Source organism: Mauremys reevesii, linkage group 1 (assembly GCF_016161935.1).
Source record: "Mauremys reevesii isolate NIE-2019 linkage group 1, ASM1616193v1, whole genome shotgun sequence".
Classification (NCBI taxonomy): Eukaryota; Metazoa; Chordata; order Testudines; family Geoemydidae; genus Mauremys; species Mauremys reevesii.
In genome coordinates this window covers 93,836,560-94,124,917 of record NC_052623.1, presented here as the reverse complement: position 1 = coordinate 94,124,917, position 288,358 = coordinate 93,836,560, and the positions used below count along the sequence as shown (strand labels likewise).

The 288,358-nt window shown below is 40.5% G+C and overlaps 1 protein-coding gene across 1 annotated transcript; it reads right to left on the bottom strand.

Moving 5' to 3' along the window:
* Positions 1 to 172,308: 172,308 nt before the first annotated feature.
* Positions 172,309 to 177,942, bottom strand: SLITRK5 (SLIT and NTRK like family member 5). Its single transcript, XM_039496569.1, has 2 exons — positions 177,779 to 177,942; positions 172,309 to 175,538 (listed from the first exon to the last, which is right to left on the bottom strand). Exon 2 carries the CDS (start codon positions 175,528 to 175,530, stop codon positions 172,696 to 172,698), a length of 2,835 nt encoding a protein of 944 aa, XP_039352503.1. The 5' UTR covers positions 175,531 to 175,538; positions 177,779 to 177,942; the 3' UTR covers positions 172,309 to 172,695.
* Between the last annotated feature and the right edge of the window lie 110,416 nt (positions 177,943 to 288,358).

Here is a 288,358-nt window from a genome sequence, read left to right as displayed (position 1 = left end):
TCCTAGAGTTAAGACTCCTAGTCAGAGTTGGTCTCATGTCTTTAGTTTGTCCTCATGGGATTTTTTGTTGGTGTGGAGAGGGCAGTTGGTTGCACCATACACACATGCCATGGAATGTGGTCATGGAGAGTCCAGCTGAGATCAGAGGATCAGCTCTGCTTCCCTCACCTTCGGTCTCAAAAACTCATCACAACACACAAACCACATCACTCCCATTCCTCCATCTCTCCTTCTTTCCTCCATCTTCATCATCTCCATCTAAAAATCTGTCATCTTCTCTCCTGGCTCTCCTGGTGTGAGTTTCTGTTCTCTCGGGTACCACTCAGTAATGACTGCGGTTGCCGTGTTGTCTGTTGTGCTGCTATGCTGTGTTTATTATATATGCTTTGCTTATTATTTTTCATTTCTTCACATTCACTTATCTCTCTTTCAATTTTTTCGATATCCATCAAAATTCATTCAATTCCATCATCCATTGCCCTTTCTACCTGCTTCGCTGTTCTTTTGTCTGCTACTTCTGTCTGCCCATGTTTCACTGTTTTCATACATCTTGGCTGGCAGCACTGTTGAAGAATATGATTGTGCCTTTTTTTTTTTTTTTTTTTTTTTGTCGCCCTTTTGGATTTTGGAGAATTCAATCCTTTGTCCCTATTTTCCGTTTTTTGTTTTTGTTCATTTGCTGGTGCATGTTTCCATTTTCTTGGTTTTCATCTGATTGCATGTTTTTCGTTTTGCATTTGTTCATTTCATTTTCAGTTTGACTCAGTTTCTTTTTCTTGTCAAGTCTTAGCAGCATGCTGGTCAGCTGGGCAGTGTGCTTGGCAGTCGTCCGTGAATCTGTCCGTGAATCTGAGATGACATATTCATATTCATTTATATTTATTTTTTCAACCAAAGCCATTTTAGGCAAGCAGTAAACAGGTTGATGAAATTGCATCTTTTTGCTTTTTGAAGCTCAACTGATTTTGAGGGATGGTATTGAGATGATAAGTGTTCACTTCCTCTAAGTAACATCCAGTATTCACTTCCTTCAACAAACTGTTGCTTGTGTTGTGCTCATTTTTACTAATATTGCGTTATCCAACTACTTTTCAAGGCCACTTACTCACTTGTTTTTCACTAGCACTTCTCTTTCTTATGCTTAGGGTAAATATGGTTGATCATGCTGCAATTTCTTCAAAACTGCTGCTCTCAGCTGTTGTTCATCCAGAGTCTGTGTTGTGAGTCAGTTTCCAGACCTCACAGTTAAAGAGTGAGATATGAGCATTCAGAATATTAGGGACTTAGTAATTTAGATATTTTATTTCTTTCAGCCCTCTGGTATTTTTGTTTATTTTCATTCCCTTTTTGGTATTTTCCTTCTTTGATTTTTTTTTTTTTGAGGTTTTGTCTTGGCCTGGCCTTTTTTTTCCTTTGCCTGGTTTTTTTCATTTCTTCATCTATTCATTTTTTACCTTCTTCTTCTTTTTTTTCTTTTGGAGCTTTTTGACTCTGACTTGCTGATTTGGACTGGATGGGGGACTTTCTGAGTGTTGGATGGAGGTTGGGATTGGATTGTGATTAGGAGTTGTTGAGTTCTGTATAGAAGTCTTCTTCTTCTTCTTCTCTTTCTGTACTGTCTTGTCTCTACTGTCACTTACACTCAATTCTTACTGTCAATCTCACCTGCTACTCAACTGCAAGTCCTGAGGCTCTTTTCTGATTCTGCTCATTTCTTCAGCTTTTCTTTCCTTTTCTTTTTTCTCAGCTCTCAAAGTCATCCAATAGTTTTTCACAGTTTTTTTTTACTCAAACTTTCATCAAGGTTTTTTTCCAAGTTTCTTTTCTTCTTTTCTTTCTTCTTTGTTTCGTCTTTCTTTTTCTGTTTTCTCTCCTTCTTCTTCTTTTTCCTTCTTTTTTTCAATTTTTTCATCTTTGCTAGTCAAACTCAGCTTCATTATACCTTTCTTCACTTTTTCAATCCATTCTTCCCAATTGCTTCAATCCAACTTTCTTTCTTTTTTCAGCTTTCAACTTCTTTCTCATTGCTGTTTCAAATCTGTAAAGCTTTCTTTTCTTTTTTTTTTTCTAAAATTTCTTCAACTAAACTTTTTTAAAAATCAACTTTGCTCTAAAGGCTGCTGTGTTTATTCTTGCAACACAGCTCCTTTTTACATCTTGAAAATTTTTTTTTTTAACTTCTCTTTTTGTTTGTTTCTTTTCTTGTGTTTTGTTTTTTCTCTTCTTTTTCTTTTTTTTTGTTTCTTTTTTTTTCTTTTCTCTTTGCTTTGCCATTTCATTTCTGTTTTCTCTCTGTCATTTGTTTTTTGTCCTTTCTCATTTTTTTTTTTTTTTTCCTTTTTTTCCCTCACCCAACCTTCCCTTTTTTCCCTCACCCAACCTAGTGTTTGAAATTTCCCATAGTGACAGTGTAAGTGGACTTTTAGTACTCTTCCTTTTCTTCTTCTTTTCACCACTTGTTTCTTCTTGCCTGACCTGACTTGCACATGATGATGATGATGATGATCTGAATGAGCAGCACAACAATCTGAATATGCAGCACAATGAGATGTTATGATGATGACCCAATGTTTCCTGACTATGACAATATTTCCAAGCCCACTTCCACTTCCATCACTTTCTACTTTTCCAAGCTCCATCCTTCTCAGTTTCCTTTCCACCCTTCTTTTCACTTCTGGATGGTTTTTTTCTCCCTCCTCCATCCATCACTAATGAACTCCCTCTCACCATTGGATTTTTTCTCGTTTCCTCCAACACAGACCTGTACAAGTCTCGCACAACAGTGACTTTCTTACACAACACATGGCTTACAATTGATTTTATTTAGCAACCTCTCATCATTTATTTTCACTCCTTTGACAACAGACACTTACCAAAGACCACTTTATAGGTGCACTTTTAGCAATAACATTTTTTAAGCATGTTTTAGTTTGCAGAAAAACACAGGCACATGGGGATATGAGGCTGTTACCCCAGAATTTGACTGTACTGCAGTCAGCAATTTTGTATGTTCAAACACTGCCAGCTGAAAACTAAACATCACATAGCTAGGAAAATCTTAGGCCCTGAAAGACAAGGCCAAATAACTACATGTTTGCAACCTCCCATTCTGATAGCAAAACTTCCCCAGAAACCTTACAATGTATATTGGTGACAAGATGAAGCAGGCAAGTGAGAAGGTTGAGGGAGAATGAGGAAGCAATAAAACATGTTGTTGCAAAATAAGCAGTGAGTTGAATTCACCGCTCACCTAGCTAGCAGTTGTATTTGAACAACTAAGCATATGCCATGGATGAAACATTGACACATAATGGAGAATGAAAGTTGAACTTTCACTATTTAGTCAGTAGGCATTTGATTTTAAGAGCTACAGTGAGACCTTTAATATTATTCTCCTGTACGAGCTTGTAGTAACATTTCCTTCTGAAATTTCACTAGAGGTAAGATAACTCAAACCACAAAAATATTCAAAATTACCTTGGATAGAGTTCAAGCGGAATCCACAAGACCACAAAGGTTTGCTCAAAATTTGTTCTTCTCTGTGAACTAAGTGTAGGAAGGCTTTGGATTTGTTTGCCTTATATAGATATAGAAACTGCTATTGATAGTGTATTTCAAGTTGGAGACCATTTTTTTGGTGTCATGGCACAAAACAAGTCATGTGGTATTTCTCATATGTCTGTGACTGGTTAACCTATTTCATATTCATGAACTTGTTTTCCTAGTAAATGAGGATAGATTTTAGTTCAGAAGTCTGATCCACCAAGAAAAGTCAGATTAAAACCACCCTTGTGCTGGGAGGCAGTTAGCATGTTGCAGATCAAGTGCTAAATTCCCTGTCATGGGTGTATGTATCTGTAGACGGGCTGACTCACCCCTGCGGCGCCTCCTGCTGTTGACTCCGGGAATTAGCTCTATTCCAGCGCTGGAGCGCCCTCTGCAGGCTGGTGATCCACCTGTCCTCTGGCCCCCGTGTCCCTCCCTGGACCCAGTGTCCTTTTACATGGAGGTGCTGCCCCCCTGGCATTAACCCCTTTCTCTCTGGGTCTCCCCTCCTCAGGGAACCCCCACCCCTATCCCCACCTTGCCTCAGTATATGGCTACTGCCAGTCATTGTCTAGCCCGACGTCCTGGGGGCAGACTGCAGTATCAGCCTATTCATCACTGGCAAGGAGGGTTTGGACCTGCTCCTTTGGCCTACCCCTGGGCTGCCCTCTGCAACCCCCAGTACCTGTTAGCCCTTCGCTAGGCTGCAGCCTGGGGCTTTCCAGGCTGGAGCTCCCCAGCTCCTCAGCCTGTCCCCAGCCCTGCTTCACTCAGGTATCCAGTCTCAAGCTCCCTGCAGCTAGGCCCTTCTCTCTCTGCCTTCAGAGAGAAACTGTCTGTACTTCTGGCTTCCCTGGCCTCTTATAGGGCCAGCTGTCGCTCAGTTTGGGGCGTGGCCTCACCTGCAGCCACTCCCCTAATCAGCCCAGCCTTGAGAGCAGCCACTCTCAAACCCTGCCAGGCCACTTTTAAACCCCTCAGGGCAGGAGCAGGGGTCCACCACTGCCGGCCACTGCTGATTGGCAGTTGGACAGAAGCTGGAAGGATAAAAGGGTTGGGAAGCAGAAGGATGGGGTGGCTAACTGCAAGCTAGGCTATATAAGCCCAGAGCCTGCAACCCCACTTGGCCAGAAGGGTCACTATTGCTCTGGGGCACCACCTCACACTCCCCCACTCATTAATCAAAATTAATATAAAATTAATGTACATTTTTGTCTGATACTGTTCAAATACCCTGATAGGAAGAGCTTGGCTTTCCCCTATTTTGGAGGGACTTTCCATATTATTCCAACAAATACTATGAAGAGTTAATTTATTTTTTAGAAACTAACTAAAGAATGAATGCACATGGAGGAGGTAATAAGACAAATACTGTTCATATTAGTCTTGTGGATAGTCCCATTAACTTCAGTAGCTTGCAGTATATGCTTATTTGATATTGTAAGTGGCCACAGACTACCAAGTATTCAATAGCAAAGATATGCAAAGATTTCATTAATAAACCTGGAAAGTTTGTGCAGATAAGGGTTTCATTACAAACTCAAAATTCAAATCTTATTTGCCAAATTTCATGAAACTTGGCTAAACTTTGGAGTTTGGATGGAAATAATTTGAAATTGAGAGATTGGCTTGGTGCAAAACCATCTAATAAAACTTCCAGCTGAGCATTACTTTGTATTTTGGCATCTTTTCAACACTGAATATTATGAACTTCACTGGGTAGAAACCTACATGAATGGAAGTTGATGAGACTCAAACAAACCCATGTGAACGGAAACCTCTGGATTTTACACATAATTTCTCATTATGCTGAGCCTGATTATCAAATGCAGTAATTTGTCTTTTTGGCCTTAGCAGCAGCACTAATAAATTTAAAACCAATAATGTATTAATCACCACTATAGGTTACAAAATAATGTGATTCAGTTGTTTCTTTCTCTTTGCATTCCATTGTCCATAAGTCACACTAAATACATTAACTTTCTACATATAATGAGTTGGGAATTATAATTATTGATTCACAGCCTCTCTACTTAGAGTGGAATACAATATTTTTTGTCATTGTGTAAAGGTGGCATTTGAATGCCTGAACTGAATAAAATAGCATTCAGTGCCAAGATGAATGTCTCAACTTCACGATACTTTGTTTGGTTGAATTTTGTCAAATATTCTTCAGCTGCTATAACCCTTTGAGACTATAGACAGAATGAAATGGAAAGGAATTTAATTAGAATGTGCTGGGAATGTAATGTGGGATATTACACATTTATTAAAGAAAGCTGTTTTTGAACAACTGTATTACACATTGGGAAATTATCATTACTGATAAACAAAATACATGCATGCACAGCTGAGCAGACCAAATATAAAGACAATGCATAAAATATTTAACATCATCACAAATTAAAGAACTGATGCAGCATATGAATATTTTAAACAAAATACATGTTTTGCACTTGCATAGTATGATATCCAGAGTGAGTATTTTTTGCAGTTTATCTCCCTCCTGATTTTTCTTTTTTAAACTTCCATAAACGTACTGTAGTTTCATGCCAATTTAAGTCATTGAAATGCTGTGTAGCTATGATTAATTTCAAAGGCACATTGGTCCAGGGTTATTATTAGGTTAGTTTGTTAATGCACAATCTGTCATGAAAGCCTTGAAGTGGAAATATAGCAGATGCATAACAAGTTCCAGTTGAAAATTCCTTAAATCACAAAGACATTAATCATTTTTTTCAGTTTCTGTATAGAGCAAAAATATTGTATTCTGTTTAACACTGCTTATTTTTGCAAAATCAATGTGGTAAGAAAATTGGAATAAAAATCCCTCTGATATTCACAGCTAAATTGTAAAGATTTGTGTACCAATATGTATGAGTCACATTTGTAGGCCTGAGCTGGATCTCACCTCTGCTTGCTTTGCACTACTGTTACTCAATCGGACTTGAGTTTGATCTCACTAACGTCTGTGTAAATTAAGGCCTAGATTCTCTCTGCTTAACTTTGTCCTTTTCCACATCTTTATTCCTCAACATGTCATGGATGCTAGGAAGGTTCAGGGTCAGAGACACAGGGCCTGATGTTGGCACATCTGTGCCAGAAGGGAGTCCCCCTTACTTATGGCTATTGTCCAGCCCCTTTGTGCTTCCCGGGTAGCGTACAGGGGCCAGAAACTGATTAGAGAATCTGTCTCCCAAAGGTAACTGCAGAACTCAGTGGAGTTACACTGATGTAAACAAGATCAGTATCATGTCCTGTGTATGTATGCTTGTATTGTATGTGAAAGATTGGGGAGAGATGTCTGATGAAATATTTCCCTCTGAACTGAGCCTTGCAGGAAATTGTCTCCAAAAAAACTTAGCATCATAGGTGAACTGTGTCTTTAACACTCTTCGTACTCCTGACCCATTTCACATGTAGTGCATGTGCATCTACACTGCAAGTGATATGTGTGATTGCAGCATGTGTAGGCATACCCATGCTATCTTTAATCTACTTAACATGGGTAACAATAATAGTGTAGGCATGGTGGCACAGGCTTCAGCAAGGCTAGCAATCCAAGTGCATAACTGGAGTCCCTGGAGGATGATCTTCCACATCAGGGGTCAGCAACCTCTGGCGCTTACCCTGGCGAGCCGGGCCAGTTTGTTTACCTGCCGCGTCAGGAGGTTCGGCTGACCGCAGCTCCCACTGGCCATGGTTCGCTGTCCCAGGCCAATGGGGGCGGCGGGAAGTGGTGCAGGCCGAGGGATGTGCTGGCCGCGGCTTCCCACCACCCCCATTGGCCTGGGAGCCGCGATCAGCCAAACCTGCGGAGGTGGCAGGTAAACAAACTGGCCTGGCCCGCCAGGGTGCTTACCCTGGTGAGCCCCACACCAGAGGTTGCTGACCCCTGTTCCACATCCTCTTCCTTCACATCACAGGAACAGTCAATGTCTTCATAGACATCCTCCTCCCCATTGTTTTCCCTGCTCTCCTCAACATCTCCTTCTCTAATAATACAGACACTACCTGCTCTTCTCTAAGCACTGACCCTATCATCTCTTGCCTCCTGACACCTCTTGCTTCTATTCTAAGCCCCTTAGACTATTAATGGCTCCCTCCTCTCACAATGTTCTAGTCTCTCCTATCCCCAAAAGGTATCCTTTAACTTCACCTAAGTCTCTAGCTATCACCCCCTCTCTCTTCTTCACTTCACCTCCAAGCCACTCAAATGCACAATCTAAAATTGTTACATTGTTGTACCCTGAATTACTTTACACCCTTCCACACCTTCTTGTTTGTTGCTTTTCCTGCTATTCTCCCTCTTCCATCCCCTCAGGATTTAAATTAAGTGATTTTGCCCACCCACTAAATGGCATATTGATCCAAGTTACACTGTGGTCTATTGCCACTTACACTCATCAGTATTACACTCATCAGTATTACACTTACACTCGTCAGTTTACTCTCAACATGTAAAGTAAATCACCATTAAATCACCTTTTAATTTTGCCCAGAGATTCCTAGGGGACTAGAGCCACTCTACAGGAGGGATGAATTTGGCCCAATATCATTAATATATTATATGATTTTTAAATGTAGTTATATTTAAGACAAAACCTTCTCTGTAGCTGTCTAGAGAAAACCTTCATTATGAAACTTTGATACAGATGACTAATGCATTGCCAATAGCCATTGGCTCTTCCTCCTCAATAGCTTTGTTTTTAGCCACACCATGGAATTCTACTACATTCTAATACAAAACAGTTGCATATATATTTTGGGTTGTTTTTATTATTATTTTGCTATAAGATTGATCTTTTAAACAATTAATCCTGCAAAGATTGTTCTTTTAAACAATTAATCCTGTCTTCATCATAGATCAGTGGAGCTGTTGGCAAGGAGCAAATCTAGACTCACTGCAGGAAGGATTATTACAGAACCGGAGGGGCTGTCAGGTCTATTATCTTCATCCTCTGCAAGCAGATTCAAAGAGCAGCAATGGTGTCAGCTCCACAGAAAGCTATGATGGTATCCTCAGTTCATTTGTCTTGTCCTGTGCCTACACTTATACCCTCAGTACCTTCTGTGGCACTGCTTCAGATGAAGTCTACATTGTATATTTCAATTTTCCCTGTCTTTCTTGACAACCAAGTTCAGTATATTTCAAGGTAAATCGGTTTTGACTGTTTTATCATAGATTAAACAAAACCAGTGTTTATTTACAGACTAGACAGGAGTCAGAAACCTCTGGCATGCGGCTTGCTAGGATAAGCACCCTGGCGGGCCGGGCCAATTTGTTTACCTGCCACATTGGTTTGGTGGACCACTGCTCCCACTGGCCGCGGTTCGCTCTCCCAGGCCAATGGGGGCTGTGGGAAGTGGTGCAGGCCGAGGGATATGCTGGCCATGGCTTCCCATCAACCCCATTGGCCTGGGACAGCAAACTGTGGCCAATTTGACAAAACTTTCCTAGTAACCACAGATGCGTCCGAGCGTGGTATGGGAGCAGTTTTAATGCAGGAAGAACCAGATCAAGAATTCCATCCTGTCTTGTTTCTTAGCAAAAAATTGTCTGAGATGGAAAGCCACTGGTCAGTCACCGAAAAGGAATGTTACACCAATGTGTATGCTCTGGAAAAGCTGCACCCATATGTTTGGGGATGGCATTTCTACCTGCAAACCGACTGTGCTGCGCTGTAGTGGCTTCATACCGTCAAGGAAAATAACAAAAAACTTCTTATGTGTACTTTAGTTCTCCAAGATTTTAATTTTGAAATGCAACACATTTCAGGAGCTTCTAACAAAGTGGCTGATGCACTCTCCTATGAAAGTTTCCCAGAATCAACTGGTTAAAATCATCCTTGAAATGTGGGAAATATTGTTAGTTTTTATATAATCAATAGTATATCTAAAGGTGTATGTGTCTTATTAACTCTGTTTTCTCCTAGGTCTCCAGGAAGAAATCACAGCCAGTGTGGAACAGGCTGTCCAGCACCATCTGTGATTTTGGGATGTGTGTCATAAATATAAAGGGAAAGGTAACAACCTTTATGTATGCAGTAATATAAAATCCTTCTTGGCCAGAGGTACAAAATTACTTACCTGTAAGGGGTTAATCAGTTCAATTAACCTAGTTGGCACCTGACCAGAAGGACCAATGGGGAAGGAAGATACTTTTAAATCTGCGGGGCGAGGGGAGGGAGGTTTTGTTTGTGCTCTTTTGTGTGTGTTACCTCTTGTGACAAAGAGAGAGACCAAGAAGGTAATCCAGCTCCTACTGAAATGATACATCTAAAATTACAGAAATTGTAAGTAGTAGCAAGGAAATAAATTCAATTACACTGGTCTACAATTTTTGAGAAGTCGTCTGCTTCAGAGATAAAATGTGATTTTTATTATGTATTTTGATGTGCTGAATTCAAATATGACAATTAAAACAACTGATTGGCTACTGTTTCTAAGTTATTTAAGTTTTTACATTTTATGTCTATGTATATTGTGTAGATAGTAGAGTTTTAATCATAAATTGTAAACCTAGGACTTTTCATGTGTTTATGGTTGCTTTACATGATAATATTTCACCTGTCCTGTTTATGTAACACTTTAAAAATCAGCAAAAGGCAAAAAACTACTATGTACATAGTTTAGTCCTATTCAGTGTCTACTCGGCGCTTCTTGGCTTGTCTCTTGTATTCATTAAATGGAGCATCTCTTGTCACTGTCCAGCAATAGTCTGCAAGCATTGATGGGCTCCATTTGCCCTGATAGCGTTTCTCCATTGTTGCAATGTCCTGATGAAATCGCTCGCCGTGCTTGTCGCTCACTGCTCCGCAGTTCGGTGGGAAAAAATCTAGATGAGAGTGCAAAAAATGTATCTTTAGTGACATGTTGCAACCAAGGCTTTTGTATGCCTTGAGGAGGTTTTCCGCCAACAACCTGTAGTTGTCTGCCTTGTTGTTTCCGAGAAAATTTATTGCCACTAACTGGAAGGCTTTCCATGCTGTCTTTTCCTTGCCATGCAGTGCATGGTCAAATGCATCATCTTGAAGAAGTTCACAAATCTGAGGACCAACTAAGCTTTATCTTAGCTTCACTTAACCTTGGAAATTTTCCACGGAGGTACTTGAAAGCTGCTTGTGTTTTGTCAATGGCCTTGACAAAGTTCTTCATCAGACCCAGCTTGATGTGTAAGGGTGGTAACAAAATCTTCCTTGATTCAACAAGTGGTGGATGCTGAACACTTTTCCTCCCAGGCTCCAATGACTGTCGGAGTGGCCAATCTTTCTTGATGTAGTGGGAATCTCTTGCACGACTATCCCATTCGCAGAGAAAACAGCAGTACTATGTGTATCCAGTCTGCAGACCAAGCTAGAGAGCAACAACCTTCAAATCGCCACAAAGCTGCCACTGATGTTGGTCCTAGTTTATGCACCTCAAAAGTTGTTTCATATTGTCATAGGTTTCCTTCATATGGACTGCATGATCAACTGAAATTGATGGCAAAACATTGCCATTATGCAGTAAAACAGCTTTAAGACTCGTCTTCGATGAATCAATGAACAGTCTCCACTCATCTGGATCGTGAACGATGTTGAGGGCTGCCATCACACCATCGATGTTGTTGCAGGCTACAAGATCACCTTCCATGAAGAAGAATGGGACAAGATCCTTTTGACGGTCACGGAACATGGAAACCCTAACATCACCTGCCAGGAGATTCCACTGCTGTAGTCTGGAGCCCAACAGCTCTGCCTTACTCTTGGGTAGTTCCAAATCCCTGACAAGGTCATTCAATTCACCTTGTGTTATGAGGTGTGGTTCAGAGGAGGAAGATGGGAGAAAATGTGGGTCCTGTGACATTGATGGTTCAGTACCAGAAGTTTCATCCTCTTCCTCTTCCTCGCCTGACTCAAGTGAAAATGATTCTGATGCATCAGGAACCGGCAGTCCTTCTCCATGGGGTACTGGGCGTATAGCTGATGGAATGTTTGGATAATGCACAGTCCACTTTTTCTTCTTTGACACACCTTTCCCAACTGGAGGCACCATGCAGAAGTAACAATTGCTGGTATGATCTGTTGGCTCTCTCCAAATCATTGGCACTGCAAAAGGCATAGATTTCCTTTTCCTGTTCAACCACTGGCGAAGATTTGTTGCACAAGTGTTGCAGTATATGTGTGGGGCCCACCTCTTGTCCTGATCTCCAATTTTGCAGCCAAAATAAAGGTGATAGGCTTTCTTAACCATAGTGCTTATACTGCGCTTTTGTGATGCAAAAGTCACTTCACCACAAACATAGCAGAAGTTGTCTGCACTGTTCACACAAGTACGAGGCAACTCTGCTCACTTTGGCTAAACAGAAATGTGTCCCTTTGCAAAATCAAACACTGACAAATAAGAGAGCACGACACTGTATGATTTCTAGAGCTGATATAGGGCAATTTGTTCAGCAGAGTGATGTAAGCTTCGTTATGATTGCATCATCTATGACTTCTAGGAATAACATGATGCAATTCATATCATGTATGACGCAATACCAGCTTCAGATTGCATCCTTCATTGTTTTGCATAAAAAGCAAGTACTGTCCAAACCCAGTCATAGATTTATTCATAGATCCAGTCAAAGATGTATTTTAGTCATTTCTGGTTTAAATTGAGATCCCTTCCCTTTATAACTCACTTATCCTCCGCTATTCCCAAGTCAAGGGTCGTATATACTGACCCAATAGCATAACTTGAAAACTAGAGCCAATCAACAATTTTAAGCATCAGTTTCATTCTCAGTGACCCAGAATTAGTAAAGTTTGACTACATTTATTTCAGAAGCATTTTGGCTGTAGAGCAGTGTTATCTTTTGTTTTAGCTTGTGAATTTTCCCTATGCCAAAAGGGAGGTTTATTTCTGTTTTGTAACTTTTAAGTTGAGCCTAGAGGGGAATCCTCTGTATTTTAAATCTTTTTATTACCCTGTAAAATTACCTTCCATCCTGATTTTACAGAGGTGCTTCTTTTCCTTTTTTTTTTAATAATAAAATTCTTCTTTTAAGAACCTGATTGGTTTTTAGTGTCCTAAAAATCCAAGGCTCTGGTCTGTGCTCTCCTTGTTAACCTATTTGGTTAGCATATTATTCTCAGGCCTCCCCAGGAAAGGGGGTGAAGGGGTTTGGGGGGATATTTTGGGGGAGATAGGGCTCCAAGTGGCCCCTCCCTGAATGTTTGTTTAAATCACTTGGTGGTGGCAGAAATACCCTCCAAGGAAAGGAATTTGTGCCTTGCGGAAGTTTTTAATCTAAACCGGAGGAATATAAATGTAGGGAGTCTTTCATGTGGGTCCCCACATCTGTACCCTAGAGTTCAGAGTGAGGAGGGAACCCTGACAATATCACAGATAAATAAACATTCATTTCAATCATCATTTTCCCTTTTCAGTTGGGAACATATGAAAAGGTTTTATCATTTATTACCATTATGTTTCTGTTTACATGTTGTCTTGATTTATTTAGGTTTATTAAAAATGCTTCCATACATTTAGCTTTGCAGTTTGAAATACAGCAAATTAGAGATGATTCCACATTAGAACAAGTTATTCAAATACCATGAAATGTGACAGTATTTAGATCTAAAGTGCTATATTTAGATCTATCTTCCAAAACCTTTTGGATCTCAGTCATGGAAAAGGATTAGTTTTCCCTTCTAGGATTCACAAATGGAAATTAGACACTGCTTCACTCACTCACGCTTGATTGGGGCTCACTGGGGGTATTGCAGACTAACCTGGAAGCCCTGTTGAATGTAGTGCAGAGGAGACTGACCAGATGGCATGCCCATTGTTGATCCCAGGAAGCAAAGGAGTGGAAACCTTTTGGCGCTGCTCCCAGAAAACAATTATGCTGAATGGTACTCTTGAAGGAAATAGGAGAGATGGTGTGAGGATCTGGGAATCTGTCTGTGCAAATTTATGAATTCTGGATGATAATATTAATTGTTTCTATGAACAGTGATGTATTATGCATGCTTATGTGTATGCGGATCCACTATTGCTGACAGGACCTGTAGCAGGTAAACACCAGACAGAGACAAAGCGGGATATTAAAAGTTAATGACTATATTTTGACCAGGCAAAAATTATGCTAAAAAGCAGCTGCATCCTTGGAAAACCAATGTGTTTTTTTGCTACTCCTCTGGACAGAAAGAGGGTCATAGGAATAGTGGTAATTTATCAGGAGCAGAATTAATACAACCAGGTGGCCAGAATGAGTTTGAATAAGGGAATACGCAAGAAGAAGGTACATATAAGACTTGTCCAGGGCAAATGAAGCAAGCTGACCTATGGAAGAGAAGGTGTGGCACTCTGTACTTCCAAGCAGCACCCTGGAACCCCCATATTCACCCCGTCATAGAATTATGGTATATTTCATACAAAACATGTCATGTAAAATATCTTATGAAAGGTTGTGATCTGCTGAAACCCATTCTTATCTCAAAATAAGTATATCGTTAGTGTGTATCAAATTATGAGATTTTGCTGTATGGTTGTTACTGAAATATGCTGTGAGTTTGCTAGTGACATACAAGGGAGTTGATCTCAACCCAGGAGAGTGTTCAACAACCATTAATCAGCAGGGGAGTTGTAATCAAGGGATTTACAATTCAATGACAGTTGCACAAATCCACCCCAAGGGGATTGCTCAACCTGTGACTCAGCAAAAGCACATTAGCACACGCCTGGGCTACTATTTTCCAGGCACATGGACTGAGGGTACAAAATAAGGGACAGTAGCATCATGCCTTTGCCTTTTTCCTCCCCCACCTACACTGGACGCAACAAGAATGCTGATAAGACAAAGACTACAACTCAGGACATTGGTCCAGGCTTAAGGTAGAAGCCTGTGTATAAATAACTGTAACATCCATTGGGGTGAGAAAATTGTGTGTTCTAAATACCTAGTGAATTAATATGCAAATTAGATACAATTAACTTAGGTTTAAATAGAGACTAGGAATGGTTGGGTCATTACACTAACTGAATCTATTTCCCTATGTTAAGTTCTCCTCACACCTTCTATGGGTTATCTCAATTATCACTTCAAAGATTTTTTTTCTCCTGCTGATGATAGCTCATCTCAGTTGATTGGACTCTTCCAGTTGGAATGCATACTTCCACCTTTTCATGTCCTCTCTGTGTGTTCCATTCTATGCATCCAAAGAAGTGAGCTGTAGCCCATGAAAGCTTATGCTGAAATAAATTTGTTAGTCTCTAAGGTGCCACAAGTACTCCTGTTCTTTTAGTGAAATAAGGTTTCAGATTTAGATTGTGTACTTATCTTTCATTTTCTTTGGTAAGTATGTCGGACCTTTTATGCCTACCCTTATAATCACGTAAAATCCATCTTTATGTAATTAAGAAGCCTGTTTTATATTTTACCTAAACCAGTGTTTTAGTTGAAGCACTTGGGAAATCTCAGCTCAGTGGCTCTAAGAGCATTCATGCAATCTAGCTGGATGTGGGGCTCCACATGCTGTAGTGCTGAGTGTTAACAGTGTCTGGAGGGATTTTCTGCTTATCACTAGCAAAGCATTCTGAGAGACAGTGCAGGCTGGAGCGTTAAGGGGGCACAGCCAGTTCCAGGTTGTACCCTGGAGATCTTGTCACAGAAGGCTCCATGGGTCTAGTCTACAATCCACACACTGACTCAGAAGGATTCTGGTCAACACAAGGACAGATGACAGATTTCTTTACCAAATAGTCACCAAACCAACAAGATGTGATATCATTTTAGCTTTGGTACTGGTGAGTAGTGAGGACTTCATAGAAGAACTGGTTGTAGGGGACTGGTTGCAAAGGACAACCTTGGTTTGAATGATCATGAGCAAATTCAGGTTAAACTAAATGGAATGGTAAACAAAAAATAGATCTGCAAAGAGGGTTCTTGATTTCAAAAGGGCAAACTTTAAAGAATATAATGGAAATAGTTTTGGAAGTGGACTGGACTGAAGAACTCAAGGATCTGAATGCGGGGAGGCTTGGAATTACTTTGTCAAAGCTGCAGAAGCTATCTGAAGCCTGCACCCCAAGCAAGGGGGAAAAATTTTAGGGAAGCATTGCAGACCAAGCTGGATGATCAACCATCTCAAACCGATGATTAAGATAAAGCAGAAAGCCTATAAAGAATGGAATATAGGATGGATCAGCAAGGATAGCTACCTCTTGGATGTCAGGAAGTATAGGGATAAAGTGAGAACTAGCAAAAGTGAAGCAGAGTTGGACCTTGCAAATAGAATGAAAACCAATAGTTAAAGGTTCTATAGCCATATAAATAAGAAAGCAAGGACAGAAGAAGTGGGATCGCTAATTGCTGCAGATGGGATGGAGACTAAAGATAATCAAGGTAGGGCCCAACACCTAAACACATATTTTGCCTCAGTTTTTAATAAGGCTAAAGAATAGCTTGGGGTAGTAGCAGCATGACTAATGGGAATGAGGATATGGAAGTAAAAAGTACCACATCTAAGGTGAAAGTCAAACTCAAATATCTTAATGGGACTACATCGGAGTCCTGGACAATCTCCACCCTAGAATATTAAAGGAACTGGGAGCATGAAATTGCAAGTCCCATAGTAAGGATTTTTAATGAATCTGTAAACTTGGGGGTCATACTCTATGACTGGAGGATTGCTATATAGTTCCTATTTTTTTAAGAAAGGAAATCAAAAAGTGATCCAGGAAACTAGAGGCCTGTTAGTTTGACCTCAATTATATGCAAAGTCTTGGAACAAATTTTGAAAGAGAAAGTACTTAAGGACTGAGAGGGTAAACAGTAATTAGGATTAAAATACAATATGGTTTTACAAAAGGTAGATCATGACAGACAGACCCGTTCCCCTTCTCTGAAAAGATAACTGCTTTTTTTAGACAAAGGAAATGCAGAACATCTAATCTACCTGGAATTTAGCAGGGCATTTGATACAGTTCTATATGGGAAATTATAAATTGGAGAAGATAGGGATTAATATGAAAATTGAAAGATGGTTTAGGAGCTGGTTAAATGGGAGATTATAACGAGTCATACAATGGTGAACTGTCAGGTTGGAGGGAGATTACTAGTGCCGTTTTTCAGGGATCAGTCTTGGGATCAATCTTATTTAACATTTTATTAATGTCCTTGACACAAAAAGTAGGAGTGTGCTAATAAAATTTGTGGATAACACAAAGTTGGGAGGTATTGCCAATATGGAGGGGGACCAGAATATACAAGATGATCTGGATAACCTTGAAAACTGGAGTAATAGAAATGGGATGAAATTTAATAGTTCAAGGACCAAGATCATGCCTCTTAGGGAATTAACAACAAGAATATTTGCTATAAATTAAGGACTTATCAGTTAGAATTGACAGAGAAGGAGAAATGCCTGAGTGTATTGGTTGATCACAGGATGACTATGAGCCAACAATAAGTGGTGCAACTGTGAAAAAGGCTAATGCAATCTTAGGATGCATCAAGCGAGGAATTTCCCATAGTGATAGGAAAGTGTTAATACGATTGTTCAAGGCACTACTGAGACCTCTTCTGGAATACTGTGTGCAATTCTGGTCTCCCATGTTTAAGAAAGATAAATTCAAACTGGAACAGATGCAGAGAAGGGCTACTAGGATGATCTGAGGAATGGGAAACGTATGTTATGAGAGGAGACTCAAAGAGCTTGGCTTGCTTAGCCTAGCCAAAAGAAGTCTGAGGGGAGATATGATTCCTTTCTATAAATATGTCAGAGAGATAAATACCATGGATGGAGAGGAGTTATTTAAATTAAGCACCAATGTGCACACAAAAAACAAATGGATGTAAACTGGCAATCAACAAGTTTACTCTTGAAATTAGACAAAGGTTTCTAATGATCAGAGGAGTGAGGTTCTGGAACAGCCTTCTAAGGGGAGCAGTGGGGGCAAAAATCCTAACTGGCTTCAAGACTGAGCTTGATAAGTTTATGGAGAGGATGGTATGACAAGACTGCCTACAATGGCATGCAGCTGACCTGCGACTACTGGCAGCAAATATCTCCAATGGCCAGTGATGGGACACTAGATGGGGAGGGATCTGAGTTACTACAGGGAATACTTTCCCAGGTGTGTCTCTGGTGGGTCTTGCCCACATGCTTAGGTCAAACTGATCATCATATCTGGAGATGGGAAGAATTTTTTCCTGGGTCAGATTGGCAGAGACCCTTCCTAGGTTTAAACTAGTGTAAATGGTGGATTCTCTGTAACTTGAAGTCTTTAAATCATGTTTTGAGAATTTCAGTAACTCAGACATAGATTCTGGGTCTAATACAGAAGTGGGCAGCTGAGTTTCTGTGGCCTGCAATGTGCAAGAGTTCAGACTAGATGATCATGATGGTCCCTTCTGGCTTTAATGTCTATGTGTCTATGGGACTCTGACCTAGCCCAAAGAATGCCCTGGAGTGGTGAGGAAATTGAAGCAAGGAACTGTGCCTAGAGTTTAGTGTTTTGTATGCTCTGTATGCTCTCTTGTGCTATATGTGATTAAGTAAAAGAGCAAGTGTGTTAGACTTCTGCAAAATCTGTCTACTTATGTCTCTCTTCAACTACTGTGTGCTTGCTGATAGTTACACTCTAAACCAGAAGTGTCACATCTTTGGGAGGAGTTTTGCAAGAGAGTGTGTTTAAATGTGGGGGAGTCTGAAAGGTCAGTACTGCACCCAGATGGGCTAGGCAGCTGGTCAGAGGGTTCCAGCTCTCAGGAAGGAGTGTTTAACTGTAGGGCTATGCTCTGAGAATGTGGTTTGGGCCCCTGAGTTTAGGGCAATGGCTGGATTTTGTTCAGGCTCTGGAGGCTTAAAGCACCCAGGGGTCCAAGGACACAGAGGCTTTCATTCACCTCACAGCAATCATAGTGAGTAGTCATGAGGGGGCACACAATAAATTCTGTGACAGATGGATGCAGAAAGTATGTGGGAATGTGATTCAAATGCAGGATCCTAAAATGGATCTAGGCCAGTTGACATACAGTTGACAATTTAAATACTGAATTCCAACTTTTGTTAGAATTGGGTCCAGATTCAGATCCCAACAATGCAAAATAGCCCATCTCTGACAACAATTATAACCGTTCCTTCCTGGTATGGATAAACATATATTCAGCTCCCCAAGTCTCTGCATTGCCCTTACCCATTTGGACAAGAAAAAGTTCAAGTAATCAAAAGTTCTGCAAACTTTGGTATAGAACTGAAATCTTTCTCTTGATACCCAAAAGTCCTTGAAATATTTTCATTGAACATTCTCTTGGCTGATTTAAAACAACCTCCAACAACTTTCTCAGATTAGACTTATATAATGCAATTTTGGGGTTCTAATACAATAGAGAATTTGAAATGGCTAATATAAATAGATCAGTAAAATTAAAGTTGAACAGGTTGCTTGTACCTGTCACAATGATGATTTCCCAGTTAGGAGTAGCTAGGTGTAAAATGCTGAAACTTCTGCGGACTGTAGGAGTAGAATCAGTCAATATGATGGTAGATATCAGCGAAGAAAAATATATATGTAATCTGGATAGAGGAGAATAGGAGTACAAAAACTTTCCTCTTAAGTTGAAGACAGGCAGTTATTTCAGATGCTCATTGTGGGAGTTATTAAGAGTATATACTGTATCCATTTCTATGTTATTTTCTCTACAGTTACAAGGTAGTACTATTTCAATTAAATTCTAAAACCAGACCAAACCTGGCCTGATTGTTGAGCTTTAGTTTTTTCTCTGATCTGTTCTGAGCTTTAGAAAGATTTACAGTATGGTTGGACTGCATATCTTGCTATCTCTGAATTTATTCTTTTCATTGTCACAGCATTAGCAGATGCAATTTTCCATCAGTCAGGTATCTTGAAAATAATCAGTGTAGTGTTATAAACTCCTGTATTTTTACTTAGCTTGTTCTGAGTGCCTCCTTGTAAAAAGAAGTCATTCCATTTTCAATTACATAATTAGAAAATCTTTATAGATGCACAATAAGAGCTACATTTTCAGCAGAGTTTCTGGAGAATGGAATCCCTAACCTTGTTCTTGTTGATGGAATATTAGTCCATAACTTTTTCTGAAATGCTTTGAAAATTAAATCCTATATGTACATTTCATATGAAAAATAATATTAGAATAAAATTAGGAAATAAAAAGCAAATGAGTAGGCAAATTTCCAGAGAGAAATACAGAGCATCAGTAGCAACCTTGAATATAATATCAATATCAGCATTGGTGCTTAGCTCTCAAGGTGATAGCATCATTTTTTTTTATCCTAGTGAAAGAGCTCCAACTAGCAATAATGTTTGCTTGAAGGTAAATTGATGACAAAAGAAAAGGATAAAATAAGGTAAGAAACACAATGTAAATCAAAATTAACCCTGAACAGAAGCAGCTACCATCATGAGCAAATTTTAAAAGATTCGGAAGCTAAGTTCAGAATTATCTGATATTGAATCTTTTTTCAAGTTCAAACCTTAATGGAATTCCTATTAGCTCTGGATTTGTATTTCACGGTGGAGCACATTTTAAGGAAGAAGCTCAGTTCCCTCCACTTGTACTCTTGTGGATAGCATGTTTTCAAAGCTGGGCTTGATACCTTCATTCTGTATATGCAGGCAGTTATTCTTCAAGGGGGAAATCTAAAGTCTTCCCCAATCTTGTTTTAACAGCACTAGATGGACCACACATTTGGGAGACATTTCTACTAGGCCTTAAATTCTGATATCACTGAAATTAAATTTTGTCCACTCAAGCAATTGCACAACCCAGAGTGTACTGTATACCTTAGAGGAGAAAGAAATAGGATTCAGCAATGGTTGGGACCCAGCAAAGCACAATACACTAAAATGAAGGAAAAGCAGTCAGAAGGAAGAACTCTTACCTGATTGTTCAGGGAAGCTAAGGAGAGGGCCACACGGTGTTAAGGGGAGTAAGAGCCACTAGAAAGGGTCACTTTAGCATTTTCTCAATTTCTTTACACCTAGACCATCAGTCAAAATATACAGCATGTGTCTATGGCTGATTTACAGTACAGCAGCAGAATACTGTTCTGTATAGCTTGGGAGCTTAACACGAGTGGGGTCTTAGTGAACTTGGGAATAGGAGGGTTGCAGCAACACCAGGAACATCTGTTTTAGGTGCACGGTGTGCTGGCAAGACAAAGCAGCCATCTTTCAGATTGCACAGGAGCAAAACTTCTCATCAGCTAGAATTAGGACTTCATTGAGTTGTGAGGTGTGCTGCTATTATCCTGGGATCAGGGAGCTGTTCTTTCAGGGCTTAGGAGCTTGAAGGACAGGTGCTTACCTCTGCTACAAAGCACTGGACTTGACCTCTTTCTGCTTCAGTCTCTCTTTTCAAAGCTAACAGCATAAGAGCAGCACTTCCCCTAGTGTGGAAAATACAGAAAGACTCCCAGACACAGAGGAAAGACAAATGGAGAGGTGAGCAAGGTAAGGAGCTGCAGGTTGGCAGAAAAATGGTCATTCTATGGATTAATGGACCCCAGAGATTCATATGCAGTTTTAACAAAAAGCTACCGTAGTAGTAGTAATATGTGTGCTGCTCCTCCAAATTATAAGTGACATGATGGGGCAGCCATTTATGTTACGTTATATTTGATTAGTTGAAAAGTAGTTTTTTCCAATTGCATTTTCATAGCGCTTTCTCCTTGTAGAGAAATGTTTGGAAGCATTTCTGTGGTTCTCTGTTAATCTGAATCAGATAAACAATGACCACAGATGTTTTAGTGTCTATTTAAATAGTACATTTGATATTATTTTGACTTTATTCATAGTAGCTAACAGGTACATTATGAATGGGTATTTGCTAGAAGAAACAAACAGAAACGATGGTGATGATTGTCCATGGTGGTGGTGGTTCTTTTCTGCTCTAGAACTACCATTAAATAACTAAATTCAGTATAGATTTTGCAATGTTTCAATGCCATGTGCAGATCTCATTTTTAAACCTATTAAAGATAAAAGTGAATAAAATAGAGGGTATGCCTAAAACACCTGATAATTGGGATGATTTCTTAACTGACGTTTCTTTTCCCTGTAGTACAGATCATTAAATTATGGTATGACAGCAAAACAAACAAACAAACATCCCATAATTTTGGAATCTTCTTGCAATTTTAGCTATTTTCTAATGGTTGAAAAAGTAAAAGACAGGGTTTTTTTTCAATATAGCCCAATGCACTATTATCCTGTTACATAAAGCCATAATAATTGCCATACTGGATAAAACCTGTGGTTCATCTGGTCCAGGATTCGCTCTCTAGCAACAAATGCTCAAAGGCAGCTGCAAAATAACTCATAACAGGCAGATAAGGAGTAATCTGACCACCATATTAGGTGTCCTCCTAATCCTTAGTAGTTAGAAATTGATTTAAATCTTCATAAATGTGTTTAGTATCTCTTTTAAAATTATGTGAGCATTGATTACTGGATATTCTTAATATCCAAAAAAACTATCCAATCATTTTTTGAATTTGCTAATTTCTTGGCCTCAATGACTTCCTGTGGCAATGAGTTCCACGGTCCAATCACAATGTAATAGTGTAATGTAGAAATGTTTTTCCCTTTTTAACAGCTTTTTCATTTATTACCTTTTAAATTAATTGAATATAACCTTGTTCTCGTGTTCTGAGATAGGGCAAATAGATACTCCTGATCTACTTTCTCTATATCATTCAGGGTTTTTTTCAGACTCTTATCCTTCTTATTGTATCCTTTCTAAGGTAAACAATCCCCATCTTTTCATTTTCCTCTAACATGAGAAATTTCCCATGTTGCTAGTCATATTTTTTGGCCTTTTTTGAAACCTTCTCTTCTATATATTCTACAATATATTTTTGAGGATTGGGTGACCAGTACTGCACACTGTTTTCTAGATGAGGTTGCACCATTGATTTATGTAATGGTATTATAACATTCTCATATTTTCTTCATGCCATTCATTATGCATCTTGTTAGCTTTTTTGACGGCAGCTCCACACTGAGTGGAGATTTTCACTGATACCCTTTGGAAACCTATAAGGAAGTGGTGAGCAACCTGCAGCCTGCAGGCCACACATGGCCCATCAGGGTAATCCACTGATGAGCCGTGAGACAGTTTGTTTACATTGGCACTGCCGCCTGCAACTCCCAGTGGCCATGGTTTGTCATTCCTGGCCAATGGGAGTTGCGGGAAGCGGCAGCCAGCACGTCCCTGCAGCCCGCACTGCTTACTGCAGGTCCCATTGGTCAGGAATAGCGAACCGTGGCCAATGGGAGTGGCGGACAGTCGTGTCTGCGGAGAGTCAATGTAAACAAACTGTCTCACAGTCCACCAGCAGATTACCCTGACAGGCTGTGTGCGGCCCACGAGCCGCAGGTTGCCCACCTCTGCTGTAAGGTGTTTGAACAGTTAATTTTTATTTTCCTCCAGTGTATATTAATTGGCATTTATCAATCCTGAATTTTGTTCAGCCACTGTGTTGTCCATTCTGCTAGCATGGTTAGGTCTCTCTGAAGTTCTGCACAGTGCTCTCTGGACTTCACTAACCTATATCACTTTATGTTATCTGCAAATCTTGCTATCTCACTACCAGCTCCCCTTTCCTGATCATTAAAAAATGTATTAAACAACACAAACCCTCAAATGAATCCTGCTGTTCACCTTTTGCCACAATGAAAATTGATCACTTATTTGTACTCTTTGTTTCCTGACTCTTAACCCATTTTTGTTTTATGACAATACTCTGTCCATGACCTCATGATAAGTGTCTTCTCTTGTTCCCCTCTTTTTCAGATATTATCCTCAGCTAAACAATAGTAGCAACAAAGCTCCAAACAATCCCAATTTATCTCAGTATCATGTTAATTTTTGAAGGGTTAAAATCCATGTGCATTTTATATAACAACCTGGTATATGGATTGTGCCAGCTCTTTTCCAGGCCCAAAGTCCATAGTATGGTCAAGGGACCAGAGACTTAGCACATAGTGATCAGCTAAGAGAAAGCTAGGGTAAACAGATAATCTTGTTTTGCTAAAATAGGCCTGGTCAGCAAATTGCCAGGTGTTGGAGCTAAGAACTAAATAATCGTGTCTTATTCAGAGTTGCAGATTGAACAAAGAAGCCCTGCTTTGATTGTTAGTTTCTTCTGTAGGGAGACATTCTTCCCACAAATCAAACCTTGAGTTTATGAAAGGTTGGCACACGTCAGTATAAGATATGGCCTCCTCCCACCTCCCTTTGCCAGGGACCAATGTCTGCCTTAAAACACACAGGAAACAATCTTTATTACCATATACTTTCACTGTTTCTTTGTTTTAACCCCTAGGAATGTATCTGCTGGAGAATCAGAGGAGCTACTCCATTCCTATGGACCCCAAATCAGAATTCAACATAAATATTTTATACTAATAACATTTTATCAAAGTATTAATTAAATTTTAACTTGCTAACTTGAGACCATGGCTGGAGACATTATGTAACCTGTTAACCCTTGGCTAATGTGATATCTTGTCTTGCTGCAAAACCTATCCCGGGGTGTGGAACTGCTGACCCCATCACTTTCCCCTGTTCATGGAAAATCTATATATTCTATTGTAATCAATTGATTGACAGTGTCTCTGAGCCTAATAAGCAAGGTGACACTCCGTGAGTGCTGTGTGTAAAACTCCTATGCTTGACCTCTACATGGTGTGGATTTATATCCTTCAATTTTAAAGTTGGATGGATAGTTCAAAAGGTGCTAGGGCAAGTCCTTTTCTTCTCCAATGATTTAATTTATTCATTAGCCTTCATAAGTAGGAATATATGTATATTATTTATATTTACTCTTCATGCAACTGAATCTCTAAATGAAGACTTTCCTGCCACGCTGCATATTTGTTCTCCAGTATATACCAAGATCTACATGTACATGGAATTTCATGAACTTCAGCAAAACAATATGAAGAGAAGAACATTTCTCCAATTTTTGTTTATACATTTCTACATAACTAGCAGAGCTATTATCATGATGCACAGTAGGATTATATAACCACACAACAAAAGGAAGTTCTACCACTTGTATTATCATGGCAGAACCCCTAAATTCTCCCTCAGTATGGTACTGTAGTAGTAATGATAGCACTTCTTTTTATATCTTCACTAGTACGACAACAACCATAAATCTCAATCTATTTTTGTCTGTGTGGGAGAGAGATAAATAAATATAAGACTAGTGGTTCAATAAATAAATAATATCTCTGAATCGTAATTTAAAAAAAATGCCTAAAAGGCTGGTTTCAATCAAGTAATATTGCAATTGGAGAGGTCTCAATCAGGGATTCTCAAACTGGGGGTTGGGACCCCTCTGGGGGTCACGAGGTTATTACATGGGGAGTCACGAGCTGTCAGCCTCCACCCCAAACCTCACTTTGCCTCCAGCATTTATAATGGTGTTAAATATTTAAGAAAGTGTTTTTAATTTATAAGAGGGGTCACATTCAGAGACTTGCTATGTGAAAGGGGTCACCAATACAAAAGTTTGAGATCCGCTGGTCTAAATCCTCAGTAGAGTTGGTGTCTTATGATGAAGATCAAGAAATGGAGAGAGGATAAAAACTCACCTACAAAAAAAATCACAATAGTTATTATGTGAATGGTTGTCATGAGAGGAATAATCAGTGAAATAATGGTGCCAAGGACACTATCAAGGTGCTCTACGTAAACATGGACTTTTGTAAATTATAAATATATGAGACAAAATAAATGTATCCATTTGCAGACATCAGTAATGATTAATCTGGGCTCTAAATTGGTACTTACATGCATTTTGAATTCTTGGGTAAAGCCTAGTTTCACAGAAGACAGACATTTCTGGGATGTACAGTAACACTCATGCTCAAGAACAGAGATTCTCAGACTGTGGCAGAGTACTTGCTCATGGTCTGTGGAAAGCTGTCTGGTTACATTATGCTGGTTTTCCTACTTGAAACCATGAATGAACAGGAGGTTGGTGCATGTGCATCAGTGTCTGTGGGTCTCGAATGCAGGTCTGTGCTCCAATCCTCTGCCCAGCAGCTGATAGACAGACCAGCTGGGACTTGGGTACATGAAGCCCAATTGGGGCGTGAGCCCCACCCCATGCTGTGACTGGGAGATCTCCAATGCTCCCGATTGGGCATAGCCCCTATTTAAGCCAAAGGAATAAAAAAGGATGTTGTCCATATAACTGGGCTTTACCCTGCTTGGACTGTTGGTCTGGTGTTTACCTGTTCCTCCCTTCTGATCCAGACCTGCTGGTATGCTCACTCAGCCTGATCCTTGTTAATTGACTCTTGATCCCTGCCCTTGTCTTTCAACTCTGATCTCCTGGTGTTCCAACCTGGCCTGACCCCAGTAATTGGCTCCCGAACCCTTGGCCTGTGCCTGATGTTAACCCCTAGGCTAGGCTCCCCATGCCCCAGACCTGGCAGTGTGACTGTTAATGGAAGCGGAGATGGTGAATCAAGAGCATTTCTTCATTAAGATGTGACACACACTGTAGATATGGTTCAGAACCCTGGAACTGACAGTACAACATTTGTAATATTATTATCTCCACAAACTTTGCTAAATGTTTTCAAACATACTTGCTAATGGTCTGTGGGCATTTCTCCTGAGCAATCTGTGTGCACTTTATAGTTGAGAACTGTGAAAAATATAATACCAAATCAATTCCCTATCTGAGAGTGGTAACCTTTTATTTGATTGCTATCTAATCCCATTTTAGCCTTATTAACATTTCCTTTTTTAAAAAAATGTACTCCCAAAGTTTAAATGATAATATGTTGAATGCTTTCAATCTAAAATATTTACCTATTTACAGTCACAATGCAAAAACTTGCACCCTTTGTGATAGTTAAGGGCCATGTCAAAATGTCTCATTTAATGCTCTTGAACAGGAAAAACAAAGTGCTTCCTTAACAACAGAGACAAGGGTCAATGTTCTTGGAAATTATTTAACATGCTTAATATTAGATGGCTTGCATTTCATCTCGCTGACTTAAATGTTTAAATCTTTCAGTGGTTTTACTGTACTGGATTGATGTGCTCCAGCAGAGTTAGCTTATCACTGCAAGCCACACTCTGTTGCTAGGCCTACCTCAAAGAAAATGTAAAATGCATTCAAACGCTTTGATATTTCAATGCCGATTCTGTAATGTGTATTAAAGAATGGAAAATACACTACATCAGAGTGAATGTTATGTTTAACTCTATCTCAGCTGACAATCCTTACATGTGTCTTGTACACATGGAAAACAAGAAAGAACAGATATTAGTGGATGAGGAATGAAGAAACTTAGCCAACACGAATAACTGAATAATTACTTATCCATGTTACACTGTTTCAAGCAATCTGCATTTTTCTTTCAGGAAAAATCGAGTTATATATTTTACAGTGATCACAGATATCTAGTGCATTTGCTGATCAATCCTTCAGAAATTAGCTGTCAAAATCTTTATTTACTTTATAATACATTTTTATAGACTTGCAGAGAATGTAAAAAAAGCATGAATTTAAACTGCAGGTACATTCCATGATCAGCATTCTGCCATAAATGGAAAATGCAGATTAATTCCACAATTCAGACTGAATACCTGAGGGTCATCTTTCATATGGATTATGACCCTAATTATTAACAATTTAAAATTAGGAATAGATTTACCTCATCAAAAATCCTGGATGAATGTTTCATTTTATGGACTATTTTCCAGAGTTATGAACATGTGTGAGCCATGAATAGATTCTCTTTTACATGGCAGTGATTCTTTATTCAAGTGCATCATTAAGGATCTCCTGTCAGTGCAGATGGTGACAAATCTAAATTTCCCTTGATGTTTATCCAAACTTGGCATCTCATCTTGCAACTCACTATGCTGATGCAAGACTCTGTTGATGGATCCACGTGGGCATAGTGGTGCAACTGCTTTCAGTGAATTGCAAGACTGGGCTCTTATTGTGGATAAGCTATTAGACAGGTAGACCTGTACATTATGAATCCTGGGAATCTCCAAAATTCCTTCTCAGACAGCTGATGCTTATGTATCTGCTTCTCTAGAGTCTCTTCACTGTTTGGGTTGCAAGATCATAGGGGGATGTTTATCTTCACCCATCACAAATATGTATGAACGGAAAGACACTTTTTTTTAATGAAATCATGTCCGTGAGAAACAACAAAGGAAAAGGAACATATAAAAAATGCTAGAAACTAACAGCAATCATGAAAGGCATCTGCCTGTTTTTTTTTATCTTGTAATAAGAAAAGGCTCAGTTTGGGAGCAGAAATCCTGAAGATCTGCAAATATTCACTGGTGGGGGAAAGAGGGAATCACTATTCCTTTGGCTTTTAAAAATAAGCTCAGAGTAATTTTTTTCCCAGTTCTCCTCCTTTCCTTCTCCCTCCACATTACTGTGCTGCAGCTACTGTTTCTATGGCAACAAGCAGCAGTCTTTTACTCCCCCCCCCACTCCACACACACACACACACACACACACACACCCTCTACCTCCTGCCTGGCAATGCTCCCCTGTAGCAATGAGAATCCCAGTATGTGAAAATAAAAAAGCATAGATGTATGTACAGACACTACTGTGTGAAGCTGTCAGTGGCAATAAAGGGTTAATGCCAACTTGAATACAACTCCTCTTGCACAGGTGCTCTGCAGAAGATAATGAAATAGGTCAGGATAGAGAAAGCCAATCAGGTTCCCCAACAGGACAGTAGGAAACTCCAGAAAAGTGTCTACTTGGCAGAGGAGAGAGGGAAATGTCTTGAAGGGCTGCTGGTCAAGCTCTTCATTTAAAATAAGATTTGTGATGATTTGTAGACTTTATTTTTTGGGCTAGAAAATAATTTGCAAATCAGTGCTGATATCTGTGACTAAATGTGTTCTCTACCAGTTTCCCCAAAATAATTAAAATGAATCATTTGGGTTCTTCACAAAGTGTTCATTATGACTATTTTTATTCATTGTTCATCATGTGGTTGGTCACTTAAGTCATGTGGTATTGCATCTACTGTTGTGGATGTCCAGAGCTAATTATTAGACAAGAGTATAATGAATAACAAACATTGTGCATACATTTCAGGATCAATAAACGTTTGTACTGAAATTGATGAAAGTTTTGGGATTTGCAAAGATTTTCACCAACATGCAGAAATCACTGGATTATTGTAATGTATATAATGGGTACCTTGACCGCAAGATGTGCCTCTATTAATGTTATTATTAAATAGACAACATAAAAATAAGAACATTCACCAGTAGCTGGTTGCCTCTTCATCCCGGAAAAACATACTCTAATGGGGAAAGGCAAAATTCACCCTCGTGTGATTCCAATGAAGTTGATGAATTTGGCCCAGTTACTATACATTATGTGATATAAAATCAAACGAGTGAGCAATTTGGATTTCCCTTTTTTAAAAAGCCCTTATCGTAATTGCCCAGAACACTGTACAACAATAAAATAGTGTTATGGAACATCACCATACATTACTACATTAATTTTTTACAAGGGCTGACTTTCCCCCTAAGTAGTATTTATCTATATCAGGGATCGGCAACCTTTGGCACACAGCTCGCCATGGGTAAGCACCTTGGTGGGCCGGGCCAGTTTGTTTACCTGCCGCATCCGCAGGTTTGGTCGATCACGGCTCCCACTGGCCGTGGTTCACCGCTCCGGGCCAATGTGGGCTGCGGGAAGCAGTGTGGGCCAACCGAAATCATTCAGAAATCATAAGCCAGCTCTCGAAAAAGCTTGAGATTTTGGAAGGTGACAAAGTTTGCACTTCATTTCATTTTATTTCTGTTCTGGTTTCTGAGCTCTCAGGGTGTACCCTGGTCACATTTTTGAGCTTTTCTGCACAATCATTTAGGCTAGAAGCTTAATTTAAAAAGTAATAATTAAGCTAAGATTCTTAAATTATTGCATGTCTCCAAGATCTGGGCTCTAAGAAAAACACCAGTTATCACAAGTCTTGTGATAAAATTGCAAGAGTGGGCACTGACTGAAGCGCTTCATTTTTTGTTGTTGCTGTTGGGGAGTGTCTTGGTGCTTCTGAATTCTTTCCACTGATCTCCTCTAATTTCAGCACAATAGTTTGGTTTTTTTCCTCTAACAAATGTCCAGATACTCCGAAGTGACTACAAATCCTTTTCTTCAACTGCTTTTTTTGCTTTTCTAAAAAGCACAAACCCGATCTTATGTTTGGCTTCACTACAAGTCATTTGTCCACCTATTAATAAAAATTTCAAAAACTTTCACAATAATAAAAGTTTTACTTTAAAGCTTTATGCTGCAAAGTAAAATATCTACATGTTTACCATACTACTCCTTGTATTTTAACACGGCGGTATTTTTATTAGCCCCAACGTGGGTAAAAAAGGTGGAGATAATGTTGCAAGGAGACTCCTTAACACTGGACTATGGTCTGATTACAGTGGCAATCCTCCCTGGCTCTACCTCCCAGACTCTTCAGATGGAATGAGAAGAACCCTCCCCCCCTCCTCCCTCCAAGTCAGCATAGGAGACATTCTGCACTCTACATAAGGATAGTGCACCTCCTGTGCTCCTATCTGCTCCCAGACGTGCTGTGTATGTAAGGGCTTGTCTACACTACACAGTTTTGTTAGCAAAAGGCATCACTACAATACTCCTCCTGCCAATAAAACTCTCCTGTTTTGCCAACAAAATAAACCACCTCCAGAAGAGACATAGAGCTTTTTGCTGAAAACTTGGAGCTACAAAGCATCAGTGTAGACACTGTGTTTGTTACGTTGTGGTAACTGGCCTCCAGGAGCTATCCCACAATGCCTGCTCTGCTCACTGTTTTTAACTCTGCTGCCCTGCATCCAGCTACACAGACATATGCCCCTTCTCTTTCAAAGCCTCAGGAAGTTTTTGAAATTCCTCCGCTTGGAGAGCTCTACTGCCCTGCTGAGCATGCCTGCTCCTGGCAGCAAACGCACTCCTGCCTGGACTACAGGGGAGGTGGATCTCCTTGGTCCATGGAGAGAGAACTATGAGAGAATCACAGAATCAAAACATTAACACAGAGTCCTACTCTTCCTGACACTGGAGGACGGGGGGGACAGATGTGCTGTGCAGAGCTAGGGAAGGGAGGCAAGGGCTGATGTCGGGGTGTCCGCCTCCCCCTGCCAGTGTTCCTGTCTCCACTGAGCTGGGGTGAGAGGGCAGGGAGACACCAGCTTCTGCCTCAGGATTGGTTGATTCCAGCTGTCTGAACTTAAAGAGACACCAGGCCAACACACTCACTTTCCCCCAAAACACGTACTCCCCCAACACTCTCTCTCTCTCACACACACACACACACACTCCCTGTCTCACACACTCCACCCACAACACACACTTCTCTGGGCTTCTTGTGTTAGTGTTCAGCAATGTCAGTTTGGTCATATTACCAAGCTCTACTTTAAAAAGTGATTTAAAATGTGTTACTTTTTGTGCGCACACAGCAATCATTACAAGGTTCATAGCACTGTGTAAACAAACAATGCCAGGCTCAGCACACTACAGCAATATTGGCTCAGAGTTAATATGTTCCTTCAATGCATTCCCCATCCAAATAGCCCCCCGTTGGGCTCCTCTTATAGCTTTGTGTTCATAACGCACAGCATAGTACTGAACATCAGTGCAGGATCCATGCTTTCTGACAGAGATGGCTGGATTGCTGGGTACCAGGGCAGTTGCAAACCTGTTAGCACTCTAGTAGGATGCCCATGGAATGATGGTACCTACCCCCATGAGGCCTTCCAAACTCTTTCCCAAAACACCCTGCTGCCAGTTGACAGTGGGATAGCTTCCCGCAGTGCATTGCTCTCTCTGTCAATGCAAGAGCTGCTGTTGTGGTTGTGCTTCACCGACACAAGGACAAGCCACATTGGTTTAATTACAGCAGTGGCTGTATGTCGGCGTAACTTGCATTGACAAAACTCCATAGTGTAGACAAGGCCTAAGTGTTCCCCGCAGTCCAGTGCCTGGCAACAATTTAGGCCCACAAACTTTAGCCATAAATACTTTATGCCTCCTTAGAACAGCAAAGTTTTTTGTATTAGACTTTGTCTTTTTTCCCAAAGAGCTTTATTTTTCAATGGGGGAAGGGCATTGTGTGGTACTGTTAACTTGTGCATACTTACACAAAGGTTGGCTGCATTCAACGCAGGAGAAAGTATATATTTCACAGAAGAAATGTACATAACAGAATTGTCCACATGTGTTTTGAATATAGAGATACCCATCAAAAAGAAAAATGTTCCATAGTTGTTCAACTCAGTTCAGAATGTATTATGCTGAAGACAGTAATCATGAATAGCTGGGACACCTGTAGTCTACTGCCTGTGGCATTAAGGAAAGTAGATAATTCACTTCTTCCCCCTGCAATAACATCTTTTATGAAGCACTTTAGTGGCTTAGGGCCTGAGCTTGTAACACTCATGCACATTAGTAACTTTACTTGTGAATTGTCATGGGGAACTAATTCATATTAGTATAGCTGCTCCAATGTGTCAGTTTGTGATTTTTTTAAAGCATCAGTTCCTTAGACATCAACTATCAATTCTGTTTCACATAACTCAACCAAATGCCTAATCAAATATATTTGACTCAAAACTAACATCCACCTGAAACTATTTTCATTTGTCTACCTCCCCAGGATAACCAGGGAGAAGCTTACTGTATTAAATTGCATTATTGTCTCCCTGGATAACTGGCTGTGTTGTCAGAACCTGTGTGGCTCTTTGCCCTCCAAGGAAGAGGAGGTAGACTTAAATGTTTGCAGCTAAACTGAGAAAGGAATGTTAACAGGGTGGCTTGCCCCGTGGGCCACAGAGCTACGGGTAAGACAGCCTTGATTACAGGATGAACCACACCTGTGTTGCATCAGGTGATTCCCAGAATAAAAAGAGCAGGAAGCTACAGTAAATGGAGAAAGTTTAGGTGAGCATAGTCACTGTAGGGAATGAGACTGCTCCTGCATTATCCTCAGTCAGCAGGGGGGGGAAAAAGGTCTCCAAGCATGGAGGTATGGGAGAAACTCTGTCCAAGCAAGGACTAGATGGTAAAAATCAGTTGTAATGAAGACTTTTTGAGTTTGTGTTTTGTTATTTTGGGTTAATAAGGAGAGAAACTTTAAACTTACTGGGTAGCCTAGAGGGCCAATATGTACCAGAAGATTAAGTAAATGGGATCCCTTGTAGGGATTGTTTGAACTACCTTTGAACTGTAAGCCCTTAAATGGTACTGAAGGGGGGAGAGGCAGGGTGCTACAGAGTGACTTCGAGCCAGGAGGGGGTGCTTGGGAGGTGACTGCTCAATATTATAATAATAAAAGAAAAACAGAGGTGGGGGAAAAAAGGACAGGATGCTGAAATTATAAAGCCTTCCTAATATGCACTTTAGTCTAAGGGCTTGATCAGTTTCAGTTGTGTGAAGAACTTTACACTAATGTGTTTTTTTGTAATAGCTGCTAATTGGAAACATGCATGCTTCTGTTGACTTTAAGGTACAAAAACAGTGATAAAATACTGGATTCCCTATTTAACTAGATACAGAACTTTTTCATCTTAACTGAATGGTACTTAAGCTTCAGACCCTCCTAATTTAAACAATAATAAGCATTACCAACAGATTTCAAATTAGGTGAGTGGTGTTGGCGGTGTCCCGTCCCCCACACATACATGCCCATTAATAGGATTTAAATCAACTGGATTATTTGCCTCTGTTCCCAATTGCTGCTGTCTGCCACGATGTAACTTTACCTATGGCCAAAAAAGGCAGGTGAATCAACAGCTATTCTACTTGATGGATCAGCCAACAGGGCTGCTTTTAGATAGACAGCTGGTGTGTGCCTCAAGAGACACTGTGCCACCTGTGCAAATTATTCAGCCTCCACTGGCCTTGCGCCAGGCAACTTCCCAATCTGCTTCTTGCAATTGACAGTGCATCATGCTATTTGTACTGTCCATCCTCCAGGCATGTAAATTTTGTAAGCCATCCTCTGAGCTGAACCAGGAATCTAACAGTTAATACACAATTAGCATTGTCAGGACTCCCTGTGACTAAAATTGCCTGGTTGCCTTAGGGCCAATTCTATCCCCTTGTGAAGACAGCTAAACCAGCCTTGTGCCTCTGTATCAGTTCAATCTGCTTCAGATGCAGGGGAATCTGGATAGGTTTTCAACTACAGAAGGCAATGCTATGTTTAAGGGGATTGGAGTACCATGAGAAAAATCAATAATTGTTCAAACTCCAGCTTGTAAATGGTTCCTTTTTGTTCTTTGTGTGGATTATCTTCAAAGATAGACCACCCAGAAGAAAATGTTCTGAAGGAGCACAATATCTCCAAAGATGAAAATTTCCTCTTGGACAAAATCAAGGAGATTTTTCAAAACTATACTGTATACTTCCTTCCCATACCAAAACCTGGTTAAAACTATTTATCTGTACTGACGGTTAGACTTGATACTTCAAGTAATCTTGCTTATTAAATAAATATCAGTATAAGTGAGTTACATCCTTTCATCTCTTCCAAAATAAACAATCACAATTTGATCTTAAACATGAATAATGATCCTTTTCATTACACAGGCTGGTGTAATACTTTCAAATAAGTAATTTAGGCAGGATTTTATTGTACATTAATTAAAATAGAAATTGCATTTTAATAATTAGTAATATTTTGTAACTCTGAGAAATGCCTCATGAATATGATGATGGGTCAAATCCTGAAAAGAACTGGAGTTGCAGGTGCTCAGCAGGTGTCTGGGTTTGGTCCAGAATAACAAAATATGGAGATTTTGAATAGTAAATTATGAATTTCTGGGCCAATTGCAGCCAAGAGTTGGAGCACTCTTTTTTCCTCCTTTGTATTTCTCTCATGAGAGATTCTGATTCTATGGGTATGTCTTCACTACCCGCCGGATCGGCAGGCAGGCATTGATTTATCGTGTCTAGTCTAGACACGATAAATCAACCCCAAGCACTCTCCCATCAACTCTTGTACTCTACTGCCACAAGAGGTGCAGGCGGAGTTGATGAGGGAGCAGCAACAATTGACTCACCATGGTGAAAACACCACGGGAAGTCGATCTAAGTATCTCAACTTCAGCTACGTTATTCACTGAGTTCCCCAGTTCAAGCCCTCTCTCCTGCTTGAGAGGGATGAGGGATTTGAACAGGGATCTGTCACCTGCCAGTTGAGGGCCCTAATAGCTGGTCTATGGATATTTGTGGGGGAGGGGAGTAGAAGATGAGTACCCTCAGTCTCTCCTGTTGATGCTATGGCATTCTGGTTAAATACCTGAAGAGTTATTTTGGCCAGAGAGAGAGCAGGAGCACAAGGATGAGTGGCTCTAGCAGGGACGGTTAAATCAGCCCCCTAGGATCTAGTCTCCCTGCTCCAATGACTATTCCCATTTCAAATATCTTCTCCCTTCAGGTGGAGGGGGACCAGGTGAGTACCCTAACCACATAGCTAAAAGGTATGAGTGAGGTGATTGGCCCTCTCCCTGGCTTTTTAATGAAATGGCATAAACACCTAACTAAGATAGAGCTCATAGCTGAAAATCACTAGGGGAGAGAGGTGCCTCTTTACAGCCTGGATGTAGGCACCTATCTCTCTGAGAGGCAAGGGACTTAGCCCCCATCCCTCCAGTCAGCAACTCCCCTTGCCTAACTTATGCAACTCCTTACTTAGTGTGCTGGCTTTTGTGAATCAGTCTATAGTGTCTTTGTCTCCTCATTAATTGTATAGGAGCTGAGATGCATACCTCAGATTTTGTGAATTGCAGTGATTTTTCTAGGTGTCTATAAATTAGGCACTGTAACATTCAACATTGTCACACCTAAATCCTTTTTTTGCACCCAGATCGTCATGTCCATTTTCAGAGTTGTTTCAGCTTACATTTTTTATCTTAATAATCTAACATTCTATAAAACACTTGCTTTCTGTACCCTACTGAGTTTAAAAAAAATCAACATAAAATCATTTTTGTTCAAATTGTTAAAATAAATTTACTCCCATGCATAGTAGACCTTTTAGGCCACTCATCAGCCAAAAGTGAATTTATATGGCAGAGTCATAAATCTCTGGGATATGCAGCATTCAACTTGTTCAGGCTGTGTCTACACTGGATCTAGGTGAGGGGTGATTCCCAGGTTGAAAAAATATACCCACACCAGCTTTGCTTGAGCTAGTGTGCTAAAAATAGTTATCCACAACCCCCTGGGCTATCTGCTCAATTCATTTTTTACTCTGTGCCTGAATTTAAGAATCCAGATAACTTATCAAATAGTTTTAGACTCTTAATTTAATTTTAGACATTGTTGTAAATTAAAATTCAAGTAAAATCTTGATGTAAAATAATAATCCTCAATCTTGTACACCCAGGTGAGTTACAGATGTGCATATATAACCCTTTAGCTTCAGGGCATAGAACTTCTAGCCACAGCCAATTAGTGCAAACTTCTCCTTCTACTCATCCAGACAGGTTATTCCATAATTGTCCTGACTTTATGGAACACTAGGGCAGGTCCTATTATTTCATTACTACTGGTATAGTTCTTCAACTGAAATACATGGAGACAAATAGCTAGTAAAGAAGAAAATATTTAGGAGATATTGGATTTAATTTTCAAGAAGGTTCTAGCTGATTAAGATGCCTAACTCCCATTGAATATGACAGGGAATTGAGCATCTACATCCCTTAGGCCCTGTCATAAATAGATAGTTAAGGGTTAATGCCTCTTTTACCTGTAAAGGGTTAAGAAGTTCACCTAGCCTACCTGACACCTGACCAGAGGAACCAATGGGGGAACAAGATGTTTCAAAAGGAAGGAGGGAAGTTTCCTTTGTTTAGTCAGTTTCAGTTTCAGCCAGAGTGAACAAGATCAAGAAACCAGCCTCTTATCAGAGTAGTAAGTTTTAGAAAGGAATAAATAGGAATAAATAAATTATGTTTATTTTCTTTTGTAACTTGTCTTGGTGCAATTAGGGGAATTATCAAATTGGGTATTCTTGTGTGTATTAAGGTTTTTGCCCAGGGGAACATCCTGTGTTTTCTATCTATTGTCTGTGAGATTAGCTGGTATGCTGTCTCCCAGGTTTTTTTTTTTTTTACCTTTCTTTTCTTTAATTAAAAGCTTTCTTTTTAAGAACCTGATTGATTTTTTCCCCTGTTTTTTAGATCCAAGGGAATTGGATCTGGACTCATCAGGGATTGGTGGAGGGGGGAAAGGGAGGGGGAAGGAGCAATTCTTCCTTGTTTTTGAGATCCAAGGGAATTGGATCTGGACTCACCAGGGAATTGGTGGAGGAGTCTCTCAAGGCTACCCAGAGAGGGGAAGATTTTGGCGGGGAAAGAGTGTTCCAAGTACTCAGAAATCTGGATGGTGGCAGCGAGACCAGATCTAAGCTGGTAATTAAGCTTAGAAGTATCCATGCAGGTCCCCACATCTGTACCCTAAAGTTCAGAGTGGGGGTGAGACCTATGACAGGCCCTTCTGAAAATCTCAGGCAGTTTCTTCAGTAGTCATCTCTACAGTATCTATTATGTAGTCATGTAGAGGATGTAGCTTTTTAGGACCAGACCTGGGCACGGAAATGTCAATAAATTAACCCAGTTCTATACCAGTGCATCCTAGATCAGAATCTTGCCCATTTACAAGAAGCTAATTCAGTTGAGTGTTTGGATAGTCATGATCATTCAGGCAGCTGATTAATGTTTACAGAAATGGTGAAGATCCATGAAGTTTTAGGAATCTTGGTGAGAATGAGCATGTGATATAGCCAACACCACAGGAATTGAGACCACCAGAACTAAAAAGCATGAGCTACTACAGCTGGAGCTAAAGGATCACACCTTTCTAAGTGTCTCCTGTAATAACACACATCCTTCATGTATCAGATGTAGTGGGGCACCTACAATACACACTTACTAGTGGGTTATAATTGTGTAAAAATTCACTAATTCTTAATCTGTTTTTGGTGGGAAAAGCTCCAATCAAGCAGCAGAAACCATACCAGGGGACTTAGGCAACTAAGCACACATCACAAATAACAACCCCTAGGCTTTAAATTGTTGGCATAACTATTAAGCAAAGACTTTAAAATAGGGGTAGATTGTAGCTTGGATTGTGTAGGTATGTGGAGCTGTACCATCCCAGTGAGGGCCATCAAAGAAGCTGTGTCTCTGGTGGAGGAGCTGCTCTGTATAGTTGGGTGGTTACCAGTCTGCTTCATCTCAATGGTTGGGACAAAATTCTCTTCCCTACACCCCAACAATGTGCTAGCAGAGAGTGATGAAACTAAGGCATCACATTCACTTCTCTTTCTGCTGCTTGTTAGCATTTGGTGAGAAGCAGGAGTGAGCAATCTCTGATATCTCCAGTGTGCAAGGATTGCTATTATGGAAGCCCCTTCTACAGCCACACAAAGGGGAGGGAGGTTTCTTCTGAGTCCCTCTCACCTTCTGGCCCATTAACATAATCATTCTTGATTTTTATGACTATGAATGAGTCAGACAGAAAATATCTGCAATAGATATTAATTGCAGTGACCATCTCTAGTCAGCTGTTGTAATTCTATTAATTTACCAAGGCTCCTTTTGTGGGGGAAATTAAAACATTGAATTGTTCCAATCAGCAAATAAGTTTTCTTCGTGTGTGTTTGTACATCTTCTGTTGGCACCAAGATCTGGACCTCCCTCTACGCCTCCCCTCTGCACACTTCTAAGAGAAAACTTTTTTCTCTTTTCTCATGAGGATCTGAGGAACTATTGAAGCTTGTAAGCCAGTGCAAGAGACTGAACAAGTTATGGTGGTTGCTAGATAAAAGAAAGATATCGAAGCAGGCAAGGAAGAGGGAATATTTATCTTCCCCAACTTTAGCCCTATGATGCAGACCAAAAGCAAAGAATTCAAAGAGTTGGAACAAAGCTTTATAAAGAAAAGAATAAAAGCATTTCTTGTTCCTAGTGAAACTCAGTATTATTTATAGGAAAATTTTCTTATTTGGGATCTTGATGTATGTATACTACACTATTAAAAACGGAGAGGCTCCTAGGTAGTAAAATAATAAGTTGGGGCCAGAGACACTGAGCACCAGCAAAACCTGTTGAAGTCAATAGGAGATCAGCATGCTTGGAAAATCAGATCCTGGGGTTCACATAAATATTATTTTCTATTATGCATGTTTTTTTAGTAGCCAACCCCATTTTGTGGTAATACACCTTTCCCATCGTGTTGATATAGAAGAGGGATCCATTCAGTGGAGGAATTGGGGCCAGCAACTCAGAACTGGATCCTCAGAGTTCTCATTTGTTACTTCTGACAGGACATCCTGGAGGAAGATGATGTATTAAATGACTTGCTTGTAACTGGGAAGAAGAGAAGGAGACACCTGGTTAGACTCTGGCATTAGGCTCTTTTCAGACCTACCATTTGGGGTCCAGGGAATAGAAATGCTGAATGTAAGGAACACTACATGGACCAAGAATGGGGGTTATTGAGCAGTTAGAGCCTTCCAAATCCTACCTATCTCAGCTGGCTGTGTCCTATGGCCAGCATATTCAGATTTGAAGGGTGGCATATTTTCAGCAAAAATAGGCTTTTACCTGTATCCATTCAACTCCTTTTTTGTGCGTTAAACTTGTGAATTCATCCTGTCCTCTTGCCAGTTGTTTCTGCCAACTGATGGCCAGTTAGTAGTCCCTCATCACCTGGTTGGAATTTCTGAGTATAGACTGTTGTAGCTAAGACTCAAACATTGTGGTTTACTGGTAACTGATCTGCCAGGTGAGCCATGGTTGTGCCAAGCTATAATCAGCCTCTTCCCTACATCACAGGGCTACACACACAGTAGAATGTTTGTGTAAGCAGCAGCTGTAAGTTAAAGCTTCATCAAAGACTCTAAACATATGCACTCTACAAGAAACCCATCCACTTTTGTAAATGACATTTCCTTATTACTTGGCAAGTTTTTTCATGACACAGGGCTAAATCCAAGTGGAAGAATTCCAAATTATCCACATAATTTGAAAAAGATGTATTTAACCACACAGATAATAACTCTGATTCTCCTACTGTTGAGATTACTATAGTTAGGATGCAATTCTCACAAAGTTCCAGTTGATGAATACTCAGAAGCCCATTCTGAACCCAGTCCTGTTCCCTTAAAGTCAGTAACAAATCTGCCACTAAATTAAAAGTATGCAGTGGTGGAGCGTCCCAGGATATTAGACAGACAAGTTAGGTGAGGTAATATTTTTATTGGATCAACTTCTGTTTGTGAGAGAGACAGACTTTCAAGCTTACACAGAGCTCTTCTTCAGGTCAGGTGGTCTCTCTCATCAGCAGAAGTTGGACCAATAAAATATATTAATTCATTGTGTCTCTCTAACTTAAATGGTCATGATCAGCTTTTCTTTGCACAGCAACTTTACACTTACACAATGCTATTGGGTTAACAAAAAGTGAGTCTTGTAGCTGAACACTGACTGTGGATAGGGGAAGTGAAAACTTCCAAAGCCATCCTTCAGCCAGATCTCCTACATCAATATTTATAGGGTGGAGACAAAGGAATATTCCCAATGAGATTGTCTGGCCTGCTAATGTGCACAGATGTCTAAGCAATAGGAACATACATAGCTGGATCTCCCTGCATTTTAAACTTAGTTTAGTGTTTTAATGCTCCCATTATCTCCCTTTTCTCAGTTATGAATCCTTCACACCAAATCCAACCATGGTCAGTCTCACAAGCCCCTATTCCTGCCCCCCAGCCCACATCCCCATATACATACACTCATAGAAATGTAGGGCTGGAAGGCACCTTGACAAGTCATCAAGTCCAGCTCCCTGCGCTGAGGCAGGACCACGTAAACCTAGATAATTCCTGACAGGTATTTGATCAACCTGTTTTTAAAAGCCTCCAATGATGGAGCTTCTACAACCCCCCTGAAAACCTGTTCCAGTGCTAATTACCCTTATGACATAGACACATTCTACAGAGTAAAGCAAAATCATGTTGCACTGATCTCATTCTGAACATTAACATTCATATAAGAGGCTCTTACTTGCTGTAATCATTAGCTGCAGATGCTCCTGTGGCCTGATGCTGGATAAATCACTTCATTTTTCTGTGCATATATGTCCTTTTGTCTGTTTTGATTAGTTAGATTGCTAACTCTTTAGGCAGGGACTGTCTCTTATGTGTCTGTATCAAGGCCCAGCAGATTGGGTCCTCAGTCTGGGTTTTGTGTTCTAGGCACTACTATAATACAAAGAATAACTGGAGTCTTAAGGCTCAATTTTCATTGCAGACTTCGAAGGAGCACACAGGCAAAGAAAAGAAAAGAAATGAAAGGCCAGCATGTGAGGGAAAGTGCAATAATACTGTTAGCAGATGTTCTTAGCCTTTGAAGGGTTTCTTCATCAGAAACCCCAGAGCAGTTTGCTGCAGCACTAATCTTTATTTGCTGCTAGTACTAACTGAGTCTTAATCACTGAAGATGATTAACTTGCTTGATTTTTCTCCCCCCAATAAGTATGTAGAGTTGAAATAAGAAAACCCTTTACTTTAGAGAAGTCATTGCTTCACTTTGCAGATATCCCAAGATCTCTGCGTCACCCTTTAGAAAGTGCTTTTATTACACCAGTTTCTGTCCTGTCAATTAAAATTTTGCTGGTTCTCCTGGCCTCTTATGCATAGTATGGAGAGTGGACTCACATTATAATGTGCATCACCATGTCAGTAACTGCAAATGATACAAGGCATCTTTCACTGAACATGATATTTTCTTCTGATTTCTCAAGGACTTTGGGTACTTAGACATCAAAAAGTTGCTGCCTCCCTGATTCTAATGTGAGGGAACCAGGGAGACATGTGAGGGAGCTGAGCAGTGAAGGAACTGCTTGCTGCCCTTCCCCCTACTCACTTCTAGAGAGTGGAATTCAGAAGAAAGAAATTTTGTGTTTTGGTTGGGGATATTAGATCGGGTGATTTGAAAGGGAGTAAAATAGGATTGGGCTGGTCTGGACTGGAGAGGACGATAGATAATGAGGACTGTTTAGAAGGGAATCTCTGGGGGCTTGTGGCTGTGGGAGGAGAGAAGGTGGTTTGCACAATGATTTAGGATTGATCATTTGTTTAGGGCATGTGGCCCACCAGGGTAAGCAACCTGATGGGCTGGGCCGGTTTGTTTACCTGCTGCGTCCGCAGGTTCGGCCGATTACGGCTCCCACTGGCCACTCCAGGCCAATGGGGGCGTTGGGAAGGTTGCTGATCCCTAAGGTTGCCGATCCCTCATTTAGGGCAAGGGGGAATATTCTTCCCTGCTAGGACTGTGCAGCTACAAGCTATTGTGACTTGGCCCCATTGCCTATCAACAAAATGCAAACTTTAGTTAGGACCCAATACGCAGTAACTGGTCAGCCCTTTGATACTCCCACACCCGAGGATGATCAGACAGCAAGTGTGAAAAATCAGGATGGGGGTGGGGTGTAATAGGAGCCTATATAAGAGAGAGACCCCAAAATTGGGACTGTCCCTATAAAATCGGGACATCTGGTCACCCTACCCCACCCACAGAGCTCACTCTTTCACTGATATTATGGAGATACTGAATCAGTATTCTGCTACAATCTGTGTTAAACCCTTGTTAGCTGGTGAAGGCCAGCCAGGGGGTGTTGGCTCCATTGTTGGTTGAGATTGCCCATATTTCCTTATGGGGACTGAGTACCGGTGGTACTTAAAGAAGACACTGTAAAGCCAATGCTTTAGGCACCGATTTTTCAAGCTGACATTCTTACTAATGATCTTATGCAATTTCTCAATTTTAGGAAAAGTTAGTAAGGAAATTGTCAGGGCAACTCTGGGGTTTCTTGGATGGTAGACAAATCGGTTATGGGCCTCAGTATAGGGTAGAATCTGTACCAGTTGCATTAGCTGATGATCACTGTGCCCATGCTAATTCTTTTAGGGGCTGTTTTTGATGCTCCTGATCATGAGGTTCTGAAGTCCTAGTCAATGGCAGGTAACATCTATACTGTTTTGTTGGCAAAAAAGAATCCTTGAGCCTAGTACAGCAGTTGGGAAACTATCAGAAACCACATTGTAAGTTTTTTTGAATTTAGACTGTTTTGAACTCAGCATGCCTGATTCTCAGATGTTTTGGGTACACAGAGCAAGCTACATTGAATCATTTTTGCAATACTGGTCTAACTACAGTTATGGAAAAAAACACAGCTGCTATTATTAGTATTATACAAGATATAAGACAAAAGTCAGCTAAGATGAGATGTATAGCATCCATGCTTATGAAAATCTCCATTAAAGAAGCATATGTGAAACTCACAGCCCAAATCATTTTATTTGGGTAACCGTAACATGGAATTTGATTGCATTTGTAGGTTTAAGATAAAACAATATAATCTTTTTTTTAAGGTACAAGAAGCACTGTGGTGCCTAATTCTCATTGGCTTTCAATGGGATTTAGGTGATTAAATGCCATTTAAGCCTCTTAAAATATATGTTATATCCATGTCATTATTTTCACTTTGTTCTGGTATTGTGCTTAAAAAAAAAAGCACTGAATACTACTTTATCTTCAAGATTTATTTTTTTAAGTTCACCTCACATTGATATACAATGTAAGGACAACGAACACTTCTGTTCTAGATAGTTGTATTTTGTTCTATTCATTACATATTAAGATATAGCTTTGTCTCTTTCTTTTGTCTAACAGCAATGCTATAGGTCCATTAAATATGCTTTTGGCTGTTGTGTGACTAAATATGAGATAGAATATACAATCTATACATGACAGTTAAGCATTTTAACATCAGCTCACATAAAAAATACTCTCTCATTTTTCCCATGTAGTTTCATTACCATTTGCACAATCTTTTTTTAATAAAAAAACCTGCTTAAAATAATAGTTTTTAAGTAATCATTTTACTTAATAATTAACAACAATGATGGAGCAAATGTTGGAGATATGGGTCTTCTATATAATCACAAGTCCTCTACAGTAGACATTTGTTCAAATTTCAAGCTGACTATATATATCAGTTCTCTTGTTCTTCACCTGGGAGGACCATACAGTCTAAGAATTTGAGGTAATTAAGTTTCAGTCCTAAAATGCCGTTCACTAAGCAGAAATTGCCAATTCAACCATATTGTGCAGAATTGCATAAAAAGATGCCAAAGATCTTCACAAACTTTTTGTGCTTTTTTTAAAAGCAGAGTACATTTTGTACAGCAAAAGAAAATTTCTGCCCAAAATTATATAAAAGAGTTGAATTTTTTTCTGAATAAAAATGAAGAAAATCCTGTCAAAATAAGATGTTGTTTTCCTTTAAGCTTTCAATGTGAATGTTAAATATTGCAGTAGGAAGAAAAATGTTGTTTAGGCAGGATTCCATTTCAGCTTTATGTTCTGTATATTGCCAGGGTGAATTTGGCTCTTTGGGTTTAAGTTGTTGGGGTTTTTTATGGCTTTTGTTACAATCATTTCTGCAATTCCTCTCTCTATCTCCCAAAACTTACTTCTGAGAAATGTGTGTGTTCCATATCACATCACCCAATGGCCATTTAAGTAGGATCAACAACTTATTTTCCTAGCCTTCAGCCTTTTTTATGGTTACCCACTTCCAGTGAGCAGTGGGTTCAAATTAAAACAATACAATTCAATCTGACCAATTCCTTGAGTTCCTTCTCTCCACAATCTTTTCCCTACCATCTTCATCCATCTCTTCCTTCCATCTATATTTACACAAATACTCAGCATAGCTGGGAAATTAGCTCTGGATTTAGGCATCTAAGACTGTAGTTCATATCAACCTTTATTTTTAAAAATTCCCTCAATATAATTCCCTCTATATAATATAATTCTTCTTATTCTTCACATTCATTACTTATGTTTTAACTATTCTTCCTTGGATAAGGAGGAGGAAAATGGTTTCCATTCAGAATTTAATAAATGTTGCTTCTGAATATTGCTAGCTTATATTAATGTGCAGTGAAACATTTCTTTATACTCTGCTCCCAAGTTGATGAATGGGCCAGTCTTGGTCAGTAGTACACAGCAAAACTTGGAAGCCACCAAGTAGGCAGCATATGATCAAATCTTATTCTGCCAGCTGGCCTCCTCTGAACAGCACAGATAATCTTCTTATGCTCATATCGGGGTCAAAAAGTGATCTTTGATGCTGACAGCAGCTATTATGTTGCCACTTCAGCCACAGAGCAAATGTTTCTTTAAACATGGGGCGGAGGGAGACTTGAGTCTATTTTTCTTCAGTGACTTAAGATGAAATCTCTATAGCAATTTTTAAATCCAAAAAGAAGTCTATTAGACAAAAGAGGCACCTGCCTAATTGATGCAAGACAAAACATGGAATGTACATTAACTATCCCACAAAAGACTAGCACTCTTATCTCAGTTTTCCTCTGTCACATTACACTTTGTCATGAGACATACTATATATGTTAACTACAACACAAATGAATTCATTACCAAAACCGTAATACATCAGTAAGTCTCCAGAATTATTCAGTGACAATATAATACAAAACACTTGATTTATTTTTTTTAATATGAAGGCTACTTCCTTTCCTAAATGAACATTATATTTAGACAAATATCAAATAGAGATTCATTGTGTCTCATTTCCTCAAGAAAATATGAGGCAATACATCAAGTTTAAAGCAGGCAAACTTTTTTAGTTTCAAACATTTTTTGATGAAAAATGGTCTTTTTATAAACTGACTTTCAACAAAAAAATCTCCAAAACAAACTTTCATTTATTGATTTTCTTGTCTGAGTGTTTTAGAGTTTTTTGTTTTGGTTTGTTGGTGTTTTTTACTCCTTTTCTTTCTCTCATCCCTTTATACATTTTGCATCTGAAAATGGAAGGGAAAGGGGATGGGGAGAACACTTTTCAGAATTTCAGCTTTGCTCATCAAAAGAAAAAATGAAAATGATTTTTTGAGGAAACATGTTTGCCATTTTTAACCAATTCTAGTTGAAATGAAATCAAACCTGAAGCTTACACTAAATACATGTTGGGACTCTTTTACTTCACTCACATAGTAAACCAGGGATCAACAACATTTGGCACATGGCCTGCCAGGGTGCTTACTTGCTGCATCTGCAGGTTTGGCCGATCGCGGATCCCACTGGCCGCAGTTTGCCATCCCAGCCCAATGGGGGCTGCGGGAAGTGGTGCGGGCCGAGGGATGTGCTGGCTGTGGCTTCTTGCAGCTCCCATTGGCCTGGAGCGGCGAACCACGGCTAGTGGGAGCCGCAATCCGCCAAACCTGTGGATACGGCAGGTAAACAAACTGTCCCGGCCTACCAGGGTGGCATGTGGTCTGGCAGGGTAAGCAAAGGTTGTCGGTCCCTGTTAAACATTTGGAATATCTTACATCCAATTTGTTATCTTGAATTTTAGTGCATCTTGCAAAAGCATACATATGGGCTTAACCTTATGCATTGTGAATGAAGAAAGTGAAACTATTTAGAGTTCATACAATTAAACCCATGTGTAAGTCTCTGTAGGACCAGAGTCATGGACAGCAATGTTATATCAGAGTAAGAGGGATTAGTGGGGATGCATGTAGAAATTATGATGTGTCTTGATCAAATGACAAAGGTCGAACTGACTGCCAAATTTAGAGAAGGGAAAGTATATTCCCATAGTCAATATTTGTAGGCACTTCAGTTGGTTTTCATCTTCTTTGGAGAACCGAGGAGGAGTCATTTGTTAAGGACATCTGGAGCCTGAACCTCAGCTGGGACAAACTGGCCAAGATCCAGTGACATCAATGGAACTAAGCTGATTTGCCTCAGCTGAGGCTCTTGTCCCAGATGAGCATATTCCATGCTACTGTTTCCTTGTGATTCCAAGGGTTGGCTTTGGTTTACCCAACATTCTCCATCTGTTTCTGCTATCTTGTTTGAGGACATAAGTTTTAAAGCCAGTGCTTTCCAGGGAGAACAAATAAGAACATGCTTATTTAACAGTTGTGCACAACTGTAAGTGAAAATGATACAACTCACTTTCAACCAATTTATAAAAATAGAGGGAAAAAATGTCCATGTTTCTCAGGCAAACTCACCCTTCTCAGTCTACTGAGCTTTCAAACAGATGTCATAAATATAGTATTTTATGTACTTAAGACATTTTCTTTTTTCTATTTAGTTTGACACTACCTTTAGGCTCCCAAATCATTTACATTTTAACCTCTTTGTTCACACACTAGTTTGGGGAAAAAGGACACCAGGGCAACTTATGATCCCAAACTTATGGTGAGTAGAGCTGGATAAGGTATTCAAGGAAAACAATTAGTTCAATGAGTTGTTGTTTTGTTTTTCTGTTCCCCCAAACACTTTGATATTTACCAGTTTGTGATCTGAAATTATTCTATAAAGGTTTTGAGTAAATCAGATATACACAGGATCTGCATTCTGCTTTTATTCACTTTTCAATACCATTGTGTCTCTTCAGTCAGGTTGCATTGTTTCTGTTTGACTGGATGAATGTTGCTACGATAGAGGACAGTGTGATCAAGTCACTGGGTTCTTTAGTCTCTCAGAGAGATGATGGAAACAGTTTTAGTAGTTAGGAAAAGCTTCAAAGTTTTCCTTTCCAGGCCATTTCTTGTCTTTTTATTGAGGGCATCTAATCCCTTTTTTAGCTAGATGTACTGATAGAGATGGAAACCCAGCTATGGTTGAGTGGGATACAGCAGAAACAGCAAACAGGTACGGCTAGAAAATGAACAGGCAGCAGCATCAGAGCAAAAAGAACTGAGATTTGCTTTTCTTTAGTTTGTAATTTTTCATGTGCCCCTTCCTTTCATGAGGTAGCAGTACTAGAGGAAATCCAGCAATCCTTCAATTAGCAATGCACAGCAATAACAGCACCAACGTGAATTGCATTGGAAATACTGAGGACCGGATCCATAAAAGGATTTCAGCATTGCGATACTGAAGGTTGCAATCTTTTACTTTTAGGCACCTAGAAAATCACAGAAACAACACTGCAATCCACATGCCATCTGGTGTCTAGGCTGCTATGAAGGGGAAGAGATAGGCACTTCAGAAAAGCCACAAAAGGTGACATACTTGGTGGGGAATTGCCTATGCTAGCCAGTGGGAGATGCCCATGAGAGGCATGTGTCCTAAGCCCTACACCCTCACAGATGGCTGCCTATGTCCAGGCAGCAGAAAGGCACTTCTCTTCACTAGTAATCCATGAATTGGGGAAAGAAAGGCATTCACTAACATGCAGGGCCTGATCTTGTACGTGTCCTCAAAGGCCTAACTTCATACATGAAGGAAGGAAGGAGGGTCTCCCTTAATCTTTAGCCCAGTGGTTTAGGTAGTCCCCTGGGACATGGAAGACCTCTGGTTCAGGTTCCCCCTCTGCATGATGAGAAGGGGTTTGCTCTATCCACAGGGTTATGGAATATTCTGAGGTGAGTCTCTCTCTCAATGTCTCCTAATAAAGTTGCTCAACTTTAATTGACTAAGTAAATATTAATTAGGACAGAGTACACATGAGAATCACATTTTAGTCCAGTGGTACAGCAGTGGCAGATGCCTTCCCATCAGGCAGAGGGTGGACTTAAATTGGTGATCTCTCATACCCCAGAGGAGTATTCTAACCAGCGGGTAAAAGTTGTAAGGAAGATATTTCCTTTTCTTCCTCCCCACCCTTGGCTGCCCTGGGCAGATTAAGGCAACCTCTGAGCACACCTACTTTATTGGGCTCTGCATGAAAATTAAATGGGTAAACACCAGTCTTCCCTGGGTTTATGGATTGCTCTAGGACTTAGGTGGGAGATTTTTCCATTCCCTGTAGGCATCCGGGCATCTATCTTATGAAAGGAGACTCAAAGAACTTTGCTTGTTGTTCTAATCAAAAGAAGGCTGAGGGAAGATATGAATGATCTCTATAAATACAGCCAAACATCTGATGACAGTAGGCAAAATACATGGAAAAAATTCTCAGTAGTAACTCAGAGCCCTCCCCATCTAGTGTCCAATAGGCCACATGCCATTGTAGGCAGTCCCATCATACCATCCCCTCTATAAATTTAGGCTCAGTCTTGAAACCAGTTAGGTTTTTTGCCCCCACTACTCCCCTTGGAAGGTTGCTCCAGAACGTCACTCTTCGGATGGTTAGAAACTTTGCCTAAGTTTGAGCCTAAACTTGTAGGCCAGTTTATAGCCATTTCTTCTTGTGTCCACATTGGTGCTTAAATTAAATAATACCCCTCCTTCCCTGTATTTATTCCTTTGCCTTTTCCTAGTGATTGTGTGCTTCTCTAGCCTTCCTCCTGTTCTTTCTCGCTATGCATCCTCTTATCTTTTTTATTCTCCCTTTTAATCTTCTGCAAATCATCCTATATCCTCCTGGGCCTCTGAACTCTGGGTATCTCCATTAGCTCTCCCCCTCTTCTTACAGGACGAGCCATTCTTCTCTTCTTCCTTGTCCTCCCTCCTTCACTTACAGCCTGCTGTGCCCCTTCTTCATTATCCACTCAGCAAACCTGTTCCTGAGCTCTTTGTCCCTCACTAGCTGGCCTTTTCCTCTGCCTGGTTCTTGTAGTCATATGTTTCCACTGACTACATTCCTCACCCAGCAGTCTCCCCTCAGGGTACTTCAGTCCAGCTTGCACTTCCAGGTCTCGACTTTTCCCTTCAGCCTCCTCTTGCCTTTGCTCTATCTTCAGTTTGAAACCCCTTTAAAACTCAACAGTAGTTTCCACCTGCAGCTCCAAGGCTCAAATCTTCTCTTCCATCAGCTCTATCAAGCAGCACTTCATATAAACAAAGCCTAAAGAGCCTAAAACCCTATTGGTGTCCTAAGTGCCTATAGAATTTGCAAGCTAGATTTCCCTTTGCAAAATTTAGTTTAACTATAATTACAACAGCCAATATTTTAACAACATACCATGAGCAAATTGATGTGTGGCTTACTCTAAGTGTATTGTCTTTATTAATGGAGTGAAAGCACTTTAAATTGGAAGTACATTGTAACTGCTGCACCTCTGTTTTTCTGTTTGCTTTTTTAATCTGAAATACCTGATCTTCTTTGTCAAGATAATATGCAATATTTATTGATTTATTTTGACTTTTATTGTGTGCATGGTGATATAAGCACTTTTTTTCTTACTTAAAACTACATTCTTTAGCAAAATACATTAAATAAATCTTTAAAACACACCTCCAGAACTTCTTTACAATTCCCAATCTCCATTACCAACTGTATCATATTCCACCTCCGTCCTCCCCAGCTCATTCATGCCCTCCAGAAGAAGCCTGGAGAGTCAGATGAATCCAGTCTGAGATGATCACACTTCACCCTGGACTTCTTATAGAGAACAGCTTTCCACCAGTCCAGGAAGGTGCTAAGATATTAGAATGCCTATATAATAACACAAACAAGCAAATAGATTGATAGCTTCATTCAGTTATACAATGATGCTATTAGCTCAAGAGGATTGTTTGATCACAGTGTCACAAGACACTAATGCTAATGCTCAGAAAACAGGTCTTTTGTTAGTCCGTTTCATAGATGACTGGTGCCTCCCCATACTGGGGTGTGTGGGGGGGACAATCTAAAGGAGAGGACATCTGACTGCCCCATGTGTCTCCACCCTACCTCCAACTCGGGGCCCTTGTGCTGTCCCCATCCCATGTTACCTGCCCGGCGGGGGGTGGGGCTGGACTATCATCCCGCTGCGCTGGCTCTCCTGGCAAGTTCAGCCGCTCTTCCTGGCAGTCGGGTCCAGGCAGGGAGCAGGACAGTACTGGTCCCGATTGCTGCTCTGTGCAATGTAACCAGCTGCCTGGGAGAGAGTCTGGCTGGGGAATGGTGGCAGACTGTTCTCTGCTTGGGCTCGGCTTCCAGGGACAGAAACAAGCACCTAGAAGAGATAGGCACCTAGCATGCTGCTTTGGAGGGGAGGGCTCTGGCTCGCTTGGCTGCTGCTTCCAGAATCTGAGGCTAGGCAGGGGACAGCCCGCCGCTGCCACCACACCCAGGCTCTCTCCCAGGCAGCTGCTGTGCTGCAGCGGGCAGCGTCCCAGGGGCCAGAGGAGGCTTGGGTCCCACCCCTTCTGCTCCGGCTCTGGTCCTGCCCCTCCCACTCCCCACCCAGGACATCTGCTGGGGGCCCTTGACCTCATATGGCCCCCTGATGCGACACCTCTGATTTGTCAATACATGGGAATAGTATCCAGATCACACCACATATTCAACTTTATTGAACTACATTAATGAAGGGTTGTGTTTTAACTCTGAAATATCTCTAGCTTACCATTGTGCTTTCAATCAAACCTCCGATTTGTATCACTGTCCAGCAGTCTTCTGAACAGTGAATAATTCCAATTTCATGGAATTGAATTCACCTTCACAACCATTAACTACAAACTGCTATTATAAGCGATAGCTAACAATGTCCCTCTTAAGATAATGGAGCCTATTGCACATAAAGCTGATTTATAACGTGTTATCAAACACATCACAAACATCAGATTGACTTTCATTACTTCCTTTCAGCTCAACTCCAAAAAACAGCTTATGCTGCTCTTGAAACTTTTTATTTTGTTTTGAAACTAAATTTAAAAAGTCTTTTGTTATCATCTGGGCTCTTAAGTTGCCATGTAGTTCAGATTCTGTATTTTTAACTACTTTAATGTAGCTGTTGATGGAAACAATTACAATTTTATGTTAGGTTACTACAGCTGGAGTTCCCCGGAATTCTATTCTGTGGGTCATTGCTGATCACAATGAACATTAATGACCTACTATTTCATTGACAAGGGCAGGGACATGCATGTATGCAGATGACTTCAGGTTTCATAAAACAAACTATCAGTTCCTTGAGCTGTTAAATATGCATTACATAAGTTCATTGGCTGTTGCTAACATGGTCTCTCTCACCTCCAGTTCCTACTCTCTCCATCTGATGTTTTTGTTGTACAGGGCAAAAAGGTGCCTGTAGAACACTTCTTTGCCAGAGCTATACACCAGTAATTAGCACAGACAGAAAAAATCTCTCCTCACATGCCCTGGGTCTTTTATAAAAATCCATTTAACATAAGACCTGGATTAGTACCGGGTGAGAGCACAATATTGTATAATTAACATTGTATAGCCTGCAAGTAAGTAACCATTGAATAGATAACCACTTTGACTTAGTGGTAGAGCTGGTGAAAAATGCCAGTGGAAATATCTATACAAAAACTTATTTTCCCCAAATTTCTATTAACATTTTTTTCCATTTTAAAACAAAACAACAATCCCCATTTGTTAGGAAAACTCAGAGTTTACTGACACATTTCTGGTTTTCAGTGTTTCTTCAAAAAACACCCCAGAAAACTTTAAAGCAAAATAAAAATATTGGTATTTATTAACACAAGAGAGTACAGAAGCAACTCCCCTCCTGCTGCTGGTGTTTCTGCTACTCCCATTTTGTTTTCTCCCAGAGCCAGGAAAGACACATCCCTGAAATTTCTCTGAGTTACTTCCTGGTCCTTAAGAGGCTGACTGCATATGCACCAAAGAGTCCACTCACCTATTCAGTGTAGCAACTGTTAGAATATTCAAAAATACACTGTTTTGATATATTTCTCATTTTATTCATACATTTCAGAAATATTTCATCTTTCAAGCTAAAATTTTCTTTTCTTGGTTTAGTCTTAAGGCTTAATTTTTAGAAAGTTTGAGCAAAATCCCCTCATCGTGCTTACTGGGCCGCTGTGCAGTTTCAAGCAGCATCAAATCAAAGTGAACTAAAGAACTTTTTGGTGCATGGTAGTAGGGTCTACACAGCAACTTAGTGCACAGCCAGTTAATGTGCTGTTGATTTGCCACAGACTAAATCTCCATGTAGACAAGCCAACCCAAGGTGCAAAACACACAGAGCAAATGATCGAGTACATTACACACAGTTCTCCTTACCTACTCCTTAATCTTTCCTTACAAGCACTGTAAATTCATCTGAACAAAAATAAATCTCATCTCTGGCTGGGAGAAGCAGACTGTCCTGCTTGCAGCATGTTCTCTCTATGTCTGTGTCATTCTCGGTAAGTCTCAGTCTGCTAATGACCTCCTCTCTTTCCCCCCCTCCCCCCCGACCAGAATCTTTAAGATTTGAGAATTCCCTTTGATCCTGGCATTTTGGTTTGGGAAGAATATACCTCGCCAGACTGGTTGGATCCAGGCAGGGAGTCTTCCCCCAGTTAATAGTTTCCCCGCTGTTTCCTCAAGGACTCCTGGCATACTCTATCATAACACTTGTTTTTGTAGTTATTTCCTTTCTCATTGGGTTCTCCCTTACAGCCTCATTTGATTTAACTCTATGCATTCAAACAAGGTGACAACACACATAACCTGAGGGAAATATGATATATAAAATAAAATGCACAAACTCTCTCATTCTCCACAGCCTTCAGCTGTTTTTTTTAATTTAAAAGGGAAAAATAAACACTGCCAGAACAAACTTACTTTTGCCAGCTCAGCTTGTGAGTTCTTGATTTATACAGCACCAGTTACCATGGTGTATTTTGAATGCTCAACCTTAACACTGCAATAATTCCAGATGACATGGGGGAGTGGAAACAAACTATCATACTTGCTTGTCTTTGTATCCTATCAAGCTTTGAAATCTTTATTTTCTTATTATTATTGTACAGAGGAAACTTATCTCTTACTCTAACTCCTCCCCTTGATACCATCTTTTGAAAAGAAATTAGGAAATAAATTCTATAATTAAAGAAATGTTCCAGGTTTTTTCTAATAAACAAGTAGTTCAAAATTTGCAACCCTGAATAAACTGACAGAACTATAAAAAGAAGAGATTTATACGAAACCTATTACCACTTCCATCATCCGCCAAAAATAAAAGGCAAGGTGTTTAGCATTAAGGACATTTTGAAATATGGTTATTAAATTAAATACAATGTCCATACTACTTTCTTATCTGACATTTAATGAAGTTCAATGTAATGTGCTCCTGCCATGTGTTCACTGGATGATTAATATTACTGGACCACTAGTATAGAAGGATATCACTTGGTCAGAAAGGACAGACGGGGGAAAAAAGAAGGAGGTGTTGCACTGAATATCAAAGATGCAGTGAGGCTGAGGTAGGAAAGGGAGGCAGACCTGTTGAAAGTTTCTGGGAAAGGATAAAAGGAGTTAAAAAAAAAAGGGGGTGATGTCATGGTAGGCATCTATTGTAGGCCGCCTAACGAGGAAGAAAAGGTGGATGAGGCTTTTTTTAAACAACTAAAAAGAATAATTGAAAGCACAAGATTTGTTGATGACATCTGTTGGGGAAATAACACAGCAGGGCACAGATTACCCAACAAGCCATTGGAATGCCTTAGAGACAACTTTTTTATTATTATTATTACTATAGGAGGTAGAGAAAGCCTTGAGGGAAGAGATTAATCTAGATTTGATTCTGACAAACAGGGAGGAAAGGGTTGAGAGTTTGAAGGTAGAAGGCAGCTTGAGTGAAAGTGATCATGAAATGATATAGTTCACGGGTCTAAGGAATTGTAGAATGGAAAACAGTAGAATAATGACAATAGACTTCAAGGAGGCAGACTTTAGCAAATTCAGACAATTGGCAGGTAAGGGCCTGTGGGAAGCAAATGAAAAAAAATCAGGAGAATTGGCTTTTTTTTAAAAATATTATTAAAGGCACAAGAGCAAACTATCCTAATGCATATGAAAGATAGGAAGTATGGGAAGAGACCACTTTCGCTTAACCAGGAGATCTTCAATGAACTCAAAAAAGAATCATACAAAAAGTGGAAACTGGTCAAATTATGAAGGATGGATATAAAAAACACCAACACAAGCATGTAAGGACAAAATTAGAAAGGCCAAGGTATGAAACACAACTAAACTAGCAAGAGACATAAAGGGTAACATAATGTAAATCTGTCTTCTGTGTGTTATCCAGAAACATAACGTGTTTAAGATACAGATGCATAGCAAATATATGATAACATTGTTCAACAGATCATAACTTTTCCAATGATACCTTCCAAGGTATACGTTGTATAAGATTTATCACAATTATGCATCAGTGGTGATACCTTAGTGTAAGCACAGTCATCTTTCTGTATTCACTCCTTTACGTCACTTCTGCAATATAAAGGGGTGGATACAGCCTCCTATGTAAGTCCCTGACCCCAGCAGTAATATAGAAAGTAATATAGAGGATATCCTCCTCTACCAGAAATGTGTTGGTGTCATGATGGGGCATACTTTAAGCCAAAGAGCTTTAAACTTGGGCTAGTCTGTATTGTGGAGCAAACAATAGGTAGTCACACAAGGAGGTTCTCTAACTTATTCTGGGGTCTGCACCAGGCATCCCACAGACGGTTGACCACTCTTTTCTTTTCCTGCCTGGGTTGCATCTTCTGAAAGAATATGGCCCTTAAAACTTCACCATGAACATAATTAGATAAAATTATATATATATAATAAAATTATATATATATAATTTTATCTAATTATATATATATATATATAATATATATATATATATATAATCAAATGTGAAAAACATTCAAGAGACACTGTGGAGCAGCGGGGGAGGGGCTAAAGCAGGCTCCCTGCCTGTCCTAGCACTGTGCTGCATGCTCCCTGGAAGTATCCAACAGGTCCAGGTCCTAGACCCGAGGTGGGGGGAGAAGGCTCTGCACACTGCTCTCACCCACAGGCACCGCCTCCCACAGCTACCATTAGCCTATCCCCGGCCAATGGGAGTGCAGAGCTGGTGCTCAGAGTGGGGGCAGTGCTCGGAGTGGGGGCAGAACTTTGAGCCCCATGGCCCTCCTGCCTAGCAGCCAGACCTGCTGGCCGCTTCCAGGGTGCAGCATGATGCCAGCCAGGACAGGTAGGGACTAGCCTGCCTTAGCACCACTGACCAGACTTTGAATGGCCCGGTCGGCGGTGCTGACCGGAGTGACCAGGGTCCCTTTTTGACGGAGCATACTGGTCAAAAACCAGACATCTGGTCACCCTACCTCTAGGCACTACCACATTCTAAATGAAGACATTGAGCTAGATTCACTGGCATGTTTCAGCTGTTTTAGATCACACCGGTGACACAAATCATCTGTGAATATCACTGTGTTGGCTGGTTAAATCAGATTTACAAATATTTTTCATCACCAGATAGGCAGAAAGTGGATAGAGCAGTCAATAACTCTGGCCCACAATCACTGCCCCAAAGAGTTTACAATTGAGTGAATAGGCAACAGATAAATGCAGGAGGGTTGGAAGAGGAAAGAGGGAAGAAAATATTGAATCAATAGCTTATGTTTTGTGTGTGTGTGTATGTGTCCATCCACCAATCCTTCTACCTAATCACAGTTGATTAGGAAAACTAGAAGGAGATGCATGTAGTGACCATACAGATTAACCCAGGGAGACTTATTTAGACTTAGTCCTATTTTTTCAAGAGTTTCCTTCTGAGAGCAAAACAAAAATTACAGACCTATTTATCATGTGGATATCAACGAGTTGGTTTCCCTAGCAACAACATCAGAAACCCTTGGCATTCCCCCATTATTTATATAACTTTTTGAGTTATTCCAATGGTGCAAATGCTAAGTGCTTAATGCATATTTGTTATGCTGGATGAAAACCATGGGAGCACTAATTCACCATTGCCATATGCAAAGCAATCAATACCCCAGTTCACTGACTATCAAAATTATTTTCAGGCAATTTGGTATATTTTTTTCCTAAATCCTATAGGCTGGGGTACTTTAAATACTGCTTTACTACTGCCAACCTAGTTAATATATTAATAAATTGTTCTTCAGGAGGAATAAGGACATTTCCTGCAATCATATATACATAGAGTCTCAAGCAATATTTTGGATCTTGTCCAACTTGCTCCTAATTTCACTTCAGAAGAGTTTTCTGCCTCTCAATAGTTTTGACCTTTTTTAAAAATTTTATTTCCTAATGTGTACTTTGTACCTAACTACATTTCAGGGAGGATCCATAAACTGTGCACAATGCCATGTCTTGCTATGTATGCATCTTTTTTTTTCAAAGTGTTTTTTCATTTTTCCATAATGGTAATAATCAGAGTTCCAGCATGCATTTGTCTTTAGTCAATTAGATATCTCATTTGCATATTCTGTGTACAGAGACTTCAGAACGGTTTTATGGTCATGAGTCTGGGATGTCCACAAGGGATGAAACCACTACTGAGCTGCACTAGTCATCCCGAACTAATACAAATAAAACCATTGTATTGCACCATGTATTCTGTATAAGCCACAATTTAAAAAAAAATGATTTAAAGGGATTTTTAAAGCTTTTTTGATACTACTGTTTGTATCTCTCTCTATTAAAATCAGATTCCACTGTGTAGGAATAGGAGTGAGAGAAAAAAAAATCACATATTTTACAAGATCCTAAAAGTAAACTAAACTAATTTTCCCAGGCATAATAATACAACATATTTGTTCTATTATCTTGGAGCTGACCAGGACTGTACAGCCGGTCATATCTCTTCGCTCTAACATCATGATTAAGTTCTTATGTCTAGCCCTGAATGGATGCTTTCAGATTCTAAATCTTCTCAGGTCAATGCAAATTAAAGGAAAAAAGGGGGTGGGGGAGAAAGCAAAAGATTTTCATGGAAAGTGGATTCAAACATCAACATGGAAGCTTTTTAAGCTTCTCAAAGGCTTGGATTATTCAAAATAGTCCTCATAGAGTTTACACAGCAGAATGTGTGGGGCATTCCAAAGTGTACGAAAAATACAGTCTAGGTTTGATGATGTATGTCTTGTTCTTACTACAGCTGTCTGAGTAATTCAAATATTCTGTGAACATGTGTTATAATTTTGAAATGAATTCTGTGTGGTCATAGAAGATTAGGGTGGGAAGAGACCTCATGCGGTAATTTAGTCCAACCCCCTGCTCAAAACAGGACCAACCCCAACTAAATCATTGCAGTGAGGGCTTTGTCAAGCTGGGCCTTAAAAACCTCTAAGGATGGAGATTCCATCATCTCCTTAGGTAACCCATTCCAGTGTCTCACCATCCTCCTAGTGAAATAGATTTTCCTAATATCTAACCTAGACCTCTTCCACTGCAACTTGAGACCATTGCTTCTTCTTCTGTCATCTGCCACCACTGAGAACAGCTGAGGTCCATCCTCTTTAGAACCCCCCTTCAGGTAGTTGAAGGCTGCTATCAAATCCCTCCCTCGTTCTTCTCTTCTGCAGACTAAATAACCCCAGTTCCCTCAGCCTCTCCTCATAAGTCATGTGCCCTAGCCCTAATAATTTTCATTGACCTCTTCTGGACTCTCTCCAATTTGTCCACATCCTTTCTGTAGTGGGGGGCCCAAAACTGTATACAATACTCCAGATGTGGCCTCACCAATGCCAAATAGAGAGGAATAATCACTCTCCTCGATCTGCTGCCAATGCTCCTGCTAATGCATCCCAATATGCTGTTGGCCTTCTTGGCAACAAAGGCACAATGTTCATTCATATCCAGCTTCTCATCCACTGTAATCCCCAGGTCCCCCCACTTAGCCAGTTGGTCACCAGCCTGTAGCAGTGCATGGGATTCTTCCATCTTAAGTGCAGCACTCTGCACTTGTCCTTGTTGAATTTCATCAGATTTCTTTTCACCCAATCCTCCAACTTGGCTAGGTCCCTCTGGACCCAATCCCTACCCTCCAGCATATCTACCCCTCCCCACAGTTTAGTGTCATCTGTGGACTTGCTGAGGGTGCAATCCATCCCATCATCCAGATCATTAATAAAAATGTTGAACAGAACTAGTCCCAGGACAGACCCCTGGGGCACTCCACTTGATACTGGCTACCAACAAGACATCGAGCCATTGATCACTACCTGTTGAGCCCGATGATCTAGACAGCTTTCTCTCCACTTTATAGTCCATTCATCCATCCCATACTTCTTGAACTTGCTGGCAAGTATACTGTGGGAGACCATATCAAATGCTCTGCTAAAGTCCAGGTATATCACATCCACCCATATTCCCCATATTCACAGAGCCAGTTATCTCATCATAGAAGGAAATCAAGTTGGTCAGGCATAACTTGCCCTTGGTGAATCCATGTTGACTGTTCCTGACAACCTTCCTCTCCTCCAAGTGCTTCAAAATGGATTCCTTGAGGACCTGTTCCATGATTTTTACAGAGACTAAGGTGGGGCTGACCAGTCTGTAGTTCTCCAGATTCTCCTTCTTCCCTTTTTTAAAGATAGGCATTATATTTCCATTTTTCCAATCATCTGGGACCTCTGGCTCTGCAGTCACATCAGCCAACTCCCTTGGATGCATTAGATCTGGCCCCAGGGATTTGTGTATGTCTAGCTTTTCTAAATAGTCCTTAACCTGTTCTTTCAATATCAAGCTCACCTCCTCCCCACACTGAGCTGCTCAGTTAAGCAGTCTGGGAGCTGACCTTGTCTGTGAAGACAAGGGCAAAAAAACCCCACATTGAGTACTTCAGCTTTTTTCCACATAATCTATCACTAGGTTGCCTCCCTCATTCATTAAGGGTCCCACACTTTCCCTGACCACCTTCTTGTAGAAATCCTTCTTGTTACCCTTCACATCCCTTGCTAGCTGCAACTCCAATTGTGCTTTGGCCTTCCTGATTACATCCCTGTTCACACAATATTTTTGTACTTGTCCCTTGTCATCTGTCCAAGTTTCCACTTTTTGTAAGCTTCCTTTTTGTGTTTAACTTCATGGAAGATTTTTCTGTTAAGCCAAGCTGGTCGCCTGCCATATTTGCTACTCTTTCTACACATCAGGATGGTTTTTTCTGTGCCCTCAATAAGGCTTCTTTAAAATATAATCAGCTCTCTTGGACTCCTTTCCCCCTCATGTTAACCTCCCAGGGGATCCTACCTATCAGTTCTCTGAGGGAGTCAAAGTTTTCTTTTCTGAAGTCCAGGGTCCATATTCTGCTGCACTCCTTTCTTCCTTTTGTCAGGATTCTGAACTCAACCATCTCATGGTCACTGCTGCCCAGTTTGCCACCCACTTCTACTTCTCCTACCAATTCTTCCCTGTTTGTGAGCAGCAGGTCAAGAGGAGCACAGACCCTAGTTGGTTCCTCCAGAAATTGCACCAGGAAGTTGTCCCCAACAGTTTCCAAAAACTTCCTGGATTGTCTTTGCACTGCTGTATTGTTCTCCCAGAAGATGTCAGGGTGACTGAAGTCCCCCATGAGAACCAGGGCCTGCAATCTGGAAACTTCTGTTAGTTGTCTGAAGGAAGCCTTGTCTACCTCATCCTCCTTGTCTGGTGGTATATAGCAGACGCCCACCACGGCATCACCCTTGTTGATCTCGCCTATGACGTTAACCCAAAAACTCTCAACAGGCTTTTCTCCAGTTTTGTACTGGAGCTCTGAGCAATTATATTGCTCCCTTACATACAGTTCAACTCCTCTGCCTTGTCTCCCCCTCCTATCCTTCCTGAACACTTTATACCCATCCATGAAAGTGCTCCAGTCATGTGATTTACCCCACCAAGTCTGTTGTTCCAATCACAGAATAGTTCCTTGACTGTAACATGACTTCCAATTCTTCCTGTTTGTTTCCCAGGCTTCTTGCATTCCTGTACAGGCACCTAACATAACTAGCCAATTGCCCTACTTTCTCAGTATGAATCAGGAAACCTCCCCTGTTGCACCCTCCTCCTTTTGTTTGCTCCCAGTATCCCAATTCCTCACTTTCCTCAGGGCTTAACTCTCCATCCTCCAGCAAACCTAGTTTAAAGCCCTCCTCACTAGGTTAGCAAGCCTGCCTGTGAAGATGCTCTTCCCTCTTTCTTTGTTAGGAGGATCCCATCACTTCCTAGGAATCCTTCTTCCTGGAACAACTTTCCATAGTCACAGAATCCAAAGCCCTCTCTCCGACACCACCTGCACAACCACGCATTTACCTCCACAGTGTGATGGTCCCTTCCTGGGCCATTTCCTTCAACAGGGAGGATGGACGAGAACATGACTTGCACCTGAAACTCCTTTATCCTTCTTCCAGAGCCACATAGTCTGCAGTGACCCAATCAAGGTCATTCTTGGCAGTATCACTGGTGCCCACGTGGAGAAGTAGGAAGGAGTAGCGGTCTGAGGGCTTGATCAGTCTCGGCAGACACTCCATCACAACCTGAATTCTAGCTCCAGGCAAGCAGAACACCTCTCGAGTTTCCCAGTCTGGACAGAAGATGGATGATCCACCCCTCTTAAGAGGAAATTCCCAACTACCACACCCATCTCCTCCTCTTGGATGTGGTGATCGTGGAACTCCCATTCCTAGTACAATGCATCCCATGCCTTCCGGTCGATAGGCTCTCCCTCTGATCTCTTCCCTCAGATAACTCTTCCAAACTGCTCTCTGCCATAGTTCCTGTGCAGAGAGCGCCTGAAAACAGTGTCTTACCTCTATCAGCATAGGGGGTACATGAGTTCTCCTCTTTCTTCTTCTGGAGGTCACATGCTGCCAATTTTCTTCCCCATTCTGCACTGCCCTCTCTGATTGTTCAGCATGCTGTGCCTGAAGAACCAAATGCTGACTTCTATCCAGAAAATCTTCATTTTCTCTGCAAAACAAGGTTGATACTGGGGTCTCTAGTCCTGTAACCTTCTCTTCCAATATGGAGACCAGCTTGCACTTCATATAGACAAAAACACTTCTATCCTCTGGGAGAAAGACAAACATGGCACATCCTGTGCAGGTCACAACAGCTGATCGCTCACTATCCATATTGTCTTCCTTCTAAGAGCCTCTTCCCATGTTTTATTTACTGCTAACAGAAGCCTAAAAGGAAAAACAAAAACAAAAAACATTCTGTGGGAACTCTCCACTGGCAAACTCCCTCTGTTTGCCTGTCCTCTGTTTGTTTGCCTGTCCTATGTTTGCTGACTCATTTGGGAACTGGCTGCTTTTTTATAAGGCTGCTGGCTCGAAGCTGTTGGCCTGGCTCCAAGCCTTCCCTCCAATCAACCACTCAAAGTCCACCTGGAACAAAGCACTCCCAATTCACACTTTTCAAACAAACAAACACATGGTCAAACAGTCCCTGCAATTAGCTCCAGTCAAACAAATGGTCACAGCAGACAGACACTTGGCTATTCACCCCACCAGCTCACAACACAGCCTCCCTAATGCAGCACTCAGTGTAGCTCCTCTCGGACAGTTCCCAGGCAAACTTCTTCTGTTTGCCTGTCCTCTATTCACTGCTCTGTTCATGGTCATTGTTATCCTATCCCTCTTCCTCACTTCACTCCAACTGTTTGTTCTATATACTAGTTGCATCTTAATCATATTATAAACTCTTTCTGGGTGGAGACTATGAAAGTTTGTTTGCACAGTGCCTATTCCGATTGTGACCTATGAGTGCTACCATACATGTATATACATATAGGAGAGAGAAATTAATATTTCTCTCCCTCTCTGATTCACAGTGTGGTCCCTGATCTGCTTCCTGTGGCCAGTGAACTACATGCTACTCCTTACTCAAGGTTTGTGGCAAAGTCACAATATACTCATTATAAATGAATAAGAATAGCGTTTTCACATTACAATATGCAGGAAGTCCTTATACTGTGTGACATATTGGGGAAAGCTACAGGAGAGTGAAAGACGGTGGTGGTAATTCCAGGATTAGTCATTGTCACACTTTCAATTTCAGAGTTCCAGGCACTACTGGGAAGTATAACACAGACAAAAGCCCCCTTAGTAGCCACACTGGTGCCACTGATGAGTTGTTCACTTGGCTGAGACACTTGGGGTATAACTTTGTAGTTGATGACACCCTTGCAATTTGTAGCATGAATCAGGCCTGTGTATAGTTGAATGATGAGCAGTAGCAAGTATGATTGTGACTGCATATAGCACAAGCTAGGCCTGCCTACACACCTCATCAGGGTACAGAGTTATGACAAGTGAATCTGTTGCACAGACAGCAGAGCAGCAGCTGCTGTAGCATCATATCAAAATGCTGATGATGACAAAGCTGCTGCAGTTGTTGCTCATGTTACTTTCGATTGTCTCATCATAATCTCTGATTGTTGATTAGTGTCACACTTTAGCGATAGAATGGTGCACATTTCAATCAAAAATTAATCTCACAACACTCACCTACATTTTTAAATCAAGTTATGTTTTTGTTACTCTGTTTTCAATTACAGCATTTTTTTTTTACTCAGAAATCAAAGGGCCCCCTAAACGTTCAAAATGGCTTCCATCGGACACTTTTTGAAAACCTTGTGCAGTGAAAGATGTAACTTTCACTCAGTTTTACTGTCACCAAATGAAAGCAAATAGGCTTTTACCACATCTGTGTTCTTCCATCTACTATAAACAAGGGCAACATAATAACAGGAAAGGAAGACAGCAGTTGTATAGTAATCTTCTTCCTTTCTGGTTTTTTTCTTGTTGATTTAACCAAAGCTTCTGCCTCTCTAGTATAACTGCTTGTATCTACTAATATCCGCTTTTAGAACTCTCAGGGAAACAGCTCAATAATCCCAGCCTATGTCTTTTGGCCAAGGAAGATTGTAGTGATTACTCCATTGTGGCACAGAGTGAAATTCTGTCTTCATTGAAGTCAATGGCAGAACTCCTTTAGACGTCAGTGGGGCCAGGATTTCACCCACGGCATTTAAAGAGAGTTTAATCAGAAGTGCTCAGGAAGACATCTCACTCATTTGCCACCTTTAGGAGTGCCCTGCTTGTGGACCACTTTCAACATCAGGAGTGGCATTTTCAACAGTGCTCAATGTTGCCACTGATTTCAGTGTGGGCAGAGTTAGGTCAAAGGCAAGCACTTCTGAAAGTTTCCTGGAATCAGTCTAGGCTTTTTTACTGCCCCAATCACCCGAAATTCTGACTGTATTATTAAGGGAAATCGTGTGCTTCACTGTCACTTTGAGAGTTAAGAATTTAGTTTAATCTCATTTTACACATTTAATAGGGCTTCACAGGTGACTGTTGCTATTTAAATAGCTAAATCATGATGAGCACGGCATTGAAACAGGCCAAGCTTTGTGAAGCACTGTAAAGCAGAAAAGCTACATGGCATTATAGGTTACAAAAACTAAAAAGTTCTCCTGATCTTCCACTGCTAACTTCAGTTTGAATAAGTTTGATTTTTTTTAACTGTTTAAAAATCATTTGTGACTCTAAAGCTGCAATAAAAATTCTAATGAATGTAACATGGATGCTAAGATGATCTCTCTGCCACTTAATGCGAATTTTGACACAAGGACTTAACATTAAGGTGCAGCACTTATGGAAATAATAGCACTATTCAATATTTATGAAGCTCTAGTTGTCTCTAAATACAGCACATCACTTGAACTACTTGTCACAATTGGAAAGTTACTACATTAATGAGAATGGAAAATATTAGTGGAGGAAAAGGTGTGGAGAGAGATATCAAAACTGCAAACCTGTGTAGTTATCATTCTCTAAGGATCTGATTCCTGAGTGTTCAAAAGTGAAGTAACCAATTATTCACCCTTCTCCGGAAGTGGCCCCAAGATAAGGCAAAAGGGAAATGCAGAGAGTGTTGTCCCAAGATCAAGTTTTGGGGAATGAATATAAAATAAATGAGATATATAGAAATCTCTTAATCTTACACTGCAGAAAAAGTGGAGTGGGAGGGGACAGAGAGATAGCGAAACAGGCACTTTTGGTTGAAAAAGATCCAAATGGCCTGAGCTTCCCAAAAGAATAAGAATTAAAGAGTGGAACTGATCAAACCATTGTATTCTGACTATATGACCTTTCATAAAGAGAAACTATTGTGTGTGTAATTTCACACATCCAATCAAATATCCAGGTCTTGTGAACTTTACTGGCCTAAAGCCATAAGTAAATAATCATAGAAGGATAAACACTCATGAGTGAATTACATACCTGTCAGTAGATATATTTTGCCACTACAACCATTTGTAAAGTCATGAACTACCAGGTGAGTTAATGTGATATCCCATAACATCTTTTCATCTGATCATATGCCCTGGAAAGAGAGGAGGTGAACAGCATTCCAGGAGGGAGAGCTTCACCCCCCACCCCTTATCTAAGGCGAGGTCTACACTACAGAATCACTTTGGTATAACTATGCCGCTCAGGGGTATGAAAAATGCACACCCGCAAGTGACGTAGTTATACAGATCTTAACCCCCCGTGTAGACAGTGCTATGCTGGTGAGAGAGCTTCTGACGCCAACATAGGTATCACCTGTCACACAGGTGGAGTTATTAAGCCAACAAGAGAGCTCTCTCCCGTCACCTTAGAGTGTCTTCACCAGAAGCACTACAGTGGCGCAGCTGCATCAGTGCAGAAGGGCCGAAGCAAGTTTGTAGTATAGATCTGCCCTAGGTTGTAGGGAGGCAAGGAAGTTTGCGGGTAGAAACAGAGAAATACTTTTTTCTTACAACAAATGTTTCCATGGCCTTGTATTTCTGTCCAATTCCCTCATCAAATTTTCTAAATTGGCTGAAAAAAATTGTCAAAATAGAACCAAAGACTTGACTGCTTTAAAGCAAAAAAAAAAAAAAAGCCTATGAATTCATGTGCTAACAACCCTCTTAGGCTTTGTGTACACTACACAGTTTTGTTGACAGAAGCCAATTTTCACCTACAAAACAGTGGACATGTACACACTGAAATGCTCCTCCCACTGATGTCATTTCTCTACTATACTGACATAATAAAAACACCTCAACCAGTTTTTAGAAATGTATTTAGAGCAATGCAGTGTCAGTGTAGGCACCTCACTTGATTGTCACCTAATTGGCCTTCAGGAGGTGTTCCATAATGCCCATCATGACTGCTCTGGTCAGCAGTTTGAACTCTGCTGTCCTGAAGATACATAAGTATGCGTCCCTCCCCCATTTATTGCAAGTGGAGTGCCCCAGGAGTCAGTCCTAGGGCTTGTTTTGTTCAACATCTTCATTAATCTGGATGATGGGATGCATTGCACCCTCAGCATGTTCGCGGATAACACTAAGATGGGTGGAGAGGTAGATATGCTGGAGGGTAAGGATAGGGTCCAGAGTGACCTAGACAAATTGGAGGATTGGGCCAAAAGAAATCTAATGAGGTTCAACAAGAACAAGTGCAGAGTCCTGCACTTAGGCCGGAAGAATCCCATGCACTGCTATAGGCTGGGGACTGACTGGCTAAGTGGCAGTTCTGCAGAAAAGGACCTGAGGATCACAGTGAATGAGAAGCTGGATATGAGTCAATAGTGTGCCCTTGTTGCCAAGAAGGCCAATGTCATATTGGGCTGCATTAGTAGGAGCATTGCCAGCAAATCAAGGGAAGTGATTATTCCTCTCTATTTTGGCACTGGTGAGGCCACATCTGGAGTACTGCATCCAGTTTTGGGCCCCCCACTACAGAAAGGATGTGGACTAATTGGAGAGGGTCCAGCGGAGGGCAATGAAAATCATTGGGGGCTGGGGCACATAACTTATGAACAGAGGCCGAGGTAACTGGGGTTATTTAGTCTGCAGAAGAGAAGAGTGAGGGGGGATATGATAGCAGCCTTCAACTACCTGAAGGGGGTTCCAAAGAGGATGGATCTAGGCTGTTTTCAGTGATGGCAGATGGCGGAACAAGGAGCAATGGTCTCAAGTTGCAGCGGGGGATGTCTAGGTTGGATATTAGGGAAAACTCTTTCACTAGGAGGACTGTGAAGCACTGGAATGGGTTACCTAGGGAGGTTTTTAAGGCCCGGCTTGGCAAAGCCCTGGCTGGGATTATTTAGTTTGGGTTGGTCCTGTTTTGAGCAGGGGTTGGACTAAATGACCCCCTTAGGTCTCTTCCAAACCTAATCTTCTGTGATTCTATGATGTAAAGGCCTGGATATTTTTTAAATTCCTCTTCCTATTTGAAATTCCATCTTCCCAGCTGACCATGCTGTCTTTACGCAGCAGATGCACGCCTGCATGAAGCACACCAGAGCTGTTGGATCTGCTGAGCATATCGAGTTGGGAGGCTGTGCAGTTGCAGCTTTGCACCAGCCATAGGAATTTTGATACCTGTGGTCTGATTGCTTGTCATGTGCTTGTCATGTGCTGCATGAAATGGACACACAGCAGTGTCAGATAAAATGAAAGAGCTGAGGCAGGTGTATCAGAAGTCTAGGCCAGCCCTTGCTGTGGTGTGGCACCAAAGACATGCCACTTCTATAAGGAGCTTCACACCATCCTCTGTGTTGACCCCACCTCCACAGTCAAGAGGCCTGTGGATACTTCAGGGGGCTGGAGGCAGCGGACTCATCCCCAATAAGGAAGTGATGGATGAGGAGGTGGAGCTGAAGGAAGATGTGGAGCACACGGCAGGGTTGTCCAGTTGCACGGTGAGTCAGGATCTCTTTTCCACTCTGGAGGGGTCTAGTCATTCCCAGCACTCTGGGAGTGTACAGGATGCAGGAGAGGGAATCTCCGGTAAGTGCTCATTTTGTTTTGGTACTGTACGGTGAGTGGAGATTGAGCTCTGATGTATTTTGTTATATGGTAGAGGAGGGATAATGGAGAGAAATTAACCACAGAGCCTATCCATCTACACAGTGGGTTCATGGTGGAAAAGTTTGTTAATGTGCACCAGGATGTATCTAGAATCCTTCATAGTGATGTCTAGGAAACTTTCCTGTAGGTATTCTGCAATCCTCTTCCAAAGCTTCTTTTGGCAAGATGCCTAGTTTCTCCCCGCACTATGGGAATCTTTGCCATGCCACCTGGCAATTATTTATGTAGGGACCAGAGCGGCACAAATTGGAGCCAATCTCTAGCCACACACATTCAGGAGATTCACCCTTGCATCCTGGGTTACCCTTAGAAGTGAGATATCAGTTCTGATTACCCTAGCCTGTGGAAAAGGGTGCCAATATTCAGAATAGGCTCTCTAGCCACATATAGTAACCCCCTCTGCAAGCCACCCTTTGTCCCTTCTTGCACTTTCTCCCTTGCCAGACCCTGGGACTTGTGACGACTTGTGCTAGCCAAGGGACAGTAAGAAATATGTGTGTGTGTGTGTGTGTGTGTGTGTGTGTGTGTGTGTGTGTGTGTGTGTGTGTGTGTAACTTTTGTGATTCATGGCCGTGAGTACACTTACAATAATATCTCTGTTCATTGTTTCTTTTCCTTCTGCAGATGTTCCTGTAGCAGGGTTGGTGCAGGGCCCTGTTGGCTTCTGCCCCTGCTTTGATGACAATTCACTCGGAGACCCTGGAAATTAATAACCACTGGTGCCGTTTATTTATAGGTTGTCCTTCCACCATCTTTTCACCATACACAGCTTGAGTTCTAGTGTCTGCACCCAGGACGGAAGAGCTATCACTCGGCTTCCGCTCCCTCGCTCCAGTCTCCTGGCTACCTTCCTCCCAGGCTTTTCTATAGCCCCAGGCTAATTGGGCAGGCAGCTATCTACCATTCACCAATTAGGAGCAGGTTTTCTCTAGCCAGCTCCAATTTACTTCTGTAATGGGAGCTGGCGTGACAGAGACATGAGTCAGCAGTTATTGCCCAGCACTCTGTCACAGTGCCCTTGAGAACACTCTCCTCTACAGTGGCAGAGCACCTCCATCAGGTGAGGTGGTGACCTAGGAGGAGTAAGGAGGATATGTTTAGTGAAGTGCTGCAGTCAACAGATGTAGCACATAGTGAAACAAATGTGTGGAGGGAGACAATTAATGAAAGACTGAGGCTGGATAGCAAGGAAAGGGCATAGTGGCAGGAGCAGAGGATAAAGCTCCTGGAGGACCCGTCAGAGATATTTAAGGCCCTCGTTAGTCTGCAATCAGAGCAAATCCCTGCCCAACTCCCACTCCAGCCACTACAGAACTCTGAGTCCATGCCCTCCCCAAACTCCCTCACCACATGCATCACATGTTCCCTGTTACTCACAGTACCCCATAGACTCCGTGCCTGGGGACTGGTTTTCCAATGAAAATTGGAATTACACCCAGCTGTGAGAGCCCTAGCTGTGAGAGCCCTAACTATGAGACTGTTCCTCATTTTCATGTCTTGTTTGTCCAAAAGTTTGTGTTTTATCTCATTATTAAATTTGAGTCTTTGAAATAAAATGAGCCTTTATTTGTGGCATACACATCGCTCAATACTAACATTGAATCACAGTGGCTATAGGTAGGAATATCGGCTCCTTGCAATTAACACTCCAGAAACAATCACTATAGGTGTAATCCTTGGTGGTAAGCAAACATTGCCTGGCCAAATGCATCACATACAAACACATTTTAGTGTACCCATCTAATTACCATTGTAGCTGATTGCTCAAAACCAGCAGCCAGCAGATCAGCCTCAGCCATCTTTGAGGAAACTTTTCCCCCTTTGATTTGCAAATAATATTCAGAGTAGAGCAGGCTGTATTGACAATCAAAATATTTTCCTTGTTGAGGTTTAAGTAGCCAAAAAGACAGCACCAGCAACCTTTTAATTGGCCAAAAATACATTCAATGGTCATTCAGCACCTGCTGAGCCTGTGGTTGAACCCTCCTTGCTGCTGTCTAGATGCCCAGTGTAAGGCTTCATGAGCCATGGGAGCAAGGATTAGGCGGGGTCTCCAAGGATCAGTATGGGCATTTGGACATCCCCCATTGGAATCATCTGATCTGGAAAGAAAGTCCCAGTGTGCAGATTTCTGTACAGACCAATGTTCTGAATGATGCATTCATCATGAACTTTCCCAGACCAACCCACATTGATGTCAGTAAATCAGCCTCAGTGATCCACCAGCACCTGCAACACCTTGGAGAAGAATCCCTTTCAGTTGATGTACTCTGTTGCAAGATGGTGTGGGGCAAAAATTGGGATGTGTGTGCCATCTATTATCCTGCCGCAGTTAAGGAATCCCATTGCCGCAAAGCCATCAAGTATTTCCTGCACATTGCCGAGAGTCCTTCACAACGGGAGGCTATTAATGGCCATAGACACTTACATCGCCGCAACCCTCACAGTGGACTTTCCAAGCCCAAACTGATTTGTGACTGACTGGTAGCAGTTTAGAATTGCAATCTCTACTCTCTTTTACACTGTGAGAGCAGCTCTAATTCTGGTATGCTTGCGTGGCAGGGCAGAGATGAGCGCTGCACACAGTTCTAGGATGGTGGCTTTGCACATCTGAAAGTTCTGCAGCCACTGCTTGTCATCCCGTACATGCATCACGATATGATCCCACCACTTGGTGCGTGTTTCCCAAGCCCAGTACTGACAGTCCACTGTGGCAAGCTGGTCCGTGAATGTCAACAGCAATCTTGAATTATTTGTTTCATGGCAGGCATCAGGGCAGACATCACCGATTCACTCTCTGTTTCACAGCTCATGAAATACTGCAGGACCAGCTGCGTTGTGTTCCTATCATTCATCACCAGAATGATCAGCAGCTCAGGATCCATGCTGTCAAGGAGAGATGGTGGGCACACAGTTTACAAGGACTGTTGAAAAATAGCACAAAATGAAGTAGAAAGCCTATGGAATGATGGGATGGGAAGAACTGCATCATGGGATGGCAAGCACATCCCCATGATGCACCACAATCTGTTCCCAGAGCTCCAAGTGGCAGAGGGTGATGAGTTGCACTGTGGGATAGCTACCCACGATACAATGCTCTGTCGATGAAAAAGCAATGACTGTGGACGTGTTCAGCTGACACAAGGAGCGTTGTGTGGACAAGCTCCAGCAATGTTGTTAAAGCGACTTATGATCATCGACAAAACTTAAGTTGACTTAACTCTCTAGTGTAGTCATGATTTTAATGTGTTTAATTGTCTGCTGTTAATGGCCCAACAAGTTCAATGGCACCTATTGTCCTCAACCTCTGCTGTACTGGGTAGGCATGCTCTGGTGATTAATCCTTTCCCACTGGGAGATAACATGTTTTTAAATAATGTATTCTTATTTTCATATTGTCACATCCTTTGCTACACAATATTATATTTGGGAGGTTTTATTTTGTTAGTTGTAAAGTCCCCTTCCTATGCCTTCCTTACATGCAGATTTCACCATTTTAGCAGAAGGTTTGATTTTAAACCAATTTAGTTAGACAAGAGCAAGTCTGTGGTTAAACACTCTATTTATTTGCATTGCAGTTACACCCTCAGTCACAGACCAGGACTCCATTGTGCTAGGTACTGTACAAACAAAGCACAAAAAGATGGTCCCTACCTCAAAAAGTTTAACCTAAGTAAGCCACATTTAAAAATAAGAGTATATACATGAAACATTGCTTTGGTTTAACAAAGGGCTTCTCTATACACAAAAGTAGTAGCCATTTAACTATGCTGGTATAGTAAAAGCAGTAACCACCCACCCTGCCCATCTCCCCTTCTACTGCCCCCAGTGTGGATGAAATTATGCCAGTACAAATGTGCTTACATTGGCATAGTTTATTACCAATGGGAAGCAGAATAAACTATACCTGTATAAGTCACTTTCATACTGGTATAATTGAGTCCACAATAGTGGTTATCCTGATAGAACTGTATTGGTAAAAAAATTAACATATACAAAAACTGAGTGTACCAAAGGCTTAAACCAATCTTAAAACACACCTTTAGTTAAGCTAGTGTGTGCAGATAACCGCATAGTTTCATTAGCAAGGATAAAAGAAGGTAGCACCTTTTCCCCCATCCTTGCAGGGGACTGAGATTTTGGGGTTGTATCTGTGGGAGTGGAGCTTTTTTCAGGTTGGGATTCATTTAGGGAAGTTAGAAGCCTCCCAACCTGCAAAGGCCCAAAAGGAGGATAAATATGAGACCCAAATGGCATATGTTTAGAGGGATTTGGATTTACCCCCTCATTCATCTCATTTAGAGAGACTCTCATTTTGTGTTGAGATGATGCAGCATATTTAGAGATATCCCTTACAAACTTTCCTCAAGGTCATTCTCCAGGTACATAGTTACAGCAACTACTTTCCATTAGTAGCATCCTGTTCATGAATGAAATGGGTGGGCAATGCTGACATCAGGATGTAATATAGATGACTCATGAGGGACATCATTTCTAGGGGTTTGGGTTTCTCTGTTCCTGCTCTGATGGGCATGACAAGCAAAAGGAAGACATGCATCCAGATACTGTATTGTACTCATCGCTAACCATTATTAGCAGTAGTAACAAGCATGATTTGTGAATAATCAATCTGGAAAGGCAAGTATTCAGAAAAATACATTGACGTCGGCAAAAGTTTAATGAAAATTAAACAGCAGATACATATTCATAGAGTGAATAATTGAGGCTGACATGTGTGACTGCTGCTATAACTTTTGAATCTGGTCACAGGTCACTGAAGCCCTCTTGGGATAAAGTGTAGAAGGAAAAGGAAAAGGAACTATGTATGCAGAAAAAGAAAAAAAAATGGACTTTCTATAAAACTTTTGTTACCTGGGGAAAAATTAGGATCACATTGTGTACTGATTTATGCCTCATCCAGCTCTGAATTTAAGTGGGGTTGTATGTAATATAAATTAATGCAGAATGTGACCCCCAACAAGCAAGCACTTTACATCTTAGCACTAATCAGATGTTTCAGTCAAAAGGACACAGACAAAGGAATCCTCTCCCAGAAGAGTCTTGTAAAGGCCTTTGGTGACACGGACATAAAGGAGAAACCTGAGGACCAAAGGGAAGACATGAGTTGGACGAGGTAACGGCACAAAATATATTCAGTATTGCTCATTATAATTTGTGATTTTTTTGGGACTATGTGTGATCTATTTGTGCCTGTGGGTAGCTCTGTCTGGGGAGATGTGGGCGGGTTTCTAGGGCTACAGTTAATCAACATTTTATTGCTATAGGTGAAATGAGTGATGGTATAAATAGCAGAATGGCTGTTGGGTGTTATTGAGCTTATGCCAAAGAAATTGTTTTATCTTCTGGATTTCCTGAGGGTTTAAAATTGAGTTTTAGTCATGCTTGTTCTTCTAAAAATCAGAATGTTTTAGATAATATCAATGCCACAATCAGAACACTTCAATAAATGTCAATATAAAAATCCACAAAGACAATGTACTGATCTGTTTGATATATGGAAGAAAGAAAATGCAAAAGATTAACCAAACAGTCTTTGAATTGTGTTACAGTCAAAGACTATTCATTTCTAGTTAAAGGTCTAGATCAGGGGTCAGCAACCTTCAGCATGTGGCCCATCTGCTGGCAGGGCCACAAGACATTTTGTTTACATTGACCATCTGCAGGCATGGCACTGTGCAGCTCTCAGTGGCTGTGATTCACTCTTCCCGGCCAATGTGAGCTGCAGGAAGCAGAGACCAGCATGTCGCTGTGGCCCACGCCACTTCCGCAGCTCCCGTTAGCTGAGAACAGCGAACTGCGGCCACTGGGAGCTTTGGTGGGCTGTGCCTGCGTACGGTCAATGTAACAAAATGTCTCACGGCCAGCCAGCAGACTATCCTGATGGACCATGTGCTGAAGGTTGCCGACCCCTGGTCTAGATTATGCCTAAGCCAAACTCAGCCCATCAGAAGAGTGGTGGCAAGTAAAGATTCTTCCCCCACCTCCCTTGACTGTGGGGCCCGATCCTGCAGCCTTTCGGAGAAGCCACCTATCAGATCATGCCCTACACAAAACAACACTGTACTACAAGCCCCTTCTATAATTTTTAGCCAGTGGTTAAAGCACTTATCCAGGAATTGGGAGTTCTGTATTCAATTCCCTCTTCTGCAGAGAAGGGATTTTGAAATGGAATCTTCCAGAAGAGTTCCCTAATCACAGTACTACAGAGTATTGAGCAGTGTGTGTGTTCGGGGAGAGACACCTAATCTCTCCTGTTGCAGCTGTTTCATTTTTTATAAATAATTAAGTATGGAGTGGAGCAGGAAGGCTTTGACTTGGACTGTCTAGGTGAGTGCCCTAACTAGTGGGCTATACAGTCATTCTCCTGTGTGCGCTCACCCAAGTAATATAATTACTTTTTATACAATGGAACAGCTTCAACAAGAGATACAGAGAACCCCATATCAGAATGCCCTGTGATCCCAGTGGTTAAGACACTGTATTGGGTGAAAAACAAGTTTAAGTCCCTTCTCCATATCAGCCAACGGGAAGGTCTCTCATATCCTGGGGAGTGTTCTAACCATGGAGCTAAAGCTCATACGGGTGAGAGAAGTGTCACTATCTCCTCCTCGAGTTAGGTGCCTAAGTCCTCTTTTGCCAAAACTGAGAAGAGGGCTCATGGCTGGGAAGAGGCAGAACTCTGTCCTTTCCAGCATTTCCTATTGGCTAGTTTAGGCAGCTCCTGGCTCAGTTTGCTCGCTTTTATGGATGCCATTCTTAGGTACCCAACTTTCCCTATGTTTTGTATAGGAAGCCTGGGCACCTAACTCAGGGCTGTGAATTCCACTAAGCAGAAGGACATCTAAAAGTTTGGCGTTACAATGCTAAGTCTAAGTCTCCTTTGTGAATCTGCCCTTTGGTACATTTGATGCTTCAGAGCAATTATTTACTGAAATAATTTACTGCCACAAGTACTCCTGTTCTTTTTGCGGATACAGACTAACACGGCTGCTACTCTGAAACCTGTCATTATGCAAGGCACTGCATTTAGCCGTATGGAGTGGAAATCCATCAACTTAATGATACAGACAGACATCCTCTTCCTTTCCAAATGCAAACAGATGGACATCATACCAAAAGGACTAAAGGTAAAAAAATCCATTACAATCTACATATCACACAGACTATGCTGACAGATTGTGCCACACACTCTCAAGGAAACTGCGAAATCACCTGATCAACATCCTATACAGCAAACAGGGGAAGATTAAGACTGAACTCTCAAAATTAGATATTCTCATGAAAAACCAACCTTCTACACAAACTTCCTCATGGATAGACTTTACAAAAACTAGACAAGCCATTTACAACACAAACTTTGCTTCTCTACAAAAGAAAAAGGACACTAAACTGTCTAAACTGCTACATGGCACAAGGAGCCACAACAGTAGCTCCCTTAACCCACCCAACAATATTGTTAATCTTTCCAGCTATTCTCTTAGCCCAGCAGAAGAATCTGTCCTGTCTCGGGGACTCTCCTTTTGTCCTTCCAGATCCACGAATATGATACAGTTCTGCGGTGACCTAGAATCCTACTTTCGCCGTCTCCGACTCAAAGAATACTTCCAACACACCTCTGAACTACATACTAACCCACAGAATCCTTCCTACCAACGCTATAATAAAAAGGATTCTGCATGGACTCCTCCTGAGGGTCGAAACAACAGACTGGACTTCTACATAGATTGCTTCCGTCACCGTGCACGGGCTGAAATTGTGGAAAAGCAACATCACTTGCCCCATAACCTAAGCCGTGCTGAACACAATGCCATCAACAGCCTCAAGAACAACTCTGACATCATAATCAAACAGGCTGACAAAGGAGGTGCTGTCGTCATCATGAATAGGTCGGAATATGAACAAGAGGCTGCTAGGCAGTTCTCTAACTCCACAGTCTACAAGCCATTACCCTCTGATCCCACTGATGATTACCAAAAGAAACTACACCATCTGCTCAAAAAACTCCCTGAGAAAGCACAGGAACAGATCTGTACAGACACATGCCTAGAACCCCGACCAGGTGTATTCTATTTGCTACCCAAGATCCATAAATCTGGAAATCCTGGACGCCCCATCATCTCAAGCATTGGCACCTTAACAGCAGGATTGTCTGGCTATGTGGACTCTCTCCTCAGGCCCTATGCTACCAGCACTCCCAGCTATCTTTGAGACACCACTGACTTCCTGAGGAAACTACAATCCATCGGTGATCTTCCAGAAAACACCATTCTAGCCACTATGGATGTGGAAGCCCTCTACACCAACATTCCACACAAAGATGGACTACAAGCCATCAGGAACAGTATCCCCGATAATATCACGGCTAACCTGGTGGCTGAACTTTGTGACTTTGTCCTCACCCACAACTATTTCACTTTTGGGGACAATATATATCTTCAAGTCAGTGGCACTGCTATGGGTACTCGCATGGCCCCTCAGTATGCCAACATCTTTATAGCTGACTTAGAACAACGCTTCCTTAGCTCTCGTTTCCTAACGCCCCTACTCTACTTGCGCTACATTGATGACATCTTCATCATCTGGACTCATGGAAAAGAAGCCCTCGAGGAATTCCACCGTGATTTTAACAATTTCCATCCCACCATCAACCTCAGCCTAGACCAATCCACACAAGCGGTCCATTTCCTAGACACTACTGTACTAATAAGCGATGGTCACATAAATACTACCCTATACTGGAAACCCACTGACTGCTATACTTACTTACATGCCTCCAGCTTCCATCCCGGACACACCACACGATCCATTGTCTACAGCCAAGCTCTAAGATACAACCGTATTTGCTCCAATCCCTCAGACAGAGATAAACACCTACAAGATCTCTATCAAGTATTCTTAAAACTACAATACCCACCTGCTGAAGTGAAAAAACAGATTGACAGAGCCAGAAGAGTACCCAGAAGTCACCTACTACAGGACAGGCCTAAAAAAGAAAATAACAGAATGCCACTAGCCATCACCTACAGCCCCCAACTAAAACCTCTCCAGCGCATCATCAAAGATCTACAACCTATCCTTAAAGATGATCCCTCACTCTCACAGATCTTGGGAGACAGGCCAGTCCTCGCTTACAGACAGCCTCCCAACCTGAAGCAACTACTCACCAGCAACTGCACACCATACAACATAAACACTAACCCAGGAACCTATCCTTGCAACAAAGCCCGATGCCAGCTCTGTCCACATATCCATTCAAGTGACACCATCATAGGACCTAATCACATCAGACACGCCATCAGGGGCTCATACACCTGCACATCTACCAACGTGATATATGCCATCATGTGCCAGCAATGCCCCTCTGCCATGTACATTGGCCAAACCGGACAGTCTCTATGCAAAAGAATAAATGGACACAAATCTGACATCAGGAATCATAACATTCAAAAACCAGTGGGAGAACACTTCAACCTCTCTAACCACTCAGTGACAGACTTGAAGGTGGCAATTTTGCAACAAAAAAACTTCAAAAACAGACTCCAAAGAGAAACTGCTGAACTCGAATTAATATGCAAATTAGATACAATTAACTCTGGCCTAAACAAAGACTGGGAATGGTTGGGTCATTACACTAATTGAATCTATTTCCCTATGTTAAGTTCTCCTCACACCTTGTATTGGCCATCTTAATTATCACTTCAAAAAGTTTTTTTTCCCTCCTGCTGATAAGAGCTCATCTCAATTGATTAGACTTTTCCTGTTGTTATGCATACTTCCACCTTTTCATGTTCTCTGTATGTATAAATATCTCCTGTCTGTGTGTTCCATTCTATGCATCCGAATAAGTGAGCTGTAGCTCACGAAAGCTCATGCTACAATAAATTTGTTAGTCTTTAAGGTGCCACAAGTACTCCTGTTCTTTTTGCGGATACAGACTAACATGGCTGCTACTCTGAAACCTGAAATCTTTGTGTTGTCATATAATATATGATTAATGAAAAAAAGTTTGCCATTACTTTTTTTCCTGATCAGGTGTTGATGATACTGTGTATTGTTACATTTCAACTCTGTCAATTTGTAGCAAAGCCTTGTTTGAATCCCAATGAAGGTGAATTTTGCAATCTCAGACTAAGACACTTTTGACATCATATGCTTTAGTGTAGTCATAGTAGATTTCTCTCAAGAGCTGTCCTTGAATGTTACAAATCTGGGGCAAGACATATTGATCTGGCTGTGAGAAATGCATAGAGTTCTTGCCTGCTCTATATTTGCCTTCTAGCCTGCCAGTGTTAGTATTTCACTTTAAATGAGTAACCCATCTTCCTTCCCCACAATCCCAGTGGTGTTTTGTCATTTCGAATTATGTGTAAGAGCCGTTACACCAACCCCAGAAGAAACAGAGCCACACCCTCCCAGAGTCAGGAGATACACTCCTTCTTGCAACTCCATAGCATGAAATAGGAATGTGTACACTACACCATCTACAGTCCATCCCCCAGCACACCCAGGTCAACTGCACAGGGAAGAAATGGTCCTGCATCCTCATTAGCCCCCCTGGGAGCAGTCCCTGCCTTCCCATGACTACAATGGCTGCTACTCTACTTGTCCTTTGTCCACAGTCCACAAGAGTCACTTTTGCCCTCCCTATCTGTCCTTCCATGCTTAGCCCAAGCACCTTCTAGCACAGTATTTTTCTGCTGTGGCAACAGTCCCTTATTGCACATTTATTTGATAAATAAAAGGCAGTTGCTTTTTCTTTTAGAAATCTGTCATTTTAGGATGACATGTTGCAGAATAAAGCACTTTATAACCTGATGGAAACAGTCCTTGTAATTCAGTTAATTAATGTATTGGCCTTTCACCTCTTCCACAAGCAAATTTAGTTTGATGTGCTCATCCTACTTTCCATTTTTGTGCATTACAAACCCCCCATCCAAGTTTTCACCGTTCTGCTAAACATACATTTAGATTAAACAAAGAAGTTGCAGATTACCACCATAACTAGTTACTCCAAAACCACAGCCAGGACTTAGGCCTGGTCTACACTGGGGGGGAGGGGGTCAATCTAAGGTACACAACTTCAGCTACATGAATAGCATAGCTGAAGTAGAAGTACCTTAGCTCGAAATTACTTACCTGTCCTCATGGCGCGGGATCGACATCCGTGGCTCCCCCGTCGACTCCGCTACCGCCACTCGCTCTGGTGGAGTTCCGGAGTCGACGGGAGTGCGTTCGGGGTTCGATATATCGCGTCCAGATGAGACGCAATATATCGAACTCCGAGAAATCAATTGCTACCCACCGATCCGGCGGGTAGTGAAGACGTACCCTTAGTGTTGTCACTTATCTCAAATAGTTCCTCAGGGGTACAGGATGTTGATGGGGCATTACATTGGGCAAAGGTTTGTCAAAGCTCTCCACATTCATATTTGGGATCATTCTACTCCCCCTTGGTTATGTTATCACCAGTCTTTGCTACACTAACTCTCCCTCAATTTAGAGTACAGAAGTGCTTTTGCTTGAATCTGTGCCTGGTGGGAGTTGTTCTGAAAGAGCCAGATTCTTCAGGGTCATCTGCATTTCCCACCATTTTTTTTAACTGTATAACTTTGGGGTAGGGATTTTCAGATGAAAAGCTCTTTCTGGATTTCAGCATCTAGGGTGGTGAAGTCTGTCCATGCCATGAGCATCTTATTTTGTCTCTCTTTGTTACTGAAGGCATTCTGCCTCTCTGATGGTGGGGCAATCCCAGCAAGGTAGTATAAGGCAATGTTGGCGTTGGATTCAAAGGCTTGTGCTGATCCTACAGGATTGATTGAGTTCAGTATCAATTTTGTATGCATGGCTCAATTGTGACTATACAGGGAAGAGTACTCCACAGCTGAGCATTGCAGGATGAGACTGGTTGCTCAGACTGTTTTAGGGTTTGCTCCCCATTTTAAATTCATCAGTTTTTGGAGAACACAGTTCCTGGGGTTCAGTTTTTAAGCTTCTTGATGTACCCTTTGGATGTCAGGGGCTGTGTTTGTTGACCTGTCAATGCTTATAACACTCACAACCATCATGCACTCCTATTGAAACTAGCAAGAATTCTGAGAAACAGCAAGATGCCCAGGTCATCTCCTCCCTGCTCTAGAATCAATGTTTCTTCGTCAAGATGGATGTTCAGAAAAGTTGATGGGAGACTCCATGGAATACGTTTCCCCAAGGATCAGCATTGCTTAATGTCTATACAAATGACTAACCAGAATTTCCCAATGTGCCAAGAATCATTTAAGAAGATTTTTCATCTCAATGCAGTAAGAAGGATTTGAGTACATTCTAACTAGCTCCCTGCATGTCCTTGGAGAATATTATTGCATACGGCTCCTGAATGCCAACCCTTCCAAGACACATGTGGCTTCCATCTGAAACACTGTCAGGCCCAATAAAACTTCAGATATCTCTCCTTGAGAATGATGAGCATCTGGGGTCACACTAGACTGAACTCTGATAACAGTGAAGTGTATTGACAAAACTGTTGGGAAAAATTGCTACTTGCCTGTCTCACTTTGTAAACACTACATCAAAAATGTGAAAAGAAAATCCATTACAAAATATTGATGGGGATCAAAAATTGTGCAAAAGCTATTTTTGCATATCCCTAAAATATGACTAACTCCATCAAACAAAGATAAACATTTAATATATTTTAAAGCAATTTTCTTCCTAGGAACTGAAAAGCATTTTATATGTAGTTGATTGTTCAGCCTCTAAGGCACTGTAAAAGCTGAACATTTTTCAAAAATTCTTTTAAAAAGTTATTTTGCCAAGACGCATACTGAAATGTCTAAATAGCTATTTTTCTACCAGTGAGTAGTTTTAAACATTCACTATATTTCACTGAAAGTTAGATATCTCTTTTTCATGGCATGACTACTGCCTGCAGAAGACATGGAAGCAAAGAAAACATAGGCAACACAAAATAAAGTGGACAGCATATTGAAAGAATCTCAGATTTGTTAGTGCACTGAAAATCTTTACATGAAAAATAAATCACACTAGTACTTCAGAAATGGAGCAAAAATAGTAATTTAAAAAAATGCATTTAGGAGAGAACATTTTGATCATGTGTGTCATAATGCAGCACCGTCTCAGATGTGTCTCAGAATCCAAAGGTAAATACAACAGGAGAGAATACAGAAAAATTACAAATATGTAAGTTTTTAGCTCTTAAGGAGAATCTATGAGACAATAACTGCATGTAGCAGAGCATTCATCATTTAAGGCCTAATAATACATCCATGGAAATCAATAGGAAAAAAATGACTTCAATAGAGTAAGATTGGACTTCAGATCTTAGTTGCTAAAATTACAGAAATGTTGTCCATAACAGAGAAGTAGCAAAACAGCATATCCATAATAAAAATACAAACAATATTCGGAAACAAAGGAGAAGGAGTCTCATTAATCAAATTGTAAATACATTCAAGAGCCTACCTGTTTGAGCTAGTCCTGCCACCCTTACTCTTGCAAATAGCTCTAATCAAGTAAGGGTTGTAGGACTTGGCTCTTTCATTATATTTTATCAAAATTCAGTAATTTGACAAGAGAGGCAATCTGACCTGTGGGATGGCACACTGGGGGTACAGATACATTTGAACTGGGTGGTATTATTCACAGCTTTCTTGAATGTAGCTCTTCTGCAGCTAGCATGCTAAAAAAAAATAGCAGAATAGCTGGGGTAGCACAGGTGGTGTTTTGGGCTTGCATCCTGAATATGTATCCAAGGGGCCCAGGTGGGTTTGTACACAGGCAGCTAGCCAGAGCGGCCCCCTATGCTATCTCAGCGACATGGATATTTTTAGCACGTTATCGGGAACAGAGCTAGACTGGGTATATTCATGTGAGTTGGGAATCACACCTCCCAGCTCAAACATAGACATACCTTTAGACGGTGGACTATTAAGTAAGGTGTCATAGGGAATTTTGAGCCTTCTTGTTGTACATACACTCACCCGATTTGTAATGTTCAGTTCATTTTCCCTGTGTATGCAAATCCATAATGATATGCAGATTGTGTGGAATGTTCGTGTTGCATCACAAAGCATCTGGATGGCAGATGAGAGAGGGAAAGAGACCCCTCTGCAGTCTTCTTATTTATAAGCTCAAAACCACTCCCTACTTTAGGAATGTCCAGTCAGTCAGATGTCCCTGCCATGCTGTCTAGAGTTGGTCACCACTGTGTGTGCCTACCTCAGGGCAGACTGTCAGAAAACAGGATAGATACCCCAAACTGGTGGTGTGTTCTGTAATTAGATTTCACCCACCCAGTAACAAATGTGAACTCCTGGAACACTATACCAGTCTTGCCATGGAGTCACTGACAGTCCTCTTAGACTCTCCAGCCTATCTTGCCATCCAGACAGACTGAACTTTATGGTAAAAGTCAATTAAACCAAAAATCACACCATATCAGGGTGTTCCATGTCACAAGAGACCAGTCACTTATCCCAGATCAATTGGTCACATCTTACATCAAAGACAACGCTGGCAGACAATTCTATAGTAAATTAACTGAAGGTTTATTAGCTAAGAAAAAGAAATGAGAGATATTGAGAGGTTAAAGCAGGTAAAATATATTAACACAGGGGTCGGCAACCTTTGGCATGCGGCTCGCCAGGGTAAGCACCCTGGCGGGCCAGGCCGGTTTGTTTACCTGCTGCGTCGGCAGGTTTTGCGGACTGTGGCTCCCACTGGCCGCGGTTCGCCGTCCCAGGCCAATGGGGGGCGGTAGGAAGCAGCACGGTTGAGGGATGTGCTGGCCCGGCTTCCCGCCACCCCCATTGGCCTGGGAGGGCGAACCACGGCCAGTGGGAGCCACGATCGGCCAAACCTGCCAACGCGGCAGGTAAACAAATCGGCCAGTCCCACCAGGGTGCTTACCCTGGCCAGCCACATGCCAGAGGTTGTCTACCACTATATTAACATATGAGTCACAGTTTGTAATTCCAAATGGTGGCAGTGATGTAAGAACTGCCAGTTTCTCGAAAGTCTTTTCAGGGAACCTAGATTGTCTCTGGTGTCTCTCTTTTGATTCTGGTACACTTCCCTGTAAAAGTCCAAATAGGCCAGAAGGATTTTTCCTTGCATACATACTCATAGCTTCTTATGACAGAAAGAAAGCTGACAGTCTCTCTACCCAGGTGGGCTTTTCCTTTGATGACAATGTGTGATGAATGCACTTTGAGTCTTTGACCGCTGATCATCATACACAGTGGCCACTTCCTTTGAAATTAGCACTTTTCTGTTAAAGTTCTTAATTTGCATTTCACCAGGCTTCTTTCTTGTCTGAGTTTTTTAGTTATGGGGTATTTACAATGTAAATGTTTGTTATTAAATTATAACAGGACATGGATAAATAAAAACAAGGCATGCACCATCCCATTAGTTTTCATGAAGTTAAACACCAAATACATTAAAAAAATTACTTTGATCTATACTAATACACAAGCAAATTGATCTGAGTAGATTCTAGAATTACCTGCTCTGCCAGCATCACAGTCTCTTTCACTTATCAGTCTCTCTTAGGTGATTCCTTTAACATTACCTCATCTCTGGACCCAGATACTAGGATCAGTGTGCATTAACATTGAGATATCATCATTCAGTCTGTGGTGCCTTTCCGTAGCACTTTACTAAAATGTGCTCTCCAATTCAAATATGGACCATATGGTCCAATAGATTTAGACCTTGAAATAATGAAAGACTCTGGCCTTTATTCTCCTTTCCCACTACACTGCACAGAGATCTAGGAGAATATATTTGGAGGAAAAAACGGGGAAATTGTTTCCATCTGCAAAACATCTGCATGATCCAAAAGTGTGCAAAGCCAGTGATGAGGTTAACAAATGCTCTCCAACAAAGCTGTAAACAAACTACAGGAAAAGCTACATAAAGTTATTACTGTTGAGTCATCATTAATTACCATTTATCCTCATTGACTCATTTTTTTAAAAATTAGTTTTATTTTCCTTATATCTATTTCTAGATTTAGATGATTACCTAAAGGGAATGGTCTGAACTGTGTGTTTTAGTAAATATGTATTTACCTATGATTTGTAACAAAAAGGACAGATCTCCATCTTTTGCACACTGGTGTAGATCTAGTGATGCCTGTGGAGCCACACTGACATACAGCAGCTGAGGATCTGACCCAAAAATTCCACCTGTATCACAAAATCTTTTAATTAGTTTTTAGTAAAGCATTTTCTATACAGTCCATTTTATTTCCATGTTTGTTATATGGAGTTTTGTCATTGTAAACAGTACAGACTAAATATCTGTTAGTATAGTGAAAAAAACCATGCAAACATTTGCCAATTTTGCCACATGGGGGAAAAAATCGCTTCCAGACCCAAACAAAGTTTGACATTCAGACTTGCCCCGGCATCATAATATCAGGCCTACTAGATAAGGGTGGGTAGAGATCAGACTGGAATAGAGCACAAAATGACCACTCAGCAGCAAGAGCAAGCTAAAGCCACCCAGGCAACATGCCCCGATCATGGCCCCACAGTCCAATGGCAGCAGGAGTGGGTATCCAGATAATGGAGCCTGTCCCACCATGTGAGATACCCTTGCTGAACCCTTCCCAGCAGCATGTGGAGAGGGGAAAATGGGGAGGGAACAAGAAAGAAGCAACAACCTCCTCCTCCATAAGCACATACTGAAGGGAGAGGAAGGGGGAACCAGAGGAAGCACATATAGCAATCCCCCAGCTGCTCTCTCTTGGGATCCCCCTTCCAACTCTTCCCAGGAGGCAAAGGGCATTTCCCCATCATCTCCAGACTCATCAAAGACACACCCTGACTAGTGAAGTGAACATTTCACACAATTGGCACAGCCCTGATGAACTGCAAATATCTGCACTCAGGGCACGGAACTGTGATTTACTCCAGTCACAGGAACAGCATTGCAATGAGGCTTTACCCCACATAAAGGAATTATTAATGTGCACCACTTTCTAACAAAAAAAAAAGACAGCAATATCTAAGGCAAGCCATTTCATGTGTTTTTAAAGCCACACAGCCACTTTAGAGAAAACAGTTCAGGCATACAAAGCTGTGACATGAATAGAATTTAAAAACAATCGTGTTAGAAAAGGTTAGCCATTCAAATGACTAACTTGTCTTCCAAAACACTGTTGACTACCTTAAAATATTTCAAAATATCTGTCCTCTGTTTTGATGACAGGACAGATAACCATCAACATATTGAATGTTTTGTGATTAATCTCTAAACATTTTTAGCTTCTTTACTTTCATTTTCATGTATTTTGTTTTTATTTTCCTCATCAGAGCTTTTACAGCACATTTTCCTACCAGGGAGAAAAGATTCTACATCCTTCCTGGATGTGTGCCTTTATGTCCTGTCTAACCTACCACCATCCTCTCATATTGCATCTTCCTTCATTAAATCCTCCTTTAGCATCATATTTGTACCCAGAACCATAGCCATCTTGGGATCCTTACTGCAAACACTTAATTACATAAATAAGGCCATTGCATTCATTGTAATTCTATTAATCACATAAATAAGAGTTCATAGCATGAGGTTACTTGCTTCTAAACAGAAGATATGGGATGGGACTTGTTTTCAGGTAGCTTTTCAGTGCTGTTCCTAAATCAGCCAGAGGCCAGACCTAGTTTGGGAAATTAAAGTTTGGTGGTGGAACTGAGTTCAGGAAATAAAATAAAAAAACAACCACCACCACACACTCAGCAATGAGTTAAAAAAACACAAACCCCTCAGCAATGAATGGTTGCAAACTGACTTTTGCCTGCACCTGGCTGCACTGTGAAAGTTTTGCACTCATGCCCTGTGTTCACAGTGATAATGTCATTATCCCAATTCATATGACACCATGTTAATGACTACTGAAATGAGCCTAAAAATAAGTTCTCTGTGAAAAGATTTGGCTATATTTGGACACTCTTTGAGGGATTATTCATCAGTTTCTTTTCACATTGATCACAATTTTTAGTTCAAGAGCATTGTTTTCATGGGAGTGCTGATTATTGTTATCTCTGTTGACAAATACACAAACAGAAATATTGCAGATACAGATGAATTTAGCTTTTAACTATTGCCTAACATGAGATGGTCTGTACATATTTATGAAGTTATGCATCAGTGAATTATGATATGTATAATCTAAATACACTTCTGAACATACACATTTTAGGGACTGGTGCTTAGATTCAGCAGACTACATGCTCACTTGTGTCGGCTGGCGTAGCTCTATTAATTTCAATGAGAGCATGCTGACCTGCAACCAGATCTCTTGAGCCTGCACAGTAACCCTTTGACATCAGTGGGGATCCACCCGCCTGAATCTCTTTCTAGGACTATGGGAGTGCAGGGCAGCGGGGCGGGGAGGGGAAGCATGTTGATTCCAGAACATCAATGAGGAATTAAGAAAAGAAAAGAATTTGGCTAAGTTTTAAAATGAGAGTCTGATTAAATTTAGTACAGCTGAAATCAGTTGTGTTCTATAGAAATGTAGCAGAGTCCTATAAAAATTACTGTACACGCCTATAGAATTTAATAGTACATGATAGCCTAGGAAAGGAAAAAAAGGAAAAGATGAAAACTCTTTTAAAAAAAAGTGATCAGAGAATATTGCAGAAAGAGGGCTGAATTACCCTCTCCTGCTGCACAAACTAGGACCTGCCACATGGGAGATACATGAGTTAGTGGAAACTTTAAAGCAAAGTGGTACGGCATGTAAGACATTTGTCATCAGTGGAACAAAATGGGAGGTTTACAGGGATCAAAATCTGTGATTTAGATAATAAAATAGAAGGTATGGAGAATTGTTTAGTCTTGGTTGAAAAACAGGTGCAATGCCAATCTGCCAGAGATCGGGGGCACTGTGGTCAGGGAGGGTGCCTTGGTCAAGAGGCAAGGAGCAGGGCATGCCTGGGATGCAAGGCTATGGAAAGAAGCTCAGGCCATTGGTGGGGGGAAGGCAGCGGGGCCCAGGCACAATGTGGGGGGAGGCAGCAGGAGATAGAGGGGTGTATGGGGGGGGCAGGGACCAGACATGCCAAACCCACAAAAAAAAATCAGAAATTGGGCTTATTTTGGCTCAATTGGCTTGTGAGTTGCTTGTTGGCTAGTTTTTGGCTTGTAGCTTGTTTCTTGTTTGGCTTGTAGGTTGTTGCTTGTTGCTTCTTTTTTTTTTAATCAGCTCCCAGCAAGCAGGGCCAAGAGGGGGCAAGCAGAGGCAAGGGTGCAAGAGAGTCAGGGGTACACAGCGGGCCCACCACAGTCCCAGGCTGCACTCTGGGGGGATCTAGTCACATAGAATGTTAGGGTTCTTAGGGACTGGCTTGTTTTGGACTTGTTTTGAAATGGGATTATCTTGATTTTGGGCTTATTGTGAAAATCAGGGTGCTTATTTACCATGTGAAAGTTGGCAACTGTGCCAGGGGTGCCAAAACACAAGTTTGCCTAGGATGCTGTTTTCCCTACGACAGACCCTGCCTGAAACTGCAGACTTTTCTGTAAGCAACTGTTTCAGACTTGAGCAACTGAAACCTGGTCAAGAGCAAATATATCACATTTTGGAGATGTTGGGTGAAGTTTTTTAGCAAAGAAATAGTTGATTTTGTGAAACAAAAAATTCCCACTGAGTTGGGGCCGGACTTTCCACATGACTTTCTATATACAGACAGCTGGTAAAGAATTCCAGTTATGTCAAAGCAGAAAAAATGCAGATGAGAATATTCTAATTGCAGTGATCAAAGAAGAGGGAGACATTTTAAGGACTGGGAGAAAAAATATAACCTTGTTCTCAGTCCAGTTACTCAGAAGAAGAAGAAAAAGCTGGCTATCCTCAAAGCTTTTCAGCATGACACTATAATGGTAGCTGTGCTATCCCCTGCTAAATTCACTGTCCTCATGAAGAGGAAACTTTCCTGTTTTGGGACACTGACTCTGCTTCTAATTTGCTGGCTACTTCAAACAGCGCAATGCTTGTCCACTGGTGGAATCGGAGGACTCTGATTAATTTACCCCTATATCTTGGATTTTTGTCACATCAGTTTATAAACTGGAATACTAATTAGCTCTTACATACTGTTTTCTCTAGAAGATAGGAATTGCTATCAAACCATTGAACCAACTACCTCAGTATACAGGCTTTGATGGTGGCCAGTACTAGTTATATATTACTTTTACAAATCACATTATTAGACAGCTACGGGATAATTTACACATAGGAAGCTCTACATTATAGGAATCTATTCTCCCTCTTTGCGATCAAATATGTATTTTCTCTTCAATATGTTATTTTTCTGTTTTTTCAACAGTAGTTGGGTAAGATGGTAAGGAGTTTTGGTTACATAGGGGTTTTGAAAATGGACGAAAAAAGAGGAATGCATGGGAAAGACTTGAAATGATTTTAAGGATTAGTATTTTGTTTAAAGCAAACTCTGATCATCTAGAAGGAACAGACTATTTTTTCTCATTGCTAACTATAAGATAATACAGGGGTCGGCAACCTCTGGCACTCGGCTCGCCAGGGTAAGCACCCTGGCGGGCCTGGCCAGTTTGTTTACCTGCCACCTCCACAGGTTTGGCCGGTCACGGCTCCCACTGGCCACTGTTCGCCACTCTCAGCGAATGGGGGTGGTGGGAAATGGCGCAGGCCAAGGGATGTGCTGGCCGCCGCTTCCCGCCGCCCCCATTGGCCCGGAGCAGTAAACAAACTGGTCTGGCCTGCCAGGGTGCTTACCCTGGTGAGCCGCATGCCAGAGGTTGCTGACCCCTGAGATAATACGTATTTTTGTAATTGATTTAATTGAATTCTGCTGCATTAAAAATAAATCTAGTCTGTCTCACTGTGGCAGAAAAATATCCATGGGTAGGTTTACAGGATGGAGGACTATATTGTGGTAAGTAGTGACTCTGAATAGAACTTGAGGTTATTGTCAATCACCTGAACGTAAATGTCTAGTGTAATGCTGTGGCAAGTGGCTAATGTGATCCTTAGATGTATAAACAGGGGAATATTGTGCAGGAATGAGGAAGTGGTATTGAAACTGGATATGAAACCAATGAAATCACTGTTGGAATACCATGTCCAGTTCAGGTGTCATTATTTTAAAAAGGATGTTAAAAAACTGGAGTTTACAGAAAGAACTATAAGAATATGTGTGCTTTGGAAAACACCTTGCAATGAAAGACAATAGATGCTTAATTTACTTTCTTTATTGAAGAGAAGTACATGGAGATTTTTCTAAAAGTACCTACAAAAGGAGATAATATTTGATGCTACGAGGCTCTTTAAATTAGCAGACAAATGCATAACAAGACCCAATGGCTGTAAGCTGAAGTCAATGAAGTTAAAACTGGAAATGAGATGCAAAATTTTAAACACTGACAGCAATTAACATTGGAATAGATTACCAAGGGATGTGATAAATTCTCCATCTCTTGGACTTTTTAAATCATGATTGGACATTTTTATGAAACATATGTTCTAGTTCAATGACTAGTTATTGGGCCAGATGCAGGAAGATACCAAACTAGATAATTATAATGGTCCCTTCTTGAATTAAAATCTATGGATCCCACAGTGAAGCTCTGTGACCTTATTTTTGGAACATCCACTGTCTAAGGCTATTTTTTTCTCTCCTGCTCTGCTTTTAAAATCCTCTTTATATATACCTATCTCATAGAGCTGGAGGGGACCTTGAAAAGGTCATCAAGTCCAGTCTCCTGCCTTCACTAGCAGGACCAAATACTTTCCCTGACAGGTTTTTTTTTTTTTGGTTTGGTCTTTTTTGTGCCCCCAAATGGCCCCCTCAGGGATTGAACTCACAATCCTAAGTTTAGCAGGCCAATGCTCAAACCACTGAGGTATCCCTCTCCCCTATGCCTCTTATTTGCTCATGCCCCTTCTCTATGAGCCTGATCTTTCCATTGACTTACACAAGCTTTAGAATTAGCCCAGATGACTCTCATGTTCTACCTTCAGTAACCATTCATTTTATCTAATGTACCACTCTTTTTCCAAGGTTTCATCCATCTCACCTATTATTCGTATTCAAGGACCTAGTTTCAATTGACGACCCAAAGCTTTAAATTTCTGAGCCTAAGTCCTGAAAAATTCTCTCCTGTGGGTCAAAATCTGCCCTCAGATGCACGCATGCCATTCTCATAGATTTAAATGAAAGCAGTGCATTGCCAAGAGTAAAATGTTCTAAATGGAGCTCTTTAGTAAGGCATTTTTTATTAAATAATGGAAGCACATTCTTCTCTTTTAGTTTTATTATCTAAACAAGTACATAAAAAGCTTTGGTGCAAAAAAACTATCAAAAGACCTCACTGAGCATTTCAAGAGCAATCAATGATTATCAAAAATAATTTCAGATACAATCTACTATTTCTTTACTGTCTGGTTCTTGATAGCTTTGCTTTAACAGTACAGTAACGCCTCACTTAAAGTTGTCCCGCTTAAATGTTGTTTCGTTGTTATGTTGCTGATCAATTAGGGAACATATTCATTTAAAGTTGTGAAATGCTCCACTCTTACGTTGTTTGGCTGCCTGCTTTCTCCACAGCTGGCAGCCTCCCTACGCCCTCCCTCCCCGCAACACCTCCTGCCCACCAGCAGATGTCACGGATCAGCATCTTCCCCCTCTTACCCCCACCTCCTGCCTGGGGCAATCAGCTGGCTTGCGGCATTTTGGAGGCAGGAGAGATGGGGAAGGAGCAAGGACTCGGCGTACAAACTCTCCCTCCCTCCCCTGCCTCCCGAACGCCACAAGCCAGCTGATTGCCCAGGGTGGGAGGCGGGGCGGGAGGCAAGGCAGGAGGGTGGGGGAGCCTGTGCCAAGTCCTCGCTCCTCCCCCACTCCCACCTGCCTTCAAAATGCCACAAGTCAGCTGATTGCCCCGGGCAGGAGGGAGGGAGGAGGAGCAAGGACTCGGCACACCTCCTTCCTCCCTCCCCTGCCTCCTGCCGGTGACAATCAGCTGGCTTGCAGTGTTTGGGAGGCATGAGGGAGGGGGGAGGAGCAAGGACTCAGCGCACAGGCTTCCCCTTTCTCCCCTGCTTCCTGAACGCAGAAAGCCAGCTGATTGCCCTGGGCAGGAGGGATGGGGGAGGAGTGAGGACTCGGCATGCCTCCTCCCTCCCTCCTCTGCCTCCTGAACACAGCAATCAGCTGGCTTGCAGCATTTAGAAGGGAGGAGAGGGAGTGGGGAGGAGCCAGGATGCAGCATGCGAAGTGAAGAGGGAGGAGGTGGTGGGGGAGAAGAGGCGGGTTAAGGGTGGAGGCTTGGGGGAAGGGGTGGAGTGGGCAGGCTGAGGTTTGAGCCCCAGGCCCCTGGTGCTTGCAGAGTAGGGGAAGCTGCCCTGGAACCTAACCCCCACATTTACATTAATTCTTATGGGGAAATTGGATTTGCTTAACATCGTTTCACTTAAAGTCGCATTTTTCAGGAACATAACTACAACGTTAAGTGAGGAGTTACTGTATTCCAAGATGGCTTTTGTGGACTGTAGAATTTATATTGATTCCAACACTGATATTTCCTCTGCAAAAGAAACTTGTCATCTCTTGTTTCAGTAACTACATGTGATTTGTTTTACCCTGTTCTCATCACATTCTTAATTACATTGAGTTTGAAGGTCCTTTTTAGATGTGGAGCTATGAAAGATCAGGTCTGAATAAAGACAATCTGATATTTAGGGAATGACACAGAGCTCCACCCTTGGGGGCCTGTCTCTTAATCACTGCCCTCCTCTATTTAGAATTGAAAATACAGAAGCCCTCCTTCCATTCCAGAGAGATGGGGTACTAATCTGGAACTTCCTTTTCCTCCTCAGGAGCGGTAGCAGGACCTCCTAATATTTTCCCAGCAGCTGGGATGTATCCTCATAGATGGATGGGCTAGGTCTGCTGCATTCTTCTCCTCCTGCCAGACACAAAACCCTCCATTGGGACAGTGCAGGCTCCTGAGATTCGTAAATCCTGGAGCTAATACCCTATTTTGGAGCAGTTCACACCTCTCAAAACTATTGTTTCACTTTAACTACCTCATTTTCACTTGCTTCATATTTTCAAGCTTTTCTCTGCAAACATGAGGGCAAGGAATAGATTTGTTTAAAATCAAATTTGAAATTCTGATGTAATCACATGAATCCAGACCTGGGGCATGAGGTACATTTATTTATTTAATGTGTGCATAGTCGTCTAGCCAAGTGATGGCATCTTCAGTGGCGTGATGTAGTTCTTCTAGGCCACCACTGAGCCTAGGTCATACAAGGTCTCATTTACTGAGTTATGCCAGGCTGGTATTGTCACCACACTCTTCTCCAGTGCTTCCCAGTATTTTTCCCAGTAGGCCTTTCAGAAGTTCCACCGCTTCTTTTTGGAACTCTTTTGACAACAGGGAGCTGTAGCCTGATATGGTTTAGTGACGGTCTGTGTTGGCTGCGTGGAAAGTTATCCATGTGCAGCCTCGTCTGTGTTGAGCCGCAGATGCATGAAGGGTAGTCATGAAGGCCCCAGCGATACTGGTTGGCTGCACAGAGACCTTGCCCAGTCTGAAACCTGTTCAACAGGGACCACTGGGGATGGGGCAGATCAAAAGCAGGTGGGCAAATTGTGGTGTCGGCAATGAAGGACTGGTTGGTGATTATAACAGATATCCATTCCTCTCGCCAGAGTGATTCCGCCCTAACATCCTGGCATGGCTGATGAGACCACAATGGGCAACGTGATGGCAAATATGCAGCTGGTGGTTTAAAAAGGTCATTGTGCAGTGGCAGGCTTGAGTTAGCGTGTACTTTCTCCAGTAATTTGCCAGTGGCAATCTCTCTTCTGATATGAGGAGGAGCAATATTGCTCAGAAATGGAAGCCATAGGAGTGGAGTTGGATGCAGGGTGCAGAAAATTATGCACATGGTGGCAGATAACTGTGTATCCACCAGTTTGGTGTATCATGATTGACTCCAAACTGGTGCGCAGTACTCCACCACCAAATACGAGGTGGCAAGAGCTGGCATCAGCAAAGTTGGAGCACTAGCACCCTATGACAAACCTACCAGTTTGCTAAGAAGATTGTTGCGTGTCTTAACTTTAGCTGTTGTCTTCTTCAGGTGGGCATCATAACTCAGTGTGCAGTTTAAGGTCACACCTAGATAGAATGGTTCTACTTCATGGTTCACATTCTGACCATTCAGATAAACATTCAATTCTCGAGTTGCACGGTGTGATGAAGCTGAAACAAACTAGAGACTACTTTTATGATGCTTGGCTGGAGGCACCAAGTCTTACTGTAGTCAGCTAATTTTGTCATGTCCCAGTTTAAGGTGGCATCAAGCTTGTGGAATGTCTGGGCCTGGGTACCACAACAGATGTCATCTGTGTAAATGAACTTTCATGACTCCATTGTTGGAAGATCATTGATGTAAAGGTTGAACAGGGTTGGAGAAAGCACAGAGCCCTAGGGTAACCCATTGTTCTGTCATCTCCAAGCACTCATCTTCTCCCCCATATGGACTCTGAACTGCCTATCATAGAGGAACAGTTCAATGACACCAGTGACCCAAAGTAGGAGGACCCATGATACCTTCACGAGCAGGCCAGTGTGCCATACCATATTGTATGCCGCTATTAGATTGATGAAAACAGTGCCTGTTTTCAAGTTTCTCTGGAAGCCATTTTCAACAAATGTGGTCAGCGTGAGTGCTTGGTCTCATGTGCTATGGCCTCGGTGAAAGTCGGCTTGGTCAGGGCTCAAAGTTCTCTCCAAGTCAGTAATATGCACTGTAGGGCCAAGAACTCCAGTGCCTTGAAGCATACCAACAATAATGATATGGGATCATAGCTTGATGCTTGATTGGGTCCTTTCCAGGCCTTAGGAGGCCAATGACTTTTGTGGTACGGCCATATCTTCAGTAGCCTACCTTCACTGATGACCCTGGTGAAGAATTTCATAAGCGAAAGCCAAGCACGGGAGCCAATATTTTTCAGGAATTCTGGAGATATGTTGTCATAGCCTGCAGCTGTTCCACACTTGATGCTACGTAGTGTCTGTTCCAGCTCTGTTACAGTGAATATTTCCGGGCAGCTTCTGATCTGGTGTACACATTAAACATACATCATTTGTTCCTCGTTTGTCTTCGCACCTGTTTCTCCAAAGGTGCTCTGGCCACTGTAAGTAGGTGTCCGGCTCCCTGGTTGGGTGTCACTGAGGGTTGGCAGAGTGCAGGTGGAGCACACTCCAACACTTGTGGCTGGAGCAGGTAAAGCTCATGCTCTCGGACACCTCCTCCCATCTGGTTTGGCAAGCAGTGTCCAATGATTCGATCAGATGGTCAGTGACATCTGGGTTACAAGATGCTTCATACTGCTTGAGCAAGGCAGTGCTCTCCTTGTCGAGACAGGAGATGTAGATCGGGCGGCAACCACATGGGATAGCTCTGCAGGCTGCTTTGCAGATCGCACCATAGAAGCGCTGATAGGTCTCATTTACTGGTATGGTCACCACACTCTTCTCCAGCACTTCCTGGTATTTTTTCCCAGTTGGCCTTTTGGAAGTTCCACCACTTCTTTTTGGAACTCTTGACAACTGGGAGCTGTAGCCCGATGTGGATCAGCAATGGTCTGTGTTGGCTGCGTGGAAAGTTATCCAAGATTTGGCATGTTGCACTGGAAGGAAGGGGAAGAACTGGAGCAGGGAAAGGCAGGGCAAGGATGAAGCACACTTGAAGGGAGGGGGTGGAGTGGGAGTGGAAAGATGTGGGGAGGGGGTGAAGCCTCTGGGGAGTGGAGAAGTGGGAGCAGGAAGTGACCCAGGCTTGCTCACTACTCTGGGTCCCAACCCAGGGATCCTGCAGATAGCAGCCTACTGCTGCTCCTTTGTAACCTTCTCTCCATGCTGCAACAAGTCTGTGGGCCACTTCCTCCATGGCCTCATTACCTTCTTTGCTCTCATGTCCAGTCTTAACAGCCAGCCAGGAGCTCCCTCTTTCTCCCCGGTCCCTGCCAGCAGCTGCCCTGTCAAAGGTCCTCCAGCTCTTTCAGACTGCTAGTCCTCACTCCCTGAACTCCCAGATGCCCACTTGCCCTGCAGCTCCTTTTATGTGAGCTTGCTGGGCCCTGATTGGCTGCTCATTGCAGCCTCTCTCCCATTCACTCTTTCCCTTGTAGCCTCTCTGTGGCCCTTGGAGGACTCACTTCCACTGCTCCACTGTTGGGCAGGGCACAATTAATCCCTTCTACATCTGTGTGGGGCAGACACCCCATCACAGGGGCATTTAAAAAATAGCACTTTTTTTTATTAGATTTTGATTCTAGTCTTCAAAAGGAGTCTTAAGTAATAGCCTATGGACATGTTCCTCAGCAATGCTACTATGACTATGTTTCTGCAGATCCTCCTTCCCTGAGTTTAAAGCCATAATCACTTATTATAATTGTTTATTCATCATTATTATTAATATAATATTAATATGATTAATATAATTAATACTTTGTACTCCAAAGGACCTTACCACTGATAATCTCTAGGGCCCACATTTTCAAAGGTATTTAGATGCTTGACTATGATTGAAATCAATGGCAGTTAGGTGCCTAAATGCATGTGAGGAGCTGCGAAAATGTACCATGCACAAATTAATTAGCTAAACTTTGTAACACTCCAATAAGGTAGCTAATATTTTCTTCATTTTATATGCAGCACCCCCATCCACCTGGTTACCTCTTTTAGTGCCAATCAATTATGGGTTTTGATGGACAGGCCTGGAATCTTCTGAATCATGTCACCCACTCAGCAGGGTGTAACTTCTTTTCCTTTGCATATCAATTTATTTGGTGGTTCCTCCATCCCCCTTGCTCCTTCCTGGCAGGGTCACCAGGGCAGCTTGAGAGGAAAATTCTAATCATAGGGAAACCCCCACTTACTTGCCAGATAATTAGAGACTTCCAAGACATAACACAAACACATACAATATACATACAATATACATAACACATACAATATATTCAACACAGTAATTATATTAAACAGGAGATAAATTTAACATAACAGGGAAAAACATAATACCTGATAATACCCATGATAATACCCATGAATTTCGCCAATCATATATCCTGATATAGCAAAATTAGTGTCTCACGATAGTTCCTGTGCAGCAGTTAGCAATGTGGCTGACTGGGTTCAGTACAGTCCAAAAGACTCACAAATGGGATAAGGTGGTGAGTCCCTCTGCAGTTTTATTAGGCAGCAGGTAATAAAATCCCCAAATCATTACCTCTCACGGAGTAATGGGTCTCTCCCAAACAATTTTCCTGACTAGCTAACTAAAAGATGATGCACTCACAACTCTGCAGTGGATCCTCCGCAGGTTCAGAGATGGCTCTGGACTCCTCAGTCACCGCCTAGCAGCCAGAGCAGTGCCATGTGGCGACTAATCTCACCTAGAGAACTGGAGGGCTAACTCAGCCTGGCTGTGGGAAGATTTCCCAACAAAACCCTACAAACTGGGAGTCCTCTTGGAGAGAGAAAGGGCCAAGCTGAGGGATCTTGCTTTCAGGTCCCTAGAGGCCAGTTCTGAGAGGGAACCCTGCATGCACATCTGGAACCCACCAACTCCCCACTCAGCCAATCCTGCCTTTTACCTGGCTGGCTCCAGACAGCTCCAAATTGATTTCTCCCCTTTCCTGAGCTCTCAGGGAAGGGCATCTCACTCCCTATTGGTTGCCGAGCAGACTCTGAATTTCCCCTTGACTTCCCCTCATGATCAGGGACAGTGTTCCTCTCCCTGAGCTACCAACACACAGAGGCCCTGGAATCTAGGTAATCTCCATGAGGAACTACCTTCTTTCTGATTATATAGTAATTTAAAAGTGGTTCACTTTGTTTAAAATGGTGGGTACTCTGAGGTGCTATGCCTTTATTATTTATTTATTTGCTCGTTTAATGTATTATATCAGGGAGGCATACAGGAAGGAATGGTGAAGGTTTTAGAAAGAGATTTTATGGTGAGGGAGAAAGAAAAAAAATAAGTATTTTTGAAAATGTTGGCCATTATCCCAAAAGCTAAGTGCCTGCACTTGTTACTATTGAAGTTAATGACATTACTCCCATTAACTTTAGTGGTGCAAGATCATTCCCTAAGTGACTTATGAGTCTTATTTGAAGACAATGGGACTTTGCCTCCTGGGGACATATCCACAACAGTATTTAGGCATTGCAATGCTTAGCCCTTATGTACCCTGCCACTTAGTGGAAATCTCAGCCAAAACTTAGCCACTCAGGCTCCCCATATAGTGGGTGTAGAGAGTTAGGCAGTTAAGAAAGCCAGCAATCTGAGAAGGAATTGCCTAGTCTATTCAGGAGTCAAAGGCAAACAGTCACTTAGGCATTTTTTGAAAATTTTGCCATTTAGATATAGATCCTGCATTTAGATATCTAATAAAGTTCCCTGTTCTGTGTTACAAAAAAGCAACTCTTTTCATGATTCTTTACCATTGCCACATGACAGATAGTGTGTGCTGGTCTACAGTGGTACACAAACGAGATCAGGGGTCAGCAACCTCTGGCATGCGGCTCTCCAGGGTAAGCACCCTGGCAGGCCGGACCAGTTTGTTTACCTGCCGCGTCAGCAGGTTCGGCCGACCGCAGCTCCCACTTGCCATGGTTCACCGTCCCAGGCCAATGGGGGTGGCGGGAAGCCGCGGCCAGCACATCCCTCGGCCCGCACCGCTTCCCGACACCCCCATTGGCCTGGGATGGTGAACTGCGGCCAATGGGAGCCGCGGTTGGCCGAACATGCCGACGTGCCAGGTAAACAAACTGGCCCAGCCTGCCAGGGTGCTTACTCTGGTGAACCTCATGCCAGAGGTTGCCAACCCCTGGACTACATATTTTGCTATCTATGCCTGAATTTGTAGTACCATAAAATAAGGTAGAAAGGTAATTATCTGGGGAGGAGCATGGAAAATTAAAACAGAGACAAAGGAGAGACAAGAGTGAATATAGAGGGAAACCAAAACAGAATCTTATAAGTCTGTATACTAATGCAAGAAGTAATTGGAATAAACAGGGGAATAAGGACAACCTCTGAGGATAGGACAAAAAGCAATGGGCATAAATGTTAGCAATGGCAGTTTAGGTTGGACATTAAGAAAATCTTCTTAATTATAAAGGTAGTTAAGCACTGGAATAAATTTCCTAGAGAGGCAGTGGAATCTCTATCATTGGTGGAACTTTAAGAACAGGTTAGACAAACACCTGCCAGAAATAGTCTAGTTATTATGTAGTTCTTCCTTGAGTGCAGTGGGCTGGATTAGATGACCTATTTTGTCCATTCCAGTCCTACATTTCTATGAGTCTATGACTCTATATTAGGAAAATCTTTCTAAGTACAAGGATTGTTATCTAGTGGAATGGGTTACCAAGAGAGGTTTTTAAGAACAGGTTAGGTCTGGGTATGCTTGTTCCTGCCTCAGATGACCTCTTGATGTCCCTTTTAGCCCTACATTTCTATGATTTTGTTTACTAAAATATGGCTCCCAATACAATGTTAATTTCAGGAGGCCAGAGCTAACTAGAGGAAGAACTCCAGTTTTTATCATATTCCAGATGAAGATTTTATACTCCCTAAAACTCCCTCTACATTTGAATTTCAACTTCTGGGTTTGATTATATTAAATTATACATAGTTTCAAATTGGTATATTAAATTATATTCAGTTTTAAATTGGTACATTCTTTTTATTTAAATTCATGTCCTGCTTGATTAAGAAAGCATAGCCGGTATAGTCTACTGTTCCTTTAGATTTTATTTATTTATTAGGATCAATAATTAGGATTTATTTATTGGTATTTGGGTTTTTTTTAATGTTGTCAACATTAAGTCCAGCATTACTTCATCTCTGCAGATAACGTGGAAATACTTTATATCAGGCATTCTAAAAGTTGATCTCTGCTTTTTAAAGAAGATATTAATGCATTAAAACAATACAGTAATCTAATGATCTATGCTCTCAAATTCATGAAAAAGTTGCACAGATATCATTGACTGGCACTGTTCCTAAAACCAAAAATATGTTCATGCTCAGTTAAATTGGTTTCACTTCAAAACTGTGGCTTCTTCTTTGATATTTTTCATTTACTATACTTGTCAGTTCTAACACGATATTTTTCTCTTTATAAATATTTTCACAAATTTATTCTTATCTTTTCTTGAACATAACACTGAGGCTACCATGACTCATTTCTTTGTCCTCTCTGGAAATAGATTATTTAAGTTTTTCTCTGGTAGCTATCCTTCACAATAGCATAAATACATTAAAGTTGGTTACAAACACTGCTGCCTTACTACAAGTAGGAACTCAAATTGGTTTGACTAACTTTTATATGCACCCTATGTACCAATATGTTTACAAAGTCATTAAGTATATTACTAATAGTGTATTTTCCTCTTTTTTCATAGTCATCCTCTATCCTTTTTGTTTTCTGTTTTCTAATATCGCTACTGTTGTCAGAGTTGTACCGGTGTGGTGCTTTGCTCTCTCCTTGTTGATATCACTCAGCTGCGTGCGTGAGTTCCCTCTGTGTGCTGCCCCAGCTCTGCGCAGATAGCTGACACAGCAGACCCGACAAACCCCCAATAACCACAGAGTCCAGTAAGATGAAAAGTCACGTCAACTGGGTTTATTGCGACCTCGGACACAATGGCAGTTCCCCGTAGATTACTTAGTCTACCGGGCATACTACGAGAAAGTGCCTCTTGGCAATGAACTCAGCTCAGTCAGTGGCGGGATTTTCCACTGCCCCCTAGGCTGGACAAAGACACCACCCCAAGGATGCATTCTTATACACAGATACAAACAAATTACACATCACACCTGACGTATTGAGGTGCAACCCCTCTACGTAGCAAGGTACAACCCCTCTACGTATTAAGGTGCCGCCTCTCACCTTGTACATGTTGGTTCGATCAAAACAACTCTATCCATCATTTTACCCTTTTGCCCCTGTCATTGGGATGGGTCGACCTGTCCTTCTGTTATCTATGGAATGTTTCAGTATAGTGTGTTCTAATGCTGTGTTTATACTTTAATATGCTAGGTGAATATGTGTTTATGCAGCATCAGCTCTTTTCCTGCCAGCTTCTGTGAACCGGGCCTGCCCCTGGCTCACAGCTTAACTTTGCTTTATGTTAGCAAAGTCTTGACCATTACTTTAGTTCAGGCCTCAGGCCTTATACCGGGCCTTTATCAGGGCCTGCACTTACTACACCTACTAATAATTGCTTATCTTTAAGGAGTATTGAGCATTTGCAAACTATGAACCCAAAGTATTATGTAGAATTTGTTATCACTGAAAAGTGCATATATAATTAGGGAATAACTCATAAATTGCTAAACCATGACTAAAACAAGTCAACCATAATAAATGCTGATAAAGTCTTGCTACCACTCCATTCTCTCATGCATTCTGTATGTATTTTACAGACAAACTGTTTTGTTGTAATATTTTGGAAAGTTCTTTAAAAATGTTTTTTGATAGGCCTATTTTGATCCCTCGATCTGTAAATTCACATGCCTCGGCAGCCGTGAATTGAACAGTAGTGTGAGAACAATAAAAATCTCTAAAAATTACCTACACAGAGTTTTCTATACCAAAAATATTGTGACTATAAATAAATAATAAATAAAATATTGTGACAATAAGTATTGTGGATATAACTTGAGAAAGTCTAAAGCTCAGCGAGAATGTCAGGTGTCCCATTGGGAAGAGATTCTTTTTCCATTGCTAGAAATCTCCTGGCTTTAGCCCTTCAAGATTATGTAATATCAGATTTCAAATCTGTGACTTCTTTAAGTTGAGGAAAGTTGTTCCTCGCCCAGGATTCAATTTTCATCATCCTGAAAATTGGACAGCTATCACTGTAGAGGAAAAATCCATATTTAGGGAAACCTTTCCTTTGGGAGATAGATTTTCTAAAAACAGATGGTGCTCAAAAGTTTGGAATGTTAGAATAGGTCCCAGGGAAGATGAGTTAGTAGGCCAATAGCAGATGAGGTGGTCAAAATTGCATTGTAAATGCACCTATCACATAACTCTGCAGTTTAACCCATGACTATAACCTCTTTATATGTTCTGGAGACAAAAGCTATGTACATGCACTGTTCTCTGTTTATGACAAGGCTTAATGGAAAGGTCATTGAACTGAACACAGTGGCAGACGTAGCCTCGCTATTCACAGGTTGCACTCCTCCTGCACCAATGCTGTCATTTCCTTCTTGCCCTGCCAAGGGGGTATCAACCATGTGCAGCAGCACCCTCCATCCTGGCATCACATTCCTATTCCTGGACTGGGGGAGAGGGGAGGCCCCAGGTAGAATGAGGTGGGGAGAAAGCCAACTCCTCACTTATCCAGCAATGGTGGCTTTTGAACCATGGGGTTGGGCCCAGCTCCTGTCTTTGGGCATTGTGGCCCCATATGCCACACCACACACTGAAATTTACTCGTCTCCTTCCCCCACCCCGTCATGATGCACCATAACAGAATGGTGCTGTGACCCCATATGCCATGTTGCACTGGAGAGAGGATCCAGATTCAGCCTTGCAGTACAGGAGCCATCACTGCCAAGTGAGCATGGGCAGGGCTTCTGCACCAGCTTCTTCCCTCTGCACTAGGCCAGGATTAGGGCTGAGGAGGGTATATTATGATACTACCAATGTTGAGCTGAATAAAAAAAGGAAAGGTAGGGAGAGAAGGTGAGAAACCATAGTTAAGTTGCTATGGGCAATAATAATTCAACAACATTATCTAGACCCAATAGAATGACATGGGTGGCAGTGGCAGATAAGTGGAATATAGAACTAGTTGGTGGAAGGTACTTACACACATGCTTAACTAACTTTAAGTATATGAGTAGCTCAGTTAACTTCAATGGGACAAGTTGTGTGTGCTTAGAGTTAAGTGTGTGCTTTCAGTGCTTTGCTGAATTGAGTTTCTGGAGACTAATTGCACGCTCACCCATTAAAAAAGTAATTTGAAATGTTAATTTGCTTAATGTGCATTTGTATTTTTAATTAAATGTTAAAGCCATACCACACAATTGTTGAGAAAGGTGCTTTGTCATTAACCAGTATGATATAAAATGGGGCAGCTTTGTTATTACCTAACTAAAACCCATTTTGTTGACCATGTTCAACCACTTAGCCTGTTAATTGCTGTCATATTATTACAGGTATTATGGTCCAGATTGCATTAGTTGCTTCTCCCATATTTAGAAGTATCCTAGCAACTCTCCCTCTTTCTCCTCTCCACTCTTCCATTTGACTTGTGACTCCAGTGCACATCAGCATTTCAGGGAAGCTGCATTATTTTTCTATTAAATTAATCCCCAATACACTGTCTTTTGCAGATGAATGTCAACCAAGAAAGCTAATTTTCCTCTGGAAACGCCAGTGTCAAAATAGCATCTGAATAGAAAATACTGAATCATCAGGAAAAATAACCACAAACATTACTAAAAATAGGCAGTTGAGCCAGAGATTAACTAAGATGTATCACTCACAACATACTTACTTCAATTTTATTCTTTAAAAGCTGTAAAAACTGAAGGCCAGATCCTCAGGTGATGTAAATTTACACCAGTTGAGGATGTGAAAGTTATATTTTCCCCCATAGCAGAGATGATACCTTTAAACTAGATATCAGAGGGGTAGCCATGTTAGTCTGGATCTGTAAAAGCAGCAAAGAGTCCTGTGGCACCTTATAGACTAACAGACGTATTGGAGCATTGGACTCTTTGCTGCTTAAACTAGATAATGACACTAAAGAGCTCGTGATTATTTTTTTTAATCAGAAAAAGAGAACCGACAACATTGTTTGAACCATGTTTCAAACAAAAGACTATATTCCAATGACCACATTCAGGCATAATTCCTGATGAATCTCAGTGAAACTTCAATTCAGAAAAGTACGTATACATGCTTGACTTTAAGCATATACGTAAATAGTCCTATTGAAGCCATCTCCTGAAAGGATGACTCTCCTAGAAAGAAAACTCACTTTCAGGTTTGGATAATGAATTAACACAGTTTACTATATTTTTAAGTTGAAAATGTTCATGAGTTTGCAAATAATAAGGAATTATATTTTTGTCTTACATGCATAGGGTGGGAGTAAGTGATAGTTAGGCCCTATACAAAAACAGTTTAACACAAATTTGCAAAGCTGTCTTGAAAGTTTGTGAGGCAAAATATATTCTATACTATCGTACATGATGATGAAGGTGATTTTTTTTTGCAACAACAACAACAACTACAACAACAACACATCTTTCCTCGGGTGTAGAACATAATTTTGTAAGGCTATGTTGGGATTATAGGGGGGAACATCAACTCAGATCTATAATCATGGCAGCTTTATGTTAACAAATGCAGAAGTCCTACTATCAATGTAATGGAAATAAGAAAGATCTTGTGTCAGATCCAATTATTTCAATAGGATATGCACTTAAAATTTATATACATTTATAAGAGAAAAAACATACCTGACTTGTCACATCATCTGATTTTGAATAATCTTCGTGTCAAGCCACATTGTCCATATATTGTAGCCTATTCCAAATAACTTTATTTAAATATTTAAATGAAAGAATTGTAGATGTAAATAATCTTGAAATGGATTATCCAGTGATATCTCAAACTAGAGAAGGCTTCCTCCCTCTTTCTTTTTAAGCAACTCAACTTTAAAGTGTTAAAAAGAATCTCCTAGAGCAGTGTTTCCCAAACTTGGGACGCTGCTTGCGCAGGGGAAGACCCTGGCGGGCTGGGCCAGTTTGTTTACCTGCCACATCCGCAGGTCCGGCCTATCACAGCTCCCACTGGCCGTGGTGCGCTGCTCCAGGCCAATGGGGGCTGCTGGAAGCGGTGCGGGCTGAGGGACGTACTGGCTGCCACTTCCATCAGCTCCCATTGGCCTAGAGTGGTGAACCGCGGCCAGTGGGAGCCGCAATCGGCCAAACCTGCGGATGTGCAGGTAAACAAACCGGCCCAGCCCACCAGGGACTTTCCCTGCATAAGCGGCGTCCCAAGTTTAAGAAACACTGTCCTAGAGAAATACAAATGAATATCAGAGAGAAAAACTTACTCTAAACCAAACTATTTTTGCTTTGTTCTTCTTTGTCTAAAGTGATAGAGAATGAGCTATGAGAAAACAATAGCCCATTGATTGGGGATTGATTTCTCAAGCACTTCAATGAAAGACTCTAGACCCAGTTCCCTGCCTAAAAATTATATTGGTCCATTGCTAGATGGAAATGGTAGAATTGTCAATAAAATAAAGAGAATATAGAAGGGTTCAATAAATATTTATGTTCTGCATTTGTGAAAAAATAATGTGATTCCAACAGTAACTCAGGAGGATGTTAAACAACATCTACTAAATTCAGACATTTAAAATCAGCAGATCCATTGAGATAACTTGTATCCAAGAGTTTTAAAAGAGCTGTCCATGGAGCTCACTGGACTGTTAATATTGATTTTCAATACCTCTTGGAACATGGGGGAAGTTTCAGAAGACTGGAAGAAAACTAATACTGTGCCCATATTTAAAAAGAGTAAAAAGGATGTTCTAGGTCAGGGGTCGGCAACCTCTGGCATGCGGCTCACCAGGGTAAGAACGCTGGCGGGCCGGGCCAGTTTGTTTACCTGCCGCATTGGCAGGTTCGGCCAACCACAGATCCCACTAGCCGCGGTTTGCCGTCCCAGTCCAGTGCGGGCTGCGGGAAGCAGTGCGGGCTGAGGGATGTGCTTCCCGCCACCCCCATTGGCCTGAGACTGTGAACCGTGGCCAGTGGGAGCCGCGATCCACTGAATCTGCCAACGTGACAGATAAACAAACTGGCCTGGCCCGCCAGGGTTCTTACCCTGGTGAGCCACATGCCAGAGGTTGCCAACCCCTGTACTAGGTAATTATGGGCCTGTCAGTATGACATTGATTGTGGGCAAAAAAATACAATGACGGATACAGGACTTAATAAACAGTTAAAGGATGGTAGTATAATTAATGCCAATCAACATGAGTTTGTGTAAAATAACCCTGTGAAACTAACTAACTATCATATATTTTATGATATTGCAAATGTGATTGACAAAGGTAATAGTATTAATACAATATCCTTAGATTTCTGTAAGATATTTAAATTAGAAAGATACACAATACACAATGCACACATGAAATGCAAAGGATTCTAATACAATTACACTTTAATTAGGTAAAAAAATAAAACATTTTGTGACCCAGACCCTTGGTGCCAACTGGCAAAGGGTGCAGGGGATGCACAACATTTTTAGAGAGATCCTCTGAGTTGATATCTGCATAACAGTTCACCATAGGGTGGCATGTAGGGACTGTACTCTGAGAGTAAAGACAAAGGATTGATCTGGTACATCTATGGGGCCAAGAAAACACAAGGCATCCTTCACCAGAAAGGCAAACTGACAGCATTTTTATCTCCTGAAAGGAAGATCACAGCCAACCGGGCTATAACACATTATTCTGAGTGAGAAATACTCTAAAAGACATGAAAGTATCTTGTTGATTAAGTCTAGATTTCTAAAATGTTAGAATGTTATGACTTGATTTTATATGTAACCATTTGTTTCCAATACTTCTATTTCAGGGATTGTCAACCTTTGCTTCACACACAGCACTTAAATTTGTTTACAGGGAAATCAAGTATAAGTTTATTTAAGAAAACATAGAGAGTCAAGTAGTAGCGATGGGCCCATGATTGGCTGAATCTGCGGACGCGGCAGTAAACAAACCGACCCGGCCCACCAGGGAGCTTACCCTGGCGAGCCGAGTGCCAAAGGTTGATGATCCCTGTTCTACTTGCTACTACTTGACTATAGTAGTTAAATAAACTTATATTTGATTTCCCTGTAAAGAAATTTAAGTGCTGTGTGTGAAGCAAAGCTGTAATCTGACATGGAACTTTGTGGTTTATTGTTTCTTTGGAAGTAGGAAATCTGAGTGTACTGCAAGTGACCAATGAACCAGAGGCTGGACACTCCAGGGAGATGCTTGGAGAAGTCAAATGTTGGGCTGTGCCAATCACTAACCTATATAACAGTAGGCCAGTGAGGCCTAGAGGGTAATGCTTGTGTTGTCCATGGGCAATGGAGTTGGGCAGCTGACCCACAACAGGCACAAACAAGGCTTCCTCAAACTCAGCTAAGGCAAGCCAAGCTAAGGCAAGGTGATAGTGAGATATTCCCAAGAAACATCACACATCTATATACCATTCCTCTCCTCAGTTATCTCACTCTTGCACATTCTTTGGGATTTGGTCAGAGTCCTTGGGTGTGTCCAGGATTTCCCTCCTGCACCTGGCTTCTCCTCTAAATAATGGCTTCTCTTTCTCCCACCTCCATTTGAAGCCATCTTCCTTCAACTCTTTCTCCCCAAAAAATGGGAATGAGAGTCCCTTTACTTTATAAAAAGTGATAAAGAGTCCTGTGGCACCTTATAGACTAACAGACGTATTGGAGCATAAGCTTTCGTGGGTGAATACCCACTTCATCAGATGCATGCATCAGATGCAGCAATGCTAGTCCTTCTCTCTATCTGAACCAAATCTGAACTACTTTTTTCAAAAGTTGAGCTTCATTTCACCTGCCCAACTGTCTTAGAGCCAGGAACAGGAACTAGGAGTCAGAGCCAAGGGTCAGAACTGGAATCAAGAACCAGGAGAGAAGTCAGAGCTTAGAGCTGGAGTTAGAAGCTGGACAAGGGAGCAAAGCTGGAGCAAATTGGATTGGACAGGAACGAGTACAGCTGAGGACAAAGCAGGTACAGGAGAGATCACAGCTCTGTAAGCATTGAACAGTCAGCAATCTGCCACTGTTGAGCTTAAATGCAGATCTGTTGTCTCCTTGCAGCAAATTGGGTGGGCCAGCTATTCAGCTTATTCTGCTGCAGCCTAGCTAGGAACACTAATTGGCCTAAGAGCTGAGCTGGCTATCTCGAGGCTCACCTGAGGGAATTCAGGCTCCAAGTACCTGTCAGTACCCCTCCTTCCCTTTCAGGGGTGCTTTCTAGGGGCCTCAGCCCAGGATTCTCCAGATGGGCTCAATGAAAGTCCCATATTAACCTTGGTGCATAAATGTTTTTGGCCTGTTTCCAGAACTGGTCATCAGGACCTCCCTGTCCACCCAGTAATGAAGCTTGCCCTGAGCTTCTTTGGAGTCATGAATCTATTGGACAAGGTATTCTTCCTGCCCATGGGCTGTTATGGGAGGTAGCTGCAGGTTGGATTGACCCAGAAATGGATTCTTTAGGTAAGGTTTAAGAGGGAGATTTGGAACATAGGATGGGTCTTAATTGATTCTGGTAATCAAATCATGAATGTCACCTTAATATGTTCAAGAATAATTTAGGGACTAGATATCGGTGATCTAACTTAGCCTATGGTCAGGTGTATTTGAAATTCCTGGTTGATAACCAGACCTTGTTCCCAACACTAAAGTTAGGTGTGGCCTAGCAGCCTCAGTTGGCATGACGCTTGTGGATTTCTTTCCCAGCCTATAGGTGTTCCATAAATTCTTGTTGTATGTGTTGCAGATGGGTGACAAGGTCTGTAACAGCAGGGACTGGAAAGTCTATGTGGAATTATGGGTGAAAACAGGGATGAAAGTCATAATTGGCTTAGAAAGGGCTCTGTCAGGGGAACCATGAATTAAATTGATAAGAACATAAGAACATAAGAATGGCCGTACCAGGTCAAACCAAAGGTCCATCTAGCCCAGTATCTGTCTACTGACAGTGACCAATGCCAGGTGCCCCAGAGGGAGTAAACCTAACAGGCAATGATTAAGTGATATCTCTCCTGCCATCCATCTCCATCCTCTGATGAACAGAGGCTAAGGACACCATTCTTTACCTTCTTGGCTAATAGCCATTTATGGACTTAGCCACCATGAATTATCCAGTTCCCTTTTAAACATTGTTATAGTCATAGCCTTCACAACCTCCTCAGGTAAGGAGTTCTAGAAGTTGACTGTGCGCTGCATGAAGAAGAACTTCCTTGTATTTGTTTTAAACCTGCTGCCTATTAATTTCATTTGGTTATCCCTAGTTCTTGTATTATGGGAATAAGTAAATAACTTATCCTTATGCACTTTCTCAACATCACTCATGATTTTATATACCTCTATCATGTCCCCCCTTAGTCTCCAATTTTCCAAGCTGAAGAGTCCTAGCCTCTTTAATCTTTCCTCGTATGGGACCCTCTCCAAACCCCTAATTATTTTAGTTGCCCTTTTCTGAACATTTTCTAGTGCTAGAATATCTTTTTTGAGGTGAGGAGACCACATCTGTACACAGTATTCGAGATGTGGGCATACCATGGATTTATATAAGGGCAATAATATATTCTCAGTCTTATTCTCTATCCCCTTTTTAATGATTCCTAACATCCTGTTTACTTTTTTGACCATCTCTGCACACTGCATGGACATCTTCAGAGAACTATCCACGATGACTCCAAGATCTTTTTCCTGACTCGTAGCTAAATTAGCCCCCATCATATTGTATGTATAGTTGGGGTTATTTTTTCCAATGTGCATTATTTTACATTTATCCACATTAAATGTCATTTGCCATTTTGTTGCCCAATCACTTAGTTTTATGAGATCTTTTTGAAGTTCTTCACAATCTGCTTTGGTCTTAACGATCTTGAGTAGTTTAGTATCATCTGCAAACTTTGCCACCTCACTGTTTACCGCTTTGTCCAGATCATCTATGAAAAAATTGAATAGGATTGGTCCTAGGACTGACCCTTGGGGAACACCACTAGTTACCCCTCTCCATTTTGAGAATTTACCATTTAGTCCTACCCTTTGTTCCCTGTCTTTTAACCACTTCTCAATCCATGAAAGGACCTTCCCTTTTATCCCATGACAGCTTAATTTACGTAAGAGCTTTTGGTGAGGGACCTTGTCAAAGGGTTTCTGGAAATCTAAGTACACTATGTCCACTGGATCCCCCTTGTCCACATATTTTTGACCCCTTCAAATAACTCTAATAGATTAGTAAGACACGATTTCCCTTCACAGAAACCATGTTGACTATTGCTCAACAGTTTATGTTTTTCTATGTGTCTGACAATTTTATTCTTAACTATTGTTTCGACTAATTTGCCCAGTACCGACGTTAGACATACCGGTCTGTAATTGCCGGGATCACCTCTAGAGCCCTTTTTAAATATTGGCATTACATTAGCTAACTTCCAGTCATTGGGTACCGAAGCCGATTGAAAGGACAGGTTACAAACCTTAGTTAATAGTTCCGCAACTTCACATTTGAGTTCTTCCAGAACTCTTGGGTGAATGCCATCCGGTCCTGGTGACTTGTTAATGTTGAGTTTATCAATTAATTCCAAAACCTCCTCTAGTGACACTTCAATCTGTGACAGTTCCTCAGATTTGTCACCTACAAAAGCCAGCTCAGGTTTGGGAATCTCCCTAACATCCTCAGCCGTGAAGACTGAAGCAAAGAATCCATTTAGTTTCTTCACAATGACTTTATCGTCTTTAAGCGCTCCTTTTGTATTATGATCGTTAAGGGGTCCCACTGGTTGTTCAGCAGGCTTCCTGCTTCTGATGTACTTAAAAAACATTTTGTTATTACCTTTGGAGTTTTTGGCTAGCCATTCTTCAAACTCCTCTTTGGCTTTTCTTATTACATTCTTGCACTTAAAGAAAGTGCATAAGGATAAGTTATTTACTTATTCCCATAATACAAGAACTAGGGGTCACCAAATGAAATTAATAGGCAGCAGGTTTAAAACAAATAAAAGGAAGTTCTTTTTCACGCAGCGCACAGTCAACTTGTGGAACTCCTTACCTGAGGAGGTTGTGAAGGCTAGGACTATAACAATGTTTAAAAGGGAACTGGATAAATTCATGGTGGCTAAGTCCATAAATGGCTATTAGCCAGGATGGGTAAGGATGGTGTCCCTAGCCTCTGTTCATCAGAGGATGGAGATGGATGGCAGGAGAGAGATCACTTGATCATTGCCTGTTAGGTTCACTCCCTCTGGGGCACCTGACATTGGCCACTGTCGGTAGACAGATACCGGGCTAGATGGACCTTTGGTCTGACCCGGTACGGCCTTTCTTATGTTCTTATGAGTTTATATTAAATTTGGTTTTGTGCTTCCAAAGTATAGTGATTTCTCACTCTTTATATGCTCTTAGGACCCCTACAGATAGCACAGTTGTTGGGTCAAACTTCCTTACCCAACAACAGTCGAGAAGAGGGTGTTTTGCTGTTACAAGTTAAACTTTATGCTGGGATGCCAAAAACTATTAATTTAGATTCAATATATGGGTTAGAGGCATTAATATAAACTTGGTTACTGTTTCATATTAAACAAGGTTAATGGCAGGGGTCAGCAACGTCTGGCATGCGGCTTGCCAGGGTAAGCACCCTGGTGGCCCGGCCAGTTTGTTTACCTGCCACGTCGGCAGGTTCAGCAGACCATGGCTCCCACTGGCCGTGGTTCACCGTCCCAAGCCAATGTGGGAGTCGGGAAGCGGCGCGGGCGAGGGATGTGCTGGCTGCGGCTTCCTGCCACCCCCATTGGCCTGGGACGGCGAACCGCGGCCAGTGGGAGCCGCGGTCCGCCGAACCTGCTGACGCAGCATGTAAACAAACTGGCCCGGCCCACCAGGGTGCTTACCCTGGTGAGCCATGTGCCAGAGATTGCCGACCCCTGGTTTAGGGTTTAGTATACAGAGATTTAAGATTGTTTAGTATTATGGTAAATATACTACTATTTACTAGATACAAATATAGTATAAAATAGTATAAAATATACTACTAGATAAATAAAAGGAGGAAAATATTTAAAGCATTTGAAATGTAAAGTATTAAAATAGACTTTTCTACATATTTTGGAAAATAATTTTTAGAAGGAAAACTTGCTTGTTTGACAATTTTTACATGGTATTAAAGATGGTAAAAACTGTCTTTTTGGGTAACAGAGAACTTAGTTGAGATGGGCTAGCACTCTTGTTGCTGTTAAAGATTATTTTAAAAATAAATAGATGGTGTTTGACATTTAGCTTGAGCTGGTGATCGCAATGTCATCTGTGTTTCTTTTTTGGCCCAATTGAATCAGGACATAGTTTAGCATTAGGATGAAGAAAATCTGGGGTCCCAGGAGACACTAAGGGTGTCATGATGATGAAGCTTGTTTTAGTACCTTTTTTTTCTTTTTTTAAAGGACTTATAAAGGGAGTGATGAGCAGAATATCTTTTTATTATTATTATTATTGTGTTTATTAATTAGACTTTTTATATACTAATTGTGGTAGATTTTTAAAAATTATTTATTAAGCATGATTTTACTTTAGGTATTGAGTTACATTAGTAGGCTTTTTTGTTTGGACTAATTTAGTTTTATGTGGGGAGTTGCACTTTTCATTACTAATTGTTATTATAGGTTACACTGGTCTACAATCGTCTGCTTCAGAGATAAAATGTGATATTTATTATGTATTTTGATGCGCTGAATTCAAATATGACAATTAAAACAACTGATTGGCTACTGTTTCTAAGTTATTTAAGTTTTTACATTTTATGTCTATGTACATTGTGTAGATAGTAGAGTTTTAATCATAAATTGTAAACCTAGGTCTTTTCATGAGTTTATGGTTGCTTTACATGATAATATTTCACCTGTCCTGTTTATGTAACACTTTAAAAATAAGCAAAAGGGTTATATAAATAAAATTCATTATGAAACAAAAGGCAAAAAACTATTATGTACATAGTTTAGTCCTATTCAGTGTCTACTCGGCGCTTCTTGGCTTGTCTCTTGTATTCATTAAATGGAGCATCTCTTATCACTGTCCAGCAATAGTCTGCAAGCATTGATGGGCTCCATTTGCCCTGATAGCGTTTCTCCATTGTTGCAATGTCCTGATGAAATCGCTCGCCGTGCTCGTCGCTCACTGCTCCGCAGTTCGGTGGAAAAAAATCTAGATGAGAGTGCAGAAAATGTATCTTTAGTGACATGTTGCAACCAAGGCTTTTGTATGCCTTGAGGAGGTTTTCCACCAACAACCTGTAGTTGTCTGCCTTGTTGTTTCCGAGAAAATTTATTGCCACTAACTGGAAGGCTTTCCATGCCGTCTTTTCCTTGCCACGCAGTGCATGGTCAAATGCATCATCTCGAAGAAGTTCACGAATCTGAGGACCAACAAAGACACCTTCCTTTATCTTGCTTCACTTAACCTTGGAAATTTTCCACGGAGGTACTTGAAAGCTGCTTGTGTTTTGTCAATGGCCTTGACAAAGTTCTTCATCAGACCCAGCTTGATGTGTAAGGGTGGTAACAAAATCTTCCTTGATTCAACAAGTGGTGGATGCTGAACACTTTTCCTCCCAGGCTCCAATGACTGTCGGAGTGGCCAATCTTTCTTGATGTAGTGGGAATCTCTTGCACGACTATCCCATTCGCAGAGAAAACAGCAGTACTTTGTGTATCCAGTCTGCAGACCAAGCAAGAGAGCAACAACCTTCAAATCGCCACAAAGCTGCCACTGATGTTGGTCCTAGTTTATGCACCTCAAAAGTTGTTTCATGTTGTATAGGTTTCCTTCATATGGACTGCATGATCAACTGGAATTGATGGCAAAACATTGCCATTATGCAGTAAAACAGCTTTAAGACTCGTCTTCGATGAATCAATGAACAGTCTCCACTCATCTGGATCGTGAACGATGTTGAGGGCTGCCATCACACCATTGATGTTGTTGCAGGCTACAAGATCACCTTCTATGAAGAAGAATGGGACAAGATCCTTTGGACGGTCACGGAACATGGAAACCCTAACATCACCTGCCAGGAGATTCCACTGCTGTAGTCTGGAGCCCAACAACTCTGCCTTACTCTTGGGTAGTTCCAAATCCCTGACAAGGTCATTCAGTTCACCTTGTGTTATGAGGTATGGTTCAGAGGAGGAGGATGGGAGAAAATGTGGGTCCTGTGACATTGATGATTCAGGACCAGAAGTTTCATCCTCTTCCTCTTCCTTGTTTGACTCAAGTGAGAATGATTCTGGTGCATCAGGAACCGGCAGTCCTTCTCCATGGGGTACTGGGCGTATAGCTGATGGAATGTTTGGATAATGCACAGTCCACTTTTTCTTCTTTGACACACCTTTCCCAACTGGAGGCACCATGCAGAAGTAACAATTGCTGGTATGATCTGTTGGCTCTCTCCAAATCATTGGCACTGCAAAAGGCATAGATTTCCTTTTCCTGTTCAACCACTGGCGAAGATTTGTTGCACAAGTGTTGCAGCATATGTGTGGGGCCCACCTCTTGTCCGGATCTCCAATTTTGCAGCCAAAATAAAGGTGATAGGCTTTCTTAACCATAGTGCTTATACTGCGCTTTTGTGATGCAAAAGTCACTTCACCACAAACATAGCAGAAGTTATCTGCACTGTTCACACAAGTACGAGGCATCTCTGCTCACTTTGGCTAAACAGAAATGTGTCCCTTTGCAAAATCAAACACTGACAAATAAGAGAGCACGACACTGTATGATTTCTAGAGCTGACATAGGGCAATTTGTTCAGCAGAGTGATGTAAGCTTCGTTATGATTGCATCATCCATGACTTCTAGGAATAACATGATGCAATTCATATCATGTATGACGCAATACCAGCTTCAGATTGCGTCATTCATTGTGTTGCCTAAAAAGCAAGTACTGTCCAAACCCAGTCATAGATTTATTCATAGATCTAGTCAAAGATGTATTTTAGTCATTTGTGGTTTAAATTGAGATCCCTTGCCTTTATAACTCACTTATCCTCCGCCATTCCCAAGTCAAGGGTCGTATATACTGACCCAATAGCATAACTTGAAAACTAGAGCCAATCAATAATTTTAAGCATCATTTTCATTCTCAGTGACCCAGAATTAGTAAAGTTTGACTACATTTATTTCAGAAGCATTTTGGCTGTAGAGCAATGTATTGTGACACATATGAACTCTTTATGTATTTTGTATAGTTGAGCTTATAATTAGAATGAATGTGTAGGCTTCATTATTGCAACTTTTTTTTTAATGAACCAGTTCCACCTAGGATTGCGCATTGGTTCATACAATTACAATTATAAAGAAAAACTTTATTTTAGTTTAAGCATACAGAAAAAAGGAAAAGAGGTTTATTTATTTTTTTTATTTAAAAATTGGAATTTTTCTTTTACTTGATTAAATATTACAAAAATACAAGCTTTTTAAGACCCCTTAAGAATTTACAGTTTACTTTATTTGTAGCTAAGACAAAACTTAAAATTGCTATTGCTATATGTTTTTAAGATACTTAAGAAAAAACTAGCTTTATTACATTCTTGGCTGCACTGTTACAATGAGTAAATATGGAGAAAACCTATTGATGAAACACCAGTAAAACCAAGGAAACATAGCCCCTGCACATCTCTTGGAGCTGAACACTCAGACATGGTGCATACCTTGTGTGGATCCGTAGATAGTGTTTCAGGCAATACAAATTACTTAAGGAACTCAATCATATTACAATGCAATTTGCATTTTGCTAGTTTAATATCCAGATGATTCTGGTGAAGCCTTTCCAAAACTTGGGATACAAATAGGTCATGAAGCACTAGATTATTGAAAAAAATAACCAAGAATATCCACAAGGTAGATAATGAAAAACTGATCTAACATGTCTCTGAAAGTGTCATTAATAAGAAATGGGAACATTGCAGTAGCATTGCACAGCCCAAAGGACATTACTAAGTATTCAAGTGTTTGTACTGGGTACAGAAGGCAGTCTTCCACTTCCTAGATACTGCCCAGGTTATAAGCCCCAGGTTATATTGTTCAGCTTGGCAAAGATTTTTGCAGAGTGCAGTCTCTCAAAGAGTTTGTTAATAAGTGGTAAGAGGTATCTGCTCCAAATGATAACCTTTTCTAAAGACCAATAGCACATGCAAGAGCACAAAGTGCTGTTCTTTTCAGCCATGAAGAAAATTGATGCCCTTACCAGGAAAGTGGATGGATTGATGAGTGCCTTTTCCAGATCTTTATGTAGATAATCTTGCAGCTTCTGCAATTCAGGTTCTGAGAAAGAGTAGATAAATCCAAAAGAGACCTCAGCCCCTGGCTGCAGGTTGGCAGGACAGTCATAGTTATGATGAGGTGGAAAGATATCAGCCAAAAAAGATAAATAAGGACAACCCAGGGAATTACAGAACAGTCAGCTAATTTCAGTAACTGGAATGATAATGGAGCAAATAATTAAGCAATCAATCAGCAAACATCTAGAAGATAATAAGGTGATACGTAACAGTCAGCATGGATTTGTCAAGAACAAATTGTGTCAAACCAAACCAAATAGCTTTCTTTGACAAGGTAGTAAGCCTTCTGGATACAGGTATGTAAACGGGTCGACTCACCCCTGCGGCGCCTCCTGCTGGTTGCTCTTTGTATTTAGCTCAGTCCAGCCCCGGAGCACCCTCTGCAGGCCGGTGATCCACCTGTTCGTAGGCCCCCGTGTCCCTCCCTGGACCCGGTGCCCTTTTACATTGGGCGCTGCCCCCTAGCAGTAACCCCTTTCTCTGGGTCTCCCCTCCTTAGGGAACCCTCACCCTCTACCCCTACCTTGCCTCAGTATTTGGCTACTGCCAGTCATTGTCTAGCCCCACACTCTGGGGCAGACTGCAGTCTCAGCCAACTCATCACAGGCAAAGTTGGGTTGGACCTGCTGCTTTGTCCTACCCCTGGGCTGCCCTCTGCAACCCACAGTACCTTTGGCCCACTGCTAGGCCGCAGCCTGGGGCTTTCTAGTGTAGCCCTGAGGATTAATCTGTTGGTCTGTATAAAATGTCTTTTTGATAAAAGTGTGTAGGCTGCATAGATTAATAGAAATTTGCAATAAGCTGTAATGCAAGATACCTAGAAGCTTCTAGGCCAGACATCCTGGCCCATTTCCTCTGTGATGCTGAAAGCAACCTTTAAGACCCTTACTCAGAAAAGTAATAATAGGAGACAAACCTACGCAAATTGTCTAGGGACTTTTTGAATATCTGCTAACCTTTCACCTAGTTAGGTGCAAAAGGAGGGTATTTCTGCCCACAAAATCTAACAAGTATACCACAAGATACGTAGATAGTCGTCATCCATACGCACATAAAAGGTCAACCTATGAAACAGGTACCCTTACCTTTCCATGGGGGAAAGACAAATTTGGGCATAGGAGGAAGGATTTCTCCCTATAAAAAGGGTGGCAATCCTCCATTAGGGCAGACGATACATCCAGCTATTTCCCATCGTCTCACCCCGACTCCCCTTTGAAGGCTGTCAACTACTGATGGTATTTCTTTTCACAGCTGTAAGTATGAACTTATTTCTGTTTTACTCTAAAGCATCTATACTAAGAAGGGTTTAACTCATAGCCAGTTTCTTTGTAACTTCCTCTAGCAGAGGCGTGAAATTCACTCTAGTGCTATTGCTACAAAGTGCATTAGAACTGTGTAATATCATATCATATCTCTTAAAGAACTGTGATATTTTGTAACTTTGTAATCTCATACTGCTTTTAACATTTTACATTTACTTCTTGTTTCATTGATTTTAAATAAAAGGTCTTGTTTGACTAATTCTGTCTCAGTAATAGTTTTTCTGCCACATACCCCAATCTCCTTGTATAAATTCTGTGAAGCCTGATTCAAGACGAACTTTATCTTCTGATCACACATATTGGCGAGCCATATCCATATTATTAATCTTTATCAATTATTATTAACATTCTTAATTAATTAGAAAATTAATTATTAAATAAAACTAAATTAAGTGGATAAATTCCACTGTCCCTACTAACCCTCCCCAAATCAGGCTACACTAGGCTGGAGCTCCCCAGCTCCTCAGCCTTTTCCCCAGCCCTGCTTCACTCAAGTATTCAGCCTCAAGCTAAGCAGCCAGGCCCATCCCTCTCTGAAGGCAGAGAGAGAGTGTCTGGCCTCTGGCTTCCCTGCCTTCTTATAAGGCCCTGCTTCTCAGTTTGGGGCGTGGCCCCCAGCTGCAGCCACTTCCTCAATCAGCCCAGCTTTTTGGAGCAGCAGCTCGCAAGCCCTGCTAGGCCACTTTTAAACCCCTTAAAAACCCCGGAGCAGGGAGTCCACCCTGCTACAAGGTAAAATTGGGGATATGGTATATCTTAACTTCAATAAGACTTTTGATATTGTCTCATATGAACTTCTCATAAACAACCTTAGGAAATACAACCTAGATTGAGCTATTATGAGGAGGGTGCATAACTGGTGGGAAAAACATTGTCTGGGTACACCACAAGAAGGATAGGAGACTTCTTATGGGTTTTAATCAGGCCACAACTTTATTATATAGATGTCTGGTACTACCCAGCAGATAAAGTGTACAGTGCAGGCAAATCCATGCTTATTCACATCAATTCTCCGGGGCTTCCACCAACCCCCCTTTGTTTCTATCCAGGTCCCCCAGACGACCCATGACTTGGAACTTATCATCCACCAGCCTCGCAAGAGGCCTAAGGAGGGCTATGAGAATGAGGGAGAGGGGGTGTTGGCTCCATGCTGTACCAGTCATGGGGGTCCCCGAACCCTCTCCCCCGTTCTTTTTCTTTATCCAGTACCTCCTTTTAAGTCCTTTACCAGGCCATTTATCTGGTCACTGGCTGCCCTTCCTATGGAGTTCCTGCACTGAACATCTGCCACAAGGAGGCGCCAGCCATTTGCTTGGCTGCCTCTTCCCAAACCCCACCAAGTTCCCAGACATCTGCAAATGGTCTCTTGGCTAGCAGCCCTACTGGGGAGAAAGAACCCATTTTCCCATGTGTGATCTGCAAAGGACACCAGCAGCTGCATTGTCCTTGACCTGGTAGTGCAGCAACCATCCTTAACGGAGGACTGCATAGACGACCCATTCTCTGGATCCTGGAATTGACAAGACTTCTTAAAAGAAAACAAAATAAACAACTTGTAAGCTGGAGCCAAAAAATCTGTATTTCGCCAACCACATCACATTCTGGGGTTCCAGAGAGCCTGCGGCAAACTGGAAATGAGACAAGGCGTCTGCTATACCATTATCCATGTCTGGCACGTGCTTGGAAGAAAAACACAAATGTTGAAGGTTAAGTATTGGAGAACAAATGCCCTTTCCAACTTTCCAATCCTGTGCGATCTGGAAGTTTGGAGATTGATAACCTCTACCACTGCCATATTGTCGCAACAACGGCACACCTGTATATTAGCCCCAAATTAATAATCATTTGTACCTCCACAATGGTACCCCCTTAAATTGACATAGAAAGCTTGTCCACATCCACAAGTCTTACTACATCTGTGTAGTGACTCGTATGTAATTGTGTGGTCTGACTATGCCAGCCGGTGCCACTGCCTGCCAGGCACCAAAAGCCTGCCCTGGGGCAATAACCCTGCAAGCAAAGTTAGGCTCAAAGCCCAAGTAGGTTAGTGTCATGAAAGGGGGCCTTTTGTTTTGTCCTTCACTAGGGGTTTTCCCTACTATTTAGCCGGAGCCTGAAATGTGTCCAACAGGTGAAAACACTCATTTGACCCAACTTGCGCTGCGAACAAAAAATGTGCAATTAATGAAATATTTGGTTTAGTCCCACTGACTGTACAAGTGCCAAGTGCAACATTGTACTAAATTTCTGAAAAGATGCTCAGGATACTCAACAGCCCATGGGCATAGCCTTGTCGAAATAAAATTGCTGGCAGTAGGTGTCTTAAACCATCACCATTATTAAATGCCCAGCAAATACTATTACAGGCCCAGGGCCCTTTTCGGGCTTGTTGCGGTATGAACAAACCCCTGGTGCCCTTAGTGTTATGCCCTTAAACCACAGTGTGTGATGCCACCTTAATACAGTTTGTGTTGCTGCCCTTAATGGAAACTGCTTATGACATGCCCCCAAACATATTGGGATGCCTGCCTAATTATATTCATATAATTAACAAAGGCAGGGCTGCTGTCTGGGTAGGCCTGTACCATAACACCCACCTAGATGACGAGGGAAGCCTCCCCATTTTTTCATGGTCTAGGCACCCTTGGCCTCTTGGGCAGTTTGCTGTTTTACTTGCCTTGTCCATGTGTACTGTCTGTGAACACCTTCCTCTGCCATAGGGATATTACATGCACTAATTGCCTGTGAGGATTCTATATTTAGTTGCACTGAGTAGGTGAATTCCCATCATGTAAGCTACCCCAGCATAACCATACTGCAAAGCCCTGCTCTCCCATAGGCCCTCCGGGAGAGTCTACCCTGTCCCCTGCAGTTACATGCCCTGATGGCCGATGAGTTGCCATGTGCCCCTTCCTTGTCCTACTGCTGAAACTTGAGCCCATGCTGGGCCTACCCTGTCACCCTGTGCAGAACCCTGACATCTAGCTGCCTGAAGCTGCTGTGGTAATTGCAAATTAGCTTGCAGCAGCTGTGTAATACTGTCAGTGCCCCCCACTGAAGGTGCCACCCCTAGGTGGGTCTGCCCAGGCTTCTCGACCTTCCACTCCTGGGCCCAGAATATTTAATACCCCAATCAGCTGACTCCTGTTCCCCTTAGGTGAACTCACTGAGTGACTGGTTGAACATGCTCCCTGCACCTGGCTGTGGCCCCTGCAACTACCACCCTTTGCCAGGCTGGAAGGCCGGATACCACCTCTGCCACCCATTTCCCCAACCTCTGTTTGGCTTAGATTACACTCACCCCCGGGACCAGTATTACTGCCATCCCATGTGTTAGATGGAAGAAAACATCCTGGTTTTTTACAGCCTTGCACCCTTTGAAGTGTTATAATGCTGTGAAGAAAACCTCAGAAACAACGTCACTGACCGTTTGCTCACATCTTAGCTGACCACCCCATTCATACACACAGCCTGCTCACCTGAGTGTGTAGACACTTTCCTATGATCATTTGCCTCCCTTAGTCCATGAGGTTGCCCTGGATTATGCCTTGGATTATTAAACACACCACTCTGGGCAGTAGCAGTCCACGTACTTGTGACTGGTGCATGCAATCTAGGCTGTGCTTCAACACAAGCAAATTCCTGTTTCTTGCTTTTGGCACTTACCCATTATCAGGAGGGATGAGTTCAAACGGGCAAAACACAACTCCACATGGGATTTCATCTTTGGGTGATGTGTGTAATTTCTGGAGACAATTGTCTGGGAAAATCCATAGTTGAGAAACCTTTTTTGAATATATTACAGACTTAATGCAAGCAAACTAACTTATTATATGTGCTTACTATATACTTTTTACAGTTGTAATAAATAATACTATATCAGGGATCGGCAACCTTTGGCACGCAGCTCACTAGGATAAGCCCCGTGTTTTGTTTGCCTCCGGCGTCCGCAGGTTCAGCCGATCGCAGCTCCCACTGGCCATGATTCGCCGCTCCAGGCCAATGGGGGCTGCAGGAAGCGGCGCGGGCCGAGGGATGTGCTGGCTGCTGCTTCCATTGGCCTGGAGCAGCGAACCGTGGCCAGTGGGAGCTGTGATCGGCCGAACCTGTGGACGCGGCAGGTAAACAAACCAGCCCGGCCCACCAGGGTGTGTACCGTGCTGAGCTGCATGCCAAAAGTTGTTGATCCCTGTACTATATAAATTATAATATTGACCAGAGTGTTCAAACTTTGATATCTAAAGTTAAGTTGCTAAATCCATATTTAGGCACCTAAATAAAAGCTTTGGCTTGATTTTCAAAGGTGATAACTAGTTACTTCCCATTACTCTTCAGTGGGATTTGTGAGTGCTCAGCACTTGTGAAAATCAGGTTATTTCGGTGATCAAATATGGATTTAGGAACCTAACTTTAAGTACCCAAGTCCGAAAATGTTGACCAGCCTTACAAAAATTAACTAAGTAATGATCTTCTCTGCATCTTCAGCTTGTAGAACAACCCAGCAGCATATTAATATATACACTGGAGATAAAAACTAGAAACAACATCTTAAACTAGCCCCAGTGTTTTGCCATAATTTCATGTGCCCACAGAAAGGAGCATAAACACTGCCAAATTAAGTGTAAAATGTAATAAGAAAGGCCAAAGAGGAGTTTGAAGAACAGCTATCCAAAAACTCAAAAGGTAATAACAAAATGTTTTTTAAATACATCAGAAGCAGGAAGCCTGCTAAACAACCAGTGGGGCCCCTGGATGATGGAGATACAAAAGGAGCGCTTAAAGATGATAAAGCTATTGCGGAGAAACTAAATGGATTCTTTGCTTCAGTCTTCACGTCTGAAGATGTTAGGAAAATTCCCAAACCTGAGCCAGCTTTTGTAGGTGACAGATCTGAGGAACTGTCACAGATTGAAGTGTCATTAGAGGAGGTTTTGGAATTAAGTGATAAACTTAACATTAACAAGTCACCGGGACCAGATGGCATTCACCCAAGAGTTCTGAAAGAACTCAAATGTGAAGTTGTGGAAATATTGACTAGGGTTTGTAACCGGCCCTTTAAATTGGTGTCTGTACCCAACGACTGGAAGTTAGCTAATGTAACACCAAAATTTAAAAAGGGCTCTAGAGGTGATCCTGGCAACTACAGACTAGTAAGTCTAACATTGGTACCAGGCAAATTAGTCAAAACAATAGTAAAGAATAAAAATGTCAGACACATAGAAGAACATAAATTGTTGGGCAAAAGTCAACATGGTTTCTGTAAAGGGAAATCATGTCTACTAATCTATTAGAGTTCTTTGAAGGGATCAACAAACATGTGGACAAGGGGGATCCAGTGGACATAGTGTACTTAGATTTCCAGAAAGCCTTTGACAAGGTCCCTCACCAAAGGCTCTTACATAAATTAAGCTGTCATGGGATAAGAGGAAAGGTCCTTTCATGGATTGAGAACTGGTTAAAAGACAGGGAACAAAGGGTAGGACTAAATGGTAAATTCTCAGAATGGAGAGGGGTAACTAGTGATGTTCCCCAAGGGTCAGTCCTAGGACCAATCCTGTTCAACTTATTCATAAATGATCTGGACAAAGGGGTAAAAAGTGAGGTGGCAAAGTTTACAGATGATACTAAACTGCTCAAGATAGTTAAGACCAAAGCAGACTGTGAAGAACTTCAAAAAGATCTCACAAAACTAAGTGATTGGGCAACAAAATGGCAAATGAGATTTAATGTGGATAAATGTAAAGTAATGCACATTGGAAAAAAAGTAGATAAGGATAAGTTATTTACTTATTCCCATAATACAAGAACTAGGGGTCACCAAATGAAATTAATAGGCAGCAGATTTAAAACAAATAACAGGAAGTTCTTCTTCATACAGCGCACAGTCAACTTGTGGAACTCCTTACCTGAGGAGGTTGTGAAGGCTAGGACTATAACAGTGTTTAAAAGAGAACTGGATAAATTCATGGAGGTTAAATCCATTAATGGCTATTAGCCAGGATGGGGTAAGGAATAGTGTCCCTAGACTCTGTTTGTCAGAGGGTGGAGGAGGATGGCAGGAGAGAGATCACTTGATCATTACCTGTTAGGTTCACTCCCTCTGGAGCACCTGGCATTGGCCACTGTTGGTAGACAGGATACTGGGCTAGATGGACCTTTGGTCTTTCCCAGTACGGCCGTTCATATGTTTTTATGTTCTTATGTAACTCAGCTTTAGAATTCAATTTAGCCTTCTTTTTTATCTTAAATTTCTGAATTATTTGCAGTTGTGAACAATTAAACTTTAAATTTTGTTATCCTAATAGCTTACACAAAGATACAGCAGTGGTCTTAACACGAATCACTATAGTATGCTGCCAGTAATTCAGTCATGCTTGAAAAAGCCTGGATTAGAGTTGGCCTTTGCAATCTGGATATTTTATTTTTCGCTCTTTCATGTGTATGCTCAGTTATCTTCTAAAGAAAAACTTGCCCTGTTTTACAGACACTAGCCTTGTTTGTAGGTTACAAGCCTTTGCAATAATAATATTTAGCATTTTACAACTATTTACACAAAGTACTATATAAATATTGTCTAATTAATACATTATATCCAGGTATTCATGGGCAGTTTGCAAAGAGGATGAGGTACATTCTTCTTCTTCTCTGTCTAATTTACATATAAAATCAATATAAATATTGCTCATTAAATATGAGTGAGAAGAAGACTGTGTTTGTAACTTTGTATCAAGGACACAGGCACAGAATCCAAATATTTGGTGACATTTCAGGTTTTGCCCATGAACATCAAGCATGATATTTTCAAAATATATCAAGTCTTACCTCATGTGAATACATAAACAAGTGGCTAAAGAATTATGATTTAATTGTTTTACCTTAATTTTAAGAATTTACCGTCTATAGAGAAGTTCTAGTGACTTGGATCAACTTAACTTTTTTGTTAAAGAACATATGCTAAAAAGCAAGTGTACTGTGGAAAGAATTTATAAATTAAAACACAACTGTTTATTTGGTTATATTCTAATCTTTTCTTCATAATGCAGTTCATTGTACTTTTTTTCAAAATTCTTGTAACATTCTCTAACAGCTAAATTATTGATAAATTCATCCTGGAAAGAGACTTTTTTTTTTGGTCTACACAGAAAACGACTGTTCATACCTTTCCAAAATCTTTCGAGGGACTGTTCAGAAGCACAAAATTGCCAGCTTCATTGTTCATTTGTTTATCAAGGACTGAAGACTTAAAAGAGTAAACAATGTTCTCCTTTTTTTTTTCAGAAACTAGGTGGGAAGTGGTTTAGAGTGGTAGTTGAGGTCAAATAGTTTCAGTTCAGTTTGGAGTTGGTGCTGAATGGCTCACATTTATGTTCTCTGTGAAATCAGCCACTGTGATATATAATATATGTGGGGGGAAGAGGGTCATTATTTAAATGTGCCAAGTGTTTATGGGATATTAAATAAATAAATATGGTTTCCTATATAAGAATATAAGAATGGCCACACTGGGTCAAACCACAGGTCCATCTAGCTCAGTATCCTATCTTCTGACAGTGGCCAATGCCAGGTGACCCAGAGGGAATGAACAGAACAGGTAATCACTGAGTGATCCATCTCCTGTCTCTCATTACCAGCTTCTGGCAAACAGAGGCTAGGGACACCATCCCTGCCCATCCTGGCTAATAGCCATTGATGGACCTATCCTCTATGAATTTATCTAGTTCTTTTTTGAACCCTGTTATAGGCTTGGCCTTCACAACATCCCCTGGCTAGAAGTTCCACAGGTTGACTCTGCATTGGGTGAAGAAATACTTCCTTTTGTTTGTTTTAAACCTGCTGCCTATTAATTTCATTTGGTGGCCCTCATTCTTGTGTTATGAGAAGGAATAAATAGCACTTCCTTTTTTACTTTCTCCACACCAGTCATGATTTTACAGACCTCAATCATATCCCCCATTAGTCGTCTCTTTTTCAAGCTGCAAAGTCCCAATCTTATTAATCTCTCCTCATACAGAAGCCGTTCCATATCCCTAATAATTTTTGTTGCCCTTTTCTGAACCATTTCCAAGGTTCTGCGAAAAGTGGATTTACAATGTATACAAACAAAAAATCCTCCCCGCTCCAAACCCAATGTACTAAATAAGCCAATTACCAATTAAGGGCCACATGTATCAGTACATTCTGATTGTCTCATTGGTTTGGGCTGCTCTGAAGATACAAAGCAACTAAAAATCCAGCTTCAATAGACAGTACAACTTCAATGTCTGCTTACTGCAACTTCAGACTAACAAGTGATTCTTGCAATAAAAGTGCAAACTTTGTTTAGACTTCAAATATGCTTTTTATTATCCATGTAAGGTAGCTAGGTTTATTTTCAGAGAGTATTCAAATCCAGTCTGTAACAAAGGACATTTTTGGATAAGGAAATGTGAACAAGTGTCAGGTAAAGAAATCCCTTTGTCTCCATATATTTACTAGTCCTCTCTCTCTCTCTCTCTCTCTTTTGCTCTCAAAAAAAGAAAAGAGAGGGAGAGAGAGAGAGAGAGAGAGAGAGAGAGAGAGAGACCTTGAGTAAATCCTTAATATGTAGTGTAAGTGTATGTAAATATTTCATAATCCAGGATGAGTCTTTTATAAAATATTCCTGAAACATAGGAAAGTTATAAATAAAGATAATACTTAAATACTGCATTTTAAAAGGCAGGTTTGATCTAATATTTATAAGAAATCGTTTCTGACGCAGAAATGTACTGCTGAGTATTTCTCCATTGTAGCATAGAGCCATGAGCTAAATGACATCAGTCTGCTCAGATTTTTCTATATCCTCCAAATCTTTCCAGATAGGACTGAAAAAACAGCATTAACCATTCCTGCAAAAAAGTTGATAGAGAAACTTGGGGAGAGTTACTGGTTTTGCTCTGAAGTTTTGAAAATGTCTATCTCATTTCTTAGAAAATGTTAAAATTGTCAACATGTTGAATGATACATTTTGAATCATAATGCTAACTTCACTCTTATGCATATTGCAGAAAAGCCATGACAATATCTAGACATTGTATACAATGTATGATAGCATACTGCAAATGTGGGGGTCGGGGGGCAAATTCAGTCATTGCATGCATTCAGGACTCTGTTTTGGCCCATAAAACAAGCTGTATGATCCATTTTCACTCTATTCCTTTAATGAATTATTGTTTATCTTCTGCTTTTGGTGATGGGAAATTTTGGAATGGAAGCATTTCTTCATAAGGTCTATTTGTATACTCGTACCTTTTGAAAGAAGTGCACTGCACATTTATGAGATTTCCATACAATTTAATGAACTATATTTCAAGGACATTATTTAAAACGCATGCTTTTAAAAATTAGGACAAACATTTGTAATGAAACTTGCATCTAGGTAACTTACAAAGATGAAAATCGCCTAGTTTCAGGTTAGGTTTTGCTACAAGCCTGAAACTTGACTGAAATTCACCATAAGATTTTCCTAGCACTGCAAAACTAAGCCTTTTGAGGGGATTCCTGCCATGAATTTCACCTATAGCAGGGACCATTGTGGTTATCTGATTGACATTATAACATATATAATAGAATATAACATCTCATCCTTCCCAAAGTCTGCTTTTACTTATTCTTATGGGACCCTAAAATATCTCTCCTGGGAAACTATAGGTCTCCATCCTTCTCACATACAAAATAGCAGACCAGACTGAACTATTGAAACAAGTGGCCTAAATATGGCAGACTTCTGGGAGAAACACAGCAGGGTTACACTGAGTAAAGCAGGGATCAGCAACCTTTCGCACACGGCCTGCCAGGGTAAGGCCCCTGGCAGGCCGGGCCGGTTTGTTTACCTGCCGCATCCACAGGTTCAGCTGATCGCAGCTCCCACTCACCGGTCCAGGCCAATGGGGGCTGCGGAAAGCGGTGCAGGCTGAGGGATGTTATGGCCACCGCTTCCCGCCACCCCCATTGGCCTGGAGTGGCGAACCGTGGCCAGTGGGAGCCATGATCGGCTGAACCTGCGGACGTGGCAGGTAAACAAATCGGCCCGGCCCACCAGGAGGGCTCATCCTGGCGATCCGTGTGCCAAAGGTTGCTGATCCCTGGAGTAAAGACTACATTTCAAGTCTGTATTAATCCCAATCTACTGAAAGTTCAGTTCAGAAATATCAGCGCTGGCTGCTTTTACAAGGAATGATTTTGAAGTTAGACTGGGAAAGTAATGTAAGCACAGCACAGAACATGAACAATGGAATCCGGGCCTGCCTGAATCTTTATTTACAAAAATACCACTTTCTATAGAGTTAAAGACTAAAACCAATAAAAAAGCAATATCATGCTATACTTAGTGTTTATGAGAACAAGGGGAATTTGCATACCTCAGTTAAATTCTCTTTACATCCACTAAACTGCACAGGAACCAGACACTGCTCTCTTCTGCTGAGTTCAGTCCTCTGTTCTCACCAGCTTTCACAGAAGAAAGTCCACTGTGGAGGAGGACCTTTTCACTGATTTCTCCAGACACTTCCCAAAAGTTACTTTTATGACAAAGCTGTGTCAATCTCAAGAGAACATCACCCCTATGAATTCCAGAAAAGGATTTATGATTTGGGATTGAAACCAGGGAAATTTGGTAGTTTGGGATGCTTTGCATTGAGGTAGTTGATTGTTTCTGCTTGTTTGTCTTAAAGTAAATGGATATTTCATTTTTGTTTTTATTTATTTGACTTTGCAAGTTGATTGTATGGGCGCCAGATGTTTAGATTGTGTAAATAGGCATGGCTCCATCAAAATCACTGGAGCCCTGATGATTGAAACAAGAAGAGGATGTGGTCTTATAAGTCTAGAGGAAGGAATTTTACCTAGACTCAGTTCTCTGCATTGTATATTACAACCATAGTAATGGTAAAATCCCATTTAAACTGACAGTTTGTGCAGTTGGACAGTTAATCCATAATCTGTAAATAATCTGAAAAAGACCACACATGTAAAAGTCTTCCACTGATATTCCTGATATGGACATTGCCAAAATTTCCTTCTCTGTCTTTCTATATGTAGTCTACAGGGAAACTGAATCATCAGCACATGAGTGTTCATAAGGAGAAAAGACTTATGATGTTCTGAAGAAGGTGCTAAAAACCCCACAACCTACTAATGCTGTCATATGCATGTCTAGAAAGTATGATGGAAATTTTTCAGAAGCTCCCCTGAAGTATCGACTAACTACAGTTAAAGGGACAATTATTGAAGTAGTTTGGGCATATACTACTACTGAGTGAAACACCTGTGTTTTCACTATAGGAACTCTTCAAGCTTTCCATATCATTTAGAATTTAAACCATTCTATGGTAAATATTATTTTCACTGACACAAAGAACAGCACTGATATCAGCGTTTGGAAAAAAGATTCATGAACATTTTTTCTTTCATTTGTAGAGAAATAGGGGAAAGACTCTGTCCCGTGCTAACAGAAATTAAATATGATATATATCATTGTATTATATTCAGGATGGCCCTGATCCTACAAACCGTTCTACACAGATCACTTTGCAGGATCAGTCCCTCTATTTTTAATACGATTGAAATATGCTTCTTTGATATCCAAGTTTTGTACTGATTTTATAGGGGTAGAATGGGCTCAAGTGAAATTGAACAAAGTGCAGCCTATTTCAAGCTCTGCCATTCTTAAAATGAGTTACCTGAGAATAGCAGTGAGACATTTGGCAGACGCAATAATTCTGCTCGTACTGTATCTTCCTGTGAAAAATTGGATCCAAATTCTTTTTTTCCACTATAAATACTTTTCTTAATTTTAATAGATGATTGTTTTAAACCTCACCTTAACTCAGTTTTTAGTTAGCCTTTTAGTTTTCAAATTGAACAGTTGGCATATAGGATCATGCTATGATGACACAACAGTCACTGCTAAAAAGTCAGCTGTTACCAATACTTACTACACCATGATAACAGATGTATCACAATTGCTTCTTATATATAGAACAGGAAATAACTGTGATATCTCAGATATTACTTGTGTAGTAAATACAATTGACAGTTAAGACTGACCACTTTAATTAGAAATGGAAAACAACTGTTATTTCAGATATAAGGGCATCTACTAAAGCCCAGTGAAATCAATGGAGATTTCTCCATTTTCTTCAATGGGCTTTTGATCAGGAACATAATTCTTTAGTATAGAACAAATATTTGCCAAAAGTTATAACCTGTTGGTGTCTAATAGTATCACTGATTTCCACTTTCAGTGAATCTAGCAAATGCAGTACCTGTGTGGTAATGATAAGCAAATCTTGATTTTTAAACTGAGACTTTCAATAATCTGAGCCAAAGGAATTATGATGTGTCCTTTGGGGCTGTGCTATATTTTGTAACAAAATACGACTGATGAAGTATTGTGTGATGTGCCAGAGACCAATGTATGAAATGAAGAATTTGGATAAATTGATATTTTCTGTTAGCTGTTTCTTGTTCGTATTTTGTTATTGTTAAATGCCTCCACTGGAACATGTGGGTGAGACTGTTGGGAGGTGAGGAGGCAAAGAGTTCTCAGTAGAGGATGCAGCAGCCTCACCTTGGACACTGTCAGACATGGTATCTCAGTTTGAGTGGGTTGCAGTAAAGCAGTCTCTAAGACAACCTTACCTAGCACACTAAAGTGCTATGCTCTGATTCAGGAAATCACACAAGTATTTAAACATGTGTTGCCCTGGATTTGAGGGGTGTGTATACCCCAGAATGTGATCCAGTTAATTGCAACCATATTATATGCATTCAGCCACCCCGAATAAATTAAATAGAACACTATATAGTTAAGGGTTAATTTGGAGTCAAGTTTTTAGAAGCAAGGTCATATCTAGCTGGCATTTCTGCTTATCAGAAGGGGAGGAGGTGATAGACAAGTAAACAATTGAGACTAAAAACCTTGGTAGTTGGAAAACCTTGAATCTAAACGCCTCTGATATTAAAAAAATATTGACAGTTAGAAAAGTGATGATCCAGCAGGGATCATTATAACCTACATGTTTTGTAGAAGTTAGTTATACAAGATTAGCTAATAAAGTGCACTTTGGAGCAGGCCTCTGAAGACATCTTGAGAGACTTTTTCCTGGCACCTTTTCTCCCAGGTGAGTGAGCAAACCTGCTGTTAATTATTCAACACCGTTCCAGTTCTTAGGTAAATATCTGGGATGTTCCAAATCTATTATGTTTGTGTATGCTTAAGTCTAAAAACTGCAGTTTTACGCAGAGCACACTTACTTGCATGAATCTTATCAGACGGAATTGCTGTGTTCCTGTTGATTCATTGCTGACACCACCTGCAGGGAAATAGTTAAGTTGCTCTTGCTGTGGATTCTGAAAACCCCGGGTAACATATGTGTTTAAGTGTTTTGCTGAATCAAGATAATAAACATTAGGACTAGGACCTTCAAGTGGGTGTGGAAATCAATAGAGAACCAACGGAGCGTAAAAAGTAACAAAGAGTCCTGTGGCACCTTATACACTAACAGCTTTCGTGGGTGAATACCCACTTCGTCAGATGCATGGAGCATAGTCTTTCTTGCTTAATAGGCAAACTGCTGAATGTTGTACAAGTTGGGAGTTCTATGCGGCTTTCAAGATTAGCCCCAATTACACTAATCTTTTATCCCTGCTATTATTGTTTGGATTTTGGTGGCACCTAAAGACTCTAACCATTGTGTGAGGCATTGTACGCACATAATTAATAAAAAATGGTCCCTGCTCCAGAGACTTTGAAGTCTAAATAGAACCTGGAGGTGACAAACACGTGGATCTAGGTGATTGGATTATCTTCCAAGAGGAATGGGCACATTCTTCCCTTTAGCCAAAGCTGGAGGAGAGCACTAGTTGATTCTATCTGTGTGTCTAGAAGCAGTGATATGTCTAACTTGAATCTAGCACTGTTTTCTGGCTATCGCCTCAAAGTGTTTTCTGTTTCTCTCCAGCATCACTTCTGTCTTAAGTTCTCTGATCTTCACCATGATGCTTTTTTATCCATGTGCAAGAATGAAAAGAATTCAAAATCAGCGGCTACAGGGCTCAGGGATCTATCAGTGGAAACCCTTAAACCCTAACTCTTCCTTTTCTTAAAAATGAAAGTTTCCCCATTGTTTGTCTGTATAATCTCTGTCTGGTTCTGTGATTGTTTCTGTTTGCTGTATAATTAATTTTGTTGGGTGTAAACCAATTAAGGTAGTGGGACCATTGGTTAGATAATCGTGTTACAATATGTTAGGATTGGTTAGTTACATTTCAGTAAAATGATTGGATAAGGTATAGCTAAGCAGAATTTAAGTTTTATTATATTGTCTGCAGTCAATCAGGAAGTGGGATGGGGGAATTGGAATCATGTTTTGCTAAGGGGGAATGGGAACAGAGAATGGGAACAGGGACACAGGAAATGCTCTGTGGCATCAGATCTGGGAAGGGGGACACTGAGGAAGGAAATTGGAATCATTGATTGCTGGAAGTTCACCCCCAATAAACATCAAATTGTTTGCACCTTCAGACTTCGGGCATTGCTGCTCTCTGTTCACATGAGAAGGAACAGGGAATGGGAGGGTGAAGGGATAAGCCCTCTAACAAGTAGGTGGCCGCTTTCCCTCTCAGTTAGTAATGAGTCAGTATCCCACCAAAACATATGTGTGGCTGAATATAATGTCTTTCAGATGAAACATAAAACCAAACACCCAACTACTAATGACAGTTTTAAGATTCCATGGCAAGTGTCCTACCCAAATTCTAATTAGGATAATTACATTCTGCCTACACAAGTTCTTCCTACTGTTCCAGTTTCTTACACTATCCTTCTTTACTTCATTTCCTAAATTATTGTGTGGAATCACATGTAGCAATGTAGAAGAGTTACCATGTTTAATCACAAATGTACAGTGGCTGCATTTCAGCCTGTTTGTTATATAAGCCAGGGTCTGAATGAGCTCTCCTCTGACATCAATTGATGAAGATGGGGGAGAGATCTCAGAAGAAGACTATATTTGTATACACAAACCTACATTTGTCTGATCTGCATTTGCCAATATGATCAGTTTTGGCTGTTTTGTGTTAAAATAAACTTTAGTCTTTGATGCAGGGGTAATGAAATAATGTTATCCTTACTGTGTGTGTAATGTGTAGCAAAACTGTACTTAATGTGCCCTAATTGAGGTGGGTCACCCTAATTTTCATCTAATTTGCTAAACAGGGGGGCAGTGATGCCAAATACAAGTGAAAGCAAGAAAGGGTGGGCTGGGTTCAAAGCATTCTAGATACCAATTGGTCCTTTCCCATCAATGTTTTAAAACAGAGTTTATTGGACTATTTTAAAGTCTTTGTTTCTGCTCAGTGAACAATACAGCTGCAATTACCAATAAGCATGTGTAGGGTGCTGAAATTTAGACCAGATATGGGAACAGTGATACAGTGAAAAACACCACAGTGGCTAGAGCAGAAGTGAGCTTACCCGCTACCCAGGGAAATTGCTGTAGGCTGAAATCACTAAGAACTGGGATAAATAGTGCAATCTCAGAACACAAGATCACAGCTAGAGGCAGAGGCAGCAGTGAGTGGCAAACAATGGTGGGTACAGCAGCGACCAGCAGCAAATGTGGCAGCAGGAATGGGAGCTGAAACCACATGAATGCATCACTGAACACTTGGACTTCGCTGATTTCAGACAACCAACTGTGAATGGAGTGCAGTACAAGAAAAGAGGAGTGGTGTATGAAAGGGACATTCATCCATTGGATTTTCACTGAGGCAAAGGACACTTCCCAAGCCACTATAGTTTGTTTACTTCTTAACCATTGCTGCGGTGTTTTCCCAGACTTATACTGGGTTCCCTTCCCCTTTTAATGAAAGTTTTCTTTTGGTTTACACAGACACAGTGTTTGTGAGTAAGGAAGTATTGCCTCTTAGATATGCCCGGGGTGGTGTTTGGTGTTCCCAGATTTCTGTGAGGGGACTCAAGCTGGTTCTGTTTTGTAATGTTGAGAGGAACCCCTAGAAATTGAACCCAGCCTTTGTTGCTGCTGACACCACCTGGCAGAAGGGTTACATTTATATTTTGTAAAACATGTTTTCAGACTCTTCAGGATAAAAGTGGTTATAAAAAATAAAGTCTTCATGTTACATACTATAGCAAATCAAATGCTTTCTCACCATACATGGTTTATTGGAGGAGGAGGAGGAAAGAAGTAGAAGAATAAGGCATTAGCAAAACAAACTCTCACCACCAAAAACAATGCACATTCATCCCAAGCCAACTCTCCTCTACCACAGAAGGTATTGAAACAGAAGACTTATGGGGCCAGAGCCTCACTTTTTGTAAATGAACATAGCTGTTTGAAAGCAGTAGTGCTATGCTGATTTGCACCACCTGAGGATCTGTCCCAGGAAGTCCACTAGCAACCTCACCAAGCAGACCTAATGTAAATGGGAAACGTTTAGATACTACAGTTAATGGACACAGAAGAAAACCCTGATAAAGCTTAACACTGTTAGTTTAAAAATGACATTTCTGACCGTACTTTACTTACTACTATTATTATAGGTAGCATCCAGTATTACTTCAAGTGAACTAAAAGGGATTAAAGAAAAAATATTTTCCTCTAATTTATTTAGCTTGCTTGCTTTGTGTTTCAAAGAACCTTCAATATAGTTAATTCTGTTACACATATGCTTATTTTCATTGTTTCCCTACAGGCATTTTCCCCTATAGTTTTCACACAGCAACAGGGGAAATAAAACCCTTTTTTGAAAATAGGAAAATGTTCCTGTAAAAGCATTAGAACTGGCAAGTGGACTCTGAGGCAAATATAGTACTTGACATTACTTTGGACTATAGCACTCCAGATTACATTTAACTAATTTTTTGAAATCGTTTTGATTTCCGGTTGACAGTGTCCTTTAAAAATATCCTTTGTGCTTCATGTTCTAGAACTCAAGGTCTAGATGGCAATGCAGTTGTGTGTTTGGGGAAGAATAAATGATATATTGCTTCTCTCATCCACCACTGGGGGAAACTCAGTAGAACTGGAGTATAGAGGAGCAAAAAATAGACAGAGCCGTGGTTCCACAACATGTCATCTAATGTAGCTGGCTGGCTACATCTATCGATGGGAATATGCTGTAAGCCTTAAAGGGATATCAAAATTTACTCTCAATGGTGCAACCAGGGAGGTCTGGGATGCAATTTGAGGCAAAATATCTAATAGTTTTCCCCCAGGGTGTTGCTGCTCCACATCACACCTTTTAACGGGCTGTACCAAACAGGCACCATTTAACTCAAAATGACTTCAGGTGCCCCATCTTTGGTCAAGTTTGATATATGAGTAGGTCTACTTAAGAACATAAGAATGGCCATCCTGAGGCAGACCAATGGTCCATCTAGCTTAGTGTTCTGTTTTCTGATGATAGCCAGTGCCAGATGCTTCAGAGGGAATGAACAAAATAGGGCAATTTATCAAGTGATGCATGCCCTGTTGTCCAGTCACAGATTCTGGAAGTCAGAGTTTTATGGACACCCAGAGCATGGGGTTGCGTCTCTGACCATCTTGGCTAATAGCTGTTGATGGACATATCCTCAGTGAACTTACCTAATTCCTTTTTTAACCCAGTTATACTTTTTGTCCTTCACGAAATCCACAGGCTGACTGTGTGTTATGTGAAGAAGCACTTCCTTAAGTTTCTTTTAAACATGTTGACTATTAATTTAATTGGGTGACCCCATGTTCTTGTGCTATATGAAGAGGTACATAACACCTCCTTATTTACTTTCTCGACACATTCATAATTTTATAGACCTCTATAATATCTTGTCTCTTTTCTAAAATGAATAATCCCAGTCTTTTTAATCCCTCCTCATACAGAAGATGTAGATAGATAGATAGATAGATAGATAGATAGAATGACCAGAACGGCACACAGTATTCAAGGTGTGGACATGCCATGGATTTACAGAGAGGCATTATGATATTTTCTGTTATATCTATCCCCTTCCTAAGGTTTCTTAACATTCTGTTAGGTTTTTTTGACTGCTACTGCATATTGAGCCAATGTTTGCAGAGAACTATCTATGATGACTCCAAGATCTATTTCTTGAATGGTAACATCTACTTTCCACCCCATCATTGTGTATGTATAGTTGGGCTTATGTTTTCCAATGTGCATTACTTTGCATTTCTCAACACTGAATCTCATCTGCCATTTTGGTTCCCAGTCACCCAGTTTTGTGAGACTAGGCACTGATAATTTCTTTCAGCCCTAGTCATACAATGCAACTCATCTTTATTTTTTGTGAAACATTTCATGTAAACTTTCTCACAGAATGCCTTATACATGTAACTAATACAGAATTTAATACAGTGTAGCATGGGGAGAAGAAAAATTAAGACATAAGAGAGAAAAGCAATTGGGTGTTTTCCAATGGGATTTGAAAAGAGCTGGAGTGCTGTTGAGTCAGAGACATTAAAGAAAGAGTGCCCCAAAGGGCAAGAACTGCAGAGGAGAAGAGCTTCAGCCACAGTGAAGCTATGAGATTAAAGAGAGAAGAAAATAATGGTAGGTGAGCAGAGGGCTAGAAAACTGATCCTATTCCAACTGAAGTTAATGTGAGTTTGCCACTGACTCCACTAAGAGCAAGAGCAAGCCCTATGATAAGCAGTATGAAGTGGACTGTGGCAAATTCATGCATGACAGTTGTGTAGTGGATTCTAAAATTAAAGGGGAACCAGAAAATATATCTGAGAATCATGATGATGTAATCTAGGTAAGAACTTGACTTCAATGGAAACTACTGGGAACTGACCACTTTTGAAAATCATGGCCATCATTTTCAAAGTTCTGTGGTCAGACTCCATATGTGTGTGTGGGAAGGGAGGGTGAGGAAGGGAGGGCACAAGGGCAGCATGGCTTTCTTCCCATTGTCCACTCCTAAAAAGGCATTACTATAGCAACTCCTTTAATAGGGTCATTAAAAATTAATTTGAAATTAAAATCCATAACAGAAACCAAGTCATCACAAAAGCAAGAGTCATATGCTGACATAGAGATTGACAAAGATGTTGCTGCTGATTCTAATGGTAGGGTATCAACTAATACATATGATGACACTGAAGCTGATGAGGAGGGTCAAACAGTGGGGGTGATTACAATTAGAAGGTCCAGAGGAGCATATTAGAGACTGAGCAGCATGGGTGCAATATATTGCCACCCTGGGGAATTCATTGTCTCATGTTCTGGCATTTAGGGAAGAGCTGCTTCTGCTGCCCCTGCTGAAGACATGTACCCCACTACATGGAAAATTATTAATGGAGAAGGGTGCAGGCCACTAAGTACACCCCCAAAATATATGAAAATGCCAGGGCTGGATTTCTGCGTGGAAATCATGAATTAGAAAACCTCTGTGGTTTCACATCATTTCAGCCCAAAAGCAAATTAAACTCAGTTTGAGTTTGGGGTGTCATTCAAACCAAAACTAACAGTGAAATTTGAGGATGGATTGAAATGGAAGGATATGTTCACTTAAACCCCTGTGAAGTAAAGCTGGTTAATTTCATATTGCTCTTGTCATTTTTTAAAGATATTTAAGGCCAGATTCTCATCCCCATACTCCACCACTGAACCCATTGCACTCCACTAGCACTGTACTCCACTAGTGATCCCATTGCCTCCAATTAGACTACTCTTGGACTAAGGCACTATTGTATTCAATGAGATATTTTTCCAGCAAGAAAAATCACAAAGTGCTTTACAAATAGTGGTCCTACTTCTGCCCCCAAGGAAACTGGCTAAATTCCCACTAATATCAATGTAAGTTGAAAAAAAAAACAGGAGTGGCACCTTAAAGACTAACAAATTTATTTAAGCATGAGCTTTCGTGAGCTACAGCTCACTTCTTCGGATGCATAGAATGGAACACACAGACGGGATATTTATACATACAGATGTATGTATTTATACATACAGATGTATAAATATCCCCTGTCTGTGTGTTCCATTCTATGCATCCGAAGAAGTGAGCTGTAGCTCACGAAAGCTCATGCTTAAATAAATTTGTTAGTCTTTAAGGTGCCACAAGTACTCCTGTTTTTTTTGCAGATACAGACTAACACGGCTGCTACTCTGAAACCAATGTAAGTTAAGCTATTGTATCTGAGGAATGAAATGGGTCTTCAATACAACTTTTTTTGTTTAAACTTTGAATTTCAGAAAAATATCCACAAAAGGTGATTCTTTTAAATACCAGTGTATATAGATATATATACTGCAAATTTTTGTTTATATATATATATATATATATATATATATATAAACAAAAAAAGTTTAAATATATATATTTAAAGTTTATACATATATGACATTTACCTATATATATATGACTTTTACCTTTTTTTAAGTTTATCGGAAAAAAATATAACAGCCAATTTAAACTAGAGAAGAAATGAAGATTAATTTCAAGATGGTGTTGAGACTGAAATGATTATCCTGATCTTTCAACAAATTCCACAGTGAATTATCAATGACTCATTTAGCACACTGTAGAACATATAGGCCTATAGTAATATAGACCTTAAGTATACAATTTAATTTTCTGTATTTCTAAAAAGTGTATATTAACGGAATTTAAAATGTAGTTTTTGAAGCAGCTTGTCTATGAGTTTTGATAAAGTGAAATAACCTTTCACACCATTCTATAGTTTCACACACATAGTGACAGTTCTGTAATTTCTTTCTGTAATCATGAGATCTTGAGAAAGCGTGAGCATGAGACATGTTAATGAGTAGGAACAATGACATTTTTTTTTCTAATTTAAAGCACAATGGGGCCTAAAATATTACCAGGAAAGTGCCCTTACACTAAATAAGAACATAAGACCCTACTGGGTCAGACCAAAGGTTCATCTAGCCCAGGGGTCTGCAACCCGCGGCTCCGGAGCCGCATGCGGCTCTTCAGCCTCCTTGCTGTGGCTCCCTTCGGCCTTGACAAAAGAAAAAAAAAAGAAAAAAAAAAGAATAACGGTTATTTATTAATTTAATTTTTATTTATATATTATTTTATTTTTGTTTATTTTGTTGCACAGTTATCTTGGAGTTCGAGGTGATACGTTAACATCGAATTTTTAAAAAGTTTTATAATTTGTCAATTAAAATATGCCTCACATCCACATCTATAGCCCTCGCCTTTACCTGCAGGCGGCTTCTTGAGTGTGCAACCCCCGCGGTAAGCTAACCATGAATACATCCCAAAAAAGAAAAATCTCAGAAGAAAATAGAGTTTAATTCTGCATGGACAGATTCCTTTGCCTTCAATGCCAACGACGCTGGCTTACCTGTGTGCTTGATATGTGGCGAGAAATTAGCAAACAACAAAAAATGTAACGTTGAAAGACATTTTCAAAACAAGCACTCAGCATTTTCTGAAAAGTACCCAACTGAAGATGGGCAAAAGAGAGCGATTTCGGAACTACTACGGAAAGTTGAGCAGAGCAAACATACTTTCAAGAAGTGGATCAACTCTCCAAACTCAACTACAGCTGCTAGTTTTGTGGCAGCTCATGAGATCGTAAGGAGGGGGAAGCCGTTCACAGATGGAGAATACATGAAAGAATCGTTCATAAAAATATCAGAGCATCTATTCTCCGAATTCAAAAACAAACAGGAAATTATTCAGAAAATTAAAGAAATGCCTCTCTCTGCAAAGACCGTCAAGGACAGGACCATTAAAATGGCAACAAACATCACCAGTAAGCAAATTGATTACATCAATTCAGCTCAAGCATATTCAATTGCCTGTGATGAGTCAAGTGATGTAAACAATATTGAGCAGACAGCACTGTTATGCAGATATGTGAACTCTGATGGGAAGAACTGATTGAACTCATACCGCTAAAGGGCCAAACGCGGGGACAGGACATTTGTGAGGCTGTTTTGAGTTGTCTAAAAGCCAAAGGAATAAACACCACTCACCTGGTTTCAGTGTCTACTGATGGTGCACCCAGTATGAGAGGAGCACAGAAGGGCTTTGTGAATTTACTTCAAAAGTCGCTGGATCGAGAGCTGATGATGTTTCACTGCATCTTGCACCAAGAAGCACTGTGCGCTCAAACATTCCCCCCTGAATGTGTGGAAGTGATGAACCTCGTTATTAAGATAGTGAACAAAATAATTGCAAATGGGTTAAACCGCCGACAGTTTTGTTCATGGTTAGATGAAGTCGAGAGCGCATATTTGGATCTCCTGCTGCACAACAGAGTTCGGTGGCTGTCAAGGGGAGACGTGCTGAAACGCTTCGCTGCTTGTCTGGAACATGTGAAAACCTTCTTGGAAAGCAAAGGCCTCAGCTATCCTGAACTGGGAGACCTCAATTGGCTAGAAAAGTTTTATTTCATGGTGGATATGACAAGTCACTTAAACACGCTGAATAAAAATCTCCAGGGAAAGGGAAGCACGGCCCTGCAGTTGCTGGAGGATGTTCTGGCGTCTGAGCGCAAGATGACAGTGTTTGCCGGAGATGTACAGAGAGGTACGCTCTCTCACTTCCCCTCCCTGAGAGAGTTCAAAGAAGAGAACAAGCACATAAATTGTGATTATTTACACCGTGCAATTATGGCAATGCAAGCTGCATTTGGAGAAAGATTCAGCAAGTTCAGAAAGGAAAAAAACACTCTGTCCTTCCCTGTCACACCGCTGGACATCGACCCATCCCTGCTGAACATATCCGCATTCACAGGGATAAGTCAGCCTGATCTTGAAATTGAACTGGCCGACATAGCGGATAAAGACTTATTGGTGTCCAAGTTCAAAAGCCTGACAGCGGATCTCGAAGAAGTCGCCCGTCAGAAGGCCACTCTCGCTAAAGAGCACAAATGGAATGAAACCCGAAGAGGATGAGAGCACACTGAAATGGACTTGTCAAAAAACGTTCCTAATTTTATGTTTACTTTTTTAAAACTGCTAAGCTGCAACTATATGTTTTTTTATATTAAAGTGGGCTACATTTTATTTTAATTTTACACAAATACGGGAAGGACTCAAAAAGGCCTGCATAGTTCAGTGTTTAATTTATTTCAAAGTAGGCCTACACATGCACACTGCACTTCTGTTTGTTGTATTCTGTTGTTGTAACAGGTAAAATTTAAAAAATATTAAAACTTTTAAAAGTTTATAAACAGTGTTATGTTTTGTGGCTCCAGACTATTTTTCTTTAGTGGAAGAGGGGGCAAAATGGCTCTTTTGATAGTAAAGGTTGCCGACCCCTGATCTAGCCAGTATCCTGTCTTCTGACCGTGGCCAGTGCCAGGTGCCCAAGAGGGAAAGAACAGAACAGGTAATCATCAAGTGATTCATTCCCTGTTGCTCATTCCCAGCTTCTGGCAAACATCTTGGCTAATGGACATTGATGGACCTATCCTCCATGAATTTATCTAGTTCTTTTTTGAACCCTGTTATGGTCTTGGCCTTCACAACATCCTCTGGCAAGGAATTCCACAGGTTGACTGTGCATTGTGTGAAGAAATACTTCCTAATGGTTTAATGTTAAATGTTGACTAATGGTAAACAAGTTAAATAATTAACCCTGACTGCTGACTCAGATAAGGTTGAGACAATGTTGGGGGTGTTATCTCTATTATTCTCTTGTTATTGCTTGCTTAGGATAAACATATAGATTTTTGGACATGAAAAAGGGCAGTCTCCTAGGAAGGAGGAGCCAAGAGTGGACCAGGTCAGACTGACTTCATTTGACCAGGATTGGAAAATTCAGTTTGGTCATAAAACCTGTGATCTCCTGATTTCCTTAGAAGATTACTGGGGAGATCCTACTGGATGTTACCAGCTTGAATCTCAACCTTAAAATATCAGGTAAATGAGGAAGAAATGTACTCCTCCTGAGGTAACCATGATAACAACCAGATGGCTGATACTTCTATTTTCCCTGAGTTGGTCCTGAGAAAAGTGGAGACAATGATTAGACAGTTGACCAGAGGACTACTCATGCTACCATGACAGAGCCTGAGCCAGAAGACATTGTCTTATTCCTCAAACTGGAGTTCCTGTCTGACTCTAAAGCTCCACTAACCAAACAAGTGAAAGAGCTTTTTGACTCTTTTCCTGAGTATTTTTTCTTCTTTTCGTTTGTCTATCAGAATACCTGAATACCTATACAGGGATGCCTCCCAGGAAAGACTTGTCTTAGCCTTTTCAGGTGTGTGTATGTGTGAATGTGTTTGTGTGGAGGGGCAATAATAGTGCATTCATAAAAGCCCATAGTACAAGGCTACCACTGGACATAAATTGATGGAAATTCAAAGCAAGTCTTACCATAGGTCACTATAGACCATCCCGGAATGTGTAAAGATTCCAGATTTAACCCATTCTTTCCAAAAGGAAAAGTATATACTGCATAGAGAAAGAAGAATAAGTACACCATTTTATCATTGGTGCTATATTATTTTTGTGATTCAATTGTTGATTATGTTCTTGCAATGATCTGATCACTTGTTGGTCTCAAATTGTTTCCTTGTCAATTAACCAATTTTAATTAATACAATTGTTAAATCTTTTATTTGATTAATTTGATTTCCACTGTAAACTTAATCTGATTTTTATATTGTTTGGTACTTAAAAGAAGTATAGTAAATTAGTTACCTTTATAGTTGTTTATGCTCTTAAATAAAATCCATAGAACCATACTGAATTTGTTTTCTCTGATCTAATGACAATGATGTAATAACAACCTTAATTAAAGGGGCTTTAATTAAACATTAAGAAAGCATTCAGTTCAGGTACTGAAAACCTTATTATTATTACAACATCCATTGTAGAGTGAGCTTATAAAGTCATTAAAGGAAAGTAAATGTGGTCTGATGGTTCAGCCATTGCACTAGGAATCAAGTCTAACTGGCTTTGTCACAGATTCCCTCTCTGACCTACTGCAAGTGACTTAGTTTGGGATTTTGAAAGTGATCTGAGGGAGTTAGATGCCCAGGAAAATTCTAGCTGTAACCTTTTAGCTCCTCAGTTCTGCATCTGTAAAATGGGGATAACAATACTTTCTTTGTCCTTTTTTTGAGGACAAATCCATTAATGTTTATGACATACTCATATGCTACAATTTTGAGCACATTGGAAAAAACTATAAATATTCTTCAATTATTTATAGAAACCTCCATCTGTATTTAAGTAGTTTTACAAAGCAACACATGCAATTACTGACATGTTCTGTGCAATAGCAGAATGACCTTGTCAATGTAGCTGAGGTAACAAGGTGATAATAAAATGATTTAACTGCATTCATATGTTATACTTAATAAATAACTAACTGTCCAGAACCTATTATTCAGAAATAATATATTACCATGGATGTGCTAACAGCCCTCATCCTCTCCAGATGTTAGACTGTATTACAGACTAGAAATTAATGATAGTTTAAACTATCATTCAGTAAATGTTCATGTTTTCAACTGGCTTAAGAGGCAATTTGGCTTTTTTAAGTTTTTCTTTTCCTAAAAGGGGAGGGAGAGAAAAAGATGACTAAATTTCTGCAACTGTATCTATTAGTGCTCAAGCTTTACAAAACTCCCAGCTGCCACTAAAACACTGGAGCTGAGATCCTGTTATAGTAAACAAAATATTTCTTGAAAGCTAAAAATATTCTGTTGCTTCTATTTCAGAGTTTGCCTGCAAATATTAAATAAGATGGGTTAGGGTGTCCAGACAGCAGGTATATAAAATCAGGACGGGAGTAGGGGGTAATAGGAGCCTATATAAGAAAAAGCCCCAAATATCGGGACTGTCCCTATAAAATCGGGACATCTGGTCACCCTAAGATGGGTATACTTTTCTTAAATGTCAGGAATGGTTTCCATCAACATTTTTATACAATATTCTTCTCTTTCCTATCAATTATGCCACGTTGTTTTAACATTGCAATGCCATGTCTACTGCAGCATTCTATTTTTACACATTTTAAAATGAAAAAGCAGGACTAAATTAATCTTAAGAAGAAAACCATTCTGACACATTTTATATGTAACTTAAAAACAACCTAAATATCTTGTAATGCTTGGTTTTGCTTTGTCAAAAAATATCTTCATGGTTCCAAGAGAAATGATGCAAAAAAATTATTTCCCACTCAGAGCTGCAATTAGAGTCACATGAACAGATCTTTGCATCCATGAGGAATTTCACCAAGTACAAGGGTTCATTCTTGGGGATCTTATTGCAGGATAGATTCAAAAAAGCATAGTTCTGTGGCTGATGGTTACACAGTCCCCAGAAATTGCAGACCATGGCTCCTTCCGAGGTTGACATAGTCACAAAAAGTTATCTTACTATACTCATAAAAAAGCAATAACAAATTGCTCTGTGTGCAAAATTCTCCTATCTTCCAGTCCAAAGGTGATTGGAAGATAGGAATTTGGCATAAATGAACCATCCATATATAGTTACTCTCCAGGAACACATCTTATTGTCTTTACTCACCCTTCTCTACTGCGGTCTTGATACAGAAAGGCCCTGAGTTGGTGTGAATTTACTGCATGACAACAGGCAAGGTATGGTGTCAACAATACCAATGTGGCCTGAGAGTCATATTACTTAGTAAAATGAAAACATGAAAAAAATTATTGTAGTGAATAGGTGGGAGAAGTTATCCCTGTTGGCCTTTTCCCACTGGGTGAAATTCCCCCTGTGCATGGAGACAGTACCAGGCCCATACAGCCCAGAAGTCACAATTAAACCATCAAACCAGGACTTAAATGGGATGCCAATGTTAATTAGGATCTGCAATAACTATGGTCACATGGGTGAATTTCAACCACCATTGTGAGCCCTTGACTATTCACTCTTGGCTGAGGAGAATGTTTTTTCCCTGCCATTTACCTCTCTGTCAATCTCAGGAAGGGAGAGGCAAAAATCTCAGGAAGGGAGAGGCAAAAGACTGATGCAAGTGTGTTTTCCTAACTTACCACAGGATCAGACATGTGAGCTACAGAGGAATCCAACAACAGATTTTGGACTATCAGTGTAATAAAGTTCTATCACTGCTGATAATCTGAGTGAGAGCAACTGAGTAAAGGCAGAACTTACTGTACCCATCCCCACTCTGTGATGTCAGTGTGACTCTATGAATAGATCTGGCCAAATAATGGTAATCAAATAAGTTATTTGAATAATTTTGCAATATTTTTATGTCATTCAGCAAAAATGTCTACACAGTAGTAGCCGTAGTGAGAGGGCTAGGTGAGCAGTTCATGAAAATATATGTATTTTGAAAAATGTTCTATCTAAAATATTCATGACTATCTAATTTTTTGTGTGTATCCATCACATTTAGCCATGAACATACTCAACAGCAGTCTCCAAACAGTCCTCACAATAGACCAGCAATAACAAAGCATTGGTAATGGGGTCTGGATCTCCATATTGTCTTAACTTTAGATAATTAATTTAAATACAAGCCAGGGTGTATTGCTATAGCCAACTAGTACCCATGTTGATAGCCTCAGCAAAGACATCAGGGTTTGAATAGGCAAGGAGATAGAATTGCAAGAAAAGGTACATCTATTACAGGATGAGGTACATTGGCACAGCAGTATGGGAAGGTGTTGCCACAGTTCTTCTCTGGCCATAGAATGGACTTCAGTTTCCAATACAAATAGTAATTCAATGCACTTCACAAGCACTAAATTAATATGTAATCTGATCCAAAGCCCACTGAAGTTGATGTAAGCACTTTCATTGATTCCAGAGAGCTTTGGATCAGGCCATTAAAATTAAGAGTATGACTGAGATATAAAGAAAGATTAAGCTTTAAAGTCAACAGTAAGTCAAATTAATTTAATTAATTAATGTGGCCAGATGATTTCATTTTCATAGAGTACTTCATTTTAATTTTAGTAAATCAAACAGACTCTACAATGCTGATAAAGGTTGTATAGGAGCTGATAAAAGGCTCAGTCTTTCAGGTTCAGACTTTTTCAATGAAAAAAAGATTGAGTTTCTTGGTACTTTAGAAACCATGCTTTTGATTTCATGCATCATTTCCCACAGAAAATATGGGAGATGATGCATGAAATCAAAAATGCATGAAATCCAAAATAAGTATGATTTAAGTGAACATTTGAAGAGGAACTCCACCTTTTATGTTAAAGGCTGAAATTTATTTTTCATAAGTGTGAAGCTCTGATTAGCAATCTCTCAAGTCAAAAGAGACTTTAAAAAAAATTACATTGGTTGAAAAGATAAATGTGTTTCTTCTCGGACTAGATTATTCATCCTAGAAATAATAATCTCAGTGGCCTACGATGTCCCCTATCCCCTTGATTCATACATAGATGAGACGCTCCACACACAAATCTCTCCTCTTCCACATGCACATGAAGAGCAGGTTTCAGGGGCAGGCAATCAGTGCAGTCACTCTGAGTGTCAGCTTCCAGGGAAAGCTGTACCACTGAGCCACTTGGCCATTTTTTTTTTAAATTTCCCCTAATTGGATGGCCTTTTTGCTTTTTCTCTGCCACTCTGTTGGAGATAGGGAGATGGGAAGGAGGAAGGTGAAAACATCTTCCATCCTGACAGGCAAAACACCTAGGGCTGTTCCCGCCCATACAGAATGGTGACTTAACCAACTCCATGGTATTGGACCTTTTGGTGGTCCATCCATTATTTGGAAGTCCACACTGGGGAATAGGGCAGAGAGTGTATAGGGCAAAGGGATGTGTGGGCAGAATAAGGGGTTTAGAAATATCCTTCCCCTGACCCTGCAGAAATTAATTGAAAATTATAATACAGGATGGGGGTAATTATAATCAGAGGAAACCCTGGGTATCACTACTCCAATACAACCATGCTGACATGGAGCCAAGAGACTGTAACAGATCAGATCTTGTGCAAAATCACAGAGCCTCTGTATACATCTCCTGAGGATCCCTGGAATTTGCCAGCACTGGGGACAAGGCCATGTGACCTTTCACTGGAAAAACCCCATGCACAATGGAAGAAAAAAGCAGGAGCTCTTCAAGGGGATCCTCACATAAATTTCCTACATTAGGGCTACTTCTTACATATTTTATGTCGGAAGAGGACTATTCAGACCAATTTCTCTTTCTTTGTCTCATCAATCTGAAGTGATTTAAATATCTTATCTAACATGCTGAATATCAGCATTCTAGATATTTCACATTAAATCTCCCCAATCCTCTACTCTATTATTAAGTCACAGTTGGCTCATATTTATTACAGTTACCACATCCTAATATCCTAACAAGACTACTACTTAGATATTTTTTGCACAGAATTGTTTGCATTTTGTATGTTAAATAATATATTGAACAAGCTTTGTGGGTGGAGGTTTTAAAAAAGATTTAGTTGACTTGGTATGGTCAACTTGGTAAGATTTAGTTTCCATATAATGTTCCTCGATTTAGTTGACTTGGTATGGCTTTGCTATGGCTTGTTAGAATGGGTGCTATAGCCAATGCCTTCTCACCATCCTTGAAGTTGCATGTTTTTACCAAGGTTGGCACCAGCACACTTCAGAGGCTGGATCTAAGGTTTAACTTCCTGCTTTTAGCTGGAATGACCTGGATGGTAGGAGAGTCTTTACCCAGACCAAAATAAGGGGTTAATTCCAAAGTGACTTAAACTAAATATTAAGGCCATTTTAATTCTGAATGAGTGGCCACACAGGGATTTGATGCAGTTTAACAAATTCACTTTAAATTCACACCTTCAGTTAATTCAAACTAATTTTCCTGAGTGTCTTGTTGTGATAATTGGGCCTATAACTTTACCCTAATTGTGAGGTCAACTGTGAAAAGTGAGTGAAAGTTCATAAAATGTCATGGTAACCTCTAATAACAAGTGTTGATGGGGAAAGGTACAAAAAAGAGACACAAAGACTGAGTTAGTCCAAATGAAATGGCTAAATGATATAATTTAAGGACTGTATTAAGATCAAGCCTGGTAAACAAGAAAAACATAAGACTGGAAATCAATGGACCAAAATTGGTGTGTCGGAAGTTAGGCCTAATTGGTGAACAAAATAATGAGGGGGATAGAGTATTCTAGCTCTCACTTCCTTTTGGGATCCCCCAAAAGAGACTCTGAGGGAAAAGTTGGCCAGCTGACTGAAAACCAGTAGAAGGGGAAGGAGCGAGCTTCACCATCCTGGCTGCCCAACCTGCAGTCTCCTAGTTCTCTGAAATGCAATGTGACACTATTGTGCTTTTTTCACTCTAAGTCTGAAAGATATCCTGAACAGACCAACCAGGACTTAGATAGTTTTGCCTCCTCTGCTGGCTCTGGCTAAATTCCAGCTACCATCTGTGATGTGATACTGTGTTACGCTCCCCACCCCCACCTCCCAGCCTTGTGTCACTTTTTTCCCTTTCCCTTTGGTTGGTTGGGCGGTTTGATTTTTTAATAAGATTTTGGCTTAGTCAGCAAAGGCTGAATAGTTTACAACACTATAAGTCTGTGATCAGAAAAAGGCAGCTAAAAGCAATGTCCTACACAGCTTGACACAGGTACAAGTTTGGCAAGTCTCGAAGTGGCTGATAAGACCCTTTGCTTTGCTTGTGTTTTTCTAGCAGTAAGGTTGAGAGTGACAGCCAACACCAGGGATGGATGTTGCATTTCTTTGTTATTTTTTTTCATTTCCCTCTTGTATCTGTTAGTCCTGTTTTGTCTTCCTGGAAACAATATCAGACTTTACCAACAGAAACAATGACAGCTCCATCCCATCTCATTTAATTTCTTCACTTTTCTCAAGAAAAATGACACTTTTCTCAAACAAAATGACAGAGACTGTCAAATAAGCTCCTCCCCCCAAAAACCCGCCCCAAAAAACAAAAAAACCCCACCTTTATACATCTAAAGAGAAAAGGAAGAAGGGATGCTGCATTTCAAATGCTGTAACTTTTATTCCTTCTTTTCTCTAGCTTTATTAAAAGGTTTAAAAGGATTTTTAATGGTGTGTTTGTCATGGTACTAAGCTGGATAAGGTCTCTGTACACCAAATCCCAAATCTTGTTTAACACTGTTTAATGTTGGACAGTGATAAGGTCATGTTAACACCTCTTAGTCCATGGGTTAGCTAAATTAATACAACAGTCCCCATGTAGAAAAGCTCTAAATTTAGTGTGCCAAGCCAGTGACTGTTGTTTAAAGCATATACAAGCATATAAAAAGGGAGTTTATTTTTATTTTTCTAAGTGAGTTAAATAAATAATTCAAGATTGTATGTGAATTTTGCTATTGTTTTCTCTATCTTCTACATACTACTTATAGAAGATGATTCCAGCTCTACATAAAGGTGTTTATGAAGGATCCATGACCAATTTTAAGTAAGTTGAATGGGACCATCTTTATATAAATGTATGTAGTCAGTGACACATTAATTCTTTCAGTTGCCTTACAAGAAGAATAAACATTAGTCCCACAATTCATTCTACCTAAGGGCAGGAAGATATTAAAACTGGTGCTCACACACAATGATTTCACACCCAGGGAAAGAAAATTAGAACATTATTCATTGTGTAATGTAAGTACGCATAAAAAGAGAATAAAAGATAAAAAAGGCAACTAATTTTAAACCCAGCACAATATTATTACCACAAAAACAGTTTTCCCACTAAGATGGCTGCCCTCAGTAACAAAAGGAACAAATGTTTCTACAAGTATATCTGAAGAAAGTATTAAAAAGAAAGTAGGTCTGTTGATAAATGAGGAAAGATATTCAAGTCTCATATCTGTTGAACTAATGAGCTTCTTTGCTAAATTTTCCTTCATAGCAAAATATAAAGGCAGATGGAGCCTATCTCTTCTCACTCAGAACAAGTTTTGCAGCACTGTAACACTTCAGTGAAGCTACTTCTGATTTGCATTGGTATGAGAGTAGCATCAGGCACTTGGAGAAATAGGAGATAGTGAAATTCTTGTAAAATCTATTCAAACAAAACAGATACGGTAATAGATGGGAAATCTGAGAACACACTAAAATCTATGTACCCTTATCATCAATTTAGTGCCAAATGACCATAACAACACTCTGGGTTCAGTCGGACAAGAAAGACCTGAGTCATTCCATGGCATCTCTCTTCACCAGTGACAATTTTTTGGAAGCAGGACTGAAATATTTGGTGATTTGTAATATCAAATGCCAGAGAAAGATCCAGTAGAATAGGTAAGGATGTATTTTACTTGTCAATTGAGAGAATGTCATGCACCAGAACAATAAATTCACTACCTTCCCCAGAGCTGAAGACTCTGTAGAATCCAGAATGCTAACAACTAATAGGTAGTGTTACAGAACGTTTGGACTTTTTTGTTAGTGACTTGTTTAGTTTGCTTCAAAAAAGGGTATTTAGGCAGATAGTTTGCACTGTCTCTGATGCTGAACAATGATTTCTTTATTATTAATTGATGTATTGTATGTTTAGAGTGCAGGATGGATTCCCATTGTCAAAGAGGAGGTAGCAGTCCCTGTTATCAGGTATTTTCTATTCTTTTCCATTCAGGAAGTAGAGAGGTCAGAATGGTAGGTGTCATCAATCAATGTTTCTCTGACTTACATTTATTTCAAAGGGCCACGTGGAACATTGTCATAAATGGTACAAACAGAATATGTTTGCAGCCACTTTTCTGAAATATGTACTTGCATGAAAAAAATAAGGACTCAGTGAATTTGAAAGTAAAGGATACAGTGTAGCAGCAGCAATGGTAGACAGGCTAGTCTAAGTTGCTCTCAGACACCACAGTTAGTGGTGATACTTAAGTGTATAAAAGCTACAGTAGTAAGGCAAAAATTACTTGATCCATGCACAAATCTACACCATACTTCCACCCAGAAAGAGATGGGTTTTACATTGAGAGTAGTTAAACATGTGAAAGATTACAAAATATCACTATTCTTTACCTCTATGATTGACCATAGCTTCATGAAACAGTAGAGCTAAGTAAATTATGAAAAAAATTATTAACAAATATGGAGTTAAATCCTGAGCTCCTCCCAATATCCTTTGGATGCAGAAAGATAAATAGGTAAGGGGCTACTGCAAACAAGTTTTGTGGTTCCGCCATCATGGGGCGAAGCCAGGGGCAGGTATAGTTCTTAGCATAATTTAAAAGACCACAAGGATTACTCTAAATTAGCCTCAGCTAAATTAGCCTCAGCTTGCTATGGAGCCGTCTTTCAGCTGGAGATTGCCACAGTGCAGTACTGAGATTGCCACAGTGCAGTTCCTTCCCAAGAAACACTATATGCTGGGACCTGGAAAGAAGTGATACAGGGGCCAATAAAAATGACCCTTTTTTATCCAGAAATTCAATCATCTTGGGAGGAATCCAGAGCCAGTGGCAAAAAAGAGTCAAAGGAAGTCTGGATGGATCCGATTGTATTTTATATATTTTTTTAAATTCTTGCAATTAGAATGTATTCATTAATATGTGTGAAATATTTACCCATGCCTATGAACTGTAAGAAAATAATGTATTTGAAAATTATCTCAGCATTCATTGAGGAAAAAATAGTCAATTAATATTATTTGATTAGTTGTATAACAGAGCACCTTCATAAACTATTGTCGAAAAGACTGCTGAATGAAAAACAGATTTACATTAACAGGTCCAAAATAAAGGGTGAAAAATGTCAGTGTAGCTGACATTAAGAAAGCCAATCAAACAATATATGTATATATAAATGAGGCTAAGCATTTCATAATAAAGACCACATTCTCCTCTCTTATATTGGTATTATCTCACTGAAGAATTCAGAGATAAGAGACGTCTGAGAGGTGAATTAGGCCTAAAATTATTCAGTGAAGTTACTTATTGTGTTTCTATTGCACACATCTCCCTTGTGTGTAGGTTAACCTATTCCAGCTTGAGTTTTAAATAGGCAAAAGTCCCATTGACTATAAAGGTTGGAGTAAGAATTTGGCATAGGATCATAGAAGTTAGAGGTGGAAAAGACCTAATAAAATTGACCATATAGTCAATTCACAGCCAATTAGGGATTATCCTTAGAATACCTTTCCCAATGCTTTTTCTGTTCCAGTTTTAAAATGATGTGTTTTCTGCGACTTCCCTTGGACGATTATTCCAAAATTTAAGAGATGGTACCATCAATATTTTTTTCTTGATTCTTAGTTGGTTCTTTTCTTAATTTAATCCTATTTATCCTAGTTAAAATCCCTGGTAACACATTACATATTTCTCTCATTCTTTAGTGATTATACTTTTTCAGTACTAGTAGATATTTTGCCCCTTAATTGCCATTTACTTAAGCCATACATATTTAGATTTTGTTGTCTTTCTCCATAAATCAGTCCTACCAGACCCTTAATCATTTTTGTTGCTCTTTGAACTCTCTCCAGCTTGTTAACATCTCTAGTATATTGAAGTACCATAAATTATTATTTAATGATTTATGTATCACCTTTTACAAACCTCAGAGCATTTTACAGAATTACAAACTAGGCATGTGTAAAAGATCACCTTTCCAACCACTGAAATCTAGTGACCTGTCTCGTGCAACAGTCAGTACCTACAGAAGGAGGAAGAGGAGAAAATTATCCATACCAATTGTTTTAATAAGGCCTGACCTAAACTCATGGAAGTCAATAAAAAGACTCCCACTTACTTAAATCAATTAGATTCAGAGCATAAATTGAATCTTCAGTAAATCTGATGAAAGCAATGATATTGCAATGGTGGGAGAAAAAAAACTCAGGAGGAAGCATTATAAAAAGTAAAAAAGCTTTAAATATCAAAATAGAATAGTAAGGAGAAAATAGTATCGAACTATGACACATCTAAGGGAAGAAAGGGAAAGATTCATAGCACGTATGTTTGCTGATAATGAGATAGATATCATATGTAAACCTTTGTTAAGTAGCTGAAAACTATACCAACACCATTGGTTGGAGTTTTTATTTTCTAGATCAAAATAGCAACAGTAGTGCAATGTGCTTGTAGGGTCACACATGGAAATATTTTAAATCACAAAGTACAGTATACTGAAATATGATCTAAGAACCCAGTTAAAACTATCCATGAAATAACATGGTGAAAATGTCTTTTCCATGTGTCCCAGGTCACCCAGTACTGTAATAAGAAAGAGACATGAAGGTAGGAAGGGAAATTCTCAATCAAGACATTCAAGGGAATGTGTTAGTGACAGACACTTTGAATGGGATAGTTTCTAGTGTCATTTAGGGACAGCATTGTGACGGGGCAGGACATTGGCAAGTTGGGCACATGGTGTGATGATACAACTTCTAATAAAGAAAGATGTAAAAGCACATCAAAAATATTCTATGGTCATAATACACATTTTTTTAAAAAAAGAATGGTCCACTATGGTTGAGATAGACATATAGATTCTACTGACTCATGAACTATATAATCCTAACATAGCAAATACTCAGCAGAAAAATATTTTCTGCCAAGCCCAGAGTTCTACTGTACTCTCCATACAGCGATGTCTGTGAATTAGTTAAAAATGATACTTATCTAAACAAAGATATGATATATATGGGACAGAGACAGCATGCCACTGGTATTCATTTGTGTTGGGGGCAGGGAGGGTAAAAGCACCAGCTGTCTTTTTCTTCCTCCATTATCATATCAAGCGGAAGCTGATATTTCAACCATTGGCAAGAATCCATTTGCCATGTGCTGTACAACTGTAAAATGTTTCACAGATCATTTCATATCATGCATCAAATACATATCACTGGTGTTTATTCATTAATATTTGTTTCTTCAGAGAATAGGATACATGCAGTGTGAGCAGTCCAGGACAGAGACTGTGTCCACTGCCTGGATTGTATTCTCTATGATTTCTTACATTAAACAAAATAATATCCAAAACCTAATGGCTGTTAAATGAAAGGTCCATTGCAACTTCCACAGCTCCTTTGTTGGTTTCAAAACCTACAGAAGGAAAACAGCCTCCCCTATATCCTCTGCTGTATGTGTGTAAATGATTTGGAGCCATACAAAGTACGTACTTTAAAAAATATATTCAAGCTCCTTATTAAAATCCTAGACAAAGCTAACATACTGTGGTGGGATCTTCAGAAACGCAATGCAAAATTTTTGAAAAGACGTCTGCTTGTTATCTTCTTAGTTTAAAGCTTAGGTTTTATTAAGAAAGAGATACTTTCATTCCAGAATGTAACCACAGAGCGATGTCATTTCTATTCAGCATGCTCTTCAATAATAAAATAATGAAGATTTAAACTAAGAAGAAAGTGGTCTCTTGTATTAAAAGCCAGATATGGTTACGCATGGACTAGTATATAACTTTCTAGGAGTCCATCTGAAATCAATGCAGGTATAAGATTCTATTCAAAGTGAATAAAGGTAACAGAATGGCCCAAAATAAAAGTAATACTAAAAAGCATTTTGCATTTATCAGTCATTTCTGGAGTACTGGGGAGTAAGTTATTTTTATAACAGTTTGTAATCAAATTAATGTGTAAAAATAACGTAAACAAAACTAAACCTGTTAAAACACAGTAAAGGTCCACCCACACTACTTCATTGACATCAATATGATTTGCTTAGGTTGTCTGAGGTCAGGATTTGACCCTACATGCACTTTTAGAAAAAGCCACATAAGCGTCAGTCCACCATGATAGTGGTCAGCCAGATCATCACTCTCATATATTGCCTACAAAAGATGTGTGGGGTACACCAGACTATATGGGGATTTTGATTAACACTATTTCAATGAACTTGCTATTTCATGACAAGTAGATTTCAGGAAAGCAAACTACAACATACAATATAAAAAGGAGGTAGATCATATCCTCAGTACATTTTAGATCCCATATTCAAAGACATCACAGCTTCTGTATGCTTTTGTACAGCAGAGCAGGGTTGGATTAGAGAAATATAGAAAGGATGTCAAATATCAATACTGAAGAAAAAGTATTTCCTGTGCTGATGTGAGAGGTCAGGTGGAAGAGAATGAGCAAAAAGTAATAAGAAAGAAAAAAAAAACATCAGCCATAGAGTAAAATGCATCTAACACTAGCAATGTTTAAACGTTTGGAAATCTGATGCTATAAGTATTCCCTCTGATGTGTATATGTTTGTGTGGGTGGGGTGGAGAGGACATTTTCTACTGAAATATTACCAATGCTACAGCAAGCTGAAGATTTGGTATTCTGTGAACATCAAGAACATTTTAATGAGAGAGATTTTGACAGCAAATTATTATCAGCCTGTAGTATTTGAAGGTCAACATTTTCAAAGTGACTTAAACCCTTCTTTTTAGTTGAGTTCAGGACTCATGAGCATTTTTCTTACACAATCACTTGCACAGGCAAATGATAAAACCTGTATACACAAACCATGTGCAGTTTTGTACATACAAATGCTGTTTGCATATGCAGATTCTGACATTTGCATGAGTACATAAGCATGTACAGAGCTGTGTACATAAGTGATTGTGCAATCAAAATTGTGAACACAAAATTCTTACCATGCCTCTGTTTCTATAGCAGCCTTCATATGTATAAATTTTCCTTCTGGATCCCAGCCGGTTCTAAATCTTGGTCTTCCAAAGATAACAAAAAAATATTTAGTACCAGTAGGAATGTGTTAGCTCTTCATTTATTATTGTGAAGGACCTATATATTGAAACAATTATCGAAAGTCTTGAGCATATATTTTTTTAAACATCTGGCCTATCCAGCACCAAGGGGTTGCTTTGATTTAAGTGCCATTAGGATCACCATCAATGTCTTTTCAATCAACTGATCACATTAAGAGATTGACACTCATTAAAATGGACAACTACCAATCTGCACATTGAAGGAGAAGAAAGGGAATGTTATCCAATTTACTTAAAAAGTATAAACCACTCCTAGCCCTTCAATCCATGTGCACAGCAAAAGGGGCTCCACAATGAAAACACATAGGGTGATACAGATGCTGGAACAATTTTTATAGTGCGGTTGCTGAAGGCAGAAACCATGGATTTGGATTTTAATTACAACAGCACCCTGGCACCCCTAGTTCCAGGACCTATGTTCAGAGGTCGGTGATGTGTGTGGGCTAGACGAGGAGCCATGTGATTAGCATTTGAAAACAATGATAGGGGAAGCAGAGGTTTCTATTGTAGGTCATAGGCTGGTGTAACAGCTGCAGTTGGTATGGGACCATGCTGCAGATCTGTGCTCTAGCTTCAGTTGTGGTGACTTAAACCACATAAACTCTAATTACTTCAGCTTGATCAGGTGAAATACTGCCATAGAAATTGCAATAAATGTGTTTTAAGATCTGGATTTATCTGGATGTTAGCATATTTTAATAGTATTAATCTAACTAGAAAAAAAATGACTATTGTTCATTAGTTAAATGATAAAATATTAGTTAAGTTATAAAAAATGCATCAGTCTTACACATGAAAATACTAATCACAATGACATTAGTATTATGTCTCTTATTTGTCATTATTATTCGTAGTCACAGGTCCCTATTCAGGATGTAGACTCTATTATGCTAAGCACACCCTAGTGAAAGACATAGGAAGACACAGTTCTTGTCCCAAACAGTTTAAAAATTCCAGTCTCCATCAGTTTAGTTGATATGCCAAATAAGTGTCAATAACATAAATTAGATTAGCCTAAATCTATAGATGAAATTTAAGATTTTTTGGCTTACAATTTAGTTTATCCATTGTACCCTCCACTTTTCCCTTGATCTCTAATTCTCTGTTCCCTTTTGTTTGTGCACGCTCATCCCTTCTGCATTCTGAACAATTGACCTATTTCACACCAAAAAGCAGATTCATAAATGGTAGCCTTCTTACAGTGAATGTCTCCTCTAACTTACACTGATCCAAATCAGGATTAATTGCAAGAAAGTCAATGGTGTTTAACAATGCAAAACTGAGAGGAGCATCATAAACAAATAAATAAATAAAACAAAAAATTGTAGGAGATCATTGTGTCAATTGCTTTTGTAAAATTACAGAAATTTTGAGCTCATAGCAGACATAAAACATGCATAAGGGAAGACTGGTGTACTGTTTTATTGTAAGATGTGGTGACTATTTTTGTTACTATACTGGTAAAATCAAAGTAGAAAAAAAGTCATTTTTATTTTAAGAAGAGCAAGCACATTCCAGCAGTTTACCCATACATTCATTTACACACATGCAAGCTCTCTAAAATCAATGGAGTTGCATACACGTAACTAAGACCAAAATTTAGTCCTGTATAGAGAGTACTTATAGAGGGAAAATGTTAATATTACTTCAGTCTCTCTGTCTTTCTCTCTTTCTCGCACACACATACAGAGGCCCCTTTGTCTAGTGTGATTATATAGACATGAAAATAACCACATACTTTACAATTCTGATAAGCAGAAATCTCTGGTATTGGTTGCCACATACCAATACAAAATGGCCATTTTCTTTTCATCCTTTAACTCCTCCACTTGTCTGCCTGCCATTTTGCTTTCTCTCTCCCTTTGTTTTGTTTTTCTCTGTATTTTCCCAAGGAGCGGGTTTCATTCAGGTCCTAGTGCTACTCCAGAGCTGCAGATGAAAGCTACCTGTCACACCAGACTTTTTCTATGAGGACAGGGGTGAAATGGATCAAATCTTGGGAGGGGAGTGGGGAGGGAAGAAGCAGAGGGAGAGGTTCAGAGATAGAGGAGGAAGATAGAAGCTCAAAGAAAGAGGAGCACTTTGTGCTGTCTTCAGTGTCTCAGTATACAAACTGCCTTTCCCTGGTGAACCTTTCCTAAGATGCACAGAGTTCTTCCTCAAGACATTCTTCATTTCCTGGTACCCCTTATGTCATTGCATGCCTCACTGCACCCCAGAAGTTTCCATGATGCAAAAGGACTCTTCTCCTAAGGCCTACAGGAGTGATATCCCTCTGCCATAATGCAAATTAATAGGCTTTTGTTTGTATTTCCACTTGGTAGGACTTATTTTTTTAATTACACCAGTAACAATGAAGGTTAGCTAATGATTTTTAATTAACATTGTCACAGAATTCAGTGGAACTCTGCCACACAAATCATGGCATCTTGCAGTATAATTTAAGTCTAATGTGCTGTATAGTACAGAGGTCCTTGTATATACACATATAAACATATACAGACACCATGTACATCCATGAAGCTGTATAATGAATAATACAAACATATATATGTTGTTCCCAAATATTTAATATTGTAAATTCAAAAAGATTCTTTGGATTATTCTGTACAGTAAACTCACTGTATAGCTGATGTGTTACTGTTATTTGATCTCTGTTCTTTATTCTTCTATAAAGAAAATCATTACAATATGGGAAAATGTATTTGTTTGTTTTTTGTTTTTTTTTTTCCCATTCCAATAGCAAATTGTTAGGCAAAAGTGTATGACTCAATCCTGTGAAGTTAAGAGTCCCAGTGAAATCTGAAGACATTTTGCCTGCAGATCAGGTGCGCAAATACTCAGGGCCCAAACCTGCAAACACATAGACATGTAAGTAACTTTACTGCCATGAGTTACTGACGTTGATAGGAATGCCTTACACTAGTGTAGTTACTTACATGCTTAAGTGCGTGGGCCCTAAACACCAGCAATCTGTATGCAATTGGAAAGTAGTATTTTTGCTACTGAATTGCACTTTAATGTACATGCTATTTAACATCAAACCATTTGAAACCACTGAAAGAAGCAGTATCACTTGACAGTCTATGTTCTTGAATATGGCTTTTTCTACCATATATAAAACAATTCTTAAAGGAATTAATCCTTTAAATTTCAGTTTAATAAAAAAATATGTAGAAACTTTAATAAGATATTACATTGGCAAAAATTGACTTTCATATTTTACATTAATGAGAAAAATGTGCAAATACAGTATGAAAATGTGGATTTTATCAGTTTCTCAGGCTACTACTGTACACTGATTATGCTTTTATAGTATAAAATGTGCAAATAATTCAACTAAACCCAATGTAGTTGGTTTCTAACTTTTTTTAAATCCACTAATATACTAACTTTATTTTTTTACATTAAAGGCAATATGGGTCTCAAAAAAACTATTAACAGTATGAATTTTTTGTCCAAGTATTTGAATTAAATATAAAAGCCAGGTAACTAGTATGCAGTATATTTATAGAGAAGATTATATTTTTCATACTAGCAAGATTTTATTTAATACATTAAAAATATATCTGGAAAAATTCCAAACATTGTATAATTGTATAATTTTTCTTAGGAAATATTATCTTCTTCTATATTGAGCATGTGTTATTTCAATGCCACTTTATAATACAGAAATTCATGTTTCCTGAAATGTTTACCTGTATAGTAACAAACAAATCATTCATGGAACTAAAGGGAGAAATATTTCCAGAAAAGAAAAAGTATGTGCTATGCAGTAAAACCTTACAACAGAATTATTATTGGCATAATCAAATATGATGCAGAGGCCTGAAGAACCAAATCCGACAGTACTTTGCTGAGCAAGGCACACTTAAGCCAGGGCTGTAGGATTCAGTCCTAATCAGATATAATACTTTTGTAATACAAGTTGCACATATCAATTTCATATTGCATAAGTCACTCAGCCCTTTAATTAGCACACACTTGCTGCACAGGATTATATAAATTAAGTTATTTAAAGATTAAGGGTAAAAATTGCACTCCTTACCCAGGCAGAACTCCCTCTGATTTCAGAGCGGTTGTTCCCTGACTAAGAAATTCAAGTTCAGTCCTTATGCAAGAAATAACTAAAGGAAATATAAAGGTAAGATTCAATTACCATTATCCAGGAAGTAATTCTGTCCTGAGGTTAAAACCTAATCCTATTTTTGACTCAACTGCTAAATTCCTCCAGTTCTGAGTCATCAATTAATGAATGTTTGTTTCCTCATTTTATAAGAAAGATGTTTCAATACCTGACTCTGTCATTTGATAGATGCTACAAACAACAATCTATTAAGGAAGTCCATGACATAATAATCAGGAATTTTTAAAATATATTTATGAACTTAATATACTTTTTAGAGTTTTGTAAAGATGTTTGAAAGAAAAAAAGAAAAACATAAAGTCCCTAATAGATATTTCTGCACAACTGTCTGTACATTTTGTAGATTTGATGCATTATATAGGGCTTCTGTTTGGGGTTTTTATCAATTTCATTTTGGGGAGTTATTTGTTAGCAATTTTTGAGTTTTATGTGGATGTCCAAAAATCTCTTTGTAATGTTCCCTAGTGCACTTTCACATAATACTGTTTCAAACAGCACTATGTTAAAGTGCACCAGGGAACCTTTAGTGTGCACCCAGCAAGGTCTCTATGGAACAATTCATGCACAACACATTAGTGCACTTTAGAAATCAGACTCCGTAGTCCGCATTACTGATCCGTGTAAACAAGCCCTTAGATATAAACAACCATTTCCAGTGCTTTTTTCTGCAGCTTATTGAACAAACATTGATTTTTATTTATTTATTTGTTTTTGTTATGGGAAGTGTTTTATTTGGTTAAAATCAAAAATCAGAAGTCCTACATTATATTTGAAATACATAGACAGGAAAGAAATTTTCATCAGATTCTTTAAGGTTGACCTAACAGGAAAGTTGGTGAAAAAACAGGAACACTTGTTCATTCAACCCAGATTCTGTCTTTTCACAGATGTTTCTACAGTCATGCTGTAATTCAGGCTATGGAATATTATACTCCCAGTAAAGGGAGATGTTTAGTGTGTATACCTAAACAACTTGCCTACAAGATGACCTCCATTAACATCATCTTTCAAAGAGAGCTGCTACACAGCATTGCTCCAGTGATGCACTGGGGGTGCAGTATGCCTCTGTGAAGCTACTTTAAGGCCTGCTCTCCTTGCATTCTGATGCAGCAGAGCAAAGGCAGTTCAATTCCAAGCAGGAATTCTTGTGTATTTATTAAAGGTGACCTACAAATGATTATTTGAGAATTGAATTTGTGCCTTTTTTTTCCTTCCCTCTGCTCATTTTTTACCCTAGAAAGATCAGGGATGACAAGTTTTACCTTTCAGAGCTTTGCTGGAGGATATCTTAGGGATTTCACAGAATCAAATTTTAAGGCCAGAAGACAGCATTATGAGCATCTAGTCTGACTTCCTGCATAACACAAGCCAAAGGATCTCACCCAATAATCTCTATATCAAACCCACAATTTTCTGTTTGAGCTATCATATATATTTTAGAAAGATATCTAGCCCCGATTTAAATATTTCATATAATGGATAATCCAGCAGATTCCTAGATAAATTATTCCAATGGCTAATTACTCTCAAAGCAGTTTATTGTGAGCTCTCACATTCTGAAGCTTTAACAAAAACATCTTTCCCCCCAAAAAACTGTGTATTAATCATTAGATGTAAATAAGTGTTAACAAAAGCAAGCAAGCAGCCAACGTACTTTACAAAGTCTGACTACAAAATTATTCTTCCCTTAGCAGCACAAGTTTCAGCCTTTTGTCAGGTGCAATGTTATAATTTAACTTATTCTCCTGTCACCATCAAATCTTCCTTGGGTAATAAACCTAACATAAAAAAACAAACAAAAAAGGAGACTTTGTTCCAACAAAAACATTTCAGGCCTTCTTTAGGAATCATAAAGATTCAAAATAGGGTATAAACCCTTTTGCAATTTTATGCTACCCTTTGCAGGTCACCTTTAGTATTCCTATAGTTGTGATAAGACAATCATATAGAACGACCTACGTTCTAAAAAATATCAGATTGGATGGCAAAAGGCTTGCTTGCAACTGGCAGCTGAAGCATGAAAAATGCAAATCTTGCCCTAAGCCTCTTCTGGCACCCATAGTATAATACGTACAATGCAGGAATATAGATGCTTGTGCCAAATACTAGTTTGAACACTCAGTGTCCCTCAGGCAACAAAGAAATGTAATCAGCCAAAAAGTATGCAGCATTGGGAGAATTTTGTTTTATTGTATTAGGAAATATTTTTCCAGCATTCTTCAGATAGACTTGACATTATTTATCTGTCATGGCAGCAAAAAATGTAAACCTGAGGCCAAAAAACTGGGTGTATGTCACTTTAAAGTCCAAAACATATTAGATGAACAATGAAAGTGACACCAAATTGATTAAAACTTCTGGAGCTAATAGTTCCAGTACATGTAAAAATACTGTGGTATAGTGTGTGTTGGATAAATCCTAAAATGGAAGTCTAAATCAAGAGCTGGGATATTAACACTAGTATTTGTTAAATATTCCCATTTGAATAAATTATATTTTGCCTAGTTAAATTCATCAAGCAATATCACCTGGATATAATAATATTCACTTTCTATCCTACGTTGCTGAATAGTGTTGCTGTATATTGTTAAGCATTTTGGTGTTAGGTGAAGTGATCCTTATGCAGTTTTTATTAACTTATTAAGTGCCACGTCTTGCTCCCATAGACAGTGCTCCCATTGACTGCAGTAAGCAGGTAAAGGCACAAATGTTGTAAGACAATTTAGAATCCTTTGGGATGAAAGGTGTTATATGTATGCAAGACAGATTATTATGAATTAGTTATCAACAAACCCCTCTTGAAAATGTATGCTGTATTCATAGAATACCATATCTTAATTTCATACTTCAGTTTCCTGTAGCAATTTAATACCACTGATCAACATTTTTCTTGTCAGTGTGATTTTTTATGACACCATAATTCCAGTCTTTAAAGTACAGGATGTTCATACTCATGTAATAAATGAGGCTGGCTGGATTTTTATAAAGTTATGCAAAGATAAGATAGGCCAAAACAACCTCCTCCCTTTCTCTCCAGACTGCCAGATTTTAAAAGCACTAAAAGTAGCTAGACTTTGGATTTGCATTACAGATGAAAACCTCTCTTACAAAGTAGATGTTTCTGTCAAGTATAAAGGATGCTGTCAACTTAAAAATCATATTTTTATAAAAACACATTTATTTATCTGTGTTAATAATAACTGGAGATGACTAAAAATTAAAGAATTGTTAAAGTCCAATGTGTCATTTTTTCAGTGAAATCCATGGGAGCTGAAGATATTCATCATCTTTAGAAATCAAGCAGACATTCTTATTTAGGTCACTAAATGTGGATTTAGAAACCTATCTTCAGGCACGAAAGTTGGAAAAATGTGATGTCTAACTGTACTTCATTCAGATCCTGCAGTCCCTATACAAAGGTTTGGAATGATTAGATTTTTATTGGTAAATATCACTGAATGTTGATGTCTCTGTATACACACAAACCGACTAACAGATATTTCCATTGATAATAATCAAAATTTACATATAGGCAACATAAGAAAAATGTTGTTTGATAACTTAATAGAGTTTGACTGGAGGGAATTTACTTTGTATATTTTGACATGTAATGTTGACAATTTGTATTTGAATGGTTATAAAGGTTTAACTATTTGAATCTCAATGTCTACAGCAGGGGTCAGCAACCTCTGGCTCACCAGGGTAAGCACCGTGGCGGGCCGGGCCAGTTTGTTTACCTGCCGTGTCGGCAAGTTAGGCCGATTGCGGCTCCCACTCATCGTGGTTCACTGTCCCAGGTCTACAGTCATTAAATAATTGTTATCTGACCTTCACCATTGTCTGACACCACCATAATTCCATACAACTGAAAATTTGAATAAAATTAAAAAAGAATGCTTAAAATCCATAATTTTGCACAACGGTGAACATTTGAACTAATAAAAAATGTAATCCATAAAATAAGCATCAATATTATGTCAACATTATACATATATAAATGAATTCTGCCAAGTCTAACCATGCATTAAAAATAATATTAAATAAATAAATAAGTCACTGACGTTGATGAGAGTGCTACCTATGTAAAGAAGAAGTTTTGAGCCCAATTTATGTTTAGCATTTTACAGTGCTTGGTACATTCAAAACACTGCATAGACATTGCCTAATTAATTAATCCTTACAATACCCATAAGGGGAAGCTGGATAATTGTTATCATCATCAGCCCCAAGTAGCAGACAAGGGCATTAAGACAAAAAACAAAAAGCAGGCCCTACTATGACTAAAGCAGGATTCAAACACAGGCCATCTTGCTGGTTACCTTTGTGATTATTTCACTAGCCTACACCACTTTTCTCTTTGTATAAAACCTAATTGTACATTGTGTGAATGAGTACAAATGGAAAATTCTATTATGCTACCATGAAAACCTTTTTGACATTGTACAAGATTCTTCTCTTCTTCATCACAGAAGTATAAAGCTTAATTCTAATAGGCCTAATCCTGCAGTCGTTAGTGGGGCACAGTTCCCAAAGTAGCAAATTGGAGTTCAGATAAAAGAATAACTCAGCACTGTAAGTGCAGTCCCTGTATTTTGGCTGGATCCTGCAAACACTACATAACCTTACTCACAGAAGTAGTCCCATTGAGTCCAATGAGATTACTCACATAAATAGAGATATATACATAAGAACTTGCAGGACTGAGGCCTTTTTTTCCATTGCTATGATAAATTCTCTTACCATTATATTTGAGGCAAAAATGAACTATAATGATTAATTAAGTTGTCAGGAGTTTGGCCTTATGCTGTCACTGAGACTAGGACAGGGTTTCTCAAGCTAGCGTCGCCACTTGTGTAGGGAAAGCCCCTGTCGGGCCGGGCCGGTTTGTTTACCTGTCCCATCCACAGGTCCAACTGATCGCAACTCCCACTGGCTGCGGATCACTGCTCCAGGCCAATGGGAGCTGCTGGAAGTGGCCCGGGCCAAGGGACTTACTGGCCACCGCTTCCAGCAGCTCCCATTGGCCCGGAGCAGTGATCCATGGCCAGTGGGAGCCATGATCGGCCAGACCTGCAGATGGGGCAGGTAAACAAACTGGCCCGGCCCAACAGGGGCTTTCCCTACACAAGCGGCGACCCATTTGAGAAACCCTGGACTAGGAGATAAGGTCAGCTAAGAAATATAATGCAATATGAAGGGGAAAAGGATTTCATTAGACAACTACAAACTAAAATTTGAAGTGTCAGTCAGTTCTGAAATTAGGAACTCTTGCATTATGCTGCTGATGAATATAGATGGAAGTGACTAATTCTCAAACATTCAAATGATAAATGAGGTATGACATATACATACTGTGCCTCTTCCAGATAATTCTACAATTCATTTGAGATTATATAATACACATGGAGGAAAATAAACACTTCCCTTTTCTCCATAGTAACATCCTCAATCCGAAAATCACATCTAATAAAAACTATATGTCGTCAGAAAACTCCCGAGAGCCATTAGAAAAATTATGGAACACATTCAGTATATAAACTATTACATTGACAAAACATGATTAGCCAGTACAAACAAATTTAGAAATGTTACTTTAGTATTCCTAATATTTGTGGAAACATGTTTCTGGAAAGTTTAACAATTTATCTTAGAAAAACATTTCATTCATACATTTTATGGAAGATTTTGTGTGTATAAATACACACTAGTAAAGACTACCATCATTTTAAACTCAGAGTAAGATATTACACAATGGACCCAATAGGTTTTACTGATCCATTAGGTATTACTGTACCTGTTCATCTATTTTGCAAGCAACTATTATTTGTCATGTCAAACAGTTGTAAAGGAATATTTTGGACACAATCCTACAATCCTTATTAGGGCCTTGTCTATAGGGATTGCCTTTTAATATTGTAGTTACCCTGGTGCAAAACACCAGTGTACAAGCTTTGCACTAGTGTAAGACAGTGCTTCTACTAAGTTTTGAGGTAAGTTGAGTAAGCAAAAGCCTCATTCTTCAATGGTGCAGTGTATCTATATTAGGGATTTGCACTAGTAAACTACATCATTGTAGCTTCAATGATGGATATTTCCCCACCCTAGAAAAGTCCTAAAACAAAACTCCCATTGACTTCAAAGAGGATTTTGCTTGATGTCACAATCCAATCTGTAAGGGCACAGGCAGAGCCCCATTAAAATCAATGGAACTATGTGCAAGCACAAGTCTGCCTACATGGATCAGATCAGCACCAGGGCCTAATGAAAGGATGCAGTATTGGTCCACATTTTTTTCTAAGAATATTAGGTTAACAGCCTTCTGCAAATAATAGATACTGTATGTTAATCAGGCAGCATATTAAAAAAGGTTTATATATAAAAATAAAAGCAATCACTGTGATTCTTGAGAAAGAAAAACACAAAAATAACAGAACACATCTGTTATCTCCACTCTATGGAACTAGATGATTATTTTCAAAAATACATGTTAAAGAGCACTTCTAAATCTTTGCACGGCCATTGGCTCACAATATTTGAATATTTTAACCAAAATCAATATTGATTACATTACACACTAAATTTAGAAATAATTGAATTTCAGTTAAAAAAGACCAAGGCTGACTTGTTTTGACACAGAAAATAGACAAAGGGAAATAAAGCAGCCTCTAGAAACATTTAAGTGCATTATATCATAAGGTGTTGTTTTGTGGTTTTCTTTTGCACTATACTTGATCTTAGCTCATAGAGCCAGGGAAGACAAAATGATCTATGTTAAAGATGGGGCTGTCAGAATACAGTTTGATCAAAACCATTATAGGTGAAATCCTGGCCCCACTGAAGTCAATGGAAGTTTGCTATTGACCTCAGAGAAGTCAGAATTTCACTCTATGGTCCATTTTCCCTGTGATACACCTGAATAACCCTCATTAAAGTTAAATGTACATAGCAAGGGGACACTAGACTCCAAAAGAAATAAATGTTCACAGAAAGTAAATAGTATGTATGGCTCATGTTCTTTCATCTTATTTACTTGAAATTTAAGAAAGTTGCTACGGTATGTAATAAAGTATCATTTTTATTTAAATAGATCTGTTACATTACATGTGTGTATATGTATTTTAAGAATAATGTGAAACTCAGCCCAAATTTAAAGGAATTGCAATGTACATATTGAAATATGCTAGATATAATCAAATAAAATCTAGCTAACTTTGCATCCCTCTTATGCAACCATAAAGCATATGGCTGACAAATAGCTCTGAATGGCTTATAAACCTATGCAACAACTTTTAAAAGTTGAATTATTATTAATACTTCTTTTCGGTCAAGGTACTGCTGCATCAAATTTAACAGAATGCACTGCCAACCTGAAATTATATTTATGAATTTAATTTTATATATTTAAAATGAAATTCACGATGAGAAAATTGAATCTTATCTAAAGAGTGTGGTCATAGTAATCAACCTTGCTTTATGAGCTGTTAATGTTCTAGAGTATGGAGTAATTGCCATACACTACATAAGCTGTACTGTGATTGTAACTAAAGCTGAAATATGTTACTGGATATCAGCGCAGTACAAAGAAAGCAATTTTTGCCATCCAGAGATTATCATATAACTGATTACAAGTTACTACAAATTACAAAAGGTCTACAACTAACTTAAAATGTACCATCCATCTAATATGGTCCCTTAAAATGACTGATTTTAGTTTTAGTACAATTTTAGTTAAATTAATTAATTATAATTAATTATTATTATTATTATTTTAAGTACAGCGTATATATAGTCTCTTAGATTCTTTGGTCAAAACTGATCTGTAAGATATTTTACAGTAGAGCTGAATCTGGGTCATTGTGACTATATGTAAATATTTTTAAATGTACTTCTTCAAATGTAAATACTTTATTTTAAGATGCAGCTATTGTAATGAATCAGACCTTGAGCTCAGTCCTGACATACATATCCAGGAAAGCTGTCTATTTGCTTTGGACCTGATCTTACATTCTGTGTGCACCCAAACCTCTCATTGACATCAGCAAGAGTTTTTCAAAGATAAGGTCTCTGCCTTGCAGTGGGGTGGTGGGGTAGGGACTTTTGCCCAGTGGGGAGGGGGGAGTCTCGGGGCTTCTGCCTGGTGGGGATGGGGGTCTTGGGGCTTCAGCCCCACTCCTGCTGAAGCCCCGAGCCCCATTGGGCGCCTCCCGAGGAGCTGATGGCCACCCTGAGCCACTGCCCCAAGCAGATGTGCACTGGCTCTCGAACTTCTGAAAATTGTCAGATGTGGCTCAGGGGGGCCAGTAAGTTTGGCCATCCCTGTGCTATACAATAAAGGATCAGGGCCTAAAAGCTTACATAAGAACTGAAAGCACATTAGGCCTAATCCTACAGGCTTTAATTGCCAATGAAACTGCATTTGATAGTAAGAACACACCATATTCACTCATCAGCACAGCCTACATTGATTTACTAAGTCTTTATGAAAACAATATGTCTAATTTATTTTATGTCACATGAATGGCTTTACTTTTACAAACACATTGATGGTAAATGGGATGAAGATATGAGTACATTTGTATTAAACTTTCATCTTCTTAACCGGAAACAGTTGCTATAATGTTCTTTTTTGAAAAAAATGATCAGCTTTGCCAAAAATGATATTTACTTCATATTTGATATACTGGTGGTAAATGTATCTCTAAAAAAATAGATGAAACAGTGATCTGATGCTATCCCTCTTATCCAAAATATGAATGCAAAAATAAGCCCCTTCATGGTACTGTTACAATTATCATGATAGATAGTTAGCCTGACTTTCATAAGCAAAGTAGATTGTTGAAATCAGAATGAGAGGGAAATGTTTTATTACATGTCATACTCAAGTAGACAATATACTGCATCAACCTCTTCTCTCCCCCCGCCCCGCCCCCTTCTCAAAGCCCCAGTCTGACATTCCTGAAGAATAGCCCAGGAACACATGACTTACAGCAGTGGTCACCATTTGTCATATAGAAAGATGCTGCAGTGGAAGCTGAAATACTCCATAGTTTTCAAACAAACATAAATATATTCTATATAAAAAGTGCAAAATGGCAATAAATATTACATAGGGTCTGATCTTTTTTGCAGACCTTACTCTGTCAAAACTACTATTGGGGGAGATTTTTCTGTAGTAGGTTTGCCTCAGGACCACAGAATTTTTTTTTAAATTCATAACTCATTGTATCCAAGGGCCTTATCTTCCATCCAGATTTAAACAGAACTCCCCACTGAATCAATTGAGACTTTTGCTTTAAAAATGGTTGGGGGTAATATGGACCCAAATTACATTTTAAAGTGCAATGCTAAAATACTGTAAATTTGCCAGCAGATTGGAAATATATGCAAATCATTCATACTGCTCTGTGCAAAACCACAACTGAATATCATACTTTATGTACTGAAATGCTTCCCTTTGCAAAATAACAATGCTTAGAATGGTTTATTTTAGGAATGCAGGGCCAAATTTTGCTCTCTGTTCTGCTGTTGTAAATCTGGAATAATTCCTTTGAAGTCAATGGTGTAGCTCCAGATTAACACATGTATAACCAAGAGAAGAATTTGGCCTATTATCTGTAAGTTAATTAGTAAATTTGATAACCATTTAATTACTACATTCATTGCACTTTATTCCCTTTGAAATCCAATTAATTAAATGTTTCTGGTTTCTACCATCTAAATGTGTCTTTGTGTTTTCTGACACTATTCCATTCAGTGTTTTAAGAATAAACATTCATTCTAAAACCTGTTTATACCATTTTTGCAGTATTGTCACAAAGCTAGTTATTATGAGACTCATCTGAATAATGACAAAGTAAAATGAAAGCAATAAAAATTACAAAGATGTATAATATTTATATTAGGATGGATCACAGTTACACATAGATGGATTGACAGATATGCTAAAGGTAGCAGGACTGGAGTGGAAGGAGGCTCAGACACATACTGTCCGAGAGAATTCACACTTCATTGGCGCACAGTACAGAGATGCTTAGGACAGGACCTTATGTAAATGAGCTCACAGACTTTTCATCTCTTTCACAAATGACCTCAATTTGCCTCCCTTGGATTGTGGTTCCACTTCTCTATGCAGCGCCTACAGTTCCATGTAAAACTGCTGCAGGAGGAAAATGTAGGTGGGATTGGGGGGGTTCTCTAAAACAAGTTAACTAAAGCAAGTAATTGTAGCTTTGCGAGGCTGGTGGTGATGAGAAGGTGGGTGTCTTTGTCATTCACTCTCTACTACTCATTCTATGCTGTTATTTGTTTCCAGTAGTAATGACAATGTTCTAGGAGCTGTACAGGCACAAGGCAAGACTAAAGTTCTGCCCTGGGATCTTGAGGGGAATCATCACTCCAGTGGTCCTTTCTTCACCCGAGAGCTCTTTTAGTCTCACCAGCTGTCAGGAAAATGAGGAGCACCAGCCTCCTCACATCAAACTCCCTGCTTGTCCCAGTACCATCTCCCAGCCTCCAGGATGCCATGGATAATTGTCGTGGGATGGATTAATGCACTTTGCCCCAGACAATGGACCCAAATGAATTATGCAACCAGCTCTGAGAGGGTCTGATAATGTCAGAATCCATTTAAGCCTCTTTGAGGGGTGCAGAATACGCAGATCCACCTAAGCTCCACTCCACACAACTACCGGACCAATATTTTGCTCTCTGTCATTATTATTTGATCAGTGAATGATGACTTTCCCTCAAGTGAAAGTAACTACTTCTTCTGACAGATCTTTAACATGGCATACAATAAAATTACCAAAAAATGATTCTTAAATGTCAGACAGGAAGTGTACCTCATTATATTTTATAACTTGTATGTAACCTATGATAGTAATAACCTACCAATTAATTATACCCACCTAAAACTATGTTTATCATACTAGTATCATATTGCATGATATTACATTAAATATTACTGCTTTCTTAGATTTTTTTTCTATAATGTATTTTATATAGGCTAGATTCTTATATCTTATTCATGTTGAACAGTACCTTACCCTTAATTTCAATTAAATTAAACTACTAATCAATGTGACAAGGAGTACCAGAATTTGGTCTAAAGGGAATACTCCAGAGTATCAGTTATCTAGTACTATAAATAGATAATGGAAAATATATGAAACTGAAATATACCAGTCTTTAGACACAATCCTACATGTTTTACTCAGCAACAACTGACATGAAAATCAATGTGAGTTCAGCATGAGAAAAGTGTGTAAAAATAGGTACTGTAAATATAAAAGTGGAAACATCTTTCATGTCAGATATTTAATTGACGATAAAACTAACACAAAGTTTGGTGTTCAAAACAATTTATAAAAACAACTAGAAATTACATGGGTGAATGTTATGAAATTAATGTGAAAGAAAGAAAGAAAGAAAGAATTTGGACCCCAAAAAAGAAAATCTGTCCCAAAAGCACAATTATGAATATATGATGTTGCATCAGTATGCTAAACAGTTGGCAAAATACTGAATATAGAAGATAGATAAAGAAATCGTTTTGACTTGCTTTTATAAATAAATGTTATACATTATATTATCAGAATCCGTATGATGATTCTAGAACTTACATTTTAGAAATTAGGGTTATTTTGCCTTTATTTCTCTTTTATAATGGATTTACATGAACTTTTGAAAGAAAATGTATAGCTATATGGCTCTTTCATCTCAGGAAACTCAACATATCTTGTCAAAAAGGGCAACAATTGGACAAAAAGGGGAAGTGAACTAAATGGCCTCATTAAAACAATTCTCAACTTTAAAAAAAAAGGATTAATACATTTTTTTCTCTGACACTTTTACTTTTTTGGTTAGCACTAACTCAGCAGATCATCATGCAGATGGTTTCACTCATCCTGCTAGCAAAACAAAGGTCATATTTTCATACAAATAAATTGTTCCACAACCACAACTACCTCTGTGATCAGACATTCCATCGCCTATTTCTACCTATAATTTTCTTCAAAAAATTAATCATTGTAGCCTCTGCATGGGTAATCCCATTTCTATTAAGATCTGAGTTATCAAATGTCCCTCTTAGTTGTATTTCAGGATACTTAATGAGTAAATGATCTTTTTTTGAAATTCATGTCTCTTTTAAGAATTCTTCTTCATGACTATGTGGCTGGAGGTTAATTGATTATGTTTAATTTTCCTCTCCAATAATGGCTCTCCTAATATTTTAATTTTTTTGCTACTTGTAGTTGGTGTAGGGCACTGAAGAGGATTACACTAATTATTCCGATTTTAGCATGTGGACTGTTAGAATGTTTCCTGGTCTCAAATATCAAGTGTATACAGAGAATATGGAGACAGCAGATTTACTGGCATCAGAAATAGCAGCATCAGGAACTCTGACATAAAAAGACTGTTCAGGCATTTCTATCACCCAGGTCTCATAAATTCAAGCTGTTCCTGTGCATTTACACACTTGTGGATGCTGCCTCTTTGTGGCAGAATGCCATGTAAAATGTACCTTTCACATTAAGGACCTGATCCTGCATTCCTACTGAAACTACCCAAAACTCCCATCAACTTGAATTTTGGGTGCACAAGCAAAAAGTTTCACACTTGAAGGACCACATATTGCCCTGAACATTCAGACATTACTAAGAAAATCTCCTTCCGTGTCACTGTGCAAGCCAATGTGCTTAATTGTCTTCTCACTTGTAGCCATTTAACACCAGTGTAACTGCTGACTTTAATGGTTACTCCTGATTTACACCAGTGTAAATGAGAAGAGAATAAGGCCCTTTGGCTTTGGCAATGGTTCAAAGGAAGTTTTTTGCTCAATAAAAACTTCAGAATGAGACCTCAATCAGCACTTACATCTCTCATTGACTTCAATGACAGATATGCTGCAGATCAAGAGCAGTATACACCATAATGCCATGTGTTGTTCCTTTTGCAATAAAACAAGAAGGATCTCCTGTTCACATTTAAAATCCACATTTCAGTACATTGACCAAACCGCCCAGAGTTATGTATGGTCATGCACATTTGATTTTGTTTGTTTGGGTAGTGGAAGGCATGGTGGAAGGGAAGCACACATCCCAACATATCATTCATCCTGAATTGCTGAAGGCCAGTTTAACACAAAAATAAAGACACATACTTTACATAAGTAGAAAAAGCAGCACAGAACAGAGCCCTTTTGCAAAACAGATGTACTAGCAAATCCTGGCCAAACAATACCAAATATAATAACCTAAGAGATAAAGGTAAAAAAGAATGTGAAATATCACTTACCCTGATCCATATCTTAAATGAAGACTTTAGAAAGGAAAAAAACGTAAATATGGAACTATACTTTTAAGCATGTTCGTGATTCACATAGCAATGTCCAGTTCTGACCCATGTCAGGTACCTTGATAAATTACAATATATTGTGTTTTGAAAATAACCTGAAGAACGACACATCATATTATACTGTTAATTCCTTTTTGTTCAGACTTCATTGCTAGTACAGGCAGTTTCACACAGCAAAGTTTGATTTTGGCAAGATATTGTGAACTTCATGTAATCATTACTTGATGTCCTTACATTTGAAATAGTTATCAAGTGTTTATTCAGAAATTATTTTTAAAAAATTACATGTGCTGGGATACATATGAGACACCAATTGTCCCATCTTACAGTGATGCTGAATTTATGGATATCCTTTTAATTGCCTGATGCCCAAAGGGGTAAAGACATTATATTAGAGATGTGTACAGTCCATCATTTGGTCTTTCAAAGTGCCAGTATACACATGGATCTGTACAAGTGCAATTGCATTTGACTAAACAATCAGAAATTGGCTACAACAGTAGTCAAATCATTATATTTTGGTTGAGTAATGAAAAGAAATAATTTTCCTGCTAAAATCAACAATTTCCACATGTCCCTCACTAGTTTGTCCAACTAGTTGCCCTAGCAGGAGGCTCCTAACACAATATTCTTTTATCCTGACCAGATTGCTTGTCTTGGATTGTCTTTTAAGATTTGGTCATAATTACTGTTAATTTTAGTAATTTAAAATGTCCTCCTGATACCACTTCAGCTTTGGAAATAAAGCTCTGCATGTAGTGCAACACTTCTGAGCAATTCACAGACTCTGGGCCCCATCCTGAAAAACAATTACACATCCATGTAACTTTACTTATGAGAACAGTTGCACAGACTATGGCCCCAGTCCTCCAAACTTTTGGGCATGTGGCTAACTTTACTTACTCACTGAAATCTATGGGACTATACACCTAAGCAAAGTTGTTAATTTGCCTAAGTGTTTGCAGGATGGGTGCCTATGCCAAGACTACTTTTATGAATAGAGTTACGTGGGTATGTAAGTATTTGCAAGACTGGGCCCTAAAATAGTGAAGGAAAGAGAAATGCTAATGTACATATAAAAATAGGTGCTACAATAAAATATTTTATAGTTCATCAATAAGTTATTTTCACTAACCAGTTATGGATCATATATCTCTGCCCTCTTTAACGATTTGTCCACATCTCTGGTGATCTTTTTTAAAGATCATAATATATATATATATATATTTTTAATTCAAAAGTCCAGAAAGCATACAAACACATCCTTTAAAAAAGGAAACCTTGTATTAAATCGGGTGTGCAAATCTTTCCTTAAAAGCCATTTAGACTCACCCAGAGCTAAAAGGGGAAAACATGCGCTGCACTCTTCAACCAAAGAGAAAATAAAATTAAGCAATGCCTGTCCAACAAAATGATAGTGACTATAACTTTTGTACTTGTAACCCGCACAATCCAACCTAAGTAAACCCTCTTTCCCCCCTCCCCAACACACAGACACACAAACACACAAGAGCAAGTGTTGTGCCCAGTTTACACCATAGATTGTTTCCTACTTGTAAAAATAAAAATGAAACAGCACACCCTTTCAGTATCATTCCCCGAAGCTGAAAATCCTGTGCCAAGGCACTTCACCCTACAACAAAATGAGTTAGAGGGGGGAGGGAAGGGGTTCAGCATTTGTGTTTCTTTCTTTTGTGTGTGGTTGTTAAATACAAATACTCTAGAGAAGGAGGAGGAGTCGCTGTGGTTGTTGGGGGGAGGGAGGGATTTCTCAGAACTGGCTGAATGTGGTCTGTTTTTCCAGCACTTCGAGGTAGTCCGGCTCTGCGTTTAGTTTTGCTTTTAACTCCAGATACTCGTTCCTGTTGGGCTCTACATAGACAGTACTCGGGGGGCTGTAGAGCACCGTCTCCCGGAGCCTGCTGTCCCCCGCCCCGGGGTGCAAGTACTGATGGGGCCGCATAAGGTCATAGTTGGGGGTGTAGGTGTAGGCGGCGGGGAACTTGGGGTAATCGGGGAGATTATTGCCGGGGGTGCCCAGCGAGGAGGAGGAGTGTTTGTCGGGCTCCAAAATGCCCCGGTAAAAGCGATCGGCGTCTTGCACCGGGGAGAGCAGCTCTTCCCGGGGCTCGATGGTGCTGACGCTGTAAGTGGGGCTCCGCAGGGGCTCCTCCTCCCCCCCCGGGGGCGGCGGGGGCGGCGGCCCTTGCTGCAAGTGGTGGTTGCTGTAGGTGACCTTGAGCTCGTGCAGGTCTTTGTAATCCTCGCCCGCGTTGCCCTCCCGGGAGCGGTAGATGGGGTTCTTGCACATGTGGCCCAGCGGGTGCGGGATGTACTCGTACACGTGGCCGGCGGGGGTCTTCACCTTGGGCAGGGCCGGGCCGCCGCCGCGCGGGTGGCGGGGCGGCTGCGGCGCCGGGTGGTGGTGGTGGCCGCTGCCGTAGACGCTGTACTGCATGTTGAAGGAGCTCACGTCGGAGTTGTTGGCGCTGGCCGGGTCGCCCTGGCCCTTCTTCCGGCGCTTCATCACCAGCACGAAGAGCCCCGCCGCCACGAACACCGACATGATGAACACCAGCAGCAGGCTCAGGATCAGCACCGACAGCGGCACCGACGACGAGGGGGGTCCGCCCCCGCCGCCCGAGGGCGCCGCGCCCCCCGCCGCGCCCGTGCTGTTGAGCCGCACGGTGGAGGAGAAAAGGGTGGTCCCGCCCGGCAGCTGGATGGAGGAGGGGGTAGGGGTGGAGACGATGATGTCCGAGTAGTCCGGGCACAGCAGCTCCGACCTGATGGTCCGCATGTCGCTCTGGGCGAACTTCTTGGGGGACTCGCAGATGACCTGGTCCACCAGCACCCCGGTGTTGAGCTGCTCCAGCCACAGCTTCATGCCCACCACGTCGCAGGTGCAATCCCAGGGGTTCTCGTGCAGGTCGATCTGCAGCAGGGATTTCAGCTGGTCCAGCACCCCGCTCACTGGCAGGTAGGAGAAGTGGTTGCTCCTCAGGCTCAGCCTGTAGAGAGTCAGGCCGGAAAAAATGCTGGCGGGCAAAGATCTCAGCAGGTTGTTGTTCAAAAACAAGAGCTGGAGGTTGGGGACTGACTCAAAGGTTCCCGCCTCGATGTCCCGGATGATGTTGTACTGCAGGAAGAGGTACTGCAGGTTCTGCAGCCCGTAGAACAGCTCCGGACTCAGCCGCTCGATCCGGTTCCCGTTCAGGTAGAGTCTTCTCAAATTAGTTAGATCCCCAAAGGCCCGGTCCTGAATAACCGAGATCCGGTTGTTGCCCAGGTGCAACAAATCCAGCCCGGTGGCGTCGAGAAAATCCGCCCTGCGCACCAGGGCGATGTAGTTCTCGGTCAGATACATCTTCTTGGGGTTGTAGGGTTTGGGCTGTAGCTCGGAGATACTTTCGATCTTCCTCTCCTGGCAATTGACATTGAGGCCCAGGTCGGATATCTGCAGGTTGCAAGTGCAGGCGGTGGGACACTCCAAAGGCACCGGGGATTTGGTCTGGTAGGCGATGCTGGGGCCGTAATTGCTGTATCCCAGGTCTTTGGAGGGCAGGCGGGAGGTGGGACGCACCCTAGTTTTGTTTGGTTGACGGGTCCCTTTAGGGGGCTTCAAGGGGGATTTGTAAACAGCCGAGGAAGAAGTGGCCACGGAGTTGACCGAGGCCGGGGTAGTGTGGAAATACCCTGTGGTGCTCAAAGGTGTCTGCGGTCGCATTTCATAATCCGAGATGAGTCTCCTAGGGCAAAGCTCCTGCTTGGAGACTTCATCCAAGTCTCGGCCGTGCAAGCGGAAAGGGGTTTCACAAACCACGTCCCCCACCAGAGCCGAGTAGGAGATACTGTCTAGCCAATCCTTCAGAGCGATCAACTCGCAAGAGCAATTCCATGGGTTCTCCTCCAGCTGCAGCTCCACCACTTTATCCATGTGCTGCAAAAGGCCCAGGTAGGGCAGCAGCTTCAGCCGGTTACCCCTCAAGTCCAGGTGAGTTAAGGGCACAAAACGGAAAAGGTTGTTGGGCAAACTGGAGAGGAGGTTATCATTGAGGATCAGCACCTGCAGCAAATGCAGTTTGCTGAAAGCATTGGGTTCAATAGTGCTGATGTAATTATAATCGACTTGTAGATACTCCAAACTCTCCAGACCAAGGAAAGTGTCATCCCTTAATAGTTCCAGCTTGTTATTGTTCAGGTGCAGCCTCCTTAAGCCCCGCAGACCATGAAAGGCCCCCGTTTCGATGTCTTGTATGTCATTGCTCCCTAGATGCAAAATCGAAGCCCCAGTGTAATTAACAAACTGGTTTGGGTAGAGTCTGTTCAAAAGGTTCCCAGATAACAAGAGGTGATAGACAGGGAATCTTGGTGGGCTGATCTCGAAAAGGCTGATGATCCCTCTGTTTTCACAGCTCACCGTTAAGATGCTGTCCTTTTCCTCGCAAGGACACGCCTTATCGCAGATTTCCCCATAATACTCGATGCTTTCTGCCCACGACAGGACTAGCGATGTTAAAGCAACCGCTATCGTCTGCAGCATCCAGATATGCATTTTTTTGTTGGGGTCCTGTTCCAAAGTTACTGTAGAGCAGCAAGCATACATTTTAACTCCTGTAAGGGCAAGAAGAGAAAAGAAAACAACATGATAGCATAAAGATTTGAAATATAAACCAAGCACAAAGTTTTCATTTATTTATTTTAGCGTGGGGGTGGGTGGAGAAGGTTGCTATTAAAAATGAAATTTTGTCATTTCTAATTCCAAGTGTTTTAAAACCTGGATAATACTGAATCTGCTTGAAAGGACGATGTGGCAACTCCTAGTGAGTAAAACGTCTGTTGTATTTTTTAAAAGGTAAGGTCACACTGGAAACCGTTCTGTTTCTATTCATATGTGCTACATTTCAGTGTTTCGTCGGATTTTTTTTCATGACCGGCCCCATAAATATACATAAAATGGCTGTCAGTTCGGTTTCACGGTTCTAATTTAAAAGAAAAGAAGCACCATTTTATGAGGTTTCCCATCTCAGCCCTATTACCCACCCCCCTTTCTTCCTTTCAGAACCTCTTAAGCGAACAGCGCACTGCTAAGGTCTTTCCCCACTTTTACAGACACAAGGTGCTACCGTGATTACTTTTAACCATTGCTGGAAATGCCATTGTCGGAATTCCAAAGAAAAACGTGAGATATGTACATTAATTCAACACATAGAATCCTGCTGGGTCCCCCAAATCACCTCTTTCCTAAAACAGTCAATGGCTGTATATATATGCATTAAAAGAAACAAAACACATAACTTTTGTGATGGACTTCTCCGGCAATGCAATGAATTACATCCACCGTGTAACTGAATGCACTTACTAGCTCTCTTTAGCAATAGTATTCATGTTTTGCATCTTCACTCACATAAGTAACCGTACTCGGTTGATATTTATGAACACACGTACAGCGAGCGCGAGAGAGAATTAAAGGGGACGTTTGAGCCACTCACCCAAAATTTGTGAAAAAAAAATATAAAACGTGAAGATCGTCTTCGCAGGCTCAGCCATAACTGGCATATTTACTGTTTATTCCCAATGTTTTTGTAAAACTAGCCTAATAGAAGCGGAGAGATCTAACTAGGTCTTATGGAAATATACAATCGCCAACACTCCAAGCATTGGAGATGCTGATTATAAGCAAGGATGGCTGTCAGTGCTCTTCATCCTTTAGGGGAGAAGACACCCGAACTGATTGAAAGCCAACGGGGAAAAAAATCCTACCATTGACCTACGTCAGTGATTTAATACCCGAATTTTATCTAGCAGTAAACAAATCCGATTTTCTTTCTCCCTTGCAGTCTGTCTCCTTGCCGCTTTCTCCTACTTCTACTTGTCTAAAAATAATATTAAGATCCAGAATATGTACATTTGTGTGTGGGGGGGTGGGGGTGGAGGGGAGACTAATAAGTCATTGAGACTGCATTTTCTACGGTCAACCTTCTCTGAGCGTCACTCCACACGGCAACGCTCGCTTGGAGAAACGCACCCTAAAAATAAGTCTCATTACTGCAAGACATCTCTTGTGGCAGCGAGTTCAACGCTGAAATCTAGCACTTGCAGCATAGGGAGGGAAGCAGCAGGGAATCGGACGTCTTGGCGAACATAGATATAGATATAAAATTTCGACCAAACGTCTACCGGATCGAAATTACTGAAGACAAACGGCTTCACTGCATCAAAGCTGCATCAATCTTTCTAGTTATAGCATTTACCTTGCAAATTCTTTCTCAGCCCGAGCAGATCTATTCATCCATTAACCGCCTGATCTTCAAACCAAGCCAAACCAAAAAAGAAAAAAGCCATTGCGAAACGTGCCCGGGCAGTACAGTATCAAACTCCCGGGCGTTTTGCAACTTTAATTCAGTTATGATTAGTAAAGGAGATAAATACAGTTTCCCCTCCCCCCCTTCCTCCTTCAAGAAAACAACGGGAGGGGGGGTGGAGATCAAGAAAATAAAGTTGAATCTGTGCTATACAGGGCTGCGATCCTGCCTGAGAAGCCCGTCTGTGATGGCTGTGCGCCGCTCCTTGCCAGATCTCGGTGGAGGGTCACAGTTTGCGGGGGAGCTTTCCCCCAAAGAGTTCAAACCCTAGCTCACCGCACTGCACGGCCGGCCCTAAGCAGCCTTCAGTACCGCCGACAGCAGCAGCAGCAGCCGCCGGACACCGCCACCTAACTGAGCAGCACCCGAGCCGGGAGAAATCCTGTTCCAAAGGGGGGAAGGGGAGGAGTTGCGGAGGAGGGGGGCGATTGGGAAGCCACGAAAAGACACAGACAGGAAGGGGGTGGGGGAGTCAACCCCGATACTTACTGAGCCTGAAATCTCCAGGGCCCAAGCATTGTTGCAACCCATCCAGCTGCCTGCTTGGGGTGTGCGCTGCGTGCGAGCCGCCCGGGCGAAGGAGAGCGGCGGCGGGGCTCGCAGACGGGAAGGCTGGAGAAGGAGCGCACGCACACGGCGCCCCCCGCCCAGGCTGCGCCGAGCCCCCGCGGCACACACACATCGAGCGCGGCGGCGGCGGCGGTGCCAAGGGCTGGCTCCCGAAGCTGCTCTCAGCGCTCTCCCCGCGACCAGAGAGTGGGGGGAGGGGCGAACAAGAGAGAGGGAGTGGGGGGGGGGGTGGAGAGTGGGGGGCGGGGACCGGAGGAGAGAGGCGGGCAAGTGGAGGGTGCAGAGAGCGGAGCGGTGGGGGGGACTCAGGGAGGCGAGGAAGGGGGCGAGGGGCGCACAAAGAGGGAGGGCAGGAGGAAGGTGGGGGGATGTCTGTACACTGGGGGCTAACGGAGGGACCAGGAGGCTGCTCCCTTTTCGCCTCTCGCTGCCAGGTTGGGGGGCAGCCAGCTCCGCAGGGCGCCACACACGGACTCACATGCCGATACAAGAAGCCGCCGCGCCGCGCCTGCCCCCGGCGCGCACTCCCCGCGCTCCCCCTGCCCACGGGGAGGCACAACTTTCTCCCCGCTCCGCAGCCGCTTCCAGCTCCCCCCGCCCAGCCGGGCCCCGGCCTCCTGATTTGCTCCCCCGCCTCACACCGTTGTCCGCCGGCCGGTCCCCCCCGCCGGCTGAGACCCAGAGTGGCCGGGGAGGGTGCGCGGCGCCGCGCGCCTGGGTTGAATCTGCCCCTTCTGCTTCTGGCGGCGCGCGCCGAACATGGTCGTGTGCCGCGGGGGGGAGCGGGGAGCCTGGCCCCCGCGGCTGCCTCCTGCAGAGCCCCCGCCGCGGACCGGGCTCCGGCTGCTGCAGCTGCTCCTCCTGCCTGGTGTCTGGCAGCCTCCGCCGCATCGGCTTCTTTAGAAGGCAGCGAGGGAGTTGGGGCAGCGGACGGGGGCTGCTGGGCACCGTCCTTAAGATCGGGAGGCTCCCCCCTCGCCCTCCTGCCGCCAGCAAAAGGCAGGTGGGGGCCGACCTGCCGCAGAGAACGGCCCTGTCCGTCGCGGGCACGAGGCGCTGTGCGAGTGCGGGTGATTCTGCCCGCTAAGCCATTTCAATGGCAAGGGGCATGGAGCCGGGGCTCCGACACTTGCTCATTGCGGAGCTGCCGGCTGAGCAACGCTGCGGCAGACATGGTGGAGCTGGGGGAAGGCAGAGCAGTGAGGCCCCGTGGCCAATAGATGGCAGTGCAGGGCGGCAGATCGGCTTGCTCCTGGAATGCCGCGGAAGAAACCAAACAGCTTCTAGATATTATTTCTGGGCATGGGAATCAGCCTTGCCGAGTATGTCCCGAACGTAGCACAAGCGTAAGACTTTGCAGCCAGCGCCAGAACTGAAGGAGGGAGGGGAGGAAATAATATGCCAGCGATTCAACGATTGGTAATTTGAAGAGACAAACTACACACCGTTTTGCTGATTGCTTTTCCCTTTATTGCCAATTGGGAGAATTGTAGCTCACGTGCAATCTCGTTTTAAATAAATAACAAGAAGCTCCTTCACTTTGCTTTCAAGCTATCATGGTGGATCATGTTTAAGTTTAGCTCTAGGTATTTATTTTGCAGGGCAATTGGAGTTTTGAATGATCTCAAAACAAACGAAAGTATATTTGAATATGCATTTATATTATACATATGCACAACCAGTGTATAGTACATAAAACGTATATAATGTACAGTTATACTCATAATATAAATTGGACACCCCCGTGAGATTGAATTCTCTCTTTCAATGAAAAACTAAATTCAGATGAAATGCCAGCTTTAAGTGAAAAACTAAATGCTACCTTAACTGAGAAGTCAAGAGTAATGATCAATAAATATATCATGCACTTTTGACTGTCCTACTTGCTCTTTGCCCACTGCTGCTATATCATCCCTTGGTATTTATTGTAACATTCTCACCCCTTGAAAAGTTTCAAAGAAACACCTTTTAAACATCAACCTAGCCCACAGATGTATCCTCTTCTTTCCAGATGTGGAATTTTTACCAGCAAATTATATTGCCTAAGCCCAGAATTAACAAGATCTGGTCCTGGACTCTAGTTAGCTTTCGCTACATAAACCAGTTTGTTCCATTAGATATTGAAATCTAACATTTCCTGTGACCTTGTAGGTCTAGAAACAGAAGAAATATAGTTTTGGAAAGAATCTCAGCTTCTCAGTGGGACCAAGTACTTGTTTTTAGTGCCAAATGGGATCAAAGATTACAATCATGACATTTCTAGATATAAACAATATAGACAGGTGTTTATAACTCCATATGTGCCCTGTACAATGAGACATATGATCTAATCCAAAGCCTATTGAAGTCAACGGATGTCTTTGAATTACTTTGTTTGGCTTTTGATCAGATGGTTTCCTAGATAGAGGGATAAAAAAATAAATCCTCTAAAATATTCCTAACATTGCATGTAGTATTTAGAGAGTACATAATTGCATGGTGAGATATACATATTTTATAGACATTAATTTGGAATGGCCTACGTAACTTTCTTATGACTTCACCATTTCTGAGGAATGTTGTGATCCCAAATTCATGCTGCTGCATTTTTATACTGCACCATATTATCATGCATTGTATGTGTATCTCTCTCATAAACACTCATACTTTTTTTTCTGTATGAGAGGAAAATGTTTTGAATAACCTCAAAAGCTAGACATTACAGAGGTTAAATCTGTCAACCAAATCATTTCAAAGAAGTCAAAATTCCATAAAACCAAAAATAATGTTCAAATGAAATGAGTACAGTAAAAGTACTACAGTTTTACTTTTCTGGTTCTGTGCTATTGAGAGTATTTGAAGCAACTACAATGAATGGAAACCCTTCCTCACAGTTTTTACTGAAACCTTACTTTTCAATATGTTAGATTGCTGGATTATTTTAGCAGAACAAATGTGTTTGAAATTGTTGTTAATGTAGAGTGATAACATCTGAGTGTTCTATTCATTATTACATCATTTTGATTAACATTCCATTTTGAATTAAGCACTTTTATTTGAATTCAGTAAGATTTTTTGTAGTATTTATCATAATTTGCATGAACAGCAATATAAGTCTCAGCTTTGAGGTCCTTAGCCAGGTAAAACTCTCACCAACTTAATGAGGACAATGCTGTCTGTGATGATTCATTATCTTGATACATTGTGTGTGAATTTTTAAACTGAAGCTGGGAATACAATTTGCTAGAGTGAGAACACCAAAAGTCTGGCTAACTTTATAAGCAGAAAAGGAAAATCAGTTTCAGAATTGTGTTAAATTTTGTTTATTTTAGAGCTGTTTTCCCCTTTATTTTAAAAATTTGGGTAAATCTAGATTTCATGAAAATAAATGACAAATATCCCTGCTTACAGGACCTATAAGAAGCCCAATTCTATTCCCACTGGCGTTAATTGAACAATTTCTATTGATTTCAAAAGGAGCAGGCTTGGGTGCAGTGCAAGGCAAATACTATTATAAACTTCCCTAAAAAGCTCTGCCATTATGTCTCAGTCCTGACCTTTCATCTCTTCCGTCTCCTGTTCTATCGGTCATTATCCTACACTTTCAGAAAATGTCAAGCATGTAGGTCAAAGATTTCAAAGTTGTGTGCCTAACATACCTAAATCTATCTATAGGCACTGCCATAAAAGTGGCCTCATTTTCTGTGGCACAGTGCCCACAGCTCCCACTGACTTCAGTACCTTTGTTGGTACTTTTCATCATTGTACATCAAGCAAACCACTTTTATTTAGAATGTAGGCGCTTAACTTCAGGTGCCAACATTTGGGGGAAAATGGCCTTAATTTATAGAATAATGTGATCACTTGTACTGTTTTGGAAACATTAGTCAAGCTAACATGTCTGTATACATAGTAAATTCTTTACAAAATAAATGTAATAATAATTTGAATCATTATAAACATATACTTACAAATTAAGGAAATAATGTGGTAACTTAAAACAATTAAATGCAAACATTTACCTAAATACCGTAGACAACAATGATTCTCAATGAATAGTTCTGTCTTTTAGATAAATGAAATATGTAAACTATCTTTACATAGTAAACATATTAAAATCAAAATATGATTTAACAGTTTGGTTTGTAATAGCCCACATAACTGCATTATGTTGTAACAGAAAAAGTATAATGTTTGGCTTAAATTTGTTGGGAGGATCATGGTGTTAAAAAACCTACAACGAACCAAATGTCTTAGAATGAAAGCAAATTGTGGGTTTCACATATACCATGAGACATTCTGGATGTCATTCTATTGGTGTCTCCTCCACTTCTCCTGAATGGGAACTTATCATCAGTGACTGCCACTAGGTGTCCCAATATGCACCTATGCAAGGAACCGCTTAACAATTAAAAGAAAAAAGCTAAGGAGGCGGGGACATAATATTACAACAATAAGCAAAACCCTGGCTTACAATCTTTACAGTTCTATTTGACACTGACTCTAGAACAATATTAAAAAAGAAGACATATTCATAAATTCAGTGATCATTACATTCACTGGATTTCATAACAGATTTTTCCAGTTAGGTACTAGTGAAGTCCTTCCTCTATTACATACCATAACTATATATTTCAAAAGCAGGAGAAAATGAAAACTGCTAGAAAAGTTATGTCTGAATAAAGTTTTTTTTCATAATGTCATATAATGAATTATCATATATCTTGTACAGGTTGGCATAAAAACATTGTTTCCTAGACATTTAAATCTTTTAACTCAATGTTTACATGTAACAAATACAAATGAATTTGTGTGTGTTATGGGTATCTATCTCCATTATGTCAGGAAAAATAGGATATTGCAAGAATTTTCATACACAAGACATTGTGCAGACTTCAGTGAAATATACAGTCTTTTGACACTTACATGCTTGTACTAACAGCCAGGTAGGATCGGAAATATTTTGGTTATACTCTAATTCTACTCATACATAGTGCTATATAAATAATGTGCTCTCAGAGCAGCTAGTGTAGAGGCAAACACAGCAGTCATTATATCCTTAGTAGTGACTTATATGCAATGGGATATGACATTTCCTTTTTTGAGAGATGATATAATGACAAGACCATTAGTGTTTCTTCTACTCTGTTGTAATAAGTGGTCAAGGAATTTCCTGTTTGGACCGCCCCCTCAGAGTTAAGTTTTTACTTCAAAAAATTAGTTTGTAGCCCTTATGACTGCAAAGAATACCTTCCAAATATGAACCAATGCAGAGCTGTCTTCCTGAGTCTGCAGCCAACCAACCTGAAATAATAATACATGTCTGTGATTTGGGCTCTAATAACAATTTAAACAGCTGACAATTTACATGTCAACACTATTAAATATTTCAGTGCTGATCACTTTATGAGACACAATCAGATATATGGGGATTATGTGCAGAGTTTTATATTTTGGTCCCCAGACTGACCCCTAGCTTTATTGCATCACAGTATCTGTACTGGGTTTGAATCCAACTCCCAGAGAAAATTTGAACCCATGAATTTACAACCAAGAGATTACTCAGTAAGACTCACTAAGAGTTCAGACAGTTGAGGCGGAGATTCTGATACCCTTATGCATGTTGAATTTTGCTCACTCCACAGGCACTTTTGTTGACATAAACATGATCATTTGCAAAGTAAACTGCTATTCAGATTAAGCAAGCATGTCAGAATTTGGCCCTGAGAAAGGAACCATTATTATTCAAATTTTAGCTGGGAAACTGGAACATAATGAAATTAAATGAGCTGGACAATGTCACACAAGAATTTTTTAATCAAGTGAAGAACTTAATCCACTTCTCAAGAGTCTCATTCCAATAGTGTAACCACAAAACCAAACCAACTCTCAGCATTTCTTCAAAAAAAAGTATGATGTTCCTTTCTGACTTTTTCATCTCAGCATTTTTCCCCAATGTAAATATCTCAATGAAGCTGTCAGCAATGTGGAAACTTCATAAATATTATATCTACACCTAAATGATGGACTCTGTCCTGCCTAAAATTGCCACTGGAGTTACAGAGCCTATATTAGCTCCATTAGCCTCAAGCTTTGTAAACACAGCAACCACACTCTATTACAAAATGATTCTTCTTGATAAAATGCAGCTATGCAGTGCTAAGTTACATTAACTCCCCATTCCTCAGAACTTGCACAACTGCCTGATGCAGAGTGGAATATTTTTTCTTTCCCCTTAAACACTAAGGTGACTATTCCTGTAAACAAAGAAGCACAGTGCGCATCCAGCAGACAAGGATTTCTTGGGCTTGCATTCTCTATAAGGCCACATGCATTTTACTTAGATAGAGCTCTATCAGACACCACCACACACTCTATATTTAAGTGGAAGTTGTCACTTCCAATTTAAACTATTATTTTCACAGCACAGGAATGCAGATAAAAATGTAATCTCTTATTTTTTTACTGGTACTGTGAGCAGCAAATATTAAAATACATTTTTTAAGTTTCCACACTGTTCATATAATAACTCAAGAGCAGTTTCATTTTTACATCAATATTTGGAAGCATTTAGCAATTCATATTTATTAAGGGCCAGATTCTGCCATCTTTATGCCAATTGAGGGAAACCTTACTTTGTGAGTAGTCAGTGAGACTCACAAAATAATGCACTACACAGCATGTGTAAATGCAACCTAATCTAGCTCTAAATGGATTAGTAAAGGCCAGATTCTGATATGCTTATGTTGAATAGAACCTATAGTGTTGCTGACCTCAGTGGGACTACTTGTGTAGAAAGGTGCCACCGGTGTGATTCAAGGTATCAACATCTATCCCCATATTAGCAAAAAATATGTTTTAAAATAGCTAAGACAATAATAAATGAGCTTCGGCTTGAATTGGTTAAACAAATCTCATCTGTCTGGATACCGGCAAATGGCTGCCAATGTGCCTTTAAAATAAACTAACTTTATTTTATACAGATATACTTTTAAAATTTAAATTTTGTATTGTCCTGCTTGTCCACTGAAAAATGTGTTCCTATAACAACTGATGTGGATGTGTATATAGTCATATACCATTGACAGCTCATGATTTATGGGAAGATTGGCACTGGCTGCAGTGGCATAGAATCAGGCCCATGAAATCATTCTTTAAAAATCTGGTATCCTGTGACCAACTGGCCTGGTCCAAATGTTGCATAGATTTTATAATGGGAAAACATTTTTTTTTATTTTTTTCAACTGAACAGAACACAAATAACCTTAGCAAAGGCACTTATAGAAGCACATCATGTTCGGTAAGCAGAGTTTTCTGTTGAGTCTCTCTTTATAATTTACATTTTTATATGAAAAAGATAAATGCAATTTTCTCACAGTTTTCAGGGATAGTCTTTATGAACTCTGCCTTTTTTTAAAATGCAGTTGACGAATGCCTCCATACGGCTGACCTTCACATCAGCCATGATTAGCCATGACAGACTTCATTGTTACAGGAAAAGGCACAGCAACAAAAAACATACAAGTACTCTGTAACAGTCTGGCCAATGAAATGTACAAATATGACTTGATATTCAGAATAACCACAACTGCCACATGATTTATTGATTATGACTGGCTGTCGGCTACTCTATAATATAATTTGCTATACACTAATACCCAAATTGAGCTAGCTTATATAATTTATTTTCTATTTCTATTTTGGTCACAAATAGCCTTTATCAGTGTTACATGTCGCTTAGAAACTTTCTTTATATTCCTAGCTACAGGAATCTGATGCCACACTTCTAAATAACTTCTGATCTTACTAGAGACCAAAGAAGCAAAACCTCTAGCTATTCACCATTCGAGGATCCCCTCAGTTGTGCTCACCAATATTCTTTTAGTTCTATGTATCAGCTGATAAAACATAACATGTATTACTACATATAGTATAAAAACACAATCCTTACTATGTGTAATATTATTCATTATATTAAAAAAAAAAACCTTTAATCACCCATTTGTGAATCCTTCCATTAACTGAATCATTAACCAACAATCACTTGTGTGTTGTATGTATTATAAATGGGACATTCTGTCTCCCTCCATTTATTTTGTTCTGTCTGTCTGATTTTTATTAACTTGCAACCAGAGTTGTGTTACAATATTTCTATGTTTACATATAATCTAAATATTTCCAGATTTGAGAATTAATTGTATTAATCCATTATTTTTAAAATTATGTTATCTTGAGATTTATCCTAGGGCCCTCAAATAACTCTCTTCTCACGTTGTTTCAGATCCTGATACCACATTGACTAGTGACTCAATGAGACTGTTCATGGTGAGATTGGTTAAGTCGATGTAACTTACATCACTCCGGGGTTTGAAAAAGACACCCCCTATGCAATGTAAGTTACACAAACTTAAGTGCTTTCCACACCATGGTATGTTGGCGGGAGACCCACTCCCACTGACATAGCTTCCACCTCTCACAGAGGTGGAGTAATTATGCCGATAGGAGAGCACACTCCCATTGGCATAGTGGGTCTTCACCAGATGTGCTACAGCAGTGCAGTAATATAGCATGGTAGTGTAGACTTGCTCTTAAGTGTAACACAATTTAGCTGTTTCTTCACCCTTTTTTCATGGTGTTGTTTCCAGTGAAAACTCGTATTTTCACTCCCTCAAAGAATCATTCACAATGGTGAAATTCAAGCCAGTGTGTAAGGTCTGCATACCACTTGGAATTGAATGGGGCTTAAGTGATGCAAAAGGCAGTCTGTGGACCCTCCATGGGGGGGTGAATTTCCCCCTTTTGAGTTCTCTCTTGCAAAATTGCTTATCTAAGGGTACGTCTACACTACCCGCCAGATCCATGGGTAGCAATTGATCTATCAGGGATCAATTTATTGCGTGTAGTGTAGGCGTGATAAATCGATCTCCGGTCACTCTCCCGTCGACTGCTGAACTCCAGCTCAGTGAGAGACGGAAGCAAAGTTGACGGGGGGATGCAAAGTAAGTAATTTTAATTTGATCTAAGATATGTACCAGAAGTTGCATATCTTGGATCGACACTCCCTGCCCCCCCAGTGTAGACCAGGCCTAAGAGGCCTTATGCCTTAAGTGACATCAGTGGAAAGTCATATTAAGTAGGAGCAAATTTTCAAACACTTTCAAGACAAGGAAAATATTTTTTCTATTTTTTTCTGACATTCTTTTTTTGTGGTTGTGTAGGCATAAAGTTCATGTCACTGAAATATATTCACAAGAAAGAATTTATGTAGTTATTACACACCTCCACTTCATTTCAGCATTTACTCCCTTACAAAAGTAATTTACTGTCTTGTATACTCCTCTACTATGGATAGCATATCTTGAATATTTCTCACTGAGGATTCTGTTCAATTAAATCTATTTCTTGGTATACACAGTATGGATGCTTCAGAAAATTGTTGTGCATGCACCAGACAAGAGCAGCAAGTATTCAACAAGCCCTGGGAAACTGGATTTTTGTTTGTTATTGTTTACTATCATTTTATGATAGATAAATTTCATTAAAAGATAGGAAGGCTAAGAATAAGTTACATAAATATTGAGTCAATGCAGTTATTTCAGAGATACAGCATAAATCCTGCTTCTAGCTAGTAGACTGAGAATATAATCCTTTTCATCCATTTCACATGCAAACTTCCATTGACTTCCATTCACAAATACTTATTTCAGTTATGATAATCAGTTATTATTATCATGATAATTTTGCAGATGTCTTTCCATTTCTTGGGCCTGTCCCTGTATTCCTGGCATGCCTTTGAAGCTAATCATTGTTTGTAGTGCTCAAACAAACAAAAAACAGAACTACTTTTCCAAAAATGTTAGGTAGTTCTTATTAGTTAATAGAATAATAGTTGAATAAGACTATAGTGCCTACCACAGTGCAGCACCAATCTTGGTATATTATAATAACAATAACAAAATCTTGTGATTTTACAGACAACTGAGACTTAATTCTTGTAGCTACCATTATCATTAAAATCATTTCATTTTTCTATAAATAAACAGCTCATAGTTACCTTTATGCAGTCTGATCCTGCTCTCTGAAATCATGACAAAATCCCTATTCACTTCAATAGGAGCAGAATGTGCTGGTAGTATATTCTCTCTCTCTCTCTCTCTCTCCTTCCACCCACACATATATAAGTCATTCATTTTTATGTGGAGAAGAAACCATCGTAATGGGCCAGATTCTGATCTCAGTTACAGCCAGGTAAATCTGAATTAATTACATTGATTTAAAGCTTTTACTTGGATTTTCATGGAAGCAATAACATAACATAAGAACATAAGAACGGCCGTACCGGGTCAGACCAAAGGTCCATCTAGCCCATTATCTGTCTACCGACAGTGGCCAATGCCAGGTGCCCCAGAGGGAGTGAACCTAACAGGCAATGATCAAGTGATCTCTCTTCTGCCATCCATCTCCATCCTCTGACGAACAGAGGCTAGGGACACCATTCTTACCCATCCTAGCTAATAGCCATTTATGGACTTAGCCACCATGAATTTATCCAGTCCCCTTTTAAACAATGTTATAGTCCTAGCCTTCACAACCTCCTCAGGTAAGGAGTTCCACAAGTTGACTGTGCACTGCGTGAAGAAGAACTTCCTTTTATTTGTTTTAAACCTGCTGCCTATTAATTTAATTTGGTGACCCCTAGTTCTTGTATTATGGGAATAAGTAAATAACTTTTCCTTATGTACTTTCTCAACATCACTCATGATTTTATATACCTCTATCATATCCCCCCTTAGTCTTCTCTTTTCCAAGCTGAAGAGTCCTAGCCTCTTTAATCTTTCCTCGTATGGGACCCTCTCTAACCCCCTAATCATTTTAGTTGCCCTTTTCTGAACATTTTCTAGTGCTAGGTGAGGAGGTGAGGAGACCACATCTGTACACCGTATTCGAGATGTGGGCGTACCATGGATTTATATAAGGGCAATAATATATTCTCAGTCTTCTTCTCTATCCCCTTTTTAATGATTCCTAACATCCTGTTTGCTTTTTTGACCGCCTCTGCACACTGCGTGGACATCTTCAGAGAACTATCCACGATGACGCCAAGATCTTTTTCCTGACTCGTTGTAGCTAAATTAGCCCCCATCATGTTGTATGTATAGTTGGGGTTATTTTTTCCAATGTGCATTACTTTACATTTATCCACATTACATTTCATTTGCCATTTTGTTGCCCAATCACTTAGTTTTGTGAGATCTTTTTGAAGTTCTTCACAATCTGCTTTGGTCTTAACTATCTTGAGTAGTTTAGTATCATCTGCAAACTTTGCCACCTCACTGTTTACCCCTTTCTCCAGATCATTTATGAATAAATTGAATAGGATTGGTCCTAGGACTGACCCTTGGGGAACACCACTAGTTACCTCTCTCCATTCTGAGAATTTACCATTAATTCCTACCCTTTATTCCCTGTCCTTTAACCAGTTCTCAATCCATGAAAGGACCTTCCCTTTTATCCCATGACAACTACAATCAGAATGTGATGGAGTATAAGTCATTACAAGTTCCCAATTGGTCATTGATTTTGGAACATATTCTGTTTCAAAGCCAGTTCACTGAGTCTAAGATTCCAAAGCATAATCAGGGGCCCTTTAATTCAGTGGCACTTCTGGACTCTGTTCTTCAACATGAAATAACATGAAATTAATCAATTCTGTGTCTGAATTTTGGGAGGAGGTTTGTCCATTACTTTGGTTACGTGAAACCAGCATAATTACCCACAAAATATAAAGAAATAACAATTTTACTGAAGAAAAAAACAACAAAGTAGAATATTAGTCAAAAATTACAAAATTAAAAACAAGTGGGATTCATTGTTAAATGCAAGTGATTTATGCTGAATAGCCAAATACTTTTGTCTGGCACATTTCTACACAGGAACACCAACTTTTGGATAGTGTCATCTGCATCATGACACAGCCTCATAGTAAGGTGAAATATAGTGCTGAACCACCTCTCAGGGAGCACCAGGAGGCATGCTTCTATAGCATAGCTCTCAGATGCATAGACTCTGCATGTCCACTGCCACTTTATTACCCCCCTGTGCAGTGCATGGGAGGGAAAACTTCTTTGTTTGCTTTGAGATGCCATGAAACCCATGGGGAGAAGTGAGGGAGTAATTCCTGCTGTCCACAGAGAATAGGGGCTGCAATTCTGCTTTGTCCATATGTGGGCTGTGCAATGATAGGGAAAACTGCTTGCACTCTTCCATACCACACTACACCCATGAAATAATAAGGCAGAATCTGGTTCTCAATGACTAAAACAAGTATGTTCAGCTTCAGTTGAGTTTTTCACACTGCACGTACTACAGGAAAGCATGTACTGTTAATCTGGGTACTTTGACACTTTCATAATTCCAGAATAAATCCAGGCTACTTGATTTATGAATACATTTAAATACAATGGAGAATTAGAGGGCTCTGGTGCAACCACACCTAGAATATTGCAGTCAGTTCTAGACTACGAGCTGTAAGGAATTGAGAAAAGAGAACAAAACTGATCAAGTCTAGAGGAATTCATTAATATGGAAAAATTAAGAATACTAAATATGAACAGCTTGGCTAAGTGATGACTAAGTGACAGGAACATAACTGTCTCCAATACTTTAAGTGTCATAACAACAAGAGGAGGGGGGGATAACGTGTTACAATAAATCCCTTAGAAGTTACTAGGTTATAAAAAAGGGAAATAGGGTAAATTCAAAAAAGGAAAAAGTTAGGATGAGAAACATAGTTTGTAAAATTGTACCCTTTCCCCCCCAGAAAAGGAAGTGGCATTAACCCAATCAGTTGAGGCTTTTTAACCAAGGCTTGGCAAAACACTACAAGAGATATTGTAGGGAACAACTCTTTGTAGGCTGGGAAATTTCCTGGATAATAACAATCAGTGTTTTCTGTTTCTAACTTCCTTGATTCTATGATACAGTTGGATGTGATTTGTCTGACAATGTGCCTGGGTTCCTGAAACCTCAGCTAAACCTCAAATTAACTCAGTTGGCACATCATTTCACTGTGGCTCTGACCCTGCATTTCTTGGACACTCAAAACACCCACTGAAATCACAGAGTTTTGGGTGTACAAGGATTGCAGAGTCAGACCTAAAAGCCATATGTGGAAAAAAAGAAAGATAACTCTCTGGAAGAATTCAGAAATCTGCCCACTTTCAGATATGCCTATCTTGTCTGTCTCCTAACATAAACTCGGAGCACTTTTCAGCCACACTAGATAATGGGTTTTGGAGCTTTTCCAGAATCTCAGCTTTGAGTCAAAGAGCGAGGACTACATTCACAAAGAACCATTCACAACTGTCAGAAGTTAGCTGTCTGTGGAAGTCAAAAGTACAGCTGCAGGGTTGTTTTTTTTTTCCAGAAGAGTGACAATTTCTGTGGAAAGCAGAACCTGTTCCCTTGTGCTGGGATTTCTGCAGATTTGTCAGAAAACATTCCCAGCTCCCCGGTCCTTGAGCTCTTTTTTTTTTCTCTAGACCTAGTATGCTACATATCAGGCCTTAGAGATCATAACATTATTATGGTTAGATTATTTGGAGAATTTTCCAAAATCAATAAATCATTATTTTCTTTCTTTCTTTCTTTCTTTCTTTCTTTCTTTCTTTCTTTCTTTCTTTCTTTCTCATGTACAGCTGGGCTTATGATGCTAATGCACAAGAATCATGGGATAAATTCGGGGGAATGGTGTGAGGGCCCCTTCCTCAACTCTGCTAAGATCAGAGGGATAATTCCCTTGTCTCCTTGCTTGGGTAGAGTGCATTCCCTCACACATTTCCCTTCTTTATTGGCTGATGCACTGAAAGCTCTCCATTCTGTTTAGAGAAAATATTTTTTTCTGTAAAATACATGGAAGAAACAAAGTAAATCTTTGTGTAGTGTAAAGGTTTTACTTTCATTCACTAGGGATGACTGTCAGAACTCCCTTGTAAGTTCGCTACTCAGAAACAATGCAGTCACCCAAACTCAGGTCATTCAACCTTTATGTCACAACACATCAACATGTATTCTCTCTCTTTCTCTGACGATATCATTAATAATTTTGTAAAATTAGAATCTAATTTAAAAGATAAGCTCATTTGAACAGGCCCTGTTTTCTTATTTCTTCTGTGAAATGGCTAGCCCATTTTGGGTGCTCTAAAACTGACCTACATCATCATCATCATCATCATTTCTTAAAGTATAGCCTACAATGTCATTTTCAAGGAAATGTCAAGTTTTAAATGAGAGAAACAATCTGTTTTTTGAGCCAGAGGGACCCAATTAAACATTTGACACTAGTCAAGACTTCAAATCAGGGTAATTTTTTATGACCTGTGCTTTAAGTTTAAAACAATTGGAACAATTTTCATTCAACTTTGCAGGGGGAAAAAATCCTCTCCTTTGCCCTCAGAGTAAATCAGGCAATTTTCAGGCCAAAAACCAGTTTTCTTAGTGAAAGTTGTAAGCACTAAAAACGGGAATTATAATGGAACCTGGTTGCAAGCTTAGTCATGGAACTTTGACCATTGCTCCGTAATATGTATCTTCTTTTCCTCTTTTCAGGGAAAATAGCTGAAAAAATGTACCAGTGAACATATGTTTTAATAAAACAAATTCTGCAGAGCTGTACAAGGAGTCACTGTTAAGAAGAATGGAGAATAGAGAAAAGAAGGGACTAGAAGAATAGTAGCTTTCTATTTTCTGAGGAAGGATGGTCATATGGCTAAAGCACTGGCCTGGTCTCAGGAAGTTTGCTTTCAATTCTCATTTAATTTCTGTACTGTTGTTCCCCCATCTATAAAATTGAGATAAAAACTCTTCCTATCTCCCAGCATTTGTTCCTCTTGACTATTTATATTGCAAACTCTTAAGGCAAGGACTAACTTTTACCATGTGCTTGTACGGTATTTTGCACAATTGGCTCTGATCTTGGTCGGGGCACTAAGACAATACTATAATTGAAATAAAAACTGATATAAACATTTGTGGCTGGTACTGGTAAATTCCCTTTCTCACCAAATTCACGCTCAGTCCAATTTTCACTCTTCTGTCCTGCAAACAATTCATCTTCTTTCTCAGAAGACGAATATGCCCGACAATAAAATGTATAAACACAATTACATTTAAAAGGTTACCATCAAAGTTTTGAGTGTACTTTCCTGCTTTTGTCTATTTTTCCATTTTCTTCATTCCCTTCTCTTTCTTTCCTTCCATCTCCCACTTCTGTCTTCTGTCTTTATCTTCATATCATATCTCACTTCTTTATATTATTCTCTTCCGCCTTTCTACTCACTTTTCTACTGCTTCCTTTTCTCCTCTTTCCCACTCTTCTTCTTTATTCCATGGAATCTCCATACATTCCCCTGTTTCATGTCTCTCCTTCCAATACCACTGTCACTTATATCTTCCCTGCTCCACACCTTGTGTCTGCACCCTCTTGCTACACAGTATCCCTATATCTCTTTCATCTGTCTGCCTCTCCCCATGTGTCTTTCCCCTTTCACAGTTGCAGCACCCGGACTCTTGGCCTAACTGGATTAAGGATTAATCATATCTACAAGGATCAGAAGAACATAAGAATGGCCATACTGGGAAGACCAATGGTCCACCTAGTCCAGTAGCCTGTCTCTGACAGTGGACAGCAGCAGATGCTTCTGGCAGTTGGAAGTTTAGGGACACCTAGGACAGAGAGTTGCATCCCTGATCATCTTGGCTAATAGCCATTGGTGGAACCATCTTCAATTAATTTACCTAATTCTTTTTTGGACCCCGTTATACCTTTGGCCTTCATAATATCCTATGGCAATGGGTTCCAAAGGTTGACTGTGTGTTGTGTGAAAAAGTACTTCCTTTTGTTTGTTTTAAACCTGCTATTAATTTCATTGGGTGACCCCTAGTTCTAGTATTATTGGAGGGGTAAATATCTTTCACTTTATCCATAACATTCATGATTGTATATAACTCTATCATATCCGTCATTAGTCATCTCTTTACTAAGATGAACAAACCCAGTCTTTTAAAACTCTTCTCATATTGAAGCTATTTCATCCCCCAATCACGCCTGTTGACCTTCTTTGTACCTTTTCCAATTCTAATACATCTTTTTTGAGATGGGGATACCAGAACTATATGTAGTAGTCAAGGTGTGGGTGTACCATGTATTCATATAGTGGCATTATGATATTTTCTGTTTTATTATCTATACATTTCAAAATGATTTCTAACATTCTCTTAGCTTTTTCGACTGCCACTAAACATTAAGCAGATGTTTTCAGAGAATTATCCACAATGACTCCAAAATCTCTTTCTTGAGTGACAGCAAGCTAATTTAGATCCCATCATATTATATGTATAGTTGGGATTATGTTTTCCAATGCACATTAATTTGTCCCTATCAACACTGAATTTCCTTAGTCTCTGTTTGTCAGAAGCTGGGAATGGCTGACAGGAGATGGGATTGCTTGATGATTACCTGCTCTGTTCATTCCGTCTGAAGCACTTGACATTGGCCATTGTTGGAAGACAAGATACTGGGCTAGATAGACGTTTGGTCTGACCCAGTACGGCCATTCCTATGTTCTTATTTTGTCACCAAATTTAATGAGATCCCTTTGTAACTCTTCACAGTCAGCCTTGGACTTAACTATCTTGAGTAATTTTGTATCATCTGCAAATTTTGCTTCCTCACTGTTCACCCCCTTTTCCAGATCATTCATGATTACGTTTAACATCACAGTTCCCATCCTCGGTGGTCCCCAATATTTATCTATCTTCCTTATCCTTTCTACCTTTTGGTTCATGGACCCTTGGGACTTCTCCTGCAGTGTAGAAACATGGGAGGTTGCTAAAAATTATAAAAAGGATCACTTTTGCTAGCTTGGGTGCCAGGCCACCAAACTGTTTCAATTTGACATAATAAGTGACTCTACTGGCTCAGTGGGAGCTGTTCTGGGTGATGAGTTTCTTTGACTCAGTTAACATTAATAGCAATTATCCTGCACAAACTTATTTTATAAAATAAATGTATAGATTTGGCATTGGATGGATTCCTATAATGTAACCTACTAAGATTATAAATGTGCCTTTCCAAGAAGAATTTGAAGAATATCTATTCTTTTATTTTACCTCTCTATGGTAGTAAGCCAATACCATGGGCCAGCTCTCTTTTAGACTGCTAATCTCAGACGCAGGAATTTTTTTTCCCTGTGTCCTGTCATATACTACAAGAAAGAGACCCCTTTAACTTTAACTATATTGCCTAATGTCTGGGAACACTTTATGAGCCTGGCTGAGGGGCCCATTTGCCAAAGGATGGTGGGGGAATGAAAGACAGAATTACTGATGGGAAGATGGTGTCAGTTATTATTATTTGTATAACAGTAGCATCTGGAGGTTCCAACCAAGATGAGCACAACAGTGTGCAAGAGTTATGTAAATACACTCCTAACCCAATGAGCTTCCAATCTGAATAAACAAGAGAGAGACTAAGGGTGAGAGAGGAAATATTTTGAAATGTATTTTTTATCAGTACCAAGATATTATTGAATGGTGCAACAGCACTACATTACACTGTTCATTAGAATACTCCTCTTGAGTGAAGATTAATTTTCCTCATTTTCATTACTTGCTGGTTTTATATAATGTGACTTGAAATGTAAAGTCTAGCTTTTTAAAAATGTAAATTCCCTTTCATAGGAAACTAAATCAGCCTTCACCACCTAATTACTCTCATCTCTGAAAAAAAGTATACAAAATAAGAGCTATGACCTGCATATATTAATTAGAAAAACTTTCCAAAAATCACTGGACAACTTTGGGAAATCAGGCTACCAAAGAATGAGTAAGCAAACAAGTTTGTGACAGTTTATAAACGGTGACATGTTAGTAAGTAAAAGTCTTCTTCCCTTAAAAAAAAGAAGAAAAGAGAACAGATGATATGGTAATAGAGTGATGTATTTGTTATTCTATTCCACAGAGTTCAAGAAAAATTTTATATGAAACATTTTGTAGAGAAGCACATTATTATAGTACTGCCATCACGTTGCTCCCGGTTCCTGAGCAGCCTTGAGGCATCCACTCTGTAATACACCTAGGACTGTTTGTCTCCTGGAATTTGACATGCTTGATCTCTGGTGTAGGGAAGTATTCAAGTGGAGCTATATTTCATCATCTCCTGGCTCCTGAGTTGTCAAAGGACCAGGCTGCCAAGGACCATATAAAAGAGCAGACACTTGTTGTCGTCTGGATGTCATATGTGACTTTGGCCAGAGTTCATAGGGAAAGGTAAAATACTACAGAAAAAACCCCACCTTACAGTGGCTGGTTTTGTAAAACTTATTCACAACATCCTTCCTTGCAACCTGTCTCACAACACAAAAACAAAATGTAATTGAAAGACAGCACCAGCCTTCCCTCCCCTAGAGATGGCAAATACAGTAACTCCTCACTTAACGTTGCAGTTATGTTCCTGCAAAATGCAACTTTAAGTGAAACAATGTTAAACGGATCCAATTGGCCCATAAGATTTAATGTAAAGGTTAGGTTCCAAGGAAATTTTTGGGGGGCAGACAAAAGGCATTATACTGTATACTGTACAGTATTGTACTGTGGTTGGGAAGTGCCCCTGGCTTACCCCACACAGGCATAGCCCCCTGCAGGCAAGGACGCTAGGAAGCACCTTTGCTGCAGCAGCAGCAGCTTCTCTGGAGAACAGGCTTGGATTTTACCAGGAATGTTCCAGGCCTGGCTCTTCCTCTCCCCGCTCCACTCCAGGCCCACCTCTTCCCACCCCCCCTCCACCTCCTCTCCGGAGCACGCCACATCCCCCCTCCCCCCAAAGTCCTAAGCGCCACCAAACCGCTGTTTGGTGGTGCTTAGGACTTTCTGGAAGGGAGTGGGAGGATCAGAGACATGGCACTTCCCCACTCCTGCATCCAGTGACCAGATAAATGGCCTGGTAAAGGACTTAAAAGGAGGTGCTAGATAAAGGAACAGAATGGGAGAGGGGTGTTGGGGACTCCTAAGATTGTTATGGCAGGGAGCCAACATCCCTCCCCATTCTTATAGCCCACCTTAACCCTCCTATGAGGGTGGTGGATGGTAAGGATGGCAAGGTAAGGTAAAGATGGGGGACCTGGATGGAAAATTAAGGGGAGCTGTTGGAAGCCCTGGGTAATGATTTGAATAAACATGGATTTGCCTACACTGCACACTTTATTTGCCATGTAGTCCCAGATATCAATATAATAAAGTTGTGGCCTGAATAAAATCCATATCAAGTGTCTCCTGTCCTTCTTTCAGTATAGCCAGAAAATAAAGAGTTAAAAGAGCAAGTATCCAAGAGTTCTGAAGAGGATATAGATCCCCATGCCTCAGGGAATAAGTCAGCCTCTAACCATTAGGAGTAAGGAAGAAACTTTTCCTGGGAGCAGATTATTTCATAACTACTTTCTGCAAGGTGTCGTGCACCTTTCTCTGAAAGAGCTGATGGTGATGACTCTCATGGACAGGATATTGGAATAGATCGACTACTGGGTTGATGCAATATGGCAATTACTTTATTTATATGTCTTAAAAGAATTGGAGTGAATAGGAGGGAAAGAGACCAGACTCTAAAATCTTGACTCATCAAAACTGTCAACAATCAAAAAACAGAAATATGGAATCAAAATGAGATCTACTGAGTCAAGGTCAGCTCTGAAACAAAGTTTTACATTTATCTTCTCTAAAGAGCATAGAGCAATTAATAATTGTTATCCCCACCTGCATATTATTGACCCATATTCATATATAACAAATATGTACTGGGAAACAGAATCAATATTAATGGAATTTAAAAAAAATTAAAAGCTTTACCCTAGATAGTAATATGACTGCAATGGTATCCGATTGCACTGATGGAAATAAGGGCAGAATTTGGCCTGCAAAGTAAACTAATATTTAATAAAATAATACCTAATAATACATAACAGTTTTACTGAATGATTCATTGGTCTATGACAAAGCACATTTCAAAGGCATATATGTATTACTCCTTTCATTTTACTGTTAGGAAAGCTATGCACAATGAAGTTGAGTGACTTGTCCAAGGTCACACAATGAGATAGACATGGTTTTTGTCGCAATCCGATACGAAGTTATGGCTTTGGATGGCCAATTGTCGGTCCACGGCCATCTTGTCCTGTTAAAAGGACGGGACTGCCTCCATCTTGGATATAGGAGAGGGCAGAGACTCAGTCCTGCCCAGCAACACTGGCTGTGTATGTTCTCCTGTGTTTTTTTTCTCCTCTCTCCTGCTGGGCCATCTAAAGGTCAGGCTAGTTCTGTGTGTGAAGGCCTGATTCTGCCCGGCAACATGTTTTTTGGGCCGGTCGTCTGGAGGTCAGGTTAATTCTGCCCAGCGACTCACTTTCCCGCTCTTTTTGGACCCAGTCATCTAAGGGTCAAGCTTGTTTACTTGTCAACTCCAGTGTGCCGTGTGCAAATCCTGCTAACATGGGGTGGCAACAGCTCGAAGCCTGGAGGGAGGAGGGACCAGGGAGCCAATCAGATACTGGCACGAGGGAGTGAGACCTCTTAATAAAACTAGGTTTCCCCCCAAAATTTTTGTGGAGCATCCGCGTGGTAGCTGAAGGACCTGATCAGCCTTTCGGCCAGGGTCTCCTCCCGGTAAAGCACGCTCGTGTCGTATCGTTTGGATTCGTTGTTGTTTGGACCCGATCCCTGTCAACTCATCATGCTTCTGGTGTCTGTTCTGCTGGTCAGCTGCACCTGGAGTGCGGTATTTGTTTTTTGATATCTGACAGTTAGCCTCTTATTTTTCCCCCCCTAACTCGGTACCAAGTATCTACTCAGGATATGAGGATTGTATTAATGAGCTCAGAATTGCACAATTGCTTAGCTAGCTTGTATAGTTGTTCTAGTTGTTAGTGAATTGTTAATTGCAAACTGTTTTATGTGTGTGAATCACTGCTCTGTCTTTCTCCGGAGTGCATGAATCTGGGAGCTGTCTCCACCCGGAGATTAGCAGACCAAGGGGTTCCCGTCCCCGTGGTCTGAGTGAGTGGAATCTGCCCAGCTGCAGCCGCACCACACTCTGGGTTACCCTTAGTGTGAAAGCAAGGGTGGCTGAGGCAGTGGCCCGTGGGTCTCTGTTCTGTGTTGCCCTGATGAACCCGATTCCTATCTTGTAAGATTGGTGTGTCTGCCTATTTGGTGTGGTGTGGTGAGCAGTATAAAGTGTATTATTACTGTGTTTTGGGGTGTGTTTGTAATTTCAATACCATCCCAGCCAAAGTTGCCTACTCCCCCAGCCCAAGTTGTAATTATCCCCCAAATAAACGCAGCCACTTGGCTTTTCACTGTTATTCTGGTCCTGCCTGTTTTTCCTCACTCAATACCAAGCTTAACAGACCGCAATCTATTTCGGACAGTTTTATGAATTGTCCATGTTATAAAGAAGGAGGAGAAAAGAGAGATAGATAAAAGTGTTACAATTTATCCTGCAATGGTGTTTGTGGTACTTATGTATTGACAGAGCTATTTTTATCTCTTCGTGGCTATGTGAAATATTGTACAAGTCATTTTGACTCGTTTTTTCCCATTGAGTCTTTAACAACTGCTTATCCAATTGAAGGACATTTGTTTTCTCCCATCTCTCTCTGAATGAAAGGTGAAGCTTAATTTACACATTCTGCTATGAAAAAAAAAGAGTAAACTGTGATTTATACAGAAATTATTTGTGAAATTTGGAAAGTTAAATTGTTGTGTTGCTGTGGTTCTCTGTTGGGATCTTGAGACAATTTTTGTCTTTGAAGAAGGAAATGTTATCTATCTGTCTTCTAGGTTGACTATCACTAGAATAGCTAAACACGGTAATAATGGAATCAATAAGGATTTTTCTAATCCAACTGTATGTCTCCATTATGCTGTTCCTCTCCAGCTACTAGATTTGTTTTAATATTTTCATGGATTTTTTCTTTTTTTTTTTTAATTTCCTTCCCCTACTATTTTTCTGTTCCATTTTTAGTAGTGATATGGGTTACATTAGGATTTGATTGAACTTATGTTGTTCAGGCCCCATCGGCCCTACAGTATGTTTTGGTCTTAAGAAAACCATTATGGGCCTGATCCAAAGACCACTTCAGTCAAAGGAAAGTCTTCCATTACTTTCACTGGACTTTGGATCAGACCCATGGTCTTTAATAGGAAGTGCCTTTGAGTATTCCAGTGAACACTGGTTTGTCCAAGCTTTGAGCCTTTGGATACTCTACTCTGCCAGTGAACATGAGCATCTCTACATCAGCCAATGAACTATTTTAAACTGGGACTATTCCTCAGGGACTGTTTCCATCTGGTTTATATGGGACCAATGAGACTCAGATGACCTATTGTTACTTGTTCAAATTTAAAGAATTGGCTCCCCATCTCTATAAGATGAACAAATGGTCTCCTTTGTTCATTAACATGAAAAGTTTAGGGACATATCACACTCTCATATGTATGGGCTTAATTACTTTATTTATTCATTATTCAACATATTCATAAATGATCTGGAAAAAGGGGTAAACAGTGAGGTGGCAAAATTTGCAGATGATACAAAATTACTAAAGATAGTTAAGACCCAGTCAGACTGCGAAGAGCTACAAAAGGATATCTCAAAACTGGGCAACAAAATGGCAGATGAAATTTAATGTTAAATGCAAAATAATGCACATTGGAAAGCATAATCCCAACTATATATATAAAATTATGGGGTCTAAATTAGCTGTTATGACTCAAGAAAGAGATCTTGGAGTCATCGTGGATAATTCTCTGAAATCATCCACTCAATGTGCAGCGGCAGTCAAGAAATGAACAGAATGTTGGGAATCATCAAGCAAGGGATAGATAATCAGACAGAAAATATCATATTGCCTATATATAAATCCATGGTACACCCACACCTTGAATACTGCATGCAGATGTGGTCACTCCATCTCAAAAAAAGATGTACTGGAATTGGAAAAGGTTTAGAAGAGGGCAACAAAAATGATTATGAGTATAGAATGGCTTCTGTATGCAGAGAGATTAATAAGACTGGGACTTTTCAGCTTGGAAAAGAGACGGCTAAGGGGAGATATGATTGAGGTCTATAAAATCATGACTGGTATAGAGAAAATAGATAAGGAAGTGTTGTTTACTACTTCTCATTACACAAGAAATAGGGGTCATGAAATGAAATTATTAGGCAGCAGGTTTAAAACAAATAAAAGGAAGTATTTCTTCACACAATGCACAGTCAACCAGTGGAACTCCTTGTCAGAGGATGTTGTGAAGGCCAAGACCATAACTGGGTTCAGGAAAGAACTAGATAAATTCATGGAGGATTGGTCAATCACTGGCTATTAGCCAGGATGGGCAGGAAGGGTGTCCCTAGCCTCTATTTGCCAGAAGCTGGGAATGAGCAACAGGGGATAGATCACTTGATGATTACCTGTTCTATTCATTCCTCTGAGGCACCTGTTATTGGCCACTGTCAGAAGACAGGATACTGGGCTAGATGGACCTTTGGTCTGACCCAGTAGGGCCATTCTTATGTTCTTATGTTCATATGTTTGATCTCAGAATAATCAAGACAGCATTATATATATATAATATATATATAACATGCTTTCTTGAGTATTTTGAGATAAAACATTTCTGTTTTCAAGATTTTTTAATAATAGTGTGTTTGCATCTAATTCTTCTCAAGTGTATCCTTGCAAATGACTATTGTTTGAAAAGAATCAAGATTGCATTTAATTAAAACAAACAAAAAACCAAATAAACACCATTTCAAATAGCTTGTTAATGTTATAATATCTTTTGGCCTACTGACTTTTCCAATTACTCTAGTTTATGAGAAGAAAAAGTATGAATTCTGTATTATTAAATTTAATCCAGTTGCTTTGGGCATTATGCTCTATAAAATGAACCAGTATATTGAATAACCTGTAGAAACTAAAATGATATGAACCCCAGCATGAATAATTCAAAGAAAAAAAGGGAAAAAATGATTCCCTTGCACATGATAAGTAGCATTTCCCTCCATGAGTAGTTCTATTAATTTCAACAGGACTTCTGCAAAATGGCAATATTCCATTTAAATATCAGAATTTGGTCCTATGTTTTAATTATTGTTTTCTAATATATTTTATGTTGTTTTTTCTTTATAGTAGGTTCCTTCCAGTATCTGAGAATATTATCCTGCTTGCTGCTCCTCTCCCTGGCATTATACTTGGTAGTTTGTTCATTTAACAACACCCAGGATGGATCTGATCATGTCCTTTCCTCCACCATAACCTGCCCTCATTCCATAAGCCTACCCCAGGATTCCTCCACCCCTTTAGTAGGAAGGTAACCATTTTTATCCCTGTTGGCTGTCTGCACTGGGAATTTTTCTGAAACAATCCTACCAGTGACTGGGTGACCAGACAGCAAGTTTGAAAATTGGGATGGGGATAATAGGCACCTATATAAATAAGTCAAAGCCCCAAATATCAGGAATTTCCCTATAAAATCGGTACATCTGGTCACCCTAATCAGTGATAACATTGGTTCACCTGAATCTGTGTTAGAAATAGAGGCAGCCCTAATGTAGATAAGGCTTCATTTTTGAAAATACGATAGTTACCCCTATTGAAAAGCAGATTTAATTAACATGGTGGTAAAAGAGGGCCTGACAGTGGGAACTTGTTTACACTAGTGATCCTCTAGCTTAGCTGAACTAGTGGTAGCACCACTGAGAATTTTCTTTATGTATCATTTCTGAAAAGGAGTGTAAAATTCTATCATTCTAGTCTGGTAGTGATGTAGCCTCAGTTTGCACTGGTGTAAATGACTACAGTGTAAATGACTACAGAAGGAGTAGGGCAAAAGAGAATCAAGCCCAACATTTTTAATATGTGCTGTTATTTAACCAACCAACTAGGGGGATAGGATAGTCAAACGTACCTGTAGAATTGGAACTCACAAACGTGAGACTGTCGTCAAGCCATTAGACCAGCAAAAAAATTTAAGGGCTTATTTACACCAGGGGACGGATCGTAATGCACACTACAGGGATGTGATTTCTAAAGTATGCAAACATGTTGCAAGTTATTTGATATAGATCCTGCTAGTGTGCACTAGGTTCCTTGGTGCACTTTAAGTGTTTCAAACAGCACTACTTTAAGGTGCACTAGCAAACCTTTAATGCACACCGGCAGATTACTTTGGGATCTTGCAAACATGAATGTAATTTGTTAATATTATTTTACATTTTCAGAATAAATAATTTCTCTTACTATTTATGTGACAGTTTAAATTAACGAAACCATAAGCAGATAAATCGTTGAATTGTGAAGATTACAGATAATTTAAGGTTGTCTCGTGTTTTCTAACTGGAACCACGCCATGCAGGGTGCTGTGCATTAGAGACACCTTAACATGCAGGGTTAGCCTAGCCACAAGAGGCCTTCATTGGGATGGCTAGCCTTGTGTAGTCCTTGCACTCCAGAGAGTATATAGACAGAAGGGGGAGAGTCTTCTGAGGCCCTCTCCCCCATGTGACTCTGTCAGGGCAAGGCATAGTCAAGCCCTCATTGACTGAAATGTACTGTGATAAAAAATGGTGATTATCTGTGGCAGAATTTGGCAGAAATTACTGCTGTTTTCCCATCTCTCAGAAGGTGACCCACAGATTTATAGGTGATATTAACACACTAAAGTGCTGCAGTAAACACTGGAAGATCATATGGGATCTGATCCTGCATTCCTCGAACACTCATTAACTTTAACTCAGTTTCTGTGTATGCAAGGAATTCAGGCTAGGGGCAACATGAGCAAATGATCTACAAAACCAAACAGATATGTGATCAACAGTATAATAATATGCATTGCAATCAGAGTGGGAGAATAATTCCTAATTAACAATTTATTTGATAATTGTCTCCTTTTTTTCTATACATAAATAATGCACTAACAAATTGTGGGAAAAATCATTTGTACATTATTTCACCATCATTTTTTTTGTTAATGATCCTTAGCCTTAATATATTTCACAAACAATTCACTGTAAATATTCAAAATATGCATCAGTTGATAAGTCCAGCCCCAGCTCTTTAATTGGATAATTTATCTAACCAATCAACAACAGCCGAGACTGCAATTTGTAAATCACATTGTTGATTTGTTATGGAATTTTTCATTCTCTTAGAAGCAACCATTAGATATCCAAGAAAAATATTTGCATTTTGTGCTAGTAAAAATCCTTTGCTAGTATATTCATTGTAAGTGAAGACAGAATGATAACTAACATATTTAAAGTTAATTAATTTAATGTGTTTTTTTTAAATGTCCATGCAAATTTCTGCATCATTTCCTCAGATTTGAGTATAATTTCTCTTACTGTATTTCTTACTTGACATTGTATAATCACTTATGATATGTATATTTTGATCCAGATAGCAGGCCTCTTGTACAATCTAGGGATGTAAAATATTAACTGGTTAACCAGTAAGCATTAGTCTTACTGGTTAACCCATGTTAACTGTTAACCCCCAGCTCCCGGGATGGCCGGAGCAGCCCCAGGCTCAAGGCTGCCCGACTGATCCCAGTCCTTGGCCAGCCAGCCAGAGCAGCCCCAGTGTGCTGGCCCGCTGACCTCAGCCCCTCAGCCCCTCAGCCAGAGAACCCTCAGCCCTGGGCCAGCCTGACAAGCCCAGCTGGCCGGAGCGACCCCAGCCGCACCGGCCAGACGGAACAACCCCAGCCCTGGGCCAGCCTGCTGACCCCAGCCCCTCTCCCTTTAATCGGTTAACCGATTAAACGATATAATTTTACTCATTTAAATGGTTAACTTTTAAAATCATATTTACATCCCAGTAAAAACACAAAGAAAGAAAAAAAATGGAAGCAAAACTGTCGCAATCCGATACGAAGTTATGGCTCTGTACGGCCAATTGTCGGTCCACGGCCATCTTGTCCTGCTAAAAGGACAAGGCAGCCTCCATCTTGGACCAGGTTCTTGTTGTATAGGAGAGGGCAGAGACTCAATCCTGCCCAGCAACACTGGCTGTGTATGCTCTCCTGTGTTTTTGTTTTTTTTTCTCTCTCCTGCTGGGCCATCCAAAGGTCAGGCTAGTTCTGTGTGTGAAGGCCTGATTCTGCCTGGCAACCTGTTTTTTTTGGGTCGGTCGTCTGGAGGTCAGGTTAACTCTGCCCAGCGACTCACTTTCCTGCTCTTTTTGGACCGAGTCATCTAAGGGTCAGGTTTGTTTACTTGTCAACTCCAGTGTGCTGTGTGCAAATCCTTCCAATGTGGGGTGGCAACAGCTCGAAGCCTGAAGGGAGGAGGGACCAGGGAGCCAATCAGATGTTGACACGAGTGAGTGAGACCCTTTCTATAAAACTAGGTTTCCCCCCAAAATCTGTGTGGAGCATCCGTGTGTTAGCTGAAGGACTTGATCACCCTTTCGGCCAGGGTCTCCTCCTGGTAAAGTGCACTCGTGTCGTATCATTTGGATTCGTTGTCGTTTGGACCCGATCCCTGTCAACTCGTCATGCTTCTGGTGTCTGTTCTGCTGGTCAGCTGCGCCTGGAGTGCGGTATTTGCTTTTTGATATCTGACAGTTAGCTTATCTAGCCTTTTATTTTTTCCCCTCCCTAACTTGGTACCAAATATCTACTCAGGATATCAGGATTGTATTAGTGAGCTCAGAATTGCACAATTGCTTAGCTAGCTTGTATAGTTGTTCCAGTTGTTAATTGAATTGTTAATTGCAAACTGTTTTATGTGTTTGAATCACTGCTCTGTCTTTGTCCGGAGTGAATGAATCTGGGAGCTGTCTCCACCTGGAGATTAGCTGACCAAGGGGTTCCTGTCCCCGCAGTCTGAATGAGTGGAATCTGCCCAGCTGCAGCCGCACCACACTCTGGGTTACCCTTAGTGTGAAAGCAAGGGTGGCTGAGGCAGTGGCCCGTGGGTCTCTTTCTCTGTGTTGCACCGGGCACCGCTCTGACGAACCCGATTCCCATCTTGTGTGATTGGTGTGTCTGCCTATCTGGTGTGGTGTGGTGAGCAATATAAAGTGTATTATTACTGTGTTTTGGGGTGTGTTTGTACTTTTGATACCATCCCAGCCAAAGTTGCCTACTCCCCCGGCCCAAGTTGTAATTATCCCCCAAATAAACGCAGCCACTTGGCTTTTCACTGTTATTCTGGTCCTGCCTGTTTTTCCTCACTCAATACCAAGCTTTAACGAACCGCTATCTATTTCGGACAAAAACAACACCATTAAACTTCAGAAGAATTATAGATGAGCTTTCTTTCAGATCTTTTTGTTTTGATGGAGCCCATCAGACATTTTCATATGCCAGATAGAATGCCTGTTCATTTCCTTATTTTATTAATTACGTCCTCCATTTTGGCCTGTTGCCTGATCTGAGCTCTTCACTCTTTCTCTCTTTTATATAGATATCCTTTGCCAAACACTGATTGTTTCACAGCCACCTGTGCCTACTCTTCACTTCCTCTCATTTTTTAAAGCAAAGCCTATATCTCCCTGCCATATGTCAAGCCTTGCAAGACATCATGAGTACTACCTCCTTAAGCAAAGCGTCTGTTTACTATGTTTATAGGGTTTCTAAATGTTTAATATCCAAAATTAAATTGTTCTGTTCATGAATACTACAAAGAGGTAGTTGCCTTATAGTGAAGAAATATAGTTGAAAACTGAATATTTTTGCATTCATAAAGAAATGATAAATAAAACATGAGAATAACTGATATTAGGGTCTCATCCTGTCAGCTACTGTGCCTTTGCTTCCTATTGAAGCCAACAAAACCTGAGGGTGCCAAGCACCTTGCAGAGTCAGCTTCTTAAAGGTCCAATTCTGCAAACCCTTACTGAGGTCAATGGAACTATTCACATAAGGAAGTATTTGAAGGACTGCATAGTAAGACATTGCAACCTGCCTTGGATTGCACCCTCCCACATGAAATTCTGGTGAAAGTGGTTCAAAGGAAGAAAATGGCCACAAGGATCTTTTCACAAAGTTCTTTGCCAGTTATTCTGTTGGTAGCAGAGGATTGTCCCCATGGAATGGACCAGAAGGCAGTCCCCAAACCTGACTGATCTCAGGGGATCTATGGCAGGTCAAGTCAATCTGCATGGAGAACCTACCTTGAATCTGGCTGCTGACAGCTCGTCCTGGATTCTTGGCAGTTCATTTGGACCCATGATTCACCAGGAGTTCCACCAGGATGTCTCTAGCTCGACCTCCATAGGGAGGCTGTATTACCTTTTCTGAGGAATTTCCATGGGACCAGAAGGGAAACTGTGTGTGTCCTCAAGACCCTTCTCCCCTTTATCTGCACTGTCTCTGCCTTTAACCATTTTGTTGATGAAATCATGAGTCTACTAAAGTCAATGGGAGTTCTGTCATTTACTTCACTGGACCTAGAATTTCATCCTTGACCTCCATAGAGGCCTCTTTAGTGTTGCAGAATTGTCTGAAACTCTTGCTCTCCCTCCTTTTGATAGGCAAGTATGTGTGTGCATGAGAGCGATAAATCTATGTTCAGAGAGAAGAGATATTCACAGATATATGGGGGACTAACTGGGCTGTAGTTTTGGGAAAGGTACCATAGCTACTCATTTTGAAATCAATGAGAATGTTGCCACTGAGTTCAGTAAGAGAATGAATGGGCCCTTGATTTTTTAAGAAGGGTTATTGTAACATCATTTAAACAACGTGTGAACCATATATCAGGATAACACATTTTATTGTCAAAATGTTATTGTATAACACAATTATCATTGTGCAGAGTCATGCATTTCAACAATCTTATCAGGCATGACATGAAAGAATAACCACTTTAAGTATTTATTCAAAGCCAACAAAATCTCAAAAAAATACATTTTTCTAACTCTTTATATAAACATAAATGTTATGTTATTTCCAATCCCAAGCAGTCATGATATATCACTGGGTTTACCCAATGACTCACTTTCCACGGTGGAATACGAATGTATGAACAGTTCTGTCCTACAAACTTGATGATGAAAAAAATACAAAAAAACCCTGCCCAGATCAACTGATGGGAAAAATAAGGTGTAGGTTATCTATATTCAGACTATGTGGTATTTATTCTGGGCAAACTCCCAGAGTGGGCTGATTATTAAATCATTGTAAAAGACAGCTAAAATTCAGTAGGCCAGATATTCAAGATATTACAGCCCCTTTGTTCCATTCAGATAGTGCAGAGGGGCTATAATCCTGACAGCAATCATCAGCAGAGAATTCTCTGGTGCAGTGGAACTCTTTGATGGTGTATCTTTTCTACTGTCAGGCCCTGAATGTCTGTCTCTCCCCACCAACTCATTTTGGGGATAGAAGGAGCATGTCAGTGGCAGGGAAGACCATGGAGGAGTTCTACTCTTCTATGCGGATCCCACCCTGGTGTAAGGTCCAGTAAGGACCTGAAAGACACTGGTGAATCATATTGCTGCCAAGAACCAGTGAGAAGTGACATTGACATAGAAGCCAAACCCAAACATTAGGGAGAAGAGAGTTCTGGCACAGGAGATAATCTGCCCCAGTGAATCGTAGACACCTCACAAAATTACTGTTATTTTTTTTTTGCACCATCGCTTGTTTCCTTACCTTCAGTTAAGAACACAAGGTCCCTGCCTCAAGAATCTTACAGATAACTTTATGAAAAATAAACTGTGAGAGGAGGTAAAACAACAGTAAACAATGAGTAATGGGAAACTATCCTTGGGAGAACATGATTTTGAAAAGATATAGGAAAGGGATTTAGTTTCTCTTTCTGGGTTTATTTATTTATTTTTATTTTTAACATGATTAGTTGTAAGTAAGGGCATGATAACTGTTTATCATAATAAATAGAATGAAGAGTAACTGTCAAATGAGTCTGAGAAAACAGAAATGACTATCAGTATTGATTAGTGATCCCCAAAAGCTCCATGCAGAGTAAATATTTGGTTTGGGGGAAAAATAAGCATATCCCAACTTTTTAGACTTCTTGAATCTGCAAATGTTCGCAAAAAATTCCTACGGGCTAAGGCTTCTTCATCATATTTTTAGTACTTCCTGATTCTGGTTAAGATGGAAATTCCACAGTATTTCTGCTTTTCCATTTCTGATCCAATCCAAAATTCAGACGTGCAGAGCCAGGTGAAAATTTAAAAAGGGTGTAAATGATTTTAATTAAATATTAAAACTGTTTGATTGTAGGAATAAGCAAAGATTTGGGGTGTGTAGGATCTTATTTATTGTTTCCCAGCGAGAATGTTTTCTCCTGTCATCAGGTTCCCTTTAAAATAGGTTAGTTCAATGATATTTCTCTGTGCAGGGTGAAGAGCAGTTAAAAACTAAACAAAAACATTTTTGTTCTAGCCTCCTCCCTTCAACCACAGAACTCAACAAAAAATAATATTTAATTTGAAAAGTTCAATCAAAATAATCTTCCTAATTGGATGATATTTATAGGCTCTCTCTCTCTCTCTCTCTCTCTCTGATTCCCTTGCCTGCACAAATGTCATTTCATTCTCAGGGCTGCAGAATATGTAAGATTGTGCATTCCATTTTATTGAGCCATGGTGGGTAGAACACAGGTCCATGAACACCTAAAATTTACAATTTCACTTTCACAATAGCAAAGCTTTTAGCAGGTCCAGCATAAAACAGTGTTACCTGCTGAAATACAAGCTTCTTGAATTCGTTCTGCACACTATGGTTCAGTGATCAGAAAATCAATAGGGGTCCATAATAATCCTGCTTAAAATAAAACCTAAAAGTGCAGAAAATATAATGGACCAAATTCAGGAATGGTATAAATTGATGTAGCATTTTGCAGTGACACCAGTTTTCACCAGCTAAGAATCTGGCCTCATATCTCTCACTTAATAATAAATGTTGACCAAATACTAATTTTTCTTATTCTCAATTATGTCAGGATATCCTTTAGGTGGTTTTAAAAATCCCAATCAAACTTTTTTATGTCACTGGCTGTTTTACACTAAATGCCGTCTAAATGCAAAGGACCCTTTTCTTCTGTCAGTTTATCCATGTGTAAGCCTATGAGACAAAAAAAAACCCCCACAATTCCATTGGAATTGCAGACTTGCACCTTTGTAACTGAGGGTAGAACTGGTCCCATTAAATTGTTTTTATTATATAAATATATCCATTGTTGAGGGCTTCTTTCTTTCTGTTTGTTTTGCTCATCTTCATAGCTCAGTTTTATAGTGAAATGTGCATTCCTGTATTTATTTTAAGGAGGCACAATAACCATATTTTCCTGTATTTCTTTCACTGAATTCTGTCAATTACCATTTTTTTTCTTTAAAAAAACCCTTCCTTTAACTTTTAAAGTTACAGGCAGACAATGCAATTCAATACCGTGCAAAATGTTATTAGTCATTCTTATACACAAATACTATCACAACAGATTTCATGATTATAAAAAAAAGGAAGGTAAAATAGGAGCAGTAAAATAAGGACAATGGAATTCGAAAAAACAGACTTTAACAAACTCAAAGAGCTGGAAGGCAAGTTCCCATGGGAAGAAAATCTTAGGGAAAAAGGAATTCAGGAAATCTGTCAGTTTCTCAAAGACAATATTAAAGTCACAACAGCAAACTATCCCAACACAAAGGAAAGATAGGAAGAATAGTAAGAGCACACTATACCTCCATCAGAAGCTCTTTAATGACCTGAAAATCAAAAAGGAATCCCACAAAAAGTGGAAACATAGACAACTTGCTAAGGAGGAGTACCAAAACAATGCAGGGCTGGCCTTACCATGAGGCAAACTGAGGCAGCTGCCTCAGGTGCCATACAGGGAGAAGGAGGCACTAAGACCCAGAGTATAGAAAATTGTGTCTGCTGCTGGTGCATATGTATTCTCTCTGCTCTAGATGCACAGAGATGGTGGAGTGCTGTGCTGGAGGAAGGAGGGCACAAGAGACATAACAGGCAGGCAGGAGAAAAGGTGAGAGGGGATAACAGAAGGAATTGCAGGGAGAGAGAGGAGGAGGAGACTCTGATGTACCTCTCTAGCACCCCCAGGAGCCTGGACTGATTAACACCAGTTCTCATTCATTGACTGGTAGTCAATGATGCAGCATCAGCTTCTAGTGAGGATGCTGAACTTTTAAATTTAATTCAAAGCATCTATGTATTTTTCTCTGCATCAACTAATTGATGGCAAATTTTGAAGCAACATCTGGGAACATCCTCTCTGACACTGATACCACTGAGTGCCACATGATGGGAAAGTCAAGTGGAGGCGATAAAGCCTGTGAAACACCAAATTGGGAAGAGAGATGATGCCATAGTTGCCATTATGGAGGATAATGCTATGACAGGAAGAACAGTGGTATAGGGAAATGGAATCACCAGAAACATACATAACTACTGTTTGAAATAAATATTGTAAGCAAGAGACTCCAAGGTGTTGACCTTGATATATCTGGAACAATGGAACAACTGGACAAAGCAAAGTCATACTGGTCAGATGAGGGATTTCAAAATGTTCTGAAGAGTGAACAGAAGTTGGCAGAGGAACTTCACACTGAAGCTATTTTCCCACTCATTCAACAATACAAGAGTCACCGAAGAAGACATTTTGATTACGAGGCACGGGATAATCCCATAAGAGACTTCAAACAACAATTCAAAGTTGAATTCTTTATCAAGGTGCTAGATTGTGCAATACAGTCAATTGAAGAACGTTTCATGAAGCTCAAGGAACAGCAGTATATTTGGGATGTTGTATGATATTCCAAAACTCCTCACTATATCTGAAGAAGACCTACACCAACAATGCAGGGCACTAGAGACAGTGTTGACAGAGGATGACATGCACGATATTGATGCGAGTGATTTAGGTGATGAAGTGAAAGCCCTTTCAAGATCCATTTCAGCAGGATCTACTCCAAAGGCTGTTATGGAATATATGTGCACAAATAAGATGACCACCCTCTTTCCAAATGCTTTTGTTGCTCTTTGCATACTTTTAAAACTTTCTGTAACAGTTGCCAGTGGAGAACACAACTTCTCCAAGCTGAAGTTAATAAAAATACATCTACGCTCCACAATGACACAGAAGAGGCTGGTTGGCCTTGCAACCATCTCAATAGAAAATGAGATGGCCCAAACTGTAGACCTTCAGGAAGCAGTTCAAATCTTTGCAACCCAGAAGGCACGGAAAGCACCACTTGATTATTGAAACAGCTAAAAATGCCAGTGTTTACTATGCAGACAAGAAAAGTTACATTTGCTGTTCAGGCATTTGAAAGTTAAGTGTTACTTAAAATTTTTGAACAAGGCATTTTATGTTGTTAGTTCTCCTTTATTGGGGTAGGTAGCAGAGCAGTACCATGAGAAGAGCAGAACAGGAAGAAGGAAGAATTGAGACCTTTCAAAGTTTTTGCCCAAGTGAGGGGGATGGGGATGTCATTTGAGCTCTCCGCCTCAGGTGCAAAAATGTTGTGGGCCGGCCCTGACAATGTCACCAAAACACTTAGGGACAAAATCAGAAAATGAATTTCACCTAGCAAAAAGGGAATAAGGAGACATTCTATAAATACATCAGGATCAAGAGAAAGATACAGGATAGTATAGGTCCTCTATTTAGCAGGGAAGGCAAACTAATAACAGATAACATCAAGAAGGCTAACATGTTTAATGCCTATTTTAATGAAGTCTTTACAAAAAAGGTTAATTTTGACCAGGTAATAAACACAATTAATATAAAAAACAGATTCAAGAATATTTAGATAAATTAGATATATTCAAGTCAGTGGGGCTTGATGAAATTCTCCTAGGGTATTTAAGGAACACTCTCAGAACTGTTAGCAGTTATCTTGGAGAAGTCATGGATGGCAGATGAAGCTCCAAAGGACTTGAGAAGGACAAACATAGAACATATCCTTTTAAAAGAGGAAGAAAGAGGATCCAGGAAATATGTAGACTAGTCAGCCTAACTTCAATACCAGGAAAGATACTGGAACAAATTGTTAAACAATCATTTTGTAAGCACCTACAGAACACTTAAGTTATAAGTAATAGCTAACATGGATTTATAAGAACAAATCATGCCAATCAACCTAATTTACTTCTTTTAATGCAGGTGCTTACCTAGTGGATAGGGGGAAAATGGTAAACATGATGGCTTGTAACACAGTCCTGCATGACATTCTCACAAGTAAACAAGGAAAATGTGGTCTAGATAGAATTATCATAAGGTGAGTGCAAAATTGGTTGAAAGACCATACTTAATGGGTAGTTATCAATATTTGGTTCTCAGAATGGGGAAACATATCTAATGGGGTCATGCAGGAGTCTTTCCTGGGTCATTAATGACTTGGATAATCGAGTGGAGAGTATGCTTATAAAATTTGCAGATAATCCCAGTCTAGGAGGGGTAGCTAGCACTTTGGAGGACGGGATTAGAATTCAAAACTACCTTGGCAAATTGGATAATTGGTCTAAACTCAACAAGGTGAAATTCATTAAAGGCAAGTACAAAATTCCATACTTAGGAAATAACAATCAAACGGACAAGTTTAAAGTGATGAATTACTGGCTAGACAGCAGTACTGCTAAAGAGATCTAGAGGTTATAGTGGATCACATATTGAATGATGAGTCAACAAAGTGTCCAGCCCCCAGCTAATAAAAAAGGCTAATATAATTCTGGAATGTATTAACAGGACTGTAAAACATGGGAGATAATTGTCCTGCTTTACTCAGCACAGGTGAGGCATCAGATGGAGTATTGGACCATACTTTAAGAAAGATGTGAGCAAATTGAAGAGAGTCCAGAGGAGAGCAACAAAAATGATAACAGATTTTAAAAATCTAACCTATGAGGAAAGGTTAAAAAAAATGGGGTGTGCTCAGTCTTGAGAAAAGAAAACTGGGTATGGGGGGGCCTGATAACAGTCTTCAGTTATGTTAAGGGCTGTTATAAAGAGGATGATGATCAATTGTTCTCCATGTCCATTGAAGGTAGGACAAGAAGTGTAATCTGCAGCAAATGAGATTTAGGTTAGATATTAGGAAAAACTTTCCAACTATAAGGATAGTAAAGCTCTGGAATAGGCTTCCCACAGAGGTTATGGAATCCCCATGATTGAGGGTTTTTGAGAACAGGTTAGTCAAACACCTAGGTATACTTGTTCTTGCCACAGAGTAAGGGGTTGGACTAGATGATCTCTCAAAGTCCCTTCTAGCCCTACATTACTATGATTTCATAATGTATGGCCCTGTCTAATCCCACTCTGAGTGAAGTCAATGGGTGTCTTTCAATGGGAATTGGGCCTCAAAACGCTGTGTTACAATCCATGTGCATCTTAATAAAGTTTATATTAAGTAACTGAATAATACAATGTTTGGACAAGATTTGTGAGTTTTCTCTAGAAGAAAGAATGTATTTATTATGGGAATATTAACTACAATCTCATTGAGAAAGATAAGATGCGAGAGCTAATATCTTCTTTGGATCACTTTGTTTCTCTTCTATCCTGGGACCAACATGGCTACAATAACAATGCAGACTAACTCATTGACAGTTCAGAGACTTCATATTTTTACGCTGTGTTATTTGAATGCCTTTGATTCATGATTCACAGAAGTGCATTGTTACGTCAGTTAATATGCATATTTGATGTTAATAACTGCTTCTATGAAAATATCTAGCTGTTGTGGGAACAAAGTGCTTTTAGATCTTTATTTACACTGATTTAACTCCAGTGACGTTGATGAAGTTACATGGATGTAAATCAGTGTGAGAGAAGAATCAGATCCAATTATTCTGAAATAGTAAGAATAATAGTATAAGTAATTCTTCTCACTTCAGGAGAGAAAAGATATTGACACATTCCACTTTCCAATTGTTTTCTTTTCAAATCATGGGAAGGTGGGAGCCAAGTACAGTAGTTCCTCTATGCCAGCACTAGCAGCTATTGGCACTGTGGAGAGGACCTTTGAAGAAAACTATTTCACTCATGTCATAGTTAGAAGACTGCCTTCTGAGATTATCCTAGGCAAGGTCACTTATCAATTTGCCTGGCATCTAGTTGCACACCCAACAATCCGTGGAAAAGGAAGAGGAATACTGGGAAAGGGGATGGCTATTTTAGGCCCCTTACAAGGTATTGGCTAGCCTGGTAGCCTGGTTTTTAAGATGCTGGCAGCTGCTGGTAAATTAGAAGGCTTTTTATGCTAACTCTCCCACTGCTGTGAAGTGGCCTGTGAGGTCTTTGGCAATGCTGACTCCTAGGAATGGTCTCTATTGTCTATTTGAAGGGAAATTCAACATATCCTTCATAATGTGATATCATCCCCCTTCCTCTTCTTGCTGTAGTAGTGTACAGGGAGATTTTGGCAAACCAGTAAAATGACTGAAAGTACTATTGCTAAAAGCAGCCAAGTCAGCAGCTTTGCAAACTAAAGTGGCCATGCAGCAGCCTCAGCTTGACCCAGGCAGGAGGGGAGGGGATTTGGGGTGCCACAGAAAGGGCAGTTTGACCCCGTGTCATTCCTGATAAGAATTATGTTTAAGTTGCTGATGCATGCATTTTATAAGTGTAGGATATGCCCTCAGGAATGTGTCTAACAGGGTCTCAAGGCTGCACTCTGGGAAAAAAACATACCTGGTTAATCAATAATCAGAAGAAAACCTCTTGCTTGACTGTTGAAACTGCTTGCTTAACAAGTTTTCTTTGAGACCATGTCATTGTATTACTATGTATAAATAAAAGGAAAAAGTTTGGGGTGGGGGTAACTCTTCGGGACTGGTCTCTCCCTCTGGATGCATCTTGTGTTCCCCACCAGCAGATGGGCTGCCGCTGTCCCACTGGAGAGCCACACTCAGCTTTGGAAATTATCAAGGGTTGGGGGTGTTTTACTAACCTGTTGCGGACGTGTGTAAGGGTATGTCTACACTACAAGAGTAGTTCGATTCAACTTAAGTCGAATTTGTGGAATCGACCTTACAAAGTCGAATTTGTGTGTCCACACTAAGGACAGTAATTCGACTTTGTGAGTCCACACTAACGGGGCAAGCGTCGACTTTGGAAGCGGTGCACTATGGGCAGCTATCCCACAGTTCCTGCAGTCCCTGCTGCCCATTGGAATGCTGGATAGAGCCCCCAATGCCTGCTGGGGGAAAAAATGTGTCGAGGGTGGTTTTGGGTAACTGTCATCATTGAACCGTCACTCCCGCCCTCCCTCCCTGAAAGCGCCGGCGGGCAATCTGTTCGCGCACTTTTCTGGTCAGTGACAGCACGGACGCCACAGCACTGCGAGCATGGAGCCCGCTGCAGTTATGGCCATTGTCAACTCCTCACACCTTATCGTCCACCTCTTCCACAGTCAGCTGCTGAGAAATCGGGCTACTTTTCAATGGTGCTGCAAGCACTGGTGGACCATAGGGGACGTTTTACCAACATCAACGTCGGGTGGCCAGGCAAGGTTCATGACGCGCGTGTTTTCAGGAACTCTGGTCTGTTTAGATGCCTGCAGGAAGGTAGTTTCTTCCCGGACCACAAAATAACTGTTGGGGATGTGCAGAAGCCTATAGTGATCCTCAGGGACCCAGCCTACCCGCTAATGCCCTGCCTCATGAAGCCCTATACAGGCGCCTTGGACACTGACAAGGAACTCTTCAACTACTGGCTGAGCAAGTGCAGAATGGTGGTGGAGTGTGCTTTCGGACGTCTCAAGGGGAGATGGCGAAGCTTACTGACTGCCTCGGATCTCAGCGAAACCAATATCCCCATTGTTATTGCTGCTTGCTGTGTGCTCCACAATCTCTGTGAGAGCAAGGGGGAGACCTTTATGGCGGGATGGGAGGATGAGGCAAATCGCCTGGCTGCTGATTACACACAGCCTGACACTCGTGCGATTAGAAGAGCCCAGCGGGAAGCGCTATGCATCCGGGAGGCTTTGAAACCTAGGTTCCTCAGCGAGCAGTGTGACCTGTGACTGTTCAGTTTCTTTACAGAGAAGCTGAACCTGCCCCTATTTCTTTACCCAGTTACTGTTGACTATCCTCTGCAGTTACATACCCCATTCACCCCATTTCCCCCACATCCAACACACGTGTAAAAATAAAATACATGTTCCATTGTTACTTAACAAAGGTTTCTTTATTAATGACTTTGCATTAAAGGGTTGAAACTGGGACGCAGACTGTGCTGGGTAGGGTGTGCGGTGATGTAAAGACCGCCTCTAAACTTGAGGAATGACAGGCTCCTGCTCCTAGAGCGGTCCGCAGTGCCGGAGTGGTTGTTTCAACGAAGCCTGCCATCCCTCCTTTTTGGGACTCTGTGTGCGGGAGCTATGTGACCTTGTGGCAGAGGAGGACGGATACAGATTCCTCTGCTGAGTGGCTCTGTGGTCCAGGACAGGGACCGTTGCATGAGATCTGTAACCCCCCTCCCCCGCTACAAAGTCACGTACCCCCACACCCAGACAGAACCTGCAAACCACCTCCCATACCGACCAGGGTGCCTACTGACTACACTGTGTGTGTGACCTGCTGCTGATCATGCCCCCATGTCTGTACCCTGGTAAAGGTGACTGTCCTATGCAATTACCAACCCCCTTCCCCACCCCTCCCTTCAAACACAGTCTTCTGTAAAACATGAGGGAAACAGTAATTAACAGCAAAGTATTTTAATAATTAACTAGACAGTTAGGGAATGAAACTGGGCTTGGGGCTTGGGTGAGTCAGCAAGGGAAGGACTTCTCAAAATTTAGGGTATGAGAGCTTTTGGGTACTTGAGCACTCTGCTGGGGTGCAGTGACAGTTTTCACGGCCCCTGGCACCTCTCCTTCTGGTTATTTTGGGTGAGGGGGGTATGGGACTTTGTGGCGGGGGAGGGCGGTTGCAGATACACTGCAGGGGGGCTCTGTCCTCCTGCCTGCGGTCCTGCAGAACATCCACAAGGCGCCGGAGTGTGTCCGTTTGCTCCCTCATTAGTCCAAGCAGCGTTTGAGTTGCCTGCTTCTCTTCCTCACGCCACCTCTCCTCCCGTTCGCTGTGTGAGCGCTGGTACAGAGAGAGGGTCTCCCTCCACTGGCTCTGCTGGTCCGCCTCGGCTCGGGAGCAGCCCATAAGTTCAGCGAACATCTCGTCCCGTGTCTTTTTCTTTCGCTGCCTAATCTTTGCCAGCCTCTGTGAGGGGGATGCTGTGGCAGCTCTGGAGACAGTCGAAGCTGTGTGATGGGAAAAAGGGAGTGAATTCCTTGCAAAGATACATTTCTGCAAACAATGAACACAGTCTAGTCTGTCTCTGTGAACAAGACCATGCACAGCACCTGTCTCATGCGCACTCCTGCTCCAGGCAATCCGGAAAGCATAAACTCTGCACCTGTTCCAACCCATCGCAGTGTCCCCCGACCCTTGGATTTCTGGGTTGAGATCCCAGTGCCCGATGGGTAAAAAATCATTGTCGCAGGTGGTTCTGGGTAAATGTCGTCAGTCATTCCTTCCTCCGGGAAAGCAATGGCAGACAATCATTTCAAGCCCGTTTTCCCTGGATTACCCTGGCAGACGCCATAGCGTGGCAACCATGGAGCCTGTTTTGCCTTTTGTCACTGTCACCGTATGTGTACTAGATGCCGCGGACAGAGGCGATTCTGCAGCACTACACAGCAGCATTCCTTTGCTTTTGCATGACAGCAGAGATGGTTATCAGCCATATTGTACCATCTACCATGCCATTGTAAATTGGCAATGTGATGACGGTTACCAGTCCTACTGCACTATACCTTCTGCTGCTGTCATAGGTGCCCCTGGCCGAGATCAGCCGGGGGCGCAAAAGACAAAACTGGGAATGACTCCCTGAGTCAATCCCTTCTTTATGGTATCTAAAAACAGAATCAGTCCTGCCTAGAATATGGGGCAAGTGTACTAGGGTTGCAGTATATCAGAGAACCAGAGAGCACAGCCGCTCCGTGTCAGATCATGCAGGAATGATGAGCCGCATGCCATTCACAGGGGGTGCCCCATCAACAACCCCACCTGTTGCTTCCCTCCTCCCCCAGCCTTCCCGGGCTACCGTTGCAGTGTCCCCTGATTTGTGTGCTGAAGTAATACAGAATGCAGGAATAAGAAACAGTGACTTGTTAGTGAAATGAAATGAGGGGAAGGCAGCCTCCAGCTGCTATGATAGTCCAGACAGGACATTAAGCAGTGTGGGGGAGAGGAGACCAGCATCCTGCTGCTATGATAGTCCAGGCAGTACAGAATCTTTTCTTTACACATGAAGGGCGGGGGCTGATGGAGCTCAGCCCCCTGTTGCTATGATGAAGACGGTTAGCAGGCCGTCTACTTATGGGCTGATGACGAGGACGGATAGCAGTCCTACTGCACTACACCATCTGCCACAAGGCTGATGATGAGGACGGATACCAGTCGTATTGTACCGTCAGCCACCCGTGAGGCGGGGGGGGGGGAGGATGCTACAGTACAGTGCCGCAGCATCGCGTCTACCGGCAGCATTCAGTACACATAGGGTGACATTTAAAAGAGTCAAGAGATGATTTTTTTTCCTTTTCCTTCTGGGGGTGGGGGGTGGGGTACATTGACGAGCTATGCCCTGAACCACCGCGGACAATGTGTTTGCCCGTACAGGTATTGGGAGCTCAGCCAAGAATGCAAATGCTTTTTGGAGACTGCAGGAACTGTGGGATAGCTTGCGTCCTCAGTCCCCCCTCCCTCCCTCCATGAACGTCCACTTGATTCTTTGGCTTTCCGTTACGCTTGTCACGCAGCAGCGTGCTGAGTCTCTGCTACGCCGTCTGTCTGGAGATTTTTTAAAAATACTTTGGACCAGGCGTAACATTACAGTAATTCCCTAATTAGATGCAGGAGTCGCCGAGCGAGATCACCCTGAGGAGGGTCACTGGAGGAGATAGAGAGCGCATGTTGCGTGAAAGCCAGCACAAACCAGGGGCCTATGCTGCCATGCTCGTGGAGGCAATGCTCCCAGAATACCTCATGAAAGCCTGGAGCGGAAAAGTGTGCTACCACGGAGCACCCAACAAGGCAGCTCTCCCCAGGAACCTCCTGCGGAGGCTTTTCGATTACCTCCAGGAGAGCTTCGTGGAGATCTCCCAGGAGGATTTCTGTTCTATCCCCATATATATAGGCCTCCTTTTCACATAGTTCAGATTCCTGTTACATTAATAATAAAAGTTTACATGTTTAAAGCACTTACCGACTGATCCTTCCCCTGATTCAGGGTCCGGGGTAACTGCTGGGGAGGGTTGGTAGGGGATCTCCGTGAGGGTGATGAAGAGATCCTGGCTGTCGGGGAAACCAGCGTTGTAAGCGCTGTCGCCTGCCTCGTCCTCCACAAACCGTTTCTCATCTTCCCCCTCCGCGAACATTGCGGAGGAACTGGCCGTCGACACTATCCCATCGTCGGAGTCCATGGTCACTGGTGGGGCAGTTGTGGCAGACCCACCGAGAATGGCATAGTGCCTCGTAGAAGCGGCATGTCTGGGGCTGGGCTCCGGAGCATCCGTTTGCCGCTTTGGTCTTCTGGTAGCCTTGTCTCAGGTCCTTGATTTTCACGTGGCACTGCGTTGCATCCTGGCTGTATCCTCTGTCTCTCATGGCTTTGGAGACCTTCTCGTAGGTCTTTGCATTCCGTTTTTTGGAGCGCAGCTCCGAAAGCACAGACTCCTTGCCCCACACACCAATCAGATCCAAGACTTCCAGGTCAGTCCATGCTGGGGCCCTCTTTCTATTCAGAGATTGCATGGATTCCTCTGCTGGAGAGCTCTGCATCGTTGCCGGTGCTGCTGAGCTCGCCCCGATGTCCAACCAGGAAATGAGATTCAAACTGGCCAGACAGGAAAAGGAATTCAAATTTTCCTGGGGCTTTTCCTGTGTGGCTGGTCAGAACATCCAAGCTCGGACTGCTGTCCAGAGCGTCAACAGAGTGGTGCAGTGTGGGATAGCTCCCGGAGCTACTAAGGTCGATTTCCGTCCACACCTAGCCTAATTCGACATAGCCATGTCGAATTTACGCCACTCCTCGTCGGGGAGGAGTACAGAATTCGAACTAAAGAGCCCTCTAGGTCGAACTAATTAGCTTCGTGGTGTGGACGGGTGCACGGTTAAGTCGAATTAACGCTGCTAAATTTGACATAAACTCCTAGTGTAGACCAGGCCTCAGTGTTTGAGACTAAGTAAAGTTTAGCTTTAAGTGAAAGCACTCTTGTGTTGTCCTGTTTGTGCCAGCCATCTATCGGTCGGACAGCCGTGTCTCCCCTGATTTATTTCCTGACACCACCTTGCACAGAGTAAAAGTTACCAAGAACTTTGGGTTGAAAGAACCCCGGGTAACAGTAGCAGAGAGTGGGAAAGGCAAAGCAGTAGTAATGATCCCAACATGGAGTGAAACAAAACCTTGCAGTACTTGAACCACAGCTTTCACTTGCCCTGTGAGGACAATCAGAATAGTAGCAGACTCTGGCTCCATGGAAGGCTGCTGCCATGTGATGTGGGAGTTCCTGGAGGGCAGCAGGGATGCATGATTGAATGTCTGGCTGATTACAAAAAATAAAATTTAAGGCCATTCTCTATAAAGGGAGAACAGTGGGTGGTAGGAGTAGGTGGCTTTTTGGGAACCTAGAGAGATCCTGGTGAGGGAAACTTGTTTACATTTACCAAAGACTTGTTTAATATGGACAAGTGGTCAAAACCAAAACCAGACAAAGGTGAGATAAGAGTTGGAGATGGCAGAGCCCTGAGTGAAAGAGCTGAGGCCGGGAAGAGATACACTGTAGAATGACCAGTGTCTTTGCTATTAAGATTGTGGAGAGGTGACAGTTGGTTAGTGAGTCTCTCTATCTATAGCATGAACAAATAGTGTGCAGGGAGAGGAAAGAACAAGGGAGTTGGCTAAACACAGCAACTTTGGAGGGTGAAAGCGATCAACAGAGAAGTTTAATGTTAGCATAGCTAAGCAGCCATATGCTCTTCAGCTGTAAAAGGTTGAGTGCCACTGCCCTAAATGAAACTCTAGAATTATCTCCTTTGAATGGCCTCACTTATCAGCATTTTCTGTTTGTAGGGAAATTCAGTAACTCATCAAAATACGATACCATCATTAACAGACAAATATAGTACTCCAACTGATTAATTTTTAAAATACCCTCTTCTTTTCACAAAGGAAAACCAATGATGTGGCATTCACAGAAGGAGATCAGCTGATCAGCTTGCTTTACTGTTAATTAAAAGTGAGATTAAATAATTACTTTCAAAGTACAGTATTACACTATTTACAAAGTGGCTTCTCTAGTAAAAAGCCTGAAGTTCTTGAATGTTAAATTGTAGCTTCTGTCTGAGAATCAAAGAGAAAAGAGAGAAGGGGTGGACAGTGATTTTTCACTGTCTTTGTTATACTAACTAAAAAACATTAACCATTCACATGCCAGGTAAATATTCATCAAGAAGATTTAATTTTTGCAACATCACAAGTTTTCATTGGGTATGAATAATTTTTTAAAAGATGCAGGACTATTCCTTTGCAATACTTTTTTTTCTTTAATGTTGCATTCAGAGTTTAAAGGTTAGATCCACAAAGCTATTTAGGTACCTAACTGCCACTTTAGGTACCTAAGTCAAAAAATGTAGATCCTCAAAACCATCACTCAGCTGGAGCCTAGCCCTACAGACACCTAAACTCTCTAGGCATCTAAGTTTCTCCGATGAGGTTTCCTAGGCACCTTACACTCTGCTATTGAGAATGCACACAGCCACCACATTCCTGGCACCTGGGTTCCACCTCATGCCTAAGCCCCAGTAGGATCCTCAAACTTGGTGCTCTCCCATCTGTCTTGCCTGTGGGACCTTGTTTGATAGGTGTGCTCAGAGGCTACCTAACAGTTTTCACTCTGTACAAAACACCACTAGTGTTTACATTTTTTTAGCCCAGTGGTTAGAGCTCTCATTCAGGATGTGGGAGACTAGGGTTGATTCCCCTATTTACCTGATGTGGAACAGGAACAAGGATTTGAATCCACTTTTTAGGATACTTCCCTGCCTTTACCAGTGTGCTATGTGATCATATTGAGTGTGGATTTCTTGGTCTCTCCTGTTCTACTATGTATAAATAATCATTAGAGTAGGGGCTTGAACTGGGGTCTCCCACCATTATAGGGGAGGGCTCTAGCCACGGCGTTATAGAGTCATTCTTACTCTCTCTCTTTCATCCAATGAATAGGGTCCAGAACTTCAACTCCCACAGGGTAACAAGGAAATGTTAAAATGTGAGTCAAAAAAACCAAAATGAAACATTTCTATTTTGGGAATGGCAAAATGTTTTATTTTGATAAAAAAAATGTCTAAACAACACTCTGACCTTACCTTGCATTTGGCTGTATTAGAATGCATGTGGTTCAAATGAGCCTAATTTACCAAGCAATCTAGATTGTTCTGCATAACTGATCTGTCCGTAGCATTGTTTACTACTCCATCAATTTTTTTTTAATTTCTTCCACATCATTGATAAAGATATTGAATAGCACTGGGCTAAGAACAGAACCCTGCAGGATCCTACTAAAAATACTCCTTTTGGATGAATATTTCCCATTTAAAAAATACCTTTTGAGGTGTAATATCAAGTACATTTTAACCCATTTGAAAGGTGCTTTGATTTTTGTTTAGTGCTATGTTTTTAATCAGAATATTTTGTCATAGAAAGATGACTGCCTTACAAAAATCTATGTCAACACAATCACCTTTATCAACCAAACTAGTAATATCGTCTAAAACTGGTATGAATTTTACTCATAAAATCATGTTGATTGACATTAATTATGCTGCCATCTTTTAATGCTTTATTCAGTGCATCCTCTATCAGCCTTTCCATATTTTTGCCTGAGACTGATGTCAGTCTAAGCAGCATGTAGTTACCCAGGTCATCCCATGGACCTTTTAAAAATACCAGCACATTCAGAGAGCTCCTTGGTCAATTCATCCAGCTATCACATTCCTTAATTTCTATTTATATAATTTCTGTCCTCAGCCCTATCCTCACTAAAACAAGGCCATAATACTATTCAGTAGTCACTTCACTCAGTCAGTAGAAATGAGCTCATTTTCACAGTAGGTGGCTCCCAAGTCTGGGAACCTTTGCCAGAACAAGCCTCTTGCTCCCAGGGCTTGTGCTAAGTTTATATGTACCATTGCGCGCTCTCTCTCTCTCTCTCTCTCTCTCTCTCTTTAATTCTCAATGGAATACTTGAACAACAAATACTTCCACAACACCCAGTAGCATTTTTTTTCCAAAATTTTAAAAGTCTGAGCCACAAATCAGAAGGAACATGATTCTAAAGTATAAAACAGCTGAACATGATGCAAGGCTGTCATTCCCTATTCTTTGCCCATTCATATTTTAAGTGTTTTGTGAAGTGCGTCAGTTTGCTGTGGCAACCATTCTAAGGAAATGACACTGATGCAGCTTCAGTAATTACACATAAATACATAGATGGCATGAATATTTCACATAAAAAGCAACAGGTAAATTATAATGTAAAAATTCGGCAAGGTGGTCACGGTAACTATTATATTAGTAAACAGGGACAAAGCAGCCTGGTAATTGGTTTTCAAAATAGCTCCATCCAGATGCTTTTCTTTTCTAAGAGAGACACAGTGACATGTCCAGTATGCTATAATTAAGATCTGAAATCTAATCAGAGTTAGCTGAAATAGTTATAGTCTTTTTTTCTGAATGTAGTATCATTATTGTAATGAAATATGAAGGAGTAGGGAGGATTTTTTGATCAGCTGTCAGACGCATCTTCTGAAGGAAGATTCTATGTAACGAATGAAGTGAAAGTAATTTTGAAAGAAATTCTCTCAGGAGGAATTTTCTTATCATCCACAATGCATGTTAGTAAAAGGGGAGGATTATCTTCTGCCACAAGCTATCCAATAATTACATTTAAAGGACATTGAATCCATGTCATTGTTGTGCAAGAGTCAAAACTCAAAAGTTCAGTGACTTGCAAAAGCTGACATTCTAGGGGGGCAACCTGCACAAATTTGATCAAAGCTGCAGTCAGGAGGGGGAAAAAAAGATGATAAAGAATAAATTCTTGAGATAGGAAAATAGGCTGGATAGTAACAAATCATTTTAATGGAAAGCCAACCAAAATTATTAGACACAAAGCACAGGCAACTTCGGTTTGAGGTGCAGTTACAGAAAAGATCCAGAGGAGCTAATCAGGACATGAATTAAACTCATTTCAAAAAGCATTATTCCCCTATCAGAAAAATGAAAATTCTATTTTAAACTTGACTTCAGCTCAACACATACAGTAGGCAATTATAGTCCGACTCATTCATTTCAGAGCCCAGCTCTTCCCAAGTTAAGTAAAGAGAACTTTTTCAGACTTAAATGAAAAATTTGATAAATATTAAATGATTAAGTGGTTTTTGTTTTCAAAGAATGTTCAGTAATTAAAAATAATAATTTACAGGCAGAAATAATGGGTTATTATAATAGACAGACAGCAGAGGTTTTTAACTTAATATTTCCATCAATCTTGTAAAGAAGGGACAACTTTTCACTTATCATGAGCACTTGGCTCAGGAGATTACAGGAAAAAAAATAAACTAAGCTGTTGGTATCAAAATAAGTAATGATTTCATACCTCAACTTTCTGAACATGCAGTAGCAGTAAATATCAGGCTGTAACTAGGGTTGGGCGAACTTTGAAACATTCTGTTCAATTGGGCTAAGCAGCTGAGAATAGGACGTGTTGTTGAAACCTCATGGGTCTGAAAATTGGACAGTAAAGGTCATGAACATATGATCTAGTGAGATTTCCAATATTTCCTGCATTCAGCTGAACTAGAAATACTGTAAAATGATCTTCCTTGTGGTATTATAGCCATTTAGCTTCTGGGTGTGGATGAAACTAGGAAGTATAGGGGCACTCAGCACAGACACAAAAATAATAAAGCTATCCAAACACTCTGGAGACTGCCACAAGAATTGGGGCCAGGCTATTGGTTCTCAATAAATGGCCTTTATACAAGTGCAACACAAAGCACACTTAAAATTGCCTTAAGCAAGCAGTTAAAGATTTCTTCATCAGAGAGGAATTCTCCAATGGCATATTCCACATGATTCTTCATTTGGGGCAAATCAAGGGTGAAAAGGGTAAGGATAGAACATGCAGCACTCTGTCTGATCCTCAGACAGTGGAATTGGTCCAGGATTAAGGGAGGCATAACTATGGCTTAGAGCCTTTTTTCCCTCCCTGAAGCTGCACTATGCTGGCTCAAGTTTTAAGCAATGGTTCAAATGGAGTCATTATTATTAGGGCTGTCGATAATCGCAGTTAATTCACACGAATAACTCAAAAAATAATCATGATTAATCACACTGTTAAACAATAGAATACCAATTGAAATTTATTAAATATTTTTGGATGTTTTTCTACATTTTCAGATACATTGATTTCTATTACAACACACCATACAAAGTGTATAGTGCTCATTTTATATGATTATTATTATTTATTACAAATATTTGCACTGTAAAAATTATAAACAAAATAAATAGTATTTTTCAATTCACCTCATACAAGTACTGTAGCACAATCTCTTTACTGCGAAAGTGTAACTTACAAATGTAGATTTTTTAATTACATAATTGCACTAAAAACAAAACAGTGTAAAACTTTAGAGACTACAAGTCCACTTGGTCCTACTTCTTGTTCAGCCAATCACTAAGGCCTGGTCTACACTACGCGTTTAAACCGGTTTTAGGAGCGTTAAACCGATTTAACGCCACACCCATCCACACTAAGAGGCCCTTTATATCGATATAAAGGGCTCTTTAAACCGGTTTCTGTACTCCTCCCTAACGAGAGGAGTAGCGCTAATATCGGTATTACCATATCGGTTTAGGGTTAGTGTGGCCGCAAATCGACGGTATTGGCCTCCAGGCGGTATCCCACAATGCACCATTGACTGCTCTGGACAGCAATCTGAACTCGGATGCAGTGGCCAGGTAGACAGGAAAAGCCCCGCGAACTTTTGAATATCATTTCCTGTTTGCCCAGCGTGGAGCTCCGATCAGCCCGGGTGGCGATACAGTCCGAAATCAAAATCCAAAAAGGGCTCCACCATGGACCGTACGGATGTGATCACTGTATTGGCAGGCAAATCTGTTCTATCAGAGCTCCGTTACAGATAACGAAATTCCAAAGCATTTTTAAAAAATCTCCAGACAGACGCCATAGCAGGGACTCAGCGCACTGCTGCGTGACAAGCGTAATGGAAAGCCAAAGAATCAAATGGACGCTCATGGAGGGAGGGGGGACTGAGGACTCAAGCTATCCCACAGTTCCTGCAGTCTCCGAAAAGCATTTGCATTCTTGGCTGAGCTCCAAATGCCTGTAGGGTCAAACACATTGTCCATGGTGGTTCAGGGCATAGCTCGTCAATTTACAGCCCCCACCCACCCCCAGAAGTAAAAGGGAAAAAAATTGTCTCTTGACTCTTCTAAATGTCACCCTATGTCTACTGAATGCTGCTGGTACACGCGATGCTGCGGCACTCAATTGCAGTATCCTCTTTCCCCCTCACTCGTGGTAGATGGTGCAATATGAATGGTAACCATCCTCATCATCAGCCTTGTGGCAGATGGTGCTGCACAATAGGACTGGTACCTGTCCTCATCATCAGCCCGTGAGTGCTCCTGGCTGGCCTCAGGTGAGGTCGGCCGGGGGCGCCTGGGTAAAAAACTCCTGGTCATTCCTAGTAGATGGTACAGAACCACTGGTAACCATCTTCATCGTAGCAATAGGGGGCTGAGCTCCATCAGCCCCCGCCCTTCATGTGTAAAGAAAAGATTCTGTACTGCCTGGACTATCATAGCAGCGGGATCCTGGGCTCCTCTCCCCCACACTGCTTAATGTACCTGTCTGGACTATCATAGCAGCTGGAGGCTGCCTTCCCCTCATTTTATCTCACTAACAAGTCACTGTTTCTTATTCCTGCATTCTTTATTACTTCATCACACAAATGGGGGGACACTGCAATGGTAGCCCAGGAAGGCTGGGGGAGGAGAGAATCAACAGGTGGGGTTGTTGATGGGGCACCCCCTGTGAATGGCATGCAGCTCATCATTTCGGCAGGATCTGACATGGAGGGGCTGTGCTCTCTGGTTCTCTGATACACTGCTTCTCTAGTACACTTGCCCCATATTCTAGGCAGGACTGATTCTATTTTTAGATACCATAAAGGAGGGATTGACTCAGGAAGTCATTCCCATTTTTGTCTTTGCGCCCCCGATTGCGCCCCCGGCCGATCTCAGCCAGGGGCACCCATGATAGCAGCAGACGGTGCAATATGACTGGTAACCGTCTCTGCTTGTCTTTTGCGCCCCCGGCCGATCTCAGCCAGGGGCACCTATGACAGCAGCAGAGGATACAGCACAAAAGGACTGGTAACCGTCATCTCATAGCCAATTTACAAGGGTATGGTAGATGGTACAGAACAGCTGATAACCATCTATGCTATCATGCAAAAGCAAATGAATGCTGCAGTGTAGCGCTGCTGAATCACCTCTGTCAGCGGAATCTATTACACATACGGTGACAGTGACAAGAGGCAAAACAGGCTCCATGGTTGCCATGCTATGGCATCTGCCAGGGCAATCCAGGGAAAAAGGGCACGAAATGATTGTCTGCCGTTGCTTTCCCGGAGGAAGGAATGAGTGACCACATTTACCCAGAACCACCCGTGTCATAAATAAACAGATCAGGGTTAAGGTCTCTTTTACCTGGAAAGGGTTAACAAGCTCAGTAACCTGAGAAATACCTGACCAGAGGACCAATCAAGGGACAGGATAATTTCAAATCTCTGTGGAGGGAAGCCTTTGTCTGTGTTCCTTGTTTGCTCTGTGTTCTCTCTTTGGATCTAAGAGAGGCCAGACATGTCTCCAAGTTCTCCTGGAGTAGATCCTACTATCCAATAGTGAGTATTAATTAGAAAGGCGGATTAGTCTTATAATTTGATTTCTACGTTTGCAATTGTGTGTTTGCTGAAGGAAATTCTTTATTTCTGTTGCTGTTACTTTGATTATGCTGAGGAAGAGGGAGGGGAAGTCTCTCCAGTTTTTATAAGTTAGACCCAGTATTTTTGCATCCTGGTATTACAGAGATAGTGTACTTTTTTCTTTCTTTAATAAAATATTTTCTTTTTAGAACTTGATTGGTTTCTTCCCTTGTTTGGATTTTAAGGGAAGGGGAGGGGGAATAGGGAATCCCTCTTTGTTTGATTCAAGGAGTTTGAATCAAGGTATCTCTCTCCAGGACTAGGGGAGGGGAGGGGAGGTGAGTCCCTCTGTGTTGAGTCAAGGATTTGACTCGGTGTGTAATCTCTCCGGAGCAGACTGGGGAGAGGGAAGGGGGGGAGGGGAACTGGCTGTTTCTCTCTCTCTGGTGAGATTCAAGGGGTTTGAATCTGGGTTCCCCAGGGGAAGCTTGGGGGACAGGCAGTGTGTCAGACACTTACAAAACTGACTGGTGGCAGCGAGAACCAAATCTAAACTAGGCTTTTAGTTTAGGGGAGTCCATGCAGGTCCCCATCTTGTGAACCCAAAAGCTCCAAGTGGGGGAGAAACCTATGACAACCCGCGACAATGATTTTTGCCCCATCAGTCACTGGGATCTCAACCCAGAATTCCAAGGGGCAGGGGAGACTGCGGGAACTATGGGATAGCTACGGAATAGCTACCCACAGTGCAACGCTCCAGAAATCGATGCTAGCCTCAGACCGTGGACGCACACCACCGAATTAATGTGCTTAGTGTGGCCGTGTGCACTCGATTTTATACAATCTGTTTTACTAAACCGGTTTATGTAAAATCGGAATAATCCCATAGTGTAGACGTACCCTAAGACAAACAAGTTTGTTTACATTTACGGAAGATACTGCTGCCTGCTTCTTACTTATAATGTGAGAAAGTAACAACATGCATTCACATGGCACTTTTGTAGTCGTCATTGCAAGGTATTTACGTGCCAGATATGCTAAACATTCGTATGCCCCTTCATGCTTCGACCACCTTTCCAAAGGACATGCTTCCATGCAGATGATGTTTGTTTAAAAAAAAAAAAAGAATTAACTACATTTGTGACTGACCTCCTTGGGGGAGAATCGTATGTCCCCTGCTCTGTTTTACCCACATTCTGCCATATATTTTATGTTATAGCAGGCTTGGATGATGATCCAGCGCATGTTAGTTTTAAGAACACTTTCACAGCAGATTTGACAAAACAAAGAAGGTACCAATTTGAGATTTCTAAATATTGCTACAGAACTCGACCCAAGGTTTAAGAATCTGAAGTGCCATCCAAACTCTGAGAGTAATAAGGTGAGGAGCATGCTTTCAAAAGTCTTAAAAGAGCAACATTGCAATGCAAAAACTACAGAACCGAACCACCAAGAAAGTAAATCAGCCTTCTGCTGGTGGCATCTGATTCAGATGATGAAAATGAACGTGCATTGGTCCGCTCTGCTGTGCATCATTATTGAGCAGAACCTATCATCAGTATGGACGCATGTCCTCTGGAATGATGATTGAAGCATGAAGGGACATATGAATTTTTAGCACATCTGGCACATAAATATCTTGTGATACCAGCTACAACACTGCCATGTGAATGCCTGTTCTCACTTTCAGGTGACATTGTAAGCAAGAAGCGGGCAGCATTATCTCCTACAAATTGTAACGAAACTTGTTTTGTCTGAACGATTGGCTGAAGTAGGATCAAGTGGACTTGTAGTCTCTAAAGTTTTACATTGTTTTATTTTTGAATGCAGTTATTTCTTGTATATAATTCTACATTTGTAAGTTCAACTTTCATGATAAAGAGATTTCACTACAATACTTATATTAGGTGAACTGAAAAATATTATTTCTTTTGTTTTTTACGGTGCAAGTATTTGAAATAAAAATAATAATAATATAAAGTGATCACTGTACACTTTGTATTCTGTGTTGAAATTGAAATCAATATATTTGAAAATGTAGAAAACATCCAAAATATTTAAATAAATGGTATTTGATTATTGTTTAACAGCTCGTTTAATCACGCAATTAATTGTATTTCATTTTTTTAATCACACGATTAATCACGATTAATTTTTTTTATTGCTTGACAGCCCTAATTATTATTGTTATTACTCTAGCAGCACCTACAGTTTCCCAGTGAGGATCAGGACTCCACTGTGCTAGGTGTTAGAGTGACCCACTTCACCAGGAATGAACTGGTACATTTATCTTCAGGTGTAACCTCGGGATTTCCCTAGAATGAAGTACAAATGTATCAGTAATAGTATAATAGTAAAGCAGAAAACTCTTGAGGGTTAGTGAATCATGGTAAAAAAATTATAAAAGCAATCTATTCAGTTTAGAAGAAAGATTGCATAGTGATTTTAACTATGGTAGAAGGAAGATGAATTGCTATGGTAGTAAATTAACAATGGGAAGAAACCAAATATTAAAAAAGTGTATTAAATAACTAGAAATTCTGGGTAGCAATAATTTATCCACTGTAAAGGTAACATTAATGAACGTTATGTGCTATCTTTATATATTGAAATTGCAATGGTACCATGAAAACTCTACAATGGACTTGTACTATAATACCATAATTATAATTTGAGATAAATCATGCTAAGCTGACAGTAAAAAGATATCCAGTGATGCCAGCTCCAATATCTCATTTGCAACTTATTATACTGTAGCTTCTCTCAGAAGCACTGTGTGAGTTCAAAATCTTTCACAATTTCAATGACAAACCCACTTTTCAGGGTTTAACATCTCAGTCATCACACTGCGATGGAATTTGATACATTGATGATCAGTAGGTTTGTAATTATAATTGAAACCCCTATTTCATTTAGTGAAAAGGATGGCTTGTATTCTTTGGTGTTTTTTTTTTTAATTTCATCCTTAAATTCTAGACCAAAAATGACAAAATACATAATATTTTTGGAGGTAGTCCTTAATTTTAATTATTTGGATGTGACTCATATAATTCCCTCTCCTTGGCACCCAAGACAGAGCCATTAGAACAGTGGTGGGAAACCTGCAGCCTGCGGGCCACACGCAGCTCATCAGGGTAATCTGCTGCCGGGACGCGAAACAGTTTGTTTACATTGACCGTCTGCAGGCACGGCTGCCTGCAGCTTCCAGTGGCCACAGTTCACCATTCCTGGCCCATGGGAGCTGCGGGAAGCGACGCGGGCTGGCCGGTGCTTCCCGCAGCTTCCATTGGCCATGAATGGTAAACCACAGCCACTGGGAGCTGCGGGTGGCCTTGCCTGCAGACGGTCAACATAAACAAACTATCTCCTGGCCTGCCAGTGGATTACCCTGATGGGCCGCAGGTTGCTCACCACTGCATTAGAACATATTTCTATTTCCCCAGCATTAATGCCCTCCTCACTGCCAACTTATTTCCTTTTCCTCTACAGTGCTTGAGGCCTTCTACTGGAATCAGCAACCTTTCAACTAAGGTGAACTGGATGGGAAGTCAGTTGAAGCCTAGTATCCAAAATTCAGCAAGAAATACTTTTATATAATTCTTAATTGGTTAGAGAGTTGTCTTTGAAAGATATAAGGCATTTTTTCCAATACAGTGCTGAAAATGCCATCTCTGCAGCTCGTGCAAGTGTTGTCAAATGAATTATATATTTAAATTTAAAATTAAACTACTGAACAACATATGCAGCAGCTTCTATTCATATTTAAAGAAAAAAAACATATTAAATCTGCATTAAGCCTTTAATTGTGAAATAAACGTTAAAATAATTAAAATGTGATCTGGCCAATAAGGTACATAGCTAAGCATGCAAATTTGTAGCCAGCATTACATTTAGCATGTTAGTCATTATCAAAGAAGAGAGCTGACTGAATGTGGGGGAGGGGGAATGGGCATAGAAAAATAGGGAAGGACTCCTGGGCTTTTTCTTTGGTACTCTGTCACCCTGGGTGACAACAGTTTTTGGGTCCCCTGCTCCAAAACTCCCCCCGGAATTGTTTGCATGGCATCAAAAGAAGATGCAGTGTTTGTTAGATAAATCACTTTATAATTATGAAAGCCATACAAAATGTTGTGGTTTTAACTTGAAATTGTAAAATTTAGTCATTTCAGCTGAGTTTGCTTTTAAGCTTTTGGGTTCATAAAAACACAAAATTAAAAGAGTGAAAACTCATGTGATTTAAAACCATCATGTTACATTCAGCACCAGTCAGCAGTTTGAAGGGAGATACTTACATTGAGTCTTATGACAAAAGTGGGGGGCTGTGAGTGGCTTTGGCTGCCTATGGGCTTCTGGGTAGAATTCAAGGTGATAGGCTTGGTCTTTAAAGCCCTATATTGTTTGGGGCTAGGCTCCCTCTCTCCTTTTCCCATAATCTCTTGGGCACAGTACAAAGCCCACCTTTTTTCTTTGCATCTGAAGAGAGGGTGTGTTGAAGATTGGATGGGATTTATTAATATGATTGCTGTTTTCTGGTAGACATATATTAGGAGAAGAAGGATGCAATTTAAATATTGATACTCTAATTTATACCAGGCCATCCAGAGTCTTATGTCATTGGAATCTTTTGAATTTCATACATTTAAAAAAAATAAATGTTAGTCACTTACATATTATGCTAGTTGAAGTATATAGAAGTCTTCTAGGAGTCAATGTACAATTGTTGACAGGAAGAAAATAACTTCAGTTGTCTCAGTAATGTATCATAGATGCACATTTGATGGTCTTAAACTTGATGGACTTTTTTATGTATTTTATTTCTCAAAGAATAAAGCAAGCCATGTAAATGAATTTTGTTAAATAAATAAGTTTTGCATGATGAGTAGCAATGCCACTCATTTTTTCATTCTTAAATAACAATAATGACAAACCAACCATTTCCTTTTTATTTGAATAATCAAAAGCAAATAATGAACTTGATTTAAATTTCAGCTTCCCAGCACAGTTATATTAAATTGTTAGCCCTTCTCAGTGCATTCATTTAAATTTCAATAATTATCACAAATAAGTTTCTGGGGCATTTGATCTGATATAATTAATATTCATTGAGCAGCTGTAAACTTACCTGAAGAAAAAAAATTATACAACAGACTTCATTAAAAGCACTTTAATGGTCTGACTCAAGAAATGCTTAATGCTCCTTTTCATTGTGGTAAGAACCTAAACTAGGTTGAACAAGCAGGGGGAATGCAGAACAAGAACATGAGCTCCATGGCATGCTACTTCCTGTGTAGGACTCCACAAAAGCCCTAGTTCACCAGATCTTGGCTGGACCCTGCACAGGTGGGGTCAGCTAGAGGAGTTTGAGGTCAACAGTAGCAATGGACAGTGGCATGATCTCTTCCAGACCCAAAGTGGGATCTAATACTGTTCAAAGCAATTCATTTTTCTCAGTGCATTCAATTCTAAGCTAGACTTCCTGATATCCCTAAGCACGTAAGATTAGAAGACCCATGCTCATTTCCTTCTCAATAGCCTCCTTTCCCTCTCCAGGGAAAGCATATGAAAGAAACTAGAGGAAACACACACACACACACACACACACACACACACACACACTCTCTAACACTCTCATGGAACTTCTTGGGCCCTCTTATCCCTATTGCATTTTTTTCCAAGACATGAAACAAAAAGATTCACATTACAAGTTCAATTCACCCCTACTGGCAAATTATAATTCTCTTCCCTATCTAGGGCCAATATTCCCCAGGAGAATTCACACCTGAGGGAAGGCTGGCAAATTTCACACTGCTGGCTTCACATGGGCTCCCACTAATAAAAAATATTTTTAAATTATGGTTGATGCTGCATGAAGCCTTCCTGATGGAGACCATCCAGCAGACAGAGTGAATCAGTGCATCTACCACATTCTATTTCCAGCTAGTCACACCTACTTTGGATGCTAGCTGGCACCCCTAGTGGAGGGAAGGTTGTATTGCAGCAATCCTCTGTCCAGGTTGTCTTTCCAGGGACAGCTATGTTATGCTATCAGGCCAGGGCTGACTCTGGCTCCCGATTCTAAACTGAACTTCACTGTGACTAGACATTATAGGATTATCATGATAATAAGTGATCTACCTAATACTGAGTGTGTGTTAACATGTACAGGGGATACAGATGCAAATATCTTTCTCTATCATGCTAGCATCGATATTGTTATTTTAATTTAGTGCTTGGTATTTAATTTTGTAGGCTGTGATGTGTCAGGACCCTTCCATATTAAATATTATTAAAGTGCTGACATAAAAATAGTATTTTTACTCTATGACTTGATTGCTTTTTTTGAAGGACAATGCTTTGTGCTTATTTTCAGAAAGAATTTATTTGTTGACTCAGTTGTTAGACTTAGCTAGATAAGTTACTGTTCTAGGCACAGTATCATTTGCAGTTACTTTTGTTGAGTTCATGGAGTTATGCAGTTGTGGTGATGTGATGATGAATGTGTTTTTCATAAGCAACTTCCATCCAGATAGACTCGAGGCATCTAGATAGACTTATGTGTAGTGCTGCCAAGGACCTGGTGGTTGTGGTACATGTAGGTACCAATGACATAAGGAAGGGTAGGAGAGACATCCTAGAGGCCAAATTTAGGCTGCTAGGAAAGAGACTGAAATCCAGGACCTCTATGGTAGCATTCTCAGAAATGCTTCCAGTTCCACGTGCAGGGCCAGATAGGCAGGCAGAGCTTCAGAGTCTCAATGCATGGATGAGGCAATGGTGTAGAGAGGAGGGGGTTTAGATTTATTAAGAACTGGGGAAACTTTTGGGATAGGGGAGCATATACAGGAAAGATGGGCTCCACCTAAACCAAAGTGGATCCAGACTGCTGGCACTTAACATTAAAAAAGTTGCAGAGCAGTTTTTAAACTAAGAGATGGGGGAAAGCCGATTGCCACTGAGGAGCACGTAGATCGGACAGAGACTTCTCTTAGAGGAGAGCCTATTGATAGAGATTCTCTAGGTTTTAGTCAGCAGGAGAGGATGGAACGGGATAAAGTATGGGCCAGACCAGATGAGAAACATTCACATAAAAATGAATCTGACACATGAGCAAAGGGCAGCCAAATAAAGAATAACAAGCTTTTAAAGTGCTTGTACACAAATGCTAGAAGTCTAAATAATAAGATGGGTGAATTAGAGTGCCTCATGTTAAAGGAGGATATTGATATAATAGGCATCACAGAAACCTGGTGGAGTGAGGATAATCAATGGGACACAATCATTCCGGGGTACAAAATATATAGGAAGGACGGAACAAGTCGTGGGGTGGGGGGAAGGAGTGGCACTATATGTGAAAGAAAATGTAGAATCAAATGAAGGAAAAACCTTACATGAATTGACATGTTCCATAGAATCTCTATGGAAAGTAATTCCATGCTCTAATAAGAATATAACAGTAGGGATCTATTATCGACCACCTGACCAGGACAGTGATAGTGACGATGAAATGCTAAGGGAGATTAGAGAGGCTATCAAAATAAAGAACTCAGTAATAGTGGGGAATTTTCAATCATCCCCATATTGACTGGGTTCATGTCACCTCAGGACGAAATGCAGAGACAAAATTTCTCGATACTTTAAATGACTGCTTCTTGGAGCAGCTGGTACAGGAAGCCACAAGGAGAAAGGCAATTCTCAATTTAGTCCTGAGTGGAATGCAGGATCTGGTCCAAGAGGTAACTATAACAGGGCCACTTGGAAATAGTGACCATAATATAATAGCATTTAACATTCCTGTGGTGGGAAGAACATCGCAACAGCCCAACACTGTGGCATTTCATTTCAGAAAGGTGAACTATGTAAAAATGAGGAAGTTAGTTAAACAGAAATTAAAAGGTACAGTGACCAGACACTTTTTAAAGACACCATAAAAGAGGGTCAACTTAAATGTATACCCCAAATTAAAAAACACAGTAAAATAACTAAAAAAGAGCCACCGTGGCTTAACAACCATGTAAAAGATGCAGTGAGAGCTAAAAAGGCATCTTTTAAAAAGTGGAAGCCAAATCCAAGTGAGGTAAATAGAAAGGAGCATAAACACTGACAAATTAAGTGTAAAAATAAGAACATAAGAACGGCCATACCGGGTCAGATTAAAGGTCCATCTAGCCCAGTATCCTGTCTACCGACAGTGGCCAATGCCAGGTGCCCCAGAGGGAGTGGACCTAACAGGCAATGATCAAGTGATCTCTCTCCTGCCATTCATCTCCATCCTCTGACAAACAGAGGCTAGGGACACCATTCCTTACCCATCCTAGCTAATAGCCATTAATGGACTTAACCACCATGAATTTATCCAGTTCTCTTTTAAATACTGTTATAGTCCTAGCCTTCACAACCTCCTCAGGGAAGGAGTTCCACAAGCTAACTGTGCTGTGTGAAGAAGAACTTCCTTTTATTTGTTTCAAATCTGCTGCCCATTAATTTCATTTGGTGACCCCTAGTTCTTGTATTATGGGAATAAGTAAATAACTTTTCCTTATCCACTTTCTCCACATCACTCATGATTTTATATACCTCTATCATATCCCCCCCTTAGTCTCCTCTTTTCCAAGCTGAAGAGTCCTAGCCTCTTTAATCTCTCCTCATATGGGACCCGTTCCAACCCACTAATCATTTTAGTTGCCCTTTTCTGAACCTTTTCTAGTGCCAGTATATCTTTTTTGAGATGAGGAGACCATATCTGTATGCGGTATTCAAGATGTGGATGTACCATCGATTTATATAAGGGCAATAATATATTTTCAGTCTTATTCTCTATCCCCTTTTTAATGATTCCTAACATCCTGTTTGCTTTTTTGACCGCCTCTGCACACTGCGTGGACATCTTCAGAGAACTATCCACGATGACTCCAAAATCTTTTTCCTGACTTGTTGTAGCTAAATTAGCCCGCACCATACTATATGTATTGTTGGGGTTATTTTTTACAATGTGCATTACTTTACATTTATCCACATTAAATTTCATTTGCCATTTTGTTGCCCAATCACTTAGTTTTGTGAGATCTTTTTGAAGTTTGTCACAGTCTGCTTTGGTCTTAACTATCTTGAGCAGTTTAGTATCATCTGCAAACTTTGCCACCTCACTGTTTACCCCTTTCTCCAGATCATTTTTGAATAAGTTGAATAGGATTGGTCCTAGGACTGACCCTTGGGGAACACCACTAGTTACCCCTCTCCATTTTGAGAATTTACCATTTAATCCTACCCTTTGTTCCCTGTCTTTTAACCAGTTCTCAATCCATGAAAGGACCTTCCCTTTTATGCCATGACAGCTTAATTTACGTAAGAGCCTTTGGTGAGGGACCTTGTCAAAGGCTTTCTGGAAATCTAAGTACACTATGTTCACTGGATCCCTCTTGTCCACATGTTTGTTGACCCCTTCAAAGAACTGTAATAGATTAGTAAGACACGATTTCCCTTTACAGAAACCATGTTAACTATTGCTCAACAGTTTATGTTTTTCTATGTGTCTGTCAATTCTATTTTTAACTATTGTTTCCACTAATTTGCCCTGTACTGATAGACTTATCGGTCTGTAATTGCCTGGATCACCTCTAGAGCCCTTTTAAAATATTAGCGTTACATTAGCTATCTTCCAGTCATTGGGAACAGAAGCCAATTGAAAGGACAGGTTAGAAACCTTAGTTAATAGTTCCACAGTTTCACATTTGAGTTCTTTCAGAACTCTTGGGTGAATGTCATCTGGTCCCAGTGACTTGTTAATGTTAAGTTTATCAATTAATTCCAAAACCTCCTCTAGTGACACTTCAATCTGTAGAAGCAGCAAAGAATCCTGTGGCACCTTATAGATTAACAGACATTTTGCAGCATGAGCTTTCGTGGGTGAATACCCACTTCTTCGGATGCAAGTAGTGGAAATTTCCAGGGACAGGTATATATAAGCAAGCAAGAAGCAAGCTAGAGATAATGAGGTTAGATCAATCAGGGAGGATGAGGCCCTGTTCTAGCAGTTGAGGTGTGAAAACCAAGGGAGGAGAAACTGGTTCTGTAATTGGCAAGCCATTCACAGTCTTTATTTAATCCTGAGCTGATGGTGTCAAATTTGCAGATGAACAGGAGCCCAGCAGTTTCTCTTTGAAGTCTGGTCCTAAAGTTTTTTTGCTGCAGGATGGCCACCTTAAGATCTGCTATTGTGTGGCCAGGGAGGTTGAAGTGTTCTCCTACAGGTTTTTGTATATTGCCATTCCTAATGTCTGATTTGTGTCCATTTATCCTTTTCCTTACAGACTGTCCAGTTTGGCCGATGTACATAGCAGAGGGGCATTGCTGGCATATGATGGCATATATTACATTGGTGGATGTGCAGGTGAATGAACCGGTGATGGTGTGGCTGATCTGGTTAGGTCCTGTGATGGTGTCGCTGGTGTAGATATGTGGGCAGAGTTGGCATCGAGGTTTGTTGCATGGATTGGTTCCTGAGCTAGAGTTACTGTGGTGCGGTGTGCAGTTGCTGGTGAGAATATGCTTCAGGTTGGCAGGTTGTCTGTGGGCGAGGACTGGCCTGCCACCCAAGGCCTGTGAAAGTGTGGGATCATTGTCCAGGATGGGTTGTAGATCCCTGATGAGGCGCTGGAGGGGTTTTAGCTGGGGACTGTGGAGTCCTGTTGGTTTCTTTCTTGGGTTTGTCTTGCAGTAGGAGCCTTCTGGATACACGTCTGGCTCTGCTGATCTCTAGCTTGCTTCTTGCTTGCTTATATATACCTGTCCCTGGAAATTTCCACTACTTGCATCCGAAGAAGTGGGTATTCACCCCCGAAAGCTCATGCTGCAAAACGTCTGTTAGTCTATAAGGTGCCACAGGATTCTTTGCCGCTTCTACAGAACCAGACTAACACGGCTACCCCTCTGATACTTGACTTCAATCTGTGACAGTTCCTCAGATTTGTCACCTACAAAAGCCGGCTCAGGTTTGGGAATCTCCCTAACATCCTCAGTCGTGAAGACTGAGGATGTTATAAGAAAAGCCAAAAAGGAATTTGAAAAACAGTTAGCCAGAAGCTCAAAAGGTAATAGCAAAATGTTTTTTATGTATATCATAAGCAAGAAGCCTTCTAAACAACCAGTGAGGCCCCTGGACGATGGTGATACAAAAGTAGCGCTTAAAGATGATAAAGCCATTGCAGAGAAATTAAATGAATTCTTTGCTTCAGTCTTCATGTGATTTTAGATGCTTCAGTTTTTGTGTTCCCAACTTGAGACTCCTTAAAAGGACCTGAATTTCAGAATGTGATTACCACCTGTTTTCGGAAAAATCAAATCCCTTTAATGTGTGTCAGGTTGGGTGCCCCAAAATGGAGGAACCTAAAGCCATTAGTCATATTTGAAAATCTTGGCTCCACCATTAGACACCTAAATAAGTTACCCTGATTTTCAAAATTGCTGAGCATCTAATAGTTTCTTTTGACATCAATGAGAGTTGCAGGTATTCAATACTTTTGAAAATGAAACCTCTGATTTAAATACCTAAAAATTAATATAGGTGCCTTTCATTGAGTACCCTTTTAAAAACAAATCTTGGCCCAAACCTTCTGAGCCATAGTCCAGTGCTTTTCCCCTAGAATTGATGAAGACTGTCATCTTTATGTTATTTTTAGAAAACTGCTATGCTCCCTCTGCTATCTGTGGTGTTGCAATTAACATTAAAAATTATTTCCAAAATGCTGATATCATTGATGTGTTTGCCCTCATTTATTATTGGTTTTAAGGTTCGGATTGGAAAATAATTTTCTTCAACGTTTTCACAGACGGGAGAGAATTATGCCCTTTTTTGCATATAACTCAACTGAAGGTAAACAAATTTAATAGCCTGAGGGATTGCTAATTAGAGCTCATGGTGACTTGATTGACCTATCTTGGCAATAAAATACCTAGCAGAGCTTGCTGTCTCCACAAGGTGAAGATTCACTTGCATAAATAATTCGATACACTGTACCTCCCAGGTGAAGTATATTTATTACAGAATATTTGGCTGTGATTCGCTGAATTTTCTCCTTTAAATTTCCTGATTCCTTACCTGATATGCTGAACAACAGGCAGAAACTCATACTAATCATTGCATATTGTACCATACATTTCTTATTCTATAGTTGTCAATGAAAAGAGAATTTCAGAATGTGCAGTGAATCAAGTGCAGATTTAAGTTGTATTGCACCCAACCATGGAAAAAGTCTAGAGACCACATAGTCTCGAAAAGAAAATGAATTTAATGTAGATGTTCAGCCCAAATACTGGTCCTAAAATGAAATTCTGGCCTCATTGAGGTCACTGGAAAATGCTCATTGATTTCAGCAGAGACACTCTAATTGTGGTGCTCTGAGAATTCACCACATGCTGGAATATTGCTGACTACCATAAAGAGTGCATAAAAAGACAAAGCTGTGTCCCTGGACATCATGTCATTCACCTAGGAACTCCATAGATTTTGAGAAACAGACTTAAATTCTGTCAATGTAAATTCCGCGACCATAGAAAGTGATCTGTCACAAGATGTTATAAAGCACACAGGTAGGTGATGCTAGGAAGCACTGCAGAGCCATAGCTGTCAGGAACTGGAGGAGTTTAGAAACAAACATTAAAACTGGAGAGAATGGAGGAAACACATAAGAACCCGAGAAATGATAAAACATGATTTGTGTTTTATCCTGATACAGAGTTTCCGATACTTGGACAAAACCTGATGAATTAAAGGTAGAGCTGGTCAGTAAAGGTACATGCATTTCATGATAAATTATAAATGGAAAGGTTTTTTTTTAAATTTGTTCAAATTTTTTAATGAAAATTTTCATTTTTCCACAAAACTTTTCAAAACTTTTATAAATTAAATTCATTTTTAAAAGTGTTTGTTTCTTTTCGGTGGGAAAAATCAAATCCCATTTTCATCTTTAAAAGTTCCTCTTTTTTGCACTGGCAAATGTGTGTGGATTAGGAAGGGGAGGTTAAAAAAAAGAGAGAGAGAAAGTAGAATGAAAAAAATATTCTGTTCTTTTTTCCACCATTTGCTACTGGAAAAAATTCTAAAAATATTTAGAGAGAGTACATTTAAAAAAAATAATACCAAGGATATTTGCAATTTATTGGAATTTTTTATTTTGAAATTTCAATGAAAATTTCAACAAAACAATTCATTGTCACTGAAATCCGGGTGTTCTTCAAAAAAAGGTTTAAAGCTCCAATTACAAGGTCTGGAATTCTGTGACTTTAGCTAATTATTTTAACTTTCAGTACTCTTCCAGGAAAAAAAAAGTTTAAAAATAAGGTACAGTGTTCCTGCAGTCATTTTTATGCTTTGCTGGGTTTTGTACCATTGTTATAAGCTCAATAAAATACATTTATAGTTTAAAACAAAACAGTTTGCATTAACAAAGGAAATGTGCACAACAGAAAATCAGCGAAACACATTACAAACTGGTGTCAGCTGTGAACCAACTACCCTTTTTCTCACTCTGGTATGAGTGAGCAAAAGGGTAGTTTCATATAACTTTATACTAAAGCTAGACAAATATCAGGGCTGCTGTTTTCTGGAGCTGGCTAAGGTGGATAACAAGGACATTAAAATGAAATTGTGCTTTCTCCTGAGATCATCTCAGAAATCAAGGATATGTCTACACTGCACAGTAAAGCCAGATCTGTGGGACCCATGCTTCTGGACTCTGTGTTTCCAAGTCTGTGCTTGATTGTCCAGGTTGCATTGTAAACCTGGGTGTACAGTTGCTTCACCCGCATCTCACAACAGTGCTAACACGTCCATACTGCACTACATAGCCCTTCTCACTTGGGTCTGAGCTTGAACTGTGTCCATACTGCAAATGACAGAGCTTGGACCTGAGTGGGACAGAGTGGGTCCTAAGAACTGGTTCCTGAGTGCTTACTGACTGAAATCAGACAGAATCGTGTGTGGAGAGGAAGCTGGGTTCAAACTTGAGTCTGAACCCAGATTTACAATGCAATGAAGACATATCTGAAGGAGTCTAAATCCCTGCTAGCTGGGTGTATAAGTACTTGGATATTATTGGAATCTTAAAACCCTTTGTTCTTTGCAAAAAAAATAAAATAAAGGTGAAGTTCAATAAAAATGCAGTTGTAATATTCTGCCTGCATGTCTGGTTCTGAACTTGCTTAGACCATTAACTTCACTGGTATTACCCCTGATTTTCACTATGATAAGAATGAATTCATGTATACACAAATTTCACGTCACATCAAGTTCAAGAGAAAGTACAGACCTAGTGCAGTGTACTCATCCCCAGAGCAAGGGGGAAACTGTGACTAGAATACATGTTGTGTTCCTAGAGCAGCAAAACAATGCAATGGTTTTATGTTGGGTCTTGTGCCAAAGCCATGATTAAGCTCATAGTGCATAATATATCATTTTCTTAGTGTCTCATAACAATGAGGAAAACAAGTTGCCACAGGTTTGTATACAGCTCAACTAAAGGAAGATGTTTGAGTCGTTCAAGTCATGTTTGAGAAATGCACAAGCAGAGAGATGAGGCCACCTATGGAGCTAGCTGTAGGCCAAATCCTTCATGAGAGTATGTTTGGAATACAATGGAATGCAAAAGGACCCATTTTAGTATTTGAGGTTGAGTTCTGGTACAAGACTGTGTAGCCCTAAGGATTAATCTGCTTATTTGTATAAATATATCTTTTCCTATAAATTTGAGTATTTTATGTAATAGGTTTATAGATTTATATTAAAAATAAGTTTGGCTGTAATGCAAGAGACCTACAGGCCTAAACCCTGTATGTTAAGCTAAGGCAAAGTTAGCACATTTTGGGACCCTTACCCAGAAAACTAAAAATAGATAAAACACCCACACAGATGTCTAGAGACCTAAGCCAATTGCCTAAACCAATAAAGAATGAAGATGGCAAAGGGAATTTTTGAAAGTGGTATGACAAATGTAACAAGTACACCACAAATGCATACGTACCTGTCATCCATACGCACATACATACTAGCCTATGGGGTAAGTGTACCCTAACATTTCTGTGGGGGAAGGATGAAATTTGGGCATAAGAAGAAGGATTTCCGACCAATGACCTATACAAAGGTGATGAATCTCGCCATTAGGGAGGCAATTCTACCCACCTATCTACTCCTGTCTACTCTTCATTTGCCTCCACCTTCAAAAACGTATCAATGCTACCCATCTATGATGGCTATTAATTATTAATAGGCCGTACTTTATTTCTTTCAAACTGTGTTTTATTTCAGTTTAAGATTTATTGAGTTAAGTTAAAGAGTAAACAGCTTTAACAGCTCTGCATTTAGCTTCCTCTGCTAGAGGTGTGAAAACGGAACTACCACAGATGTGGTCGTTATCTTCCAACACCAGGTTATTACAACAGAGTGTGAGTATTAACAAAGTTTGCAGCACATAATATTATATTATCATATGTATCTCTTGAGTAACAGTAATACAATTGTAACTCTGTAATTCTAATTGCTTTACCATTTGCTTACAATTTCATTGATTTTAATAAAAGGTCTTTATGACTATATCTGTTTCAGTGTAAGCTTCCTGTCATATCCCTGAAGGTCCTTTTATAAACTCTGGGAAGCCTGATTCAGGACGAACTTTATCTTCTGATCAAACAAATTGGCGAGCCAAACCCATACTGATTAATATCCATAGTAACTATTATTAATATTATTAATTAATTAAAAACAATTAAATAGCATTAAATTAAGTGGATAAATTAAATCAACATTACTAACACACCCCAAATCAGGCTACAGTTGCACATCAATAAATACAGCTAAATTGTGTTTAAAATTTCTTTACTTGACTTACAATTTTTATAGCTCATTTCACACAGGGATTAGAAAACAGAAATACTTCCAGTAGGAGACAATAACAGTGACTGCTGTGCCTTGTTTCAGGGATTATAAAGTGAATATGGATTTTATAGATTATTATAGGATGAGTATAACATAACATAAAAAGCATATATTTCAACTGCCTTTCTAGATTTTGTCAGGCATGTGGTATACCGTATTTTCCGGAGTATAAGACGACTTTTTATACTAAAAAACAACCCCCAAAAATCGCAGGTCGTCTTATACGCCGGGTATAAACATACTGTAGCTTCGGCTACATACAGAACGTCCCTGTGCTGATACTGTATGTACCGCGCTGAGCCAATCCCGGCAAGCGGTGTCATCTATTAATGCATACAAAGCCTGCTCGAATTGGCAAAGGTTGTAATAGCCCGCCTCTCTGACTCAGCCAATCCAAGCAGGCTTTGTATGCATTAATAGATAACACCGCTTGCCGGGATTGGCTCAGCGCGGTACATAAAGTATCAGCACAGGGACATTCTGTTTTGATTTTGCAGTTCGGTGGAGCTGGCCCTGCATCCCTAGGTATGGGGGGTGGAGTGGGATTCAAAGGGCTCTGGGCTGCTGGCAGCCGCGGGGAGCCCTGAGCCCTTTAAATCCCAGCCGCGGCCGGGAATCAGAGGGCTCTGAGCTGCCCGCTGTGGCAGGGCGCCCAGAGCCTTTTAAATCCCAGCCGCAGCGGGCAGCCCAGAGCCCTCTGACTCCCCGCCGCGGCTGGGATTTAAAAGGCTCTGGGCTCCCCGCCGCAGCGGGCAGCCCAGAGCCCTCTGACTCCCGGCCGCGGCTGGGATTTAAAAGGCTCTGTGCTCCCCGCGGCTGCCAGCAGCCCAGAGCCCTCTGACTTCCGGTAAGTACCGGTAAGTCAAAACCATTTTAATTAAAATTATTTAAATCAAATCTGATGTTATTAAATGGTGTTGCCTCGGAAGGGGGGGTAGTCTTATACGGCGAGTATAGGCCAAAACCTATGTTTTAACTGGACAATTAGGGGGTCGTCTTATACGCCCAGTCGCCTTATACGCCAGAAAATACGGTATGTACATTATTTTCTTGCAACAGAGATAATGGCAAGCTTATTGTTTCTGGATAATGTACTCTTACTGATTAACAAGGCCTCAGATGGGTCAAGAATCCTGCAGAATGAGTGGAAATTTGAGTTGACTGATTATTTAACGTGTACTTTTTTTCATCTTCCCATGCAGTTAGCCCCAGTGATACCATGTAGTATTGTATACTAATTGCCTCTTATTGATTTCAGCAGCTTTCCTGACTTTGAACAGCCTTAAATATAACCAGATGCACATAAATCTTTTGAATAAGGATGAACTATAGTAAAGGGGGGACTTTATGGGTTCTGAATTAATGGATTGATTGAAGAAGGCATCAGTGATGGAAAATATCACATTTATAAAGTGCTACCTATCATGATCAGAAATGAAGGAGGCCCCTGTGATGTTACACCCCATATTCTTTATGGAAATATGCTTGTGATATATTTTATGTAAGATGGGTCTTGTAAGATATCATCGGAAAGGTTATAATTTACTGAATGTTTTTATCCAATTTGTATGAATGTATCATTTCTGGATCTAAAGTTAGGAATATTGACTATGTAACAATTACAACTGTGTGTGTATTTGGGACACAATCACCAGATATCAGGCCATCAACCTTAACGGGCTATTAGGAAAAAACAATAAGACTTTGAAGATACTAATCTTTCTCCTTCCTGACAGGTGTCCTGGGACATAGCTGTGACACTTCTAGGTCAGGTGGTCTTGTCACATTGTACTAAACACCATCTTGGACTTCAAGTAATTTTCCACTAAAAGGAGGGGGAAGTCAAGCCTGTGAAACAAAGCCTTATGCAAATCCTATTTAAGGCTGGGGAGTAAGGCAAACAGGACTCTTCTCCATTGCCTTTCTGCACAAGAAGAAAGACAGCTGAAAGTACCTGAAGAGACAAAGGAATTGAGCTGAGGGAAACGCAAAGGCTGAGTCCAGATTAAGACAGGAGTCTAGCCTGTAAAGAGAAATAACTGGAATTCTAAGCTACAGAAACTATGCAACTTGCCCAAAAGAGCATTTAGGGTGAGACATTATTTCTAGAAACCAGTCTCTTTAAGTTCTTAAGCTTAGTATGTGTGTTTTGTTTTATTTGCTTAGTAATCTGCTTTATTCTGTTTGCTATCCCTTATAATCACTTAAAACTGCCTTTTATAGTTAATACACTTGTTTTTGTTTATTATTAAACCTAGTTTGTGCAATTTATAACGAGGGGAGGGGAAGAAGTTGTGTATATCTTCCTCCACATTGAGAGAGGGGGCGAATTTATGAGCTTATGTTGTACAGATTTCTCTACAGTGCAAGACAATATTATTTTGGGTGTACTTTCCAGAGGGGAGGTGCACTTGAGTGCTGGGCAATTTCCTAGCTGAGTCTTCCCATAAAGAGATGTTTGAAGACTCCATGATTCTACAGCTGGTGCGTCCCTGCCTGTGTGTGTGTGTCTGTATGTGCTGCCAGAGACTGGAGAGCCTAATTCTGCAAAACACGGTGAGGGAGACCAGGCTAGTGGAGCAGGCAGGCTCAGTGAAATCCCAGTACAGCAGGTGGCATCCTGGACGCGGGGTCTAACCCACCATAGCCCCTACTTACATATGATCAGTGCTGAATTAAACTGTCTCTGTGTGGTACTCTAAGACTGGTGTTCAAATATGCTTGCCTGTGCTTGTCCTGGGGAAATGAGCTTAATAGTGTGTATTACAAGAGTGCTAAGAGGAGTGCAGATACTGGTAGAGGATGTATCTGGAGGTTCCTGTTTATTTATTTGGATTTAAAAGCATCCAACTAAAAGCCCTTGGTGCCCTGACATTACTTAACTAACATCCAACTTTATAGACTTCAGACAGCCTGACACCCTGATAAAATCCAGTTGCAAACAACCCCCCTCATTCCACCTCAGACCATATCTCTCTATTAATTTATTTCCCCAAGTGCCCCCCACCAAAAGACTAGCCTTGCAGCATGTCCTGAAGTCCAACAAATTTTTTGGATCAAGGAGACAGTGAATTCCAAAGCCAAAGGAAATTCACAGGGAACACCCTCTTCTGGTAAAAATCTGTGCACAAAGTATCCTGTAATGGAACCTTGTTTACTCTACTAAACATTTTTTTATATTAACTTTGTAGTACTTATTCCCATATTCACCAAAATTGTTCTTACAAGTTTAGCCATCAGAAATAAATGTTATGCGGCTTGCACTCAAGTTATAGTTTCAGTTAGTTCAGCAACAGCACTGTATGGTGGTGTGGAACCCAGGAAATAATTAACAAGGATTTGAAGGGATCTTAATGAATGTCAGTTACTTAGCATGAGTTAGGCTAGCTGTGACCCTAATGACGTGAGACTTGTAGAAGCAAGGATAGTGCGAGGCGAGAGGACAAGAACTGTGTACAAAGTTATTACGACCTTGCAACAGTCTAACCAAATATGCAGGCTTGTTTTTTTTAGTAGTGAGACAAATAAGATAGCAGAAAGGGTTATGTATAAACAAATGCAATTGTTTTCTCTTTACTGTCTCCATGATTGCTAGCTAGTGTCTGTAACAAAGGTATAAAGCTTGCTGTAATTGTTAACCAGTTGAGAGACCTGTCCGGGACTGGGGTGACCCTGTGTCCTATGGCACTCTCTCCCTCCATTGTAATTACTGGAGAAATAATAAAGTATTTGATTTTGCTGCACCCAAACAAAAAGCGAGAACTGAGTTTTTCTCCGACAGTGGAAACGTGGGCTATATAAATGTTCTATGTGTAAAAGCTAGCAGAGTCTAGCATAAAGGACAGTCATATTCCCATGAATCTGTTGAAGACATAAAATGGAATTATTTACATTGTTTATCATAATAAACACATAATTATTGTGTGTACATTTCTAATGGGCTTTTGGCAAAGATATACTAGGTTAGGCAGTCCAGATATGGGCAGACCTGAAATATGTATTTCAAGCATTATAGGCTTGTATGAAAAGCGCTCTTTGTGTCCTTTTAATTGACACACACACACAAAAAAAAACCCTTCATCAGACTATCAGTAGGAAGAATGTGCTAACTCATTGATATTGTGTCAAGGAGTAGTCTCAATAGAATCTGCTCTTGCTTTCATTTCTGCTGTCTTGACATCCTCTCCTAGCTGTTCATGCCATTGCACATGCCCCAGTGATCACAGGGTACCTGGAATTATTAATTCCCCAAAAAGAGAGAGCCCTGTTTCTTTCATTTGCAATAAAAATACAGTAAAGGAGCCACAACACACTTCCAATTGCACATGTCAATAGAGCTTTTGAGGACAGATACTGAAAAGAACAAAGAGAAAGTGGGGAAATGTTGATAAAAGGTAAAACAGGATTTCACACTGTGTTAATGCTAAGAATATTGTAACTATTGCAGGGTAAAGGGTAAAATCAAATAGATATGAAAATTTTTCTGCTTTATAGAAACAAGACAGTTGGAAGACTAGTAAGGGCCTTTTTTTGCATTTCCTAGTCAGAAAAATGGCTCCTTCTTCATTGTACAGACGAACCCAATTGTGTTGTTCCAGGTGGTAAAAGTAAAATGAAACAATCCATATTTAATGAACAAATCAGCTTTGTGTTCAAGAACTGAAGTATGTTACGCTAAGCAGCATGCATACAACACCTGCAAATAAAGGCTCAGCTGTTGACAGCTTTGTGTGTCATGCTTTACTTCATAAACAGTCACATTTATGGTAGTGGGACTGTCTGAGTAGTAAGGTACATTTGAATGTAAGAGTGGTAAAAGCTGGCCTGTAATGACAAGAGCCTCCCCTTCTGCCTCAACACACAGAGCAGACTTCCCATGCAAGAATCCTTCTTGTAGTGACCCTCAACAGCCCTATCACCAGGCCTTGTTCCCTAGGCAGAAGAGGCTTTGGGGAGTGGATTGGGGGGCTGATCAGGGAACTAATTATACCAGGGATTGGCAACCTTTGGCACACAGTTCGCCAGGGTAAGCCCCCGGTGGGCCGGGCTGTTTTGTTTACCTGCCATGTTCACTGGTTCGGCAGATCGCGGCTCCTACTGGCCGCAGTTCGCCACTCCAGGCCAATGAAGACTGCAGGAAGCAGCGGCCAGCACATCCTTTGGCCCACGCCGCTTCCTGCAGCTCCATTGGCCTGGAGCAGCGAACCAAACTGGCCCGGCCCACCAGGGGCTTACCCTGGTGAGCCGCATACCAAGGGTTGCTAATCCCTGAATTAGAATTTTCAGCACCATTGCCTTCTCAGCTCTTGATTTTCCATACCGAAGTCTGGGAGGGTGTTAATTCATTGAAGATATATACTTGTGGGTCCCCTCTGACTGTTATCAGCTCAACTATTCAGTATTTTGTAGGATTTAAACAGCCCAGGGCAATTTTTGAATTATGGTGATTCTTATTCACTATCAGCAAACCCTCTCAAGTATTATTTGCAGCTCACACTGTAGTTTCATCCATACAACAAGGTAGTTCTGCTAAATAAGATAAGTTTTGAATCACTGAGTGCACAGATGCTAAATAATGCTACCAGGCTGCTATATTAAGTACCGGGTGTCATTCCAAAAAGCATCAATTACAAAAACTGGCTGTGACCTTTGAGAATAGTCTGGATTTTATCTAGGTTTTCTATAAAGCAAACAGCTACCAATGGATTATAAAGTTTAGAGAATGTGTTTACATGCATTAATGGGACATCCTTTTGGTCTTGAAGCATTGGCAATAAAACAAATGTTGTCATATCAAAAGGAAATGGATCACACAGTTTTCCTAAAAGGACTTTCTAATTCCAAGAGCCTACACTTTCTAATATACATACAGTGACTATAATAATTGGACCCTATTAAATGAAAAAAAAAGCAGAAGCATTAACACCCAAACATAAACACTAACTCCCATTAATTGAAACAAATGCCATGTGATTTAATTCTCACCATTTTGAAAATGTAGAAGCTAAAATCTTGCATTGTCATTCTAAAGTAAAACTACCAAATTTGGATTTTCAAACTGATAGTATAAAACTTCAATTTTGTACGACTAAAAGATCTATTCCAAATATAACTAGGTCTAACAAAAATAAAAAACAGCCCCAAAATCAGTTGATTAATTCAAACTTCCAGTAATCTTGAACCATTATCAAATATTTTCAGTGCAATTAGAATCAGTCTCCCTGTTGTGGAAGCAGGGAAATAATTAACAAGGATTTGAAGGGGATTTTAATGCATGTCAGTCAGTTAGCAAGAGTCAGGCCATACTGTAACCCTAATGACGTGAGACTTGTAGAAGCAAGGATAGTGCGAGGCGAGAGGACAAGAACTGTGTAAAAAGTTATTACGACCTTGCAAATATGCAGGCTGGCGTCTTTTAGGAGTGAGACAAATAAGATAGCAGAAAGGCTTATGTATAAACAAAATGTATTTGTTGCTTTTTACCGTCTGTATTATTGCTAGAAATTGTCTGTAACAAAGGTATAAAGGCTTGCTGTAATTGTTTACCAGTTGAGAGACCTGTCCAGGACTGGGGCGACCCTGTGTCCTATGGCACTCTCTCCCTCCATTGTAATTACTGGAGAAATAATAAAGTATTTGATTTTGCTGCACCCAAACAAAAAGCGAGAACTGAGTTTTTCTCCGACACTGTCTATGCAAGTCAAGTTTTTCTTGTACCCCCAAAATTTAGCAAAATGTTCCAAATATCTTTGGTTTCACACTAGCACAGACCAGAATGGATTTACAAGCTGCCATCAGAATTTAAAAGCTGCCTCTCACAAGCTGCCTGACCTTTATCTATTTCAATATGAAAATTTGACTTCCTGTACCAGATAGAAAATATGCTCATATGAATATACAGTGGATGATTTTATGATGTGTAGGGAAAAGTAACACATAAATATGCAATAATGCAAAATAAGAAATTAATGCAACATTATTATTAAGAGTTTAACTGAACAAAGGTCTAAAATGTATTTAAAGTGACTTATCTTGAAGTATTTAGAACAAATTTCAAAATTCAAGCTCCTAAATCTATACTAAGACACACACAAATCCCAACAATTTCAAGGGGAACTTCAGGAGCTCAGCATATTTAAAAGGGACAGATTCTCTTACTCATGTGGGATATTATTTTAGTCCCTGAGCAGAGCTCGGTCCTGGGTCCAGTTGTGTTCAATATCTTCATAAGTGATTTAGAAAATAGCATAGAGACTACACTTATAAAGTCTGCATACAATACAAAGGCAGGAGGGGTTTTAAGTGCTTTGGAGGATAGGATTAAAATTCAAAATGATCGGAAGTAAAGAGGATGAAACTCACAATTCACTAAGGACAAATCAAAGTACTCCACTTAGGAAGGAACAATCAATTGCACACATACAAAATGGTAAATGACTGCCTAGGAAGGAGTTTTTCAGAAAGGGATCTGGGGACCTATGAGTAAACAGTCTAACACTACTGGGAAAAATTGAACATCATTCTGGGAAGTTTGTAAGGAATTTTGTAAGCAAGACATGATAAGCAATTATTTCTATATATTCTACTTCACACTGATAAGCCCTCATTGGAGTATTGTGTCCAGTTCTGGGGGCCACATTTCAGGAAAGATGTGGACAAATTGGAGAAAGTCCAGAGAAGTGCAACAAAAATTATTTAAGATCCAGAAAACATGATCTCTGAGGTAAGATTGAAAAAAAATGAGCTTGTTTAGTCCGGAGAAGAGAAGACTGAGGCCTGGTCTACACTGTGTGTGTGGTGGGGAATCGATCTAAGATATGCAATGTCAGCTATGAGAATAGTGTAGCTGAAGTCGACATATCTTAGATTGACTTAGAATCACTTAATTCGCATCTTCACGGTGTGGGATCTATGGCTGCCGCTCCCCCCGTCAACTTTGCTTTCACCTGTTGCCGAGCTGGAGTTCAGAAGTCAACGGGAGATCGATCGGGGATCAATTTATTGCATCTACACTACATGCAATAAATCAATCCGCAATAGATCGATCGCTACTCGCCGATCCAGCAGGTAGTGTAGACGTACTCTGAGAGGGGACATGATAACAGTTTTCAAGTACATTAAAAATTGTTAGAAGGAGGAGGGAAGTGGTCTCCTTAACCTTTGAGAATAGGACAAGAAGCAATGAGCTTAAGTTGCAACAAGGGCAGTTTAGGTTGGACATTAGGAAAAAGTTCTAGGGAAGTTATGGAATCTCCGTCATTAGAGATTTTTAAGAGCAGATTAGACAAACACCTGTCAGGGATGGTCTAGTTATTATTTAGTCCTGACCTGAGTGCAGAGGAGGCCCCTTCCAGTTCTACACTTTTATGATTCTATGATTCTATGTGTAGTGACATTTACTTCAATGGGACTACATGTGGACTAAGATGCTACTCACCATAAAGAAAGGGTTTCAGAATCTGGTCTATAGTCAGGCTGCTTTTACTGAAATACCAAAGACCAGACTGTAGAGTCCTCTTTCATTCTGGGGAGTATGTACATACATGAGTAGACCCATTGACATAAATAGGACTGTTTTTGCGAGGAAGTTATCATCCACATTGTATAAAGGTTGTGGGCCTAATATAGATTTAAGACTCTAGTTTTCAGTACTAGGTTGGACCATTTTGTCCATAAGGCAAATGCATTAAGATACTCAAAGATTGCAAAAAAACTAGTTTTCTGAGATAACACAATTATGTTTTTTTCAAACATCTAGTTATTGTCTTTTCAACAATAGTTTTCTGACTGCCATAATATTTTATCCCAGGATCAATTTCTACATTTACTCTTTCATTATTTGAGAGTACAGGTGACAAATTTTACAGGCAACAAGTTGTCAAATTAAAGATTGTGAGCAGAAAAAAAAAAGTACCAGGTCAATGAAACCAGGTTATTCAAAGAGTTATAGCAATTTTATGTTTGCGCCCACATAAAAATCTGCAGGTCTGAAGGACTGCCAGAACCAAATCACATTTTCCATGTTTGCAGTTACAACCTCAAGTACAACTGTTCAGAGCACAGAGCATCTCAGAAGGAACATGATGAATATTCTTTTTGCATCAACTTTGTGTTCTAATAATTGTATTTGCCTCATTTTTTTTATTCAATCAAATGGGGTTTTAGAACAATCAAAATAGCAAATAGTACTTTGGAAAGTTAACCATATCAAAGCAAAATTAATGAAAGCTAGTAGAATGACTAGAAGTCAGCCAATCATGAGGCAGCAGGGATCCTCTAGTTCACAAAATGTTCTGTAGTTATGAGCAAAAATAACCTCCTATTCCCTAAAATATGTGTAAATCCTCTATTTATACAGTCTGTGAAACCACAATCTCTCTGTCATGCAAACATTTGTGGGGCACAAGGGCAATACTTATTTAATCTTAAATTAGCTATTCATTGAATACCAAAAGTTATTATTTTCTTTTTTACATGGTGGAGGCTTCTCAGTAGTGACACAAACCTACCTGAGAGAAGCTAGGATATGGTGATGTACTCTTACACACAGGTTCTTGTTTTCAATCCCTCTCCTTACTAATGAACAGGAATAATTTATCCAGTGGAAATACCTCTTTCCTTTTCCTTGAAATGTGTTCATTTTTTAGAAGTAATCTGAAGCAAAACCTTTGCTGGGATTCTGAAAAATATAGATGGGTGGTTTTGTTTTTGTTTTTCTGGTTTCCATTCATGAATTGAATTTTTTCTCATTATATTTATGGCTGGTTCCTGAAGCACCATCATATCATGAGAGAGAGAGAGAGAGAGAGAGAGAGAGAGAGAGAGAGAAATCCTGCTTTTGTAAGATTTCCCACTCAATTTTACCACCTAAAGAAGTATAGTTCATACAGGAATTCAAAGTTTTGGGTGCCTATCTGAAATCCAGTCATATAAATACTATAACTCATACTACACACTGTCTAAACTCTTCTGCATTCCCTTATCTTTTGCTGCCACAAATTCAATCTTTACTCAAAGCCGGAAAAATATTTGTGAATAAATATTATGATGTCATGAAAATCAATATAAGAAAAATGAGTCATCATGCTTAAATAGTAATAAAAACACCTGATTTACAATACACTCTACTATCTAAAGGATTTTAAACAGTTTAATCTTGCTTCAGAGGTCGAAAGATCTTTGCAACAAGTCGCATGAAAATCAGTGAATGAGGGTCAAACAAGCAGACTAGTACCAAACAAGAGAAGAAATAAGCACAAACCGTATTGAACTATGCTGCAATGTATGGTAGATTTAGAAGTTAAAGCTGTTTCAGAGTCAGGATTATTGTCTTGCATCTGGAAAGTATTACCATAAAATGCTGAGTCTAGCATGACATTTTGCTACAGGTTGAGAGGATTAGATAATACAACTGTTCATGGTGAATTAATGGATTAAAGAAATTTTCTCTCTTGACACTAAATGCAAACTTAATTTAACCTAATGATGGTCACAGGCAACTCCCTGACTAGATCTACATGCTCTCCTTTCCTTGGGTGAACTATCTGCCTATTGTTCATAAATCATATAATCTCAGAAATGGCCATCTTCACTAAATTACAATAAAAGCCACACAGAGACACAAATAATTCTATTGCCTAGGCAGGTTGTGGCATCTCCATCACTGGAGATTTTTAAGAGCAGGTTAGATAAACACCTGTCAGGGATGGTCTAGATAATACTTAGTCCTGCCATGAGTTCTGGGGACTGGACTAGATGACCTCCCGAGGTCCAGTCCTATGATTCTATGATTCTATTAATAACAACAAAGTATGAAGTACAGGAACAACATAATTGTGTCTCTCATTTTTTATAAAAAATCCATAAATTATTTACTTGGGTGAATGTCTATTTTGATGTTTTTCTAAGTGAAATTGTAAAATATAGGAAGAAAATTTATCATTGCATGACTAGACTAGAGCCCTCTGGCAAACATGTTGCTACAAGTCAGGGGTATCATGATGGAAAAAGTCAAAATTAAGTCAGAGGAAGATATAATACAATATTAATAAACTATTTAAAACCCTCTGTAATTCACTTGAACTTGACTCTTGTACCATTAGGTTTCAGACATAGATTCTGGATATACATACTGTACACTAAAAATAAAATCACAGATTGGAATTTCAGTTTCAACTGTTTTGTTACAGTTTCTTTCTTCTCTTTCTCTAAATACCATAGCAATAAATGTGATATATACCTAGACAGATAAAAAGATGTCATAAAGGATAATTCCTGTCATCCTTCAAATTTTACATTTAATTCTTAAAAGGTTATTCCTTAAGAGAGTATTCTCATTTGAACTCCACTTCAGGTAAGTAGTGTTACTATCTGTTTGGATGGCAGTTGGTGCATAGTACTCTCAACAGTGGTGAGGAAAGACACATCTTCACCAACAACACCAGAACATTTTCCTGAAAATAGACTAATAGATTTTAAGGTCAAATGTCAATCTAATCTGACATCCTGCATATTCCAGGCCACAGAATTTTACCTAGTGATTCTTGAGGTGAAGGGAATTATTTTATTATTATAAAAATATGTTGCTAGTCCCAGCCCTAATGTACAAACAGACATATCTCAGGTACCTTTTGGACAGTTTGACTGCCAAACTAAGTAACCTGGGTACTTCCAAACCATTGCATCTAAAGTCATCTTCCCCTTCCAAAGCTCTGACCATGTTACTTTCCTCCATCTCTCACCCCACACTTTACTTCTTCAATTGGCTTTTCATCTGTCAGTCGATCCAAGCAAACCAAAATACTTCAGTATGAGGAAATGAGACAGCAATAGAAACCATGCCAGCCAGTTTATTAACAGGTTTTTGGGTGGTTGTTGTTGTTGTTTTTTAGAACACACATCACATCCATCTGTAAATAAAGGTCCTAGCCTGAAAAATTGGATCCTGGGTGATGAGCAAGTTTAGAAAGGAGTGATGCCCATCCTCTACCCCTACTCAAAGAGAATGCAAAGCAGCAGCTTTGGCAGCACCATAGGTGTGGCAGCGCATCCAGAGTCTGTTGATTAATGCTGCGGCAGATAATGTGCTGGCAATAGGCTCATCATTACAGAGAAAGCTGGTAGCAACCCCTATATTTAGAATCCTGAACACTTTCCATTATACAAGATGTTTTACTTTTCTGAGAAACTCAAACAACTTCAGTGTTGTTTAGCAGAGAGAAAGGCCCTGGGCTAGAGAATTCTCTCTTCCTTGTCCCATGAAATTCCATCAGGTTTAGAGGAGTCTTAAACTTAAAAATCACCACTTTGTTTCTTTTTTCTATTCTCTTCTATATAGGTCTTTATGTTGTGCTCATCATTGTGGTATATGAGCACCTTCTACACTGAGTGCCTTTCCCACTAGCATTTCTCAGGGAAATTTTGCTAGCATGTCAAACTAATAACTAAACATGAATATTCTAAGGCCCAACCCACCATCAAAGCAGCAGCAGCAGCACACATTGTGCTGGAAATACCTGTAGAAGGAGAGAGGAAAGAGAGTTGGGCAGGGAACTCCACCATCTCAGTACCTTCCAGCTCCTGTACAAGGCCCTAACATGACAATCTCCCTTACAGGCCTTATATGGGCAGGAGAACCTGCAGCACTGAGGGTGAGGAGGGGATAGGTTGAACCTGGTTCCTCAGATCATCCCATGGACCCAGTACTTTGTACTATCAGCTCATTCACTGCTCTGAAATAGAGAGCCTTCTCTTACAGCCAGCTAACTGTGTTAGTATCTAAGAAATCTGTGCAGCAGTGCTGAAGATTCAAATCCTGTTGTTGGTGTTTGACAGGTTGTTGCAGTTGCACACAATATATTTTTTACCTTTTTTCTTTTAAAAAATAGGAATTTATTCTCCCAAAACTGTAAAGAATGCCATTTAGGTTGTTAAATCAAACATTTGAAATTTAGAAAATGACAGATTTATAATGGCCTGTACAACTTTAATCCAGCGCCCTTGTGGATATGCATTTAGATACAATCTTTAATTACATAGTCACATACTGTTTGTCCACTATAACAGGCGGGTCCGGGGCTCAACCCTCTGAGGGGAGGAGGGGAGCCACACCGGCCCGCTGGTCTCACGGGGGTTCTGTCCTGTCCCTTTAAGGCTAGGTGACCAAGACAGAGTCAGTTGGGGCTCAGGCCTTTTCCTGCAAGGCTGAGCTGCAAACAGTTTAGAAAAGGCCCAGGCCCTCTGGTGCAGGGGCTGGGCTGCAAACAGTACAAGGAGAGCTCAGGCCTCTTGCAGCAGGCTGAACAATGAACAGTACAGGAGCTCAGGCCTCTTGCAGCAGGCTGAGCAGGGAACAGTACAGGGGCTCAGGCCTCTTGCAGCAGGCTGAGCAGGGAACAGTACAGGGGCTCAGGCCTCTGGTAGCAGGCTGAGCAATAGGGTGAGGGGGATAACTGCCACCCGTGAGTGGGGTGGCAGGGGGGACACAGGCCCACCCACTCCACTGTGTCCCGGCCCGGGGCCCTAGGCAGCGGTCGTCACCGCTGACGGTCAGTGGGGATCCTGACCGCAACACACTGACATGGGCTCGGTCTGGTCAGCAGCCTGACTGAGGTCGGCTGCCCCCGGGCCACTTCCAATATCCCCCTCTTGTCCTACCTGGTCCACGGCACCTGGTCCCGGGAAGTCCCACTGCATGGGTTCCTCACAACCCGGGCTGGGGGGTAGATCGGGTAGTTCCCCGGGGAAGTCCGGCCAATCGTGCTCCGGGCGTTCCTCGGGGTAACAGCACGGTAGCGGGGAAGCTCCTACCGGCTCCTCGTCGTAGGTGGCGCGGGCAAGCTCCGGCAGGTCTTCCCAGTAACGGGTTAGGGTGCTCTCCGGCCAGTCCAGGCAGCTGCCCGGGGCTCCAGCAGTTCCTCCGTCAGGGGCTCCCTCAGACAGGTCTGCTCTCCCCGGTGGCTGGGCACTGACTGGGCTGGAAGGCCCGGCTTTTATCCTTCCGGGTCGCCGTTTGACCCTCTGAGGGGCGGGCTCACCATGCTGTAGCCCCGCCCCTTCCTGTGTCCGGGGCTCAACCCTCTCCGGGGAGGAGGGGAGCCACACCGGCCCGCTACACCACACAGGACCCCTGAATCATCCAGTGGACGAGAGCGCAGAATTAAGGTTGCATAGAAAATCATACATCTTAGGTTTCCTAATTTCAAGTGCTTGACTTTGCAGCATTACAAAATTTTGTTTGCACCTTTTTAGTGTATTATTATTATTATTATTATTATTATTATTTTCCATAGGCTAACATTGTGCTTGGTGAAGTATGAAGCCCAGGTGAATACACAATTCTTGACCTAAGGAGCTTACAATCTAAAAGGCATGTTATTCACCTTCCAAAAGACTTACTCCACTTTCATGTATAAAAACTGAGGGATTCCAGGAGCTAATGGTGAATGCACATCTGTGATGCCAGCTTTACAGTCATTCCTTTTTATTTGAGAAATGCTTTCCAGGAACATTGCTAAACAGTAAAGGCTTGCCCTGGCCAGCTGTACTTTTGAGGACTATTGCTATAAAATACTAGAGGTTATCATTACTTTCTAAATAAAGATTGGATGGCAAATGCAGGATAAAACTTATCAGACCACACAGAAATTAAAATACAGTAGTACTTGCAATGAACTCCAGGGCTTTAATTGCAGTTGTGGGTTGGATATAACAAATATGGTAACTTGACAGCTTTACTTAATGTTGCATAATGTATTAATTCTCTCTGAAACTCTTGAGATTTGAGTGTGACTCATCTGTAAAATTTTGTTAGTGAATTGTGTCCACAAAAAGGACATATATTTATTTATCAAAACAAGAAATATAAGTAAAGAAAGTGATACAGACTTGCTTTAACAGCCAATCAATCATATAAATTGAAACTGGATTTTCAAGTTGTATCTACTATATATCCAGTATAAAAACATAATATTGAGCCATTGCTATTGTTGCAGTGCATTTACTTAGATTCCATTTAGTCTACTTCATTCTGAATGAAAAAAGTATTATATATTTTGCTCTTTTTATTGTTAAAATATTCGGGCACACACTAAAAGACTAAAAGCATATAGCTATGCAAGTTCAGCTATGAATCTCTATCTCAAAATCCTATAGTTAGTTAGCTGATAAAAAACAAATTTGCACAATAGCACTAGAGTACTGGCACTAGTTTGGCTTTGCAAAATGTAACAGTGACCACTTATAATGCTTCTTGTGAAGTGAAAGGGGCCATCCATAGTTCCTCAACCACTTTCAGCAGCCACTTGGATGAGGCTAGATGTTCAAAAGAAAAAGGCCCCTTGTCTGTTTGAAACAATATATTAATGCTAATATATTAAAGACTGATTCTCATGCTGGTAACCAGAAAGAATGGTCACGTCTATTGACACAGCTGAGCAGTTCCATTGAAGTCAGTGGGACAACTCATGTGAGTAGCTGCTCATCAATTTACTGGGGGACTCACAGTTTAACCCTAAATTAGCAATAGTTGTATCCAGTAATTCATCCTATACCATAACTATAATATAACCACTAATATCTTACTTTTAAATAAACTTATAGAACACAGCCACAGTTTTCCTTGGCAAATCACTTAGGGTTCAATCTAACTCCCACTGAAATCCATGACTCCAGTGGGAATTGGATGAAGCCCCTAATCTCTCTCTACTTCAATTCCATAATATTTCCCTACTTCACAGGGTGTGGTGAGTATAATATCATCCATATTTGGGAGGCACTCAGATATTGAGCCAATGGAAGACTTATAGGTACATAGTGAGATGGAGGAAAATTGTGATAAAGCTTTATTTTGGGGATCTGATTACATGACTCTGAGGGACTTGTCTACACACTGTGGTAGTGCATATCTGTGGGGTGTGAAATCTAATGAGCACCAACTGACTGGTCTGTATAGACATTGCTGGCATGTACTAGAAATTCTGTAGTGTTTATTCATATAGTCCCATTTCAAGCAGCACTTTGCTAACATGCACTAGAGAACTTTTAATGAGTGCCAGCAGGTCTACATAGGCCAGTTAGTGTGCAATACACTGGTGTATGTTTGAATTCATACCTCACTGATGGCACTACTTCACCATGTAGACAAGACCTCTTCTTACTCTCCTATTGCTCCTCCTCCTCCTGCATTTGACCCTGTATAGGGACTGCAGAAATTTGGACCTTTTAGGTAGTTTTTTATCTAAAAGACATTGATTTTACATGTATCCAAATTAAATTTAACTAGAATGATGCCATCATGCTTCCCAGTCCACCATTACATAAAAGTCCATCTGGAGATTCACAAAATTATCTAGTTTTTACCAGAGGTTACAATTTAGTGCTATCATCTGATTTCAACATCACTTCCTCCTCAGTCATTAAAGAAATATTACACAAGCCTTTGGTTCCAATACCTAGACTCTAGTAAACCCCACTCTTATGTCTCTCAGCTCTGAGGATCAGTCACTCACAATGACTCTTTTCCATTGATTAACCAGTTTAAAAATCCATGATAGGACTTAGACTGTTACACTGTGGTTACCTGTTATCCTTAGTAGACTCTTACAAGGCACATTATCAAAAGCTTTTAAAAAATTCAAGTAAATGATATCCATTGAGGTTACATTTATCTCCCTTTCATTAACTTTAAAAAAAGTCTCTAACAGGTTAAAGGAGCCTAATTTTTACTTACATAAACTTGTACCTTTATCAGGGGATACTTCCCCAAGTGTTGTAGTAGTTTCACTTTAATTACACTCTCAGTCTTAGAGCTGAGGTGCAGAACACAGATCTGCAATTTCTTTGCTTTCCTGTGGCTCTCCTGTTTTTGAAGAGAGGCACATTAGCAATTTAGACACTGCTTGTAAGGACATAACAGGAAATTCACTCATCTGTAGATGGCATTTATAAGGCCCTGCAGCATGTGGACATATCACTCTAGCCCTCTGCAGTAAGTGTACAGAGAGACTGCCTCAGTGGAGTCTTTGTACACCAAATAGACCAGCACAGATTGGACACAGGCTGGCAAGTGGATCCATGATCATATAGGTAGCGTTTCCCAACTTTCCTAAGGGACAGAGAAGGGCAGCAGACAGTATTAAAGTCCATAACCCTGAATAGTCACCTGAGAGAGGTAGGGTTGTGAGCACTGGGATGTGTACACGCCATCCCTAGGAGCCCCTTTTTAGTCCCACACAAAGTATATTACTCTGGCTTTTGTGTGGGAGGTGTGAATTTCACCAATAAAGGATTACCTTGTCACTATCACTGCTCTTTCACTCATTAATTTCTTCAGTATATTTGGATGTATGCAATTCCATGTGGTGATTTATTGCTCTTGATTTTATCTGGATGTACACACTACTACATCTATAGCCTGTTCTTGTTTCCACTGAATTCAACAGCAGAACTTCCATTGCCTTCAAAGGGAGCAAGATCCAGCTTCTATTGAGCTTGCAAAATCCTACCAAAGTCATATTCTCCTCAGTTTTTATCTGGGAGAAAATTAATTGAATTTTTAGTTTACTTTTACAAACAATCATTGCAATATTTTGGGAAATTACCTGATGGTTTTGAGTGCAGTTTTGCTTGCACTCTTTCACTGAAGATAAAAGAGTTAGATTGTTGTTAAATACATTGTCATCTGTGACACACTTCTTTTGAGGTGATGAGCATTTCATCTGTAAAGTCAGTTCTGACTGCATTTCTTTTTCTTTGTATATGCCTCTGGGTCTATGAAAATAGGTTGTGTTTATGAACATGTTTGTGTACACAAGGGTTAACATATTTACAGGTGTAAACTACTGTCCACAATGGTGTTTAAAATGTATTAGTTAAAATGTATCAGCTAGCGCATGGATTGGCAACCTCTGGCTCACGGCACATCAGGAAAATCCACTGGCGGACTGGGACAGTTTGCTTAGCTGCAGCGTCCTCAGGTTTGGCCGATCGCAACTCCCACTGGCTGTGGTTCGCCAGCACATCCCTTGGCCTTCACCACTTCCCACAGCCTCCATTGGAATGGAACAGCAAACCGCAGCCAGTGGGAGCTGTGATTGGCTGAACCTGAGGACACTGCAGGTAAACAAACTGTCCCAGCCCATCAGCGGATTTCCCTGACGGAAAGGTTGCCAACCCTGAGCTAGCAAATTATCTTCCTCGTGTAGACATACCCTAAGTAACTGATTTATTTTCTTAAACCCAAAGCTGCTGCAAACAGGTAATATCCATACAAGCACGTCAGATCATTAGAGGCATTTCCTGGAAATGGCTTCTCCAAGGCACAGGCCAATCCAACTGCTTCTGATTTAAAAAAGTCACAAGTTCAATAGTGGTACCCAAATAAGATGTTGCATTATGGGTCATTTATCATTATAAAGGACCTAAAACAGCTCAGTTTAGGTCCTTCAGCTAGAAACTCCTGCTGCAAAACAAGAGGACCTCAGTACAGGTTCTAGAATAATCCCCTGCTGCTGAAGCTTTGATTCCTGCTGCTCTGAATGTTTACATAGAATATTTTTACCTCTGTTTACTGCTTATATGACTCATTATAATTGACTTATAAATAGATTTAAAAAAAGATTAAATATTCACAATTTTATTTTAATACTTTTTTTCATGCTCTCTGTTTGTCTTGTTTGTGTTTTAACTCTAAAAGCCTAATACAGTCACCAGCCACTGATGAGCATATAAATTAATTACATGTAGTTCAGTATCACCAGTTTGTAGTTTGGCTTTTACCCATCTGCCTTTTAAATCTCTGGGCTGGGAGCAGACAGAGACCTTTAAATGTTTACTGAAAAGAATGGCCACTACTTCTAAAATCATTTATGAGGGGAAGAATTGCTTCAGAAACCCAGTCTGTGGTTAATATTTGGGACTCTGTTTCTTCAATTATGTTTCTTGGAGAAATGCCAAGGAGGATTTAATATGTTTTGAAAAAATAAAGGCTTAGGGCTAAATCATGTATTCACAGCCATTTCAGGCACATCTGGGGCCTCCTGTATATCCATTCTATTGCCCTTCCTCCTGCACCCCTATGGAATAATTTAATCTTTCATTTTAAATGAAATTGTTGAAGAGGTGTAGTAGTAGGGACAAGCAGGAGTGAGGCAAAGATGGAGGATATAGCTCAGGGTTGGAAAGTAGGCAGCATGCAAACAGCAGCATCCAGGCAGTTCATAGATTTCAAAGCCAGAAGGGACCACTAGGATCATCTTGTCTGACCTCCTAACAGTGGCTGCAAGAGTGCCAAGTCCAGAGGTAAAATAACCTTTCTGCACTCCTACTCAAGATGCACATTAGCCCTTTTGGCCATAGTGTCACACAGGGAGCTCATGTTCAGCTGATTATCCATCAGGGTCACTGCTTCCCAAGATAGATTCCCCACCACACACACACCCATCACATAAGTATGGCCTACATTCTTTGTTCTTAGATATATAGATTTACATATAGTAGTATTCAAATGCATATTGTTTGCATGCAGCGGCTTACCAAGCAATCCATATTGTTGTCAGGGAATGGTGAAACAGCCTCGGTCAGGGTCAGCAGCAGCAGAACCCAGCCTGTCATCATTTAAAAAATATATATTTGTTTCTTTATAATGTACAATTTAAGAGTCCCAAGGTCCTAGGAACTCTTGTCAATCTCTTAAAAAACACACTTTCGAAAATAAAGAGATACCCTCAGTTACCCCGATTACAATACTGCAGCAGAGTGTGGGTATAACAAAAATGTAATAAATTAGACAGACTCCCCTTTCCACCACTACCCAGCCTCAGCCTTCTCCCAACTCCTTACAAACCAGAGGGAATAAGCCTTCCAGCATGCTCTAAAGATTAACACACAAAAGTTATGGAATAGCTGAGTTCATATGACAGGTAGGGCAACTAGACATAAGAGGTTCCTGCCCTCCCACAAGTCAACATCCCATCAACCCCTGTCCTCATATGTCACCAGAAAATTACGGAAAATAGAAAGCTCTAAAATATCCAGGCTGGGTCTGTGGGTGGTCGGGGCAGGCTGTCTTCTCTATTGCTCACTTACTCTTTGTCCCGTCCAGATGAAAAGTGATATAAGGGTTTCAAACATTTCCCCAACAGCTACTTGTCTGAGAATTAACCTTGTAACCTGGATGAAAAATATCTGCACTGCTTTTACTACAAACACTATATCCCCACATCCATGAATATTCTGTTACCACTGGCCCATCTTCATTCCCCTCTGTATATCAGTTCCATTCGCACTGTTCCCTAGATAAATCAATTCTGTACCCAAATAATTCCAGAGTTTCCAGCTATCAAAACTTTATCACCAGTCTCATTATATTTGAAGGGATGGGGGGATTTATACATTTTTCATGGTCTCCCAATTTATGGCATCCAACTTATTAATGTTCAATCTCATTTAAAATAACAGGTATTTCCCATTACTAAAAATGGGACTGAATTCTCAGTGGCTGCCATTTCCTTTCAATCCTTATCTGTGCAAATATGGATGGCTGTAATAAAGATGTCTGGTATCGCCTGCCATTTGTAATTGGACTGAAGCCAGATTGCCCTGAAGAAAGAAGGTCATAGCCTGTGATCTATTCTTAAGAAAGTGGACAGGAAATTGAAGAGACAAGAGATTGTGGGGAAAAGGAAGTAGGCTGGTGGGGAAGTTGCGGAGTGAAGAAGGGAGTATGGGGATGTGCAGGGGAAGGTGGGGAAGAGAAGAGAGACTAGTGTGGCCAGGATTGGTGTGTGTGTGTGTGTCAGGAGGGTGATTAAGAAAGTGCGGGGTGTGTGAAGTACTGGTCAGATACTGAGGTTGTGTGGAGGGATGGGAGAATCAGGAGGAAGACTGAGGAAGTCTGTCTGAGTCTAAGGGAGTCTAAATTGGGAGTCTAATAAGGGTGTAACTTGAGGGGTATTAACTTACATTGCTTCATACATCACTTCTGTATTTAGCCTGTAGTTTCTTTAGTTTTCTGTAATACACTGGTAGCACCTTCATCCATTTGAAACAAGCAACACGTCTAGCTCATCGTTTGAGCATACCCTCAGCAGTGTCTGTTCACTTCAGTTTGCACTGAAAATGTCAATGAGCAGCGTTTCAATACTGCCTGCTCAGCTGTGATTATTAAACCTCATGAGTCCTCCACAAATAACATGTTAAGATCCCATTTTATTGTGAGTCCTTTTTCATCTGAATGGGATTTTTTTCTGTTGTGAAACTAACTTTCAAAACCTCTTTCTATTTAGGACAATGCTGTTTCAAAGGAAACATATTGTGCAGTAGATTTTTCCTTTGTTACATTTATGATAATTGTTTTCACCTTTTATGAAACTGAAAATTCCATCTCTATTGTGTCCTATCATATCTATCAATATAATCAGTGATGTGCTGCTTTAATGATCTGTTGGTATTGGAAAAATGAGAACAGTGACCTTTGTTCTAATTTGTTTATATGAAGAAGCTAGTGAGATGGAAAGTATAAGATGTAATGGTATCTTAGATTATACATCATAATCATAACTGTGAAGGTAATACTTAATGCTAATTATGCTACTAAAATGAATTAAAACAGACACATTGTAATATACTTGTAGATTTAAATGCATTTCTCTTTGTGGTTTATAATACCATGCTGTCTAATTATCTAATTAGTAACAAAGTATTTCTAATTTTTAAAAACTTTTCATGAGAAATCTTGGCAGTCTAAATACTATTTTCTTTTTCAGGGGAAAAATGTATTAAATGTAATTGCTATTCTGTGGGTAGCAATGTATCTAAATCAACTTATGAAACAAAATGTCAGGGCAACATATTAATGCTTATACTTGGCAGTAAAAATGCAATTAATTTTTATGTTAGGTCAGGTGTTTCACAAGGGGCTATGGGACAGCTTCAGGTGGTAGCAATATTCCTGTGTTTACTTCCTCAGGGCATAACATAGGTAAACAAAATGGGCCAAGACATTTTCTCCACCCTTTCACCCCAAAATACTGAGGTCTGAAAAGATAAAATAGTAGGAATTTGGCTTATGAATTTGATACCTGGTACTCCAGCATGTCACAGACCCTGAACCAGTTGTAGACTAATCAGACACAGTGTGGGCTCAGTTCTGCCACCTTTACTCATATGAGTAATACCTCATGTCAATGGTAGTTCCCTTGAAGCCAATATATTACTAGTGGAGTAAGCTGCTACTCATCCTGAGTAAGAATATTAGACTCTCTTCCAGGGATCATATGAAGGAAAAACAGGGTGAAGCAAGATAGCCAACAAAATCAGTTACCTCAACATATGTGATATAATTATACATCCATTATATCGAAAGCATAACAAAGGTGTATTTATCAGGACCTAGTAGTGCTGTGTTAAGGGAAACACTTTGGGAGTCCTGGGAGTCCTTTGCTAAATTCTGCCACCATTTGAAAGGAAGGTTTGTATGACTTCCCTCTCTAGCACTCCTGCTAGAGTTTGCTTATCCCTGGAACTCATAAAAATACTTCTGAAATGTAACAAACAAACAAACAAATCAGATAGTACCAGGGGACAGGTATTAAAAAAATCAATCTAGGGAAGGACATCCCAGATCCTCTTATGATGTCTTCTACCTCACTACTTCATCACCATCTAATTGAAACTGCACAGTTGTACACAGGGCTATCTATCAATATACCCCATATCTCACTGATGCCATTGACTTCAGCAGGACTCCTAATAGGTGTCCAGGATCAGACTTATGTCATTAATAAAGTACTAACATTTACATCAAAATGCAGCTTAAACTGAATGGTTTGACTGATGGTGTTGTCCCCCTCATTGGAAGCTTTTTCTTATTTAACTTGGAAAATAAATGAACAGAATCTCCACCCCCTTACTCGTTCCTTTAGAAGAGTTACATGAAAACCCCCTCCCCCTCCCCGTCTCCTTCCCCCAGGACATGGAGTTTAGCTCAGGCCAAATAGGGAGGGAAATTGTTGTGGGAAACACTTGCTAAAATAATTGTGGTGCATCACTGCCAGGAATCCACAGTCTCTCAGTCCAGGTGGATGTGAATGGTGCTTGTATCTGAGACAAAGACAAGTCATGTCTAGAAAAAAACAATGCCATTGGTGCATGTGCTAAGAAATATATCTTGCGCAAGGAACGTTAGTTAAAGTGAAAATGTGGTGACATGTGCTTGTCTATTCACATCACTGACACTTTGTATCCTTATATATGGACTTCAGAATATTGAGTGTTTACTCCATTGATGACCCTTGTTGAAGAAATGCTGACATAGTACAGATTCTGTACTTTTCACTTCTTCTTGTCTTGCTTAGATGTCACTGCTTACATTTTGTCCCTACATTTGAAAAATCTTTTGTTTAGCAAACTTCCTGGATACTGATATAGTAAATACACCCTGTTTCAAATAGTCTTTTCTCACAGTACAATTTCCCTTTTCAAAAGTCTAGCCGTCAGCTGCTGTCTTGATGGATACAAATTAAGCAGCGGTTCCTTACTCAAATGGATTCTCCTGGGTGGTATTTGAAGAAGAAAGATGGTAGGTAGCTTCACTAAATCGAAGGAGTATGACCAATTAAGAGAGTGTAGGGCAATTAAAACAACATGAGCTTTTATGTGCTTAATTTCTCTGTTATTCATGACTGAAGAGACATCAAGACACTGAAGAGATTTGGACCATTCTGTTGATGGTGCCTCTGAATTAGAGCATTTAAGTCTCCATGCCAAACAAGGAAAGACCATACCCTTTACTAGGAATATCCCCTTATACTTAATTTCTTCTCTATAAATATAGGTGTGTAAGTCCTTATGTCCAGAACAGGGAGAAGAGAAAGACAAGACCCCTGCCATACATCAAGGGTTCTCAAATGGACTCCTTTAAAGAAAGACAAAAAGCAAATCACTGCAGAAACGTACTTAGCCCAGATACCAATTCCCGTCAGAGTTTGTACTATCTCTCTCTTGGTTTTGGATTTAAATGTGTCCAAAAATCAAGGGTATTCAAACCCGGGGGCTTGATTTGGGCCCATAACAAAGAACAGACAGGAACACAAATAAAGTTGCTATAAGCAAAAATATTTTAAAATGAAGGTAATAAATTACTTACAACATGCAAAACCATAAATGTCAGATCAATATAACCATAAAATCTCAGACATTTCTTGGCAGAAATTTCCTCTCGTGTATGCTTCTTCCAGGACACTGAGTACTGTGTTGGGAAATGAAATTAATTCCACCCTCAGCCTCCTCCTTAGCCCTCAATAAACTCTCCAGAAAATTGCAGCCAATCAAATCCGAAACAAATACTCATAGCCAAGGAAATGTGGTGCAAATGTGCTGTATAAACACTCCTGATTACTCTATTGCTTAATACCAAGTATCAGCTAGTTTAAATGAATTATTTACAATTGAAAATTCCTTCCTCTTTGAATTTGTGTCAGTTTGAGGCACTACATATTGAGAGAGAAGGCCAGACCTTCGGTTGATATAAATCAGCTCAAATGGGAGCATGCCAATTTACACCAGTCGAGATTATGGGCCAGAATGTGTTTCAAGAAATATACACAACATAATTTCTCTGTTTTAGGGTTTTTGACTTTTCTGTCCACAATGACACATACAGCAGAAGCAACAATACAATGTACATTGTTCCCCTGTAGAATGGTGACATTTCATTAATAATACCAACCCCTGCTATTGTCAAGGTCAGATATACTCCAGTTCTCTAACCTCCAAGAGCAAACTACTGTATAGAAATATATGAAAACACCACTTGGCAAGTTCTCAAAGACTCAAAAACTCACCATTTGACAAAAAGTGATTCCCCTTTTTATTGAAAACAGCTGTTCATTCTCATATTCAAGTGTTGTAGACCTATTTGCCTTTGTTGCAGAACCATGTTTGGTGAAACAGTTTGCTGTTATCTGAGGAAAGAGGCCATTTCTGAGGCCATCTACTTTTGTTTTAGATGATTACAGTTTGTTTTCATATTCTACGTTGGAGGCAGTGTGTGTGTGTGTCAGCTGACAGTACATCGCTTTCTTTTCCTAAGGATACTGCTAAAAAACAAGAACTCTCTCCTCCCCCACCCTGCTTCCCATTCTCCTCCCCACTCTTAAAATCTAAGGTAGCAAGAATATACAGCTCAGTAGTATACATTAGAATTGGCTCTTACCTCACAGAATATTGGGTTATTGATCAAATGAAATTTTGTGTGCATTTTCCCTCAAAAAACTTCTACTTTTTGTTGTTGAAAAACTAAAAACATGAAAACCAACTGTTTTTGGACAAAAACCAAAAAATAAAAGTCAATTTTCAGGTTTGGGGGGATCTGAGTGCCTCCAAAGCTTAGGGAAGTTTGAATCTGAATCTACATTGAGATTTGACTAAAAGCAGCAAAGAGTTCTGTGGCACCTTATAGACTAACAGACATATTGGAGCATGAGCTTTCGTGGGTGAATACCTACTTCGTCGGATGCATTGAGATTTGACTAAAATTCTAAATTATATTTCAGGATTTTTTTAGGAATAAGGATGAGTTTGATTTCTATTAGAATTCTCTGTTTTGGTTCATTGGTTTTACATGTAATTATTTTCAATTTTATTTTAATTTACTTTGGTTACCTATACATTTGCTTTTGTTAAATGGATTGGTTCTATATTTACGACATTAACTAGAGTAGGAACTAAAAGATCTGTAGTTATTCCTGAGCTGCCACAGATTTTCTATGTGACCATGGGGAAAGTCACTTGCTTGGTGACTAGTTACAAGTCATTAAAATGGAGACAATAACAGTAGTTCTCTATCATACAGAAGTGTTATGAAGCTAAATGTATTAACGCTTGCAAGGTTCTTAACTATTATGAGAGAAGTGCCATAGAAAAAGCCCACAAATGCATTAATTAAATAATAATTAATTTACTGTGAATAAAACATGTGAAATTTGTTGACATTGGCACATCGTGTTTTCTGGCATCATGTTACACATTATGTGCTCACTTTTCTTATAAATGTTAATTTTTTTTTGTTAGGCAAAGTTCATCCCACTAAGGCAAAAGTCTGACAATGATAGTCATCCCTCTGCCAAGTCATAGCAGATGTTGGGGAATTGCATGAGGGATTCCTGTTTAAGGAGAAATCAGTGGCTTGGAGACTATGCTCTTAATACAACTTGTTTATTTTACACTGTATACATGAGTCCTTCAAAAGAGTTGGTCACAAACATTGTGCAGGTAACTCTTTTTGTGGGATCTCAGCCAAACACCAAGACCCAAGACCCAGGAAGCAACTCTACACCAAGTATTAACTCTGATTAGAGAGACTAAGGCAGAAAGCAAATATTCTTGCTCCCACCAAGATTACTGAACAACATGGTATTTTTTTCAAGACTAAAACTTAGTCACATGTTAAGAAAAAGGGCTTGTAAGAACATGTGTAACAGCATCATCTGGTGACCCCTGCCGTAGGGATAACTATACTAGAGGGGAATAAAAGATAATGAAGAATCACCAATCAGGTTCAGAAGGATAGATACTTTTTAAACGGAAGGGTTATTAGATGTAAAATGCTATTTAATGAAGACAAGTGCATAAGCCAGTAACAACGAAGCATATTAGATCTAAGGACAATAACCCAAAACAGAGAAGGCAGATTAAATGAAGTAGTTATAAGGCACTGACCAGAAAAGGGATTTAGAGGTTGTAGTGAAAAAATCCTTGGAACTATTATCTGTCATTAAAAGATGAACTATTAGGGTAACCAAGATATTTCCATGTTTTATATAGAAAAAGATAAAGTTGGGGCTTGCTAATTATTGAAAAGGCTACGATTTAGTCATGGGTATTTTTAGAAATAGTCATGGACAGGACACGGGCAATAAACAAACAGTCACATGACCTGTACATGACTTGTACTATAAATACCCTTGACGAAATCTTAGGTTCTGGAGGGATGAATTGTCTGGCAGATGCTGCTGCTGCTGCTCTTGGGGATGGGAGGGGTGCTCCAGCACACACTGCTGCACCGGGGAGGAGGGTGTCTCAGGGCCCCGTTGCTGCTTCTGGACGGGGTCAGCCTGGGGCCCCACCACCGCTGGCACCATTGCTGCTCTGGGGCAGCACCTGGGTCCAGCTGCCTGGGGACGCCCGAGCAGTGGCTGGTGCGGCTGCCCCAGGGCTGCCTGAGCAGCTTGTGTGGCCCTGGGGTCAGCCACACCAGCCACTGCAGAAGTAATGGAGGCCCTGGAAAGTCATGGAATCTGTGACCTCTGTGACAGACACGCAGCCTTAATTATTGAAAAAGAAACAGTTGTGAGCTGACCTTGTAGCATACAAAAATATAGAGTTTTGTAAAACTAAATGAGATATACCAATCTTATTGGTGAATGGTTAAGAAACTTTCTGTTCATGTTAAACATCAAGGAGAGTCTCCTCTAAACTAACATAAATGGAGTGGTGCAAAATAGAAGAGAAATGGGCTATATAAGCACATTAAATAGAGGGGCAATGAATTTACATCCTGGTTTCCCCTTCACATAATCACACATAAATCCTTCTGCCACAGAGACCTGATCAAATGTCCCTTAAAGACAATGAGAGCCTTTCCTATTACTTCAGTGGGCACTGGATCAGGCCTCACATCTGCAGCATTTAGGAACTCCAGAGGCCAAGGTTGGAAGGAATAGGAACGGTGGTTTCCTGTGGTAACATGTTCTCCCCTCAAATCTGTCAGGATTTCTCTGCAAAAAATTATGCTGATGCTCCACCTTCATGAGAGGTGTTTGGATTGGAAGTCAATGAGGAGGTCATGTCAGTATAGCTTTAAAGGAAAACATTAGAATACATGTTTTTTGGCAGTTGGTCTATTCATGCAAATGTTATATGTATCACACGTTGCTATAATTATTGTGTCAAGAAATTAATGTTCAAATAGCAAGGGAGCTCTGCACAGACATGTATACATACACACTCTATACAAGCATTGAGATCAATATGATTTCCCCAGGGATCTCAGGAAAGATATCTTTGTTACAGGTAGATCTAGCCTCTGTCAGCATCTACGAGCCAACCTCCAAATTAATGATTGGAAGGAAATGCCACAAGCTGAAACTTGCAATTTCCTGGTCCCTGTGAGACTTTCTCAGTAGGGACTGTTAGGACTGCTAGTGACAATGTAGGATTCAAGCCTGTATTTTCACCTGAGATAGAATTTTGGGTCTTGCTTGCCTGTTTAATTTTGTACATCCTTACTAATATGTGTGAACAAAAGGATCCTTACTAATATGTGTAAACAAAGGACAAAGTGCTTGTTGCTTCTGCCTAGCCAAATGGGCTTGTTAGTAAAATGGGAACAGATAAGAACAGTTAAAGTGTTACGGGGCATGGTGGGAGTATAACATATGAGCGCACAGTCTTCAAGTGTGCCTCAAGGCAAGATCAAGCAATCAGGCAGGAGGGGAAAGTGGGGTTTCGGGGGAAGTTATAAAACACTAAAAGGCCAAAGAAATGCCTGTCATTGACCGTAGCACAACCTCACTCCTCACCCCGCCCATGGAATACAAAAGAGGTGAGCCAAAGACCTCAAATTCTTGACCCCCCAAAACGGAAAATGACCATAAATTATAAGGGGTGGGAACAAGGGTGTGCATTTCAAGTATAATTATGCCTTCTAAGGATGGGGAGATGGGACACTGGAAACAAGACTCTGTGGTGTCAGAGTTATGGTATACATGCTTGCTACAAACTAACCCCAATAAACATTGCATTGCCTGCACTTCAGATTTCTGGTCTTCTGCTTTCTGTCTGCATGACAAGAACCAGGGGAGAGGGTGAAGGGAAAACCCATCTAACCAGGACAATATGAATGTACAAAAGACAGAGAGAGAAAGAAAATGAGCGAGAACAGAAAACATGTCAATGAGCCAAATAGCACGGATAAGTTTAAGAGATAGCTACAAAGTATACTGTATGGTTGTTAAGAGACAGGAGATTTAAGGATTCAGAGAGATTAATGTAGTTCAGTCAAGATTCTTGAGCCATATAATCTGTTTAAGAATTTGATCAGAAATTCTGTTGTGTCTGGGCACAGGGCAGACTGTCTAATATATGCTATGGAAAACGGTGGGTTCTTAGGAAAACTTTCATGTTGTTTCTTTTCACCTAATCCCAGGAAGTCAACAAGAATAAATCTAAAAGGGCATGGGGCTAGTTGACTCAAGTGAACTTGTCCTATCCATAGCATCTTTATATTATTCTCTTTTGCTAGATTTCAATAGCAACAACTGAAGGGTGCGATAACATGCTCACTGCTAGCACATTTTCTCTACATCTTGCTCTTGTCCCCCTCAAAGGATCAGGGGAGAAAAACTGTTAGTTTTTAAAATAAATATTAATCAAATTAGCATAAAATACCAATATGCCTATCTAATATATTCCTGTTCAATTAGAACATTACAAAAGAGTAGGTCAAATTGGGGCTATAAAAACGGGTGCCCAAATTTAGCCTCCAAGTTCATATTTAATCCCCCAGAATAAGTGGCCTGATTTTCAAGTATACTGAGCACTAAGCAGCTATGATTGAATTCAACCCTTCCAACTACAACAGCCTCAGAGTCCCCTATATTTACTCTATCACCCTCTGTCTAGTGAATTTGCAGATCCACCCAGTTATAGATTCACAAGCCCTGTCTCATCGAAGGTCTGCTCTGCCCTCAAATACCTTGCGGACTGAGGATGTAGGTAGCCCTGAGTACAGTTCAGTGGCACACACGGGATGTAGACCTTGCCATGGCCTTTGACCCTGCCCTTCCTTTCACAGTGGAACTACACTCATTCTACTGAAACCCTGGGTTTCTGCATTCAGGGAGAGGAAGGGAAGGACAAGATTAGCCCCATATTGAAAAAAATTGTTTGACACTTTCTCTGTTTACATAAATGTCATATGTATCACATATCACACATGTTGCTAGACCTATTGTCTTTAAGGAAGTTAGGGAGAAAATTTTAAAAGTGTGAAGGGGATTTAGGAGCATAAGTCCCATAGAAAGACAATGAGATGAATAAAATTGACTGTCAATGGGACTTGGGCTCCCAAATCTCCTAGGTCCTTCTGAAAAGCCCCCTTTTTATGCCAACAGTAAGGGGGTGATGCACATACACCCCATATACGCATACCACACATGAGCACGCACATGCACACAAAACAAATCTGGGAATTGCTTCAGTGGCACTGTGACTTCTTACTAACAGACTTGAATGCACAAAGACTTTAATTGTGGCAGCTGAAGGATGAAATTAATCAGTTTGTTCAAACTTCTGTCTGACTTTGTTCCTTTCATAACAACATCTGAAATTATCTGCTGTAAAATATATATCAATGGAATATGATTTTAATTTAACTTCTGTAAACAAGTTAATGAAAGAAATAAAACCATGTTTTAAGGAGCCCTGTAAAATGCAACTCTTCATTTCAGTACTGTTGATATTAATGAGTTTCACTATGTTTTCCCATAAAATCTCAAACTAATTTTTAAAATGTTCACATGATTATTCAAAACAAATTTATTTCACCCTCTAACGATCACAGGATATTGTGCGTTACATAACTGCTTATTTTCCATTAAGATCAAGGATGATAATCATGCAATGTTTTCATTCTTAATGTACATTGCTCATCCCAAAAGGAAGGTTGAAAGGTCACAGGCTAAGCAGTAATTTGTTACTAGCAGCATATATTCCTTAACAATATATAGATCTATGTCATCATCATTACAACTACTGATGCTAAAATATTTTGATTCAGGCAAAAATATCATATTATTTCTAACATAACTCCAGTATTCAGCCAAGGTATTTTCTTTATTTTCTCCACTTTTTAGTATGGCATCTGCATTTTCTTCTACTCATAATATAGTATAAATATATTTTGTTAACACATGTAAAGTAATTGTATGCTACACATCAGAATTCTGTATCAAATATTCCTGAGTTGGTCATGATGCAATTGAACTACATAATGTCATCCATACTGAAAAGAGATTTACTTTTTAATATTCACTTAAGAAATGTATAGTGCAATAACTGTGAACTGGAAAATTCCCTGAAATTTTATCTTGGTGCGAACTCATCTTTGTAAAATATGTAAGGGTACATTACTATTCTAAACAATATATTTATATTAGCTTCCGCCTAAAGTCTTTAAGGAAAAGAGGGGACGATTTAACAGGGTACTTCAAAACAGCCTGTATTGGTGATAGTTACATTTTCCAATAATAATTTAAAAAAATCAAGTTGGGGAGCAAATCTGAAAAGGGAGAGAAATAAAATGGAAGAGAGATTTTAATCTGCTACTAACACTGATTCTTCCATAATATCCACTAGAGAGGACTCTTGAGTGTCGATTCCCCATCTCCCTCAGATCCTAAAGGAGCAGTGTTCCTAGATGTTCCACAGTTGGCCACTGGCCTTGGATCACCCCAACCGCATAAGAATTTAGACTGTGAAGAGTGAACCCCAGTAAATTAATGCTAATCAGGCCATCATCAGATTACTCTGGAAATTCAAGGAAGATTTCTTCAAAGTTGGCTGGACTGTTTAGGTTAGGTTAATTGTCATGTTGTTGCTTGGACAGTGTAGAGACCACTGAATGTATAATATTCCTCCATGATGTTCTGTCCTGAGCAAATCTGGCATTTTATGAGGTAGGATGCCTGTGAGGGACAGGTGTCTCTTTATGTCATCCAGCCATCATGTTTTAGGTCTTCTGGGTGGTCTTTTCCATCCTGCTTTCATTGGATCAACGTCAAAGATGATTCTCATGGGGAAGTTAGTAGGCGTTTAGAGCAGATGAACATACCACCACAGAGTACACTTGGCAAACATTTGAGAGTGTGTGACCTGTTTAGTTAGAAAATAGAACTTTTCATTCAAATTGAGTTTGTACCATTTGATGTTTTTGATCATTTGGAGGTGCTTCATCTGAATGCTGTCCAACTCCAGTGGGGGATTATGTTTCAACCCCACAGTTCAGAATATTGACCACCAAAGCATTATATATCCTCAGCTTCATCTGTCTGCTTACTAGGGTGTTCAGTTTGCAAAGATGTTCTTGATGAGGTGCCCCATTAATGATGATGATTTGCAGCATGGACTTCCATGAAGCAGGTAAAATCACTTCCAATCTCAAATGAGTGGTCACCCAATAAGATTCTAAAGTCTTCAGAATGTTCAAAATCACTGATCAGAAGAATTTTGATTTTATCTCAATTAATTTTCAGGCCTATTTTGCTGCTGCTATTTCCAGAGCTTTAAGTGCTGCCATTTACTTTGTATCTGATCAAGCAAGTACTCTATGATCAAGCAAGTACTGGAAGGTTTTGGGGCATGCTTTAATGTGGGAGGCAGGATTCCTTCTCTAATTCTTTGCAATCTCTGTCAGAAAAGGTCCTAGTTACTCTACATCCTGTTGCACCCCTTCAGAAAAGAAGGGTCTTATTTACAGGCAGCAGGTATGTCTAGGATTTTCAGTAGCATGAAGAGACTTGATTCATAGAAGGAAGGTGGCAGGGGCTTCAGCCTATGCATGGTGTCTGGTTCCACTTAATGTGAGAAACCTTTCTAGTTGTGGGAGCTTTTCTTAATCAAGTGTTTCAAGACACAATTCAAAATGATCTCAAGCATACAAGCAATGATGAGAAGCAATACAAAATGCCCAGATCAAAGCCCAGCCCTGTGAAATCTGTGCTGAGGTCAGCACTAGGGTTGAGTATTAGATGAAGCCTAGCACCTTTCAAGAAGGTAATGTGTAATGTGTAATGTTCACATTAGGAACAGAGCAGCTATGTGCAATCTCATGGCCCCAATGACTCATGGGGAAAACTGAAGGAAAGAGAGAAAACAAAATAAAATATAGAAAAATATTCAAGAGGCAACCAGGAAGAAAAGAATAAATATGCATTGTGTCCTTGAGAACAGATATACGAAGTGCCCTTTCCTGTTCTGAGAAACTGAGCTGGGATTAACAGAGAAGGACAATGGTGCACGTATGTGCATGAACAGGAGGACTAGCCTGATTAATTCCTAAATCAGCAAGAGGACATAACAGACACAGGAATGGCTGGTTGGACAGGATGGGTTCTGCAGCACTCCCAGATCTTCAGGGGCGGCTCCAGGCCCCAGCACGCCAAGCGTGTGCTTGGGGCAGCATGCCATGGGGGGTACTCTGCCGGTCGCTGAGAGGGCGGCAGGCAGGCTGCCTTCGGCGGCATGCCTGCGGAGGGTCCTGTGGTCCCGCGGCTCCGGTGGACCTCCCGCAGATGTGCCTGCGGAGGGTCCGCTGGTCCCGCGGCTCCACTGAAGCCGCGGGACCAGCGGACCCTCCACAGGCATGCCTACAGGAGGTCCACCGGAGCCACGGGACTGGCGACCGGCAGAGCGTCCCCCGTGGCATGACGCCATGCTTGGGGCGGCAAAATGTCTAGAGCCGCCCCTGCAGATCTTAACAGTGGTTGACTTCAGAACTGAACAATATTAAAAATGTTGAGCTTAGATCTAATAGGACAATAAACTAGGCACTGGGGAAAAGATCAGAAACCAAAAGAAGCAACTTTGTTACAAGTTCCTAAGCAGACCCTTCTCAGTAGTAGAATCTCTCCACAATGAGAGATGGAAAACAAAGTCAGTTTGTATAGAGAATCAGTGGTCACAGTCTGGAAGAAGGAAATGTGAGACACAAAACCCAGTGGAAACTCAGAGATGAATGACTGATTGTGCGGCTAAGTGGCAAAAGAAAGATAGAATATTGGAGTCATTTTCTGGTCTCCTGATCAAGACAACAGGCAATGTGGAAATAATTTATTCGCACTATCCTTTAGGAAAGGACTTTCTAGCAGAAAGGATATTCCAGCACCCACATCCAGTCTCCCCACCCTTTCCCCTAGCTGCCAGTCCCGGTCTTCTTGTCCAGCCAATCCCATTTCCAGTTGTTGTCCCCACTGCTCTAGATCCAGTGTCACCAGACTCCTTGTCCTCACTGTAGTTCAATCAGACAGCTTCCTCACCAGCACTGCCTAGGTGCCAGCACATGGATCATTGAGAGCACTGGACAGACAGGCCCTCAGCTTTCATTTCCAGTGCCTGGCCTCACTCTGGCCTGGAGCACCTTGAATGAGTTGTTACTAGGAACGTCCAGCTTTGTCCCTATAACCCTGTATTGGAGCATGCTCAGTCACTCTGTGTGAATGGCACTTGAGCAGTCTGGTCAGTAGTAGGAGTTCGGAGGAAATAAAGCATGTTTAGTCACTCAGTGGGGATAACATATGTTGCCTTGTTACCAGTAGGAGCTGTGAGGGGATGAATCATGCTCTGCAGGAATGGCATGTGTGAAATCTTGTCAACATTAGAGGGCTAGGAAAAGCTTGAGTATGCTCAGTGAAGATAAAATCTCCAGTGATTTTATCTGTTAAATCAAAGAAGTCTCTACCAAGCAGGTGCAAATTATGATTTTTCATACACTCATGCTGCGGGCTAATTTTGATGGATTTTAACTGGGACAGGCACATTCCTGATACAAAGGCCAATCTCCTGCCAAATTTCAAGTCCCTGCTCCAAGCACGGGGATCCTACAGCTGTTCAAAGAAAAACTCTCCAGAACTGTTTAAGATGGACAAAACAACGTATTTGCCCTCTGGCCTTGTTCTCAGAAAAGATTTTTTTTGTCTTTTGGGAGCAAGGGAAGCCTGTAACAGACATCCAAAAAAAAAAATCAGCCCCAAGAGCTAAAGTTTTGTAAAATTATGAGCAACTGAAAATAGGCCCTCATTAGTAATATTGGGCCACTTTAATAATAGATGGCACTACTACCAGTCACTGTAGAACAGGGGTCGGCAACCTCTGGCACGCGGCTCACCAGGGTAAGCACCCTGGCAGGCCAGACCAGTTTGTTTACCTGCTGCATCAGCAGGTTAGGCCAATCGCGGCTCCCACTGGCCATGATTTGACGTCCCAGGCCAATGGGGGCGGCAGGAAGCCGCGGCCAGCACATCCCTTGCCCGTGCCACTTCCTGCCGCCCCCATTGGCCTGGGACGGCGAACCGCGGCCAGTGAGAGCCACGATCAGCCGAACCTGCTGACGTGGCAGGTAAACAAACTGGCCCGGCCTGCCAGGGTGCTTACACTGGCGAGGCGTGTGCCAGAGGTTGCTGACCCCTGCTGTAGAATCATAGATGCATAGGACTGTAAAGGACCTCAAGAGATCATCTAATCCAGTTCCTTGCATTCTTGGCAGGACTAAATATTATCTAGACCATTCTTGGCAGGTGTTTGTCTAACCTGCTCTTAAAAATCTCCAACCTCCCTACACAATTTATTCCAACGCTTAACCACCCTGACGGTTAGGAAGTTTTTCCAAATGTCCAACCTGAACCTCCGCTGCTGCAATTTAAGCCTATTGCTTCTTGTCCTATCCTGAGAGGTTAAGAAGAACAATTCTTCTCCCTCCTCTTGATAACAACCTTTTATGTACTTGAAAACTGTCATCATGTCTCCTCTCAGTTTTCTCTTTACCAAACTAAACAAACCCTCCTGGATCATGTTTTCTAGACCTTTAATCATTTGTGTTGCTCTTCTCTGGACTTTCTCCAATCAGTCCACATCTTTCCTGAAATGTGGCAGCCAGAACTGGATACAATACCCCAACTGAGGCTTTTTAGTGCAGAGTAGAGTGGAAGAATTACTTCTTCTGTCTTGCTTACAACACTCCTGCTAATACATCCCAGAATGATGTTCACTTTTTTTGCAACAGCGTTACACTGTTGACTCATATTTAACTTGTGATCCACTATGACCCCTAGATCCCTTTCTGCAGTACTCTTTCCTAGGCCAGTGTTTCCCAAACTTGGGATGCCGCTTGTTTAGGGAAAGCCCCCGTCGGTCCGGGCTGGTTTGTTTACCTGCCGTGTCCTCAGGTCCGGCTGATCGCGGCTCCCACTGGCCGTGGTTCGCCATCCCAGGCCAATGGCGCAGATGGAAGAGGCGCAAGTTTGGGAAACACTGGCCTAGGCAGTCATTGCCCATGTTGTATGTGTGTAACTGATTGTTCCTTCCTACATGGAGTACTTTGCATTTGTCCTTATTGAATGTCATCCTATTTACTTCTGACCATTTCTCCAGTTTGTCCAGATCATTTTGAATTTTAATCCTATCCTCCAAAGCACTTGCAACCCCTCCCAGCTTGGTATCATCCACAGACTTTTATAAGTGTACTCTCTATGTCATTATCTAAATAATTGATGAAGATATTGAACAGAACCGGACCCAGAACTTACACCTGCAGGACCCCTCTCATTATGCTCTTCCAGCATGACTGTGAACCACTGATAACTACTCTCTGGGAATGGTTTTCCAACTAGTTTTGCACTCACCTTACAATAGCTTCCTCTAGGTTGCATTTCCCTAGTTTGTTTAGGAGAAGGTCATGCAAGACAGTAACAAGAGCTTTACTAAAGTCAAGATATACCATGTCTACTGCTTCCCCCTATACACCAATTATTACCCTGATTAACAGGCCTACCCTATCCTTGGTCTTCCTCTTCCTTCTAATGTATTTGTAGAATGTTTTCTTGTTACCCTTATGTCTCTAGTTAGTTTGATCTTATTTTGTGCCTTGGCCCTCCATACTTGTGTTATTTATTTATAGTTCATTTTGTATTTTGACCTAGTTTCCACTTTTTGTAGGACTCTTTTTTTATTTTTAGATCATTGAAGATCTCCTGGTTAAGACACAGTGGTCTCTTGCCATGCTTCCTATCTTTCATACTCAGTGGGATAGTTTGCTCTTGTGCCCTTAATAATGTCTCGTTGAAAAACTGCCAACTGTCTTTAATTGTTTTTCCCTAGACTTGCTTCCCATGGGATGCTACCAACCAACTCCCTGAGTTTGCTAAAGTCTGCCTTCTTGAAATTCATTGTTTTTATTTTGCTGTTCTCCATCCTACCATTCCTTAGAATCATGAACTCTACCATTTCATGATCACTTTCATCCAAGCTGCCTTCCACTTTCAAATTCTCAGCCACTTCCTCCCTATTTGCCAAAATCAAATGTAGAACAGCCTCTCCCCTAGTAGCTTTCTCCGTCTTCTGAAATTAAAAAAAAAATCTCAAATACATTCCAATAAGCTGTTGGATAATCTTTCCCAACAGATGTCTGAGTAGTTGAAGTCCCCCATCACCACCAAGTCCTGTGTTTGTACAGGGGAAAAAATGTTTCTACCCAGAACAGACTAAAGTCTTCTGTAAATGTGAAGGCAACAACCATTTTAGGAGTGGCTGTAATAAAATTAAATGAGGACTTTGTGGGAAGTAGGTGCACTGTGAGAATGATATATTTTGCAGTGTGTGTGGGAGAGCAGGCATCCTTTTTTTAGCCTGCCCTGAGGGCCAACATACTTCAATTGCATCATTTAGTATCATCTTTATTAATGATCTAGAAGTAGTAGTAAGCAAGTACATTAATTAAAATTTACAGGTACTACTAAATTGGGAGGTGTTGCAAACTCTAAGGAGGACAGAGAACAGCCAGGGAATTAGAGAGGTTAGATATATGGGCAGGATGAACTATCACTACAGTTGCTTGGCTCAAAAATGTCTAGGATACATTTTTCTTTTATAAAAAAGCTTAAAAAATACAAAAATTGTCCTGGTGATTTCAACACAAATTTGGTTACCTTTTGTAGAATTTGAACAATACAGCCAGGATACTGCATATATTGGATTCACTGCTGTGCTCCTCCAGTTTTATAGTGGTGTAATTCAATTTATTGACTAGATCAGGAGTCAGCAACCTCTGGCACGTAGATCGCCAGGGTAAGCACCCTGGCAGGCTGGGCTAGTTTGTTTACCTGCTGCGTTGGCAGGTTCAGGCAATCGTGGCGCCCACTGGCCAATGGGGCGGCAGGAAGTGGTGCGGGCGAGGGATGTGCTGGCTGCAGCTTCCCACCACCCTCATTGGCCTGGGATGGCAAACCGTGGCCAGTGGGATCCACAATAGGCCAAACCTGCTGACGCGGCAGGTAAACAAACTGGCCCGGCCTGCCAGGGTGCTTACCCTAGTGAGCTGCGTGCCAGAGGTTGCCAACCCCTGGACTAGATCATGGGCATATCAGAGGATACATTCATAAACTCAAATGGTTTCAGCAATGGAAAGATGGCCTTACACAGGGGTAAATCAGGCTCAGTAATGTGAACTGTATGGTTTTCCCCGACATATGTGACAATCTCCATTGTGTTTAATAGAATCATAGAATATCAGGGTTGGAAGGGCCCTCAAGAGGTCATTTAGTCCAACCCCCTGCTCAAAGCAGGACCAATCCCCAGACAGATTTTTGCCCCAGATCCCTAAATGGCCCCCCTCAAGGACTGAACTCACAACCCTGGGTTTAGCAGGCCAATGCTCAAACCACTGAGCTATCCTGTCTCTGAACTCTCTTTTTCTTATTTTATTTTCCATTTATATGTATTTGCTGTATTCTTATTATGCTATAATGATTCTCCTGCCTCTTCTGTTTTTGTATTCTCAAAGGATCCTGCAAAGATTTAAGCATGTGCTTAACTTTGAACACTGAGCATAGTCAATGGGACTCAATATCACCATTTTTCCATACACTAACAGATTAATTTTCTAAAATGTATTTGTTGTTGACAACTATTTGTCAAATATTTTGGTAAATAATTCTAAGTATCACTTTCCCACTGAATATCTAGTTTTGTTTTATTTTTCCCAAGAAGTAATAACTTTCATTTTTTCAAGGTTGCATTTCAACTTATTTTTTGCCCATTTTTTGTTCCCTTTTTTCTTTTATTTATGGAAATAACACATTCAAGCACCTTTCCTGAAAAGACATAAGTTAACTTTACACACTACGAGTAGCCCCATTGACCACAAATATTTTCAAATAAATGCATTCAACAAAACTGAGGTCTGCAAATAATATATGTGTCTTTCCTCAGACATGTCTCTTCCTGCCCATATTCTACCTATCTTTAAAACCAAATTCTTGCAAGTAAAGGAGCAGTTGCACAAAGACTTTGGAACTTATTCCGTTTCCGTGCAGAATGCCATATATTTAATTTTTAATTGTGTCCATGCATAGCCTTCACTCATAGATGGAGCACAACAATGATACTTCCTCTTCTGTCCATCACATCAAAATCAAGGATTAAGGGCAAAGAAGAGTAGGGGGTAGGGATTTATTGGGAAAATTGGGATTAGGTTGGCTGATAAAGTAAAGAGGGAATAAAGCTGAGACAGCCATACTTGTTAAATATGGATGGAAAGTTCTTAAGGCTATGGTCATTTAGAGCAGTATGTTTATATTAGTCAAAGAGAGTGTAGAGGTGAGAGGAGGGAGAACACCTTTCACTATAATAAAATGTAATAATAAAATACAATAATAAATATCTTGACATTGCACTGTGATAATTTGGCAGAAATAGTATCTTGGACTAATAAACACCTTGGTCTTCAGCTTAGAGTTCATTTAGCCCTGGATATAATTAATAATTATTAAGAAAGAAGTGCTGGCTGAATCAGTAATACCATCAACTTCTCATATATAGAGATTCAAACCAATTTAATCCTTCTCTAGCCCTGTTCTAACTTGGCATTTCCTTGGTGCTAATCCTGCAAAGTTTTACTGTGTACTTAACTTTACACACTGGGAATAGTCCCATTGACTCCACATGCATATATTTAGACAAGTTTAGGTCTTTGTCAAATCAATCTTTGACAGATCCTATATAGGTAAGTGCTTTAGAGACTCAATTATGAGGTAATTTGATAAAATATATTACATGCAAATATGTATAAACTATAGTCTCTATAAATTATATAGAATTTCAGAAGATCTATAGGAAACCATTTTATAAATTATGCTGTAGCATGGAGTACTAAAAGATGACAAGGCTTCTTATCTCTTAACAAAATAAAAAACAAAACTATTTTTTCCTTAGTCCCCATTCACAGAGAGTTCCAGAGAGTGTGACCTACACATATAATACTGAATGCATTTATAACTCATCAATATATCATATTCAGTCCAATAACTAAATACAACAATTATTCTATGCCATTATAGTAGTCAATTATATTTAAATTACTAGAGTCATCGTAAATTGTAATGTAGGCAAATATTAGTACTATTACTGTTGTCTTGTTATTGTACTTCTGCCATGTTATTAAAAATTAACACAGAAAACATAATTGGATAGATATTGGACACTTCAGAGTATAATTTTAATTAAAATAAAATCAAAATAAACAATAATTAGGAAAAACACAATTAAGCCCATCCTGTGCTGTGCGGGTCTACAGAGAGGCTCCTGCAAGTTATGTTTTGCATTACAAAGACAACTCTGTTCATATTTATATTTAATCTAATTAAAAATAAAGTTACAATTAAGGTAGAAACACAAAAGGACAGAAAGTTAGAGTCACACAGAATTGTAGGCGTGGCAACACTCAGTGTCACCATACCTAACGTTTAGGCACCCAGAAGACACTGGAATTCACGAAGGCTCAGTTCAGCATCAAGGCTCCTCATACAATGAAAGGGGAGAGATAGATGCCTCTGCTTGGCATTCTCGGATACAAATGCTCTGTTTTCTCTGTTAGGCACTTATGTAATTTTTGCAAGAGACTGGTGGGAGAAGAAGATGACAACCTCCCTCATAACTTTTAGCCCCGTGGTTTGGGTACTCAGCTAAAATGTGGTTCAAGTCCCCTCATGACATGAGAGGAAGAAGGAATTAGAAGAGAGCTCTGCCATATCTCAAGAGAATGCCCAAGCCACCAGGTTTTGGAATATTTCCATGTGGGCCCCTTGCATTCTCTCCAGTTGAAGCTGTTCCACTGTAAATAAATAATGAGAGAGTCATTGGGCCAGAGAGAGAAAGAGAAAAAACACAAGCATGAGAATGACTCTCTAGCTTACAGCATTCATCAGGGATGATCAGCAACCCTGGAATTCAATTAATTTTAAACTAGGCATCAGTTCCACAAAGCATTTAAGACCTGCTTAAATCAATCCCAGTTCAGCCTGGCACTTAAGCATTACTTATCTTTAAAATTCTGAGCCCATGTGCTGAGAGTTATGGCATTGCTGCCCTCAGCATTGCAATAAGTAACTGATTTAGCAGTCTAAATCTCATTTTCAAATGGGATTGAGGCATCTAGGAGCCAAAATTCCATTGACATTTAGACTCAAGTGCCTAAATCCCTTTAGAAAATGAGATTTAGGCTCTTAAATCAGCATTCCATTACAATGCTGTGAGCAGCAACACCTAAACATCTTTACGAGTCTGGGCCATGATGAAGAGCTCTATTGAATAAGAATGGACTGCTAAAACAGGTCCAGAGTGATGGAGATTTTTCTAGCTTTTTCCCATATACTCAGTCACAGAAAGCTGTTTGGGGCAGAGTATATAGTGTAGTAAATAAAACCATGTTAACTGTAAGTGGAACAAAGATATTGATTTACTTCAGCTGTGGATCAGTAGGGTAGAAAGTTCTTTCAAATACCAAGGAAATAGCATGGCTTACCTTCTTCAGTATATTTTAAATGGTACAGACCTAAGTGTTGTAATCTGTGGTTGGGTTTGGACATAAATGTGGCTCAAGCAAGCCCTCACAGTAAAATATATTGTGTAATGGTTTCTGGAGTTTATTAAATAGACAGGAAAATTCTTCAAAAGCAGCCTCTGAGGGTGTGTCTCCATTGCAATGTAAGCCCAGAGTTAATGGGCTTAAGTGTTTATCCCAGGGGTCGGCAACCTCTGGCATGCGGATCGCCAGGGTAAGCACCCTGATGGGCTGGGCCAGTTTGTTTACCTGCTGCATCAGCGGGTTCGGTGGACTGCAGCTCCCACTGGCCTCGCCACTCACATTGGCCTGGGACGGCGAACCGCGGCCAGTGGGAGCCGTGATCGGCTGAACCTGCCAACACGGCAGGTAAACAAACTGGCCCGGCCCGCCAGGGTGCTTACCCTGGTGAGCCGTGTGCCAGAGGTTGCCAAACCCTGGTTTATGCTTATTGTTAACCCTATGTTAAACATTTTCTAACCTGGGCCTGACCCTGGGGCTCTGCCATCCACACTGCAGCACACAGACCTGTGTCAAACCAGCCATATCCCAGACTCCCTAGTACCCTCTCAAAACGTGTCCACTCTAGCTCTTTGACTGCGGGAAAAGTCCTCTGTCCACCCTGCATATTATAGGAAATTTGATAGCTCACTAACTCATTCTACAGAGCAGTCATTTTGGTCTGTGTGGTCCCAGATACTGGAGCCAGTAACCCATTTGACTAATAGGGAGATATCTCTTTAAGAGATCTATTGGGGAGTGGGTAGGAATAGTTTTGTCTGGGTCCTTGTTCTTGTTTGGTTCTGGGAAGTGGGTGGGTGCAAGCCCATTCACAGCTAAAGGCCCCTCTCCTCTGGGTCCTTGTTGCTAGGCAGATGCACAAATAGCTCTCCACATTCAGAAGTTTCTGGAATTGGGTGTGGCAGTTTTGGTTATGCTCAATAAGTTCCCTGTTGCTGGACTCAGACTCCATGAGGGCAAGTAGTTAGGGTAACTCCTTTATAAAAGGCCATGTGCACTGTGTGGGTTGGGAGAAGCTGAGCCCAGGAGCTTTCCCTAACTCTGAAGCATTTTGCAGCAGAGTATTTTTTTAAATCTATACACTTAACTGAGTGGTTGGTTAATTGATTAGCTGACTAGCTAACTCAATGATTTCAGGAGAGGAGGAGGAAGAGTCTGCATTGATTCCAGCTGGAGAGTTCTACGAGCAAGTGAGGGAAGATATTGCTTTAGGTTCAGCAGACGGTATAAATTTGGTGATCAAAGACTCTGAAACTCAGGGGAATGCAACCTAAGATTCTGGGAACTCTGAGTTTCTTCTCACTGTGTTTCTGTGGGGACTGACCTGTTTAGATTTACTTTATTTTCTTTATTTATGTAGAACTGTTATATTGTAAAAATAGCCATGTTATATTGTAAAAATAAAGCTGCTATTTATTACGTTTCTTTATCATAAGATTTTATAAAGTTGGTTCTTAAGAATTAAGTTGATTCCTTTTGTTCTTTTGAACCTGAATGTGGGGAGGCTGCCCCTGTGCAATCCTTACTGAAAATCCTTAGAGACTGAATTCTATGTCTCCAGTGTATTTCTATGGGAGTTGGGTTTTTAAGCACTGGAGAAGGACAATAAAGTGAACTCTAGCCCACCCACAGGATGCACCAGCAATGCTTTAAACTAGGTGGGCTTTAAACTAGGTCCACCGGGGGAAGGAGACCAAAGCCCCGAGGTAAGTGGGGAAGTGGGATATCGGGAGAAAGCACAAGTAGGTGAGTGCAAGAGGGGAGGGCTCCTGCCCCATACTGGGACACC

What these genes read in the sequence shown, in the direction of transcription:
- SLITRK5 (XM_039496569.1), bottom strand. Translation starts at nt 175,530, where the DNA reads ATGTATGCTTGCTGCTCTACAGTAACTTTGGAACAGGACCCCAACAAA.